At 41.7% G+C, this 288,358-nt stretch overlaps 1 protein-coding gene across 1 annotated transcript; it reads right to left on the reverse strand.

Annotated features, from left to right (window-relative positions):
• Positions 1–11,591: 11,591 nt before the first annotated feature.
• Positions 11,592–201,758, reverse strand: ANO4 (anoctamin 4). The gene is made up of 28 exons (XM_045826360.1): positions 201,587–201,758; positions 195,097–195,288; positions 174,358–174,462; positions 160,471–160,607; positions 157,398–157,556; positions 130,284–130,384; positions 126,771–126,815; positions 114,993–115,124; positions 82,704–82,810; positions 75,480–75,535; positions 72,223–72,344; positions 67,446–67,580; positions 66,297–66,393; positions 61,810–61,870; positions 54,948–55,030; positions 51,171–51,311; positions 48,319–48,483; positions 42,504–42,540; positions 40,396–40,507; positions 39,375–39,432; positions 39,137–39,234; positions 37,266–37,408; positions 32,493–32,645; positions 31,383–31,530; positions 26,503–26,622; positions 16,373–16,478; positions 14,399–14,594; positions 11,592–12,221 (listed from the first exon to the last, which is right to left on the reverse strand). Exons 1-27 carry the CDS (start codon positions 201,756–201,758, stop codon positions 14,403–14,405), a joined length of 3,177 nt encoding a protein of 1,058 aa, XP_045682316.1. The 3' UTR covers positions 11,592–12,221; positions 14,399–14,402.
• Positions 201,759–288,358: the final 86,600 nt, after the last annotated feature.

The following is a 288,358-nucleotide window of genomic DNA, read 5'->3' on the forward strand; positions in this document are numbered from 1 at the left end:
CCCAGCCCCATCCCTAGAGCTGTCAGCCTGCTTCTCAATGACTCTGTCTCTATTTTTCTTGTTAGTTCAGTTCGTTCATTGATTCCACATTTTAGTTAAATCATAGTAATTAACACTATATTTGAAAATAGAAAGTAATGTCTTTAATACTGGATATTTCTTAGCCATTATCTCTGTGAATATTCTCCCTTTCTCATTTTCTCTATTCTGTGACTCTTTAACTCCTGGTACATGAGCATTGCAAATTTTTATCCTCTTCTCCATGTCTTCTAATCTGGATCATAACTTCTATTTTTTTATATCTATGTAATACATCCTTGATGATGACAAAGAAAAGCCATTTGAGAGTTAAACAGAAGTAAAATATAATGTAATTTTGAAGTAGAGGAATAGGAAGCCTCCTATTCACACGTTTAAGACAGTGAGAAACATGTCTCAGTAATGATGACACTCGAAGTGCGTGCAGTTCAAAACAGGACCAGTTGCTGAAGTAGATGAAGGGGCAAATAAAGGGGATAAGGGACAGAGGTGGAGAGACAAGAGATAGGAGATAGAATACCTAGATTTACGTTCCTTCTGCAGCCACGGGAAGACAAGATTTCAAAAAAATGAAGAGAGTCAAGAAATACCTTGTTTTACACAATGAAGAAGCAAGGGCCTGGCTCAGGGAGGCTGTGAACAGGGGCGGTAATCAAGCAGAGAAGAGAGGCAGGTGAGGAGCTTCAGAGGCAAGTACAGCGGTGAAATAATTCAGGAAATATAAGCCATGACCTCCCCCTCTCCCAGAGCACTCAGTTGCCTCCTAGGCTCATTCTCATATTGCAATAATCAGGCCTTTGGTTTTACAACTCAGAAAAGGATGCTTCAGCAAATACCAGAGAAAAGAGGGATTTCTTTTCTGATTTTGAATGTCAAAAATCTAGCTTTTAGGATGAAATATCTTGGACGGTAAGAGCTAGGCTCTCTACAGTAGAAATGGACTCCCTATGCCTGGAAGGTAAGAGAGAAGCGATGAGCGTTAATATATCTGTAGGTCACTACTCCATGTGCTGAGCCCTCGGATGGCAACGGCAAATCATCCTACATTTGTGGGATTTGAAAATCAACAAAACTTGGTGTGCCTCTTCCTGGTTCGAGCACAGAGCATTAAATACATAGCTGAGTGCTATGTCTGGGCAGGCATATGGCTTTGGAGTATTACAGAGACTTTACCATGTTTAATAAGTTCAGAAGCAGAAATTGCTAAATGAGGTATCCAGGCAAATAGGAATTCAGCCTCACAATTTCCTACAACCTAGTGCAGTAAAACGTAAGGAAAGAAACCCGTACGGGATAAGGCTCAAAGAGTCTGAGACCTATTTAGACTTGACAATGAAGAATTTCATGGTTTTCGAACAGAACATGAACGTTATAATCTTAGGCAATTAAAAAAATCTAGGCAGGAGGGGGAGTGGTGATGGGAGGAAGAAACACTCTCTATAGCAAGTAATCAGCACTGCAGCTAAAAGTTGATTCCAACCTCTTAATGCTCTTCATGATCTCTTCCTTAAACATAGCCATCTGTGCTCACTGCTGCATGCTCAGCATCTGGAACAGAGTCTGGCCCAATAAGTGTTGAATGACTGAATTCACAATTCCTGCCTCTTGGAGTTTTCATCCACCTTTTTGCTTCTTTGTTGGTTTCTAAATGTGTCACCAGTTTGATTCCCTAGCAAGCAGAGTCTGAAATGTAGTTTCATGTGCTTCATGTTTATTAAGGAGCGCCTTTTTAGGATCAACCCGTGTGGAAGAAAGAGGACAGAAGCAGGCATGAGCAGGGGTGGAGTTTGAGCTGTAAAGCAGACCCGAGGAAATCCCCCCACGGAGACTCTGGCTGCAGAGGAGCCCTTCAGAGTTACTCCAAACCGGGCCAAGACGGCCAAGCTTTCGCATTCCTGCATCAATTAGCTGTGGTTAAGGGCTGTCACGGGAAGCGGAGCGTCTTAGGCCAGGTGATCCTCCGCAGCCAGGGCCCCGTGAAGGGGTGGAGACACGAAGGCCGGCTGCCAAGGACCGCCCCCAAGGTCAGGGGCCCAAGGTCCTTCGCAGAAGGGGGAGCTCTGCAGTGTACTACGGTGTCCACTTCACGAAGTAACTGCTTTTTAGAGAACGTAAGTCACGTATCCAAGGTCATCCACCTTGGATCTGAACTTAGTTTTATCTCACTGTGGAGCCCGTAATACTAATATTTTTGTTCCATTGTACCTGTTGCCTTAGCTCATTCCTAAATTGGAGAGGGTGGGGGTTGGAGTTCGGAGGACTTGTCCTCAGGTTTCGGGGCTAATGCAGTGCAGGTCAGGGTGCAGGACCTTTGTGGGGCACTGACTCAGTCCTTTGAGAAATGCCCAGGGTTCCGCTCACCTAGGAACCTGCCGTGATGGTGCCTTGTGTCGAATGATGTGATTATTAGCTGCTAACTGCCACAGCTTGAAATTGCCACCCACCCACTTTTCCCCCAGAATGAGATATTTTCCAAATATTTTACAGTCAGATAAAACTAAGTTCAGCTTGAGTTATAGAGCATATTAAAGTAATTCAAATGGTGGCGAATATTGACTAGATCAGTCGTTTTCAAAACGTGGGCCCCACTAACAGGATCGACGCCACCTGGGTACTTGAGGCAGTTGAAATTCTCGGGCCCACCTTAGACTTACCGCAACAGACGCTGTGGTGTTGGGAGCAGGCAACTCTAAGGCGGGCTAGGGCGAATCTGGGAGCTACTGGACCTGATGATGGTAATGATAACTAGCAGGAAAAACAAACTGGGTTTGTGATTGGCAAATACACTATATAGAAATTATTTCTTTTAAGAAATTACTTTAGGGGAAGGGAGGGAGAAGGAGAGCAATATCCACGTGAGAAACACTGATGGGTTTCCCTCCTGAAGGCGACGGGATGGCGCCCTGACCACGCCTGCAACCCCGGCACACGCCCTGCGGGAGGATTAAACCCGTGACCTCCGTGTTTACTGATTGACGCCCCAACCAGCTGAACCACACTGGCCAGGGCTAGAGATTATTTCTTTAAAACTGGTTTATTCACAGTTTAGTGTTGCTTTGCTTCTTAGACCTCAGTCCTTTCAAATGACCACAACTTCCTAATTAGTAAGGTCTGAATTAATGAAGTTAATTCCTTTCCTGGGAATGGGTGAGGGACGCTGAGGACAGCTCAGCACAGGGCCCCACTAGTAACAGCTTTAGCATTTACCTCTCCCTGCCAGGTAATTAAGGGATCCAAACTGATTGCTAAGCCAGCCTTCCTTAATTCTTTTTGGTTGGAAGTATTACAGAATTGGTACCTAAATCCAGACAGTCAATTGGTCTGGGGAAATTCCTCTATGTCCTCATTGGAAAGACAATTGCTAGCCCTTAAATCTGAGTGACTTACTTTTTCACTGGAGTAGAGGATTATATTATAAAGTTGACGTTTTACCCTTGGCTCTTTTATGGTGAAATAAAATTGAGTTCAAATTGATCGCATGCTGTAAACAAAAGTGTGTCTCCCTTTTGACTCACTTAAGAAACACTGGGACTTGACCTGCAGGCATTACACTGTTAGGCACTGGGGAAAGGGCAAGGGAAGGGGGGTTCTTGACTTCCATCACTTACAAACTGTCTGAGGCCATGAGGCAGATATGCACATACTAGCTAAGAGCTGGAGTGAGTGGGGCAGATTATGCAACAGGGGAAGTGAAGGCAGAGGGAGCCCAGTGGACAGGACTTGCTGGGAAATGTACCAGTACTTGTTGAATAGTTAGAGTTTGAGCTAGACCTTGAAACTAGAGATGATCTGAATAGGCAAAGAAGAGAGGAAATACGTTTCACTAGGAAGTGTGGTACATGAGGAAGAGGATGAGCAACGCTGTGAAAGGAGTGAAGGAGTCTGCTCTTCTGGAGAATGAGAGGAGACAACCTGGTCAGCATGGAGTTGGGACTGAGGCGGAGGAAGACAGTGTAAGTGGAGTGGCCAGCTTTGAAGGCCAGGAGGCAGGGTTAGGACTTTCGTCAGAACTTGCCCCAGAATTGTTCAGGGTTGGGAGTTGTTGAATCCTAGGTCTGCTGCCAGGTCAGCTAAAGCAAAAATTTTCCAGTTCCAAGATTAAGTCCCCTTGCTAACTATTTGGATAATTTTATATGCAGAATCACTACTTTCCTGAGCGATCCAGACAGCCAAGGTTTGAATGACAATTACAGTGTCAAAGGAGGATATTTTTCCTATTCTAGTTTTATGAAGACTAATAACATTAGGTAGGTTAGAAAAATCCTCAAATTATGGCATTAACATTATGCATGATATTTAAAATATTCTACCATCAAGACAGGGAAACGAAGCTCATAAACATGCTAATATTTTGATGGTTATATTACTCGTTGTGTACACATTCATGCAGTGGACACTTGATTTCTTTGTTTCTAGTTTTATTGAGATGTAATGGACATACAGTGCTGTGTAAGTTTAAGGTGCACAGCAAATGATTCAACTTATATATATTGTGAAATAAAATTGAGTTAACATCTGCCATCTCATATAGATACAAAAAAGAAAAAGAAAAACTGTTTTTTTCCTAATGATGAATACTGTTAGGATCTGCTCTCTTAACAAATTTTAAATATATCCTACAAAAGTATTAACTATAGTCATCATGGTGTACATTACATCCCTAGTACTTATTTATGTCTTTAAAGTGAGACATAATTGGCGTACAACATTATATTAGATTCAGGTGTTCTACATAATGACTTGGTATTTGTATATATTGCAAAACAACCACCATAACACATCTCATTAACATTCATCACCAGTTAATTTTTTATGATGAGAATTTTTAAGATCTACTCTCTCAGTAAATTTCAAATATACGATAACAGTATTATTAACTATAATCACTATGCTGTGCATTACATTTCTAGGACTTATTTATTTTGTAACTGGAAGTTTGTACCTTTTGACTGTCTTTTTCTGCATCTCCCACACCCCACCCCCTGCCTCTGACTCCAACCAATTTGTTCCCTGTATCTATGAGTTGTTTTGTTCTTTCTTTTTTAGATTCCACATATAAGTGAGTTCATACATTATTTGTTCTTCTCTATTTGACTTGCCTCATTTAGCACACTGCTCTCAAGGTCCATGTTGTCACAAAGTGCAAGATTTTCTCCAATTTTATGGCCGAAGAATATTTCATTGTACATATACACCCCATTTTCTTTATCCACTCATCCATTGATGGACACTGAGGTTGCTTTTATGTCTTGGCTGTTGTAAACAATGCTGCAGTGAACATGAGGGTGCAGGTACATTTCTGCATCAGTATTTTCATTTTGTTTGAATAAATACCCAGAAATGGAATTGCTGGTTCCAATTGTGGTTCTATTTTTAGTTTTTCTGAAGACCTCTATACTGTTTTCCATAGTGGCTGTGTCAATTTATATTCCCACCAACAATACAATGCACAAGTGTTCAATTTTCTCCACATCCTCACCAACACTTATTTTTCTTCTTTTTGATGATAGCTATTCTAACAGGTGTGAGGTCATAGCTTCCTGTTGTTTTAATTTTCATTTCTCTGATGATGTAGTGATGTTGTGTAGACATTTATAAATGTTATAAATCTCTCTGAAGTGCTTTTGCTGCATCCCATAAATTCTGCTATGTTGTATGTTCATTTTCATTTATTTCAAGACACTGTGTAGTTTTTCCTCTAATTTCATTTTTGATCCACTGCCTGTTCAGAAGAGTGTTGTCGTTTCCATGTAGAGTTAGGCATACCTCTGAGACATTGCAGCTTGAGTTCTAGGTCATTGCAATAAAGCCAATATTGTAATAAAACAAGTCACATGATTTTTTTGGTTTCCCAGTGCACATAAAAGTTATGTTTCCAGTATACTGTAGTCTATTAAGTGTACAATAGCATTATGTCTGACAAATGTACATACTTTAATTAAAAATATTTTTTTGCTAAAAAGAATGCTAACCATCATCTGAGAGGTTTAGTGTGCATGATTTTTTTGTTGGTGGAGGGTCTTACCTTCAATTTGTAAGGAATGACTATCTGTGAAGTTCAATAAGTGAAGCACAATAAAACTAGGTATACCTGTACTGGTGAATTTTTATTTTTATTTTTATTTTTTATATTTTATTTATTCTTTAGAGAGGGGGAGGGAGGGAGAAAGACAGGGAAACATCACTGTGTGGCTGCCTGTCATGTACCCCCTACTGGGGACCTGGCCTGCAACCCAGGCATGTGCCTGGACTGGGAGTCAACCAGCAACCTTTTGGTTTGCAGGCCAGCATTCAGTCCACTGAGCCACATCAGCCAGGGCTGGCGAATCTATCTTCCTCCTGTTATTGATTTCCAGTTTCATATCACTATGGTTAGAATAGACACTTGGTGGAATTTTAATCTTTTAAGTTTGCTAAAAATTGTTTTGTGACCTAGTGTATGATCTGTCCTAGAAAATGTTTCATGTGCCCTTGGAAAGAATGTGTGTTCTGCTGTTGTCAAGTGGAAACTTCTGTATGTCCGTTGGTTCATTCAGTTTCTAGTCTTGTTCAAATCCTCAGTTTCCTTATTGATTTTCCGTTTGGATATCCATCGTTGAGAGTGGGGTCGCCCGCTCTTGTTGTATGGCTGTTTATTTCTCCCTTTAGCTCTATTCGTTTTTGCTTTATATATGTAGGTGTTCTGACCCTGGGTGAAAATATTTATAATGGTTACATCTTCTAAATGGATCGAGCCCTTTATTACACTGTAATGACCTTCTTTGTCTTGTTTTAACATTTTTGGTTTAACGTTTATATTTCTGATAGAAGTATAACTACCCCTGCTTTTTTTTTTTTCTGGTGACTATTTGCTTGAAACCCCTTGTTCTGTCTCCTCACGTTCATTCCCACCGTGCGTCCGTGGGCTGTAGGCTATATCAGTCTCTAGCAGGCAGCGTGATGTATTGGACCTTGTTCCTTATCCATTTAGCCATTCTGTCTTTTTGGAGAATTGATGTCCAATTTAATTTTTGATAGGGAAGACTTAGCATTGCTATTTTGTTTGGGGTTTTTTTCTGGCTGGTTTGTTCTTTGCTTCTTACGCTGTTGCCTTTTGTGTTTTGATGTCTTTCGGCATCAGTTTGCTTAGACTTCTTCATTTTGTTCTTTTGTGTAATTACTACAGGCTTTTCCCTTGCGGCTACCACAAGGCTTACATATAATATCTGAAAACATTAACACCTTATTTTAAACTTCAACAGCATTCCGAAACTTTCCATTTATACTTTTCCTCTCCCTCACATTTTAGGTTATTAGTGTGAGAGTTCACATTTTTATATTGTGTATCCAGTAACATTGTAGTTATGGTCATTTTTAATATGTTTGCTTTTAACTTTTAAACCAGAGTTCTAAGTGAATTATGAACCACCATTAATTCCCGTATTGCAGAATCTAACTTTGTAAGTATCAGTGAGCTTTTTGCTACCTCCTGTGTTTTTATGATGCTGATTAGTGTCCTTGTACTTTGACTCAAAAAATTCCCTTCAGCACTTCTTATAGATTTGGTGGTAATAAAACTCCCTCAGCATTTGTTTGTTCAGGAAAACTTACTTTCTCCATTTCCTGGTCATAGAATTCTCGGTTGACTATTTTCTTTCAATATTTTGAATGTACTACCCCATTCTCTCCTGCCCTAGAAGGTTTGTTTTTGAAATCCACTAGGAGGTTCCCTTGTACGTAACTTCTTTCATTTCTCTTGCTGCTTTAAAAATTCTGCTTTGGCTTTGTCTTTTAGTGATTTAGTTATAACGTGTCTCAAGGTAGCTCTTCTTGAATTCAACCTATTCTGTAACTTTGGGGCCTCATGGATTTGGATTTCCAGTTTTTTTCCCCAGGTTTGAGAATTTTTCAGCCATTAGAGATTTAAATATGCTTTCTGTCCCTTTCTCTTCTCCTTCTGGAATAACCATAACTCGAATATCTTTTCTTTAATTGTGTCCTATGTGCCCCACTGTCTTCTTCACCCTTTTTCATTCTTTTTTTCTTTTTGCACATCTGATTGGACACATTCAATAAAACAAGAAGGCAACTAACTGAATGGGAAAGGACATTTATAAACAATACCTCTAATAAGGGGCTAGCATCCAAAATATATATGGAACTCAACAAAAAAAAACAAACAATCCCATTCAAATGGGCAGAGGGCCTGAACAGACCCCTTTTTCCAAGAAAACATACAAATGGCCAACAGATATCTGAAAATGCTGAACTTTGAGTCTATTTCTGAAGCTCTCTACTGAATGTTCAGTTCAGTTGTGCACCTCAGCTTGAGGTTTCTGTTTGTTTATTCTTTACGGTTTCTGCTGCGTGTTCCTTAGTGCACTGAATTTTCTTAAGAGGATTATTCTTTTCTGACAGGCCACAGATTTCCATTTCCATGGTGTCAGTAGTTGAAACTTTATTCGTTTCCTTTGGTGGGGTCATGCTTACCTGATTTTTCCTGGTCCCAGGTTTCTCATGCCAGTACCTGCACGTCTGAGGGAGTGGTGTTCTCTCCAGACTTTACAGTTTGCTGGGCAGAGGTCACCAGTCAGCTTAGGTTGGGGTTTTGGACATGTGCGCTGGTAATGATGTCCTAGGATGGGTGGGGCTTGCTATTAGGGTCTATCTGGGGAGTGAGGCCACTGCCCAAGCTCTGGGTTGGGGGAGGTACTGCTGACTGAGAAAACCTGGATTGGTCTGCTGGCTTGGTTCCCTGCCCCAGCAAGGGAGCAAGATGGGGCTCCCTCGTGGTCTGGGTTCTCCGATCCAGTTGACTAGATGCTCAGGACTGGGCGCTATACCCAGCAGTAGGCGGGGCAATGAGTTAGCTTTCCTGTGCAGGCAGGACAATAGGATAGGCCCAGGATCTGTGTGACTCATAGTTTGGGGACCGAATTAGGTAAGACTATGGATTTCCCTGGCCTGACAAGGCCACTGGTTTTGCTCTGCGGATGGGAAAAGCCATGAGGTGTGTTCTCTGTCTAGGTGCCACTGTAAGTAGGGCTGTTGAATGGGCTATGACAGCTTCCGGTGTTCTCTGGTTAGGTTCCCAGGTCAGGCAGGTTGCAGCAGTGTTCAGCAGTAAGTGGGACTACGAATTGGTTTTCCTGCCCAGGCAGAGCAGGAGAACTGACGCTAAGCCTGGCCAGGCCCTTTGTGGTCTTGACTCAAGCCAACCCACGCCCCATGTTCCATGGCCCAGCAGAGCCACTGGTTTTGCTCTGCAGGCAAGCAGCTCTTACACTGTTCTCCTGGGTGAGCTGTGCTGGACTACACAACTTCTAGTAGTTCTGGCTAGGCTTTCTGGTTGGGAGGGGCTGGGAGCTGTGTTCCACATGGATGGGGCAATAGCACCCCTAGCGGGTGGAAGGGGAAGGCCAGCTCCAAGCAGCCTCCCAGGTGTTCCTGGTCAAGCTTCCTGGGAGGGAGTAGAAGCCACACTCCACAGTGGGTGGGGCTATGACTCATAGCTCCCCTGCCTGGGTAGGAGCCCTCCACGCTCGAGGCTGGGCAAGGCTTGTCTTTTGAGGACCCAAGCACAGCAGACTTTCACCTTGTCGAGTTCCTTGGTCATGGCTCTGCAGATGAGCAAAGCTCTTGGTTGGGACCACTACTCAGGCTCTGCAGGCAGGAACTCAGTCCCTGGGACCTAGGGGCCAGTTGTTGCAAGCTCCTTCCCATTCGCCATCACAATCAAATACCTAGTGGTCAAGTCTTGCAGATTCTCCTGCAATCCCCGTGCAGTGAGACCTAAGTGGAGGTTCCTGAGAAGTGACCCACAATTCTGGGGGAGCTGGATATCCACACTGGGCTCTCTCTTCCCCCTGGAGGAACTGTAGGCCTGGGGAAGACCTTGCGGTGCAGTGCTGCACCAGCTTAGGGAAGGTGCAACTGGTCAGTGCGTAGCCACTCCTCTCCGCCTTCCACTGAGGTCTGCTTTGGTCTCCACGTGCAGTGGGGTGCTTCAGCTACCCCCCCGTGCCCTAGTATTCTCTCAGTGGTGTGTTGTCCATCAGTAGTTGTTTTCTACTTCTGAGGGGGAGCAAAGTCAGGAATGACCTATGGCTTCATCTTGGTGATACTGTTCCCTACACTTGAATTCTGACAACGTCCCTCAGAAATGCCCTCCTATAACCTTCTTTGCCTTTCTCCCCGACAAACCTAAAAACATCTTAAGATATTCACCACAAGTTCCCTCTACCCAAAGCAGGGAAGGCGAATAAGTGCCTTCACTGTGCTGCTAAAAAGAAATGAAGGAAGAGCAGGTGGGTGTGAAGGAGGAAAGAGGAAGAGAGGGAGGGAGGGAGCAAGACAAGGAGGAAAAGAAAGAACTGAATGCTGGAAACGCATCAGGAATTGTGACTGCCAGCGGCACTTGTAACAATGAAAGCAGAATCCCACCTGGTTCTGACTGTTCAGGGCCCATCTCAAACCCAAGGAGGAGCTCACGATTCCTTCCCCTGCCCCCGCCACTCCCTTTGCCCCGAGGGGTAGGTGAGCAGCTAAGGTTGTGTCAAATTTAAGGACTTTTTGGGCCAGGACACTTGGAGTGGAGCTTCAGGCATAGCAAGCAAAAGTTACAATGCTGAGTCAGGAGAGCCAGTTGTCTTTTTGTAACTGCTCTCTGTACTTTATCTCCTGAGACTTGCCTTGGAAATTCCTCTCCCTGGGGCTAGGGTGAAATAAGTATTTCACAGACTCCTTGAACGATGATTAAAAAGAAAACTCTGTCACCAGCTTGTTGCCCTAGCTCCAGTGGAGTGCCTCTCCACAGTTCAGGCCCTGCTAGGGTATCTCACTCCCAGGAACGGCAGATCAGGAGTACCAGGAAGACGTGAGACTAAGAAGTGGCTGGAGTTCCAGCTTGCTCAAAGCCACTGAGGGATGAGAGTCAACGAGCTCAGGTGAGCCCACAGCCCACACGAGGCCGTGTTTGTTTGACGAGTGTGATGCTGGGGGCCCCGTCCTCTCCCTGCCTGGCCCAGGGGAGGTGATAACACGGCTCAAGGGCAGGTTCTACAATCCCTGGAAGAAGAGTCATTACAGCAACAGGCATTGCTTAGAAACACACCTTTCTTCCCCTAGAGATGGTCCCTGTCCTAGGATTAACAACGTATTAGTCAGCAGGATAATCAAAAGCCTGGTAAGGATCATTAGTCATATTTTCTCAACAAAGTGAGTCAGTGGCATTTGCTACGCTCTTTCTAATTAGTTGGCTCGGTACCCTAAGAAACAAGATGGAAGGGGTGGGTTCGAAAGAAAAAAATGGTATCTCCTTGCAGGGTAAAGGGGTTTCTGAGGGGTGTTTGGGAGTGACAGACCTTTCTGTAAAGATTCCACTCTGCTATGATTCCTCTTATCCCATAAGAAGGAAATACAACAGAATTTCAGAAGACCCAGCTGAAAATATTTCATGTGCATAAATTTATTTTAAATTTTATTGCATCACATTATACAAGCATTAAACATGGCTTTCATGTTGATGACTATTTAAATGTGAAAATTCATCATTCATGTCAGTACCTGTTGGCTATTTACAAGTAAGGAATTTTTATGTACTTTATATATCTCTGTCGTTGTATGTACATATGTAAGAATACATGACTATACATATGTACACACAGAAATACATCTATGGCCATACACATAGCTATAGATATGTCGTATAGAATAATCTCCTCAGAAAGATCTGAAATTAAAAAAAAAGAAAGAAAAAGTTGTAAACAGGGTCTTGTTTGTGTTGATTGGGTGACATAGAATTAGGACCACGTGATGACATTCTAGGAATGTGTGTCCAGATGTCCGAATACCCTTTTTAGCCCAGTGTCTGTAAAATTCCCATGGGGTAGAATGCAAAAAGGTAGCAAACAGGCTGAAAAACAGGCCCAGTATACAAGTTCCCCTTGGTTTTAAAAACTCGAGAATGTGACTGCCCGTGACGTGCATGCTTGCTGGGTCAAGAATGGTCTATGGACACAGAGCCGCTGTGCGCCGGCCGCACGGCGACCTCTCCGGCAGTCCGTGCCGGGTGCTGGCCCCCAGGTGGCTGCCGATGTCTGCGACATGCACTGCGCTTGCGTTTTAGTCATTCACCTGAATGTGCTCTTGCACAGCCAGAAGTAAACAGAGTTCAGGTCCCCAGCCGAGAAATGAACCATAACCTGGAAGGAGAAAAGCAGGCATTAAAATCCTGGGTGCACACGCTGGTTTTAGAACACAAGCGCAATGGTTCGTACGCACCGTGAATCAAAGGCATTCATAGGATCTGTAACACCGAACGGAGGCGTGTGTGGTATAAACATCACCGTGCCTGCTTTACAGAGGAACGGACTGAGTCCGTCTACAGCAAGGTGACGCCCTTGCTGACTGTGAGGGGAGTGCACAGGCAAACACTATGCTTTTAAGGAAAACTCAGAAACAGCCTTGTTAGAGAAAGAGCACAGAAAGAGGAGGCGGGAGGAGACTCGCTCGCAATTGGTTACTGGCCCTGAGGTGCAGAAAACGCCACTGCTGTGCCTCAGTCTCTGGCCTCAGTCTCTGGAGCTCTGGGGAGCAATTCTTTTCACTAACGTCTGCTTTCCACCTCTGCTGAAGCTGCCTGGCAGTCCCCGCCTTTCTCCTCCCAGGCTGGACAGAGCCAGAGAAGAGGCAACTCGAATGGGTGTGAGAGCCAGGGGCTTGGGCAAATTATAGGATCCCTAAAGGGGAAAGTAGAAAGGCTCCTTAAAGTGTTGTTCAGTCCGACTTCTTCACTTTTTCAAATGTGGCAGTCTGTCTACTTCAGAGCCACTCCAGGTCATACAGTCAGAGTGGAAAAGCCAGGTCTAGAATCCCGGGGACTGCAGCGCGATGCTTAGCAACAGTACAAATGTCCCTTTCAGTATTCAATAGCATTTTCTTGTCGAGTAAATGTCTCACATATGGGGACGATTTGAGCTGCATATTAGTTCTACCAAATAAGCCAGCTCAGAAAAATTACTTCTCCCAAAGACACATAGCCAAATGGTGGATCTGGAAAATAGCAAAATTACTAAGTAGCAAAACATTTCTTGCCTTCGGGGAAGCCAAGGTCTACTCTGGGATGGAGGCAGGGCCAGTGTTCATCCTCTGGACACCACTGTTACCCCTGAGGGCCTGGGGCCTAGGTGATGTCCTCCAAGTCCACGCTCATATCCACCCTACAACAACCTCCTGGACTCTTATCACAGGTCTGGCTTGATAAAACTTCACCAGCTTAACAACAAACATCTCTACAGATATCTGGTACATCTTAATCTACATGAAAAGTGAAAAACATTTTTTCCTTATATATCTCATTTTTCTTTTAGAGGCCAAATTTTGGGAAAAAATACATTTTCAAAGTTGTCTTCAAACAAGCAGAGAGAGAGAGAGAAATGAAGGGCAAAGAAGGCAAACGAAGTGTTACAATATTAGTTTGACAAAGTATCAAAACTGAGAGCTCATCTAATCATTCTGTCACTGAGGAAACAGGCCCAGAGAAGTTAAGTGACTTGTCCAAGGACACACAGCTAGTAACTAACTTGCCAGAGAGAAGATTTCAGAAAAACTTTTGATACAATATGTGAGAACATTATGGAACTTTCTTACAATGTTTTTAGCCTTCATCCATCCATCCAACCTTTACTAACTGAATGTGCGTTTAAGTGGGTGCCATGTGCTTAATAACACTGTGCTAACAAGCTGGAAGAATAAAATTACCATTCATAGAGTCTTTTGTACAGATGCTTACAATTGTGTTGAGGAAGCCTGATCACTATTTGAAAAATCATAAATTTGGTAATACAGATTTATGCCAATACATGTGATACTGATGCAACAACCTGAGAAGTTTATAAGGAGTGAGTCTCAGTGGGCTCATGAGGCTGGGGAAAACTTCTTAGAGGACATGGCTGGACATGGATCAGCCTGGGAGGAAGCAGTAAATGGGTGATGGAGACAAGGTCATCTTGGATGAGATGAAAAGGTGACTTGAACTAGAAAGAAGGGGCGTATTGCCCTGGGGATCTTAAAGGGAATAGCCCGGCTGGAGGAGAAGGGAGAAGGCTGGTTTCAGGGAATGTGTAGGGCAATCATGAAGACTCAGACTGACAGGCCAGAGTGAGGCATGAAGGCAGAGAAGAGTTGCAGGTGTTGTGTGTGAAGGGAATAAGTTAAATTAATGAATTCAGTAGAAAACAGGCCAGTTTTGGAAGCTTCTGAGAAGTTATTTTGATCCTTCTCAGTGGAATGATAGCAAGCTCTGACTCGGAGTGTAGAGCTCCCCTGCCCCACCCCAGTGGAAGAGTGGCTTTGGACTCTGAGCGCACCTCGCACCTACCTGGTCACGGCCACTCGTTGTGGTGTGCTCTGCCATTTTTCTTCCTCTCCTTCCGTTCCTTCTGGAGACGCTCCAGTTCTGCTTCATACATCATCTCCTGAATCAAGTACTTCTCTCTTCTCATTCGATCCCTTAGGTCTTTTGGGAGGTCTGGGATCAGATATGAAATGAGGTGCTTTATACAAAACACGAGGTGCTAAAAACACAGAGGAGAATGCAACAGAGTCAGGTCCACTGTCCATCCTTAGCTGGAAAGAGCTCTGGGAGTTGGTTCAGGCACTCTCCTTGCTCCAGGGATGTGGAGCCCCTGGAGTGTCTGGCAAGTGGGGTGAGGCCAGGAGGGGTGTGTGCGAGTAAAGACTATCTCAGGGATAGGATGGCATCACATAGGGAATGAGGAGAGGAGTCAGGAAAGGAGGTAGAGAAGGAATGGTCAAAGAATGCAAAGGAGAGCCAGAAAAAGGTATGCTGTGGAATCAGAAAACCCAGGTTTGAATCCCAGTTCCACAGCTTTTGCTACTTAAGAGCTGTCTATCTACTGGAGGATAAGTCACTCTGAGCCTCAATTTGCTCATGTAGAAAATGGATATTATTGTGAAAATTATAAGAAAATGTTTGAAGATGATCTGTAGATCAGTAAATACCCTGCTAATCTGGATGGTAAGAATTACAAGTGGGTTTACAGAAGTGACCATGTCAGGAAGAAACTTTTTGGGGAGGTGAGCTCCCACAAATTCTTTACCTGAAGGACTAACAGCCCAAGCTCTCAAATCTCTGTCACTTCTCTTCATCTCTATGATGGTGACCAGTGAAGTATCAGGTGGCAATTTTAATGGCCCTTACAATTCTAAAGTTGTAAATAAAGATTAAATCATGTTCAAATGGAACCAGTAAGTATTCTTAATTTTATTGAGAACTTGGTAAATTTGATGACTCATGGATGCCTTACAATCCTGCCAATTAAGATTTTCTATATATTTCTAGTATTTAAAAATAGCTCAATTATAAAATGTTGAAGTGAAATGGAAAGTTCTAGGTGATAAGCCAAATTATAAATTAGTGCAACTGTTTTTACTTTGAGAAATGTTAAGACAGTGATGAGTTAAATTTTTTTTTAAAGAGGGACTGAGCCATTGATCAGCTAATTCCCAGGGAAAAGCAGGTTAATATTGTCTTTTTTTGATTACCTGGAGTGAAGAAAAAGAAGAAAAAACAGTGAGGGAATAGTTTCAAAGAGCTATAGGAAGCTTCTAGTCCAAGCCAAGATGCAGATGTGGCTTGTGTTAATTTGGCTTTAATTTATGTGACAGGAGATGCAATATCTGTTTATGAGTACAAGTTATAGAAATGCAAACTATTTTTAGCAACAATTTTCTTACAGACTAAAAGAAAATAGGTAATATATTTTTTTATTGACACATAATACATGCAATTACTAAGTAGATGGTACTTTTGTATAATTATACTTTTTAAGTCTATTTTGAGTCCTAGGTAATGAACATTTATTTGCGCGCTTGGCCACAAGTAAGGCCATGATGCTACCCAACCTGAGGCTGCCCCTTGTAACACCCAGTTCAGTGCTTTCCAAACTCAGTTCCTTGCACACATGCATTAGTTTCACCCCAGAGGGCTTGTGAAAAGCAGACTGCAGACAGGATGTATCGGAATCTCTGGGGATGGATGAAAAAAAAAAAGGCAATTTTCCTAAAGTTTAAGAACCATGACCCTCTAATATTAAATTTAGCACCAATAATTCTTGACTTATCCATGAACAGTCGACAAATGGACTTCTGAATATTTCTTGGAAAATTCAAGGATTTTCATTTAGAAGCAAAACAAGAAGGTTAAGAGCTTATATAGTATTACTGTACTGCTTCTGGACATACATAATCACATTCTCATCACATATTTATTCATTACATCTAGTTCCTTCATTATTTCAAAGAGTAAGAAGGAACCATTGAGAAAACTAACCTCAAACACAATGATGAAAGCCAGCCGAGCTGCTAGGACATGCCAGAACTGCAGCGTGTAGCCGTAGGGCACCAGTGAGTGAGGAGGGTCACGGTAGTCTCGGTATCTATAAATATACAGGAGAGTGTCACTTTCCAAAGTATGATTTTCCTGACTCCCAGATCTCCTTCATTCCCACTGTATAGCCCTTAGTTGTGGGAGAAACATTTTAAGACATTCTGTACCCTAGGCGTCTGTTGTTTTGCTTGTCTCTCATTTCTTCTTCTGATAAAAGAGTATCTCTTCTCCTCTGCGGAATCATCTGTGTTGTGTTGGGCAGGGCTCCCTCCCTCGCATGACCCCAGCTCAGAAGATGAGCCAGACCTGATCAGGGAGACTCATCACCAGGACTTCGGTTAGAATGGTCACTTAGTGAATGGTCACCAAGCCCACAGAAAGTAAAAGCCTGGAGCTGTTGGTGGCCCTTGCAAACTGTGCAGAGAGACTGCTTGAGAATGAGGTCAACAGAACAAAGCAGAGCCAGCAGAGAGACAGTGGCTTGATGACTTGGGATCCAGCCATTACTTATGCTAATACCACCCCTCCAACCTCTCAGCACCTGAACAAATGAATTTCTTTCTAAGTCAGTTTATACTGGATTTCTGCCACTTGCCATTAAAAAGCCCTTCCTAATGCATGGTGCCACATGGAGTCAGCTGCAAATTCCACAAATGTTTGTTGAGCATCTTATTGGCGACAAAGCATTATCTTAGGAACTTAAATCCATGTGATTTCCTTTTATCCTTACTATATCATTCCTATTATAACAGGTGGGACCTTGAAAAGTGACTCTCTCAACATTGGACAGTTTTTATGTGTTTTGAATCCAGTATTCTTTCCATAAGCTCTAGAAATGTGAAAAGATCTGAAAATTCTGGTTATTCCAATAGTTCTGTTGTTGGACATACCAAATTCCCTTGTCTGAATAAAAATTATCATTATCCAATGTTGGGAACTGCCCTGCCTGCTTTCAGAAGTTGTAATCCCCCGTGGCTAAGGCTGAGTAAAGGACCTTGGGACCATGAGCCACGTAGGAGACAAAGCTTATCTTCCTTGTAAGGACACCACCTCTGCCCTTTTGTCTTCACCCTGCTTGGCCCTGGGCAGATGACTGGTTAGCCAATGATGGGTAAGGTTCCTCAAAAGAGGGATGACCTAAGACAGGCATGGTTATGAAGGGGCCCTCAGGGAAGGACTTGGTGGGCCTATAGAAAAAGGGGGTGATGGACCCTCGCCCTTCGGCTTTGACATAGCCTTAGTCCTCATTCTGTCCACAAGAAGTCTAATCTCTCAGCTGCCTTACTTCCTCTGCCTGACTTAAGCCTGAAACCTTGACTTAAGCCTGAAACAATGACGGTGGTGGGTTTCTTAGGGTGATCAGGCCTAAGAAAAAATGCCTAAAAGCCTATGAAACCTACTTTGCTAATACCCTCAATTTAAATGATAAGGGTCAAAGGAGAAAGTGAGTTTGTTCCCCAAAGTTTTATAGCCCTTTAAGTATCTGACCCTGACTCAGAATAAGCCCTCAGAGTTCTTTGAATGTTATCTATTGTTTAATCATTTCTGCCAGACAATGATCGATGAGCTTTACATATACACCCTGTATTCCTGTGCAAATTGAACCCAATAAAAGCTTGTCAAGGCAAGGGTCAGGGCGCTCTCCTCTTGAGAGAGAAGCTGCACCATCCCTTTTCCTCCACAGGACTCGGTAGTCCGTGTGAATGTCTCGTCTCATCCATAACACCGCAGACCCCAGGAGCCGGGATCCTTGACAATCTAAATTCTCTTATTAGTACTGAACCTCAAGGTCAGCACTAATTTGCATAGGAGGATATAGGACAATTCCTTTGCAGAGTGTCTTTGAAAAGTATCAAGGACTAGAAAAATGACAATAATTATTGGCATTATAATCATCTTTATTATTAGTGTCTATGGAATGTGTTAATAATGTACCATAATTATTTTGTCAGTAAAGTGATATTTATGGTGAATATCTGGTCTGAAATTAAGAATGAATGTGTTAATATCTTCTGTTGGTTCTCTATATGATGAGGATTAGGTAACTATCTAAACACTGTTCTTTCTACTATGTAGTTATACAATCTGTTCCTGCCATAGGTCCAGTAATAATGCCCAGAATTTTAGGAAGAGAATTTTATTCAGGGCTAAAAGTTTGCTTGGACTGTTCTAACCTCATTTTACTTTTTGCATAGAACAGCTAGTCAAGATCCAGGGATTGGCCCTGGCTGGTGTGGCTCAGTGAGTTAGCCATTGTCCTACAAACCCAAAGGTCATCATGGGTTTGATTCCTGATCAAGGTACATGCCTGGGTTGTGGGCCAGGTCCCCAGCTGGGGGTATGCAAAAGGCAACTAATTGATGTTTCCCTCCTTTTTCCCCTTACCCTCTTTCTAAAAAATACGTAGAAATCTTAAAAAAAAAAAAGAACCAGGAATTGTTTTCTGCAATTAAGATAAGCCTTGGCCAGCTAGTTCAGTTGGTTAGAGCATAGTTCTGATACACCAAAGTTATGGGTTTGATCCCCAGTCAGGGCACATATAAGAATCAACCAATGAATACATACATAAGTGGAACAACAAATTGATGTTTCTTTCTCTGTCCCCCTTCCTCTAAGTCAATAAATTAAGAAGATAACAAATATAACTCCTTTGTTCATCTTTAGCTATCTATATTTGAAATATGGTTAAGTAAATATTCTAGAAGAAAATACAGTATGGTTTTAACTACACATGTGATTATTAGACAAAAGTATGTGTGTGTATATATATGTATACACACACACTTCATTGATTCCTTAAACGTTTTACACAATAGTATTCACTAAAACAGGAAATTCTTCTCAGGACCCACTGGTTGGTCCCTTCCTTATTCCTGTCTCTGCTGTCATCTTTTGCCCTTTATTTTCATGGCTCTATCTCCTAGCTTCTTAGACCCTGTTTGGCTTTTCACTTGAACAATTTTGACAAATCTCTTCCTCCCCAGATTCCTTCTAAGTTCACTGGGTGGAAGATGAATTTTCCTTGACCTTGCAGACCATCTTCCTTAACTGTTTCCAGAAAATACAATTCAGATGTGTCATTCTTAAAGTTCTTAAAACTCTTAAGATTCCTGTTACAAATTCATAGCACATGAATTCATTTATTCAGCACAGCTGAGTAGATTCAAATATATCAAATTAAACAGCTATTAAGTATAACTATGCAAACTAGGAAGTCTCTGTAAAATTGTACATGTATAATATGCAAAGTGAAAACAGTTGTTTTTAGGTGGTGATTTTTCAATTTTAATTTATGGGTTTTTCATATTTAAAAAAACTAATGTTCTTTACATTTTCTTTTTAATATTAGAAAACACACTCGTGGCTATGGTGATTTGGCAACATTTTAGGTCATTTCTAGGGGAGGGTCCAGTTGTTGAGAACATGCACCTATTTTTCAGCCTGTGGAATGCATCCACTGGGGGGTCCATCGCAGAGTTTTTCTAACCTGTGCCCAGAGGAATACCACGTGCCTGTGCTGGCCCTTAGGTCCTGAGGACAAAACTCAGCACTTGTGGAATTGTTAAGAGGTTCCAGTCTTCAGAAGCAGCAGGTTTCTGGCTTTCCTACTCTCTTAACTCATTGGACTATGAAGTCAAGTTTCTCTCTAAAGAATTTCTCATTGCAAAAAAAAAAAAAAATGAAACTAGACAACCAACTTATACCATACACATGGATACATTCAAAATGGATAAAAGGCTTCAATGTAGATTGCGAAACCATAAAAATCCTAGAGGAAAACATAGGCAGTAACATTTCAGATATCCCACGAGGCAATATTTTCCCTGATATATCTCTTAGGGTGAGGGAAACAAAGAAAAAAAATGAACAAATGGGACCATATCCAACTAAAAAGCTTCTGTACAGCAAAAGAAACTATCAACAAAATGAAAAGGGAACCCATTGTGGGGGAGAACATACTTGCTAAGGATACATCTGATAAGGGGTTAATATCCAAAATATATGAAGAACTTATACAACTGAATACCAGGAAGGTAAAGAGTCCAATTAAAAAATGGGCAAAGGATCTGAAAGACACTTCTCCAAAGGAGACATACAGATGGTTAATAGACACATAAGAAAATGCTCAGTGTCACTAATCATCAGACAAATGCAAATTAAAACCACAATGAACTATCACCTCGTCTTTGTCAAAATGGCTATCATCAATAAACCAACAGCAAGTGCCGATGAGGATGTGGAGAGAAGGGAACCCTTGTGCACTGTTGGTGGGAATGAAGACTGGTGCAACCGCTGTGGAAAACAGTATGGAGTTTCCTAAAAAACTATAAAATGGAACTGCCTTTTGACCCAGTGATCCCAGTTCTGGTAATATATCCTAAGAATTCTGAAACACCAATTTGAAAGAATATATTATTTACAATAGCTAAGATCTGGGAACAACCCAAATGCCCATCAGTAGATGAGTGGATAAAAAGGTTGTGGGACATTTACACAATGGAATACTAGTAAGCTGTAAAAAAAAGAAGGAAACCTTACCCTTTGTGACAGCATGGATGGACCTGGAGAGTATTATGCTAAGTGAAATAAGCCAGTTGGAGAAAGACAAATAGCATATGATGTCACTTATATGTGGAATCTAATGAACAAAATAAACTGACAAAAAAACAAAGGCACGGACACAGGGAACAGACTGACAGCTGTCAGAGGGGTGGGGGATGGAGGAGAGGGACTGGATGGAAGAAGGTGAAGGGATCAGCCAAAGAACACAGATGCATAGCCCGTAAACACAGACAACAGTGTGGTGATGGCCACAGGGAAGGTGGGGGCGACGGCTGGTGAAGGTGGGCAAAGGGGGGAGGAATGGGTACATATGTACTAACGTCAACAAAAAGGAAGTTAAAACAATTTCTTATTGTTACTCTAAGGGAGTGATGCCAGTGAGTTGGCTGTCATCTGATTTGCAGCCTCCAAAATTATGCACAGGCAAGCAAGCACTCTGGGACCAAGTTTGGGGTTTGCCTGATTAATATGATCTTGGTTAATACATGAAGCTCATCTGGAAATCAGATTTTCCCTATCAACAAATTTAGGGTCTCCATCTCACCCTGCTCTAAAATTCTGGACTCCCACTCTCATATTAGTTTTCTGACTGCTGCCAATGGAACTCTCAGTTCAGGCTCCAGCCCACCTCACATCCCGCAGGCCTCTTCCACGAGGCAGAGGTTTGAGGGAGGGCCACGCTCCCATGTCCTTTGTGCCCCACGTCTGTTTTGGGTGCAGTGCTATTTATTTGCATAACGACTGGCTACACGCCCCCTGGCACTTGTACAAAGAAAACACTTCCTTGTCCTGCAGTAGCAATAGTCAGGGAGCCCAGCTTTAAGGCTCATTAAATCAAAGTGTTACTCCTCTAATTTTTCAGCCTAGTACCTTCAAAGTCACTAAGTATTCCAGCGTCTTCAGTGTTTGGAGGAATTTTTTCTAGTGAGTCAGAGTTGTTTTCAGAAAGTAACATTTTTTTTTAAAGAAAATAACAGTTTCAATTTTGTGGTTTCAATTTCACGTGTGGGAAAGGTGGGATGTTCCCTTTTGACTTAAATTAGTGCATTTTCTAAAGCTGCTTTTATTTTTCAAGACATGGATGATGAGCTTGCAAACATTTTTCTAGTACTGAGTATAGTAGATTTATTCCCACTTTTTTAAGCTGTGAAAATAAAAGTGCACGTGCATTTGAAAGAATGATAAATGAACTGCATGCGACTCCCATCCAAGTTAAGGCCTAGAACACGGTCAGTGGCTTAGGAATGCCTCCCTGGCCATCCCAGGTGCCCTGAAAAGTAACTTTGTAGGAATTTTCTGCTTTTCTTTATAGTTATACTACTTATGCAAGTGTCCCTAAATAAAACAGTGCTTACTTTTGTCTGCTTGGAACTCTATGTAAATGGATTTATATTGTGTTATATGTGATTACATCTTTGTTATGCAATTTATTTTGAGTTCTCAATTCTATTCCATTTTCTATTTATCTGTTTCCTCTGACAACACCACATTGATTAATTACTATTATTAACTTTATCTTTATTATTGAGATTATTACAGATGACCTCATTTCCCACCGCCTTTGATCACTATAATGTTATACTACGTCTAACATAAGGTAAAGTGTCTTGACTATTCTTTATCCTTTGCATTCTGTATAACATTATTTGGGCCCCCAGCTGCTCAAAACTTGCTTGATCATAATTCTTAAATTTTTATAATTAATGTATTTGGTCTATTTATGCTGTTTTCCCTCTAACTTTTACATTTATGTAATACTTTAATAATATAATGAACTCCTGTGAATCCACCATTCAACCTAAGAATTAAAGCATGATCAGGAACTTACTCAACCTTTGTGCTCCTCCATCTCTTTCCCTTAATTTCCCTATCCTGAATTTCATTTTTGTAACTAACACATATTTATGTATATATATGTATATTAATCTGAATATTTTACTGTGTAGGTTTGTTTTCAAACTTTCTGGAAAGGATGTTATACTGTATGTATTCTTCTGAGACTTGGTTTTGTTTTTTTTTAGTATCATGCCATTATTGTAAGATTCATCCATGCTGTTGCACGTAGCTAATTTATTTCACTTCTATAAAATAGATCTTAGCATTCATATATTGCTGTTTTATGCAGTGTATGTTTAGATTTATATTCTGGGGCTGGTCATTTTTCTCTTTTCTTTCAACTTCCTTAACCGTGTAAGGCCTTGAAATGCAAAGCTCAAGTGTGTTTGGGTCAGCAAATGACTTTTGGGTAAAAGTTGTTGCAAAGTCTGCTACCACTCTGGGCTCTGCCTTAAGTTATTACTTAAGAAATTGTTTTTTCCTGTGATGAGAACTTTTAAGATCTACTCCTTTAGCAACTTTTAAATATGTGATACAGTATTGTTAGCTATAGTTGTCATTACATCCCCAGGGCTTTAGTTTGTAACTGGGAGTCTGTACATTTTTGAAACCTTCATACATTTTGTCCATCTGTTCTCCAGCTCATCTGTTCTCCGAACCTATGAGTTTGAATTTTTTGTTCATATTTTGATACAAATATGATTATTTTTTTAGATTCCACCTATAAGCGAGACTATACAGTATTTGTTTTTCTCTGTTTTATTTCACTTAGTATAATGCCCTCAAGGTTATTCATGTTGTTGCAAACTGCAGGATCTCCTTCTATTTTATGGCTGAGTGATATTCCATCTCTCTCTCACACACACACACACACACCACACTATTTTCTTTATCCACTCATCCATCAGTGGGCACTTGGGTTGGTTCTACGGCTTGGATATCATAACCAGCGCTGCAATAAACATGGGATGCAGATATCTTTTTGAGTTAGTGTTTTTGTTTTCCTTTGGACAAAGAGAAGTAGAATTGCTGAGTAATATGGAAGTTCTATTTTTAATTTTTTGAGGAAGGTCCAAGCTGCTTGCATGGTGGCTGCACCAGATTGCATTCCCGACAACACTGCACGAGGGTCCCCTTGGCTCCACATCTTCCCCAACACTTGCTATCTCTCATCTTTTTTTAGGATGGCCGTGCTAACAGGTGTGGGCGGGGGGGGTCTCATTGTGATTGGACTTGCATTTTCCTGGTGATTAGTGATGCTGAGTTTCACGTACTCGTTGGCCATCTGTGTGGCTTCTATGGGAAAAATTTCTATTTAGAACATAGAAATGTTCTACCCACTTCTAAATTGGACTGTTTATCTATCTATCTATTTGCCATTAAGTTGTATGAGTCCTTTTTATGTATATATGCTGCTAAGGTGAGCACTATGAGTCCTTTATGTACTTTGGATAGTAACCCCTTATTAAACATATGATTTACAAATAGTTTTTCCCATTTGTAGGTTGCCTTTCCATTTTTTGTTGATAGTTTCCTTGGCTATGCAGGAACTTGTTACTCTGATGTGGTCCCACACTTGTTTATTTTTCTTTTTGTTGCCTTTGCTTTTGGTGTCAGATTCAAGAAATCATCAAGACGCTTACTGCCTATTATTACTTGTAGGAGTTTTATAGTTTTAAGTCTTACACTTAAATCTTTAGTTCATTTGAGTTAATTTTTGTATATTAGTCCAGTTTCATTCTTTGCATGTGGCTGTCCTGTTTCTTGACACCATTTATTGGTGAGACTGTCCTTTCCCCATTGTATCTTCTTGGCTACTTTGTCATAGAGTGACCATATATAAATTTATTACCATTAATTTATGGGCCCTCTAGTCTGTTCCATTGATTTGTATGTCTGTTTTTATGCCAATACCATGCTGTTTTGATTACTATAGTTTTGTAATATAGTTTGGAATAAGAAAGCTGATGCCTCCCGCTTTGTTCTTCTTTATCAAGAATGCTTTGGCTATTTAGGGTCTTTTGTGGTTCCATACACATTTTAGGTTTGTTTTATATCTGTAAAAAATGCCATTGGATTTTGATAGAGATTATATTGAATCTGTAGATTTACTTTGGTAGTATGGACATTTAAAAAATGTCATTTCTTCTAATACATGAGCATGGAATATCTATTCATCTTCAATTTTATTAATCAATGTCTTACAGTTTCTAGTGTACAGGTCTTTCACTGCCATGGTTAAATTTATTCCTAAGTATTTTATTTTTCTGGTGTAACTGCAAATGAAATTTTTTTCTTAATTTCACTGATAGTTCATTATCAGTTATGGAAACGCAACTGACTTTTGTATATTGATTTTGTATCTGCAACTGAGTTTATTCTCTCAGCTTTTTTTGTGGGGTCATTAGTGTTTTCTATAAACAATGTCATCTGCAAATAGTGACAGTTTTACATCTTCCTTTATGATTTGCATGCCTTTTATTTATTTTCCTTGTCTAACTGCTCTAAGAATTCCAATATTATGTTGAATAAAAGTGGTAAGAGTGGACCTCCTTGTCTTGTTCCTGATCTTGGAGGAAAAGCTTTCAGCTTTTCACCATTGTGTATGACATTAATTGTAGCCTTGCTTGGTAACCACAAGCAAAAACCTAGAGTAGACACATAAAAGACAAAAAGAAATTAATCTAGGCATACCATAAAGAGAGTCATCAAACCACAAAGGAAGACAGTGAGAGAAGAAAGGAATAGAACTACAAAACATCCAAAAACAATGAACAAAATGACAGTAAGTATACATTTATTAATAACTACTTTAAATGTAAGTGGACTGAATTCTCCAATCAAAGGACATAGAGTGTCTGAATGAATAAAAAAGAAGACCCACCTGTATTCTTGTGGTTACCATGATGATTACCTACAACAGTCTATTTTAAGTTGACAATAGGCTCAGTTTGATTGTATTCTAAAGTTTTACGTTTTTGCTCTCCTGGTATGTTTTATGTTTTTGATGTCACAGTTTATATCTTTTTTAATCTGTTGTATCTCTCAACTAATTAATTTAGTTATAATTACTTTTACAACTTTTGTCTTTTAAGCTTCCTACTAACATGAGTGATTACCACCTTTTCTAGTTTCATATTTTTTCTTATTGGTTATTTGTACCTGTTTGTTTCAATTTCTAAAAGTCCCTTTAATATTTCTTGTAAGTTCGGTCTAGAAATGCTGAGCTCCTTTAGCTTTGCTTGTCTAGAAAACTTGTCCTTCAAGTCTGAAGGACAGTTGTGCTGGGTAGAACATTCTTGGTTGGAGGTTTTAGTTTTCAGCATTTTGAATATATTGCATTGCTCCTGGCCTGCAAAGTTTTTGCTGAAAAATTTGTTGATACTGTGATTATGGTTCCCTTGTATGTAACAAACTGCTTCTCTTTTTCTGCTTTTAATATTCTCTCCTTGTCTTTAACTTTTGATATTTTAATTATAATATCTTGGTGGGGTCACATATTTGGAACGCTACAAGTTCCCTGGATCTAGATGTCAAATTTTAAAAATTCTCCAGGGGATTTGAATGCATATTAAGGTTGAGACTACTGCTTTAAACAAGCTCAGTCAGAAAAGGCTGTCTGAGCAAAACCTCCCTGGGGCAGAGCTAGCCCATCCTAGGCTAAGAGTGCCCACCTGCAGTACTTGAGAGGAGTCCCCGAGAACTCACTGCCATCAGACTCAGGCTCAGATCGGTTCTCAAAGTCAGCAATTCGAAACACAGACAAGCTGGCATTCACGTAGCCAACCATGCACCTAAAAGAGAAAGGAAATTCTATAATTAGACCTCCTATCACCTTTGCATCCAATTCACTTAAGGCTCTTCTTCCTAGAATTTCCCCCAGTTGTGAGTGCTTTCAGCTTGCCCTGTATTGTCATGAGCACTCAAGTTAGAGTACACCAAAAAACCTTGGGTATTGAATCAAGAATGATCATTTCTTTTGTTCACTTCTGTGCAGAGTCATCACACAGAACATCACTACCCCAATTGATGCCTCAGGGAAAGAAGTGAAAGACAACACTGCACCATCAGCACAAATTATACATGCCACTGCTTCTTGCATTGATGACATACACAGAGAGACAATACACATGCACATATGAACATACTACTTCATTAGTGAATATGCATGCTCTCTCACAATGCCCTGAATAGAACTGATGTAAATGTAGTCCCTCCTCTCCAACTCACATGCGTGCCATAGTCAGGATAGACTGTATTCCCTGTCTGTATCATCTGCTTTCATGCCTCTGCTCAGGTTTCCTTTTCTGTTGGGATTCCTACTCGCTTCTTTAAAGGGGAAAGTAGCGCTCATCCTTCAACCGCCAACTGAAATGCTGCACCTTCTGGGAAAATGTCCTAATAACTCCTGTCAGAAGCCTCATTCCCTTCTCCCGATGGTGCTGCTACACCTCACAGTTGGCATACAGCTTGTACTAAGGCTGGCAGCATGCATGTATGTCTTCTCCTTGGCACTATATTTTTTTTGATGCAAAACAGGGGTCCTGGATATTTTTGTATTCTTGGAGCTAGGACAGTCTCATGCAGTGTAGGAATCCAGTAATGTTGATTTAATTGACTTGACTGGAGGAAAACTAAAGTACCAGAGATTCTATCAAGGTGTTGAAAATGGACCAGGAATTAAAACTATTGCCTAGACCACCAGGGAAGATAAGGTTCTTGAGGGCATGGCTTTCATTCTTTACCTGGGGTCAGTGTAATACTAAATACTTGGGTTCTGGGGTCAAACTGTAGCTCTGCTGCTTTTTAGACATAATCTCAGAAAATTGTGTAACTTCTTTAAGTGACAAAAGACCCTACCTCATAGGGTCATTGTAGGGACCAAATGAAATGATATATAAAAAGTAAGTGACATAATGCTTAGCTTACAGTAAGATTTTAATAAATGTGAGTGGCTATTATTGATTTTATTTACTTTTTGTACCTAGCAGGAGGTCATTAGTAATTATTGGTGGATTGAATAAGGCATGGTCTTCATACTCTCTTTATTAACACTACCTGTGGGATTATCCCAGGTTGCTGACCACTGAACCGAAATGATGACATGCACAAAGTTGAGAGAACATGGGTCCCATATGTTGTCGCTTGTCTTTTATTTTTTATTTCATTTGGGTCCTTTCTGTGTTTTTTCCTAGATGAGTCTGGCTAAAGGTTTATCAACTTTATCTCTTCAAAGGACCAGCTCTTGGTTTCATCGATCTTTTCTATTGCTCTTTTAGACTCTATTTCCATTCTTTCTGCTCTGATCTTTATTATTTCCTCCCATCTCTTCACTTTGGGCTTTGTTCTTCATTTTCTGGTTCCTTTAGGTATACCATTAGATTTTTTTATTCAATAGTTTTCTTGTTTCTAGAGGTGGCTCTGTATGCTATGAATTTCCATCTTAAAACTGCTTTGGCTGTGTCCCATAGATTTGGGCTGGTTGTTTTTTTTCATTTTCATTTATCTTCATTTGTTTTGTATTTCTTTGTTGATCTCATTGTCAACCCATTCATTGTTTAGTAGCATATCATTTGGCCTCCATGTGTTTGTGTTTTTCAGTTTTCTTCCTATAATTGATTTATAGTTTCCCACTATTGTGATTGGTGAAGATCATGATTTAAGTATTCTTAAGTTTATTGGGGCTTGTTTTGTTTCCCAACATGTGGTCTATATGGGAAATGTTTTATGTGTACTTATAATTGTATATTCTGCTGCTTTTGGGTGAAATACCCAAAAAGATCAATGAAGTCCATCTGGCCTAATTTATTATTGAAAACGACTGTTTCCTTTTTTATTTTCTGTCTGGATAATCTGGATAATCTATCCATTGATGTCAATGGGCGTTAAAAGCCTTACTATTATTGTATTACTGTCAATCTCTCCCTTTGTGTTTGCTTATACATTTAGGTGCTCCTACGTTGGGTGCACAAATGTTTGGTCCCACATCCTCTTGTTGGACTGAGCCCTTTATGATTATGAAATGTCCTTTTTGGTTTCTTGTTTCAGACTTTGTGTTAAAGTCTATTTTTGTCTGATACAACTGTTGCTACCCCAGCTTTTTTGTTCATTTGTTTCCATTTGCAGGAAATTTCTATCTCTTTACTTTTAGTCTGTGTGTGTCTTTCAATCTGAAGTGCGTCTCTTATAGGCAGCATATGTACAGGTCTCATTTTTTAAAATCCATCCAGCTGCCCTTTGTCTTTTGATTGGGGAATTTTAGCCCATTTAGATTTAAAACAATTATTGATAGGTATGTAGTTATCGCAGTTTTATTTTTTCTACTTCTTTTCTAATCCTGTATTATTCTCTTGCTTTCGTTAATGACTTTCTATGGTGTCGTGTTTGGATTCCTTTCTATATTTCTTGTATATCTCTTCAAGATTTCTGGTTTGTGTTTACCATGTGTCTCATATACACCAAGCTGTGTTTAGAGCAGTTTCAAGTTGAAGGTCCCTTAAGTTCAAACACATTCTACAGTCACTACAGTACTCATCCCCTTCATGTTTGTGTTCTTGTCAGTGAACATGTCCTTCTTTCCTATACTTTCTCATTCATATTTTGGATCTTTTATTCTTAAAGAGATCCCATTAACATTTCTTGTGATGCAGATTTAGTGGTGATGAACTCCTTTAGAATTAGAAGATTAAAGGTAGATCTATAAATATTAAAAATGGCAGAAGACTCTTAAGTTGAAGAGAAAGGTCATCAAAGAAGCCTGGAGAGCCCAATAAAGCTGGAATAAGGAGGCTATTAGATAAATTTTTTAAGCACCATGAACCCTGTCTGAAATAGAATAGGCTGTTAAAATTCTGAAGTTTTGATTTAATACCAGCTGTGCATAATATTTCCACTTTACTTTTTGGTTCTCCCCCAAACGAGACAGGTTTCACCATATTTGGAGTGGGGAAAGAACTGCAATAACCATTGGGATTTAACCTTCAGGGAATATGTTAGATGAGCTTTAGAAACACTTATTGGCAAGTGCCCCGGCGGGGGGTGGGGGGGGTGAGTGGCTCAGGATGGAGAGAATTGCACAAGTTCTCTCCTTGAGAACAGGAGTTCATGCTTAGTCTGTTCACATTGTTACCCCATAGTCACACTGCCTTGTGATTCTGGATTCGCTGCTCTTAATTTCTGCTCTTCAAAATAAGGGTAATAATGCATGACCCAGGTCACTTTTGGAATCAAATGTAAAAACATTGTGAAGATGGTTTGAACAAAGGTAAGTTTTTTAAGGCTAAGTCAAGCAGAGAATGTTGACAACAGTTACAATTGGAAAGAAATGTGTGGATAATTGTACAACATAAGTCTTTAAATCTCTCATAAAGTGGGATGGTACGCTCACTGAAAGCTGCTAGATAATTAGTGTTTAATGGCTGCATGGTTATTGTTGTAACAAACTTTCTAAAACCCTCTTCAAATAGCTGGACTTTGAGCCTTTTTGCATTTGATCATCTATGCCCTAGAACATTTACATAAGGTTAATGAACTTGGACCAAGGCCAGGTGTACATTAATTCAGTTGTTTTGATTCAGTGGCACTTGACTCCTTGGGGCTACTTGAACTACAGTGGCTGTAGAGAACAACTCAATTTGGCTCAGACTAGTGAATCAGAAGGCAGAGCTGCTTCTATGAGTTGGTAGCAGCCCACGTGGGATGATTTCTGGGTCACTGAAAAGACCTTGTGGTCCCAACACACACCCCACTCAGACCAGTAGACATGGTAAATGCCATAAATTGTATTAGATTATTCTGACATTACCCAGATAGGGACTTCTCTTCCATGACAGTTAAGATTTCTTGTCTTTTTTTCCAAGGGCATAGCAATGAAAACTGTAGGACACGTTATAATTTTGCCAAGGCTTTATATGACTGAAAATGAAGAGCCCTGGCTTTGGGAGTTGTTGAGTGGTGCCACAGAATTGAGCTCCCAGGGAGTTCACCCAATTTGCCTGCGGTAATATAGACACCGCTCAGGTCAAGAGCCAGGGAATAGTCATTCAGTTGCTTACTTCGCAAATATGTACTGAGTACCTCATCGGTGCTCAGCACATGCTTACATATTTCTCATGTAGAAGTGGCAGAATCTACATCTAAAGACACAAGGAGAATCAGATGGTAACTCTCCTTTGATAAACTCATAAAAATGGCATAACTATACACGACCCCATGTACCGCTGCTCTGCCACACACATGACCATACCACCTGTTTCTGAATCTGTAGTGGTTAGGGGATGAGGAAAATGATGAACTGTTGCGCTCTCATTGCATTTCATTGAAAACCTCTCATTGGATTTCATTGAAAACCTGTCTGACTCCCGTCCCTTCAGTTGATCAGGATGTATTCACTTTGGCTGAAAGTGTTATATCACAATTTCACCTCCCTGCCACTGGCCTGCCTGTCCTGGTCTTGTGTCCCACATACTCCGGTGCAGAGGCTTCTGTCTGAGGGTCTAACACCACACCATGGCCAGGTAATGAAGTTTCCATGATGGTTTCACAGCAAACTTACTTTTGTCCAGCTTCTCCTTGGCCTGCACAAGGTCCGTACTTATACGCGTACACCAAGCGAGGGATAAAGTCGGATGTTATCGCTATGACAAATGCATTTGTAATAACAGAGAGAATTCCAATGCCTTCAAGAATTCCATACCAAATTCCTATTCAAAGAGAAGTGTTGTATTAATTCCAGACACACAGCAGAGGTAATAAGTATGACATTAACTGGGGCAACTAATTTTCAAGAGTTCTTTCCAAGAGTCCTTTCATCTTCCCAAGAGTTGACAATTGCAAACCTTGGCATTGAAGGAGCATGCATGAAAGAGCCGGCACTCATAACTTAAAAACTCAATCAAGATCAGACATAAATAGAGAATTCTGGTCAACGAAAGGCACCAAAACCCGCTCAGTAAGACTGGCACGTGCAATGTCTCGCTGCTACCAGTTCCTTGGGGGTAGAGAGAGGGTCCCTCTGGTTCATCTTTGTGGGCCCAGTTCCTGATGTGCTGACCCAGGGTAGGTGCTCACTGTGTGTATTTATTTCATATGGTGGTTAAAAGACCACTGGGAGCCCAGAACACCACACTCAATCCTCCTCCCAACACACTGGCTGAACACCTGTCTGCCCTGTACGAAGCACTGGACTCGGAAATGAATAAAATACAGCCTCTGGTCTCAGGCAGCTCTCGAGAGGCTGCACCTGATTCAACTGAGCATCTCTAGCCAAAGACCGAAGGCCATTTCTGCCTTTAGAAAAACTGGATCGTGCTCCCTGTGACTCAGGAAAACATTTAGGAAAGAGCAAAACAAAGTTAAGCTACGAAACATCTACAAGTCAACAAAGGATAATCAAAATTTTGCATTCCAGAGTTTTAAGATAGAAATAACTAAATTGAGCATCTATTTAAGTACACATTCTCTAGCACTGGAAATTATAAATCTCCAACTAGGCAATTTTACTTCTTATCAGAAATCATTTAAAGCTAACACAATTATTCCTTTGCAAGAGTTGGTTGAATCGTCTCGCAAAGAAACCGTAAGTAAAAATCTAAAGTTGGTGGCTGTTTTTCTTTTATCTACCAGATGGTTAATATCTTTGAAAACACATACCCCAAGGACTTACCTATGTCTTTGGCCCTTGAAGCTAAAGGTCGCCTCCATTGTGTGACAAATTTGTAAGCATCAAGTCGAATTTCAATTATGTTATTCAGTAAGGCCAGAAGTGGTGCTAGGGGAAAAGCTGCCACAAAGATAGTTGTGAATCCGAACTGAAGAACTAGGGGTAAAAGAGAAAAGAGTACATCGGTGTCCCATGACTAGTTTCAAAAGGATAAGGACATGAATGTCTAATGGTTTTAACCCACATTTTCCCCAATACTGAAGCACGGGGAATAGAAAGATTGGCAGGCACTGGAAGAAAAGGCGCTCCTGGCCCTGCAGCGGGCCCATCCTAGAAGCCACGATCATACCCAGCGTCCAGATCTTGGTTTCCAAATACCATTCTCTAAGAAAGGGGCCCGGGATTCTTGGAGAAATGTTTAATTCCAGAGGTAGGTAGGGGCAATATGACATGAGCCTGGAATATCCTGTGATGTCAGAAAGGCAGGGAGTCCTTGAAAAAGGATGGAACACATCAATTAGGGCATAGGACAAACTTGAAGGCGTGCCTCATGACCAAAGCTGGAACAATCTGTGCAACAAAATGATGGTATGCCATTATAACCTGAAGACTAAGTATCTATATCCACGCTGACACAAATACATACTGATCTAAATAAAGAATTGAACAAATGACTTAATGACTTAATGGGTGAGAAATGGCCTTTCTTCCTCAGTATGGTAGAATTTCTTTTTTTTAAGATTTTATTTATTTATTTTTAGAGAGAGAAGGGAGGGAGATAGAGAGAAACATCAATGTGCAGTTGCTGGGAGTCATGGCCTGCAACCCAGGCATGTACCCTGACTGGGAATTGAACCTGCGACACTGAATTTCTTTTTTTTTAATTGTTGTTCAAGTACAGTTGTCCCCATTTTCCCACCACCACCACTTTCCCCCACCCTCACCTCCCACCCTCAATCCTATCTTATGGTAGAATTCTAAATAAATGTAGAAAGCATAATGAGAATAGAAAATCACCATTGATCAAATATCATGGTAATGATTGTTGAAGAACCATTACAGAATGTTAAACTTAGCAGAGAGAAGCATATTTGTATGTAATATGAAAGTATTTCCCCACATGATGCTTATTAGTTACAAAGGAATTTAAGTTAGTATCTTCACAATGGAGAAACCTGGTAGACGTCACTTCAACCAAGCCATCAACCAAGCCATCAAAGGTAATATCACCAGTCACAAGACATACTGACATCACGTACCCCTGCTTTGATATGCTGAGGAGGAGACAGAATCATTTCTGCGGTACTCTTGCCAAAAATGCATATCCTCAACCTAATCATGAGAATACATCACAATCTCAAATTGAAGGACCTTCTACAAACCTACTGACAAGCAATCTTCTAATGTCAAGATCATGACCACATCAAGACAAAGACTGAAGAACTGTCTTAGACTGGAGTACACTGAGGAGATTACAGCATCTAAATGCAATGTGGAATCCTGGATGGATCATGGACCAGAAATAAGATAGTGAGAAACTGGCATATAGAGTGATATCATACAGAACTTGACTTTCTCTGACTTATCTCACTCAGCATAATATGTTCAAGGAGTATCCATGTTGCTGCCAATGGCAGGATGCCCTCCTTTTACATGGCTGAATAGTATTCCACTGAAGATACTACTACTTTATCCATTCATCCATTGCTGGATACTTAGGTTGTTTCCCTATCTCATCTACGTGAATAGTGATGCACTAAACATGCAAGCTGAATATATCTCTTCCATGTCCTGTTTTCATTTTCTTTTCAAGCAGCATAAAGTTGAAACTTCTATCCACTTAAGTATACTATCAAGAGAGACGTCAAGCTACCGACTGGGAAAGGATATTTGATTTACGGCATCTGACAAAAGACTCCTAGCCAGAGTAGGTCAATAAATTCTATGAGTCACTAACAAAAAGAGGATATCCAAAGGACCATAAGCATATGAAAAGGTGCTCAGCATCATTTGATGCCATGAAATTTCAAATTAAAATTATGATGAGACACAGCTACCTGTCAACCAGGATGGCTAAAATTTTAAAAAGGATGGCACTAACAAGTTTCAGTCAGTATGTGCAATAACCAAAACTCTTCTATTGCCAGTTGGAGTGTAAATTGATACAATTCATTTTTGAAAACGTTGCAAGTGTCTGCTGAACATCAATAAATGCATATCTATGACCTAGTAACTACACTCCTACATAAGTTCCCTTCAGAAATCTGTACATATATTAACCAAAACACATACATAAAAATGTTCACAGCTGTATTATTTGTCAAAGCCCACACAGGTGTCTATCACCAGTAGAATGTATGGATAATAACACATTCCTTTTTTCAGGTGCCTAGAAAATTTCTGCAAATGCACAAAATAATTCATCCATTGTCACTCTGATGCTTGCACTCCCACAAGTAAAGTTACCTTTCTTAACTCCAACTCAACAGATGCTTTGATTCATATTAAAATGCTTCCATATACCACAATAACCTTTAGTCATGCTAAGAAGTACATTTCATGATATGGGACAGCTGAGGGATTGGTTGGTGGGAGGTTAGGGGGTTCTGGGAGGGGCAGAGGAGAAAGTTGGGAATACCTGAGAGAGGAAATGCAAGGGAGAGGAAATGCAAAAAGACGAAAGGAAAGATGGGAGTGGTAATCAAAAACTGTGCCTTTTTCATAATTTTGCTTCAAGTATTCATTCTAGGAATACCACACAGCAATGATAATGAAGTCCTGCTACTTGTAACGATATGGAAGACTCTTAATAACCAGCATATTGAATAAAAAAGGCTACAAAGAGTATGTATACACAATTCCATATAGAGATCAAGAGAAGGCAAAATTAATATATGGTGTTAGAGGTCAGGAAAGTGGTTAGGGAGGATGTTATCAGGAAGGGGGGGACAACAGCGCCTCTTCAACCCTGGGAATATTCTATTTCTTGATCTAGCTCACAGGGTGGCAAACATTTCCTGTAAAGAAGCAGACAGTTAATATGGCTGGCTTTTAAGGCCATACAGTCTTTGTCAAAACTACTCAACTGTGCTGTTATGGTGCAAAAGCAACTACGTAAATAAATGGGTGTCTCTGTGTACCAATAAAATGTTATTAACAAAAACAGTGAGTGGACTGGGTTCAGCCTATGGACAGTAGTTTGTCAATCCCTCCCCCATACAGATTGGTTACATTTTGTGAAAATTCATTGATCTGCACAGGATTTATATACTTTTACCACTATAATATATCAATGAATAAATTTTTTTAAAATATATCAAAGCAACAAGAATGTAAATAAGCAGAGTTCACCGAGACTTGCTTCTTGCTACAAAGATACCACAGTATTCGGAGCACTCTGGTTCTAGCCACACAAAAGTTTCTTTGCAAGCACTCAATATACCAACATTATTTGTTCATTTCCTTTATGGGAGAAGATTCCATTAAGAGACATCAAAGTGGTTATTTCTCTTAATGAATTCTCTTTATTAAGCTTTATTATTAATGCCCAAATTGATTTCTTCTCCAAGTTATATTGCTCTGCCATTTTATAATTGAAACTCTGAAAACATCAGTGGATACTCAGGACATAAGCGATCTAAGAGATATTAAGCATCAATTCTACTACTCCTTTAATTTTCAGATTCCCCAGAGAGAACTGCTTCTTTCAGAAGTAATGCATCTTGCCCACCCCCGCCCCTAACTTCCGCCCCAGTGTTACAAAGCTTACACATAATTTAGAAAAGGAAAGGAACACTATACACACTTGATTATTATGCTAAGGGATTTCATAAGCTTTCTCCCCTGGGACATAAAATTAGGAAAATAAATAATGATATAAGATAAGGCATACAGAGAGCACATTATGAACCAGGCATCATCCTAAGCCCTTTCCATGCATTAACCCATTTAATCCACGCAAAGACCCTATGAAGTAGTAGTTGCTCTTATTATTATCCCCAGTTTAGAAATGAGGAAATTAAGAAAAAGAGAGTAAGCAATTGCCCCAGGTTTCATAGTTAATAAGGGAAAGGGCTGAGACTTGAAGCCAGGTAATCTGTTTGCAGACCCCATGCTCTTACTTACATGCTACAAGAAATAGCCAGGATTTGATCACCCAGAAGTCTGGTTTCTTAAATAAAAAGGTAGCATAGCCTAAGCAGTCTGAAGCTTCCTGCCAACCCCCTCCCTCCAAGGGAAATGACTGTCCCCACTCTACCGAGTACTGATTCATATTGCAGCATCTCATGACACACTATTACACTTACTCTTCATATCTCTGACTTTGCCCCACCAGGCCACGTGTTCTTTGAAAGCTGGGGCTCTGCCTTGTTCCTTCTCATGTGTCTAAGTGCCAAGCATAGTGTCTGCCTGAACGTAACATGGCTCAACAGATGTCTGCAGAGTGAATCAATTACACCACGAGGGATACCTCCTTTCTCTCTGGTTCATCAAGTTTCCCAACTCATTTTTGCTCCCTGGTGATTTGTTACAACAGAGAGAACATGACGTCCTGACAAGTCTGATGTGGCTGAAGGCTTTTTGCGCCATACCTACGGATTGGGCTTCTTACCCCAAGACCCTCACTGCTCTGTGTTTAGCTCAAGAATCCCCACACACTGATGGCCCCTAGGTGATAACTGATATATTTTTGGTTGAATGTAGCTAGAGAGCTCGAATTTGCATTTATATTGAACAGGGTAAAGGATGAAAGGATAACGTGGGACATTTCCATACTCATTTCTAAGTATTCATCGAAGAGTCCGTAGGCATTCATCGGCTGAAGGTTGTAGTCCTTTTCCCACTGTGGGAAACTTATTTTCCTTTTGGGCCCATGCTCTTGTCGCACTTTTCTTCTGGTCCACCAGTTCTGAATTAACCTGCACAATGAGATCAGTTTCTTTAAAAAAAAAAAAAAAGCATAACTCTTTGTAAGACTTAAGTCATAAGAAGCAGGAGCATTTAAATAGAGATTGTGGTTTACAAAAACGGAGGACAGGCTGCCAAGGACACGAAGCCTTGGATTAGGGAGAAAATAACGACGGAGGCTACAGTTCATGTGAGCAAACAGAACAACCAATGAACTGATTTTAATCATTCAGGAAACTGTCTCATGCTCGGTGTTGCCTATGAGGATTTGATGACGGACTGAGAACATCTATAACCACCCCCCTTCCCAGTACAGAGTCAGCACCCAGATATCTGAGAAGAAGATGACTTGGCCTAGCCGGCTTTCTGTCTCCCTGCATGGGCGCTGCCTGGCATCTTCTGACTTGGGGGCCTAGCCAATCCACAAACCCCCAGAATGCCTCCTCCTTCGGCACACGGAAGGTTGCAGAGCCACAGCTGGAGTCGCTTGCTCTGGGCTGGAGCTCGACAGGGGCTCTGACTCCCAATAAACTGCATCTCACCCTAGGGAGGTCAGCACATCTTAGCAGTGCTTGGGAGTGCATCTTAGGACACGGAACAGGCTTGAAGAAATGGGGGTGGGGGGGCAGCACAGTGGGCTGCAGAGGACAAGGAAAAGGTTGAAGGGTTTCCAGGGGCAGACATGCCAAAAAAACAAACAAAAGCAAATGTGAAATGAAAGGAATAGAGGGATGGGTGCCAAAGACAAACTCTGCCTACTTTCACAGTTTTGCACTGTGCCCACATTTCTAGAAGACAACATATAGTTCTCTTGATGTCCATGGCATTTTGACAAATTATGGTTTATAACTTAAAGTAAATACAATGCTTCTAAAGTTTTAATTTTATGGTTTATTTTCTTGAAAGGTTTATAGAAAACATAAAACACTTGGAATAAGTTTTCTAAAATTAAATCTAGAAGAGAAAATTACCAGTAGTGGTTCTGATAGGGAGCTAAGAGATGATTTTTCAAGGTGGACCAAGTTCTAGCTAATTTTTCTGGCTAAGTGGTCCTCCCTGGAACCTGAAGTTCTCTAAGGAGACACCAAGCTGACACGGAAACCAGTAGGTGTGGAATGAAAGCAGAAATAGAAGTATCTCTGATGTCCCTTTAACACTCAAGTGACCAGAGCTGAGCAAACACAGCAGAATCCAAGGTTATCCTTACAAAGGTAATATCAACACAAACTATTATCACCAGGTAATAATATGTTTTCGTGGTTAAGACATGCTGACTTACAAATACTCTGGTTTCTTTTTTGAATCCCTAAACTTTTCTCCGTTCCATAAGTTTCTTTTCTGCACAGTGTAAATTTAAGGCAGTTAAAAAACCGCCGCTCCTGGTTTATCTCAGGGGCTGGGGAGTAAAGATCTACTTAACACGTTATAGCGACTCACAGTGCTGGAGCTAAAAGGGCCAGACACATCATTTAAAGCAGCTCGCATGCAAGTATCCAATATTTGGGGCCCAATCTTCTTTAAAAAATTCACTTTTGTTCTTGTGACTCATACTAAGCCTCCCAAAAGAGCCAATGTTTATTATTTTCACGAGTCTCTTTGAATACCTCAGTGTAAGCACTTAGCTCCAGGCACAGCACTGGCTTAGCTGCTGAGCCTGCACTGCTTATCTTACTTGCCACACCTAGAAAAGCCAAAGAAGAGCAATGATGCCTCTTCACTACAGACACGAAGGTACTTACGGGTAGCCAAGTTCCATGAAATTATTCCAGGTCTGCTTTAGCACCATTATAATACCCATTTGCATACAGAGATCAATAAGGCATCCACTAGGGTGGCACTGCGAGGTAAGCAAACACAGAAATCCAAGAATCAGTGGGGAGGAAGAAAGGGTGTCTGGTTTCCAATCTGCACAAAGCTGCCCAAAGGCTGTTTAAGGGCAGGGCTTTAGGAAACAAGGAATGATGGGAGAATACAGACCTCTTCTAGTCTCCACCTGTTTATCAGCCTCAAGTAGGCACCTGGGTGTCCTGCAAATCTTCAACACACACAGAAAAACAGACCGTTAGCATCCTGTCAGTCTAAGCCTTCAGTGACTATTACAGTCAGATGAGCACATCTTCCAACAAAGATGACTGGTACAGTAAGTGTCAGGTCTGAGGGAATTAGGAAACTCTCCAGAGCTGCCATGACGGCAGCTTCTGGAGTTCTCCGGGGGATGTGCCCCTTCTGGCCTCTCTGTCCAGCTGCTGAACACAGAGGCCAGTCCTCACTCCTTGCTGTGACTTGGAACGTTTTCTACCAGACATCAAGTGCTCTGGCCTGTGTCAACAGCAGGTTGGATTGAAACACGTTCTGATCTTCTTGAATGACAGTAATGCTGCTTTTTAAAAATCAAATGATTTGACTAGAATTCCATTCCAAAGTACCTAATGCTGAGGCAGGGCTGCTGCATTCATCTCATCAAAACCCAATCCTCAGCCCGTCCTGGTTCTCATCTGCTCAGAAACTCGCCCTGGTGTGCTAAACTCATGGGACACGAATGAACGCAGATCCTTCCCAAATCCTCATAACCGCTTGATTCCGATGTTACCCAGGCTGGCATTCTACGTCAGCCCCTGTCCATCGGAAGTCCACCCTCTTTGTGAGGTCAGGGGTCTAGGACATACTGCAGGCCACCCTGCCCCTCAGGCCACCTGCTCCTATAGGTGTGAGATCCAGGGCCCCGATTCAGGTGCAGACACAGTCCACAAGTTTTAAGTCCATCCTTCCTACATGCAAATAATTTTCCTCCATATAACCTTAGCAAGAAAAGGCTCACAGGTGCTTACTTGTGAGCGAAAACCATTTCCTGAGATGGGAGTGGAAAGGGAAAGGAGGCCGATCTGTTTTTACACTTTGAATAAATCACACTAAACGAGGCACTCCTCTGTCGCCCCTGGTCAGTGACTTCTGAGTGTTCCGTCCCTGGCCCAGGGGTGTGGAGAGACTGGGTTCTTACCTTCCGAGGAAGAAGGCGATGTAAAATGTGGAGCTGTTCAGATTGACAAACTGAAAAAGAAACATTTTCAGGGTGAAGCTGTTCTCCCACTCCGACTCTGTGCGAGGCTGCTCTGTGGATGGAAAGGAAGCAGAGTCTGAAAGGCTGCCTCCGATGCCCCCTCGTCCCCCTCTGTCCTCTCCCCACACACAGGGTGGGGGCACAGGCAGGCTTAGGAGGCTGCGGGGGACCCAGTGATGGCCCGAGGCAAAGCGGGCCACCCATGGGATCCTCAAGCTTGCAGACCAGCTCCAGGCAGCTACTGACTTGTCTGAGAGGGTAGAATATACAGTTCATTCCACTGTACCGGCTGCACAGAGATCCCAGAGCAGTGACAGCCGGGTGGAAGGAGCCTCACGGCCAGTCTCGCTTCCTGCAGGAGACTTTCCCTTTGCTCTTCATTTTGGCCTGTGTGGGGTCAGGCCCCCTCCCAGCTTCTAATAATTCCTTGGTCTCAACTTCTATTGCTGATGAAAGGCCAGATGCTATTAGGTAAGAGGGGGTCAGACCCCCATCTCAGAATGCTGAGGTATTTGACTCCCTTACCCGTCATCCTCTGCCACCATGTTCCATTCTCATGGACAAACACCGAGATGACCTCGCCTTTAGATCTTTGACTATATACCATCACCTGTGTCTCGTAATTCCCTCAGTTGCCAATTCTTATCTCCTTACACTTTGACTTTCATAAAGCAAATGCTCGTTGAATACTGTGGTAGGACTGAAAATACGGACCAAGCCTCCAGCATGACATCTCGTGTCAGATGCATTCATCCATCCCCAGGAGCTACATCCCCACCACCAGCAAAGTCAAAGAAAATGTATTTAATGCAATAGCGCTGTCTCTATCTCCACATTCCCTGAACTTCTAATGGCTCATTTACCATTTCGACCCATTCATTCCTTTTCCAAAAATTACAACTTGAAATGCTTCCTAGGAGCTTATCAGAGAAGGGAGGAGAGAAAGGAGAGTCTGATTTAAAATGATTTAAATGTGAGTTTCAGAACAAGGCTACACTGCTCTGGAGGGGAGAAAAGAAAAAGGATTTTTCAAGGGCTTTAGCTTTATTTCACTCTGCTACTGAACTGATGGTTACATAGGAAGGTCTTCCGGATTGTCAGCTAACTGGGTGGGTTCCCAGGTGTCCCCACCATGGGTGAACTGGGGCTATATCTCCACTGGCATCTTCGGCAGCCTGGACGAAGGTGCCACTGGGCACAGCCTACCAAGGCACAGTTACCTCTTCTGTGGACATAAACCTCTTTCTTTTTGGTGAGGGGTGGTGGTGATGGGAGATTTCAATGGCATTGAAGGAGATAGGCCAAGTGCTCAGCTGTGATGTAGTACATAGAAGGGCTCAATAAATGGCATCTTGTATTATAATGATTCTTATAAACAAAAACACATGATTGTTTCCTCTCTGGACAAGTTACATGCGGGAATGCACTAAAAATGGGTTATGTGTGGGAGTGTGCAATTTCCTCAAATTGCATAGAATAAAGATTAATAATAATAAAATTGGGATGCTTTCTGTATCTGGAAAATGTACCGTGCACAGCTGGCTACCAGATTGTTCTAGTGCTCTGCGGAGAGACAGAAGTGTTCTCAGGGACAACTCATCCAGGTGCATGCTATTTTCGCGAAGGAAAGTGATGGGTAGCCTGCCTACATTCCTGGTAGAAGGCCTGCCGTCTTCCAAGCAAAGAACTCTGCTGTGATTTAATATACCATGAAAATTGGATACATTTTTAAATATATAAAAAATGTGGGCGGTAGCAAATGAACTTTTTTTTAATGATTCTGGGCACTTTTTATACACACATACTTCTGCGATACTTTATTAGCTCATGATAGATAAAGTTTGTGACAGGCTTTAAATCTTTAGCTACAAAAGATTCCCCTAATGATTAGGCATATATAAAATGTCCTGTTGAGGGCAAAGAAATTGCTGTATGCAATTCAAGACAAAGGGAATATTTCTTCCCAGCAGTGTTTCAAAAACGAATCTCTGAAAAGGTACCTTTCAGACCACAATACCATACCATGAAATAAAAAGGGCTTCACTTACCTAAATTGGTCAGAAAAAGTGCAACTCTTTCATAGAGCTGTAAAACAAATTTCATACGTTTAACAAATGAACTGCAGATGTTCTAAAATCTGTAATTATAAAGGAGATAGATAATCAAGTCACAAGCGAAAGTAATTTCATATACCCATCCATTGAGCAAACAATAAAAATAATGTGAACAATTACATTCTTTCAGGGCAAGACAGAAAGCTACAAGGTCCCGTTTCACTCCTTTTAAAACCTCCTCCTTCTGGAGTGAGTAATTCTGTGCTGGCAGGGCTGGCTGCCACTACTTACCAGCTTGCTAAGCGAGGCTGGGCAAGTCAGAACACCGGGGCCTCGGCATCCTGAGGGTAAAATCTCAAAGACTGATTTTGATGGTAAGATTCTGTAGCCCTACTGTTTATGGGTCGCTGGATTGTCTAGATTATAGCATTCATGAATACTGAAGTGATCACAGATCACTGGGAACTCCCACGCTTATGGACCGCTGCTTTTCTGTTAGTGCACTGAACGCACCCTTATCCACCTGGCTATCTGGTAAAGGGAGAGTCCTCAGAGGGGAGGGGATGGGTAAGGGGAGTGTGTGCATATGTGCACGCAAGTGCAGGAGGCACAGGTCAGGCCGAACGCAGCTCCAGGTGATTCCTCAGAGAGGATATAAATTGAGAAGAAGAATAAGTGCTTTCTCTAAAATGAAAGATGATAAATAAAAATGAAGAAAAAACTAGTCAAATGGACATGAACAACATGAAAATGAAGCTCACGTTCAGATGACAGTAGAGCAAGTACACGGGTTAAAATTCCCTGGCTGTAGTTGTGACTTCACCAGCCAGCAGGCTGTAGGGCCCGGGCACCCTCTCTCCCCTCTGCCCCAGGTCATTGTCTCCCTTACATGTGGGTGAGCATCAGACTCCTTGCTCTGAAGGCACTTCCTAACTTCTGAATTCTTTATCCAAGGTTTCTGATAACTACAGACACAGGTAAAATGTGCGGAGTATATGACTCTAAACTTTCAGCAATGACTGTGGTTTGCTATGTGATATATAATTAATATGACTGTCATCAATTTATACTATTAGAAATCTCAGACTCTTGGAATCCAGTGTTCAAAGAGATTGATGTAATTTTCAATAAGAAATCCTGTGGTATAGATCTGTCATATATTTCAATTTTATCTGAAAAATAAAATACTGGTAAACAATAAATTAAGACAGATGTTTACACCAAATATATTTTACTATTCCAAGTATACTCTATCTTTAAAGTTAATTATTTAATTATCAAGGAATATTAGGGTTGACTGGTGAGACAAACTTTCTCAAAAATACAGTTACGGATTACCCAGTTTATCTTTTATATCTTTCATGCCGGCACACATTTGTCAAAGTGTCTCACTTTACACACTTGTCCCAAAAATCTTGAGGGCTGGTGACAGGCCAATGTTATTTTGATTTGGACATTAAAAAAATGAAATTTAAAAACAAAATAGCACAAGAATGGAAATACAGTTAATATTAAACTTTTAAGAAATAAGTATAAGGGAACAACGTGGACACCTATGAACACTTGATGGATATGGGGAAGACACAAGGAAATGGACAGCAAAGCTTTGAGGGGGATGCAGCAGGAAGGGCACACAGACAGAGAGACTGATGGTCGATGATAGCAGAGTGGTTTCTGGAACAGATCTGCCTTCTCTGAGGCAGTTGAGGTAGAAACCAGGGATGATTTGCTCCGGTAAGAGCAGTAGAAAAGCTACACATCAAAACTGAGTGCCACACTTTGTCAGTGTTAAAATCTGTAACTGATGGAAAGCTTTCTGATCTTAAGTACATTTTCAAAGAAGCTGTGAGTACTTCTAATTTGATCTTATCCACTTGATCAATGTATGTGGGCTTGTTCTGACACAAGCCATATTTGCTGGTTTACTTCTTTTTGGAGCAAGGCATTGTGGTTTTCATTGTTTACAGTATAGTGAAATATCTGATTCACATGGGTATGGCTGAATGAGGAGAATGGTAATAAATTTCAGGCTCCTCATGGGATACAGCCTCTGTTGGCATCCTTTGCTTGCAACCACCGTACTGAGATGTTCTTTAATCACTCGAGAAGCTGAATGGAATTGAAACAGCAAGAAAGTCCATCCTATTCACTCCATCTTTGAAGTTTGTGTTTTTTAAGAAAATAAATGGAAAACTAGTGAGTGCCCCTTAACCAGTCATTAAGGGGCATAATATTTTGTTGGGATCCAGAATATTTCTGTAAAATAATATGAATTTTATTTTTAAAGTACACATTAAGTAAGAGTAAAAGCATATCATCAAATCTAAAAAATAGGCATTCTCAGTCCTGGATGGTGTGGCTCAGTGGACTGAGTGCTGGCCTGCAAACCAAAGAGTCGCTGGTTCAATTCCCAGTCAGGGCACATGCCTGGGTTTTGGGCCAGGTCTTCAGTAGTGGGAACATGAGAGGCAGCTACACAGTGATGTTTCTCTCACTTTCTCCCTCCTTTTCCTTCTAAAAATAATAAAATCTTTTTAAAAATTAAAAAAATAAAAATAGGCATTCTTTATAGGTCTGCTCCTTCGGTTATGATTGGACAACTCTAGCAAAATGTTAAAAACAGGTATATGATCTGTAACAGTTATATTATTTAAAAATGATAGGCTTTAATTAACATAAGTTAAAAAAACAATTTAGCTCTTAAGGTTTTTATATTCAATTGGTGAAAAAGCATTAATGATTAACGTTTTTTTTTCCAAAACCAGAATGGCCAAAATATTAAGTATTTGAAAGCAATTTATATAGCTTAAAAATCTATATTGTGAGTCCATAAAATATCTTAATTTCAGAAGTCATTAATTTAGTTTTGAACTGGTCAAAGCTACAGTATAGCCATTAGTCTGCTATCTGTCCTTTATGTGATATTTGCTTCGTTTAAGGACTTAGTTTTGTAAAAACCCTGATGAAAATCTCTCAAACTGTACTACCCAGTGGTTGCCTTCATAATGGAGCCTGAGAAGTCTCAGGGCCTGAGGCAGGACTGTAACCGTGGAGCCGGGATGGGGATGCCATCGGAGATGGGTGGGGGTGGGGGTGGGGTGAGGCAACGGTTCCCGCCCAAAAGGACCCTGATGGCACTGCTTTGAGAGGTCCTACGTGCACTTTTCATTTTCCTTCCTTTCCCTTGCTATGGCTTGTCATTTCCTGTCCTTGTCAATGTTCTTGCCTTGGTAACCCACTGTTATTCTAGTTTGATGTTGGCTGAGAAATCAGGACACAAATATTCACACTGTATCTAAAATAAATGAAAACACACTCAAAGGGCAATCACAGGAATAATAAATGTTAGCTTTAGTGTGTGGGCCCTGCATCATCCATTTTGGCGACTCTGACACCCTAAAATGCCTACTAGTCTAGCACCCAGCACATAGTAGGTGCTTTGTAATATCTATAATGATACATATTTTCAACTCCATAAGCTCCCTTTTTCTTGACTGCATCTCATGAAGGACAGCCTGCTAGATAAGCAATTTCCAGGTAAGTGAGGTGTTACTCTGACAGCATTGGCACCTGCTCAAAATAAATGAGCAAACGTGTATTTATAGACTCACTGCATGTAGACCAAAATTTATTTCTTAAGGTGTATAAATTACATTTTAATCAGACGTTACAGAAAAGAGATGATAAAAATACAGTAAGCTTTAATTGAGTGCATCCTACCTGGCTGCAGAATCTTTCACTGCTCTGGCTCCTTGGTTAATGTCCCTGTGAATCACCCGCCTTCCCAATGTGCATCCCACCCTCCCCCACTCTGAGGCCCGAGGGGCCACGCAGCGGGGCTGCCAGGCACCCACTTTCAATCTCCACCTGACGGGCAATGACTGACTTACCCAGCTATGTCAAAATGATCAGCATCTGCTCGCTTCTCATTTTTGTAACTTTGGGATTTTGAAATTATTTTCTAAAATAAATTCCTATGTATTTTAATAATGATAATGATAATAAATTACCTATATTTCATTAGCTCAGTGATTACTAGTTCACCAAAGAATCACAAATAAACTTCTTCATTACTGTAGGTTGAATGCTCTTAGGAGTCACTCAGACTTCATTGGTTGTAGGATTTAAGATTGTTGAAAGAGCTAGAAATGACAGCCTGAATAGATAAAACTGTGCTGATAACAGTGTTAAATTACTCGGCCTTTAGAAAGCCCTTTTCTAATAATGAGAGCATTTGTCATGGCCCAGATTTAAGATGCAATATGAATGAGGGTGTGGGGAGCGATAATGACCTGAATACCTCTAGACTTCACACTGTGCTCGGCCCTCCACATGCAGTATCTTGTTTATTCCCTACCATGAACCTCTAACGTCAGCATTTTTAGGTACAGGTTGATCTCAAGTCTAACAATGTCAACCATTACCTTTTGTTCTGCAAATAATAACAATTTACTGAGTGCCTACTATGTGCCAGGCCCTGTTCCAGGCCTTGGTAAAAACAATAGTGATAAAAACAGACAAAACTGTCTGCCTTCATGGGCCTACATTCCAAGGGAGAAGACAGATAAAATACATATTAAAAAAACAGCATATGGGATGGTGATAAATGCTATAGAGAAAAAAAGCAGGCAAGGAGATAGAAAGTTGTCAGACGGTGGGAGTGGGTTGCAATTTTAAACTGAGCGACCAGGGAAGCCATTAGAAAGTCACCTTTGAGCAAAGACCCGAAGGAACCAAGGGACCAGTTGCTATGCAGACCTGGTGGGGAAGGATATTCCAGGCAGAAAGAAGAGCAAGTAAAAAGTCCTAGGTTGAGAATGTTGCTGGCACACCCAAGGAACCAAGGGAAGGCCAACAAGGAGCAGGAAAAGCCGGTGAGCAGGGAGGGGCCAGGGTGAGAGAAGTCACTGGGTCCAGGTGGCGGAGAGCCCCGGAGGCCACGTGAAGACGTAAACTTTTATTCTGAGCGAGAGGAAAGCCACTGGGCATTGTGAACACAGGAGGGACATGAGCTGGCATCTAGAAAAGAAGCTTGCTCTGTCTACCGTGATGAGAGCAGACGGAGGACAACAACCATGGGAGCCAGGAGGCCCGTGAGGAGGGCATAGCCGTCACCCACGTGGGAGTCGGGAATGTGTGAAAAGTGATCAAACTCTGGAAGCATTTTGCTGGCGGGGGAAACAACAGAGGCAAGGATAGCACCAAGGCTTTTGGCCCAGGCAACTACAATGGGGGAGGCTGCAGGAGGAGCAGATTCTGGAGGAAACAGGGGGAGTCTGGCTTTGAATATGTTAAGTGAGGATGATTGAGTAGGCAGTTAACATATGTGGGGTTCAGGGGAGACATCCGGACTGAAATATAAATTTGAAAAAAGTAGCTGAAATCTACACAAGCAACACGTACCACCCTGAAATGTTCCTTGCCGGGTCCTCCCAGGAAAAGCTGTGGATACTGACAACCTTCACATCATTTAGAATCCAAAGAAAACGGGAACCGATAGTGTTGAGCTATGTTAGAGATTCTGAGCTGGGCTTTTAAAATAAATTTATTTTCCTAAATTTTCCCAAGAAGTATTCAGTGTTGTCTTATTGGATAAATAAGAAAACTAAGGTTCAGAGAAGGTGAGTGCCTTGCCCATACATCTAACACTAGATTTGACTCAAGCCTTCAAAATCCCCCACCAGGAGTTTGTCTCATGCCAGGCTCTTGGCTGCATGACTGAGGCCAGGCCCCTTCAGCACCAGAGGAAAGCCACCACCTGCAGCCCACAATTTGATCCACGTGGCTAGTTACCTGGCAGCTCACTCACCACATTCAGCAGCATGATGATGCAGAAGTTGATGCACACGGCAGTCCCTGTGGTTGCAACCTGAGAGTTATTCCTGATTAACGCCCACTTGAAGGCAGCAAAAGTGCTGACGGTCACGACCCGGTAAATGACGATCCCAAACACGGCGGCGATCACCACACAGATCTGGCAGGAAGATGGAGGAGACCCAGTGAGCACTGTGGGGGTATGTTGCAGGAATGTTCCGCCGCCTGGAAAACCCTCTGATAAAGCAAGCATGGTCCTGACTCAAGAAGGCACAATACAGGGCATGGTTTCCACTGTGGTTCGTGTGCTCTCTAGTCTGTATGTAAGTGCAGTAAGTCAGAGAAAGATCACTACCATGTGACTCACTCATGTGTGGAAGCTAATGAACAAAATGAACAACAAGCAGAATACAGACAGACTCACAGATAGAGAGCAGGCTGACAGCTGTAGGTGGGGGGTGTTGGGGGCTGGGTGCAGGGAGTGAAGGGATGGAGCAAAAAAGAAAAAGGGGAAAAACGCATGTTTGTGTTTTCTCATTCAAATAGAAAACCCATAGTGCTTGAAAGTTAATAAGTTCTGTAAGCTGTGGGGTAACATTTCATTAAGCAGAATATTATATTGAGCAGATGAACAAATACTTATCATGGAAACCTTATGATGTCACTTTTCTGTTTAGAACTATTTACTGCCTTCCTTTCACTTAGGATAAAAGCAAAGCCCTTATGATGACCTGCAAGGCTCGTTCCAGCCCCACTGAGGACCATTTCCCCTCAGCTCGGGGGACTCCGGACCCTCTCTCACTGTTTCCAATGGGCTAAGCACCCTTGATCTTCAAGACCATTTCTTTTGCCTAAAATGCTGATGCACCCATTCCCCTGCCAAACACACACCGGCAGCCTGGTTAACAATTACCCAGCCCTCACACTCGGCACAGAACCACTTCACAACTCAAGCCTTTCGTGACTCCCCAGAATTTTTTGTCTGTTATATGGTACCTATACCTGTCTTTCAGCGCCCTCCTTAAAATGCCTGACAGTTTGTCAATTTGGTCACAGTCAGGCTCCCCATCAGGGCAGGGACGGCGTCTGTGTGTCACATGGTCTCTGCAGCCCTTTAGCGTGACCACAGGTATTCCGCCATTGGTTGCTGAATAAGCCAACGATGGGATAGGTGCATAATCTCTTATTAGTCAGATGTAAACACAGACTGAACTGAGGCATCTTTCTCTGAAGACTTCATAGTATTGGACAAGAATACAGCCTGTCGTCTAGCTCTAGAAAACAATGAGAATCTGAGACTCCAGAAAGTTTTGTGCCTTTCACTAGGTGACTCACTTAATATGGCAGACTAGAGACCTTAGCCTACTTAGTTATCAAACGTTAAGATCTTAGAACTGGGCCTTCGGAAGGCCTTTGCTGACTTACAGACTTCTTTCTTCATAGAAGCGTGCCTCTGTTTTACACAAGCTCTATTTTTGGCTTACTATGAATGACGCTCTGAAAACTTGAGCCTGAACCCTCACTGGAACTGGCCAATTATTATATGATAATAGCAATCAACAAAGGAATGGAAAACTGCCCATGTCTTAATCCTGGAGCTGCTGATGGGGAGCTAGGTGAAATCCACGATGGATTTCAGATGGGGTGGCCATACGATGGAGCGGACAGCTTGCTGCACTTGGAAGTCAGGCCTGAGCCCTGGCTCAGCCCCTACCTTACAGTGTGACCTTGGACAAGTAGCCTGCCCTCTCCATGGCTTCAGTCTCCTAAGTTCCAGGTTCCTCATCTATATCTGTAAGTCTTCCTGTGAGAAACAAAAACCAGGACAGCAACTCTGCATGTACTTAGAGAGGGCACAGCACGAAGCAACTGCTCACAGAGAGTCTCTGTAGGAGGGCACGGCTCCGGACGTGGGTCTGAGCAGAGGTATCCTTGGGCTCACAGCCTACCCTTTCACCTCCCCGGTTTCTTTCTGGCTAAAGGGGGCGGTTGTCTGGATCTGCTGCAGACTTGTTCTTCCCCTCTACTGACCAGGGAGGTACATGTATGTGCACACCTGCTGTCTGAGTAGATGAAAGGAGAATCCTAACTATTCCTTGTAGCTCTAGAGTAACATTTCTAAAAAAAAATTGCATGTGTTTTGTTCAGTAATCAAAGGTCAAAGTTCATTGCCAAATGACTTCTTTTTAGGAAAAGCTAACAAACCAGCTTCAAATTAGTATTTTTCAAACTGACCCAACCACTCGTGAGTCTGGAAATCAATTTTAGGTGGTTATAAAAAAAAAAAGATGATAATGAAACAGAAAAACATCAGACTATATTAAACATTAAAAAAGACTATGATAAAACATAAAAATGCAGTTTATTACATATTGTAAAGGTGAGCATTTTTCAGTTACTCGTTTTAGGTTTATATATCTATTGGCAAAACACATGCTGGGTCATGACAGAGAATGTCTTTCCTACATGGGCATAGGGTAAAAAAAATGTCTGGAAAACACTGCTGCCAGTCCTATCTCACATTTTTGCTCACTTTCAGCATAGCAGAGGTAAATGGAAAGAATACCGGATTCAAGCAGAGCGTCTGAGCTCTTGGCAGTTCACTGGCTACTCAGTGGCTACCTGGACAGGCCTTTAACCTTTTGGAGTCTCAGTTGCTCCATCTCTAATACACGGACAACGTCCCTGTATTAGCTCACAGAGTCGTTGTGAGAATCACATGAACAGAACATGAAAAAAAATCTTTTGTAAAACTGTGCAAATGCCTAACATGATTATTGTTGCTACCATGCTCCAAGTTTGTACTTTATAAAGCAATTCAAAGAGTTTTGTAAAAATGTTTCCAACCATAAAAAATATTCCTGATGCAGAAACGATCAGCCGGCTGCATTTATCTGCAAATGCTTGATATGGTTCTGGCTTTCCCGAAATGGGATTCATCCGCTCTTTCTTGGAATACTTGGCTTCGAACTGGGGCCGTATTTCTTCCTGAAAAACAAGCAGGCACATTTTTTTATATACTCTGAACAGGAACGCACACAATGAGAGGAATCATTTACCTCCCAGGAAAACTGAGTCAATGGCTGCCACGTTACCCAGCCAACCAATGAGGTGCGCTTGAGATCCAGGAATAGATGCTTGGAAATTGGCCACTTGAAGAAAAATCTAAACTCATTATCTAGACTCATTATCATCAAGGCGACGTAATTTCGACTAATAGTTAAATGTCTGGTACTGAACTGTGCTTGAAGAAAGAAATGAAGAATGAGGAGAGGGACCACCTGTCCCATCTCCAGGAGTTTGAAACAGCTAATAATATTTTACTTTCATTACCAGGAAATGATATGAACATAAGGACAAACCTGAACAAGAAAATGTTTAGAATTCTTTTTGTGAGTTATAATGATAATATAATTCTTAGTATTCTTCAATCTTTTTTTGTTTTTTATTTAGGCAGCTAAAAACATAGTGCCTCTATTTTTTTCAGTAAGCTCATATAGGAGTCATTCACGTTAACCACTAATTTTAAATGTTCTTAAAGCGGTATTGAAAACAAAGTAAATACCTCTCAAATCCAGCTAAAATCAAAGCTCCTCCAACTCGAAATCAAGCTGAGATTTTATTTTAATTATTTGGGCCCCATCCAATGTGAAAATCTTCTGAGCAAAAAGCAATTATTGGATTACGAAAAGGTAATCAGCAAGAGGGCGTGCTGAAGTGGTTCCGGTTAATTAAGTGTACACGTATTTGACACTATTTGAGTGTCTTGGAAGAGGAGAGGAAACAAGCAGAAACACTGGAGAAGTGGAGACTGAGTTAATCTAGGCAGAAATGTTCGAGACCCCGATGAAGGTCCTGGCAGATGGGGAAGAAGCAGCTGACAGAAGAGAGGTCGTGAGGAACGGCCACAGCCTGCGGAGCAGGAGGCACAGCCCGGCTCCAGCTGCAGGGCAAGCCCAATGCTGGACTGCACTCGGGGGCTGGTAATGGGGAAGTCAGGGGAGGAGACAGTTAGAAACAGCTTCTGCCTCCTTTCCTTTATTTTAGGCAGTTACACTTGAGCATTTACATAGAACAGGCCTAGAATCTTCTGCTTCTTTGGGAAACTTTTAATTTATCAGGCTGTGTCATCAAGAGATGCTGAGTTAATCATCGAGGAACTGAGGCCAGTCGCAGTGCCAGGTCTGTCTTCCTGGGTCTTAGGGGCTGAGCTGTGTCCCTCACGTGAATTTTTATGTTGAAGTCCTGATGCCGAGTACATCGGAATGGGATTGTACTTGGAGACAGGGCCTTTGCAGAGGTAATTAAGTTACAAAGAGGTCATTAGGGGAGCCCCTAAACCCACATGACTAGTGTTCTTATAAGAAGAGGAAATTCAGACAGAGACACAAAGAGAAGACAGTGAAAAGGCCCCGGGAGTAGATGGGCATCTACAAGCCTAGGGGAGGGGCCTGGAACAGATCCTTCCCTCACAGCCAGAAGAAACCAGCTCTGTCAATACCTTGATCTCAGACTTCCAGCCTCCAGAACTGAGAGATGACAATACATTTCTGTTGTTTAAGCCACCCAGACAGTGCTATGGTACTTTGTTATAGCAGCCCTGGCACACTAACAAACACACTGGGTTACCCTGCAGGAGGCAGGCAGCACACCTGGGCATTTCTGCACCACAAGCGGAAAGGTGCAGGCTAGAAGAGGCATTTCTGCAAGGACTCTCAGGCTGAGAACTGGAACCTCGCAGGGCTCCTGAGGCCAGCTCCTGCACCAGCACGTGCTGAGAGAAAGAACAGTTTAAGCTCTTTCACGGGGCTGGGAGACAGAGGGCTCCAGACCTACAAGGGGTGTTTATCCTAATGGTACCCCCATCTTAGATCCCCCCAAAGTGCCAACAGCAACTTTTAGACTGCTTTTGTCAATGTTACTGAAATAATGCCACACTGTATAGCCGAAAGAAGACAATTTAGAAACACCTCTTCTCTTTAGACATGCAAAGAAGTCCAAAGGTGAAATAATTTGTCTCAGATGACATACTTGCTCAGTGGTGACTCAGATTCCCAGGGAAGAACATTTTCCATCCCCTTTGCAAGTCGCTGACATGAACACATGTGACGAAGAGCGGGGCAGCTTCCCCGGGAGGAAGTCCCAAATGCAGCCTGGAGGCTGCCCGTAGACACGAGTCACCTGGGCAGTCACTTCTAACCCAGGAAGCCTTGTCTGGGGAATGCTCACTCACCAAAGCAGGACAGAGGCCTTAGCAAAGGAACAGGGACTGCGGAAAATCCCAGTATTATTGCCAGATCTAAAACTGCCCAAATTGTACTCATGGGCATGAGGAGGAAAGGCAGCCAGTCATGAGGTATGATTTGAAGACAAACAAAACTACCTCTCAAAATTATCTCCCCCACTAAACCAACCACAGGGCTAAAATTCTCATATATGTTTCTAGAATATTCTTTTCAATATATAAACATATATGTGCATGAAGGGAAAACGCCCATTAATACCCATCACCACATTATATATGATTAGTTTGTCTGCTTTACTAGCACAGCAGGGCTCTTAGGAAATGGGACTGGGGAGGTAAGAGACAATGAACCAGAAGAAGGAAAGAAGAGTGTAAGCCTGGATCAACTGACAAGGGAAGTAGGGTCCCTGTGTGGTGACCAAGATGAGCATGAGCACTGGAGAGACTTCTGACAGGACTAGGGCAAGAAGACAGTACCGAGACCAGAGCCAGTTAGGAGAAAGCACAGTGTCCTGGCCTAGAACAGGAGAGGGATGGAACTGGGAAGTGTGTGAGAAAGTGGAGTCTGAAGGGTGGAGGTGATTTCTCCTTGACAGCTTTTTCTAGAGCTGGCCCTGCATTTAGCCCCATCCACATCAAGGAGGCTGCGTGAACAGTAGTTCCTCCAGCATTTCCCACTCAAGGTGATACTTCTGGGTTTGTGCGCATCTGGGCACTGTCCAGGGTCCTGGAGAGCTCCCTGCACATTTCATTGCAGTAGTTCTCTTATGAGTTTTGCTTCCATATGCCTAGGGTTGTAAAACTGTTACCCTCCTTCTGCTAAGGTAAAGAAATGGAGCCCTGGCTGGTGTAGCTCAGTGGATTGAGCATGGGCTGCGAACCAAAGTGTCTCAGGTTCGATTCCCAGTCAGGGCACATGTCTGGGTTGCAGGCCACGGCCCCCAGCAACTGCACATTGATGTTTCTCTCTCTCTTTCTCCCTCCCTTCCCTCTCTAAATAAATAAATAAATAAATAAATAAATAAATAAATAAATAAATAAATAAATCTTTTTTAAAAATAAAAAAAGGTAAAGAAATGGATGATATTTAAGAAAACTAAACAAATCTCACAGCCAATCTTTTGGATGCTTCTACATAAAAGTAAAATGATTTACTTAGCTATGGATTTCATTCCACTAAGCAATCAAAATGTCTTTTTGTTTTTAAAAAAATCTGCTAGTAGTTTTATACTGCTTAGAGTTTTCTGTAAAAACAGATACTGAAAATGCTTTATGAGTAAACCTGGCTTCTGTTACAGAGCAGGGAGTGATAACTCAAGGGGATTGTGTATTTTTTGGTGATTTGCTTTTTAAAAAATTCCAAAGTGAACAATACAAACCTCCTCTTCTTCCCAGTCTATCAAATCCCAGTCATAAGCAATTACTGCTCTTCGTCTTTTCCAAAACTCCAGGAAGACTGTTGCTGCAACAGACATAGAAAGACATGAACATTTTACAACCAAGCAATGCCATTAACTGTGTCACTAAATGATGAAGACATTGCAAAAAAAAAAAAATGACAGATGTTTGGAAGTGTCCCTGAATGTTAGAACTTCCAGCTAAACTTAACAATGTGAGTAGGAATGTTTTCTGAGAATTACTAAGCTTGTATCATGCACAATGAAAAATCAGAGATTTCATTTAGAACTGAATTAAGTTTATCTGCAAGTTGAGGCAGAACAGATTCATAACAGCAACAAAACTCCCAAGGTGTCGGGATACAGGGAACTAGGTTGCCAACAGCTCTCTAATCAACAGAGTATTTATTTTTAAAAGCAAGAGGCAGGTAGGGGCAGAGGCAAAAATAAAACTTTTAGCAGTATTTGATTGGCAGTGATCACTTGTCCCCCAAACCCCTCTCAGAGCAAGCATCTACGTAAAATGTATGTAAAATTTATTTTACTATTTCACTGAAGGAAGCTATCTTATTGGAGGAAGGAATCCTACTGCTTCTCTTTTGCTACAAACCATCTCTATACTGTCACATTGAAGGTAAACATGTATAAATTCTTTAAGAACCTTTTCCAACAGGTGCTGGCCTCCCCACCTGTGGAAATATGGGGTTTATCCTCACCCAGACGAAGTAACTTCCTACTCAATTATATTTAAAACCTGTATGAAAATGAATTATTGAGCAGTATACAATGACACAGAGAGAGGAAAAAATGATCGAGACACGATCTTGCTGCCTGGGCAGTCACAAGCCGAATGAGGGACGCACACACACGTGGACACGCACACTTGGAGGGCGACTGTAACCGAGGGCGTCACGGGGACACCGCAGGAGACGGAACCAGTGAGTCTGTCTCTGTTGGGCCTTGCTGTGCACTTGGACTTACAGAGGCAAAAAAAAACATGTCATATATTTGGAATTAGTTTAACAAGCAAAGGTAAATATCCAACTGCCCATTCCAAAGAAAGAAAATTACTTTCTTCTTTCCTATTCTGCCTTGTTCTCATACTGCCTCCTCATTCATCATATTCAGACATGGAACATATTTTTAAAACATGTAACTGGAAACATAAACTAGGGTAACAATTAAGAGCTCACTGGCATGTGACCTAGACATTCATTCCTAGATCTTAAATCCAGTTCGGTCTGATACAAGCTGTGCTACTGCTGGCGAGTCAATGCACTTCTCTAACTCTCCGTGTCCTGCTAAGCAAAAGAGAAATGGAAGTATAGGTCTGTGATCCCTGTCTGCAAGGCCAACAATCAAAGTGATCTAAAAATTCTAAGTTTCCCCTCCAAAGTTTAGAATAAACTCATCCTGTGGCAAGCTCTGACCTGAACTGACACTAGGTTACTAATAGTCTGCATTATCCCTCTGAGTGAGGACAGCCATACATTGAGAGCAGCCATATCAATGTATTTGAATCTGGGGTCCTTCCCAGACCTGCTGGGGTATTATATAATATATGGTATGTATACCATAAAGCCTTTCTAAAATCTTAAAAAATAAATCAGAGTCGGTATAGTTGTTAAGAAAGCCATACCTATAATAATCAAGTGCTTAATTATTATTTTTTTAAATATCCTCACCTGAGGATGTTTTTATTGATTTTTAGAGAGAGGAGAGAGAGAGAGAGAGAGAGAGAGAGAGAGAGAGAGGGAGAGAGAGGGAGAGAGAGAGAGGTGAGAAACACTGACTAGCGGCCTCCTGCACCTGCCCTGCCCAGGGATCAAACCTACAACCCAGGTATGTACCCTGACTGGGAACTCAACCCGCAACATGGTGTACAGGACCACGCTCCAACCAACTGAGCCACGTGGCCAGGGCAAGTGCTTATCTCTTGAAGAGGGAAATTAAAATAATGGATGTCTGCAGAGGTTAATAAAAGTGCCAACACTAAGAAGCCATTTTTCACTGGAGCCCTTCCTGTGAATCTTGTTGTGTCAGGGGTCCCCAAGACCACCTCCAGGTTTGACAATTTATGAGGAGGACTCACTCAGTGTATGGTGGTACTCATGGCTAAGATTTATCACGGCGAAACGATATAAAGTAAAATCGGCAAAGAAAAAAAGGTGAGTCTCATCCCTCAACATGCACTCTGTTATGGGTTGAATTGTGTTCCCCACCTCCCAAAAGATATGTTGATGTCCTAAGCTCCAACCTCAGAATGTGACCTTACTTGGAAATAAGGGAATTGCAGATTTACCAGTTAAAATGAGTTCATACTGAGTAGGGTGGGCCCTTAGTATGATAGGATTACTGTCCTTAAAAGAAAACAGCCATGTGAAGGTACAGACACACAGGGAGAATGCAGATGAAGATGGAGGCAGAGGAGACTGGAGTGATGCATCTGGGATAGCTGGCTGTCTCAAGAAGCTAGGAGAGAGGCCTGGAATAGATTCCCCCTCAGACCCATCCAATCCTGTCGACACCTTAGGTTTGGACTTCAACCCTCTGGAACTATGAAAGAACAAATCTCAACCCTGACTGGCGTAGCTCAGTGGATTGAGCTCGGGCTGCGAACCAAAGTGTCGCAGGTTCGATTCCCAGTCAGGGCACATGCCTGGGTTGCAGGCCATGGCCCCCAGCAACCGCACACTGATGTTTCTCTCTCTCTTTCTCCCTCCCTTCCCTCTCTAAAAAATAAAATAAAATCTTTTAAAAAAAGATAAAAGTAGTATAAATATCTAGAAATAAAAAGCCAATTATTATAAAATTTATTTTAAAAACATGAGACATACTTCATTCACAAATGACTGACAGGACCATATACAGAATCTGTAAATTTGCATCATAGTCTCATTATTGATTAGAGAGCTCTGAGAGCCTTGGTGTGTGTGTTTACTGTGGGGAATTTAATTCTGGGCAACAATGAAAGTGTGAAAAAAAACAGAGGAAGGAGAAAAAAAACACAAATGAAGAACTGAGGAAAATATCTGCTTTCTGACAAGTCTCTACGAACATCTAGTTCCCTAATGACTCTTTTTTTCTTTTCTTTTCTTTTCTTTTTCTGCCTAGGAAGAAAAGCTAATTTAGGTCAAAATTGCTTTGTCCTTTGAATCTTTCTGAACAAAAATGAGCACTGAGGAGAGAGTCACACTGTGGTTCCAGCCCAGAGCCCAAGGCTCCCAGTGTACCTCGAGGGTCCCCAGGAGGCTCCACCCTCACAGGCGTGTGGACATGAACAAAGGTAGGGGACCCCTCACGAAGGCCCTCCACATCTGCTACAGTTGGGTTCCAAATGCAGCCTTATTTTTCCTCTGGTGAACTCATAAAGTAAAAGGCAACAAGACAAACACCTGGACCCATTTCTCCTGAGGTCTTGTAAACCACTTGTATCTGTTCTCAACATTTCCATATCTAGCAGTTTTTCAAAAATAAAGTTTATTTTCTCAAATGTTGCACCTTGTCAATCATAGAGAATGACCCTGAGACCATTAAACTGGACTCTACTGGGACTGACATACTTTTATAGAACAGCAAAGGCGTATGCATAGGGCTCAAAATGAGCCTAAGAGTCCTTTGTCTTAAAGTTCAGATCTCTAAGCAGAAACAGGGTTACAACAGTATCTGAACCTAGGAGTAGAGTATAGGAGCTGAGAGTTGCCCGTTTAACTCTTAGCTTTGTCACTTTCTAGCTACTGCCTCAGTTTCCTCATCTATCACATGGGGGTAATAACAGTATTTAGTACCTTCTTCAAAGGTCGCTGTATAGGTAAACTGAGAGGATACTATACAATGTGTATCACAGTTCCAACACATAGTAAGCCCTCAATCAGTGTACGCTATTATTATAACATTATTACTGGCCACTCCAGATTTCTGCAGAAGGCATAGCCCTGTCTACAAAGAAACACTTGGGGTAAATCATTCCTTTTCTCATTTTTTTCCTGGGAACACTATGAGATTTAAGCAGTAAGCTGTCAACTAAAACAAAGCAATTCAGAGGATAAATTATTCTAGGCTCGCATTGCCTGGAGTGAACCTAAAATGTCCCCTTGTGCCCAAAGGTTATTACAAAACATCTGTCAGAGTCTTACTGAGTGCCCTCCAAGGTACAAGAACTGTCAGACATCCAATCCACCTACTTGCAACCTCAGAAGCTTCTCCACTCCATCCTACATGCAGCCAGCACCAATCAATCAGTTGAGGTTGGCAGGGATAAAATAAAACCTACTTATTATGCCCAGCATAAGACGTGCCAGCTTGCAAGGAAGGGATGCCATCCCCTTTGTGACAGTGGTACTGGCTGAGGGGTGGAGGAGATGACAGCCTCTGGCTTATAGGCAAATGTCACTGTACCAGAACTTTACCCCATATGTAATCTCAGAGGGAAAACTGTGGGAGACGAAAACACTGCTTCAGTTAAAGTATATCTAAAACTGGTGAAATATTAAAGTGGGTAAGAGAGTCTTGTATGTTAATTCTTCCAGAATACAATTCTCTCTACAGAAGCATTAACTCATTACACAGCAGACTAGCAGCCCAAAGCAGAGCTCCCCAGTGAGATGACAGGTATAGGCTACAGGTCTGCAAGAGGCAATACTCCCGTCAGCCCTTGGGGTGGCTAGGACTGGGGTCCTTCAGGCAGTCTTATCCCAGGCCCTGAGAAGGCTCCTTTGCTTGCATCAGTACACTGTGCAAATATTATCATTCTCTATGTGTGTTATGGCTTGAAAACATTTGAGAACCACTGGTTTAAGAAGTAAATATATTTTAAAAAGTCTCCTCACTCGTAATCATGGCAAAGCTTAAGCACTGGATGGCTTATTATACTAACAACACTAACTGATTACCAATACTAACGTGGTCTAGAAAAACTAAATACAAACTCATGATCTGAGAGCTCAACCCAGTCACCAAGACTCTGTTCATGATTAGCTTCCTTTGTCTGCAAGGGAGATGCACAAATAGGGCCTTTTCTGCAAGGCCCACCAAGGGAGGCAGGGATCATGTGGGAATGAAGACTAGGCCTCTTCAGAGACGGGGTCTGGGAGCCAGCAGCTGGAGACACCTTAGTCACAAGAGGCACTGGTTTTCATGCTGACACCCCACTAATAGCATGGCTTGGCTACACTCTCCCTTTGCTTCTCTTTGGGGCACTGCCCCACGTTTTCTCCCAGTTGTGTACTAGTTGTCTTCTGCGCCCAGTATTCCGTATCTTTTCCACTAGTTCTTTGTCTCTGCTTGTTTGTAGGTTCTGATTTCTCATCACTTCAGCCTGCTCATAATTCTTCCTGGTCCCTACCTCTATCTGATTATCAGTCTCAAACTCTCTCTTCCTCCCTCACACCCTCTCTGCATCTTTCCCTGTCATTTCCTACTGCCAATTCTCTGTCTCTGCCCTCATTTTCCAATCCACATTCTTCAAAATGCACAATCTCAGGTTTTGTCCCAGGCCATTCACTCACCTACAGTTTAACTGATCTTGGGTCAACTACCCACTGGCTGAAAGGGGCTGGAGTCACAGAAATCAAAATATATCCCTTTACCAGAGCTGTGATAGGTGGGACAATTTTCCTCTGATGTTCTCTAGATAGCTCAGCCTCCTCAAGAGAACAATGTTTTATATTTCCACTTGTCAAAGAGCATTTAGACACATTTATCTCATAAACAAATCTTTTTGGTAATTTTTTTCCATCCATCCATCCCATCCATTCATGCATCCACCCATCCATGCATTCATCCATCCATCCATCCACCCACCAAATACTAATCTCTGTGTCTTTAGAAGAAATGCATAAGGTCTCCAGTAACAATAATGGTCCTTGAGGACCATGAACTTCCAGGGAAACATAAATTATATATACACGTCATTATACCCTCCCCCAAAATGATATAAACCAAGTGCTATCAAAGTTCAAAAAAGAAAGACAGCTTCTAGCTGAGAACAGAGGACATCGAAGCTGGACCCTGAAGGACAGGAGAGACTCTCATATGTATCCCACGCCGAAGGAACCACATGAGCCTAAGCCTCATGTTAAAAACATCAGAATTCAGATTTGGTATTTTAAATTCTAGAAAAAATACGTAATCATTGAAAAAATTCAAATCAAACGGAAAAGTGTAAAAAATGTGTCCATCATCACTAGTCACTTACCCCCCCTACGAATTCTCCTCTCCAAAGATAACCAGCATTCACTATGAGTTAGTCCAGACTCTTTTCTATACTATTATATTAAAGCTTTATAATTATTTTACAAAGAAGTGGGTTAAGTAATTCTTTAAGTGAAACTCCCATCACACCTTGTTATTATAGGGCTGTTGGCTTGAACTTGTATAGAAGAACTCGATTCAGCCTTTTAAGCAGCTCTTGTTTACAGGGGGTCATTTTGACCAGAACTGGAAGAATATCAGAGGGGGGTACTCATATGTTGGCCTGAGAAAAAGATCCCATTCACCATAGAAAGTCCTGTACATACTGAGATGGGTATTCAGATCTCACCATACCTTACAATGTACCATAAACTTTATGTTAGTCTCCAGCAGAAGGTCAATTTTACTCTAATAATGGAATGCTGATAAAATTGTAGAAGGTTTAAGAAAAGGGAAATTAGTAGAAATGTTTCTCTTCTACGGCATCACTTTTTAAATAAGCCAAATGAATTAGTTATCGGCTTGTGTCTAACAGCACAGGCACCTGAACTGACGTGAGCTTCTTGCTTTCCCATCGAAAGTCAGATTTCCAAAGGCACACATCACAGCGCACATGAGGTGAACTCAAGCTATGAGGGTGTTGAACACTTACCCCAGACTGCCATGAAAACAGCAAAGAACACAGTGGCTCCGTTGTCAAAAAGGTGGGTGACCTGGGAACATGATGAGTCCTAGTTAAATAAGTTCTTATATGCTAGATTACATCCACATTGTTTTTCATGTTCTATAAAAATAGATGTGATGACACAATACATTTTCCAGGGTTTCTTTGGAAGATATTCCTTTTGTATCATAATCAAGAAGTGAATTTCTCTAAATGTGAAGTAGTTTGGATATAGAAGAGAGATTTTTTTCCCTTTATGTGGATATCAGCTCGTTGTACATGTATCAGCGGCCCTGATAGTGCTACTAAGAATCTCCTTTTGTGCACTATAAAATGTATTATATGTTCACATATATATGGATATATTTAAAACCAGATAGGTATTATTGTTGCTGCTTTAAAAGTTTCTGATTTCCCGAGCCCTGTTTTTAATGCCTCATTTATTCACTTTGAAAACATCACCACTGTGTTGGCGTAGTTTTGAGCGAACATTTTCTGGGCTGCCCTCTGGGTTTCAGCATATTATAAAGAGGAGAGAGCAGACTATTAACATAATCTACTTCTACCTGCATTTAAATCCTTGGGTAATCACTATATTTACTTACTACATATAACACAAAGACAGCTAGCAACTACTCTGCTGTTAGGATAATATATTCTATCGCAAACTCTACAGCAGAAAGCAAAGATAATCTTGCTGCAATACTGCCAAGCTCATTTCTGCCTCCAGAGGAAATCACACCAATATTGTGCCAAATTGAAATGATGACGGATAGGTTCATAAAGCATAATTTGGGGGGGGATGCTTTATAGTTCGCTATAAAGTATACTTTACTGTCCCTCAGAGAATGTGCCAAGCATAAACAGATCTTTTCCTGCTATATCAGAGTGTGCAGTACTTCAAAATTTTCCAACAGTTTATGCTTTCTCTTTTTTATGAACATAGGAGAGAAGGCATCATTCAAACATCTAATGTGAGACGTAAGTCTGAAGCCGATTACTTCATATGCTGGGGGAGTGTTAAGTGGCACATCGGGCACTCAGCATCAAATCAAGCCCGACAGTCCCAGTGGCTTGTGGTTGGTGTGGGCTCTCCATTAGGGCATTCGTTGGGAGTTGGTAGGAGTTGTAGCCAGTGCCTCCAGTGGTCGCCATTACTGTGGATTACTCAGATCAGCTTTCCCCCCTTCTCCAGGATACAGATCTCTCTCATGCAGGTCACCAGGGAGCACATCACTCAAACCGTACCACTACGAGTCCCTCCCTGTGGCTGGTAAGCCAACATTTGGAGAGAGACATTTCTCTGCTGCAGTTAGCAATTTGAGAACACGTGAATCAGAAGGGTGGTGAGTTAACAGGGGCTTCCGGTTCCTACTTAGATGGTAAGGTAGCGTAAGTGGATGGCTCCCCCTGCCGAAATCAACCCTAGAGAAGCAAGATAATCAATTCTGGAAACTAAGAAAACGCAAAAACAAACACCCGGAGAAACTCCAGGGGAGATGATGGAAGGTTGCCTTGAACTGGTGTGTGTGTGTGTGTGTGTGTGTGTGAGAGAGAGAGAGACAGAGAGAGATAGAGACAGAGAGACAGAGAGAGAGACAGAGACAGAGAGAGAGACAGAGAGAGAGAGACAGAGAGAGGCGGGGTGCGGGGAGAGAGGGTAGGGTGTGGGGAGAGTTAAGTAGCAGTCCCTAAGTAGAGTGAGGGCACAGGTTCAAGAAATACCCAAGTTCTATTTCAGCCTCTCCCTCAAGGGTCACTGCACAACTATTTTTCCCGTCCTCAGAAACCTGCTGCAGTAGGCCAAACTGGTGTTCTTGGGGTAATACTGGGGTTGCTCAGAGCCTTGCCTGGCTGAGCAGATGATGACAGTAGCTGCTGCCTGGACAGCGGCCCTCAGGTCTTCACTTCTCAGGGCGTTCCCTCTCAAACCCCAGGCTGGCAGATTAAACCCAAGAGAGACACCTCCTCCAGTGCTCCTCTCTTCTAGATGGGCTTAAAAATGCCACTCCTACCAGAAACGTCCTCTGGAACAGTGACAACACACAGTGATGCCTGGGACACATTGGCCTCTCTTCTCTGTAGAGTCACCGGGATGGATGACCTAGAACCTAGCCTCTGACCTTTACCCAAAGCGCTTGTTACTTCCACAGGACAAGTATCCACAGGCCAAAATTATGGAACATCTGGGGAAGACAGCTATGTCCCCCAAATCTGAAACTCAGCGACATAGACTTTCTGAAACAGAAGGAAGGTATAAGCCTGGGGCTACGGCAGTCAGCAGCTACCTTCCCTATCATGCGAAGAAGCTGTCTGCAGAATGATCACATAGACAGGTGGCAAGAGAGCGACACCTGGTGGCATGGAGGACCAGTTCTAGCCCATGAAGCCCTTGTGCTCAGACAGTGTGAACTACTCCAGTGTCTTTTCCAGGAAAGTGAGCCAGTTAAGTTCCTTTATGCTTAGGTCAGTTAAAGTTGGGTGTCTGACCCTTGCAAATCCAAGGGTCAGGGAGAACACTTTCCTGATCAGCAGAGCAGCCACTGATTAAATAGGATCCGGACCCTGATTTGATTCCAATGTCTTCAGTTCCAGGAAATCAGTCTGGCATTTCTGATAAGTTCTTCTAAATGGAAGTCTGTGTAGCTTCAATTCTGTCATTCTGAGGCTTTTTAGACTTCGTTTTACTAAGTTCCTAGGCATGACCAAACTTAAAATCCTAATCTAACTTAATCTAAAGTGTCTTCTGACTCAGTGTGGCACAAGGACACGTTTGGTAGTCAGATAAACCAAGGCACAGCTGCCTACTGCTATGCGGTCATGGGTGAGTAATTTGTTTGCCTCTCTGCATCTCTGAGCAAAATGGGAATAACAACATCAAGGCTTAAAATTGCTATGAGAATTAGAAAGAATAAATGTAGGTTGCCTAGCTGTATTTATAGCTATAGCCTAGCTATTATCATATAATTATTGTTTTAGATGTTATATCCAGTAGGGTAGCTGCCCAAAGAAGCCCCTATAAAATCTGATGATCCTTTTAAGGAATTATCCTCGATCTCCTAAAGATTGAGAGAACTTCACTCAAGGCATGTTTTTCCATGTGAAAACCAAAGAAACAAATACCCCCATAACCACCACCACCACCAACTGGGTCTTTGAGATTCCTCAGAAGTAGAATTTTTGCACCTGAATCATCCAGGCTTAACCCACGATCTACAAACAGAAATTAAAGTGTTGATTAAACTCTTCTGATCCTTATTAAAATCTGTTTTCCCCTAGCTCATTCTGTTTGTCCTCATCTACTCAGGTCTATTTGGATGTTCTTCAAAGGTAGGGAGAGTCTTTTGTGCTTTTTTGGTTCCTTGCTGCATATAACAAGATCCCAAATCTTTTTAAAATCACAGCTGGCTGCTGGGGTTTGGGCTCTGCACAGACTGGCCACCTGCAGTGTTAAAGACATCGCAGATGGGTGGGCTCCTGGGCTGCCTGTCAAATGTTCTCTCATTTATAAGGGACAAAACTCTGCCATGCCAGCAGCATAATCAGATAGCTCCATGCTGCAGTGATCACAGAGGTTCAGGAAATCTGCCAGCCCCTTTCAGATCTGGGACCTGGAAAGGTTAACAGGCAGTAGGTCTTGGAAAAGGCTTCATCAGCCCATACTTCAGCCATTGCTATACATTAGTGACAATGCCCCTAAGTAAAACACCATAGGAATTTGATTCATATGTCTAAAATTTTAAGAAAGAAAGGCAGAGCATGAGAAAGGGAGGTGTAATAACCCATCATAGACATAATGGTGCTCTATGTTTCTTTGTTTCAAAACACCTTCATGGGTACTATCTTCGGTCCTCAGGACATGTCATGGGGCAGAGAGGGCAGGTGTGCGTTTCGGAGATAAGAAAGCTCAGCCTCAAAGAGGCTGTACCTGGGCAGGGTCAAGGAGGTAAAAGTAGCTGAATGAGCCTTGAATCTAAGTCTTTTTGCCAATAATGGTGATGACGGGGGAGGAAAATGATGGCGGCTCTCACCTACTGATACCTTACCATTTGCCGGGCACCTTGCTCAGTATACATCTTATAACAATTATTTGAAACAAGCACCATGTTCTGCATTTTACAAGTGAGAAAACTGAATGAAGCTCAGGGAGGTTAAATAACTTGTTCCTTAACTGACAAGTGGGGAAGAGCTGAGTGAAGATCTGAACCTTTCTCTGACCTCTAACACCTATGATTTTTACACTCTGCATGCTGCAGCTTCTTGTGATGAAAATTAGAGCGAATATATTTCATATACATACATGGTAAAAAAAGATACTTGAAATAGAATATTGAGTGATGGAGGTGAGTCTGTCCTATAACATGAACTTGAGAATCAAAGACCGGAAACGACACAGAGAGTCTGGTTAGCCTCTGTTCCTCAGGAAGGTGTATGTAAAAGTCAATCAACCTTTAACGCTGCATATTTGAACTTACCTTGGCATAAACGCAGCTGTCTGACAGCCTCATGAATGGACAGTATTTATCGCACACAGGACACATGATGATATCTGTAGCTTGGCAGACTTCTTTACTGGAAAAGAGAACAGGAATGGACATTTTTGACGACATAAGAGCACTTTCCCCTGCCCCACCAATGACGTGAAAATATTCAACCAGTTAATAAGATCCAGAAGATTACATTTTTGTCCTCCAAAGCATCTTAGCCTTATCTGTTATTAACATAAACAAGTTCCTGCACAAATTTAATAATTCAATAAACCTACTTATGTATGGAGCTGTTTTCTTGGCTTTACATATTAATAAATAAATACATAAAGCAAAACATTATTGTCATACCCCAAATGATACAAAAGTCATTCACAACATTGCACAGGTTTGAAGCAATGCCACACTGAATTATGGGAACAATGAGATACCTAAAAGTGCCTGCCTCGATTTCTATTTGTATAAGTTACAACTAATGATGGAGGAATACATAAAAATATTAGGAATTAGTTCTGGGAGAAAGTTACACCTCATTAACAATTTCACCAGAAAGTAAAATATGTTTGTAGGCAGGATGATCAATCATTTTTATTTTTGCAATCACTTCTAAAAGGTGCATTTATTATTTAAGAGCACTGTCCAGCCTTGCAATAAGAGCTCTGTGAACACCTTAAACTCTGTTTTGGTGAGAGAGCCAAGATAACAATCATCAACACTGACTCTTTTGGAAGGCCCCAGCACGTGGGTGGGATGTCTTTCTGGTTTACATTTATGTGACCTTGTAAAAGCACAGAATTCTTATGAAATGATTGTTAACCCATGATTAGCAGAAAGAAAAAAGTGAAAAAGTCAGAAAGACCAAATTGTACGGCGAATGAAAGTGATTTGTTCTGCGGACATATCATGGTTCAAAGGTCCAGAAATGCAAATTTTGCTCTCTTGGTAGCTGAAGACCATGGCAGCCAGGGCAATGGATGGAGAGACTTAGTAATTTGAACCTTTTACATTTTTCCAGAAGAGGCTGAGAGGGAAGTTCCAGGGAAAAGCTAAGTGGACCCATGGTCTGTGAATACCCCCAAAGCACACACAGCCATCATTAAATAAAAGCAAAGGCAAGCTCACCCACGCTCCCCGTACCTGACTTGGCAGTGATCCAGAGTAATGACTCCATACAAAAAGACAAACAGTCCAATGAAGGCCGCTGGGAAGAGCATGCCGGTGTACCAGCCCAACCAGGCAAAATACAACCCAATCTTCTCTCCAAAGTACCGCCTGTGTGAGACACAACAGCCTTACAAGTGACAGTGAAGAGTGGAAAGGTAGGTATTGTAACACTTTTCTCAGTCTTTGACTTTGCAGCGGCTTTGCAGCCATAGGTGTGGAGACAAAGTAAGCCAAGAGAATGGACCATGGGACTGAATCTAGGCTCTGTGTCAGGAATGGGATGAACCCTTTTATAAAACAACATATCCAAGCTTGCTCTGAGAAAATGGAATAAACCCAAACCCATTCAGAAAGATGTAACACTGTTATGAATATAAAACCAGAATTTGAAGACCTGGTGCCAACATCTCATTTTTGCCATATCTGAGTGTGTGTTTGTTTGTAATGTATGTATTATCATTATGCATTTCTTTAAAAAATAAGAAACCAAGTTATTGTGAAAAATGTTAAATATCCCTCTTAGAAGGTGAAGGGGTTGTTCTGAGAACAGGCATGAATGACCCATGGACGTGGACCACAGTGCGGGGAAGGACTATGGGGCTGGGGGGCTGGGTGGAGAAGGGCAAAGGGGGGCAACTGGGGCAACTGTGATAGCATAAACAATAAAATATTTAAAAAAATAAGTATCTCTCTCAGTAATTTGTTGCTTTACCAGATGTTTACAGTGCTAGAATCACAAGATACTGGGAAGAAAACAAACTCTAATTACTAAGATTCAACATGGATATGAGGTATGTCTGGAAGAAGTCCATCCATTGTTAATATAACAAGAATGGTTTGCACAACATCGATGTAACCTGGCAGCCAAGGAGAGTGGACTGGAATGCGCATGCATGAACAATGACGACTTCACTGTACTAGTCAGTGGGGGCGGTAGACCCCAGTTGAGTAAGCATGGGTACTGTGTGGCTGTCACATTCAAAATGACTGAGTAAATAGAACAATGAATCGTGATCAAATTTTGCATTAAGCTTGAACATTCCTCCATGGAAACTATTTGGATGATTGAGAAGGACACAGCTATGGGCAACCGGTGATTGGCAGCTTCATTATGACAGTGTGCCCGCTTATGCATTACATCTTTTGCAGAGTTTTTTGGCAAAATGTCAAATTACCCAGGTGACTCAGCCCCCCTCAAGTCCAGATTTGGTGTCCTGTGACTTCTGGTTTTTCCTAAAACTAAAATCACCTTTGAGAGGGAGGAGATTTCAGATTGTCAATGAGATTTAGTAAAATACAATGGAGCAGGTTACGGAGATTGGGAGAACTGTGTGAGGTCTCAAAGTGCCTAGTTTGAAGGGGGCTGAGGCATCATTGTTCTATGTACAATGTTTCATGTATCTTGTATCTTCTTTAATAAATATCTCTTTCATATTACATTGCTGGATACCTTTTAGACAGACCTCCTAGATACTTAGAACAACTTTCCCTTTTAAGGAATGACTTATAACAGGCTTCAATACCTACCTCTCTAAACTTTTTTCTGAGGCTAACCAGGCTGCCTAGTGCCCTGTGGTCTGTGAAGTTTGAAAGTGTCTAGGATATTCCTTGGTTTTTCCTTTCTTTCTTAAACATCAATAATATAATCAACTTGCGTTGATACAAGAATACAAACCAAATTGTGCTTTCTGTGCCTTTCAACTGCTACACTTCATGAGTTAGAAGGTAATTATTTCTTAGCCCAATGTAAGAATATTCTAATTAGCTTCTTTATTCTCATTCTGAACACGTGTTGTTGACCATCTGTTTCTACACACCGACTACTTCTTTCCTTTCAGGATGTCCAATGGCTCCTAAGAACATGGAGTTATTTATTTATCCCTCATCCATGGTGTCTCTATAGAAACTTTTCACTCCAAGAAGACTTTTCATGCCTTTTTCAACATGCCTTTATATACCCATATATCTATTTATTCACTCAACAGATTAAAAAAATATCTACTATGTACCAAATACTGTGCTAGGTGCTGAGAATACATTGGTGAGAAAAGTAAGCTTGGTCCTTGCTCCTAGGAAGCTTGCTAGGTAACAGAGGAGACTCACAGAGATCAGTTAAAGAGGTAAGTTCATCATGATAATACAAAACAGAGAAAAGAGCTAAAAAGGAGAGAAATACAATTCAGTCAGCCTATATAATGAGGCCATTTGGCCACCCAGGTCAAGGAAGCCTTCTTTGAGAAGGAAACTATTGCGCTAATGCAAGAAAGTTAGCTAGGTGGGGCTGGTGCCAAGACAGAGTTTCCAGCAGAAGAAACGGTTTGGACAAAGATCCTGTGGTAGGAGGGACCAAGTGCAATAAGGGTGGTGTGACTGCAGCATCGAGAACAATAGGTGGGCGTGAAGTAGGTTGGCGCTGGGCCTCCATGGATCTTGCGGAACATGCTAAGTGCACTGATCTTTGTCCTGAGAGAAATGGAAACTCATGAGAGAGTTTTAACAATCCAGGGACAGGATCAGATTCGCCTTCCCAAACAATCACTCTGCCTGCAGGGAAGAGTATGGGCTGGGCTGGGCCCGAGTGGGAAAAGGGAGGCCAAGCAGGGGACAACAGTGTTAGTCTCGGTGACAGGGGGAGGAAGCAGTATAGTGGAGGAGATGGTGGGTGTGGCCAGATTGGAGAGAGATGGAGGGAGCAAAATCTTTAGGACAAGCACTATTTTAGAGACCCAATTCCCTAGATGCCCCACTATTTCTCTCTACTCAAACCTTGCCTGCACTTTTCCTCTCCTTCCCTGTGGCCAACACCAGCCCCACTGCCCTTCCGGGACTCAGCCCTGCAGAGCCTTCCACAGAGCTGCTGGCCCCCGCCCATCCTTCCCACGTTTCTGAGTTGCCATAAAACTCACCACCTCCATCAGGCATTTTACCTAATTGTGCATGGTCTTGTATTATTTTATACTTGTCTCAAGCATGCAGGGTCTGTTTCCCTGAGGAAATCAAGAGGTTCTCAAAGCCAGAGACTGTAGCTTCAGTGTGTCTTTGCCAATAGTACTTAGCATCATACTAGAAACACAATGGGCAGTTAATTAATACTCACTGACAAACTGCAAAGTCTTAATCAAAACACTGTCATGAATAAGATGTTTTGCCTGCAGCAACTTCCTGTAATATTTAATCAATATAATACTATAATATGAAACTGAGGCTGGGAAGAGAATTTGCTTTTATTTCGCTCCCCCCACTGTTTTATCATGTATTGGAACTAGTCAAAGGAAAATAATTTCCTCTCAGAAAATATTTTCCACTCACACAAATCACCTGGATCATTTATTTTACCAATACAAAGGAGGGAACACAATTCATCAATGCCCTTGAGTCAACAGGAGTAAACACTTGGAAACAAGGACTCTGGCAGGAAGAATGACTACCCAGGGAGATGAAACATAAAGTGAGTTGTCTCATTTCATTTTCTTCTGGGCTCATGTTTTGAGAGCCTCTGTAAAAGTGAAACAAACCCAGCTAGTCTAGGAAATGAGACATGACTTTCTCTTTAATAAGAAATCTGTGAGGTGTGGATTGTTGCTATGAGTCCTAATAACCAGTCTCTAAATAAATAATGAGATGTCAGGGTAGAACCCTGCCATGGCAGAAAGTTGGGCATACACAGACCCTAAAAAATACATTTTCCCTTCCCAATTGTCATCAGCTACTGCTGGGATTATATCCTAGGAACCCTGAAACACCAATCCAAAAGAACCTATGCACCCCAATGTTCATAGCAGCACAATTTATAGTAGCCAAGTGCTGGAAGCAACCTAAGTGCCCATTAGTAAATGAATGGATAAAAAACTATGGTACATTTACACAATGGAATTCTATGCATTAGAAAGAAGGAGCTCCTGCCATTTGCCACAGCACGGATGGAACTGGAGAGCATTATGCTAAGTGAAATAAGCTAGGCGATGAGGGACAAATACCATATGATCTCACCTTTAAGTGGAACCCAATCAACAAAACAAACAAGCAAGCAAAATATAACCAGAGACATTGAAATTAAGAAAATTTTGACAGTAACCAGAGGAAAGGTGGGAGAAGATAATGGGGGAAGGTTTTCCAGGAACAACTATAAAGGACACATGGACAAAACCAAAGTGGGGGTGGAAGCAGGGGAGGAAGGTGGGGGTGTCTGGGGTGGGGGGGAAGTGATGGGGGCTAAATGCAGACAACTGTACTTGAACAACAATAAAGTAATTTTTAAAAAGTCTTAAAAGCTGATAGACTCTCTTACCTGCAGTATTAAAACAATTTTTAAAGGTTTTTGGTTTCAAATGAAAATTAAAATACACCTGAAATGTATTAGAATGACAGCTCCTCATATGTCTTACTAACATCATAGTAACTAATATTCCATTTGTCACTAATATGTGTAAGCAGTGTCACCTCTCTACAATGGTCACTGATGATCTGTTGATAAGTCACATAGGTGACCTGCTCCGTATGGAGTTTCATGGAGATCTGGCTAATCTCACAGGCCCCTTCCTAAGGCCTTTTTGGAGGAAACAGCATCCTCATCAGAGGGAGTTCCGGTTTCCCACCATGGCCCATGTGCTCTGAGAGCTGCCCTCTTGGGAGGAGGCCAGATTCCAGTAAGAACCGTGCACCTCCGACCGTTTTCTCTTGTCCCAGCAGACAGTCTGCCCTAATCCCTCTGTGCAAGCTTTTTTATATGCGCCGCTGGTTAAAAACTCACCTTACGAGATCCAAAGGCTGGTATTTATACCACACGCCCCAGGAGGCCCAGCACTCATAGAGCAGGTGTCGGTGGTTTTCGGCTCCATGGGTTCTAATGGAGTTTTTGCTTCTGTAACTTCCCTGGGATAAAAACACCATGGCCAGTGAAGCAATACCCACACAAGCCACAAGGAAAGTGAATAGTTATACAAGTCTCCTATGGCAGGAGTAGCAATAGAAGTGATATGAGACAAAAATGAATCTATACTATGGAAAAGAAAGATGTTTGATTAGTTACTCTGGTCATTATCTCATTGATGATCCTGTGCAGGAAGAAGCACGTGGCTGCTAGAATCAGGCAGGTTCCTGCTGAGTTCAGAGTGGGTTCTGCTGCTTCTTGGCTGAGAGACCATCAACTCTCTGAGCCTTGGACTCCTAGTTCATAATGGAACTGATAATGTCTGTCTGTCTCATTGGGTTTCTTCTGAGGTTTAAGTGAATAACATGTCTTGCTAGGAGGCCATGCCCCACACGGAGCAGTTCTCTTTCTCACATGTGTCAAGAGCACTTGGTAAACCACCATAGCGGTGACCTTGCCACAAGGCCTTATCTATGAGAAAACACTGGAATGTAAAAGCTGGCAGTCCCCTCAAAATTAGAAAAATTCACAACTATTTGACCTCCTCACTGAGAAAAGAAGGAGACTAAGGCCAGAGGGGTGGTGTTAATTTTGAGTCCAGCAAATGGCAACGCTGGTTTCACAAACAGAAAACAAACTTCCTAGAGGTGAAGTAATCACTGGGAAGTCCTTTCAACCTGAGAAGCCCCTTTTAGTGGAAAGTAAACAGGGCCGAGAGACCAGAAACTCGGGGTCAAGTCTCAGCCGAACCATCAACTCCCCATGTGACAAGAGGTGGGCTAACCCTTCTCAAAACCTCTCAATTCCTTTACATTTCAAACGTGAAACAAGGACACCAATGTCTGCCCTCCCTGCCCTGAACATTGTTGTGAGGTTAAATAACACAATCAAGTTAACTTGAGAGTAAAAGAGTAAAAAGAACAATTATGTGATTTCAGTGACTATTATTAATTTGGATGTTCTCTTATAAAATACAGGGCTTTATCAAGATCTGAAAACCACAGAGAAACCCTTGTGTTACTCTGTAAGGTTTCATAAGTGATCTCCTCCGACACCCTCATGCCTGCCACCCACTCACCCACACAGGAGCATCTGCCCACCTAGCACTGCCCTCCCCCTGGAGAAGGACTGGACAGTGGGAGGGCGCAGTACTCACTGACACTTTTTTTTTTGTAGTTATTAGTTGGCAATGCCAACTAATAACTACAAGAAGCCACGTGACCTTTTGGTGGGAAATTTGTCTTCCGAGTTGAGAAACACCTGTGTATGGGTCTGGCAGGCAGAAGGGAAAGGGGAACTGGATGAAACAAGGTGGAAAGATCTGCCAGAGAACATATACGGAGGGGAACCCCCCAAACCCAGAATTCACTCATAAAAATGTATGTGTTTATTCGTACATGTTTAAACTTCAGTCACCTTCAAAGTACTCTCCATCTGATGCAAGGCACCTATCAAGAGGTTTTTCCCACTGCTCGAAGCAGCTTTTGAACTTGCTGATTTTGATGCCTTTTAGTGCTTCTGTCGTTTTTTGTTTCACTTCTTCCACATCAGCAAAATGTTTCCCTTTGGAAACTTTTTTAATCCAGGGAAACAAAAACAAAGTCACCTGAGGTGATCCTGGGTGAATAGGGAGGGTGGGGCACAAGGCTTATGCTGCTTTTGGTGAAAAACTGCTGAACACTCACTCAACGTGCTTGTAAATCACCCATCATGAAATGGGGAAATACACTGGAAGTCTTAAAAAAAAATTTCACTGAAGCCAAATGCAGTCTCTCACAACGCCAGCTGGTACACTGATACAGATGGGTTCCTGGAACACTCGTTTAGCAGGGGAGGCCTGTACTAGAAGGGCCCGCCCTCTGGGAGATAATTCCGTTTTTTCATGTCCCTCCTTGCATGTGTGACCCATAGACACAGACAACAGTATGGTGATGGCCAGAGGGAAGGAGGCGAAGGTGGATAAAGGGGAGGGATGGGGACACCTATAATAGTGTCAACAATAAAAATAAAATTAAAAAATAACCAAAAACAAATATACATTTAAAATAAATACAGAAAGCCATGGGGGGGGACCCTTTGTATCAAAACGTTTGCTTCTGTGATACTAAAAGGATCATTCCAAAATTGTTTCATGGCAGACTGTAAATAGGGCCTCAGATCAAAGCTACTAGTTTTGTTAATGAATAAGGTTTTAAAAATTCTAAATCACCTCTCACATCCTCATGGAGTTTGCAATCAAGGGAAGAAACATTGTTCGCCAAAGGAAAAGAGTGGCCATTTGGTGACGGTTGGAATTCTCCTCTAAAGTTTATCAGCAAACTGTTCACATTACTTCTAGTAAAAGATGGTTGCAAAAATCACTAAGAGTAGCTTTCCCCTGGCTAGTTTGTTCTAGAGTACATGCACCATGATGTTCATCCTTGTGTTCTCTTTCATACGGTGACCAGTATAGGTTAGGGGTAAAATACTATGAAAAAGACAATAACCTTGCCAATAATGAAAAATCCATGTGTAAAGAGAATTCTGGGTGAAATAACCCAAGATCTATTGGGGAATTGGAATTGAGAGTAATTACAGTTACATTTACAAAAGCCCTAAAATAGGACAAAGAGCATGTAGTAAATAAGAAAATAAAGAAGGAAAAAGATAAATGCATTTGAAAAATAGGAATGTATGTATCTTAAAAGAGAAATGATAAGTACAATACTATTCATTTCCCTTTGTCACCCTTTGGTTACCAGAGACTTTGCAAAATGGCTTCCTCCCACTCTTCAAAGAATAACTATACATTCTTTTGTTGCAGAGACTATATACTTCAGGAACATTTCCCCCCTGGGTCCACTGCCTCATGCAAATTTTCAATGCCTCATTAATTTTATGACTTGGAGTCCCTCAGCTATTCCTCTGAATGCACGCTGAGTGACTCCTGGTTTAAGAATTCTTGCAATTACATAAAAAGACACACAGATATAAGCCACCCTGTGCTGGGTCACATGGCAAGTAGGCCTAATCATCTACTGTACACATTAAATTCATTCTGAACAAATGTCATATCAACAAACTCAGCTAATGACGATCCCCCAAAGCTGATTTGAGAACAAGAAATTGACACGGAAGGAGAAAAGGCAGGACAATACCTCATGCAGGGGGAAGGCAGCTTCATAGGAGCCATTGGTAAGCAAACGATTCAGACCTGAAACAGCAGAGAAGTCCAGTTCGAATTAATACAGAGTTTCAGCCCTTACAATGTTCAACACTAGTATAAAGGTGGTACTTTTTGGAGAAAACCATCTAGGTTTTCAAAAGCAATGGAAAGCCACTCTTGGGAACACCAGCAGTTTAGAAAGAGAGTTGCTATCTATTAGGAAACTGGAATCAAGAGTGGGGAATTTTCAAACAGACAACAAGAAAGCACACCTGGTACAGTGCTTGGCTTGGAGACCTGGAACATGCTGAGAGAAGTGGACACGTCTATCACATCAAAATAAACCCCCCAGAAGCTATTCCACCAGGAGCCCCTTCTATTTTTATCCAGAAGCTTCAAAGATGGACAAATTTAATTCCTCTACATTGGACAAGTGGTGTGACTTTGGAAAAGTCCCCTTGTCCTCAGGCCTCAATCTTCTCATCTATGATATGGGGGAGGGGTGCTGAACTGGATATATATTTTTGAAACAGCTTTACTGAGGTAACTGGCATATAATAAACAGCATATGTTTAAAACATGCAATTTGAGAAGTTTTGACTTGTATACATCCCGGAAACCATCAGCACAATCAAGAGAGGAAACCTATCCATCACCCCCAAAGTTGTGTTGTGCCACTCTGTAATCTCCCACTCCTCTCTGTGCCCCCTCCAAGGCAAACACTCATCTGCTTTCTGTCACTATCAGTTAGCTCGCATTACTAGAGTTTTACATAGATAGAATCACAGCACTTCTTTAACTCAGCATAATTATTTTGAGGTTCATTTCTTTTTATTGCTGAGTACTATTACATCATATGGATGTATAATTATTTGTTTATCTAGTCCCCTCATGAGAGACATTTGGGTGGTTCCCAATCTTGAGCTATTACCAAAAAATGCCGCTATGAGCATCTGTGTATAAGTCTTTGTATGGATATCTGCTTTCGTGTCTTCTGGGTAAATAGAAGTAGAACAGCTAGATGACATGATGGATGTACATTTAACTTTTTGAGAAAATGCCAAACTGCTTTCTGATGTGTTTGTACAACTTTACACTTCCATCAGCAGCACACGAGAATTCAAGTTCCTCCACATCCTTGCCAATACTTGGTATGGTCAGTCTTTACTTTCAGCCATTCTAGTAGGCGTGCAGTAGTAGTTCGTGGTTTCAGTTTGCATTTCCCTCATGAATAATGATGTTAAAATCTTCTCATGCACCAGTTTACCATCAGTATATCTTCTCTTGTGAAATGTCTGTCTAAATCTTATGCCCATTAAACTGCTATTATTGTTAGGAGTTAGGAGTGTTCTTTATATGTAACTATCTATGAGAGAAGCCTAGTAGCGTCTCTTTTCATTTTCTTAAAAATATATTTCAAAAAGCAGAAGTTTTAATTTTGTGAAGTCCAATTTAGCCATTTCTTTCCTTTTATGAATATGCCTTTCATTTTATATTTAAGAACCATAGCTCAAGGTCACAAAATTTCCTCCTAGAATTTTTATAGTTTTAGGTTTTCATTTAGATCTATGATCCATTTGAGTTAATTTTTGTATATGGGCTCAGGTTCATTACATGGGTATAAATTATTCTAGCACCATTTGTTGAAAAGACAATCTTTTATCCACTGAATTTCCTTTGAGCCTTTGTCAAAAATCAATTGTCCATATGTGTGTGGTTTCATTTCTTGATTATCTATTCTGTTCCACTTACCTGTCTTCACACCAACATAATATACTCTTTATCACTGTAAATTTGTAATAATGCTTGAAATCATGTAGCTAATACCTTTAACTTGCCATTTGTGTTCTTTTTCAAAGTTATTTTGGCTCTCCTAGATTTCTTCACTCCCTTCATAATTTTTAAATGTTTGCAAATTCCCCACTCCCCCAACACACACTCTGTGAGTTTGATTGAGATTGCGATGAATCCATAGATTGAATTAGGGATAATTGGTATGTTAACAATATTAAGTTTTCTGATCCATGAACAGGATATATATCTGAATTTATTTAGATTTACAATTACTCAGTGTAAATTGTAGTTTTCAATGGACACATCTTTCATATCTCTTGTCAGTTGAGTATTTCATGTTTTTGATGCTATTGTAAATGGTATTATCTTTAAAATTTCAGTTCCTTGCTGTTTGTTGTTGATTTGTAGACATAATATTGAGTTTTATATATCAATCTTGTTTCTTGCAACAAGGCTAAACTCATTAATTCTACTAGCCTTTCAGTGGATTCCACTGGAGTTTCTATATAGATGGTCAAATCATCTGAGAATAAAAGCAGTTGTACTTCTTTTCCAATTTAGATGTCTCATTCCTTTTCTTGTCTTACTGCACAGGCTAGTAGAATGATGAATACAAGAGCAGACATACTTGAACTGTTCCTTATCTAAAGGGGAGAGCATTCAGTCTTTACTGTGAAACATAATATTAACTATAAGCATTTTACAGATGCACTTTATAAGGTTGAGGGAGTTCCTTTCCATTTGTAGTTTGTAGGATTTTGTCAAATGTCTTTTCTGTTCTATAGAGATTATCAAATGGTTTTCCTTTTTTTTTTTTAACTTTGCTAACATGGTAAATCATATCAATTGACTTTCAAATACTAAATCAACCTCTCAGTCCTGGATAAACCCTAGCTGGCCATGATGTACTTTTCATATACTATTGGGTTTTATTTGTTTATAACATTGTTTATAATGTTTGCATCCATATTCACAGAGGCTATAAATTTGTAATTTTTTAAATTATTGTCTTTGCCTGGTTTTGGTACCTGAGTAATACTACCCTCATGGAATAAGACAGGAAGTAGTTTCTACTCCTCAATTTGTGAAAGACTCTTGTAGAACTGGTATGACTTCTTTCTTGAATGCCTGATAGAGCTCACCAGCGAAATAATCCAGACCTGGAGTTTTCTTTGTGAGAAGTTTTTAAAATATAATTTCTAATTATATGTATGGAGAGACAGAGAGAGCTAGTCAAGTTATTTAACTCTTTTCTTGTGTTTTTCCTTTTTTGATTATTTCAGGTGGAACAGAAAATCTTGTGTTTTTTACTCCATCTTGGCCAGCAGTGGAAGTTTAATGTGTTGACCTTTAAAGGTTTTTTTTTTTCAAATAGAGATTTATGATACTCCCTGAAATGTACCTCAGAGAGGATAATTGTATGTCTCTCAAGTGGTTTATAAAGAAATGCTCTCTACTATTATATCATTATTAGAGTCCAGAGTCTGAGCCCAACTGGAAAGAGAAACATGCACTGATCTACTTTGTATTGATGGAGCATCAATGTTTAGGTCCATTTAATCACATTAACACAGGATTGTGATTTGTGATGCTTGGCATTAACACTAAGTGTCCAAGAAAAGCATTTGGAATAACAATATCCACAGGGCTTTGTATTTTGTCTAGCACACGGGAGACCCTCCATAAATACCTGTGAAATGAATGGATAAATGATGGCATAGAAAGCTTTGAGTTCCTGGAGTTTCTATTGAGAATTCCCCATATCTCATCAATGATTTTCAAACATCCCAGATATTTTATATATATATAAATATGTGTGTGTGTGTGTGTGTGTGTGTGTGTATGATTCATATGGACCTAAGAAGAGACCCTGATGATGACCTTTATAAGTTTATCATAATGTATCCAAGTCCTGCAAAGTAAGAAAGTAGTTAATATTTGAGGTCTATCAGTTTACTAACCTCCCCTCTGAGCACCAGTTTTGAAAACACAAATCAACTTCAAGACTTGTTTTATGTGTTTATATAAATCTCTGTTGCTCTATCAAGTGCTGTATTTTGAAAATCAATTTCAACAGGCTTGATTTGCACAGTTGTAATAAATTTAGAGTGAAGCTGAAAAACTTACATAGTGGTAGTTTATACTCCACTGAAATTCTCTTATGAATCATTTTTATAAATCAGTATTTTTTGTTACCTAATCAATACTGGTTTATACAAGTTGCCACCTTCAGTAAGAGGTTCAGGCAGAAAATAACATTGGACAGATATTAGTTCTATCAACAAATTAATTTTTTTCTACTAGATTTTCTCTTCTATTTATGAAACCAAAGATGACAATGAAACATCAGATTAACAGCATTTGTATGTAGTTTTACTTCATATTTTGTTAGCATAATTCCTGATCCTGGGTTAACAGTTCATTCTGTAATTGGTTATTGCTAATTTTCCAGTTCATCATTACTTATTTTCAAAAGACTGGGGGTGCTTACATAGAATCCTCCGTTTTTCATCCAATGAGAGAGAACTATTAAGAAAAAATCATTTCTTACTAGAGATGAGATTACACATCTTGTGTTCCTTCAGCACATTTAAAATTCACTGTCTCTGCCCTTCTTTCATCTCCATGTTGACTAGTTGTAAAAATAGCTCGAATTTTGAGGTGGAAAATTAAGCACAATAATTGCTATGTGGCCTTATTATACACAGTTTTTGACTGTAGAAGGATGCTATGGTTAGGCAGACATTGATCACGTTAAAACATTTTCAGTTCAGTTCAACAGCACTTCTGCCATAAGCCAGAGACTGTGCTAGGCAATGATGAAACAAAGACAAATAAGGCAACTTATATACAATGAAGGAGCTTATTATTTAGACTAGCAATTTTCTGCTGAAGATTCTCCACACACTAGTATGTCACAGTGAGTTATAAGGTGTGTTGCATGTTATAATACCAATATTAGAAAAGGCAATATTTTTTTAAAAATGATTTGCATTTTACGAGATAATCCTGAAGAACACTGCCATAATCATTTCTCTCCCACTCACTCGTTTTCTAGTATGCTCATGAAACAATGGTAACAGAAAAAAAAGTATGTTAATAAAAATGAAGTGTAGCATATCCTGAGTTTGTTTTAAAAATCACATGGACAAATAGGGGATAAACACGAAAAAGTATTAATGTAACATTTAAAGTATTTAACACACCACAATGTTAATATTTGTCCATGTTAGGTGGTAGAATTTTCATAATGTCATTGAAAATAAACAATTAAAGACAATAAGAGGACAGTTGTGAGTGATTAGTTAGGAAACAAACACACAAAAAACAATTGCCATATGAATTCAGAGGAGGGACTCGTCCCTGAAGCTAGAAGGGGCATGGAGGACCTGTGCCGAGGGCGTGTCTGAAGGACGGGTGACTGCCACAGAGAGCACCGGATGGGCGGCCCCACCGCACTGCTGAAGTTAAGACAGACCTAAAGCAGGTCCGTTTCACCATTCCCACCTACACTGACTCTCACGGAAAATACCATTCCAGGTATACCCAGCTCTGGACTAAGTAACTGTCTGCTTCTGCCTGTCGCATTTCAACTTATACCGCTTGGGATCAAAGTAGTCTCGGTAGCTTCACCGTACTCGTGACTCACATGGAGCTGCATTCAACTAAACCTCTCAAGCCTGTTCCTCTTCTGATGTTGAGCAACATTTCTCCCACAGGGCCAGGGATGTGTAAGACTCTCTATTTACAAACTACCAAATGTCTTGTTGGATTTGGCTGAGATTCCCAGATCCCTGAGATCAGTGAGGCTCTTGACTCCAATGATGAACATATTTAATGCCTCCTTGCAGTCTCCACGCCACCTGAAAGCTTGCTGAGCAGGCTGTTTAGGCTAAGTGCCAGTTATCAGCGTATTGTCCCTTCGCTCCAAATGTACTTAATTGCCTGCTTTGCAATAATGGAGCTGGACCTTGTAAATGATTTCTCCTCTGCCAGATGGTACAATGTGAAGCGATGTTAGCAGAAGGCACTGGGTGGGGGGGACACTGGTGGAGGAAGGAGATGGTCTTCCTGGTACCAGTATGCTCTCCTCAGCAGGCTTCTGCAATACATGGCTTCTAGGGTACCCAGTGCCTGCAGTGCATGGGCCCAGTGGCACATGGCACCTCCTCAAAGGCAGGAGTCCCTTGAACAGGCTCAGAGTAGTGCTGTTGATGCAACACCTCCAAACAAATGGCTTCCCTGGAACCTCTCCAGACAGCTTCTCCAGTACTGGAGGGGGCAGATTCCCAGAGGGCACTGCTCACACAGCACACCCAGCCAACGGCTATGGTGCCCAGTACACCCCAGCTACACCCCGTCCAACAGGGCCTGAGTCTCAGCTCTGCTGGGGGAGTCTTTCTAGGGGTGGTGGTTGTTCCTAATACTTGTTCCTCCTCTGTTCTTTGGAGGTCTTCTCACTCTTTACCCTCCATGGAGGGTATCACTCTTTACCCTCCATGGAGGGTTTAGCCAACCCTCCATGACCTCAATCCCCTGCCACAGTTCATTTTTTTTCTATTAAGCTTTCCCTCTTCAATTATGTGGTATTTTTGTCTCTTGATTAGACCCTCACTGATAGAGGTCATTAATCAAGCTATTGACAAAAATGTTGCTGGGACAGAGATAAGGACAAAGCCACCCAGCTGTTCCTGATAATATAATGATCTGTTTAATAAGGCAGGATTTTGGTAATATAATGTGGGAAAGTTCTCACAAAAATGTCCACAGTATAAATTGTGGAGGCTGTTTAATGGGGGAGGTGATTATCTGGAGAATTTACTTTCATGTGACAGCTCGCGTGTCTGCACTTGCAGCTTCCTCTGCCCGGAATGCCCACCCCCTGACCCTCCATCTGCCCACACTGGCTCCCTCTGATTGTGTCTCAGTTCAAATTTCAGCTTCTCAGTGAAGCTTTCACTGACCATTCCATCTCAGCTTTATCGCACCCCCAGCCTTTCCCAGTCTATCTCTGAAACACCATCCATTTCAGTTTCTTCATGTTATGTATTATATTCACTTCTTTATTGCCTGCTTTTAGCTCTTTCAACATAAGGTCCGGGAGAGACCTGAGCTCATCTCTCAACATCGAGTCCAGTGTCAGGCACATAGTGGGCATTCCACAGATAGTTGTTGGATTGAGAATTGAGAGCATTTCTCCATGACCTTACAGAAATGAAACAACATGCTATTTAAAAAAGGCATTGAAGGAAGCTGTTACAGTAAGATTTTACACTTGTGAGATATCCTTGAAGGGGAAAGGTAGAGGTTTCACAAATGAGAAACATTTCTAGAAATGGATATGAACTTAATGAAACCAAAAGAAAAAAGTTGGTAATCCCCCCAAATCAAACGTAGCTGTTTATACTTAGACATGACTTACCAATTTTGTTTTTTCCTTCTTCGTACTTTATTCTTTGTAAAATATGATGTACAATTCTACTTCTTGTGGCGTTGTTGAAGAAAGTGTCTTTGTTGTGTATGATGAAGCTGCACACACACATTGAAAACACAAGTTGAGGATTCATTGGAGGTGAGGAATCTAAGTTTGGGCATCATTTGGTGTTACTCATACAGAGGTGTCTTCAGTCAGTCACAGACAGGCTAAGTCTAGGACAGCATGAGAGAGCCCGGAGGTGACACCCCCCAGGGGCAGGAGGCTCACAAATCTCAGTAGTTTGGGTTCTCAGTCTCCTAAGCATTAACACCATTACGTCAAAAAAGAGTTAAGAGCTATACAAAAATCAGAAACCTTAAAAGAAACTCATAGCAAGTCTAGGCCTCATATCTTATTTTTTCTCAGTATGATGATTAGGTAAATTCAACTCAAAAAGCATTGTCTTTATCTCCTGTTCTCTTTTCCCCCCATCCTGATTTTTCCAGGAACTGTATTATCTGAGACCGGCGTGGGTGGTGGACACAGGAGTTAGGTAATGAGCTCTTGTCAGGCTAAAGAGTGGGATGAGTATCTAAAAATCACCTCTGTGATGCCTGTCCCATAGTCTTTCCTGGAGGAGAGCCTTCTTCTAAAGCATATACTTAAGATTGCTTTCTCTCTCAGCCAGCAGCCCACCCAGCCCCCACAGTTTTTCACAGGGTGCACACACACACACACACACACACACACACACACACACACACCATGACCTTGGGTTTTCCAGTAGGTGTTTCTACGCTATGGAGAGGTTTTCCAGGTGATAGATAGAGCTTCCTGGACCACAAAATTCAGCATGCAATAGCCATGTCTTCCTTTCCCAGGAATGTGTTAAGTGATAGAATATTACAGATACTCTTAAGTATTGTATAATTGTTTCATGAATTGTAAAACACTCAACAAACTTTTATTGGGTGCTTTGTATGAGCTGCACACCATGCAAGGCACATCGACATGGGTAGCCATCACTCTCAAAATACAACTCGGAAGTCACCTCTCCCAGCACGTCTCCCCACTCCTGCCTTGAAAAGAATTCGGCACTGTCTCCTCTGAGCTTTGTCTTATCTTGCAAACACACTAATTTATGGAGCACTCTGGACTGTCATTCATTTTCATTCATTCGCTCAGAAAATGTTTATTAAGGGCACTCTGTAAGCTACTAATGATACAATGGTGAGTAAGACAGACAAAATCTCTATCCCTGAGAGGCTTACAGGGTAGCGCGGAAGGTAAACCATACAGGAAACAAACATGATCCTAGGGCAAAGAGGGGCGGAGTCAACCTCCTTCTGCATGCCTTTCTCTCCCACAAGCCTGTGAGCTCATTGAGGACAAAAGGCTGAATCATCATAATTTCTGTAGCCCCAGGATGTAGTGAGTACCTGGTATATCATGAGGGCACAGATTCTTGAGTAGTAGTATGTGAGGGGCATGGGGATTTATGTTGGAAAATATTGCTATTAGGTGTTTTCCTTCAAGAAGATGGATTCTGAAGAATTGTTCAAATGATGGGAGGAAGAGCTAAAACTGGCTTAGAGAAAGGGTGGTTAGGAATGGGGCTTGGTTTGGGAACAGAATGGGAAGGTGAGTTTGGGATAACATATAAAGGAGAGGAAAGCCAGAGGGCGTGAAGACAAAATATATGAAAATAAAACATGAACTGACTCCTTAGAGAAATATTTCCCTCTCACACGTATTCTTTTCCTGTTACAGAATATTGTTCTCAGAAGAAGGTAACCTGACTGGATGGATGAGCGAGACATGCTATGTGGATAAATGAGGAAGTCACAGCATTTATCTTCCCTTTTCTCTAGGATTTTCTGAAAACATTTTTTGTCATCAGAGAAGGAGAGGAGAACCAAGAGTTACCTCAAATGTGGTCCCTTTTCATTTTATCCTCCTCTGCTTTGTCACCTTGAGATAGACCATTACATTTTAATACGAAATAAAGATGTCAGAAAGAAATAGATGACAAAAAAAGCCCGTTCGACTCACAATTTCAGAAGATAACTGCGAGTTGATAGACACAGCTACGCCTGACAAGATACTCGGGGCGAGAGCCCACGTCCCTCCTCCAGCACCTGGGTTTCTGCTTCTTTCTCCTGTTTAGCACACTACATTTTGTGAGCTCATGCAATAGTTCTTTAAAATAAGCACCGTAGACAAGCTTCAAAACTGAGTTTCCTCTTCCTTACATGTACATTGTGTCTGGAGCCTGGAGAGTCTTCAGTGGGAACCAACACGCAGAGCCCGTGCCAGGTGCTGTCTAAGCCTCCCAGATACATTAACTCATTCAATCCTTACAACAACTCAGGCATTAAGGACCTGAGAGCCTAGTCTTATGGGCAAAGAATCAGAGAGGTCAAGGAAATGTGCCCCAAATCACCCAACTAATATGAGGCAGAGCCAGGATTTGAACTCAAGCAGTCTGGCCTCACAGACTGCCCGCTTATCCATGCCACCCACCCGCCTCCCTGGGACAGAACACCTCCTGGAGGTTGGCTCTTCTTGAGATCCGCCCCAGAGTGATTCTGCTTGGAATGCTCTCCTTGCTCCCAATCACCCTTTGAACCTCAACTCAGGGTGCATCCCCCCTGCCCCAAGGGTCTTCCTGACCCTACCACTCTCACCCTAAAATGTAATGCGGGGGAGCTTTAAACATGAAGGAAGTGGCTTTTCGCTCCAATATCACTCCTGCTTTCCCTTAAGACTTCGAAGGGAGATGGCCTCCATCTAAACCTGGCTCTGCCACGTACTATACGGTGTCAGGGCTGCCCCTCCCTTCTCTGGGTGTCAGTTTCTTTGCCCATGAAAGTGGGGATAGCACTGGAATCTCTCATAGGGTTTCTGTAGAACCAGACGGGAAAACAAGCCCTGCTGAGCTCACTGTCTGGCAGTCAATAAGCTCTCTTAGCTGTCATCACTGCTGTCGCTCCTGTGACATTCTACAGACCAGCAGCCTACATGTCTGACTTCTCAGTCTGAGCTTCCTGCGGCAGGGGCCAGCCACGCTCATCTCCGCAGCCCAGCACTAACACAGGGCGTGGCACGTGACACGTCCTTAAAGTTGGCCCCAATGAGCAGACCTTTTGGAGAACACTAGCTAACACTGGAGGTTACGGGACAATCTCATCACCTTATAACTTTGCCTCTACTCCTGCTTCCTGGACTTCTTTCCACTCACTGCATCTTCCCAGATACCATTGGAACAATTCTCTGGTTCCAACCTTCCTGTAGGGTGTGGAGCACCTCATTTTATCTGTCGCTCCTTCCAACTGGAGGGCTAAGAGAAGAATAGTGATGATTTCCTACATCATGGTTCCCACGCTTTTCTCCAGGGGTGTCAAACTCATTTTCACCGGGGGCCACATCAGCCTTGTGGTTGCCTTCAAAGGGCCAGATATAATTCCAACTTCTTAACAATTAAGGAGTAGTTACATTTATACAGCCCTAAAATTATTTCAGCCCTTTGAAGGCAACCGAGAGGCTGATGTGGCCCCCGGTGAAAATGAGTTTGACACCCCTGTCTTAGCCACTTAGCCAAAAGAGCTTTCTTCAACTGAAATCTCACACACACACACACGCGCACGCACATGCACATGCACACACACACACACACACACACGATGAAAGCTGAGCTATTCTGGCAAACACAAGACTTGGTGCTCAGTCTCTGAGGTACCCAGGCGTCACACAGGCTTAGACACTCAGTTCTGTGTGCACACATTGCCAGTGGGGCAGCAAATGTGCACAAATTCTCTGAGGGCTACTCGACAAGGTCTATCGGAATTATGCACATACCCTCATCTCATATCTTCTGACCCAGCAATTTCTCTTTTTGGAATTTATTCTACAAATACACTCACTCCCATGCAAAGTGACAGATGTACAAGAATGTTCATTATGGCATGTGTTATAGCGGCAAAGGCCTGGAACTGACCTACATAATTCACCAGTGGGAGATAGGATAAATACATTATGGCACGAATTTCGATGAAATATTCTGCGGCTGTAAAATGATTAAGGGTGCTCACTGTAGACATAAAAAATCTCCAGGATACTACAGAGAACAAAACAAGGTTCAGAACACTCACTGAGCTATTCGTGTCCAAGAGGAAAACAAGCACAGTTACAGCTACACACAGGCTGACGTGTGTTTGCTTGTGTGTGCATAGTGACGGTGGGAGGGCGCACACACACATCTGGAAACACTGGTTGCTCCTGGCTGCGAAGGTGGGAAGAAGTTGCACTATAAACACACAAGAAATTTTTATCACATGTACTACCTATAAAAATGAAAACATGTTTTAAAAATGAAATTTTAAAGGAAAAACGCAATTTCTGTTCTAGGTCTGTTCTCACCTTCTCACTGAGGGGTGAGGAGGGGAAGACTGCTGAACTGGGGGAGGCGAATCAGCTCCGTGATCAAGGCTCTACACATACATTTTCTCCAGCCTCTGGGAGGGGCAGTACTAGGCACCAAGTCACACAAGCAGCAGGTGGTGAGGAGGGATTCAAAAGCCATCTGTCTTGTTCCAAATCTTCCCATTTGTTTGCAAAACCAACTGCTGGGAACATGGGTCTGCCTGTGTGCATGTGTGTGTGTGTGAAGGGGACTTTCTAGATGCTTCCATCTGGCCCTGTGAAGAAGGCCCTTTCCCCCTTACAGACCACAGGTGCTATGTGGACAGGGATGGACCACCCTGTTCTCGATTCCAGGGCCTGAGGGAACAAGCAGACCACGTGGTCCGCATTACCCTAGAGGCCCACTAAATGTTCCAGAAATTGTCAGATTATATTACAGATAAGTTTTGCATTTCTTCCTTACTTGATCATTCTAAAAATCAGTTTATTTTATCATTATGTTTTCTGTGTGATACTGCTTTGGGGAAAATAAAGGCAATGAAGAGGCTTTTAAAACTTGGTTTAATACCCATATTATGGAATTTCTGAGACTGATAAAACAAACAAATATCTTCAAAGGTATGAAAATCTCCATGGTTTGAGCACCCACTTCTGTTGATCTGTCCTGCAAACTTCCATGGTTTAAATCAGTATTTTTTGGACTATAAGGCCCCCCCGCCAATTTGGGAGGAATAATGGTTTTTAATGCTACTGTTCTGTTTACATTTACATTGGTGAAATATAGCATTATTTATGTTATTAAAATATTTTACCACAGTTTTTGCCTCAAAAATTTTTTTCTATTTTCCTCCTCTAAAACCCAGGTGCATCTTAGGGTCTGAAAAATACGGTAGTATCTTTCTCAAGAGGCATCTAACTACCTATAGATGGTGCTGTACAGTTATTTTAGACTTACGGTCACACTGTTGACCTCTATCAATTTAGAATCCTAAGGCATATGGCAAGTGGTAAACAGAACCAGGTAACTAATCAAGGCATGTTCCTTGGCCTTAGCGTAAAGGAGCTTGAAGAATTGCTCTGCATCTGTGACTACTATATGCTTCCTGCTCTCCACTGTGAATAGAAGCACTGTAATTATCCGGTGCCCATTTCCCCACTATTGGTTGGAAATGTAAGGGGCAGTTAGTTAACTGGTCTTTTTCATCAACAGGTCTCTGGGGCAAGAAGAACCATACCTAAAGGACTGCTTCCAAAGATCCTCATCTCCACCTAAACCTGATGCTGGAACATGAGATCCCGAACGTTGAGCCTGATGCCATATTGGGAGACCACTGGGAATGACTATATTTTCTTTGTGGAAGAAATGTGAGTAAATTATGGCCAAAGACGAAGCTGTGGTGGGTTGCCAAAAATGGCTACAATTCTTCCTGTCCCTGTACACACACAGTACTCTGTGAATTTCTTAACTTCCTCCATCAACTACTAGAGTCTGTCTCTCCACTTCTTGAATCTGAGTGGGATTTGTGATGGGCTTTAATCAACAGAATATGGCAGAAGTGTTGTTTGCGAGAGCTCTGAGCCTAGGCCCAGGCTCCGTAGCTTCTCCTCTTGCCTGCTTGAAATTCTGCCCCAAGACCACCAAGGTAAAGAAGCCTGGAAATAAATATTTCAGGAAACTTTCTGAATTAGATTTTAAATAGAGATTTCTTTTTTAACATGGAGAAGCAAAGCCGATACAGTTAACCGTCACTTAAATTATGTCCTCAAATTAATGAAAATCTAAGTAGGAACAAAGCAACCAGTTATTTTTTTATGTGACAAGACCTATTTTGAGAGTTTTGGGGGCTTTTGGTAACTGCAGTGCAATAACTAACTTCTTATCTCAAGTATACTTGACTGTTCAGGAAAGATTTTTCAAGTCTCATTTTAGGATTAAGGTGATAAGCTCCTGGAATATAAAGTGATATAAGACTTTTTTTCTTATTTCAATGCTCATTTCTAATTGTACTTCATGATGTCATCTCTGCTATGTGAATGTCAAATACAAACTAAGAAATATTTCCTCTTGAGACTTCCAGGTAAAGATGGAAAATTAAACACGTGTATTCAATTTTCCTCTCTCTCAAAACCCCATGAAAGTAATAGTAAAGTGTGTCTGCGTTTAAATAAAGGTATAAATCCTCAAGGAAGAAAGATAGCAAAGAACAACAGCAACCAAATATTGAAATGTGAAAAGTAGGTAAGTGATAACAGAATTAGGAGACCAGCAAAAGCTGAATCCTAAACCAGCTTGGGAAAAAAACAAGAACAATCATATTTATGCTGCAAAACTGTCATAAAACTTTAGAACTGGGGTACCAGTGACCTCCAGAAGTAGGACAAATGGGATACTACAATGGGTACTGGTTAAAAGCTGTTTAGGAAGATGCCAGATGCCCATATCCTCACCTGGACTCTACCAGACAAGTGGAGGTTTGGTTTTGTTTAGTTTAGTTTTGCTTTGTTCTTTTTTTCTTAATCTTTTTTTATTTTATTTATTTTTTTAGATTTTATTTATTTATTTTTTAGAGCGGGGAGGAAGGGAGAAAGAGAGAGAAACATCAATGTGTGGTTGTTGGGGGCCATGGCCTGCAACCCAGGTATGTGGCCTGACTGGGAATCGAACCTGCGACACTTTGGTTCGCAGCCCGCACTCAATCCACTGAGCTATGCCAGTGAGGAGTTTTGCTTTGTTTTTAACAGGGTAATGAAGTTTCTGAACTGAAAGACAGCGGGCATGGTTACTGGTAGAGGTACCATAGTGAAAACTGAAGGATCAATTGCATCCTGGAAGCTGAGACTCCCAGCTGTCTTCATCCCCTTAGGCTCCAGAATATTGGCAGCCAGACCTTGACTTTCCAGGCAGAAGACCAGCAAATTTCTCTCTGGGGAATCTGAGCAGCCTAAGGTGAAGGATCTGAAGGTAGTGACATTGGAGACACTAAGCAGAAAAAAAAAATCCCACCCAGCCATTTTCCTACAGTGAAGCCCACCATGGGAGACCCCACCTATTACTCTGAATTCATACTCAAGTTTTGCGTTTCACATTCTTAAGTATGGAATGTCAACCAAAGATTACTAGGTGTCTGAAGACATCCATTAACACATTGTTTGCGGGTAGTTTTTATCGCACACTCTACTACCAGTCAATGTAAAATGTATAAATACGTTTCCCTCATACAATGTGTTAAAACACATTAGAAAAATCATGATGAATAATGCCATATATGACAAGCCTCCAGCTAACATCATATTCAATGGTGAAAAGCTGAAAGCTATTCCTCTAATGATCAGGAACAAGTTGAAAATGCCCACTCTCACCACTTTTATGCAACATAGTATTGGATATTTTGAGCCAGAGCAGTTAAACAAGAAAAGAAAAAAAAGCATCCCAATTGGAAAGAAAGAAGTAAAACAGTGCACCCCTATTTCACAGCAGTGCTATTTACAATAGCCATGTTCTGCAATAGCCTAAGTGCCCATCAGTAAATGAGTGGGTCAAAAAACCATGGAACAGTTCCACAATGGAATACTACACAGCAGAAAGAAAGAAGGAACTGCTACGTTTTGCAAGAGCATGAATGGAACTGGAGAATATTATGCTAAGTGAAACAAGCCAGTCAGTGAAAGACAAATACCATATTTGAAAGACAAATCCAGATCTCACCAAGAAGAGGAATCTAATAAACAAAATAAACTAATGAACAAAATAGAACCATAAGCATAGAAACATGGAGCAGACTGACAGTGAGCAGGAGGAAGGGGGTAATGGTGGAAAGAAAGGGAAGGGACTTGACAAAGAACATGTATGAATGACCCACGGACATGGACAGCATTGAGGGAAATGACTGGGGAAGTGGAGGATGGGATGGGTGGAGGAGGGCAAAGGGGAAAAAATTGGGACAACTGTAATAGAATAACAATAAAGAGAAGTAAAACTGTCACTATTTCTAGATGGCATAATATTACACACAGAAATTCCTAAAAACTCTACTAAAAGACTGTTAGAACTAATAAACAAATTCACTGAAGTTGCAGAATACAAAATCAATGTAAATGAAGCTGTTGTACTTGCATATGCTAATGATAAACTATTAGAAAGAAAATTAAGAAAAATACCCCATTTATAATTACATCAAAAAAGAATACCTAGGAATAAATTCAACCAAAGAGGCAAAAGACCCATATAATGAAAACCATTAGACACTGATGAAACAAACTGAAGAAGACACAAATAAATAAAAAGATATTGTATGCTCATGGTTTAGAAGAATATTGTTAAAATGAACGTGCTATCCAGAGCAATCTACAGATTCAATGTAATCTCTATAAAGTTTCAATAGCATTTCTCACAGAAATAGAACAATGCTGAAATTTGTGTGGAATCACAAAAGACCCTGAATAGCCAAAGAAATCTTGAGAAAGAACAAAGTTAGAGGCCTAATGTTCCCTGATATCAAACTATATTACAAACCTACAGTAATCAAAGCAGTATGGTATTGGCATAAAAATAGAACAATTGATCAGAATAGGGAGCCCAGAAATAAACCTACACATATATGGTCAATTAATTTATGACAAGGGAGGCAAGTATACACAATGGGAAAAGGACAGTTTCTTCAGTAAATGGTGCTGAGAAAACTGGACAGCCATATATATGCAAAAGTATAAAACTGGATTTTATACCATATATCAAAATTAACTCAAAATGGATTAAAAACTTGAACATAGGACCTGAAAAAAACATAAGTGCTAAGCTCCTTGACATTGCTTTTGGCAATGAGTTTTTCTGGTTTTACACTAAAAGCAATGGCAACAAAATAAAAAAAATAAACAAGTGGAACATCATCAAACTAAAAAGCTTATGCACAGCAAAAAAGCAAAAACAAAAAACAAAAAACAAAGCCATCAATAAAATGAAAAGGCAGCCTCTGCAATGGGAGAAAAGAGTTGCAAATCATATATCTGATAAGGGGTTAATATCCAAAATATACAAAGAACTCATACAACTTCATAGCAAGAAACAAACAATCTGATTTTTAAAAATGGGCAGAGAGCCTGAATGGACATTTTTCCTAAGATGACATACAGAGGGGCAACAGGTTCATAAAAACATGCTCAATATCACTAATCATCAGAGAAATACGTATCCAAACCACAATGAGATGTCATTTCACCAAAAGACAAAAAATAACAAATACTGGAGAAGATGTGGAAATAATGGAACCCTTGTGCCCTATTGGTAGGGTTGTAAATTGGTAGAGCCACTATGGAAAACGGTATGGAATTTGTCTTTCACCGCCTAGCTTATTTCACTCAACATAATGCTCTCCAGTTCCATACAATCTCACCTCTAAGTGGAACCTATCAACAAAACAAACAAGCAAGCAAAATATAACCAGGGACACTGAAATTAAGAACAGACTGACAGTAACCAGAGGGGAGGTGGGAGGGATAATGGGGGGGGAGAGGGAATGGATTTCAGGAACAATTTATAAAGGTCATATGGACCCCAAAGGGGGGTAGGATCAAGGGTGGGAGGTAGGGGTGGCTAGGGTGGAAGGAGTTGTGGGGGGGAAATGGAGAGAACTGTACTTGAACAACAAGAAAAAAATAAAAATAAAAAATTAAGGTCAAGAAAATTAAAAAAGAAAGAAAGAAAATGGTATGGAGTTTCCTCAAATTTGAGACAGAACTACCATATGATCCAGCAATTACACTTCTGGGTGCTGACCGAAGGAAATGTAAACACTAACTTGAAAAGATATATGAATCTCCATGTTCAAATGTATAAACATAGTCATATATATGTAAATAAATACATATACTATTTCATTATATAGGTATATATATACACACTATTCATATGAAGTCAGTCCAGAAAGTATCCAGCCATGTAATATGAAAAATAGAGACAGTTATTGAAGACACAAGATATAAGAAACATTGCACATAGGATAATGATGCCTCAGTCCCCTTCAAAGTAAGCACCTTGGGACCTCACACAATTCTCCCAATCGCCATCAGCTGCCCCATAGTATTTTCATGAATCTCATGGAGGGTCTGAAAGCTCTTCTCTTTCAAAGGTGATTGTAATTTTGGGGACAGCCAGAAGTCACAGGGCACCAAATCTGGCTGGAGAGGGGCTGATTGATCACCTGGGTTATTTGACATTTCTCAAAAAAACTGCACAAGATGCAATGCATGAGTGGGCACACTGTCATGATGAAGCTGCCAGTCACCAGTTGCCCATACCTACAGCCTTCTGAATGATCTGAATTGTTTCCATGGAGGAATGCTCAAGCTTAATGCAAAATTTGATTCAGATTCGTTGCTTTACTTGCTCAGTCATTTTGAATGCAACCGCCACACAGTACACATGCTCACTCAATGGCATCTACTGCCCCCACTGACTAATACAGTGAAGTCATCATTGTTCATGCATGTGCATTTCAGTCTACTCTTCTTGGCTACCAGGTTACATTGATGTTGTGCAAACCATTCTCATTATATTAACAATGGTTGAATTTTTTTCCTGGACAGGCCATGTATACATACACATTATTTACACACACACACACACACACACACACACACACACACACACACACAGGTCATATTCATGTAAATATATACATAGACTATTTCATTATATACATAGGAATAGTATGCAGCTATAAAAACATTGAAATCTTGCCACTTGGGACTACATGTATAGACCTTGGGGACATTATGCTAAATGAAATGTCAGATAAATAAAGACAAATACCATAATACCTCACTTATATCTGGAATCTTAAAAAAACAAACAAACAAGCTCACAGATACACAGAATAGATTGATGGTTGCCAGAGGTAGAGGGTTGGCGGTAAAGGTGTGGGCAAAATGGGAGAAGAGGTCAAAAGGTACAAACTTACTGTTTCAAAATAAATAACTGGTGAGGATATAATGCACAGCACAGTTTCTTTAGTTAATAGTACTGTATTGTATATTTAAGAGTTTCTAAGAGAGTAAATGTTAAAAGTTCTCATCCTGATAAAACAGTCTAACTATGTATGATGGCAAATGTTAAGTAGATTTCTTGTGGGGATCATTTTTCACTATCTACAAATCATTACAGTGATTTGTAGATCATTTCACTACAACATAATCATTACAGTGTACACCTGAAACTAACATGTTATGTGTCAATTAGATCTCAATTAAAAATTCATTATGCTCAGAGAATTAAGATAATGGAATTGTGCAAAAATCTCAAAATATGATTTTAAAAAGTCCAAACATTATAAAAATATAACAGTTCTAGAAACTAAAACAAAATGAGAACAGAAATTAAAACTCAACAGAAGAATTAAAAATAAGTTCTGAGGAGGTCTTCCAGAAAATAAATTGAGGAAATCTTTTGGTTCTAGATGACAGAATGGAGAGAAAAGATAAGGACGGGAGAGAATCAGCTTTGGAAGTTCAATATCTGGAAAATAGGAACTCCAGAAAGAGAAAAAGAACAAATCTTCCACAAAATTCAAGAATTACTCAGGAAAACGTCCCTGAACTGACAGACAAGAGTATTCGAGTTGATAGGGTCTGCAGAGTACCCACTGCAACAGAGGAGCAAAGAGCCACGTCAAGACACCTAACTACAATACGTCAGAACACCGGGGACAAGCTTCCACAGACAGGAGAACAAGTGACACAGGGGGAATTAGGAATTCGAATGTTTTGAAGTTCTCTCAGCAATATTACACTTTAGAATCAAAGGAGCAAGACTTAAAAAACTCTGAAGGAAAAGGGTTTTGGCTGGATATAGATGTTTATACCTAGTCAAACTGTTATTAGGAATGAACTATAATAAATATGTGTATCAGTTTGCTACAGATGCCATAACAAAGTACCATGGATTGAGTGGCTTAAGGAACAGAAATATATTTTCTCACAATTTTGGAGGAAGAAGCTGCTTCATGAAGAGGTAGAATATAACGTGAACCTAAGAGCTGATTTAGTAACATCTACTTTATTGGTTTAAGGTAAAACAAACCAGAGTTAGAGTCTTGGTTCTGCCCAGTACAGCTGATCCTTGAACAACCACTACCTCCCCAACCCCACACAGTAAAAAATCTATGTATAATTTTTGACTCTCCCGAAATATAACTATTAAAAGCCTACCGTTGACTGGAAGCCTTACTAACATAAACAACACATATTTGGTATATGACATGTATTATATACTGTATTCTTACAATGAGGTAAGCTGGAGAAAATAAAATGTTAAGGAAAATACATTTACTGTATTTATTGGAAAATGTGTGCATAAATGAACCCATGCTGTTCAAACCTGTGCTGTTCTGGGGTGAACTATACTATTTGAATTTAAAAAAGTAACTTCTACACTCTTAGCCCTGGCTGGTGTAGCTCAGTGGATTGAGCGTGGGCTGTGAACCAAAGCATTGCAAGTTCGATTCCCAGTCAGGGCACATGCCTGGGTTGCGGGCCAGGTCCCCAGTGGGGGCCACATGAGAGGCAACCACACATTGATGTTTCTCTCTCTCTTTCTTTCTCCCTCCCTCCAGTCTCTAAAAAAAAATAAGTAAATAAAATATTTTTTTAAAGTAACTTCTAATCCTCAGTATTTTAATCTGTCAAATGGCACAACAATAACACCCACTGCAGAGGGAGGTTTGAGGGTTAGGAGGTAATGCATGCAGGGTACTGGCATTTCCTCATAAATGGCAGTGTCATGATTTTATTATTAGCTCATTATTTGTCACTTTATATAAAGATTATGGATCCTCATAGTTTTAATGCACCCCAGTAAGTACTTGCTATTTTGAAATAAGGTATTGAGATTTTTATGGAAATTTCTATTTCAATAAAATCTTTCAGACACAAAACTACACTAAGAATAATATCAAACACTCGTATGCTCACTAACTGAAGAAATAAATGTTTGCAGATACAGCTGAAGTCTGCCTGTGTGTTCCTCCTCCATTTCATTCCCCTACCCTAGGAGCAATCACTACCAGGGATTTTTCATAATCTCTAATGTGTCTATATTCCTAAATATACAACATTATATTGTATGTTTTAAATATTTACAGAAATGATATCACGCTGTACTTGTTCTTCTGCAACTGGCTTTCCTTGTGCCACTACGTGAGGTTCACGTTCATACAAGGAGCTCTGGCCCAGTCGTGGGCCCTGCTGCTTCCAAGCCTGCTGCCTAAAGACACTGCAGTTTGTCGATTCATTCTCTTCGGGTGGGTATTTAGGCTATTCCCAATGTCTTATCATTGTAAACAACACTGTCAAAAACACATGTACAAATGTTTCTCAAGGAAGATACACCTAGGAGTGGCATTTTTGGTATGCATATTTGGAAAGGTATTAAGAAAGGAGCAAGAGTTAAATTTGGGAGCCTAATTCACCCATGTGTCAAAATATCCTGACATGACATGATTAATGGTGAGGTTTGTTGCAATTAATTTGATACTAATAATGACTAAACTGCCTAAATTTGGGGATGTTTTTAAAAAGAATGTTAAATTAAAACAGATTTGAGGTACATTCATAATAACATCAATTCACTCCCATGTATTCTAATATGCTTTCTAGAGGAAAAGAAACCATAAAGAGTATGTTACATAGGTAAAAATTACCATGTATCATGCAAAAAAAAGGTTGGAGAATTGTTGGTTGAATCAATAAATAATTTTTAAATGTTAGTTACTTAATAAGAGGATATGTATTCACAGGGTCTGAGGTTGAAAATTTATTGGTAAGACACAGTAGGTAGGATAGCGCCTTTGGTGTTGGGTAGGTGCACACAGAACCAAGGAAACTGGGGATGTGCACAGTAATCTGAATAATTCTGGAGGAAGAAGAGGGAGGCAAAGGAAAGAATAAAGGTCTAAAGAAGGAACCCTGTAGGAAAGAGAAAAGAAGGGGAGAAAACAGTAATATCCTCGAATTTGTAACAATTCAGACCAGTCCTCATCTATCTCCACCTGTAGCAAAAGTGAAAATCCACGTATAGACAACTCCAAAGTTGCAGATGAAGCGAATGAAGCTCTGAACCACCCGGTTTGCGAGTTGCAGAGCAGGGGCGTAGGGACCAGGCCCCACTCACTCCACAGCCTGTGCTCCTAACCACAGTTTATGTGAGCTCAGCCATTCCCCCGCAAGTGCAGACACTGGGACTCATTCATCTTTGTCCAGCCCTACCCGGCACCTGTCACTGAACTGGGGCTTGGTGCCGACTGAACTGACGTGGCCGTTCAGAATGAAAATCCAAATGTGTGGCTCCAATATATGGGAGACTCCTTTTATTTGCTATTTAAAAGTGTGCCAGAATGAAGAGAAAAGCACTTGTAAAAAAAAAATCTAAAAAAACAAATTTGGAAACATAAATGATTTCCTAATGAAGCCTCAGATCAGAAAGATCCAATTTAGAATAACCCAGGACACAGCTTTCCACTAATGAGGGGGCTGCTGTAATTGTGTCCCTAGTAAAGTGTTGCCCAAATTACCTGGGCAACTGTCACTGCACAAACTGATCATCCAGGGACTCACTCACAGCTACTGTCTTAGTCTGGTCTTCCTCCTGGGTCTCGTTTTAATATCCCCTATTGGAGCTGAGTCAGCCCGAGTGCTGACCAAGGGAGACAGATTCATCTACTTCCCCGCAGTTCATTTATACTGCCGTGGTCAGCAAAGACCTAGACACTCTGCCAAGCATCCACAAAATTTCAAAGTTAGTAAAATTCATTTTCCATAATCCGTCTTGGAAAAAACTTCTGATCTCTTTTCCCTTTACCATCTTAATGACATTCTCTGTCTAATCCCAATACAGCCGAAGCACCCCACTAAAGCTCTTCCTTCCATCGCTTCTTTATGTTAACTTTCTAGAAGAGATCCGATAGGCCTAATCATAATGGGGTATAAGTGAAGAATAATGTTAAATATTCATTTTTCCCTGGAATAGTTTTAGAGGTAGATGACTTTAGCCAAAGGATTAAAGTTAAAATGGTCAAATTCCAGATCTGAGGGAATCTATATAATAACTATTTATTAAGTTATCTCTGGGCTCCCTCTTCTCTACTCTCCTCTAAGATGCTGGAGCTGGAACTTGGCCACCTACAATATTGTCCTTTGCATCTGGCTCTCTGATATGTTCGGCCAGTAGGGGGCACTACAGGAGACCGAAAGGGGAAAAAAGGGCAGAAGGTATTGTACTTGGTTTTTCCTGTTTGCCCGTTGTTCCAGTTCAAGTCGCCCCAGCAGTGATTCTTCAACCTCAAAGTAGCAATTGGTTCCAATGTCTATCATTCTTCTTAAAGAAACACCCCCACCAGACTCACTGCATTGCTCCATGCCCCCGGGGCACCAGTGCCAGCAGGGCGGCATCTCCTCATCAGAGATCTGGGGCTCAGCTGCAGGGACCCCTCCTCTGAGCTTCCAGGTTCTGACAACTCCACCTCTTATGCTCCCGGAGCCCTGGAGGCAGTAGCTGCTTCACTTCCTGCAGTTATTACCCGTGGGGCCTCAGAGCTCCTTTTATGACACTTTAGTTCTCCGATATTTATTTTACCAATTCCCCATATTAACCTCTGTGTTGAAATAACTGTGGGGTTCTGTTTTCCTGAATGGAGCCTGAGTGGTACAGAGAGTTAGAACACGCGCATTCTTTGGGTGAGAGGCCGTCCTTCTCTCTCAGAAATCGCAGGCCACATAAGCAGCCATCCACAGATCCTGCTTGTTCACCTGACAGGAATATCGCCACAGGAAAAAGGTGGTTTCTGAATTTGAGCTTTGAAATATTTCCTACCCCAAGTCTGATTTTGGTCCTGCATCGTTTCGCTTTCTTCTGCCCAAGTCTTTGCTAATTTGCATGGAAACTTCCTTTCCTAACAATACAGAAGGTGCTTGAAACAAAACAAAATAATATAAGACATCCCCTGAGTCCTAAAAGAGCTCGCAGAGCAATGTGTTACATAAATGTGACGGGACAAAAACAGTAATAGAGATATTCCCGGGTAGGTTGCACTGTTATTCCTGATTTGCTGCTTTACTCTGTGAGGGTTTCATATTCCTACCCGTTATCACGAACTTGCACCACCCTCCCTGGGGGAGAACTATAACTCCCCACCCTGTTATCATGCCTGTCCATGAGACTTGCTTTGCTTAGTGAACTGTGACCAGAGTGATATGTGCCACATCTGAGCAGAAATTCTAAGAACAAATGGGTGGCTCTACCATTACTCTTTCCTTCTGCCATGGGAAGGCATGTCTTGGGTCCAGGTTGCTTTTTCAGCCAAGTTCCCACAAGAAAGAAGACAGGAGAAGCTAAGCCTCGGTAGACCCATAGCTAATTTGTCACATGAGCAAGAAACATACCTTTGAGTAAGCCATTGAGATCTGAGGGTTGCTTGTTACCTCAACAGAACCTAGCATAATCTGACTGGCACAGTCTGTAACCCAACAAAGACAGTCCTGCAATTTACACCCTAATTTATCTTTTCTTTTTTCCTGGTGGAGAAGCTATGTCAATCCACCTAATGAAGTGATGGGAGAGAAGGGTGAGGTTTTGGGGGAGGAGAAAAACAATAAAGGAAGAGGAAAGAAAAACTGTGCAGGCTCAGGTGGGGGAAGACTGTCTTTGTCAGGGGTGGTAAGGAAGCGTGTAAAGGAAGAAGAGAGGATGATAATAAGCCGTGGCTGAAGACCATGTATTTGACTTCTCTGTGTGTCCTTTGGGAAATTTGAGTAAAGACTGGAACTCCTTTCTAATTACCTTTGGCTGCTGACTTGTGCTTTGTGCAATGCACAGACATGGAAAGAGAATTGTGGGACAATATAATCGGTTCATAATCTAAACACTTACAAAGGCCAATGGGCCTGGAATTCTAACACCACCTGCCTGAGAAATAGGAGGTTTCATGAAGATCATGGCATCTGAACAGGTTCCTAAGGGAAGCACATGCTCTCACCAGAGTACGAGGAAAGAGAGAGCACCTTAAAAAGAAGGAACAATCATCGTGGGGTAGTTAGGTGGCCTCTGAGGCCGTGTTGTAGGCATGTCCAGCCCAGGAAACTGGAGAAGGGAGAAGAAGCTGGAAAGGCAGATTTGTGCACCATGGTAAGGAGTTTCAACTCTATCTTAAAGGCCCTAGGGAATCTTTGAAAGCTGTTGTGCAAGGAAGCAGTGCCACCACATGTGGTAGTCCATATCACTCACTGCTGAAGATGCAAGGCTGTGGAGAGCAGTGAGGGTGGAATTCCATCCAGCCCCTACTATGCTTGTCAATCTGTGAGCTGTGAATTCCTGAAGGAAGGGTGTTCATTTCTAACTGTACAATGGAGCTAGTGGTAGGAGCCTTGCCAATTACCTGTGACATACTTGGGAGTGGAGACAGATAGAAGAAATGAGGAGACTTATAATCGTTCATGCTAGAGGCGGTGGCCACTTCAGCTAAGGTGCTGTCGGAGAGATCAGAGAGGAGGAGCTGGGACCAATGGCATTTGGTGGCGATGGTGGATGGTGAGGAAGACTGTAGCACCCAGGCCGGTCAACATGCAGGGATGATATCATTCATCAGGAGTCGGAAACACAAAACTGACGGTGTGGGTGTAGTACTGGGTGAGGAAAGCAGGAAATGAGAACCCGGTTCATTCCCAGAGGCAGAGATATTTCTAAGACACTGTCCTCAATCAGTGGTCATCGGAATAATGTACTATTCACAAAGACCACAGGTTTAACTCCTGCCCCTTCCTCAGTACCACTCTTAGATGTGAGTACGCTGAGCCCTGCCCAGGCCCTGGACTGCAGAGGGCTTATAAATGGGCCGCCCCAGCCGTTCTGCTCCCTAGGGAGTGAGGTGTTGGCAAAGCCAAAGGGATGTGCAACCCAGAGCCTGCCTCAAAAGCCCCAGGTCCACTTCTGGGTCTCTGTGGACCTGTACACTAGGCTTGTCCTCTCGAAGACACCTCTATGCCTGACAACTAGCCAAGATGCTTGCAGGCGGCATTGATGACACCTGGGCATGGGTTGGGGTATCCGCAGGTATAAGCCTGAAGCCCCTCAGTATGAGCCTGAAGAGAAGCAGGCAGGCCAAGGGGGGTGGGGAATGATTTTCCCCACACTCACCAGTGGAACAGATCACCAAGGGTCCTGAGAACTTGGACTTCCAGGTCATTATGCAGCTGTGCTTGTCAAGGTAGAAGGCAGCACTGTGGAAAAAACACATTTTTCTCCTGTGCACTAATCTGACGTTGATTGGAGTGACCTTGACAAAGCCACTCAGTCTCTCTGACCTTCATCATATTACCCACAGCTTCAGAGCTGCAATGCGTCGATGGTGTAACTCTAGAATGCAGGAGTTGTTTATACATGGTGGTCACTATTGCTTTTATCACTACAATTATTGCTACCACGACTTGAAGACTGCCATTTGGTCGATCACTGTGTTGTACTTAATTGTTAACGTGATTTATTACATTTAATTATTTAGACCTATGGTCTATAGGATTCACTTGTACTCTTGCCCAAGGCCCTGCAATTGTTAGCAGTCCTTCCCATAGATTCAAAAGAAGTGATTCTGAATCTATTGTCTTTCAGCCCCGAACCCTAACGAGGACAAATATGAGAGCCTCGGGGTGAGGATGCTAGCGGAGTACAGAAGAGTGAGCTCACAGTCTGTCAGGGGAGTGTCCTGATCCTGCCAGCCCTGTAACTCAGGTCCCTCTCTGTTCCACTCCATCTCTACATGCAGATGCCAATACTCCTAGACTCGTGGGCAGCCTGCTGTCTAGTGATGCTCGGTAAATGTCAGCCGTGCTATTGAGGTTGGAGCATGAGTGTGAAATCAGGCAGATCTGGGTTCAAACCCCAGAGTCTGCTTGTTACTATGTAGCCCTGGGTAGACTGTTTAACTGCTTCGAGCCTGGGTTCCACCTTCTGTAGAGTGAGGATAATGAAATTATGTCGCAGGGACGTCGCAAAGGTCAAATGAGACGACAGATGAAGAACACACATTACAGAGCCCAGCACAGAACCTACAGGCACAATTGTTTTCTGCTCCTCTCATCCCCGTTCCCCCTCTGACCGCTATTGTTCTTCTGGGTGATGTCACGCACAGCGTGATCTCACCGTACACAGTCCCCCCACAGATGCCGTCCCAGCCCCCCGACTTCTCCTTTATGTCAGCCCCTCCTCCCTTTACTGTACCTAAATGTGGCAAATCTTCCCTTTCCCTATAGGTGCTTTAACTGTCTTTTATCACTTCCACTTGTAAAATAGCCTCTTTCCCATCTAATTAAGTGCTTGAGTTCAAATTTTAAATAAAAAATATATATACAAACATAAACATACACCTGAACACACAGAAACATATTTCTCTACTACAGTAGAATACTTGCACATAACATATTAAATGTATTTGTGGAATGAATGAATTGATTAAAAACTATATTCATTTACAGAGGGATAAATGGCAATAAAAGATTTCTAAGTGACTTATTCAGAGTTGATCCCACAAATATTAAGAAAACACAGCTAACTCCTGAATCTCCCAACACCCAAAGGTGTGCTCTTCCCACAGGATTTGGTGACCTCTTTGTCCCCTTTCAACTGAAGTCATTAAGTTCTGTCCTACTTAAAAGAAGCCACATCATTTTCAGAAGCACAAATCCCAGGCTGCCTGGCTTGTTTCATTTTCATTTCAGCTTCCAGCTTTCCAGGAGAGAGCTACGACGCCCCTGACTCTGCGGATCAATACAAACGACCTGCATATTGAGGATCCTAATGCCAAATAAGTGGCTGCAATAAAACAACTGCTCTGAGACTGCTGCGAGTCGCAGTGCTCTGAAGGAACATCAATCCTGCCCGAATCAATCTCAGTATCTCTTTGCCTAAAGGACTCTCTAAAGATTTTAGATCAATGAACAAAAAAAAAAAAAAGAAGTCTAAACACTGGAGATAAAATATAGAAAAAGGCTGACTGCTAGAAGAATCAGTATCTTCAAATACCTATGCTGAAAGGGTTTAGAAAACAAATACACACATATTACTGATAAATAAATGTGAATGGTAATCCTGTTTTATTTGGGCTGCCGTACACAAATTACCATAGACTGGGTGACTTTTAAACAACAAAAATTTATTTCCAGGAGAGCAGGTTGCCAGCAAGGTCAAGTTCTGGTGAAGGCCCTCTTCCAGGCTGCAGACTTCTCACTGTATCCCCACATGGTGGAAAGGGAGGGAGCCAGCTCTCTGGTCTCTCCTTTAAGGGCACTAATGTCCTTCACGAGGCTCCACTCTCACGACCTCATCACCTCCCAAAGGCCCACCTCTCAATACCGTCACTTGGGCGATTAGATTTCAACATACGAATTTTGGGAGGACACAAACATTCAGTCCATCACATTATCTGGAACACGAGTAACATTTGTTTTAAAAGTAATGCTATTCCATTTCAGGTCAGATATGTACCTTTGCAAAAATCAGTCTCTGTCACCTCAGACTTAAGATACTGACTGCAAATTGAAGTTCAGAGATTTCCCCAGGGATTCTCATAGTAGTAAACAGTAGCAGTAGCAGTAATAATAATGATAATAATAATAATAACAACAACAACAACAATAAGTAGCTATTGAGTGTTTGCTACAGGTCAGGTACTGGACTAAATATTTTACATGTCATTTCATTTAATGTCCCCAAACCCTACTGCCACAACCCTCCCTTCCTTTCTGCTTTCTTTCCCCCCATTAAAACTTACGTGACCTCTGTCCTAGACAGACTCTTGGGACTTCCCGGACTGGCAAATTTAAATAGCTGTACTAGGCCAAAGGAGACTCCCCCAGAGAAGTCCCCATCCTAATCCCTAGGACCACAGACTGTGTTAAGCTTCATGGCAAAGGGGAATTAATGTTGCAGGCGGAATTAAGGTTGCTAATTAGTTGACTTTAAAATAGGGGGGGGGTGTCCTGGGCTATCCAGGTGGATCCAATGGGCCAAAAAGTGTCCTAAAAAATGGATGAGGGAGGCAGAAGAGTCAGAGAAAGAGATGGGACGACAGAAGCAAGAGCAGAGTGTGATGTGATGTGATATGATGTGATGGATGTGATGTGATGTGATGGATGTGATGTGATGTGATGTGATGTGATGTGATGTGATGGATGTGATGTGATGTGGGTAGGACCGCACTGCCACTGCTGGCTGTGAACGTGAAGGAAGGGGCCAGGAGCCAAGGAACATGCCAGCCTCTAGCAGCAGGAAAAGGCAAAGGAACTGGGCCTTTGGAAAGAATGCAGCCCTGCCACACCCTGATTTTAGCCCAGTGTGCCCCATGTTGGCCTTCTAACCTACAGAACATAAGATAATGTGTTTGTGCTGTTTTAAGCTACAAAATTCATGGTGCTTTGTTGCAGCAGCCACAGAAACCAGTATGTAACTTTCAGAGGTAAGACTGGAGCTAGAATGCCTGGCCTCAGAATCCAAGCCTTGGGCAAGCCATCTAAGCTCTCTGTGCCTCAGTTTCCTCCTCTACAACACTGAGGATAATAACTATACCTTATTCGCAGGGCTAAATGAGTTTATAAGTGTTAAGTATTCAGAAACTAGTAAGTACCATATAAATATTAGTTATCACTATTCCTTTGATAAATTCCCTACTGATATATATGGTTGGTCAAAAAGTCCATTTAGTTTTTCCTATGAGGTAGAAGACACATTTTTCCTTTTTACTAATAACTTTATTGATTTGGATATTTTGAGTATGTTGGCTATCTCCTGTGTAGTATAATGTTGATTGCTCTCACTTATTTCTTGATTTGATTGCTATCAACTTCAACTGGTCTGCCCAACCATGGAGAATTATCCAGTAAGGAATCTCCAACATGAAACTTTGCATTCTGCTTTTGACATGTTTGATCAGTCACAGCACCTTTTCCATGTACTACACAAATCTTGTTTTGCATTTCAGTTGCATTTTTACCTTTCTTGAATAAAATATAATATGCCAAAAATATTGCATATTTTCTTCCATCTTCAATATTAAAATGGCTACACAAAAAAAGCACCAATTTTGATGTTTTTTTAAATGCATGCTGATATGACAACTATCACAATACAATCTAACAAAATTGTTCTGGATGAAGTTAAAGACAACTATAGGAAAAGCCAAATGAACTTTTTTGCCCAACCCAATATCATTCTATCTTCTCTGAAAGTGAATTTTGAGAGGAGCGTCCCGGAACTAAAATGCTTCAATGAAATGACCCTCACACTGGCCACCTCGGGTCTGTAGCTGGCTGATGCAGGAGAACCTCCATAGGCTCAGATCTTTAGGTGCCAATGACATGGCTGGGAAGCAGCCTGTGGACCCAGTTCTGTCACCACCATATAATACAACCAAACAGCAGTGCACACTGACTTAACGAAAATGCATACTCACAGGCTGGCTTTATTGCTTCGAGCACAAATATATATTCAAATGGAATGTGAGGCTATTAGCTTTTTAGTCAGTTCTCAACTTTAATTTTTGTAGACTGCAGTTCAAACAACAAAGATTTACTGTTAGATTAGTTAGGGTATGCTGCAGTATTTTGCTGAAGACATGCCTAAACTCCTGAAGAATTTTATGACCACGAGCAATTAATTAGTTCTGCAGACCCATGCTGAGGGGCCTACTGGAAACAGCTCCCAGAAAAGCCCGACAAAGCATTTGCTCGAACACGGTTGCTGAGTGTACTGTCCGCTCCTTCGCTCGGAGCCCCCTACGCCATGCAGGAGGGTCGTTTCTTGCAAATGCTGGCAAAACGGTAGGAAAGTGCTGCTTCACCAGGGATTTCCTTCCTCCCTGCTGATCAGCCGGCTCAGGTACCGACCCTTACAGCTATGCTGAGGCCTGCCCATCTGAGTCCATTTGTGCCTGGACGTGAATGACTCCTCCAAAGGATAGCCTTCTCAGTTTAGAGCATTTATTTTCTATCTTTGTGTTTTCTTTGCCTCTAGTCCACCTGAAAAGCTTTAACAATAAACTCCAAAAGCAATGAGGTACCTTTACACCCACAGGCTTGTGCAAGTACAACATGGCTGAAAAATTGTACTTTAGTTCTTGTCAGGTGGCCCATATGTGAGGTGGCAGCATTGTGGAGAAAACACACTTCTCTCCTGTTCACTCATCTGACATTGACTGCAGTGACCTTGAGCAAGTACCTATGGTGTCACTCTGGAATACAGGAGTTATTTATGAATGGTGGTTACTATTGTTTTTATTACTGCGACTGTTGCTACCACTACCTGAAGACCACCATTTGACCCATCACTATTCTACACCTCACTGCCATGGCCTGCCTGCTTCTTTGGTTGAGAGGAAGGTCAAGTGATAAGGCAATCGGAGAAAGGTCATAGAGAATCTCCTACACACTCGCCCTTCAGAAACTTCCTCCCATCCTTACCAGCCTTCATTGGCCCAGCAGCAAGATTTCCGTGCTTAGCGCTTTCTTGGGCACTATGAGCTGTGTTGTTTTGTTATGCCCTAGACTTTCAAAAATTATTCCCTAGTTCACATCCTAGAATGGAGAAAAAGGGCATGCAAAGCCAATTTGAGGTAAAGTGGTCTTTTTACACTGCCCATTGTATATATGCGTGTGACACATCAGTTAAAATGTGTGATGCAAGAGTTAAACATCTAGGGGTCAAGCATTGCTCCTGATCACAGAATTTAGCAGCCATAAAACTTTGGGGAGGGAAAATGGTCTATCAGTAGAACTGAGACCAAAAATAAATCACCAGTTTAGGGACAGATGCAAGTTGAACAAGGAGATGACAACTGGCTGACTAGTTGAAACCATTTTTCAAATTTTCATCTGAATGTTCTGCATTTAGGAGAGAAGAGAACCTGACTCAGGAGGCCAGGCTGTGTTCTTGGTGGTGGCACGATGCTGACCCTGCCACAGTCGGTTAGATGTTACAACCACTGGGGCCTGTCCTCTGGTGCAGTCTAGTAGGGGGAGAGAGCCGTGTGAGCAAGTTTCATTATAAGGAGTCTTTTTATAAAGGAGTCCATTTCATGGATGCACAGGGAACATTTTGTGTATAGCCAAGCTTTGCAAAGAGTTATATGTAAGTTATTACAGACTTTGAAAAGCTAGAAACCAAACCGTACGTGTAATTATGTGATCTCTCACTTGGCTGACTGCAATTGCCTCCTAACTGTTCTTTCCTTCTACCCTTGCTCTGTACAATCTGCTCTTAACAGAGCAGTCAGAATAGTTTCAGAAGTTCAGTTCGTGTTGTATATATCACACATATGAGTGAAGCCATAGGGTTCTTAACTTTTTCTGTCTGACTATTTCGCTTAGTACGATCTTCTCAAGATCCATCCCTGGCAGCAACACATGGACAAACAAGAAAAACAAACCCAAACTCTCAGACGCAGACAACAGTGTGGTGGTTACCAGAGGGAAGGCGGTGAGGGGGATAATAAAAAGGGGAAAGGTGGTCCAATACATAGTAACGGAAGAAGGTCTGTCTTCAGGTGGTGAGCACGCAGTGAGATACACAGATGATCTATCACAGAATTATACACTCAAAACCTATATAATCTTATTAACTAATGTCACCCCAATACATTTAATATTTTTTAAAGTGAAAAAATAAGTTCAGTTAGACCCGTATAGCTCCTTGCAAAAGTCAAAGTCCTGACGGGGCCAATGAGATTGTAGATAATTAGCCTCCCCCGACCTCTGTAACGCATGCTATTATTGCCCATGTTGTCACCGCATCTTTTCTGCTGTGGCCACAAGAGTCTTGCTTTTCCCCAAACTGCACCCTGAGGTGCTTGCAGATGAGGGCCTTGCTCTGGCTGTTTCCCAGACCTGGAACTCCCTCTCTCTTACCTCCTTCAGGTCTTTCTCCAGTCACACCTCCTATGTGAGGCCTAACTTGGAGACTACAGTGTTTTTAAAGCACGCAAGCTGCACCCTCACCCCAGTGCCAGCATTCTCCATGCCCCTCCCCTGACCCCTCTTTGCTCTTTTTCCATCATATTCGTCACTTTGTAACATGCTTTACTGCTGACTTTTTAAAAAAATGTTTACCTCAGCACAACTGAGGCTCAGAGCTGGATAATTCTTCATCATGGGGTGGGGGCTGCCTGTGCACTGGAGGATGGTTAGTAGCATCCTTGTCCTCCACCCTCTAGGCACCGGCAGCATGCTTCGGTCCATGCTGTGACAACCAGAGGCACTTCCAGACATCGCCGAATCACGCCCTGGCTGAGCGCCACTGGTGCGTAATTCACTGTGGACGCCACAGCACCCGGAATGACAGTGGGCATGGAACACGTGAACGCATGGACAGGTACTTAAGTTTGTGAATCCACAACGAACACGAATTTCAGATTCCTCTATTAGGAAGAGGTCAATGTTTAATTACATATGACCTTTTATGGATTTTCATAAAGATACAATGATGGCAATGATAGAAACAAAAAACAGAGAAAGCAATGTTTTTCTCTCTGTATCTCCCACAAATATTCTTCTGCAAGCCAATTCAGAACTCACCTATTTATTGAAAGAACACTGTGCATATCTGTTATAAAAAGGACACGACACTTTCCCACACTTCCTTTTCTCTGTCTGCCCGCAGAAAATGTTTATTGTGAGTACTGACCTTAGAAAGTAATTGTCTCACAGGTGCTGGGGCTAATGCCATTTTAAGAATGACAGGGCAGTGAGTGCTACAGGCCAACACAGACAAGCAGGTGAAGAGGAATAAACTAATTTTTAAATGGACTTGTCTGTCATAGCCATCAGATTTCACTGGAGTTTCATTTATCTCTGACAGTGGGTGATCTTGCCTAAAGAGTATCACGTGATAAAAGACCGGAGAGCAGGGGGTTATCAAGGGGGAAGAGGGTGCAATTTTGTGCCCACCCCACCACTCCCACCAGGAAACACTGGGCAATGTCTGGAGAATTTTGATTTTCACAACTAAGTCAGGAGGAAACTGCTACTAGCATCTAATGGGTAGAGACCAGGGATGCTACTAACCATTCCACGATGCATGGACTGGCTCCCACAACAAAATTACTCAACCTGAAGTGTCAACAGTACCGAGGTTAAAAAGTTCTGTGGCAGAGCATAATGCTTAAGAGTATGTGTAGGATCTCAAGGTCCCCTGCCTCAATTTGAATTCCTGCTCCATCACCAAGACAGACTGCCTTGTCGTTTGGTAGTACTGTTTCCCTTTTCCTCCTGAGCACACAGGTGAACTAGTTATCCTAGCATCTCTCAAGTTAGGAGCAACTACATGGCTGAGGTCCGGACCATGGAATGTGGGTGAAAATTCAGTACACCAACTCTAGGCCTGGTCCACAGTCACTCGTGTCTCTTCCCCCTTGTCTGTGAGCAAGATGCAAGGGACCTGGACTTAGGATGAAGACCATCAGCCTTTGGGGATACATAAGATGTGGGAAGCGAAGGAGAGAAGGGTACCTAGAACATCTTCCAGGTTCTCATTTCAGCAACTGGACAAATATTAGAGTTGCTAGACAGAAGTGGCCCGGTACCTTGAAAAACTGCCTGGAGCAGAGACATCGCAGCTCTTTCCTCACAGTGACCCACACGGGACACGGATGTGAACCACAGTGAACTTCCGTAGTGTGGAAACGCTGATATCTGGGGCAGCTCAGGCAGCTTCGCCACCCTAGCTGTGCGACCCGAGACAGTTCCTCAACCTCTCTGTGCTTCACCTTCCTCATCCATGGAATGGTGGTAACACCTCCTCTCTCATCAGGCTGTTGTGAGAATTAAAGAGCTTCAAATAATGTCTGGCCTCTAGTAAGAGTTTTCCCATCCGTAGGCCCACCTTGGGTGATACGGTAAAATGACCACTGATATCCTACATTGACTTAGAGAGAGGTGTACGTGCAGGTTTGCTTTTATTGCTTCCGAAACACAGATATATGTTCAAACACAATGCTACTTGTTTTTACTCAATTCTCAAATTTAAGTTTTTTGTACAATGTAGCTCAAACTATAAAGATATATGATTATATTATTTCCTGCTTCTGTTTTTACTTTTATCCTTACTTCATCCATTCAGTAGACAAGTGCTGAGCATCTATTGTGTGACAGGCGTTACGTTAGGTACTGGAGACATAGTGGTGAACAAAACCAGACATGGCTTATGCCTCCATGGAGTCTGAAGTTTAGCAGGAGAGTTGGGCATTAATCATATAATATCTAAATAAGTAAAATGTTATTCAAGAAACATACAGCTAAAAGGGTATTCAGCAAGGAGATCTTTTCTTTGGAAAGATGGGAGGAGGGCTTCCTTTGGAAGAGTTTTTGGAGCAGAATTTTGAGGGATGAATGAAAGCAAACTAGATGAAGGGGGAGAATGAGACAAGAATTCTAGGGAAAAAAACAGCATGTGCAAGTGCCGTGATGCAGGGAGTGCCTGAAGAACCGAGGGACAGGCTGTGTCTGTCGGATCACAGGAGGTGAGTGGTGGCAGGCAGTGAAGGCAGACAAAGCTGAAAAGGAGTTAGCAGAAAGGAATTACTGAGATGACCTACCAGCCATCCAAGCGCTTGTTGGTCACCTCAGTAATTCTGAGATTTATTCTAAGGTTTTTAAACAGGGCGACATGATGGGACTAGATGTACATTTTAAAAACATCCCTCTGCCTGCACCTGTGAGAATGGATCCGAGGTGGGCCAGGACAGAACCAGGAAGACCTATTATATTATATCTAGATTTTGCAAGAGAGGTGATGGTGGTCACGACAGAGAGAAGCTGCTGAATTAAAGAGACACTTAGGATGAAGACCATCAGCCCTTGGGGATCCATAAGACGTGGGAAGCGAAGGTGCGGATGGTACCTAGAACACCTTCCAGGCTCTCACGTCAGCAACTGGACAAATATTAGTGCTGCCCACTGGATAGGGGAAAATGAACATGGGCCGTGTTTGGGGAGGAGATGTTTTCAGTTTTGTTTGAGATGAGTGTGCAGTGAGCTAACTTGACATCACCTTTATTCTTTATTTTTTTAAGACTTTATTTATTTTTAGAGAGGGAAGGGAGGGAGAAAGAGAGAGAGAGAGAGAAACATCAATGTGCAGTTGCTGAGGGTCGTGGCCTGCAACCCAGGCATATGCCCTGACTGGGAATTGAACCTGTGATGCTTTGGTTTGCAGCCTGAGCTCAATCCACTGAGCTATGCCAGCCAGGGCTACATCACCTTTATTCTTTACACGTGATTCCCCTGTTTTCATTTTTTATCTATTCACTTATTTTCTCATTTAACAAATCATTATGAAGCACCAACGATGGGATTCAAAGATGATACAGACACAGTCTTTCAAGGAACGTACAGTCTAGGAGAAAGCAATTAAACTTGATGGTATTATTAATGAAGAGCTATAATAGGAAAACATATATTACCAAGACATAGCAGACATCAGCCAGAATTGGGGGTGGAGGCTGGAAATCTTGGAAGAATTTCTGAAGGGAATCTCTCAGATGAAACCTGAAGGAAGGGGGCCTAAGAGACAGGGACTCCCAGACAGAGGGAAGGGCACGTGCAGACAGGAGGCGAGCGGACACCCGAGTTAAGGAGATCAAAGCGGCTCAGTGCGGCCACAGCACGCGAGAGGGGGTGCAGGCAGGCGTGCGTGAGCTCGCCGAGGAGGCTGGGTTTTCATTCCGAGAGCAGAGTGTGTTTAAGGCCTTTTCCCACTTTGACCACTCTTCATTAAACTTCTGATTCTCTTTATCTCTTTTTCTATGGCATTTATGCACACAGACACCTACTATTCTCTTCTATTCCTAGACAAACACAGTATCAAACATTCTGCAAAACCAAGAAATCACGTGGGATTTGGAATTGCATTTGGAAAACGAGCAGATCATGTTATAACCCCCAAAGCTCATGAACCACCTACTTCTGATTACTTTAAAGCCACTAACATCGCTCCCACAGCATGCTTAGCGGAATGTCTTCCTGACCGCACTGAACAATTGCTTCCAACGTGACAGCCAGCGTTCCGCGCACCCTACCTACACACGTTGGTTAAAGGGGTGTGGTCTGGATGGCAGGACAATTTTCAAAGAGAGTGAAATCCCCACTGCCCACAGCATTCCAGATCTTGTTGAATTTTCATCTCCCAAGTGCAAGATAAAACTGTCCTCTTGGTCCCAGTAAGGTCTGGTTCTTAGGTTCCCTTTGTTCTGGCTGTTCCTCTGCTTTTTTCCTTAGTTCTCCTGCCTTGGAAGCTCCTCTTCCACTGATCACTCTGTTTTTTAAAACAATAACACCAGGTGTTCTTGCACCCTATTCCCATCCACAGAAACTACTTGTAGTTCTTCAAACACTCCATTCTGTCTCAGACCTTTGTTCTTACGTGATTCTCTCTTCTTGAGATTTGTTCCCCCCCTTACCCACCTGGACGAGTGTGGTCTTTCAAGATCCATCTCACGCCTTTTCTTGTGACCAACCCTCATCTCTTAGCAACCTCCCAACAAATCTGGAGCATGAAGCACTCTGTCTTTCAAGTCACACTGTTATACAGTGTATAATTATTTTAAATGGTCTTCCATCTTTACTATGCTGGGGTCAACACTGTGTACAACGTATCTGTGTATTCTCTGTACCCAGGCACTACCTGACAAGAAGTAGACACCAAACTAGTGACTGTTGAAAGAATAAATTACTCAGTGAATGAATATGCAAACACGTCAGAAAAGGCTTCTCATACATGTGAGAGAGATGGCTGAATACCCCCATTCCACAGGCTATCGTCTGCATTCACCATATACTTTAAAACACTTATCAAGATGTGATTCCTGGTTCTAATACCTAGAGATTCTGATCGGTACCCAGCTTCTCACTTTCAGGAACATGCTAGGAAATTTTTTTCTGAAGCAAGAATATCAGAAAAATGGAGCCAGCATGAAGATGAGTAGTAGGAAACCTTCTTCTTCCATTTAGCTATATATCTGTGAAGTAAAACAAAAACCCAGGCACATACCATAGATTTCATTGATTCCTCATCCATCTATCCACCTATCCATCCATCCAGTTTCTCTTCCATTTATCTTTACTCCTTTTAAGCAAAGCAACACCCCAGTGCACATGCCGTATACTTCATTAATTTCTCCATCCATCTTTTCAACCATCCATCCATCCATCCCATTCTTTTTCCATTTACCTAGAGTATGTCTTTAAAGTAAAACAAACCCCAGAGTACACACCATATAATTCACTGATCCCTCCCTCCCTCCACCCTTCCTCTTTCTCTCTCTCTCTCCCTCCCTCCATCCATCCATCAGCCTATTTGTATATCCATCCATCCAGTCAGCCAGCCAGCCAGCAAGCACTGTGCTAGGCACTCTCTCAGGTGGGGGAGAAGCAGAGGGAAAACCTGAATGTGAGTCAGACTCTACTCCAGAAGAATTTTAAACCAAACAATTACTTGTGTAAGAAACTTCAAGTTGAACAATGTAGGCATGACGAGGGTTTCAAGTAAGAGCAGGAACATAGTTTTCATCTGTCTTTTTCTCCTAAGAGAACACCTGCAGGTCCTGACCTCCCTCGTAACAGGTAACAGGAAGTCCCTCTCAGTTCTTATTTCCCAGGGAAGACTTAACTAGGACTCTGAGGCCGAGCTGTGAGTTTCCTGTCTTTTTCAATGACCCGTTTAGGTGGCTGGGTGGGCCTTGCTCTGACCTGTGGGATCTAGGGTTTGGTTACTTCAGGGGCTTACTGAATTGCTTCCCTGGCATCATGCATTATTTATTTTGATGCACAAACATCTGTTTTAATGGTCCTTCTCTCTTTTCCTCTCTAGAAGTCCAGAGACTTTCATTTTCTGTTGCTACAACGTGCCCCCGTCTTGCACCCTCTGCAACTTAACAACTGCCATCTGGTTAATTTTTTTCTCAAAGTCAGCAATCTATTCTTTTAAAATCTATCTCCTCTTTCCTCCCCTCAGGTAAGTCATTTTTACTGAGGCTGTCTCTCTGGCTGGCGCAGGGAGAGCCAGGAATTCCTGAAGCTTGGCTGAGAGAGAGGCCGGGCTGGCCTGGGGTACCCTCCCCTCTGGAAAGGCTGTTTTTGCCTAGCTGTTTACCATCATTGGCAGGCTTTTCTCTCCTACCACCAACCCTGCCATCTGGCCGTGATTTCTTGTCATCTCAGAAGCTTCAGAGTCAATTCTCTATGACTTTTGTTAAGTCCTCAAAGGCTCAATTTCTTAGCCAATTCCTCCCCCACCCCTATATGGCAAAAGTGATTATTTATTGTTCAGAGATTTGTCCGATCGATGAGCCAGGAAGCCAGATGCCAGGTAATGTGGCTTTTCCCGGGGCAGCTTAGTTGCTGAAGGAAGGGCAACTGAGACGTGAACGAAGATTTAAAACAAACCAACCAACAACCCCTTTTCCAACAGAGAGAGGTGCAGACCAGCTTCTCTGTCCACTGGGAGGTGCCAACGAGCCTGCAGGGGCCTCTGAGCACAGGGCATGGGCAGAGCCACAAGGCAGGAGTCTGGGTTTCTGCATTACTATGCAGAAGGTCATCCCTTAACACACATGTGAACGTGTGTTCTTTTGTGCTGAGCCACTGAGATGCAGGGATTGTTGGTTAGATTGTTGGTTAGTCCTTACCCTGACTGCCATAAATGGGGTATGAACACTCACGGGACCCCCCAGGGGAGAAAGGCCCTATGCCGTCCCTCCTTGCACAGGCCGGGGAGCCCAAGCTGTGCAGGACAAGGCTCTCCCACAACGGCTCATCCTCGGTCAGACAAGGGCTTCCCGCAGAAACACTCACTGATGGATCCTTTGCTGGCTGAAAGGGGCAGTGTAGCAGTCATTCTCCTCCAGGTCTGGCAGTGTCTCCTTGTCCAGCCTCATTGGCTTCTTAGGTAACCATCTCCGAAACCTGCTTATTTGTTTATCGATCCTGCGGTACATGAAAGGCAAAACCAAAGGATAGAGTGTCAGCGTTACACGGTAACACGGGCGGGAAGTCTCCCCAGGGCCATAATGACGACACCGCACACTGTGGGCACTCTCCCTGCACCTCGGAAACCCGTGCCCCCAGTTTGCAGATGGAAAGAAGGGAGCCACAACTCTTGTGGCTTTCCGATTTCACCACGGGGCTCGGTGTCTTTGAGGCTGCTGCCATGCGTGGTGCCAGTGAAAGACCAAGGAGTCACAACAAGACTGGGGGGCTCTGGAAAGGAAGGTCACAGTCCCTCAAGAAAAGCAGCAGAGACGTTCATGTCTTATATTCTGCAGGTTCTAGAAACTCATTCTGTGCTTGGAAAATTTCATTTTCCCTTGTTTAGGGAAGAGCTGGGGCCATATTAACTCCGGGCAGGAGGGCTGACAGCCCAACCCCATGGGTGCATTGTGCAGACAGCCTGGGGTCATGGTTTGCTTCCTGCCTCTCACGCCCTCTCTGCACCTTCCCAGCAGACAGCAGGCTCCTTCGTTTTCACGTCTCTGGTTTTGCACTGACCACATGGTTCTCATGCTGCTGGGGCACCGTGACGCGCATATATTCTGGCCACAGCACACGTGATATCGAGACGAGGAGAACAGAAGTGCCTTAAATGTGGTTTTCAAGCCACAGTTTTCCACTGGCCACCTCCCATCCCCTCTGACTTCTGCTGATGAAAACATCTGGCTTCCAAGTGACAAGATTTTCAATCACTCACAGCACCCACCGGCAAAGGGCAAAACCACAGCAGACTTGACAGTGATTGTGCTACTCCGGTGTCTATGCCACAGACTAGGTTTTTTCCCCTCAAGAACACATATCAAATAGCATCTCTGTGAGGCAGACTGAACAGGTACCACACTCATTTTACACATAACGGAAGAGATCCATGGCGGAGAGGGGTGATTACTCAGACCCTAACACCCAACCAATGAATAAAGCCAGGGCCAGAGTGCAGATTTGGGAGCCCTGATTTTAGGAATCACCCCACTGAGCTGGCTGATAATAGAACTCGTCACATCAAGGCTACAGAAGGGACAGATCCCTCTGAAGAAGGAAACATCTAAATGCCTTCTAAGTCTGTTCACTGAAAGCACATGGAACCTGAGCATGGTTTGCTTTTCTCCAATTTTTAAAAAGATTTACATGGCAATTTACCCTTTTCAGTGAAACACCCAACTGCAAAAATTATTTTATGTTAACAATCAACTCCAAAATGAAAAATGATAGCAAAGTATTATTTTTTTTTACCACCTCTTTTATTCTCAGCATTGTTCCAGTCTCACCTGACCGCCACTCTGCTTGGTGGTGGCTGTGCTTTTTCAGAACCCCTGACTGTTCAAACTGGAGAGAACCTCTCAGCTTCTCTAGGCCCCTCCTCTCAAAACCCCCCACCACGTACACACACAGAAGTAAAGAGTCTCCCCCGGGGGCACGTAGTCAGAAAAGAAGAGTGGATTGGGAAGGCCTCAAGCCCTCACAATGGGGAAAACCTCCTGTCTCCTCCATCCTCCTGGTCCCCACCCCCCACCGCTGTCTCTTAAAAGATGCTTAAAATCTAGTGAAGCATGAGTTTCAGAGCAGCAGTGTGACAGTGACTGAGGACAGGGAGCTGGACTGCCTGGATTCAGATCCTGGCTCTGTAAATATCAGCAGCGTGACCTTGGGCAAGTTATTTAACCTTTCTATCAGTTTCCTTATCTGTAAAATGGGCATGATATGATAAATTCACACGGTTGTGATGATTAACTAATGCGTATATAAAGTGTCTAGAACTGTGGGTGGCATACAACCAGCACTGGCTATTATTACTATCTTTTTTTTCTTTTCAAAAATAAGAATTTGAGCTTGCCTCTTCACATTGCTGTCTTTTTTTTCTTTTCAATTCAAAGTTAATTGTGCTTCATCAGCATCCATCACTTGCCCAAGTTCAATGATTTAGTCCTTAAATGGAATCATAAATCAGACTTTCCTAGTCTAAGCTTTCCCCATGGCCTTCAGCTTTATTTTATCTGATTGCCTTAAAACTCATTCAAGAAAGAGGACATTGTATGGTGATGGATGGTAACTAGACTTACGGTGCTGATCACTTTGTAATGTATGCAAATGTCAAATTATAATGTCATACACCTGACACTAATATGTTACATACAAAATTTTACTTCCTTAAAGAAAACGAGGACATTGGCTCAGAGGGTTTTCATAATAGAGTTTTTGCCTCCTGCACATCTCCAGTCTGCAGCACCGACTGGATTGCACTGTGCAAAACCCACATTCCCACGGAATCTGGGCTCTGCCTGCAGGGGCTGTGAATTAAACGTAGCTGGGCACAGGACTCAGCGTGGATACCAACAAATAAAGCTGTGAAAAATCAGGCATAAACACTCTATGGAAATGAAATGGCAGCTTTAAGTAAACAGCCTGTAGCACTGCAACATAAATGAAGCATGGGGATGGTGAAGAGAGAGGAGAACAAGGAAATGGAAATGATTAATTGAAAAATGAGGAGGAGCAAGATGAAGCGAAAAGGAAGGGAGGGGAAGCTGCTCGCCTCATGGAAAGAAGTTGGGATTTGTGATGGGGATGTCTAAATCCCATCTCTGTGGCTATCTGCTGTGTGACCTCCCACAAATCACTCACCTTTTGGAGCCTCATTGGCCAAGCATTTTTAAATGGGAGTATCATTATCACCATTACAATCACCGTGACCTTCCGGGGCTGTTGGGAGGTTTATAAAAGATGGTGGTGTGCAAGGAATGCTTTGGAGAATGCTTTGGAGAAGCATTTGGAGAATGCTTTGGGGAGATAGTAGTGTCATTGAAAACTTCTTTAGGATTGCAGAAGCTAATGTGAGCGTGATGGCAAACCGAGGAACTGGGCTTTTTAAACACTATCGTGGAAGAAAGATATTCAAAAGATATCTTAAGATTAAAGCCCCTGAGACACTAATGGGGGCCTGGGGTTATGGTCTGGCCTTCCCTGGGGCAGCCTGAGCAGAAGCAGGGGGACCAGGCATGGATTGTCCACGTGCCATCATGCACGCCGGTCCACGCTGGGTCCTCCTCACAATGACAGAAACCAGTAATCAAACGTGGTCAGCAGTCTGTGCTCCTTGCCAGTTGGCAGAATGGACCCCCAAAGCTGATGCATCCTAAATCCTCAGGACCTGGGAACGTGTTATGGGACGTGGCAAAGCAGACTTTGATGATGGGAGTGAGGTTACAGGCCTAAAACTAGGGAGAGCATGTGGATTACTCAGCTGGACCCAGTTTAATCCCATGAGCCCTTTAAAAGCAAAGAACTTCCTCCACCTGGAGACAGGAGAGATGAGACGGGCCAGAGAGATTCGAAGTGGGAAAGGAACTCAACTGCCCAACGTTGGCTTTGAAGAGGAAGAGGGCCAGAAGGGCAGGCGGCTGCAGCTGAGAACCACCTTTGCCCACGAGCCGTGAAGACACAGAGCCCTACAACCACACAGAACTGAACTGTGCCAGCAACCTGAATTGAGTCTGGGAATAAATTCTGACCAACACCTTGATCTCAGCCTTGGAAGACTCTGAGCAGAGAACTAGCAGTTACGTCCCCATTCCCTGGAATTCTCACTTGCAGAACCGTGAAATGAGAAATTTGTGTTGTTTTATGCAGCTATGTTTGCAGGAATGCGCTGCGACAGCAACAGGAAACCAATACACCTCTTACAACAATCTTGGTGGGACCTTCTCCTGGAGACCTGGCCACAGCTTGCCTGGCTCCCAGTGCTGGGGCTGACGTTCCACATGCTGTCCCCACCTGCCAGTTGGGTGGCTCTGGGAACGAGGGTCTGTCTCTCTGTGGCTGGAGGACAATTGGCTATTCTCCTGCAGACATACTCCCGTCCCCAAACTGCACCACTCAGATATCACTGAGGGTCCCCTTCTATCATGCAAAGAAGAAACACGAAGTGCAAAAGCCACCAGGCTGGAAAGCGTGGTACCCAAATTAGGTTACCTATTCTGCCATTGTATGTCAGCGTGGCCAGGGACAAGCCTTTTATCGTCACTGAACCTTAGTATCCTCTTCAGCTGCTTTTTAGATACTACATTTTGGTTGTGACTTGCAGGGACCTCCCCAAAAAACTGGAATTAATCTTCTGGAGGGTGGGCCTCTTGTAGTACCGGCTTCCCCCACCAGGTGAGTGTTCTAGGAACCCATCTGCATCAGTGTACGAGTTGGCGTTGTTGTGAGAGGCTGCTTAGGCTTCAGCACTTGTTTTTAGACTCTTTCAGTGAGTTTGCCCATTTCATGATGGGTGATTGACAAGCGCACGTGTCTACACTGCATTGAATGTTTAGCAGTTTTTGACTAATACAACATAATCACCTCAGGGTCCTACCCTGTCTATTTGTCCGATCTCACCCTAACAACTTTTTTTTTGTCCCTGGATGAAAAAAGTCCTCAAGGGGAAATGTTTTTGCCAATGTGGAAGAGGTGAAACAAAAAAACAGCAGAAGTACTAAAAGGCATCAAAATCAATCAGTCCAAAAACTATTTTGAGCAGTGGATCCACTCATTTACTAATGGGCACTTAGGCTTTGTCCAGCACTTGGCTATTGCAAATAGCCCTGCTATGAACATAGGGGTGCATAGGTTCTTTTGAATTTGTGATTCAGGATTCCTAGGATATAATCCCAACAATGGTATTGCTGGGTCAAAAGGCAGTTCCACTTAATTTTTTTGAGGAAATTCCATACTGTTTTCCACAGTGGCTACACCAGTCTGCATTTCCACCAACAGTATACTAGGATTCCCTTTTCTCTGCATCCTCACAGGCACTTGTTTGTTGATTTGTTTATGAAGGCCATTCTGACAGGTGTGAGATGGTATCTCATTGTGGTTTTAGTTTGCATCTCTCTGATGGCTAGTGATGCTGAGCATCTTCTCATATGTCTGTGAGTCATCTGTATATCCTCCTTCTCGATAGATATATTGCATGAAGTGGAGAGTACTTCCAAGGTGACTGAAGTTTAAACGTGTAAGAATACACAATTTTTTATAAGTAAGTTCTGGGATTTTTTTTCTAAGTCATTCTAAACAAATTTGAGTTAATAAATAGCCTTCCTTTTCACAATGCATAATGGATAACCTTTCACCTAGAATGAAAGACTTGGGCATCAGTCAGAAGCAGGTTCACATCCAATTGCAGAGCTGGCTAGTGGTGCGCACCATGCTGGGCAGGTAACTAAACCTCTCTCAAGCTAACATACTCATTGTATAAGGCAGTGGTGAGGACAGTACAAGATAATGCACATCAAGTGTTTGCACAATGCCTGGGACGTACAAAATGCTGAATTAAGTGGTAGTATCTAGAATGAAGAAAATGATGACAGTGAACTTTGATGCAGAGAGTTCTCAATGGAAATTCCAGCACTAGGGTCCTCAATTGTATATACTGAGGTCTGTGCTTCCATCTCACACCTAGTAAACTTCCCTGAAGAGGCAGTCCTGAAATTCACTTAGGTGCAAATTGAGAAACCAGCCAAGCAGGAAGCATCCCAATTTGCCTCTTCAGCGTAGGAGTGGGGCTTATTTAATGAAGTCTCCACTGATAGGGACAAGAAAAAACACTGGCTTAAAGCTTTAGCACGGATGTGGTTGACTCACTGTCACTTTGTTCCATTTCTGCCACTTACTAAGCAAAAGCTCTCTTCCAGTCTACAAGGGCAAATCAATAAAGAGAAGCTGGATTGTCTACTCGGTCACTCCTGGCCTTAACTTGTCAAGTTAATATCTGAACTAAAAGGTGAGAACTTTCATGGTAAGTTGGGATAAGTTCGGATGCTGGTTCATGGCAGGCGAGGTTCTGGGTAGCTGGAAATAGCTGGTAGAACAAAGTGAGCAAATGGGCAAGGACTTGCCCCCCAGCTGAGCTGGGCCTCCCCTCGGGGAGGAACGTGCCTTGGAAACGTGCCTTGGGAAGGTTCTGCCGGAGCCTCTTTGGCCCTCGGTTCCCTCGGCTGCAAAGGGGAGAAAATCCTAACCTCAGGAGTGGTGATGACGACGGAAAAGGCCACATGCAAAGGACTTCACTACCCCCATGCTAACCTATCAGTAGGCCTTTATAAGTCACCTACTGTGTGCAGAGCCCCAACCTGGATGCTGTGGGTGTACCCTACAGGAGCAGAAGACAAAGGCCTTTCCGTTGAGCCACTCACCACCCAGGAGGGAGTTTGTTCTAATGACAACTTAATTAGGCTGAACGAAATGAAACAGGTTACTTCAGGGACACCCGCTTTTCCCCAGACCAGAATATGATAATAATAGCATCATGTTTCGAACAGATAGATTACATTTTCGGGGATGATAGGCCTAGAGGGAACACACGAGTGAGTTCTTTTTGCTTCCTTCCTTCCTTCCTTTTTTCTTTCCTTTAATGAAGACTTCACGCACAGCCCTGCATCGCAGTTACTGAAGCCCTCCCGGACTGATAACAGTTAGACACCCACAGGCTTGGATTTCTTTTTCCTCTTCTCAGAGCCAATGCCCCTGTACTCACAGCCTCTCTTTGGACAGAAGTTAGGGATCTTTGGAAGTTAATATGATTCTTTTTTAGGTCACAAGGCTACTAATTGGGACACAACCTAAATACCTTATAGAAGGGTACCTAGGCTTCGGAACATTAACGTATATTAATTTTTTAAAACTGGGATGGAAATACACAAGGCCTTGTGTCATTTTGCCTGCATACTCATCTGACAAGATTACAACTGTGCTGAATGCATAATGCAGCAGAGTCCAGCGTTCATTCTGCCAACAGCTGCACGGGATAGCCTCAGGCAGCGTGTGTGTGGGGGTGGGGGAGTGGAGGGAAAGGAATGAGTAGCAATGAGGCATCAGCTACAAGCCACCCACGACAATCAGGTAACTTTGTAATTCACTCTTTTACAGACTACATTTGTACTATTTGGTGAAGGCAAAAACTGTAAGGCAGAAGAAAGATGGTAAATTCCCTCTGTTCACTGGAGAGGTAATTTAGAATGCCTGTTAAGTCGGCCCCAAGATTAGTCAAAGCAGCACTTAATAAACCGAGTATATGGATGAAAAATAAAAGGAGCATTTACTCCAAAAATATATGTCTGAACCACATAAGTATGCCTTATGGGAGTCAGATGACTTTTTAAAATAAAGATATTTGTGAAAAGATAACTTTATTTCTCTGCCTGCTCAGAAACTTTTTAATGGTATCATTTGTCTTATCCTTAAAGGAGATAGGTTTATTTCAGGGATCCTTTCATGAATTAATGAAATGAGATATCATTTGTACGGATGAAACTAAATGCGAAATTAAGTACCCATTCTTGGTATGCCGTGAGAGTTTGAGAGTACTGGAAATCGATGTGGTATCACTGGTGTACAACCAGAACAAGAAACGGTACACGTGCCTTTCAGTTTGTAATATCAGACCCGGCCACAAAGAGACAGACACTCTTCATCACCTACATCAGCCCAATCAGGGGTGAAAGCAAGAGCTTAAGTACACACAAAATGCTTTGACAAATTTCATTTTAAAATTTACACCAGATACTGGGCTTCACCAAGTTATACCACCACAGGGATATCCAAAATTTAATTCCACATGGTAAAGCAATAAAATGTATCCTAAGAGGCCATTCTGAATCAAAGTATCATACCACTGTAGTTAGATGATCCCTCCCCAACCCCTGGAATCTTCTAGAGCCATCTAACGCCTAAATTCATCTGTGGTTGTCATTTACGCACTCAAAGTAGCATCAGCTTTTCCAGGCCAGAGATCAGTGTTTAGGAAGTTATTCTTCCAGTTCTAGAAACAAGGATTTCCCAAGCTCTTATTCACTCAAAGCTTCCCCTCTACACACACAGAGAATATACGACTGAACGTGCCCCTCTGCTTCTCTCCTCTCGGCTCCTGTTCTAAATCCCATCCCCTCTTTCTCCTTTCCTCTGCCATAAAACTCATCAAGATAGCAGTAACCCTCAATGCTTCTAATCCATCCAGACCTCATCTGTTCTCCACCAGCTGTAGCTGGGTTTCCATGACCCTCCACTTGGTGGCCATCAGTCTGAAAACAGCGTCCTAGACCAGCAACATAAGCATCATTGGGGATCTCGATGGAGAAGCACATTATTGAGCCTCCCCTCAGAAATTCTGGGAATGGGCCCAGTGACTTGAGTACGAAAAAGCCCTGCAGATGATCCCGATGCATGCTAAAATCTGAGAACCACCACTCCATGGAGACGCTAGCGTGGTGGTTACCGTGGTAACCAAAAACTGATGTTTCAGTTCTTATCCTTCATCCGTAGCTGCAGAACAGCCATTCTTTCAGAAGCTCCTTCCTGACACTGCCTTCCCTTCGTTCTCCTCCTACTTCTTAAATTGTTCCTTTTCATGCTCTTCCCCTCTCTTCCTGTTTCCTCAATGTAAAGTTTCTAAGGAATGGCCACTGGCCCTCTCCTCTTCCCTCTCCGCATCCCTGCCCTGGGAAATTCTACCCACCCCCCTGGCTGAAGTCATTACATCTGTGCCTTGGACCCCCAAGCTGCACTCTCTAGCTTTTCCTCTAGCTTCAACTGCTTTGCCATCAGTCCTGCAGGCCTGTGGGACCTGATGTCCTATTCAACCTTCAGAGAACATGTTTCCTTTTATCAATTTTTTCTTTCAAGCCCTCACTGCCCAGAGCATTAGCAAATGTTTCTGTCCTAAATCTGTCTGACACTTCAGGCAGACCTGGTCTTTCTATGCTTTTCTTTGAGCTCTACTTTTCCCCCCACTCCAGTCCTCACAGATGTGTATGGAAATACATTCATTCACTCATTCCACCTACTATGTGCTAGGATATAGAGTTAGATGAGCTATCCTTGTCTTTAGACACCATCCAGGTGGAAAGAAGGACATCTACATAGATTGTAGCACAAGCTGAAGGGGGCATAGGATACCAGTGGGAGAACTGAGAAAAGGCCTCATTTATCCTGGTCAAAATGCCCAACCATGTGGACTGAGTTCTGAGGACTGAGTGGGCATTACTTTGGTAAACAAGATGGGAAAGAACCTCCCCAAAGGACCACTAAATTCAAAGGCCCAAGTAAATATAAGGTGTTTGGAAGCCATAAGTGGTTCAATGTGGATGGCACAAAGAGTTATGGGAGAGGAGAGATGCGTAAAGACAATTTATAAAGGCTGTGTTTAGAGCCGAAGACTTGTAACTTTATTCTCCCACTATGGTGAAGCCAACAAGTGACATGATCAGATTTTCTACTTAGGGAGATGGCCAGAGGAGAGTATGGAAGGGGGTGAGAACAGAGAAGGAAGATAAATCGGCATAAAATGGGCACAAGGCAATGAGAGCTTAGCTAAGGCAACGGCAATGGAAATGCAGAATAGTGTATGGATTCAAAGGTATTTCTGGGGCAGCATCTGTAGAACCTGAGAGACTGACTCCGGGAGGGGGAACATCACCCAGAATGACCCTTGGGTTTTAAATTCGGTTACTGTGTGGGCAGTGGACAGGGCCTGGATAGGGAAGATTAAGTGGAGAAAATGACAAAATCAGAACAGCTGGTAGACTAGTTACTATGGGGTAACAGACTGGAGAGTAGAGAGCAGATTCCCTTTCAGAGGCAGAAAGGGAATGGGAGGTATAAAAAGACCTAAGGTTATTATTATAAATCCTACATAATCATCGATACTATTTATGATCATAAATAGTATGCTAATACTAATACTATTATGTATGATAATACTATGATAATATTAATACTATTAGATAACAGTATGATCAAATAATCATTGATACTATTTATTGAAGATCCACTACATCCTAGGCACTGACCTCATATCAACCCTACATGGTGGGAATTAGTATCCTCCTCATTTTTTACAAATGTGGAAAATTTAGACTCGAAGATGTAAAGAAACTTGCCCAAAGACTTTTAGTGCCTATTTAAAGATAGGCTTTGTGTTTAATATTTATGAAGGCTGCTTGGGAAATTTGGGTAAAAGTAAGCATTATCCCCACTCCCCATTCCATTAAGCATCTGGGATGTACTGCATTTAACAGGCTAAAATCCAATAATATGTACAGATCATACATTTCCACTGTGCCATGAAAGTTGGGAGGATCTTTTCGTTGTGTTTCCTTCAGGTTTTACTTAATTTGGGTTTTAATTCACTCCACTCACAGTCAGGCAAATGCTTAATTTAATGAGAAGGTGGAGATGGGCCTATCATACTGACCAGTGGTTTGCAAAGCAAGTTTCAGAACCAGCAGCTAATATTAGCCTCACTTGAGAACCTGTTGGAAATGAAAATTCTCCAGCCTCACAGGAGAGCTACTGAATCATCACTCTGGGAATGAGGCCCGGGTCCCCCAGGTGATTCTGAGGCTGCCTGAAGTTTGAGAACTACTGACACGGGCTTACGAACTGCATCAGGCTTTTACGGAACGTATGTGATATGTCACAAGGGACTAATCTATATTGTGGTGAATTCAAACGCGATGACGGCTGCCCACAGAAAGACCTGCTGACAAGCCTGCTGCACAGGGAAATCCGGGGAAACTGCATTTCATTTCCTCAGATGCCAGTTCTCATACCACACTCTGTTCAGTGGATGTGCACTTGCGTGGCCCCACTGAAATTATCAATCATCTTACTTATCACTCTGCAGAGCACAAATAGGGTGACCTTGAATCTTAAATCCCACAGAACTGAATTAAGTACAGGACTTTCAGAGAGATGTAGTGGTTTCCAAGTTTTAAGCATCAGCTCAGCTCAGGGTGAATGGTCACATAGGACCAATTAAATTTTTAAATTACATGGCTAATGATCATAACAGACTCGAAGTATCAGAGGAAACACTTTGTAAAGTACACGATTGTCTAAGCACTATGCTGTACACCTGGAACTAATACAAAATAATATTGAATGTAAACTGACATTACAATTTTTTTTAATTAAAAGAAAATAAAAGTAGAGGTAAAAAGAACATCATGAATGCTTCCCTTGCCTTCCTGGCTTCTCAACAAACAATAAAAACAAGCTTTGGAAAGACACACTGCATAGTAAGGGCAATCTTCACCCAGTGGATTCTGTTTTTTGGGGGTGGTGGTGGTGAGGTAATGTACCTACATACTTTATTAACAAAATATTCACCACATAGGAGGTCCCCACCCATGGGGGCACCTGGCAGCCATCAGCTTTCTGAGAGGCTGACTGTCTGCACTTCAAGATTTCAACATATAGAGGACAGAGGAATTTCTGTGGGAAAAAAATAACATTCAGGCCGAAGATGCTCTATACAGTTGGGATGTTTGGGGATTTATCTAACAGAATGGTCTTAAACAAACAAACAGAAACAAACACCCCTGCAGATGAACCGCATCCTCCCAAGTGAGGATAACTCAGAGGAAACACTCCGAGAGGGATGGATATTTTCATCTTTGCTTTTTTTTTTTTTCCAGCCAAAGTGGCTATTTTTGGAATGTGCAGAGCAGCCAGCTTTCCCAGGCGACAAAGGTCCCTCTCTTTGTCATTGTTAGAGCACACAAGGCAACAGACCAGACAAGCACTACCAGGACAGAGCATGCTACTAACCTGCTCATGAACTTGTACCGGCGGGGCAGGTAATAGATTTTTCTCCTGGAAGAACAGCAAAAATGAAGCCAGTCGAGAAGAAAACCCATCGTCAGTTACAGTTTGAACTAGCAAGGAAGGAAAGGAGATTGAAGATAGAAGCCTGTAAGAGGTGAAGAAGAAAAAACTAAAAAGAGATTAACAGTGAGGAATGTAGTGGGAACACAGGGCATGCGCTTTTTGAGTCGTGAAATCTTACGAAACATTTTCCATGGATATTCCTCTCTCTCCTCATTACCAGTTTTTTTTATGGGTGTCACTGGTCTATAAAACCTGTACAGGGCAGTGATGTGGAGAAGCTGGTATTGGTGTGAATTCCACTGAGATCACCTTTTTCTCAGGGATGCAGAGATGGGCTGCCAGCCTGCTGTCGATGTATGTAACTTAATGGACCAGTATTATGCTAAGTAATATTTATATAGCACTTTAAATTTACAGAATCCTTCTCTCATTTGATATAAGCAGCAGTAGTAGGAAAATATAGATATTTTACAACCAGAATGGGAAGAACCCTAACTAGTCAGCATCAACACCCAGCTGGAAATAACCATGCTGCCTAACCAGCGGCCCTGGTTATAGGTGAATTAACAATGTAAACCAAGGGATCCAGGAAAATATTTTTACTAAATTAAACTTAATATGTCATACTTTTATGTATCTGCATTGTTTAAATATTACCAATGAAAATTCTGGGTATGGTGGAATGAAGAGCACATATATTGGCTGCTTTATTAAAATGCCATCTCTCCATATTTTGGGCTTTAACTAATCGAGTAGTCATGAAATAGAGGTGGTTCATATGTATTCTGAGCTGTTACAGAGCTATCTCATTTTTGAAAAAATGGAAAGTTTATACCCTCCAAACTATTTCTCATGTCTATGAAAATTTAAAAACATGTCCATGTTATTAATGGGCAAAACTGTAGAGACAATAAAAAGATCAGTTGCCAGGGTTGGGGGTTGCGGTGGGTGGGGGAGGGATGAACAGGTAGAGCCCAGGGGACTTTTAGGGCCGTGAAACTACTCTATGCAATACCTCAATGCCTAGATACAGGACATATGCATTTACCAAAACCCACAGGACTGTACACAGGAAAAGTGAACCCTAAAGTAATTTATGGACTTTAGTTAATAATGATGTATTAATATTGGTCCACCATTTATAAGAAATATACCATGCTACTGCAAGATAATAAGGAAACTGCATGGGGTAAGAGGGGGTGGATGTATGGAAATACTCTATTCTATCTACTCAATTTTCTGTAAACCTAAAAATGCTCTAAAATAGTCTATTCAAGAAAAACCCCACATTCACAGACATATAAGTGTTTAAGAAACAGGTTTCATTGGGAATTTCCCACAAGAAACCTATTCCTCAACTTCCTTTTAAATACTGTAGGACTCTAAACCTGGGATTCAGAAGTGTAGTCTGCAGAAAACAATAGATATAGATAAGATTATTTAGGCCATTCATACTCAGGCAAACTGATGTTTGCACCCTTTGTTGAAATAATATGGCAGGGTAGTTCCTCTTTGGGAAATGCATATCCTCCTTAGGCTAGAGATATTTGTCTGAAATGTTGGCTGACAAGATGATAGCATGAATTTTCACTGCATTTAGTTGAATCAAGTAAAGCCACGCTCAGGTCAAAGTACATCAATATTAATGAGGCCTGTTCGTGTCCACACATTAATAGTGTTTTCTCCTAAAACTATCGTGCTACAGGAATTCCTATGTTTAAAAAGATTATCATTCATTATTTATGGTTTTCATTTTATTGCTTGGGTCACATCCTCTTACTCCCACATCGGGAAAGGATTATTAACATTGCTTACAGGCAGCGCTCTTCTGCTAGGAAAGGAGCAAGTGGAAGTGCCCCTAGGACGTGGCTGGGTCCTCCAGACAGGAAGTCCTGCAGGGGGCTAAGGGAGCTTGCTCTGGGCTAACAATGCTCCACTTTCCACAATCTGCTTGGATTCTTGGCTCCTGACAGGTGTTCTTCCAGAAGGTTTTGTGATTTCTGTTGGGGAGGGGGTATCAATTTCATGAAGTTTCACTACATTGCTTTTACCTAAAAGTAGACTTTTGGCTTCCTTGGCTAGATGTTGGTCTGATATGTGATACTATCTAAGCATATTTTGTAGTCATCCTTATGTGTGATATAGTATAATCCATATTAGATAATTACAGTATTGATAAATAATTGGCTTTAATTAATTATAATTACCATGTAGCAATTTTCAATGGAAACTAAACTGATAATCCTTCTCTCTCGTAGTGATTTTATACATATAAACCCTTGGGTTCTCAGATTTCCTTTGCAACATTTTAAATACAAAAATAAATCCAAAGATTAGAGCTATGTTTATCTCAAGTCCTTTGAGAATTCTGCCGCAAGGCAAATAGATGCTAGAAATCCAAGCCTCTATTTTGACTTAACATTAGAATATAATGGCACACAAAGAAAAAAACATACACCAGGGAGATATGTTACAGGACTATGAATGGAAATTGCCCTTCCCTAAATGTGTCCCTAGTTCCTCTCTGTCTCTATGAATGTAGCGGGTTCTCTGTCTCTATTACTTTCCACAGCTAAATTAAGAGGTACATTTTAGAATTGGCACCAGTTTGCCTAGTTCCTGTTGGCTGACTTGGTGTCAGTGGCAAACTGCACACCAGAAGTATGTAAGGATTCATTCCTGCTGGAACTGTCCTTGGTACTGAAACCCTCTGCCTCCTTTAGAAAACTCCATTATGGACTTCCCACACATCTGGGCATTTATACTTTCAAGTTCAGCACTTTATTTTATTTCTGTCTAGAAAATGAAAATCACTTTTCCTTAACCTCCAGGGAAAACAAGAATATTCACTGTGGGATGAAGGTAAATTAATCCCTTTAAATAACTAAGCCATCCACACAAAGTATTTTCTCTTCCTCCTGAAATAAATAACAATGCCTGTGGTTGTACAATATTTATAAACTGACTTTTTAAAATTTAAAAAACAATGGCTATTTTTAAAAATAGAGCACATTTTCATGAAATTTCTTGAGCTTGTTTCTATGGAAGTGGGTTGATTTTAATGTGTTTGTTTTTTTTTTTTCTGGAAGGGACCTGTCAGGAAGGACCATGAACTTCACCAGGCACCACTGATGCCCAGAGCCTAGCTCATCAAAGCAGCCACACGAAGCCTTCCAAACATGGCACTTTGGAAATGGAAATGCCACTCAGAAAATTCTTTTCACAGACACTTGACATATCCAACTGCTAAGGAATGGATTAGCCAGAAATTTTCTCAAAAGCCCTGAAATCATTATTGGCCATGAAGACCTACTGCTCTTCCTAAACATCTGAAAGGTTTTCTTCCCTAGTAGCATTCTAGTCTACATTTCAGTTATATTTGTCCTGAGAGAGGAGCACATTAGGTTTACAGTGAAGCAGCAGACAGAGTGAGGAAAATACATTTACACCTACCTGAAGGGCATTCTTACATTCATTTGTTCTGCATATCTTCCAAGCACTTCCCACGGGGCATGCAACTTCACAAAGATAATGTCACTATTTATTAAGGAGGACTGAAATAGAAAAAAAAGGAACTAAATTGAAAAGTATATCCAAGTCTCCTGTTGTTTCAACTGAGTTGTAACTTAGAAGGTATGAACTTGTATGGAGTTTAAGTTTGGGGTATTTTTTGACAATAAGTTGAGCCACTATATGTGCATGTATTCATTCAGCAAACGTACCACTGTGTGCCAGGCACTGAAGAACCAGCCCGCTGTGAACCAAAGAGATATCAATGGCATTTACAATTTGCCAAAGTATTTTTAAAAGATAGGCTAAAAGTTAAAAAGGGGGGGGGGGAATTCAGATAGTGATGGGTGTTCTGAAGAAAAAAAAGTAATGGAAAAAAGCATTATGGGGTAGGGGCACACACTAGAGGTCAAGGTAAGGTCTCTCTGAGGAGGAGACCTGTGAGCTAAGATGTGAAGAAGGGCCCAGAGAGGTAAAGAGCGTGGGATGAGGTTCCAGGTGCAAAGCCCCTAATTTGGAAAGTTGCTCGGCATGGCCTGTGTTTGAGGGACCGAAAGGAGAGCAGAGTGGTTGGAGTGTTTAGCCGTGACATTGGCATGAGAAGAGGTTGAAAGGTGAGCAGGGGCCAGAGGGTGCAGTGCTTCACAAGACAGTTTGAATTTAACCTAGGAACACGAGGAAGTCATTTGGATTTGGGATTTCCAAGATCGTGCTGGCTTCCTTCTGGGAAATGGATGCTGAGGGAGAGTTCCCGAGAAAGCAGAGAGAGGGAGAGGTGCTCTCAGTTAGCCAGGCCAAGGGAAGCTGCTGGTGGTGGAGACGGAGGGATTTGAGACATGTGGGACTTAAACCTGGCTCAGAATCAGGCAAAGCATGTTCCTTTTCATAAACCTGGCTTTTTAATTTTTTATTGTTGACACTATTGCAGATGTCCGCCATTTCCCCACCCCACCTTTCCCCCCTTCACCAAGCCCCCCAGTCCAGTGGCCTTTACTAACTGTTGTCTGTCCATGGGATGGATATATACATACATATACATGCACGTGTATAATCTTTGGCAAATATCTTCCAGTCCTCCCCACCCTCCCTCCCCCCTGAGGTCTATTAGTCTCTTCTAGTCATCCATTCCTCTAGTTTTATTTTGTTCATCACTTTATTTTGTTCATTAGATTTCACCTATGAATGAGATCACATGATATTTATCTTTCTCTGACTGGCTTATTTCGCTTAGCACAATATTCTCCAGGTCCATCCATGCTGTCACAAAAGGTAAGAGCTGTTCCTTCTTTTTTACTGCTATGTACTATTCCATTGTGTAAATGTCCCACAGCTTTTTCATCCACTCATCTACTGGTGAGCACTTGAGCTGTTTCCAGACCTTGGCTATCGTAAATGATGCTGCTATGAACATAGGGGTGGGTGCATGTATTCTTTCTAAAAAAATTAAAAATAGAACTGCCTTCTGACCCAGTGATCCCACTTCTGGGAACATATCCTAAGAATCCGAAAACACTAGTCAGAAAGAATCTAGGCAAAGCCTTTTCAAAGGACCTCCAACCTTTGCCTCCCATGGACTTTATATCAGCACACAATTTAGATGGAGAAATAAACTAGGTATTCCCACCCTGATAACCACCCACCAGATTTTGGCCTATGACTCTGGCCAAGGGGACATCACCATTTTCCAGGCAGAAGGCTGGAAGGAAGGAGAATAAAGATGAGAAAACAGTGAGCCAAACCGGTGTGAGTGAGCCCAGTGGCCGATGGTTTATCCACCTCTTTCTCACACAGGGCTTTCCAGGCGACACACCATTTAAACTTTCGTAGTTAACCAACAAAACAAACAAGCAAGCAAAGTACAACCAGAGACATTGAAATAAAGAACAAACTGACAGTAACCAGAGAGGAGGGGGGAGATGGATAATAGGGGATAGTGGGGAGGTCATCAAGGAACTTGTGTGAAGGACACAGGGACAAAGTCAAAGGGGGTGGGTTCAAGGGTAGGAGGTAAGGATGGGTGAGGTGGGGGGGTAGGGTGAAAATGGAGACAACTGTACTCGAACAATTTTAAAAAAATAATGTTCATGGATACATTAGACCTTTGTGGCTGAACTCTCCTTATAGTGCTATTTAGAAACAATCCAATATTTTTACACAGCTGACAGAAATAGAAGCTCAACTTTAGGCTTATGTGCTACAGGAAATTGTTTTTCAGTTGTAGATGATGCTCAGTTATAATTTATTTCTCATATTTTCATTCAGGGTCTTCTTGCAGGGCTTATAAATACTGTACTTAATTCATAAGAACTCCTTGAGATATCATAAAAATCAAACTGGTGTCAGTTACAATGTTCTTAGGACTCTGGTGATGCTAAATTTCCCACAGGGAAGAGAGCCGGGGCCCAAATCCACTGTGGTGGGGGGCACCCTCTGATATGGCCCTGAAAAATCAAACTTTCTGGTAGTTCCGGCTTAAATGAGGTTTTACCTTCAAGCTTAGAACAAGCAGGCCCCTGACTGTAAGCCCCGTGAGGACAGGGAATGTTGTTATTCAAGGACAATTCCTCTGGGCCCAGCACAGCGCCTGCTACAGAGGAAGCGCACAACCAATATTCGTGTGAGTCATGAATATGGCCAGTGAAAGGTGAACAGTCAGTCCTGGCCCAGGGGGAAGGAAGGCTGGGGGTCCTGTGAAGCAGGAAGTGACTGTTGCTGAAGTGACCCTTGGAGCCAACACAGCAAGTTACTGCGAATGAGGGGACCATCCAGAAAATGGACAAGCCACTAGCCACTGAAGACATGACGAGCAGGGCTGTGTCTCTTTGCACAAACTGCTTTTCTGTTTAGTAATGTATTACATTCAGTCCTCCCTGAACAGGTTGCTCGGAGCCTAGTAGCCAGGGGCAGCAGCTCACGGGGAGCAATACCTGTGTGGGACATATAGAAACATAACTCATACACACAAAGCTGTCTGTCTCCGCCCATTAGCACCTGCAGATGCACAGATGCCCTGAATAGAGGTAGTCTCACAGCTCACGAGTTGAGCAGTTTGTGCTTTGAAAAATATCACCATTTGTGTTTTAATATATAGTATAGTTATCCCAATTATAAAGCAGACTAAAGACTGTGCTTCCTAAAAATGGATCTTTTTTGTTTAAATCAAAGATACACTGCAGAGTCCAGGAAGGTTTTGTGGCTTCTCTGCTTGGAAATTTTAATTGTGACCACAGAATTCTTTAAATTCACCTGGCTTGGCTACAGGATTCTACACTCACTGTTGCTTCTTCTTTCATCCAGGAGAAAAAGAGTAAAAATGTACAGTGAGGAAAACAATATGGGAATGTGACTGATTCACAGAATCTGACTGATCCACGGAATCAGCCAAACTTTTGTTTAGAGCAGCAGAGAATCTTAGAATGTACTCTCTTCATGGAATTGCTGTAATTGCTAGTTTTACAGAAAATAAAACAATCCAGTGGGAGGATAATCATTTTATGGATCCCCATGAATGTATGAAAATCTTAAGAAGAATACGTTAGTATATTCCACTTAGGGTACCTTTTAAAAATGCCACATTTCTATACATGGAAAAGCCAAGTTCATTATCTGAATACTGAATCAACTAAAATCCTAATGTGGGATCTTATCCATTTTCTGCATAAAAAGCACAGCCATTTTGATTCCTTCAGCAGGATTTAAAAAAAGTATTCTTTTTATTATTTCAATTATCATAAGTATAAGGCCATCACTTAATTTTTTTTAGTGCTCTGTAATTTGAAAACACTTTCAGACATTACCTCATTTTATTCCCACACAAACTTGGTGAGAGAGGCCTTCCTTTTTTAAAAAAAAAAAAAAAGATTCATTTATTTTTAGAGAGGGAAGGGAGGGAGATAGAGAGAGAGAAACATCGATGTGCAGTTGCTGGGGGTTATGGCCTGCAACCCAGGCATGTATCCTGGCTGGGAACCAAACCTGTGACACTTTGGTTCGCAGCCTGCGCTCAATCCACTGAGCTACGCCAGCCAGGGCGAGGCCTTCCTTTAATGTCTTAAAGAGGGAGAGAATAGGGCAGTGACCCTTCTACCAAACTGAGCATCTGTCCCAGACAGAGCTGAGTCCGCACTCACACCCCTCCACTCCCTTGTCAATTTTATCTAATAAACTCTGAGGCTGAAATAAGTCTACGGCTTTGAACCTCCATTGAAGATGTGTAATCCATGAATTGTCCCTTTATCAGTTTCTACAAACTCATCTGAAAAGAATTTCATATTTTAGAAAACAAGGCAACAAAAAGAAAAAAAGGAAAATTAAGCTACGAATGAGTTGAGGTTTGATTTGAGACTATTAAAAGTTATTCTGATAATTTTGAGAAAAAATGTTAACAGAACACGCTTAAATGACGACGAATGTCTATTCATGGGTCCTGTGTGTGCATGCACAGGTGTGTGCTTTGTGTGTACACACATGTCCATGTGCGTCAGTGGGTATGCACAAGCCTTATTATTTGTATTCAGTTTTTCAAGGAGGAACTGAACTTCAGCCCAGAAAAACACAAATGTGAAACAGTGATTGCTAATTATATGGCTTATATAGCACTCCTTTCTCTACTGCTGAATGATTACACTACTATTTCTAAATAGCTTTTTCCTCATTATTAAGTATTTCCACATAAATCCAAGTATGAGAGTGCCAAAGTGAAGAGAAATTGCTTTTTTGAAACCTGGAGTTGTTTCATTAACACACTGCAATAAAAAATCCCTTAGGTTAGCACACTGGGGAGAAGAAAAATGACCATTTAGAGAAATTTGGAAAATATCCTTAGAAGAACAACTGGAGAAATTAAGTAGAAGCAGTGAAATTACCTGGAGTAGAAACAGATATGATCCACAGAAAACATTCCTCCCGCCCCTTCATTCAACGAGAACATACTGAACCCCTTCTATACTAGATGGTAGAAATGCAAAGGTGTATAAATCATGGTCCTTGCCTTGGTCCATCAAAATTTAGTAAGGGAAGGTTAGATAAGGCAATAGTTAGAAAAAGGAAAAATAGCATGCTATTAATCTAATCCAAGCAAATCCATCTCACATCCCTACATGTCATAACACCTGATGTCACTGCTGAGGAGGGGACACTGAGGGACAAACAGGTTTGGGACTAGGGTCATGGAGGTATCATAAATTCCATTTTGGAAGTGTTAAGTTCAAGATACCCAGGAGCGGTTGTGCAGTGGGTAGTTAGATGGATGCGTCTGGAGCTCAGGCGAGCAGTCAGGCCCAGAGATACAAAGTGTGGCCAGGGCATAGACAATATTAAAGTCACAGGATTAGATGGGGTCACTCTGGGAGAGAGTAGAAGTCCAGAATCACAGAAGGAGCTGAGTCACAGAGGTTAGTTGGAAATGCAGGTTCCAAGGTTGGCCTGCATATATTTGTATTCACATGTCTACCTCTTACCGGCTCTGTGACTTGGGCAAGCTTCTGAACCTCTCTGTGCCTCAGCCTGTTCAACTACAGAATGGGTAATGATAGCAATACCTATCTACTGAATTGCATTAAACGACATAATACAGGCAAGATGCAGACAGTACATCTAAAAACATGTTAGCCATTAGCATCTCCAAGAAGGGCCATGCCATATATGGTGGGAAGATCACAGCACTCATCCAAGTGATAACCTGGGAAGACAAAAAATAAGGAATTGGTTTCTGGGAAGGGTTTTCCAGCCTTTGACTACAAGGCTAAACCAGAAGAAAGCCTGAAAGTCAAGGCCCCAAATCCTGTCTCCTGTCCCTCCACAGGACCCAGCATCTACTATGTGTTCCTCTTAGCGCATTCATTTATTCATCAACATTCAACAGACTTAATCCCTAGCCTCATGAAGTTTGAGTTCTATTTGGGGACAAAGACCCTCAATCAACACACCTCTCTGTGCTTAGAAGAAGAATAAAGAAGGGTAATGAAATAGTAAGTAATGATGAGAAGGAGATCTATTTTAAGTAGAGTGGACAGGCCTTTTGATAAGGTGACATTTGAGCCGAAACCTGAAGACAGTGCAGAGAAAGGCTGTTCCGTGATATAAAAGAGAGCATTCTAGGCCACAAAAGAGTCAAAGGCAAAGAGCCTGAGGCATATACGCATATGCTGGACAGTTGCACTTATCGAGCGCCAAGGGTCAAATCAGGGTAGCCTCTTGCATCTGTTCTGCATCCCTTTAGGAAACCACCTGGATAACACTTTCTCATAACCTTGCTGGCAGTAAGACAAAAGCAAACCCCTAAATGCTGGTGGGAGTGAGAAAGTAAATATTAATTTCCAATTGAAAATTCAGATAAGCCTCTTGAATAAAAAAACTAGTAGTGGTAGAGGTGGGTGCTTACTACATGCTAGGTAGTGTTTGGGGGCTTTTGAACACATTAAATAATCTAATCTCATAGGGCAGGCATCCTTATTCCCCTGACTGATTGCAGAAGAGGAACTAAAGCACAGAGGGGATGGGTACATTGGTTAAGGTCACACCCTGAGTAAGGAAGACACCTGGATTCCCACCAAGGCAGCGGGGCTTCAGAGCTGCTGCTCCACAAGAGGAAGCTGAGGCCAACATGATTTCACTTCCACTGTTGTTTTGATTTTGGAAAAATGCTTAGTCACCTATCGGAACCAAGGGTATAGTGCATACAGTTCCCTCTGCACCCTAAAGTGAATGTTAAGGCCGAAGGTAAAAATAAACTTGAAGCCTGGTTCCGTCACTCACTACCCATGCGTCTCTAGGCATGTTACTTAGTTCATGAGCCTCAGTTTCCCCATTTGTGAAGTGAGAAAAACAATGCCCACCTTGCAGGGTTGTTCTCAAGCTGATATGGTGGAACAGTAGGTGGTTCAATAAGTAAAAAAAGGAAAAATAAAGAAATGAGACTACATGAAACTAAAAAGATTTTGCACAGCAAAGGAAATATCAACAAAACGGAAAAACAACACACTGAATGAGAGAACATAGTCACTCACACATCTGATAAGGGGTTAATATCTAAAATTTTTAAGATGGTCATCAAGGAACATGTATAAAGGACACGTGGACAAAGCCAAAGGGGGTAGGATCGAGGATAGGAGGTGTGGATGGGTGGGGCAGCGGCATTGGAGGGGGGGAAATGGAGACAACTGTACTTGAACAACAAAAAAGAAACTTAAAAACTCAACACCAAAAAAGCAAAAATTCCAACTACAAAATGGACAAATGAGCTGAATAGACACTTCTCCAAAGAGGACATACAGATGGTCAATAGACATATAAAAAGATGCTCAATGTCACTAATCATCAGAGAAATGCAAATTAAAACCACAATGAGACATCACTCTGTCAGAATGGCTACCATCAATAAACCAACAAATCACAAGTGCTGGAGAGGAAGTGGAGAAAAGGGAACCCTTGTACACTGTTGGTGGAAATGCAGTCTGGTGCTGCCACTGTGGAAAGCAGTATGGAGTTACCAAAAAAAAAGTAAAAATGGAACTGCCACATGATCCAGCAATTCCACTTCTTGGAATATATCCAAAGAAACATGAAACACTAATGCAAAAGAATATTTGCACCCATGTGTTCATTGCAGCATTATTTACAATTGCCAAGATCTGGAAGCAGTCCAAGTGCCCGTCAGTAGATGAGTGGATAATAAAGCAGCAGTACATTTACACAGCAATAAAAAAGAAGGAAATCTTGCCCTTTGCAACAGCATGGATGGACCTGGAGATTATTATGCTAAGTGAAATAAGCCAATCAGAGAAAGACAAGTAGCATATGATTTCACTTACATGTGGAATCTAATGAACAAAATAAACTAACAAAGTGGAGATAGACTCATGGATACAAAGAACAGACTGACAGCTGTCATGGGGGAGGGGTGTTGGGGGCTGGGTAAGAAAGGCGAAGGGATTAAGCAAAGAGAAAACCAGAAAGAATCATAGACACAAACAGTATGGTGATTGCCAGAGGGCAGTGGGGCTGGGGGCAGGTAGAAGGGGGTAAAGGGGGGATAAATGGTGATAGAAGGAGACTTGACTTGGGGTCACCTCTGACTCCTTTTTTCCTTGTCCCACCTCCAATTCATCACCATGTCTTCTTGATTCTACCTTTTTTTTTTAAGTCCAGCTATTTTTTTTATTTCATTTTATTTTAATTTCATCTATTTATTTTTAGAGAGGGAAGGGAGGGAGAAAAAGAGAGAGAGAGAAACATCAATGTATGGTTGCTGGGGGCTGCAGCCTGCAACCCAGGCACGTGCCCTGACTAGGAATCGAACCTGCGACACTTTGATTCACAGCCCACACTCAATCCACTGAGCTACGCCAGCCAGGGCTGATTCTACCTTTTACATTGCTCTCAAATCCATCCACTTCTCTCCAACTCCACTGCCACCATCCTCCACTGAGCCACCATCCTCAATCTCCTTGGCTACAATAGTCCTGTGGCTGGGCTCCCCCCAGTTCTGCTCTTGTCTTGTACATTCTCGCTGACATCAGAGACATCGTTAAAAATGCATATGATCTGTGGTTTCCCATGGTCTCTTGAAAACCGCTCAAGTAACCCATGCATAATCTGGCCACTTCCCTACCTTGTGCTGCTTTTTTCTCTCTCTGGGTTATAGTAACAGAGACCTTCTTTTTCCTGGTAAATTCTGCTCTGTCTGGTTTCAAGTTATATGGCAGTGGAATTCTAAGATGGCCCCTGAGACTCCCACCTGCCCGGTGTACATATCCTGAAAAACCACCTCCTCTTGAGTGTGGGCAGAAACTGTGAATCTGAGGGGCTATCACTCCTGTGACTGGGACGCTGATGCACTGCCAAGAGTCAATCCAAAGGGAGATGAACCTGAACTGGCCTGAAGTAATCAGGTGAGTCCTTAAAACAGAGTCCTAAGGTCAGAGAAATTCTCCCGTTGGCTTTGAAGAAGGGAGCTGATGTATTGTAAAGGCCTGAGAAAGCAGGGAATCATGAGTGGCCTCGAGAACTGAAAGAAGTCCCTGGTGGGCAGCCAGCAAGACAATGGTGACCTCGGACCAACAACCACAAATTTTGACAGTAAGCATGTGAAAAGACCTTGAACTCCAGGAAGAAATGCATTCTGACTGACACCTGATGGCAGCCTTAAGGTGTCCTGATTGGAAGACCCAGTTGAGTTGAACCCGGACCCTGGACCCCTAGAAACCATGAAATCATAAACATGTTCTTTTAAAACTGTAAGTCTGAGGTAATCTCTTATGTAGCCATAGAAAACTGATACAGGTCATATTTCAATTAATTCTGTTGTAATACAAATAAATAGTACAGCAATAATAATAATAATAGTAGAATAAACTGTGTTTCACATACTCACAACTATAAACCTACTTATGCCCACTCTGTATTTCATTAATGTCTCTAGGAGACCGTACTGTCTCTCCACATCTATATCCCCAGCACCCCGTATGTTACTAAGTACATACTCATTGAGAATGGATGTTTCCTAAATTAATTTATGAACATCTTGAGATCTAGATATGAGTGACTTTCTCACATTACAGATTAGCTTGTTAAAATGCTATTATTAGACCAAAAATTTCCATCTTCTTGCCACTACAAAGGTTTCAATATGGTTTAAATTCATAAGAAGCTCAAGGAAATACTCCTCTAGGCTGCCATCAGGGGAGGGCACGTGCTGAGCTCTTTAGCACAGATTTTCAAATATTTTATTAAGTGAACAATGATACGACATGTTCTTGGTTACTCTGCATCAACCCTGATAATCCCTACATCAAACCTAGAAAAATCACTGCATCAGGATATTTGAGGAAAATGAGTGTTTGGTGTATCAGTCAGGATGGGCTAAATTAGGCTGCAGCAACAAATAATTCTACATGTCAGTGGCTTAACTAGAGGTGTACCATCAATATGGTAGCTACTAACCACACGTGGCTATTAAGTACTTGAAATACAGTGAGTCCAAATTGAGACATGCTGTCTATGGAAAATACACACTAAATTTTGAAGATATAGAATGTCTGAAAAAATGTAAAATACCTACTTAATTTCTATGTTGATTACATATTTATCAAATAATTTAGATCTACTCAAAGAAAACATTAAGATAAATTTCATCTGTTGTTTTTTTTTACTTTTTATAGATGCTGCTTGAAAATCTAAAATTACATTATTTCTATTGACTGGTCATAGGATGAAGGTTTACTTCTATTTTGCTACCCCTCCACCACAGGTGAGCTCACTGTAGTGACGCAGTGATTCACGCTGCTGGGTCACTGTGCCAGAAGGAAGGCAGAGCCTAGAGGGTGTCATGGGGACACGCACCACCTCTGCCCCTGGCCGACTGGAGAGAAGTAGTCATAAGGACCCATTTGTCTACAAGGTCACCAGAAGGAGAAACTGTATCTTCTAACTAGTGCTAATTAGTACACACTGATGGGGAGAACCCCTCCTCCATCACCTACTTAGGATCACAGTAGATTTACTGTGTAAAGCAAATGTCTTATCTTCCTCACAACATGAGCACTCATAAAGTCACTCAACAAATGCCTTAAAAAATCTCAAGTACATCCTAGGCATTCTATTGGCCCCCAGAAATATAGAGAAGACTAAGAACACGGTCCTGGAGCTCAGGGAACTTACATTTCAACTGAACAACTACTATACAAACAAATAATGTGATGAATATGAACAGAAGTTGGTCTAATTTCCCCTAGGAACACAAGAGAGAAAAGGCTCCCTCCTGGATGCCCCCTCCATGCAGTAATAAATCTGTCCTTAGAAGTAAGCAATGCCAATTCTGATCCACACAACTCCAAAGTTCTTACTCTCGTTAGAGATCATCTTAGCATTTCCTTATTCCTTCGAGGTGGCATATTAGATAAGTTGAACTTGGGGACAACTATATCATCACAGTTATGCTTTATATCATCACAGATAGTCAACCCACTGATAACTATACACGGTTATGGCCCAATCAATAACCCACACAACATTATGTCCTTCGCAAGCTGCAGTGATTCACGGCCACGAAAAAGCGTGACCCAGAAAGGTCAGGTGAGTGGGTGTCTCCTGCCAGTGGGGGAGTAATTTAACTTGGGAAATATTCTCTAAGGCTCTTAGAAGGTGATGACATCCCTGCTAGGTCTGTTCGATTGATCTCTTGGTGGAATGCTGATTACCATTAGAGAATGCAGAATGATGTATGTGGCAATATAGCTCACAAAGTTCTTTTTAGCTAAACGTTATTAAAAAGCTGTCAAGAAAAAGGGCTCATATGTGTTAATAACAGAAAGATGTAGCTGATAAATTATACCTCAACTCACATCAATTGCCAATGGGTATAATGATGATATCACTCCTTTGCTTACTTTACAGGGCTAATTACATTTATTATTAGATAATATATAGTAATATTATACATAACGGTTATATTAGATCATTATATATTGTACACATTAATATATATTATACATTATACATGCTAGTGTATAATATTGTATTAGATAATGCATTTGAAACCATCTTTTGTAGGTGTCAGTGTGTTCTGGCATCTGGCTCTCCTCTCCTTTAGGACAATGAGAGTCTCAGCTTCCTGGCCCACTGTAGCAGGCTGGAGCCACATGATGAGCTGTGACCACTGAGCTGTGAGCAGGAGCCTTGAAGACTGGTGTTTATTTACCTCTCCATGCGACAGAGGCAGGTGTCTGGATGAAGCTGCTCTAATGCTGGGTCCCTGGTAACTACAAGTACAGTGCACTTCTTTTCTCCCTACTATCCTGAGGTCAAGAACTAAACCCTGTTGCCTTAAGCCTCTGAGATGACAAAGTCTTGAGTGATGTGGAGAAGTCATATAAAGATCTGCATGGAACTATGGAACTTCAGGAGATCATGGGTGGGAGGGAGAGACAGAGAGAGACAGAGAGACAGAGAGACAGAGAGAGAGAGAGAGAGAGAGAGAAGGAAAGGGGACCCAGCACCAACTCCTAGGAAGCTCTTACATTTAGAGATCAAATGGAAGAGGACAGTGAGCAAGGGAGGTTGACAAAGGGCCAGTGAAGAAGGGGGAAATTCAGAAGAATATGCCACGTCCCCTGAGTCCAGAAAAGAACATTTTCCCAAGGAAAACAAGCCACTCTGTGGGTGAATGCAGCTGACAAAGGCCAGTAAGATAACAGGAACGGCATGGCCACTGGATTTGTTCAGAGCTGACCTCTATAAAAGCAGTTTCTACAGAATGGTTTCTGAGGCAGAAAGCCCAGCCTGACTAACAATAAAAAAATGAACCTGGCAGGCAAGAAAAGAGAGAGAGTGATGCTAGACACATCTTTCAAGATTTTTCTGTGAAGTGCAGAAGAGAAGTAGGGCAGTCATCAGAGGAACATATGAGGGTCAAGGGATCTTTCTTTTTAGGATATGAGTTACAGAGTCATTGCATGTTTGTACTGATTGAATAAGGAGGAAAACTGGATGATGCAGGCGAGAGAGGAGACAACTACAGGAGGGAAGTCCTTGAGAAGGTGGAATGGGAAGGGATTCAGCGCATAACAGGAGGGCTCCTGGGATGGCGGCAGACACTCCATTCGTAATCACAGACGGGAGGCAGAGAGTGTGGGGACAGTGGTGGAAGGCCCTGTCTGATTGCTTCTCGTGTCTATCAGAGTCTGAGCAAGGCTATCAGTGAAGCTTGTGTGAGGGAGGATGGGTGGTACAGATGGAGGGAGGAGGGTTGAGGGGTGAGGAGCAAGTACGAAATAACAGTTGGCCAACTCCCTGGCCTGCTCTCTCTTTGGTCAGATACCACCTTCAGTGAACCCCTTACCCAGCACCCAACTTAAAAGTACTATCCCTTCACCCCCAGTACTCTTACACCCTGTTCTACTTTTTCCTTTGTCATACCATTCTAACATATTGTGCTATTTACTTGCTAATCAAGTTTATTGCTCACTGCTTCTCCCATTAGAATGTGAATGACACTGGATAAGTGCCTATAATTGTGCCAGGCACTATATATTTATTGAATGGCTGAATTTTTAAAAAATGAATGAATGAATTGAAGAAGCAGGCAAAGAAAGGTAAGGGGGGAGGCAGGAAAGAGGTTAGTTCATGGACACAGTGTGGGGACAGTAGGCCCACTAGCCCCATCAGGCAGTCTTTGGCACTCATCTGAGACAGTGGTCACGATTAAAAATGGACTGGGCTGCATGTTTTTCTAGCAACATTCAACCACACAGGTACAGGCCCAAAGAAGGTGGGGTTTAATCAAGGTCAAGGCTTTGCCATGCAAAAAAAGTTAAAGAAATAAAGGAATGAGAGAATTCAGGTGCTTGTAAGGAATGAGAAGTCATCATGATGGACTATGAAATTGAAGCTAAGCAATGAGTGAAATGAAATGATGGTGAGAGAATTGGCTGGGGCAATTAATCAGTGGGCCTATTATCATATTCAATACCCTTTCCAGTGACATTGTGCAATATTTAAACCCGTTCAAAGCATGTTTCAACTCAAAGTATTACCACCAAGTATTAAGGGTTTACTTAGAATTCCCCTTCCCTAAAAAGACTTCATTTTAAAGGAAGATTAAGTTATAGCTTTGCTAACTATACATAGAAAAAGAGAAAGCAAAAAGGAAAATCACAACTAAAATTCAGTACTTACTTGCTGATTGCTTATCTTAGTTTTGTCACCCAAATAAGACACTGTTGACAACAAGAATCAAGACTAGCTGGTTTTCATTCTACTGGAGTTAATGCAGAGTGGGCGAGCCTGCCAGCAATCATAAGCAACATTGGATGCCTCGAACATCACATATCCATGAGTTCACTAAATGAGGTACTAGATTTCAGAAGACCCATGGGCACTTATTAGAGTCTGAAAAACTAAATCAAGGCAGCCTCAAATGAATGCCAAAGTGATTTACTGCTGTGCAATCCCAAATAATATCCTGGCTAAACCTACAGACTGTGGAGGAGGAGAGGCCCCAAGAGGCGACCTAATGCCTTTATGAAACACTAATGCACACGAGGTCTCACTGTGTCATTTTCCCGCCCACTGGACTGCTAAGTTCAAGGAAAATTGTGTGCAGTGCAGTTTCATCCTTCTGCTGGTTCTCCCTCCTCCCAGGCTTCTATAAAGCTCTTTCAATTTCAACATACATAGAAAAAGTCAGAATGGAGAATGCAGGTGGAAAACAAAAACTCTAGTGAGCAATGAACACCATCTTCTTGGAAGACTGCCATGATCTCCGTTAAGTTTGCAGGCAATAACTGCAATACCCTTCACCGGAGAGAAATCCAGCAACGTGATGACTTTCTTTAAATGGAAGTACGATGGATGGATTTGATTGCCTAGAAGCTAAATGGCATTAGGTTAGATCACTTTGACAAAAATGACTAAAAGATGCATATCTGACTAGTGTCGGTCCAGTCATTAAGGCCTAGAACAATTATATGATATAAATTATATTCACGGAAAATTGCTAATGAGCATCAACAATGAGCAAGTCAAGATGAAATGATGAGCCGGGCACTGTCCTTATGGGATTCCCACTCCAGCTGGAGAGGCCGAGCTGCACGGAGCGGCCATGACACGTCCATCAGAAGCTACTACTGCACCTTTGCTCATACTGTTTCCAGCCCGGAATGCCATGCGTTTCTACTTTCCTGCCTGGTAGGTACCTACTCATCCTTTAGGACTCAGGTCACCTCCTCTAACCTTCCTGAGACTTCTGGGGACAGTCTGAGGTTGCCTTAGGGCTTTTATAGGAACTCCTCAGGCTGTATTTCAATCACCTATGTCATGCCTGTCTTCATTGCTAATCCCTGAGCTCCTCCAAGACACTGAGCACAGGGTGGCAGCTTGTATTATCCAAAGGTGGCCCTGATAATGGCTTTCATCCCATACCTTCCAGAGCCTCGCCACTCTCCAGCAGGAGGTGGGATCTATGTCCCTTTCCGACGACCCTGCCTCTGTCAATGAGGTGCAGCACAAGAAATATTTCTGGGCCCAGGTCATAAATATGCACATCTGCCTTCTTCTGTTGGGAGCCAGGCACCATGTCCTGAGGAGCGGAAAGCAGAGCAGCCTCAGAGGAGCCCATGGAGAGGCCCACGTGGAAAGGCACTGTGGCCTGCAGCCCACAGGCACGGCTCAGCTCTGGGCGGACAGCCAGCACCAACCTTCCAGCTATGCGGAGCAGCCCTCTTGTAAGGGGGTCCACCAGAGCCCTAGAAGCTCTGTTCTAGCTGCTGCCTGATGGAGCACAGAGAAGCTGCTTCTGCTGAGTCCAACAGCAGCTTTGAGAGTGAAATAAATGACTGTTGTTTTAAGTCACAGGTTTTGGAGTTGTTAGGCAACAACAGATAACTGGAATACTTTTTCATTTTTGATTCTCCACTGCCTGGCACAGCGCCCGGAATATAATGACTGATACTCTAATCCTTGTAGGGAAGGAGCTTGTCTTTCCTTTGTTCTCCCCCCTTTTCTCTTTGCATCACAAACTCATGGATGTCTTTTTATGTGGACTTGTGACTACTACTGTCTGATTCTCAAAGATCCGGTCTCGGTGAATTTAGGTTTTCCTTGAACAAAGAGAACTGTCTAGTATTAGCATCAGAACAAAAGTGTGGGTGTGGGGGAGGTTCTGTGATTGTGGGTCATTTGCCCAGCCATGCCCATGTGACACACCAGAGAAAGCTACTCCACCATCACCTTGAGGCGCCATGTAAGATTTGTGACTTAAACTGTAAAGCCATTTGGGTAGGTCAGAGAGGGGGCTGGCACAACTTAAGTGAAGGGACGGGTAGTCAGTCAAATCTGCTAGGTGGAGGACTGGTGGCTGCTCCCTGCATTTGTTGTCAGCTTGGCATCTCTGCTCCCTCCTTCTGAAGTCTCTGCCCTCATTGCCAAGAAGAGCTGGGACTACATTTCCCAGAATCCCCTTCCCTGTGGGATGCTAAGGGGTGCTCAGGTGAAATCTGAAAAGTGGAAAAGAAGAGGCTATTTCTCCCTCCAGGTAAGCTGTTAGAGACAGTCGTGTAAGTTATTTGTGTGAGTTAGAGAGAGCTCCAGCTAAGTTTTTTGAGAATCCTCTATCTGTTGCCACACTCAGCCATTCTTGAGATCCCTAGTGGCTTTCCACCAGTGTGGTGCTTCAGGAAGCAGTTGGAGGTCACTTCCTGCCCTTCACTCCCCAGCCTTTTCAGCAGTGGTATAAGCCTCTGTATTAATCACTTCATTGTTGGAAGACACAGAGTGCTTGCCTTCCTGCAGAACCCTAACTGACAGAGGGGCCAAGCAGTCACAAGCACTAGGGAAGACTTTAAGAAACTTTAGTCTCTGGATAGACAAAAGTGGGAAGACCACAAAAGGGGTAGCTCCCAAAGTGGTGAAACCTAAACTGATAAACTGCAAAGAACAAGTCAGGGAAGGGGGTTGCAACCAAGTCAGGTCTCCCCAAAGGTCCCTACAATGCTCATGCACTTGATTTGTCCCTGCTGTGTGCCCTGGGAAGAGGTCATTTAGATGCAAACACCATGGTTTTCCCTGCCCCCTCCCCCAGCCCACACCAGCCAGTTTCTTTCCTCCTGTATAGTGCACCCACCCCTCATTCAGTTACTGTTCCATTTCTTTCTACCCTCACCCCAGCCCATGACTGTGAAAACAAACGTAATTGGAATGCAAATTCCTAAATCTCAGTTCACCCATTATTTTAGGGACCGTCCTGGACTCCTGTGATGAAATAGTGACTCCCTCCCAGTATGCCTGCACCTTTTCTCCACAGCACTCATCACACCCGACATATTTATTTATTTAATGCCTCTCTTCCCTCAGTAACAGTAAACACTCATCAGAGATGTGACGAATAAATGAAAAATGACTCCATCTAGAAATGGAATCATCAGGTACCATCCACTGCTCTTAAAAGATGCCTAACGAACAACAGGGAGTGAATTAAGCTTTGGTCCCCACCTCAAAGGACAGTGCTGCGTCAACACTTTTGCAACTAAAGTATATCAGGCTTGGTTAATAAAATTCAGCTCACCATTTATCTTTGTCAAGTTTTCCATTTGTAAGGATTACAAGCAGGAGACCATGGAATTACATTTGTCTGGACTGCTTCAAAGCTTCGAAATCTCTCCATCTCGTTAATAAATAATTAGTGTCATACCCTGAGTATATAGCTGGAGCAATTTTTAGCACTTTAACATAACATGTAGTAAAAGCAACAGGAACAAAACACCGTAAAGAAAGGACTTTAGTTCCTTTCATAGCTGCAACAATGTGATGCCCACATTTCGTACACAATAAATGATGACAATGCAAAATGCGTTTTATATCAGACAAGTTCAATCTAGACCATTAAGATCTTTCAGATGAATTATATTTGGGCTTGTGGGATGGTAACAATACTTCATAGCATCACTTGAGTTCTTCAGCTGTGCCTTGTCTAGTGGGCATATATTTCCTTTAATGTTGTGCTGTCTTGAGTGAAGGGGTCTGTGTGAGTCATAAGAAATATGAATTGGTTTAGAACAATGCTTTGAGTAAATCAGCTCAAGATCACTTTGTACTGGTCATCTTGACCTAGCAACAGAAATGTTTTGACTAAACTTTGTTTTCCTAACCAAGCAAAAGCAGTTGAGGCAATAATTAGGCTCTCAGGTCTTTAACTGAACTCAAAAATTGGAGTGAAAGTAGCGGGGGTTGGGAGAGGAAGACAGAAAGACAGAAAAAGAGATGGAGAGAAACAGACAGGAAGACTAAGACAGAACAAAGGAGAGGACACCACCCCTTCCCCCAACTTGATGAAGCTGCCTTAAGGAGATGGACCCATGAGAGCGAGGCTGTGATTCTGATGGCTGATGTAGGGCAGTAGCAGGGAACACCAAAAAGGACAGAGTCCCACCCACCAGACACCTTCAGCATTCCTAGACTCAGGCCAGGGACCCTCAGTCCAAGAGGTGATGATGTTGAATGCTTGATATTAGGAAAGAGGGTGACCAGTGGTTGTAACCACATTTATTTATCAATACCACCAACAAGCATTTATTGAACCCTTATTATGTGCTTGACTCTTCTAAGCATATTATCATGTACTAACTCATTTTACCCTACTAACACCCCCACTAGTGAGGATTATCTTCTATTTAATAAATGAAGAAACTGAGGCACAAAGAGGTTAAAAGTCTTACCTAGTTATTTACTAAGAAAGTGGTGGAATAGTTAAGTGGATCTAAACCCCAGCTGTCTGGTTTGAAAGGCCAATCTTAACTTACCCTAGCCTTCCCCTCAAATATATGTCTTTTCTGATTCAGAGTCTGATGTTACAAGTGGCTTGAGAGTTGGAGCACGTGAATGAAAGAATGGAATAGTTGCTTTGAATTCCTCCAGCTACCTCACGGGCACTGCAGCAAACTACACAATTGGGTCAAAAGGTCTTACTCAGTGGTTCTCAACCAGGGATGATTTTATCCCCACTCCACCCTGGGGACACATGACGATGCTCGGAGACATTTTTGATTGGTATAACTTGAGGGAGTGCTACTGGGATCCAGTGGGGAGAGGCTGGGGATGCTGATAAATACCCTGTAGTACACAGGACAGCCTTTCCCAGCAAAGACTTATCCTGCGCAAAGTGTCAATAATGCTGAGGTTGAGAAACCCTGGAATCGAATTAATTAGTGTTACTGAAACATGGACATGAAAATCAGCTACTTACAGCCTTTTGCAGCAAAATCAAAATTCCATAAACTCAGCACTGGGTTAAGTCCTCAGGGTGTGAAAACCAGCATGATACACTCTCTGCCATCGAAGTGATTATACCAGCCCCAAGGAATCTTGGCCTCTAAAATGTTGTGTCTTCAACTTAGAAGGCAACTGGGTACACTGAAGCAGAATCTGTATCTGTGTGTACTTGTTCTCTCTTTCTCCCCTTCCATCCAGGGCCCTGGGAATTCCCCCATCGCTGGGAGGTCCAGCTGCGCCAAGACCTGTGGGATGAAACCACAGGTCTGGCAGTGTCTCGACCATGAACTCTATCAGTAGTAGTGAATGTTCAGGGGGCCAGCCAGGAAGTCCAGCTGCTGTAAGTACCAGAGAATCACCCTCTGCCAAATGGGAGCGGAGCCCGTCCTCCATCACCTCCACAGACCTCAGCCAATGACTGACTGATGTGGGACCCTTGCTTTACAGGTGACCCAGCTCTGTGCTGCACTCTCTGCTCCCAGAACTTCCCTGTTGGATCAGAAAACACATTCCTGGCTTGGCTTTTCTCCCCTGCTCTCTTCTCCTTCCCTCACTCTCCTTCTCCCTGACAGCACTGCACCAAACAACAACGTTAGCAAGAATCCCCACCTCAAGCTCTACTTCTGCTTAGGAAGTTCTACCTAAGGCATCACTTTTTTAAAAAGCTCACTGCAAGCGTGCATCAGCAATGGTAACTCTTGAAAGACACTGCTATGGTCTGAACGTTTGTGTACCCCACAAATTCATATGTTGAAATTCTAACCCTTCAAGGGTGACCGTATGAGGGGGTGACGTCTTTGAGAGGTGAGTGGGTCATGGGTGGGATTGTTGCTCCTATAAGTGAGGCCCCACAGAGCGAACTCACCCTTTTCACCACGTGAGGGCACAAGGAAGGCACTTCCTATGAACCAGAAAGTGAGTCCTCAGCAGGCACCGAATCTGAAGGTGACTTGACCTTGCACTTCCTAGTCTCCAGAACTGTGAGAAACATTCTGTTGTTTACAAGCCACCCAGACTGGGTGTTTTGTTACAGCAGCCCACACAGACCCAGACAGTCCCTCGGGGAATCTCCAGAGCTCCAATGTTCAGGAGGAGATCTGCTTTCTTCACTCTTTGCTTATGACTATCCTTCGTTCTCCTTTCTCTTCACCCCAACCTGAGACCCCTGGTAATACACACAGGTGGCACAGAAGCGAGTGGAGAGAACTAAGTGGAGTAAGGTCTAAGTCTCTCTTTTGAGGCACTACAGTCTCTCTGGAAGCACTAAAGGACAGGAGTTTGGATAGTGCAGTTTGTCCTGACACCCATTCATTTTAGACCCTCATTAACATAGTCTTAATGGCGAAGGAAGGGAAGAGTCCCTGGTTCTCTCCTCACATTCTCAAAGCTCTGGATCCTGAGACAGCATCTCCAGCAACAACCTGGATGTGGCTGCAGAGCACAGACAGAGATGAAACAGGAAAGGCAGCGAGGGCGGGAAGCCTGTGGGGCCGAGATCAGTCTGGGTTGGAGGAGCACGTTAAATGCAGACGTCTTTGTGGAGTTTTCCCTTGAACAGGGTAAAGCAAGACTAACACGGGCAATTAAGTACAGTTTCTTAGCTCTGTGTTGATCCATAATTTCATTCCTGGTGAATCTAAACCAAGCCTTCTGAAAGAAGGTAAATGTCTGAACCTTGATAATGCTGAACTTGTTACCTAATGTATTCTGAGTTCTTCCAAGAGCATTAAAATAATCATTCATCTCGTTCATGAATAAAATTAGCAATCTATGGTCAGTTGATGTTGCTATTCCTCATGGTTACATTTGAAGGGATTTCTGAACTGGAAGAAAAATTTTCTGGGAGGGGAGTAAAAGGTAGAAAATTGTACTGCAACAATAATTAAAATACAATTTAAACAATGAAAAAAATTAAAGAATTAAAAGTTTGCCTTGAAAAATTACTATAAAAGTGTTAATGCATTGTATTCAGCTGTTAAGATAACTGTAATGATGATAATAATAAAGATTTATTAAAGATGCTTATATGACAGGTTCAGAGTTAGCACTTAATATGAATGATCTCACTTAATTATCATAATAACTCATCAAACAGATGTCATTATTAGCCTCATTTTGCTGATGAGCCGGCTTTCCCAAAAGCACACAGATTTTAATGGTGGAAACGAACAAACACATGGCATGTCTGATCCCTGTTCCTTATTGCTCCGTAACAGATCACCAGGAACTGGGAGGCTGAAAAGCACACATCAATGCTCTCTCAGTTTCTGTAAGCGAGGGATCCAGGCAGAGCTTAGCTGGGGCCTCTGCTCTGGCGTCACCAGGCTGCAAGGGAGGCCTTGGTCGGACCCGCAGTATCATCAGAAGGTTCAACTGCGGGAAGACCAGTTTCCCAGATCCCTCGGTGTTGACAGAATCCGTTTCCCTGTGGTTGCAGGAGTGAGGTTCCCGTTGTCTTGCCGGCTGTCAGCTGGGGGCAGCTCTCAGACACTAAAGGCCATCCCACCTTTCTCTGCACATGGCTCCCTTCACAGACTATCTCACTGCATGGCAGCTTAGTTCCTCAGAGTCAGCAGAGGAGAGGCTCTCCCATGCCCATCGGCTGAGACAGGGTTGTATACACCGCCAGGGTTGACATCCCCCGACATTTGCCATATTCTATTGGTTAAAAGGAAGTCACAGATCCTGTCTGCGCTCAAGGGGAGGGAATTACACAAAGGTGCAAAAACCAGATGGCAGACACCACAGACTTTGGGGTCTGCCCACCACAACCACTACCCAGGTAAGGACTGCAGGCATGCGTGCGGCCCTCAGTTTTTGCCAAAGTTATATATCATCTATGATACTTCAATTTCCTATGCTTCCTTAAAAGCACTCACTTTTAAAAAATAATTATTTATTTTACAAAGAACTTTTATATCACAGTTATAACAGGAAAATCAATGTTACTTGCCATAAAGAGAAGGTAAAGCAAAGGTAAAATGAAAAGTCAAGGTAAAATAAGAAACAAAGATTTACGCTGCACAATGTATTCACCTCTATGGACTCATTTAATCTTCACATAGTTCATGGTAAATACGATCATCCTCATTATTAAAAATGCAGAAACCGAGGTCCAGAGAAGTTTAATAAACTACTGAAGACCCCTCAGCTTGCCTGTGATTGAACCAAGATTCTAACCCTTGGATACTGGCACCCCAAGTGCATAAGGACTATGGTCTAGAAAGCACTAGACTTCACGATGCACCCCAATTTTCCTGGTTCCCTTTCTACCTCCACCTCTTCTCGGCCTGTCTACTGCCTTCTTCAACCCTGGGATTCATCTTCAGATACCAGGCATCAACGTGATACAAGAGGAAAGAGTAAGGATGCTCAGGTTTGAGTCCTGGCTTCATTTCTGACCTTGCCACGTGGGGCGAGTTACTGCTTTGCCTCAGTTGTCTCATTTATAAAATGGCAATAATAATAATAATAATAATAGTAGGTAATTAATAGATGCAAGAGTGAATATTATAATAATACTACTTTGTCATCATCTCAAAGAAAAATACGCTAGACACCCAACCTTGAGGGCTGTGCATGTGTTTACTTCAGTTAGATTTTCAATCCCTCTGAGACACGAGTGAAAACAGAAGCAAACTGTTTTTGACAGATTGCATTATTTTCTGCATTTCTGTTTCTAAAGCTCCCTCTCTCTCTGTGGGGGCAATGTCCTTGATTAGGACTGACAGAATGAGGCCTTAGCTAGGAGCATGCTCAGGACACCCCCAGCACCAGAGGGGAGGCTGCGCTTGTGGGCACAGACGCAGGCAGGTGGGTCCATGCAAAGGGAGGAACTCGTCACTCTTTTCTTATTGCTTCAAGGACAATGCTCCCAAAATTTTTTACTTTGCTTTTCCACACCCATTTTGCCTCTAAAGTAAGTGATTTCTGTTCGCGTGAAAGCATGCAGTTACCTCTCCCATCTTAAATAGAAAGAACTCTTTTGTGACCCAACTTCTTACTCCAGTTATCACCCCATTTTTCTATTTTCCTTTATAGTGAGCCCCCTTCAAAGAACTATTTCTATTTTCTGTTTCCAAATTTTCTCCTTCCATTCTTTCTTAAACATTCTTTAACCATGGTTTTACTTCTGCCTCTCCAGAGAAATTTCTCTTGCCCAGCTCACCAAAACCCTCCACGCTGCTAAAGTCAATGGCTGTTTCCAGTCTTCATCTTACTCACCCCATCAGCAGCATCTGACATAATCAATCCCTTTCTCTCCCTTGAAACACCCTCCTCCAGGTACCACACCTTCCGGGTGTCCTCCTAGCTCCTTTCTGCTGACTCCTCTGTCCTCCAAATTCATAACACTGGGGTGTCCCACTGCTCCATATTTGGGTCTCTTTTCCATTTGTGGCTGTTCCTTTGGTGATCTCATCCAAATGCATATTTCCAGCCCAGATCTCTCCCTGCTTTCTAGACTTTTCTATCCTACTCAACATCTCCACCACTGGGACACCGCAAACTTAACACATCTACAAGGGGACCCACTCCCCTCTGCATCCCTATAAATGGCAAATTCTTCCTTTTAACTCGTTAAATGAAAAGCATATAACACATGAATAGCCTGTGATTTCCTCTCTTGCATAACTGATTCAATCTGTCTATAATTCCCAGAAGTTCTATTCTTCTCAACCTCTCCTCTGCTGTGTGCTTAACCAAGCTACCATCACCTCTTTCCTGGATTCTTGCAAAAAAAATCCTGATGTTCCTGTTTCTGCCTTTGCCCCCTTGACTCTTCTCCCAGTCTAGTGTCACCAAAACTCAGATTGACCCTAATAAAATAGAAACCAGATCTCATCCCTCTGTTCAAAACTATCCAAGGATTTCCAGTATCACTCAGAGACAAGCTAAAGTTCCCCAGTGACCACCAAGGCCTGATGTCATCTGGCTTACACTGCCCCTCGGGTGTAATTTCTTACTATTATCCACCTTTCCCAGTCAAATCCTGTCGTATTAGCCTCCTCACTGTTCCATGCGCCTCGGGGCCTTTGCACTGACTGTTCTCTTTCCCTGGAAGAGAGGCTCACCTTTGCCAACTCTTATAAAAGTGTAAGTCCCTTGCAACACTTTCTGCTTTACCTTATTCCCCATAGCAATTATTGACATAATATATATGTTTACTTATTTATTTTGGATATAAGTTCCAACAGGGCAGGGATTTTTATCTGTTTTATTCATTGCTGAGTTCTTAGTGCTTAAAGCAGTGCCTGGCATAGAATGAGTGTACAATAAATATTTGTTGACTGAATTAACTATCATCAAGATGGTATGATTTATCTAATTATAGTTATTTTGTAATGACTGTAATGATATGGGTTTTCTCCCCTGTTCTGCATGATTCTACAGAAGAAGAATCAGCTCCATTAATATAACTGCTATTCACACATTCTAAATAATTCAAAAGTTGTCCATGATTTGACAATTATATGCAAGAAAAGATAAATTCATATTAATAATGATGATCTCAAGATAGGTACAAAAGTGTTTATGATGGGCATAAAACTAAAAATTAGACATAGCTAAAACAGAAAATGTGAATTAATACATATGTGTGTAGCTTTAGGAAGGGGATCTCTTTAAATAGACGGACACTAAGAAGCAAATCACTTGCTGTTCCTTTGCTTTTTCTCCGGGCTAATATGAGTTCTAGAATACCAAAGTCCCAGGGTGCCAAAGCAAGCATGGACCTGCTGACTCATCAGGCTGCTGCTAAGGTTTTAAGAAAGATTAAATTCGACTAGGTCCATCCTCACCGTTATCATGACACGAAGGTTCTCCTAGTTCTGCTTCTGGACATTGGATGTTAAAAGAGATAAGGATTCTCTTACTGTCAAACTGTTCAACAACTGAGCCCATCTTTGCCCATTTGGGAGCATAAACCTCAAAGTCTGTATAACATGTTTTCCATAATTTTTGGACATCAAATACAGCTAATGAAGACGATACTAGTAATTCACAAAATGTACTTAGTGTTAATCATTTCAGATGTACAGGAATTCACAGTAAGCTTCCTGGGTGTTCTTTTTCTTTTCCACTTGAAATGTGGAAACTTCTTTGCTTTATGTATAAAAAGTTGAAGTAACTTCTGGAAGCTGAAATAGTCATTAAAATTGTATCTCCATTGCAGCTGTTTATAAAACACTTGATTTAAAGAAAACTGCTTCTGATGGTTTCTAAATCTAGTAACACCATGTAGATTCAAGTTTATTGTTTAACCAAGGGACATTATTTTAATTATTTGTGGCAGGAAAAATTTAATTGATCTATAATTTCCTGCTGCTTCCTAACCTGCAAAGACCCCTGTTCTTGCTGAGCTGGCTGAGGCTGAGAGATGCACAGCAGAGCTCAGAGGCTGAGTTACAGCCAGTTGTGCCGCTGATGCAAAGTGCGTGGGCGGCAGGAAAGAGGGAACCAGGCAGTGGGAAAGGCTGCTTGGGAAGAAGGTTGCTACCTGCTGGCACCCAACAGAAGACTGTGAGATAAAGGATAACAGGGGTGCTGCCACTCAGAAAAGAACCTTTGGAGGGAAGGAGAGGAAGAAACACATAGAATCTTTCTATGAACTCTCGCCACATGGTGACATGACCCTTTTCCCAATTGCTGTTTTTTTCCCTAGTATACATTAAAAGAGTACCAACTATTAAAAATTTTAAGACTTGTAGTCTGCTCTAATTCTGATAGATGTATACTGTCATCTAGATATTTTAGGGCACACGTAAGAGATTTGTCATCTTAGTAATGTGTATTGTTTTTTTTTAAGTGTGATGCTTTTTGAGTGTTAACTAATAAGCCCTGAAATGACATTGTAAAAACCTACTTAGAAATAAATAGTCATGAAACTTCAAATATAAATAGTCACAAAACTTAAACTATAAATGTTTGGTTAATTGAGTAAAGCTACCTAGTTTTGATGGGAATTGAAATTTTGAATGACTCAGAATGGATGGGGGGAAAGGACTGTTATTATTTAGGACCGTGTGGCAATTCAGAGCTTGTATTTCTTTATATAAAAATCCTGAAATTTAACAGTAAGAATAAAAGATGAAGGAATAAATTTTAAGGTAAAAAAAAATCAATGTACCATTAATGTTAAGGGAAGAGAGTATACAGTTGCCTCAGTAACAACTTCAAAGAACAGATGTATTTAACTCTGTCTGTTGCTCGGGGAAACCTCCCACTGAGGCAGACCTTTGAGCAAACTTGTTCCACTTTCCTAAGAACGAGACCCCTAAGATCACACTCATCTCACTGGTTTTCTAATTCTCTTTCTGGAAACAGTCTAGAAAAATATGCTTGTTTTATAAATCCTCCAGAGTTGAGACAAGTTTAACAGATGTGAAGAAAATTCCATTTATCTGAAGTGTCCCAAGATCAGCATGCAACCTGTACCCTACCAGGAGAAACCCGGATACCTGATTTCAAAGCTCTATCCCCTCAGCCTTGAGGAGCATCATCAGAAATGAAAAAACATTAACTGCCAATATGTTTTTCTTATTGACTAGGAAAAGGTCCAGAATCTTTGTACAGTATTTAGGGAAAATCTGAGAAGAATTACATCTACCTACCAGGACCAAGTTCTGCACATGCGCACAGTCTTTCTGGGCACACCACCATCTCACCGTGTGTTATAAGCAGAGATTTGGCTGGACCTCTTGTACCTTCCTCACTAAATTGTTCCTTAAAACTCCCCACACCGCAAGGAAGGAGAGAAGGGAAGAGAGAATACTGGTAAGGCAACTCAAGTCTTGGAACACAATAAGAACAGCCTGAATGTTTCTTAAAATTGGAATCATATTTTAAGTTCCAGCGGTTCAGGGCCAAATCAGCCTGTCTCTTCTAGTGTGTGAGGATGACTGGGCTCAAGAGGTTTCCTGAAATGTAAAAACAGCCTCCAGTGTGGGCGTGATTATATTTTACCCAAGTTCTCCTTGATCCATGATACTAGAATGTTCCATTCACATAGAGAAGCAACCGATGAAGGAAGTCAAGTAAATTACAACTTTGAAACAATCAATCCCAATGAAATAAAGTATTGTGATTTTCACAAAATCATTTGGCATTAAAATGCTCTCAGAGCAAACTGTGATGTGAAAGCTTAATTGCTGGAACATCCTCCAAACACTGCAGATTGGCAAACTCTGACCAAATAAAACATTCAGTTAACATAATGACTAATTGCTTATTTTTCAAATTGTGTCTTGCTGTAATTGATGTATATTTATATTTTTATCATCCAAGAAAACTATTTACCTCTTTCTCCATTTGTAATCCTTCTGCTCTGATATTTCTTTCAAAAACTTCTCTCTTTTCAGTCTGGGGGCTGGATTTTCTGTACACAAGAATGTAGTCAATGCGACACTTCCCATCTCTGAAGTAAAGTCCATTGGATTTGCTCTTTTCCCGCACTGTCTGCATGCAGAGAGAAAGGGACTGGAGTAAGCCACTCATAAAGCTGAGCCTTGGATGACGAGTGGGAAAGGACAATTTAAACTAAATGCATTTTTCTTGTGTTTCAGCAAACATACGTGTTTTATTCATTAAAAATATAAACAAGAAGAAACAAAATAAAAATTGGAAAAAGGACTGAGTCACTTGGGCAAAACTTAGGACACCCAACCACACCAAATGTTGGCAAGGATATGTAGCAACTGGGAATCCTCATATTCTACAAGTGAGAGTGAAAACTGATAGACTTCCTCTGGAAAACACTGGCATCATCTTGTAAAATCGAACATTTGCATAACATACAATCCTAGAGCAATTTTTCGATAAGGCAACAAGGAGACATGTATATGAATTTCATAGCAGCATCATTCATAAGAGCAGAAAATAAAAAAAACTGAAATCAATTCAAATGTCCATGAATAGGTAAATACATAAATTGTAGAATACTCATAGAGTGGAGTCTTTATACAGCACTGAACATGAACGAACTGTAGTTGAATCTAATAATAAGCATAAATCTTAAAAGCAACACTGACAGAAATAAACCCCAAGTCACGGAAGACTTCATACCACATGATACTACTTTTTATAAAACACTAAATAAAATACATCTAAAAAGAAGTTTGTTGTTAAGGTTATATACATATGTGGCAAAACTATTTTTAAAGCAAGAGAATAAAAAACACAAAAATTCAGGAAGACAGTGTCTCCTGTGGGGTCAAGGGATGGGATCGTCTGCAGCTTTGAAGGTTTGGGTGATATTCTAGTTCAATGTTTCTTGAACTTCTTTGTCCACAATAAAAAACGAATTTTACTTTGTGATATGTGTATCTATCTAAACATACACACAATATCTGAGACAAAAGTTTTACAAAATAACACCTATTCTTTCTACTTACATATACACTGATATTAATTTTCCATTCCATTAAAAACAATTGGAGTTAGTTACCTACAATTAGGCCAAATTATTTTCACATAATTTGAAAAACACCATCCTAGTTTATAGGTTGGATGGTGGTTCAAGGTGTTCATTTTATGATTAGGCTCATGGCTTACATATAAGTTACACGTACTATATTGCAGTGATCACATCTATAAAACGTAAAGATCAAACACAGTAGGTGTCATTTTTGTCCAGGCTCCACGGGCTTGCTGTGATCAACCACATGGGAGGCCATCGGGGATGGCTGGCCAGGCTGGAGCTAGGCTTCTCAGGCTGATATATTTTCAAAACATGTCTGTAAACTAGTAAGTAGAAACGGGGGGCTACCTTTTCTCTAGGCCACTGTATACATCAGTTTCCAAACAATAGGATGAAGAAGGCAAGTATGCCAGACCGACAGGCCATGGCTAGAATCCACACTTTTTTTTTTCTTCTAATTTTATTGTAATCATTGTTCAAGTACAGTTTTCTGTCCTTTACTTCCATCCCAGCCCACCCACCCATTGCTCCCCACCTCCCTCCCATTTCCACCCCCCTCCCCTAGTTTTTGTCCATGTGTCCTTTATACTTCTTCCTATAAACCCTTCCCATTCTCCCCTGAAATTCCCCTGAAATTCCCTCCCCTCGCCCCTCTGGTCACTGTCAGCCTGTTCTCTATTTCAGTGTCTTTGGTTATATTTTGCTTATTTGTTTGTTTTGTTGTTTAGGTTCCTGTTAAAGGTGAGATCATATGGTATTTGCCTTTCACTGCCTATACCCTTGCACACAAGTTCTATACATGTAACCTCATCTAAAAGGGACATTTCAGCCAGGAGAAATGGAAATATCTGTTACCATGGACATTTACAACTGATGACCAATTTTTGGCTTTTGCCTTAAGCAGTACTCAGAAGTCTACCCAAGCAAACACCTTCTTAATGATTTGCCAAGCAAGGGAACTACCCTATAGATTTAGCACATCAGCGCCTGCCTGCAATAACAGGGCTTCCGCCAAGGGGTCAGCAGGAGGGTTAGCAAAACCCTAACCTTCCTGAGAAGGTTTCCCCTTCTAAATTAAGGGCATGAGACTAGTTGCTTGTTGAGGTCCCTTTCACAATCCCTCCTTTAGTCTACATTATCACACTCAAAATATCTGTGTGAAGAGGATGATGACAAAATGATTTTTCTCTTTAAAAGTGAAATAGTGGTTAGTAGTAGCATGTGGTATTTGTAGGGAGAAATCTAGGAAACTTGGTAGAAAGAAACAGCTTTCCCTGTGACCCTTTCAATGGCAAACTGGCTCTGGAATAACAAAAATATTAAGGATATGCAGTAAATAAATGACTCGTTCCATATTCCTATTACTTATACCCAGTGCATATACAAAGGAGATATTAAACTCCACTGAGACACAACCTGAGCAACAGTGAATGCCTCTAACAAAATACTTCTTTTTCCACACATGAACGGACTGGTCTGTTAACAACTGCAATGAGTTTCCAGATTACAGAGGCAAATGGAAATGGAGAGCGCCCCAAGGCAACACAATCTACTAAGGGCTGGTCCATTCTGTGTCACTGCTCTAGGTGCGAGGGGATTTGCACAAGGAAGTCCATCCTTGTAGAACTTACATTTTATTAGTGACATCCAAAACATAAATTTTCTTAAAATAACAGGTGGTTTCAAGAATCTTCCTTTGCATAAACAAAATGCCTTTAGCTATAAGGTGGGAAGTGCCAGTTTGCCATGACAGTTTGCCTTGAGCCTAGTTAGAGTCAGGGCTGCTGAAATACACCAGGCCCGTGGCAGGTTATCAAAGAATATACGACCTGCCCCTTGGTTGCCAGGAACATGCAGTTCAAGGGGATGATCACATTAAACAGTCCCTCAGAATATGCTTTACAGGTTCTCGCCTGGACCAAGACTTGTGTTTTTAAGAAATCACTGTCTTACCTCACCCCCTGCTTCCAATCTGCTAGCATCATCTGAAGTACTGGTCAGGTTTCCAGGGTGAAGGAGAGAATCGTCATCTTTGCAAGGACTGTTGACGGCTTCTAATTCATCAAAAAGGATATTGACATCCTTGGCCACTGGAACCAAAGTAAATACATTACCGGTGAGGTGAAGGATCCGGGACCTTAAAAGCAACAGTAAAAGAGAAGACATCTCCCCTTGGCTTTGTACTTTTTTCATTCTTTCAAGAATACCTTGAATGACAGGTATTTCTTTCCTAACACAAAATGATGTCAGATATAAATCAAGTTTGTCTAAACGGGCTCTTCATTAGATGAGATTAAAAACAATGTGAAGCAAAGTACCTCCAGAATGTAAATATAACTTGCCTTCCACAGTAACAGGAGGTGTTGTGTTTAGCTTTCCTTCACTTACGAGCTTAGCACAAGGTACTGCCATTTAAAACTTCGAAGAAGTCACTCTCTGGGCTGGAGATGACCTATACTTTTTCATCGTTATTTCATTTAAGTGCCACACAACTTACTAAGTGAACCCAGAAATGCCACTTGCATAGTTCAGCAAGAACTGTGATTTTCTTCCTCCGCGGTTACTTATTTAAGACCTAATAGAGGAAGCCCGATGCAGTAATAAAACACGCAGTTATATTTTCTGCCTTTCTTCTCCTCTAAACATGAACTGAAATCATGAAGTGAGCCATTCAGAAGCTCTCCCAGATGATGGTTGATGCTAACGTCTCAATACATATTAATGCACTGCAGATCAGAGTCCCAAACACAGCATACCACATTCAAATGCACCAAGCCTTGCAGTATAGCAGAAACAAGCTGGGCACTAGTGCGTGAGAAAATACAGTGCCGGGTGTCAGTCCCTGCTATGCCAACTCCAATTATGGACCAACACAGAAGTTCACTTTTTCCTCTGATGCTTTAAAATGGTGAAGGACTTTTAGCCTGTTAGAAGTCACTGCACAGAATAATTTGTAGGATTTTGAGTCCTATCTACCCAAGCATAGAAAAGACTATTCATTCTTTCATTCAAAAAAAAATCTTTAGAGACAGGCGTGCTACATGTCAGGCACAGAGCTGTGTGACGGCTGTACCTTGGTGAATAACAGTGATACATCTTCTTGCCCTTGTGGTGATAAGAAAAACAAAACAAATAACCAAAGAAATGTGGAGTGCTATAGAGACAAGTACAGAGTTTGGAGAGAGAGAGAGAGAATAGAGATGATGTATTTAGACAGGGTCACCAGAAAGCTATATGCAAGTGTGTGACTTTAGGCAATTCATTTAATTTCCAATTTTTCATCGGTAAAATAAAGCGGGTATGGAAATAAAACGAACATTTATTGCTTTCTGTGACAGGCTGAATCACAACCCCCAGAGGTGACCTAACTCCTGGGGCATGAGAATATGTGAATTTATATAGCAAAAGGGACTTGCAGATGTGATTACATCAAGGATCTTAAAATGGGGAGATTATCCAGGATTATATGGGTGGGCCAAAGTAAAATCAAGGGAGGCAGGAAGGTCAGATTCAGAGAGATTGGAAAATGCTACGCTGCTGGCTTTGTGAAAAAAAGGACAGGGCCACGGGCCAAGGAATGCAGGCAGCCTCCAGAAGATGGAAAAGGCAAGAAAGCAGATTCTCCCCTGGAACCTGCAGAAGGAACACAGTCTTGCTGATACCTTGACAACTTACAGCCTCTAGAACTGTAAGTTAATAAATTTGTGTTGCCTTAAGTCACTAAGTTTGTGGATTTGTTGCAACAGGGGAAAAAAACCCTGATACACTTACTACAGGTTATTAGACTTTGAGTCTACAAAGAAAAAACATCACGGTCTTTTCACATAACTTAGGTTTAAGAACACCGCTTCTGTGCCAGGTACCCAAGGACAGGTACTCCCACTTTTTCAGGAAGGGCTGCATTTTCAGTGTTGCAGGAGGTGTCAAAATCAAAGACAACTTCCCTGACCACCCTATGTAAAGAAACTCCCCCTCACCCAATTATTCTCCATCTCCTCTCATGGCTCATTCCCTCCCTACAATTTATCATAATTTCTAATTATACTGTTGATTCATTTGTTTACTTGTGGACCAGACATTCACCCTACTAGAATATAAGTTCCACAAGGGCCCGGACCTAGTCTGTCCTGGCTGGCATACAGAGGCCCTGGAGTGGAGTAGGCCCTCAACACTATTTGTTAAAATACGGAATGACAATCTTAGCACTGTCTGATGATGCCTGAAATCTGCATTTTTTCAACATTCTAGGGCTCTAGGACCTTGCATATACCTTCTAACATGATTCTTAGTCACAAGCCAGGAGCTCCACAGTTTCAAGTCAATACTGATTAGATTTTTGAGTAGTTATTAAATTTCAAGTAGATACTGGTTAGATTTGAACAACATGAAAATGTTATTTCAACAACGTCAGAAGACTTGCTTACTATTCCAAACTCTACCACTCAGCCATGGGAATCTGTGCTCCTGTTTTCTCATGTGTGAGACGAGCAGAGAAAACTTCTCTGTCAGGGTGTCTGAGAGGGCGACATCAGATAATGTACCTATTAGCAGGTGGCTGACATGTAGCAGTTCCACAAAAAAAATGTCGGTTTGTCTATTTTAGATCCCCGACCTTAAGTTACCATTTTAGCCTTATCAATTCAGAGGAAAAGCACAGTCAATAATAATGTGATAAGTATGCACAGTGACAGATGATTACTAGACTTAGTGAGGTGATCACCTTATAAGGTATATAAATAAGAAGTGTCACTATTCTGTATACCTGAAACTATGATAATATTGTATACGAACTACACTTAAATTTTTAAAAAGTCTAAAAATCTGGAACAGTTGTTAAGAGGGATAGATTGGGATGAGATGTGGGACAAAGGGAAAAGCTAAAGAGAACACTGAGATACGTGTCTAGGTGATTGGCTTAGACTGTGGAGAACTCCTGAATATTCATCCCCCCATCCATGAGAACTACCCTATGCTTTTGTCAAGAATATAGATAATTGCCAGGGCATATTCTGCCAGTATCACTTTCTGGTGCTGGCACAATCAGTTTAAAGAAAAGCCCTCTATGTTTGTGGTTCTCAGCTGGACCAAACTGTCACCTTGAAGACATCTGGCCTCATTCAGATGTGTGTCTGATCATCAGGGGTGGTGCCAGTTGGACCCAGTGAGCAGAGGCCTGGGATGCTGCTAAACATCCTACGCTGCGCAGAGTAGCCCTTAATGATGAAGTTATCCAGCCCAAAAGGTCAACAGTGCTAAGACTGAGAAATTCTGCCCTAGGTTAAAGCCCCAACTGTTTGGTTCTAGAGAGACGGTCTAACTTGGGAAAAGGGAGGGAAGCCGTACTGCTGCCCATCAGAAACACTCTTGAAAGTCACCATGGAGCTGCTGATCCCTGCATGCTCAAGAGAAATCGATATGTCATGGCAATCTGATTATTAGAGAAGGAGTGATATTAAGGCACCATTATTACCTGCCAGACTCTCAGGAGCTCTGGCAGAGATTAGAAATGCTGAACTGTCAGAAAATGCTCAGCTGAACACACGCTCGGAAAGAAGGCTGTAGAATCTAAAAACAATCCACAGCCCTAAGAAACATGTGCCCTTCCACATTTCACCACTGTTGCTGACCTATCAGCTACATGGTCAATTTTAGAAACAAAGTAAAATAGCCTTTGATGCAAACTTACATGATTTTCTTTAAACAGAAAACAACCTCCAACTTCCAAAGTTAACCAATTATTAAAAATCTATTTATTCAACAAGTATTTATTACATGCTTACCATGGCCAGACATCGTGCTGGGCTAGGGACTGGGCTCAAGTACTGGCTGTGATAGGCTGGTCCCTGCTCTCACAGAGCCCACTGTCCAGCCAAGATGAAAGTGGGGTCTCTCTATCCATGGGCATGGATATCACAAACATACTCTTCACCCAAACAAGGTCCCTTGTTAATGGATCCCATTGCCTCCCTTATACTTTTTTCTCAAATAAAAAAGTGTTCAATAAGTACCTGCCTGGAACAGTTCTGCTATTAGCTTCATTAAATGAGAAATGGAACCAAATGCTCTGAGGAGCTGATTAACAACAACTAGAGAGAGAGGGAATGCAAAAATGTCATGCAACCCCAATAATGGACATGCATTGCATTCGGGCTCAGGAAGGGCTGTGTGAACAGAACCAGGCAGCTAAGATGGTCAGGGTAGGTGGGCAGCATGCATTTGGGAAAGCAAGGGAGATACCCCAGTGATTGTTTTTGCAAAAAGCATGCATGCAGCCTAAAAAGACCTGCAAATACTATGGAAAACAGTGTGGAGTTTTCTAAGAAAACTAAAAATGGATCTGCCTTTTGACCCAGCAATTCCACTGGTAGGATTATATCCTAAGAACCCTGAAACAGCAATCCAAAAGAACCTATGCACCCAATGTTCATAGCAGCACAATTTACAATAGCCAAGTGTTAGAAACAACCTAGGTGCCCATCAGTAAATGAATGGATCAAAAAACTATGGTACATTTACACAATGGAATTCTATGCAGCAGAAAGAAAGATGGAGCTCCTACCCTTTGTGACAGCATGGATGGAGCTGGAAAGCATTATGCTAAGCGAAATAAGCCAGGTGGTGAAAGAAAAATACCATATGATCTCACCTTTAACAGGAACCTAAACAACAAAACAAGCAAACAAGCAAAATATAACCAAAGACACTGAAATAGAGAACAGGCTGACAGTAACCAGAGAGGAGAGGGGAGGGAATTTCAGGGGAAAAGGGGAAGGGTTTACAGGAACAAGTATAAAAGACACATGGACAAAAACTAGAGGGGAGTGGAAATGGGAGGGAGGTGGAGAGGGCGGGGGGGGGTGGGCTGGGGTGGGAGTAAAAGACAGAAAACTGTACTTGAACAACAATGAAAATAAAAATTTAAAAAAAATTAAACATAAAAAAAAAGACTTGCAAACAAAACGGCAGGGACGCATATGTAACAACTGCACAAGGGTCAAGAAACTGAAACTGCCCAGGAAGACCAAAACTCAGGAACGGAGTCTGAGGAATTCACCAAATTCAGCACAGCCAAGAGGGCCGGCTCTGTACAGAGGTGGGCAAAAGTAGGTTTACAGTGGTTTCTATGGAAGATAATAACAATAATCAATGAACAATAATACAAGAATAAACTGTTTCATGTACTCACAACCGTCAACCTAACTTTTGCCCACCCGTGTGTTACCCCAGAGAACTCAGAGGCCAGGAAGCAGGAGCTGGGGCTATTAAGGCGATGAAAACAATGAACAGTGAATACATTTTGTAAAGAGTCTAAAAGAGAATAAGAAATAAATACCAAAACAATCAAATAGTTCGACTCACTGCTCTTCTCTTTAATTCTCTATTTTCCAAATGCAGCAGAACAACCCCACCTTGGTCTTACGGGACAGGAGGACTTGGGTCTTTTCTGATGCGGAGAAAATGAAGTGAAATTATAGGTCACTGAAGACATGAGAGGGCTGAGCGGCGTAGTCTAAGTATCTATATTTGTTCTCCAGAGTGCCAGTTCATTATACTATTTTTGTCCTGAGCTCCACATTATTACCTTTGATACTCAGAATTCCGAAGGTATCATGTATTGACCTCAAAGCCTCATTAGAAAATGCAAAAAAGGGACACTTTCAGGAATAATTTAGAATGAAAAAAAAAAGCATTGTTTTCTCCATCTGAACACTTACCTGGCTGTTTTATTAACAATTCATCTTTTAGCCCTGGCTGGCGTAGCTCAGTGGATTGAGTGCGGGCTGCGAATCAAAGTGTCGCAGGTTCGATTCCCAGTCAGGGTACATGCCTGGGTTGCAGGCCATGACCCCCAGCAACCACACATTGATGTTTCTCTCTCTCTCTCTATCTCCCTCCCTTCCCTCTCTAAAAATAAATAAATAAAATCTTAAAAAAAAAACAATTCATCTTTTAAAAATAATGTATTTATTTACTTTTAGAGGGAAGGAAAGCAAGGAGAAAGAGAGAGAAAGAAACATCATCAGTTGCCTCTCTCACGCCCCCAACTGGGGACCTGGCCAGCAGCCCAGTCATGTGACTTGACCCGGAATCAAACCAGCGACCCTTTGGTCTGCAGGCCAGCGCTCTATCCACTGAGCCACACCAGTCAGGGTGACAAGTTCCTCTTTATGTCTAGGATCTCTTTCAGATGAAGGCCCAAGGTAACTCCAAAATTGCTAGCGAATAGAAGGCACTCAGTGTCCATTTAAAAATAAATAAAAGCTAGTTGTAAGATGTCATGAACTGTTATCTTTTCCTTTCTAATTATCTTAGTGAGATTTTACTTAAAATAATCTGTTTCTCTCAGGCTCAGAGATTCAATATAAAGGAAGGGAGAAGAGACAACAGTTTACTGAAAGCTGACAGTGCATTAAGAATTGTCAGGTCTGTTTCCTCCTTTCAGCCTCAGAACACCTTATCAGACAGGCATTATGAGAAAGAAGTCAGGTTCAAAGACGCAGAGCATGGCCACATAGCTCGTAAGTGACAGAGATGCGTTTAACCCGGGCCTGACTCGCAAATCCATGCTATTTCTAACTGGCTTCTTTTTTTAATGAAAAGCAGTTTAGTATTCTCAAACCATGTTCGGCTTTTGAGAACAGGAAGTCATTTAACCACTAAACAATTATCTTGTCACAGTCGTTAATAAAGCTAGACATTCCATCTACAGCCTGACGGGTCCGGCACTTTTTAAAATTTAACAAACAGATCAAATTAAATGTTTTTAAAACTTCAGGGGCATACACAGACTGAGCACAGCTTTGAGAACCTCAGGCTGGGATTAAAAAACTAAGCACTAATTAGCATTTATATCACACTAGCAAGCCTAAGCCTCTCTAGATGTTCAGTATTCTTCAAGTGAATCTGATAACGTCCCTAAGGCAGAGACTGCCTGGTTTGACAATAAGAAGAAAACAAGAAAGAGGGCCTAATTTAGAAAACTCAAAATAAGTAAATAGAACACTTAGAAAGGACATAAATCCTCTCTTGGCTGGCTTTAGTCCTTTTCAGCAGGCCAGCGGTTTTCAATGTGGGTTCCCTGGAACCCCAGAATCCATTTAGAAGCTTCAGGAAATGATGGGAGGGGTAAAGAGGAAATGGAGTGGGGGGAACCCTACACCCTCTACCCCCATGCCACACCCCAAACAATCCTGTTTTCTGTTTTATGTATTGAGATTCTACATGAAAATGTTTCTGGGAAAAAAGCTACTGGTTCTCCTGTTGCAGAAAATTTGGAAACCTCTGTTAGTGTGTTATGGCAACAATGAAATGTTTACGTTAACATATCCCCAAAGAAAAACTGGGGTAAGGAAGCTGGGGTCCTCACTGAGACAGATCTGAGAGCAGGCACTTTTTTCCTGCCATGGAAAGTTTACTTGAAGTGTTTTGAGATTCAAAAAAAAAAATGTGTGGCCATTAAAAAGTAATTTCACTGGCATTTCCTGGCTCGATAATGATGCTGTTTGTGTAAGCGAGTGCTGACGCTGGCACACGGTGCCCACGGTATACTCTGCAAGATCATGAACTCGTTCCTTGGACAGCATCTTTCTTACGGAGAGCTTCTCTGGCTCTCACTTCATTCTAAAGCAAAGACAGACACCTTCATTACTTCCGCAACAGGCCAGACAACGGAGGCACCTCTCACAACTCCATGAATGATATTTAGAGAACTGTCTGCCCGACCCAAGTTTTGCTCAATAACCTTGATTAGCTTTCATGACTTGAAATGAGATCAACGATGTTCTGCATGAAAGACCCTCGAAGTCTACTGAACATAATTTCCCTTCTCCGAAAGAACTGTGAGCTTTGGATTTAGACAAGCCTGAGTTCAAATGCTGGTCCTCCCACTTGCTAGCTATTAGATTGGGTTATTTACCTTAATTAAGCTCTAATTTCTTTATATGTTGAGCAGAGATAATACGATTTACCATGAAGAATCACTGAGAGGAATGAAGACAAGGAGGCAGCCAACACTTGCAAAGTGCTGTGTGCCAGACCCTACACAGAGGGCTTTGCCTAGATATACTAATATAACTATCTCCGTCTTACAAATGGGGAACTTAAGGCAAAGAGAATCTAACACTAAATAAAATAATATGGGTAAGAAGGTCAACCACAGAATTATCAGACAAGATTATTATTATCAGACAAGTTCAATATGTGAGGTCTGTTCAGAAAGTACCCAGCCAGGTAGTATGAAAAATACAGACATTTACTGAAGAAGATACAAGATACAAGAAACATAGGACATTGAACATTGTACACAGGACAATGACGCCTCAGTCCCCTTCAAAGTAGGCACCTTGGGACTTCACCCTGTTCTCCCAATGGCTATCAGATGCCCTATCATATTTTCCTGAATCTCATTGATGGTCTGAAATCTCTTCCCTTTCAAAGGTGATTTTAGTTTTGGGAGAAGCCAGAAGTTGTAGGGCATCAAATCGGGGCTATAAAGGGGCTGAGTCCCTGGGTGATTTGATGTGTTGCCAAAAAGCTCTGTATGATATGTGATGCATGAAAGGGCATGTTGTTGTGATGAAACTGCCAATCATCAGTTGTCCCTGGTTTCGGCCTTCTGAATCATCCGAATAGTGTCCACTTAACACAAAATGTGATGCAGAGTCATTGCTCTACTCACTCAGTCATTTTGAATGTGACAGCCACACAGTACACATGTTCACTCAATGGCATCTACCATCCCTCCTGACTAGTACAGTGGAATCATTCTTCATGCATGTACATTCCAGCCCACTCTTTTTGGCTGCCAGGTTACATCGATGTCATAAACTGTTCTCATTATATTAACAATGGTTGGACTTTTTCCACATAGACCCTATATGTCGGTCCCCCACTCTCCCTCAGCTTTGCCTTTGAAACAGCATGACCATATGGATTCAAAATAAAATTAGAGATCAGAACTCAAGAAATTGGATTCAAAATGATTCACTGGATGGCCCTGAGAAATGACTCGGTCTCCCCAGCCACAGAGGCACAGAGCAGCACCAGGGACGGAGCAGCCCCAGGGTTACCAGGCACGTGTGTGAGCACGCAGGGTCGGACTACGGGATGAAAGCCATCCAGCAATCCTTCCAACCCCCGGCTCTCATCTCAGACTCTCTGCTTTCTTTCCTTCATTAGAACCTAATGGACCGTAACAGAGTAATGTCTGCTAGGGTACGAATGCCACTGAAGAGTCCCCACAGCCTGCATTTGCATACACTGGGAACCAAGAAAGAAGAGTAAGGACAGAGCAGGAAGGGTGGGCGACACAAAGTGGGGGGAGGAATAATTTCTATACAGGGCTGGGCACTGATAATAATTTAGGGTGAGAATGAAAAGTTTCAATTACCACCGGAATGGTATATTTGTCAATGGTTCGGTTTGCTAATAAATGCTCTTACGCACAGACCTGCTTCATGGACTGTAAATTTTTAATATGTGATTCTCAGTCTAATTTCAGAATTAAATTACTTTCAAATGTCTGTTTCTCCAAAAAATGACTGGATTTCAAAACTCTGGTGATTAAAAAACAGGGTGTTTTTATTTTAACTGATGTCATACATAATAAAACAGGCATTCGGATTTTTAGAACATATGTAGAGAGTAGGATTCTTAGCAGACACACTCAAGAATAAGAATTTCCCCACGGCTTTGTCATCAAGTTAAATTATTCTCCATGTTCCCATCCCACTGGCGTGGTGAACAGTTCAATTTCAGTCATTGCTGACTCCCATTCCTCTATCTTACATATGCAGGACAGTATAACGGTTCCAGAGGTTTTGTAAACAGCAGAACATTTAAAGTAACCATCCCATCTCCAAGCTGCACTGGCTACTGCTGAGCTGCCCTCTTGCAAGTCTACAGTGGAATTCGTTCATTCATTCATTCATTCATTCACAAAATGTGTCAAGCAGGAGCAGGTATTATATTTTCTACTCGGACCCAAGGGACTAGGGATACAACAAACAATAAGATAAGGCTGCTGCCTTCCCAGCGCCTCCAAAGTACCCCGAGCACTGCAGGATCTGTTCCTTCCTCGGGCTGGGGAATCGCAGCCAGGGCTGTGGTTCAGGTGACTCAGGTGTAGTTGAACACAGCACAGATGTTCCCTCCATTTTCACCCACCCACAAGGAGCGACACGCCCACCGCCCACTGCAGCACACTGCAAGGACTAGAAGGGAACTGATCTTGGGAATTCTCCCTCTCCCTCTCTCTCCCCCCCCACCCCCCCCCCACCCCCACCCCGCACCCCTTCCTATCCAAGTGTCACCCACTTAGAAGCTTAGACTTGCAGAAACAAAAGCCCAGAACTTCAGACAACACAAAACCCTGCTGAAACAAAGGAGTTCAAGGAAGCTGCTGCCAACCCAGGATGAGGAGTCCAAGAAGGGAATAAAGAAGGGGGGAAAAACATCAAGGATTGCACACACCCTTACATTATACCACCACAGATAAATGATTTCTAGGAGAAAGCAATCAAGTTGTTTTCACTTAAAAAAATGAAACAAAATGTGACCAGTGAACATTTTAATTTTTCCTGAATTAAACGAAGCACCCAAACGTTCAACACTGCTTTAAAATATTATGCCTAGCACAGTGCCTGGTACATAACAGGTGAGATGGATGGATGGACAGATAAAGCAAGTCTTTTCTTCCTTATAAGCTGTATATCTGATATGAGGGAAGTTGAAAAACAACTTATGAATGGCCAGCCTCTCTGAGACATCTTTTTTTGAACAAATGAAGCTATTCTTGGGGCATAAGCACTATAGGAAAAATATGCAAATATGTTCTACAGTGTAGAAGGATGAGAAGGGATTCTTACATTAAGAGGTAACAGTAATACAATTTTTAAAATCCAAAGTAGCTCATTTTTCTTAATTATTTTCATTTAAGCTTTTATTTAGCAGAATGAGGGTTGATACATGATTAAATGTTGATTGTCATATATTAACTATACAGCACTGGGCAGGTATACTCAGTTTCTTCACCTTTAAAATAGAGAAATTAGCATCTGTTATTACTTAGGGTTATTTTAAAAAATAAAATTACTAAAATATTTCTTCAGTCTGGCCTATCTCAGACTCAAGAAATGTTTAAAATACATGCGAGTGCACACACACGTGCACATGGGTACACATGTGTACTCTCCTAGCTTGATCTTGAAGGCCATACAGATGTGTCCACAAAATTCTAAGAAAACAATGACATCTTCCCATTATCCTGCTAAAAATGTAGAAGAAAAGAAGTTTACTGATCATAAAGTCCTATATATTTTTTGTTTTCTTATTAATGATTTATTGTTTATGCTACTTCAGATGTCCCAGAATTTCCCCCCTGCACCCCACTTCCAACCAGCCCATCCCCCACTTCCACGGTCCATTCCCAGACCGCTGTCCATGTCCATGGGCCCTTCATACACGTTCTCTGACTGACCCCTTCTCCTTCTTTCATGCAGTCCCTACCTCCCCGCTCCGCTCTTACCGCTGTCAGTCTGTTCCATGATTCTATGCCTCTGATTCCATTTTGCTCATTAGTTTATTTTATTCACTAGTTTCCTCTTATAAGTGAGATCATATGGTATTTGTCTTTCACTGACTGACTTATTTCACTTAGCATAATAGTCTCCAGTTCCATCCATGCTATCCTAAAAGGTAGGAATTTCTTTTTTTCTTCCTGCTGCGTAGTATTCCATTGTATAAATTATCATTTTTTAATCCACTCATCGACTGATGGGCCCATAGGCTGTTCCCAGCACTTGGCTATTGTAAATAATGCTGCTATGAACATAGAGATAATATAAATTCTTTTGAACTGGTGTTTCAGGATTTCTAGGGTATATTCCCAGCAGTGGAATCACTGGGTCAGAAGGCATATTTTTTTTTTACTCTTTTATATGTTGGTCTTTCACAGCTTTCCATAAACAATAATCTGGTACAATCACTTGAAGAATTAAACATTGAATTTTTATACTTAGAAATGTCAATGAACTGGTTAAACACCTGAAGCACACATTGAATCTAGACAGAAATTGAAGGTAGGTGAACAGCCCAAATCTGCCCAGCCAGAAGTGACCCAGGCAACATGCACAGCTTCCCAAAATGACTTAGCATAACACTTAGTTCTTAACAAGAAAACAGATTACTTCCAAAGTATCAGAAAGTTCTTAAACCTATAAATTTGGACTTGAATTTTAAATTGAAGTAACAATTCCTTTTTCTTATTTTTAAACTTAAATATTAAGTACTCACAAACTTATATTCTTCCACCTGTTCATAAAGAGGTCACCATTCTAAATTGGAAAACTATAGCACATTATACAAATGTCTTCACTAAAATATGCTAACAAAAATTACTATAAAAAGTGTCATAAGCATTTAGTTCATTTTGACATAAATTCATTCAGCCCTAAAAAATTTTTTAAATTCATCTCCTGTACTTGCACAGAAGTCATTTTATCATTTATTTAAAAATTTTTAAATCCTTTCAGCACTGAATAATTTATCATCTTCTTTGACACCAAATAAAGTAATTACATAATCTGATAACTTTCCATGAAGAGTTATTTTCTCTCTAATGTCTCTTAATTTGATTTTTATCCTCCTGGGGAGATTTTTTTTCTTTCTTCAGGAGCCTAATCTAAAGGGATTGCCCAGCCAGAACAAATAGCTGAAGAACAAATATTCTTCATCAAAAATATTTCTCTCAAAACTAGCCTTATCTCCTTCAACTTTAGAATCCTTCATGTCAGTGTGTGATATAAGTGCCCTTATACTGAGCACATTCATGAAGGAATTAACCCTCCATTCTAGTCTGGTCTTCGATATTTATCATAACACCTTACTATCAATACTTAACTTATTGGACCCTAAGTTGTCTGAACTATAGAGTGGAGATATTGTCTCATAAGGCCAGGAGGGTGGCACAATGACAAAAGGGGATTACTACTATAAAGATGCTTAAAATTTATTTAAAAACTCATACAGAAATGCAATGTTGCAAAACTAAACATAGCAAAAAACATTGCAGTGGTTCTTTATGCAATGCAATGATCTTTAGATCCAAGTCCTTCAAATGCAACATTATATAACACTCTGTAATTAAAAGAGAAGCATCATTATCTAGAACTAGAGGTCTGATAACAAATGCTAATGACTTAGTGTGTGATACCGCATCAACCATCCTCAGGGCTAAATCTATAACTTGAGTAAATGTATAAATTATGATGAAAGTCTCAGTGAAGAGCATAAAACACAAATAAAGTAGTATAAAAAGAGTGAGCCTTGATTAATCAAACAGCTTAGAAGAGAGCAGTCGCTTGTGGGTCACAGCCCACCATCAGCGACTCCTGATACCCACTTGGGAGAATAAATTCCTGGTTTCAGCTTACTGCACCAACACTTCCTTCCTACCACTTACATTAGAGCAAAGGAATAGGATTCCGTTTTCTTAAATATTTTTTTCCAGCATTATTAATCCAGGAATCTAAAAAATTACAATACCTAGTGGTTTTTAGAATATTATTGCATATTACATATACAGAATTTACAATTCCATTAGAGTTTCCCACCAGGCTTCTTCAAAGCCCCCAGTGTTATATGGCTCACAGTTTCACAAATTAAACCTGCATTTCACTAACCATCACTTCCGGTCTCAAAATTATTTAACCTGTACCTTTTTTAAGACATCATTATATTTTTTTAAAGCTTGGCATTCAAGGTTTCTAGTTTTAGTACCCCTCCCAAGTATTATAAGTGTTTCTTCTTTCACGATGAATTTAAAATTTGAGTGCGACTTACTTTCTTGTATTGCATTAAGAATCTCTGAAAAGTCGACATCACTCTTTGGGCCGTCAGGTAGTATTTGCATATCCAGCTGGTAGCCTTGCAAATCCACTCCTCCTTCTAGAGAAATGAAAGATATTCATGGAGTTTGCACTGGTTATCAGAGAGCCCAGCATTAGGGTCCCAAGGAGAAGCAATGTCAAACTCTAAAATGAACAGCCAGCCATTTGCCAGTAATCTTCCCTCATGGACAGATGGCTTTAAAAAAATGAGGAACATCACTAGTCATTTGCTCTGTATGGGACCAAAAAAGGTTTAATGCAAAAATAAGGCCAACTACGTTATTGCAATACTGCATACTTTATAATATTTATTGATGACTCCATGGGTAAAGAATGATAGCCTGCACCCAAGGATATTTAAAATTATTTTCAATTTCTACATAGCTAATAAGTGACATTCAACACAAATACTTTATGACACCATCCTCTTTAAAATTATAATTCAATTGCAGAGAAAATTTAATATTCTTGATATCCCAGAGGAAAAAAGGTACCACCTTTCCCTCACAGTTGGACTTCCCTGCTATATCATGTATTTTTTCAATTATATCAGAATATTTTTATTTATTGTATCATGTAATCAAGCCTCTTGCAAGTACTAGGTTTGTCTGATGTATTTTTGGTGTATGCTAAAGAAAAAAGATTTTTATGCTTCTCCACACACTTATAGAACATTTAAGGAAGTCAAAGAAACCATGTTATCAAACTGTAACTTTATCATAAACAATAATAAACCTCAGAATGCTTCCTAAAGTACCAGTCAGAACATCTCCAATTTGAGGAGTCCGGAACTGCTAAAAGCCGATACTAAAATAAACAGATAGCCTGATGAATGGATGGTGGCATGCCCTAGCTCCCAATATTTTTGTAGAAATAATTCTTTCATAAAACTCAGAATTATTCTTAGCCTTGAGTAAAATTTCAGTTAGAGCCTTAAAACTCAAGAGGAATAAGACACAGTCAGTGCCTTCCGGGGAACACTCATGCCAGGAGGGAAATAAACACAAGTAGCATAATGGAAGGTAAGCTTTAGGGGGGCAGGACCTTTTGTCTGTGTGCTGTAACCCAGCACCAAGAATTCTGCGTGAGGGCACAGAGTAGGGCCTCCACAAATGCTGAGTGAGTGAACAAATGAATGAGGTTGTGCAGCAATTACAAAACAAAGGCAGTAGAGCTATAAGTAAAGTGAAAGGCTCAGACTCTTGAGTCAGACAGACCAGCACTCAAATTCTTATTAGGTAACACCAAATCTCAATAAATCTTAGTTTCCTTATCTATAAAATATGGATGATAGTAATAATCTCACAGACTAGCCAGGAGGACTAAATGAGATAATGCATGAGAAGCTTTTAGCTGTAACACAGTCATCACTCAGTAAGTGGAAGCCATCACTGTTACCATCCATACTCATCTATTAGAGCAGTACTGCCACTTACGTAGAAACTATCTAGCTAGTGAATAATGAGAAGAAACATAAGCCAATTCTTTGGGACACCTGCATGCATTTAGTGACTGTCAAGCGCTGCAGACACAGCAGTGAACTTTTTAAACGCATGCATGCAGTTGGCTCATCGCAGAGTCTGAAGTTACCCATAAGACTAAGCTTCTCAATGGGGCCTTCCTGTTGGCCCAGAATTATAATGTGCTATTTTCTTTTCTTCCCCACGGCCAGCTACCTCAAAAATTCTAATGCTTATCAACCTCTACTAAAGCTAATCACCTTTGTTCTGTCCAATGCCCAAAGACTTTACTATGAGGATGAAAATAAAAATGAAAACACAAGAATATTCAATACTGCCTATTGGCCAGGCTCTGTCCTGCATACTTCACTATCTCATTTACTCTTTACTCCAACTTTGTAAAGGAAGCATAATAAGGTGAAATTCACCCTAAGTCACACAGCTGCTAAGTTGTAAAGATATAATGCCAATCCATGCTCTTAACTAGTCTTTAACACCACCTCTATCCAAGCCATCACAAATACAGGCCATTAGAAACATGAGAATTGGACTTTGACCAACAGTCCCAAGGTCAAACAGGGGTGTCTAGCCTTTTGGCCTCTCTGGGACACACCTGAAGAACAGGAGTTGTCTTGGGTCACATATTAAATATATTGCGACATGTAATCACAAAAAATCTCATGACGTTTTAACTAAATTTACGATTTTGTGTTGGGTCACGTTCATGGTCATCCTGAGCCACATGCAGCCTATGGGCTGCAGGTTGGACACCCCTGGTAGTACATCAAAAGCCATTATGTAACCTAAAAAGCAAATGACTTCCTAAATAGATTAATAAATAGAAGCCTAATTGATTTACTTACTGCTTGCTGTGGTCAGTAGTTCATAAATTCCAGCAGTAGTTATGACTACTAAATAAATGCCAGTTTTAGTAACTACAGTTCCACAAAATTTTAATACATTTTTTTTTGCTGGAAGACAGTATAAGAGTAGAAGTCATAAGATAAGCAACACGCAGGAGGCATTCAAGTCATTGAAGTCTGTCTTTAAAGAATATTTAGTGATATGGGAAATGCTTAATGTGTAATGAAAAAGTGGGGAAAATGTATACAAGAACCAAGATATGTTATAGGTATGTCTCGAGTACATTAAAAAAAAAATGCCGTTTTATGTGACTAGGAAAAAAAAAAGATAGAAAACTCCAAATGGGTATAGAAGTTACTTCCAGCTTTGAAATTATGGGTACATTTTTCTTTTATTCTTTATCTTTTCTATGTTTTTTCACAAGAAGTATAAATTATTTTTATAATTTTAAAGGAATTTAAAAGTCCATATTGTGACAGTGAAGGATATTAAGTATTTAGAGTTCAGGATTTAGGACAAGAGTATCAATGTTAACCCATTAAGGAACGAATTTAAGATTTTCTAAATGAATGTCATTCTTGTAATGTAAAATTCAAGTAGCTTCAGTTTTCAAAATGCAATGTCACCTTCATGGTAAACATTCAGATCACATTTAGAATCCCTAAAATATAAGGTATTTTTCTCCTCTGCTCTAGAAGAAATATGAAATATACTTTCATAAAGTATAATACAATGGTCTGGAGGCTCTGGCAGTAAGCCATTCATTTACGACTAACACAACAAGGTGGGAGCTGCTGCAAAACAAGGACTTTTTCGAACCTTCTCAACGGGAAGTGGTCACTAGGCAAGGACACTCGCCAGTGACGCCTTCCAGGCGACAATCTTCACTGTCAGCACTCCTGCCCAATGAAAGCGGCTAAATGACTTCAATATGCAAAAGGCTGTATGTCTACACTGAACTTTTGATATTTAATTATTTACTGTTAGTCTTGTAGGTGTTTTTAAAGATTTTATTTATTTATTAGAGAGGGGAAGGGAGGGAGAAAGAGAAAGGGAGTAACATCAATGTGTGGTTGCTTCTCATGTGGCCACCACTGAGAACCTGGCCTGCAACCCAGGAATATGCTCTGACTGGGAATCAAACCTGCAATGCTTGGGATGGCAGCCCATGCTCAATCCACTGAGCTATGCCAGACAGGGCTAGTCTTGTCGTTTTGACGTGATTTCTAAAAAGTTGAGAATCTGAGTTCTTCCTGCAGTCATGGATATCTCTACTTTGAGTTAAAGCACAAAGCTCCAAAAACAAGGCAAGATGGTAAAGATGTCATGGTTTCAAAGCGAAGAATCTTTAAAATAAAGCACAGCACCACTGGACCCTGGTAATTGACAGGCAACTAAAGTACAATCCTGAGAAAACGAAACCCGTCACATTGAAGAAGGAAGCTAAAAAAGATTCCTACAGATGTGGAGAACATACTGAACAATTAAAAAAATCAAAAATAGATACAAAATTCATGTCTTCTCCACATTTGCCTTTAACTTGTCTTACACTTGACTGACAGGAGCGTTTCTAATCAAATCTTAATTGTGATTCTGTAGTATGAATAAAATTGAAAGTAGTTTCAATAAAAAGTGACCTTGATAACAGCATTTCCTTTCAATAAAAGTTCTTCAGCTGAGCAAGCAATATTTTAAACATTCATTTTAGATTCGTATCTAGCTTACATGGATTTTAGCTAAAAGCTTATCTACCAAAGGAACCAAAGAAACAAGCTCCAAACATGAGTTTCTCAATCAGCAAATACGTCCATGCCTCTCCCATCCCACCTCTGTTTGTAGAGATCCCTTTCTACTTATAAAATATTGTAATTGAATTTACTGCAGTTATACTGGTTAATAAAAATATGTAGGTTTCAAGTGTATAATTCTATAGTACATCATCTGTATATTGTATTCTGTGTTCACCGCCCAAAGTCTAGTGTCCTTCCATCACCATTTATTGCCCCTTTATTCTCTTCTACCTCCCCCACCCCCTTTCCCTCTGCTAATCATCATACCATTGTCTGTATCTATGAGGTTTTCGTTTTTTGCTTAATTCCTTCACCTTTTCCACCCAGCCCCTGAACTCCCATTCCCTCTGACAGCTGTCAGTCTGTTCTTTGTAGCTATGAGTCTCTATTTTTTCTTTGTCTTAATCATTTTAAATTGTTATTCCATTACAGTTGTCCCAATTTTTCCTCCTTTGCCCTCCTCCGCTCACCCCGCCCCCCTCACTCCTACAGTCATGGGCAACAGTGTGGGAGTCTCTCTCTTTCTGTTTTAAGGTCTATCCTAAGTGCTCTGCTTAATCCTAACAAGTAAAGACCATTTTCCACCCACTGAACACCCATAGGTATCTATATTTTATCTTTTCTATGGTGCATGTTTCCCATCGATAGTATGGTAGGTAAAGTGCCTAGCACACTGTGGAATAGACACAGACAAGATGAGAATGCTCCTCACCATCTAGCTCTCTTTCCTCATCTCCAGTACCCTCAGTGAGGCTGCAACGTGATCGAGGTCCTGGACCAAACTGCGTCCATCTTTTTATCCCCTATGGAACCTGGAACATGGCCTCAGAAAAACATTAGCTTCTCAGTTATTGCTTTTACTGCAATTTCACATTATTGATAACAGTAAATGGACATATACCAAGAAAATGCCCCAGTTTTCCTTTTCAGTCCACAATTTTAAGGCATCTTGGTAGGTTATCTATAGATGACTATGAAAGACATATTCTAAATCATGCATTTTCTTCTTTGTAAAAATTTTTTAATGTTGTCAGATAATAAAGAAAATCTTAATGTACCAACAGGCTTATAGTGAAAATTAACAGTTGCTAAACTCACCTCTTCCTCAACCCCAGTCCCATTTTCCCCAGTACAACCCCTTTTAGGAATCTGCATTGTTACTTCTTTTGGATACTTCCATGTGTGTAGTCCATTGTTTCTTGATCAATTCCATACACTACTTATTGTTTTCTACTATGATATAAGACAATATAACTTACATTAGGGCTACTTTGCTTTGCCTTCCACCCACCCATCAAATAACTAATCTTCATTATTATATTATATTGCCTCAGTTTAGTAAACTTTTAAAAAGTTATTAAAAATTTAACTTCTTATTCAAGCAAATATAGACACTTCTTATACTTGCAAATGAACACAAAGTGGTTTAAAAAGCAGATTTTGATGCTACATTGTCCTGGATTTCAATGCCATTTCCATACGACCCTGAACCACTAAAAAATAAGTTTCATTTTTCTCATTTACAAAATAAAGAGGATAAAAATTTTGGAGGTTCTACTAAAAATTATTAAAAATTATTTGGCTCATCATGAGCCAAAATCATCACGATCCACTAAAATTGTTACGTGACATACTCAGTCTCTACACACTGAGGGCCAATTCCGGTTTAGGGCTTAAATTAGACAAAAAAAAAATTAGTAAAAACCTTGTAGTTTGGACTTGGAATAGTTATTTCTTCTTTAAGCAGGAATAAAGGAAACTGTGACAAGTCACACCTTACCTTCCCTGTGAGACACTAAAGATGGGGGACCCCATAAAGTAGGCTTAAGGGGACAACGGGTATTTTCTGTGATTTCCTCATAACAAACGATGTTAGTTAGGCCTGAGCTTCTTTCTGCATTACATTTATCTTCTGACTTAAAAATCAGTAGTTCCTGTCCTGAGAGGTATATTTAATATCAATCCTCAAATGCAGCATATTTTACAGAAAGGAAGCAGTGATATTTCAAAACTTAATATAACTATCTAAAGTAAATCCTCAGATGTCCTATTTTTGCACTTACTAGGTTTCAAAGACACCATTTTTGAAAGTGGGAGTCTGCTTTCAATTTCCCATAAGCCAACTCAGTATTTCTATGGCATTGTTAAGACACAGAATGAATGGTACTAGGAGGGGAGGGAGGTACAGACTTTCTTTGCATCCACCAATGTCCCTGATAAATCTTTTAAGAAGGAAGAAAGAAAATGAATTTCATTCATCTGGAGGATCTGAAATTGAAAACCCTAGATTTACATGTGGGATATTCCACTGGTTCCAGGAAAACTTTCCATCTCTGCTTCTTAACTTCATTTATAGCGTGTTCCAAAACGTCTTCAGTGTGCCATGAGCTCAAAAGGCTCTGCAACAGAGGATGCCTCATAAGTGCCACTAGAAAAAGACACACCAATCACCCTCTTTTATATTAGTGTTCCTTATAAATCTAGTGATGTGGCAAGATCATTTTTACTTACAGATGAAAGCTCAGCTTTGTGTGAGTAGGAAAAACCGGATTGGTTCACCCACACTGATCACTACAAAAGCTACAAATATTCCTGCAAATGACTGGCATTGGGCAGTTTTATGGACTCAGTTCTGGACTGAGAGAACCGCTCAGGTGTAAAGACTGGAGAACCACTTTTGGCCAACAGCGGTAGATGTTTCCCAGGTTGAAAATGGAGATAACAACCCCACTGCTTCAGCCAGTAATGGCTGTCCTTCAACAAAACTGCTTCCGTGTGTCCCTGGATTGGCAAGATAGTCACCTCCTCAATGATAATGCGCCTCTGCCGCTAAGAGTTTCAAAGAGGGCTTGGAAATCTGAGCTTTGGAGCCCTAAATGGCAGGAAGGATTTGTGCCACCTACACACAGAGCTCAGTGGATGAGGGTCTTCCAGTCTCCTAGAGGCTGAGGTCTTTTGCTATGATGACAGGGACTCACCGAGGAAGGAAAGGGAGAAAGTAAGGATTAGGAGGGATGACAGAAGAGAAACCATGAAACTTTCAGCATCACTATCCTGCTGTTTATCTCTTAACCTGCATGATAAATCTGGATGCACAGGGAGCTTGGGCTGGATATATGAAGAAGGACGTCCCTACAAGACAACAAGCCTCATGAGAGCTTGCACACCAGCCTCTCATCCCTCAGTTAGGGAATCAAGTACAGCAGAAGTTACTATTTTCTGATTTCCATGGTCAAGGGCTTAGTCTGGGCTTAGGGTTTAGGCCACTAGTTATAGTTGTGTGATCTTGAGTTAATATTACTTAAATCTCTCCAAGCTTCTCAAAAATATAAAATTATTTGAAATAGCCTCAGGCAGAAGATGCAGTTTTAAATTTCACAAAACACAACACTCCTTCCAGAAGTTAATCACTTGGTTTTCTTTGTGGTTCCCTTTTCCACAGCTTTTCTTTATTCGCTTTGCATGTTCAAATGGTTGTGAAGGATTCTTCAGAAAATTTTCTCTAAATGCATCTCATAGGTACAAATATATGCATGTGTCCCTCAGTAAAGGGAAAAGAAAATGCAAATATTGAAGGGAAGAATCTGGTATGTATTTTTAGATAATTCCTCATATGATAGCAAGGAGTACAGAATCCAATGCCCACATTTGCCAAGGCCCAAAATAGCTTGTTTTCCTAAGCACCCCCTATTTACTAAGCTCACATCACACATCTTAAAAAAAAAAAGTGCTCAAAGAGGAAGCAATTCAAATGAGGGATGATTAGTGTTATTTCTAAACCACAGCATACTAACTGTTCTGAAATACATCACGTTGACCTTCAAAGCAATGAGAAACAAAACAGAAGTCCCTTTAAGAAACTCTTATCATTTTTCTTTCAAATAATTTGAAAGCCATGTGGAAGATCTTTTCTTGCAGCCACACCAAAAATCCATTCCACAAACAGGAAAACAAATATGTGATTTCATCCATTCTTCCGATCTACTCACGAGGGGCAGCCAGATTCTTTGGGCTCAGTATAGAAGAATCTGCCACAATTAAGAAAAAAAAAAGGCTGTTTCCAGATAAGGTGCTGAGAAAACACTAAAATTTCACACTCAACTAATTCTCCTCTTCAAGAAAAAGAGAATTGACACCGTGAAAAAAAATAAGAAATTAAAGACACAGGTTTTAGTTTGGGTCCATCATTTACTAATTTTGTAGTTTGGAGCAAACAGTTTCATGTCCTGAACTGCAGAGAAAGGGGTGATTCCACCTCGCAGACTGCTGCGAGCACTAAACGGGATGTAGGAGAAATAGCAGTAGCGAAAGCCTCTCAGAAACAAGGAAGCAACAGCTGACGTAAGGAGGTAGTGACATGATTATTACTGTTGTAAAGGCTGGCCGTACATTTACTTTTGCCTTATTTTTCCCCCTAAAGAATAAGTTCAATCTTGGCAGAACCCAGGACAAGCCAGCCAGAAAAGACCTGTCTGTTGGCTGCCTTTCGCTCTTGAAACCTTTCCTTAACTGCCTCTCATCGTTTGCTCTCCCCACAGACTCTGGTGCTGCTGGTTTTGTTTGTTCATTTGTCGTTTTTTAGCACATGGAATTCTGTTTAATGGTAGAAATTTTACACTACAATAGGCTCTTCAAGGTAAAGTTGTGGTATAAATTTAAAAACACAGAGGACTCATTTCTTCTATAGTTGTTTATTTATAAACAAAGTGAAATTGCAACTTTCAGTGTTACTTTAAATAAAATTTATCCTCTTTTTTCTTAGCCATTTAGTATTTTTTTTCACCCTGTGCAAAGAATTTTCTGCAGTTTGGCTAAAACATGGCACTTCTGTGTAAGGTGTGAAACAGCATATGAAAGGCCCTGGCTGAGTTCAGACTGTTCCCTGATTTGAGACCAAGTCCTGACATGAAGGCCAGAAAATACCATATTTTGCCATATGTCATGCACAGTTTTTGCCCAAATTTTTGAGGAAAAGTAAGGATGCACATTATACATGGGTATAATGATCACATACCATGGGTATAATAATGGGTATAACAATCCCATGTATAATGCACACAAAAACATGGGTGTGCATTATACATGGCAAAATATGGTAATCGTTGAAACTCGGAAACGGGAATGAGTTTTGTTTGGAACTAGAGAAGGGTAGGATGAAAAAGCAGAAATCTTCTGTAGAATAGAACAAAAAAGAATCTGCGAAGTGGAGAATCACTTAAATATAAAGAAATAGTAACACATTAGGATGACTATGTATATTTTCAGTGGAATACCAATGATTCCTTCTTGAATATAGTCTTCTTATGCTAAGGTCTGAACTCTTACAGGGCTTTTAACTTAAATTTCCCAAGGTTTTGTTATACTACCTTGCTAGGAATGTTGCTATCAAGCTGTCTAAGGAAGAAGGTAATAGCGTAATGAATGATAGAATCAAACCACCGCAGTTAGAATTTTGCCTCTGCCACTTACTGACTGTGTGTCCTTGGGCAAATTATTTCACTTTTCTGTGCCTTAGTGCCCCCATATCCACCATAAAAAAGGATAACAGCATGAGGATATTATGGGAGTTGAGATAATGAATGCAAATAGCTTAACAGTGCTTGAGGTTGGAAATATGGGAAAGTGCTTAATAAATTGTAGATTTTATTAAAAATAAAATTTTATTGTTATTGAATACTTAAGTCTTCTGTATGCAGACAGCACTACAGATATTCTAGCTCCCTGGAAACAACAACATCTCCAAGTTTCTCTCCTGTGATATCATCTTGGCCCAGCATTTAAATACCACAGCTACACAAGCGAAAAATAACCATGCGTACAGAGAGAAAGGGCTGCTTAGGTTTTAAAAGAGAGATAAAAGAAGGTTAAAATTTCTTGGGAAAATGATCAAACATATCAACAAAACACCATTTTGTAAGCTCTGCAGGAGAACAAAGGACATATTCTGTGACTGCTGACATTTCTCTAGGACCGTAAGATGGGCCACGCAGATAAAGGAATAGCAAAAGAAGAAATATTTTGGATTTCAGAAGGCTTCTAATTCTATTTTATATTGCATAGTCATTAAAGTGTGATCATTTGATCCATGCCCACTATGCTCTACAGTTTCCAATTCAAAAAATTTCAATCAATGCTTCCGTTTACTCTGCTCTGGACCCTTAGAGTCCCAAGACGGGTGCTCTTAATGCTCTTGTTATTAGCTTATAAAAGTGAATAAAAAATAATATTCATTGATGATGAGTGGCCAAAAGATAAAGTCAAGTAAAATCAATACACAAGAGAAACATCTGACACAAGCAGAAGGAAAGAGAAAGCTTATGAATACAGGAAGAGGGTGAACATCCCAGTGCCAGCGTAGCAAGGTGTACATCCTCTTACTGGTACCTGGCACAGGTTAACTGGGAAAATGGTCCAACGGGGCAGCGACTGAGCAAGAAATGATTCCAAACATACGTATTTTCAGGCTTCAGAGTTTTGCCTGTGATGATGGTGACAACAAAAATCATCGCTGCCATTTATTATTGAGCACCTACTATGTGACAAGGACCATACTGGGCACTTCACATGAATGAATGTGCTTAATTGTCATAACAATGCTGTAGAGGGTCACCAGATATTAAATATAAAAATGAAGGGTTACCAGTTAAAATCTGAATTTCAAATAACTAACTAATAGTTTTTTTTTCTTATAGGTGTGCCCCCTGTAATATTTGGTACATGCTCTCACCACAAAGGAATCATAGTTAGTGTGGAATTTAACTGTAAGATCTATATTTCATCTGGCAAACCTAGCACTGTGAGACAGAAACCTAGCACTCATCAGCAAAAGGGAGGGTATTAAGATTCAGAGCAATTAGGCCATTTGGTCAAGTCCAAATAGCTATATTATGTAGCATCTCTGGGTTTAAAATACCTAACAACAAAGCTTTCATCCATAACCAGTATAATACACTGTCTCTATTATATGCTCTTTCCTCTATCTGGGTGGCCATGCCCCCTCCTCCTGTTCAAATCCTGGTTGACCTTCAAAGTCCAATTTGTAAACCACATGCCTTCTGAGGCCTTCTTAAATTTTCCACAATAAGAATGTTCCCATAACTTTCTTTAAATCTCTTCTCCAGCCCTTAATACAGTTTGACTTCTCTTCCAGCAGGTGGACGGTCCCTGCAGTGGACATCCATCCTTGTCTATTTCCCTTTTCTAACATCGCCCCTATTGCCTTTTGGGCAAGTGTCTTCCCCCTGCTGTGTGCAGCCCAAGAGGGAGGAGAAATCAAGGGGTCCTTCCCTCCTATTATAAAAGCTGACGGAGAGGTCTCCTTCCGTCCCCATCCTTTCTCTCACCACGCTCTGTTCAACCAAGGGAAAGGTGCACAACCAGTAGGATGTCTCTCCTAGGTCTTCCAAATTTGATTCAAATAATACAAAACTAAAAAAAAAGCTAAGCGTCCATTTCTTCCAGATAGTTAAATAGTTCTTTTCTTGGTTTCTGGTTTTTTTTTTCCTCCCCCAAGGCTGGTTCTCCAGGCTTTCCTTTCATATCACTCAGATTTAAATTCCTTCCTTGCTTGGATTAAATAATTGGTTTCAGTTATTTATAACCAAAGAACACTGCCTGACTATCTTTTTGGACATGACTGTGAGCTCCCCAAGGACCATGTGTAAGAAAGTTCTATACCATTTCAGCCCCAAAGAAGTATCTTCTGAATAAATACTTGTTAGTACATGGTAGACACTCAGAAAAGTTTGTAAACTCAAAGGGAAGAATGAACTAAAATTACGTAGGGCGGATGGCACAGAGAGCTGGAAGACTGTCTTCTTTCTTTTTGTACTTAACAACCCGTGGGTGGGCTTTCAGAAAGCACTTTGGGAATTGGGATTATTAACTTTGTAAAAGGTAGATGGATGACTTAATAGGCCTCAATATGACAAAAATGTCCGTGCTGCTCTAAGATCTGTGACTCACTACAAGAAACTCGGTTTGAGAGCTCTTCTGTAATCTCGCAATAGGACCATGATGCATCAGCATAAGTACACTGAAGGGAACGGTGAAATTGAAGTCTCATCTACCTTGCAGAATAATATGAGTTTTAAATATATATTCTTTCCCATTTTAATCAGTGTTATTGATTCACGCTTTCAATTCTTATTCAGTGAAAAACAAGGCACATTAAATACATCCTCTTATTGATGTTTAAATGCATGCAGCTCATTCCATGTATCAAAAGTAAAAAGAAAAAGGTGATAAAACACCGAGATAGTTATAAAAATGACAACCCAGCCTCACAATGGTATTTAACTATCCAAGCTAGAATGATAAGCCAACATGATACTTGAAAGTGCCATGTATGAAAACATGCAGTGTGTATATCCAGTGCAGTACTGGGCTTCTATTACTTGATATTTTAAAAACACAGTAGGGCTTTTCTACTCACTAAACAGGGCTGATAATGCAAAAAAGGCAAGTTATAGCATCACTGATGTCAATATCACTACATTCATACGCCAAAAATCTTTACAAATACACAAAAGAAGGAAATAAGATCCATGACCATTCTTATAGTATGTTTAGTGAAAACCGGAATGAAATTTTCATTGCGCAAAAGAGTAAGCTACACAATTTGAAAAGGACAAAACAAAATTAGAAACTACAGTGTACATTTAATAGTACAAGCCCTAAAGTTACACCCAGTATAAACTGATTGAAAGCAAGAACACTGCAAACAGCCTGACGGGTACGAGGCAGGCAACCTCGGCTCAACCAACACTCCAGCATCATCGCTACTGTTATGACTGTGGTGGGGGCTATTTAAAGGCACATCCAGCTCTCCCCCACAGATGGGGGCTCCTTCACCTGAAGTCCCTTAAAGGCTCTTGAAAGAAATCACTGGATGATAGAGGACAGACCCTGCACACCCCACCGCTACCCCAACAGAACCACCTACAGCCCACTTCTACGAAAAGAAAAAAATTCTTTTGCACTTGGAGTAGGTTTTGAAGGGGTTTATCCCCCTATATCTAGCCTCTGTTTCTGAAATCAGGTAAAGAAGCTATGCATTTTTTAATGAAGAACTTACAAAAAATGTGCAGATGCTTTATACACAGCAAAGACTTGGAGCCAGCTCATCTCCAAGGTAAGTCCCTGGGACTGGTGAAGGAGTATATGACAGAGTTAGCAGATTTTAAGCAAAAACAAATATGTTTAAAAGAAGACAAGTGCACTTTTCTTTGTCTTTAAAGGGACTGCCCTCGTAGCAAGGCCTGTGCACAAACACAGTCGTGCCCAGGCTATGCACAAACAAGGCCTGTGTCACAAACACAGTAGTGCCCAGGCTGGTCAAGTTTTAAGCCTGGTCCCTGCTATAGTGAATCCAGTGAGGACACTGGTCCTCCTTATCTTGCTCTAACTAGAAAAGAGAAAAGAAGACATATATATAGAGAGAGAGAGAGCACAAATGTATAGTATTGTGATACATCATCTATAATGTTTTAAAGGACAGCTCTTTATCTTTTCAGTGTCACTGGATTCTAAACAGTGAAATGTACCGTCTTGATAGAAAAACACTAAATTATAAAGTCATGTGCTTCCGTTATTTAAAAAAATAAAGTAGGAGCCAGTGTAAAGAAAAAAAATCACACCTTGAAAGAAAAACTTCACAGCGGTCTTGTACCTGGGAGCATCACTTGCTCTGTTTTAGGTTTTGCTTTCCAAGTCGCAAGTCTAAAATACTCTTTAAAGACAAACAGAGTTAAGCTGCTACCTTAACTGTTGCAGAGGGGAGGGTGGGTGCTTGAGTGAATGAATTTCCAGTGCTTAAATTATGATATATAGGCTCATCCCCTACTAGAATGAGTCATAGAGATATTCATAAACAGAAACTGTTTTGTGCACCAGTTTAAAAAACTAAGACTTCAGGTCTGCGCAATGAAAATCTGACATTAAATAAAGGGTTACATTTCCTATTACATATACAACCTGATCTTAAAAAACAAAACAGGTAGTTCACCTTACAAGAGGAAGCACGATAAATAAACAATCAGATGACTGGCTGAAATGCCACCAAAGTATTGCAAAAGCATACTGAAATGGCCCTTTATATTCAATACATCATTTGTTAAATACAATACAGATTGATTTTTGTTTGCGTTTTGTGTCTCTAAGTGTGTACGTGTGTGTGTCTGTGAGAATGTGTGTGTGTGCTGAGTGTGGTTTTCTTTTTTCCTTTGTGGTTGATTGAGAACTTTTCCACTGAGTTCAGAATGAGGAGGCTTTAAGTAACTAAAAGGACCTTAAGTGTTGTGACTTTTAAAAAATAATTACAAATAAAGTTATCTAAGGACTATTTCTGTCGTTACTGTTTACAAATACTGCCCCCCCCAAATGATGTAATAAACTAAGTAAAATAGGTTTATGTTTGATAATATCACATGCTCTAAGATCTAGGATTTGGGGATTAAAAATTATGATATCATAATATATGATAGCATAATGGGGGTAGGATATATGCTAATATATATATTCATATATACATATATATATACACATACACACACCCCACACACAGAGATTTTTAATTCCTAAATTTGTTACCACTGCAAAGATTTGAGAAATTTAGTCTCATCCCATTACATCCGACTTACTACTGAAATGGCGGTTTTAAAGTAAAAATAAGCAAGGATCTTTCTGGCAACTATAATAGTCAAAGAAAAGCCAGCAGTCAGTGACTGCGGGGAGTGAATTGCTGAGATAGTTATCACTGCTCACTCCCAGCAAATGTCAGTGCTATTCTTATCTTACACCTGGGATTCTGGAAGATTTCAGAGTTTCTCGTTGAGACGTGCTCCTCTAACCAGGTCTAAATGTTTTCTTCCCTCTCCAGTGGTTTATTATTATTATTATTATTATTATTATTATTATTATTGCTTTCAGAGAAAAAGGAAGGGGGGAGGGGAAGAGGGGAAAGTGGAAGGGAGGAGGAGAGGGAGAGAAACAATCAATGTGAGAGAGAAACATTCATGGGTTGCCTTCAGTATATGCCCAGACCCAGGAACGGAATCTGCGACCCTTCAGTCTGTGGACCAGGCTCCAACCTACTGAACCACACTGGTCAGGGCATTTCCTCTCCAGTTTGGCCCGTCACACTGTAGATATAAAATTGTTCACCTGTTTGGATGGGGAATGTAGGCAAGCTGGAGAAAGAAGGGGCCGAAAGGTCTCCAGAAACTATTAATAGGTCACTTCCAGCTTGATTTCTTTTAATAATAAATATAACCTGCAAGCTTAATGTCCAGAGTTTTGTTTATGTCATGTAACTTTTTCAGGGTTTTTTTTTTTTTTTCGATTTCAGCCTAAACATTCTGCCTCTAGAATTGAATTAGAATAAATAAACAAACACACAAAAAGGGAGTCTGCACAATCTAACAGGTCACAAAATGGATACAATGTTAAGTCAGGGTGCACTGAAAATGAGAAAATAGATAAAATACATTAACATGGAACAGACTGAAAGTGACCAGAGGGGGACAGTGGTGGAAAGAAGGGGACAGGACTAGACAAAGAACATGAATGAATGACCCATGGACATGGACAATGGTGTGGGAATTGACTGGGGAGGTGGGATAGATGGAGGAGGGCAAAGGGGTAAACATTGGGACGACTATAATAGAATAAAAATGAAAATGATTAAATGAAAAAAGGTAAAAAAAAAAGCAGCAGCTAGAGTGAATGGCAAATACAAATAAAGGGTATACATCCATAGCCTAAAGCTTTGGAATGTTTCCCAGTGTTTAAAAAATAAAAAAGAAAAGGTCGCTATCCATATCCACTATGGTGGATCATGGTATTTTGTAACCGTTATTACATGATGATTTGTCGTTCCAAAATATGTACTTTAAAAAATAGGTTTCTAATTGTGATTTGTTTAACATAATTGTATTTAATTAGAATTCTGTGCTAAACAATTGGCTTTATACAGGGTCCAGCAGGGGTAACGTCTGCTTGAACGTGGTTGGCAGTGCCAGCTGTACATAATGATTTTCTGCTTGTGTGTATTGAGAAATGATCACCACAATACATCTACAATAGTTCTCATCACCACCACACGCAGTTACGAATTTTTTCTCGTGATGAGAACTTAGAAGACTTCTTTGAGTCTTAATACCACTTCAGACCACGGTTCTTCCCTTTTCCCTGAACACTTTAACACATGCAACCATGGAGACTAGCCCTACTTTAATCTCGGCCATAAATCTCAAACAGCCCTTGAATGTGACCAATAGTTAAATGTTCTGTTCATCATATCATCACATGGGATCGCTTTCTCTCTCCCTCCCCTTTCTCTGCCTCTTTCTCTCTTTGGCTCCATTCTCATTCTCAACGATGACCTTGTAAGGTGCTCCCCACCTTACAAACGAAACTGACACAGTGGGAAGAGAACTTCTTAGATCCTCCTCATGCTGCTAACAACCACATACCCTCCCTTCCCATCTGTTACCACAGGGAAACTATTCATGATGGCATTGTGCATGGCTCTCATCCCTCTCACCAACATCCACATCATGAATTCTCCCCTTTCTGACATCATGAGTTATCTGCTAGAGATTTGCTGTTTGGAAAGGAAACTCTCTCTTGACCTTACTTTTCTTTCAGCTGCCCCCCTATTTCTTCACTATTCTTCATGGCAAATTTAAAAGAAAAAGTTGTTGTTTATATTCAGAGTATCCACTTCATATCCTTCCATTCCCTCTTAAATCTACCTTAATCAGGGTCCCATCGCTACCACTTCACCAAAGCTGCCCTTATCAAAAGCACCACGGATCTTCTAAAACTTTACTGAAATCAGTGGCCAGTTCTTAGTCTTTGACTTCTTGACTTTCAGCAATATTTAACCTAGATACTCACTCCTCTCGTGATAAACTCTCTTCACTTCCAATACACATCATTTCTGGCGACTTTCCATCCTGGCTGGACATTCTTTCTGGGTCTTGTTTGCAGCTGAGTCACGTTCTCGCTTACCTTTACTATTGGAGTGGCCCATATTTCAGCTCTTAATCCTCTCTCCTTCTTCATCTTTCCTTCTTTCTTTTGTCATCTCTTTTCATCTCACTGTTTCAAAGACCATTTGTATGTGAACAACAGCCAATTTGATATCTCCTTTCCAGACCAATCTCTCAAACTCCTGACATGTTTATCCCACCACTTACGTGATCTTCTTGCCAGTTCCCAGCACTGTCAGATTCATAATCAGACTTCTGGCCCAGGCCCTACTTCTGCCTTGAAACCCACCGCATCTGCTTCCCCTGCAGCCTTCTCTGTTGGAAACTAATCTAATTTACTCAGACCAAAACCCTTGGAGTCATCCTGAGGACTCCTTTCTCTCTTACGCCACATCCAATCCATTGGGAAAGCCTGTGGGCCCATGTTTAAAATCTTCCCAGAATCCAGATACTCACCACTATTTCTGCAACCCCACCCTCTAGTGAGAGTGGCCACCACCTCTTGACTGGATTGCACGGTGGCCTCCTGTCTGACCCTTCCCCTTTCATCCTATCCACAGTCTCTTCTCAAACAATACCTGGTGTTAAAATATAAGTCAGATCATAGGATTCTTCTGCTCCAAACCCTGTAAGTGTCCCCATTTCACAGTGTTCAAAGTCCTTACAATGGCCTACATGGCCCTGCTCCGTCTGATCCTGCTGACCTAAGCTGATGTTTTCCCCTCACTTCAGACTCAGGGGTCTCTGCTGTTCCTTGAACTTCCTGATTTACCCCTGTGCTGGGGCCTGTCCACTGCCTAGCCCTCTGCTGGAATTACTTGCCCACTTATACCGCTCTCTCGGCCCCTTCTAGTCTTTGATCACACACCCCGTCCACAAGGTGGCCCCCCCGCAACCGCCCTATTTAAAACTGCAACATGCAAACCTACCCGATTCCCCTACTTTTCCTTTTACCCATAATACTTATTCTCTTCCTAAACACTGTGTAATTTATCTTGTTATGTTTTTGCATTGTCTGTCTCTCCCGGCTAGGTATATTGACTGTCTCATTATTGTATCCCAAGTACTTGAAGGATATCGGGCAACCTAATAAACCCTCAATAAATATTTGTTAAAAGAAAGGCATGTAGAACAATGAGAAAACTACTGTAATTTGTTATCAATAACCCATAAATCTAGAAAAATTTGTTTACAAAGAAACCTATTTTAATAGTCTGAAAACCAGCTAATGATGGTTCAGTTCAGTCCTATCTTACACATATTTATTGGGGATACAAATATAAATAATCCATAATTCCCACCCTTCAAAACCTTATGGTAGAGAGATAAGTAATTTAAAAATGTTAAAATATAAGGGAGCAAGAACAGGGAATCCCAGAGAGAGCAGCATGGGCAAAGGTGGGGAGACACGAAACAGCACCAGGTGTTTGACGAGCTGAAGTCAGCCCGATCAGATATCTGATTAAGGTGATTAATGGTCTAGCTGATGTGCCAACGGGTCTAGACCATAGTCCCCAGTCACTCAAGGAATGCCAACCTAGGTATTGCTGTGAAGGAGTTTTGCTGATGTGGTTCAAGTATTGATCTGTTGAAATTAAATAAGGAAGATTATACTAGATAATCTAGGCAGGACTGATTGAATCATCTGAAAGGCCTTAAATGCAGAGCTGAGGCCTCCTTGAGAAAGAAGAAATTCCACCTGTGGACAGCAGTGCCATCGGCACCCAAGAGTGCTGGTCTACCCTTTCTGACGGCCTGCTCTACAGATTCAGATGTGCCTCGACAGGCCTCACACTCATGAGCCAATTCTCTGTAATAGATTTCTAGAATGCATCTTTTACTGGTCTCGATTTTCTGGTTGAACCCTGATTGATACAGTAAAGTTTAAGGCAGAAGGAGATGAAAAATGAAGGATGAGAAGCAATAGGGGCTAAATCACGAAGGCCACTTCTTTTTAACATGCTAAGAGATTTGCGCTTTACCCTTTGTTCAGCAGGACAAGCAGGGTGAATGACATAATCAAGGTGGAAATGAACCATTATTGATTTGGTATAAAGGATCTCCTGGGATGGGAGGCAAAAAGGAGAGATGCTGAAGACTGGAAGACCAGAAAAGTTACATGTGAAAGGTGAAAGGAACCACGAAAGAAGACTCTGTGGAAGCCAGGGTACATGGTTTGGGGAAGGAGTGGTAGTCCATTCTGATCTGCTGTGTCATAAGAGTCTTCCACTTACCAAGCTGTGACAAAAAGGGATCACTAAGGACCTCAAAAACAGATGTGATGGAATGGAGGAGCTAGAAATGAGGTAGTGTTAGGTTGAAAACTGGCTGGGAAGAGAGAGAGAAGAAACATGGGTAGACTATTCTGTGAGATATTTGGCTTAGAAGGGAGGGGGAAAGTGGCAGAGGAGACGGCAAATAAAAGAGAAAGTAGCAAATGACCACGATGAGAACAGGAGAGGCCTACGTCTATTTCATGGACTGAGGGGAAAGAGCCAGCAGGAGGGAGGGGGAAGAGGAGAGAAAGAGGGGGTACACCCTCCTCTTGAGCAAGGCTCAAGTGGGGAGGGGTGGCCAGGGCCACAGGTGAAGGTTACAGTAAAGGGTTATTCAAGGTCATTGGGAGGACCCTCTTCTAAAAACTGTAGGAAAGCGGGGAAGGATGGGAATAAACAGAGACACTCCCATTTGGAGATGGAGGATAAGGAATCTGCAGTAATTTATGCCCAATGGCTCTGGAGTTTCTCGGTGCAGTTAGGAAATAAGGTTGTGGGGGGAGATGGCTAGCTGGGAGGCTTGCTTTAGTTGGGGCTGGATGGCCTCCTGCCAGGACATTACACGCAGGAATCAGGATTGGGTGAGAGGTATACTAAATGACTGCTGAATTCCCTCCAAATTCAATGTTCCTATGAGTCAGATGGACATTAAAGTTGCCTTGTTCACCGATGTTTCCTCATCACCCAAAACAATGCCTGGCATGTAGCAGGCACTCAATAAACTGGTTGAATGAATGAACGAATGAATGATACTTAAATGAGTTTCTCCTCCAAACAAGCAAATAAAACCATTTGCTTTGCTATGGACACATTTCAGCACTTTTTTACATGTAAAATGCTTCCTACAGCCTCAAAACTTAACGTGATCCCCTAATCTCAGGAAAGTATAGACAAGTCAAACCAGGCATCTTGGGCTTCCATGTGGGCATTTTCCATTTGACTTTTTCCCTGGTCTATTCTACATACAGCAAATTATCAAGAAAAAGGCCAAAAATACCTTTTGTTTTATTATACAATAAGCTGGTTTGCACTGAGCAAGTTTATTCACTCAGAATTTTCATTTAGACTCTATCGCTGTAGGAAAAGCATAGCCTTCACCTTTTGGACACGTCAAGCTGTCCCTCCTCTGACTGGTCTTGGTGACATTTTTACCACTGACTCAAGTGAGCAAAGAGAAAGAAGCATGACTCTTTAAAAAAAAGCAAGCCTAACTGGAATTATGATGTAATTCGATGATAAAAATATAACACAGGCTGTTTTAGGTTGGTGCTAATGTGGGTCCCTGTTGAAATTTCCCCATGCGTTACCTGGGCGGAAGGCTTTGGTTTTCCCATTAGTGAGTCCAGAAGAGCTTGCCTCCATTTTTATTGACCTTCTACTTGGTGGGAGTGAGGAATGCCTGACCACGGGCAGGCGGCGGGACCCTGGGTGGCTTGCCACACTTCGCCGTTGATGGATTTGCAAACGCTTTTCAGCCCCATGAATAGATAAACTTAAACCTGGAATGAGAAACAACACCATTATATTGAAGAAGTCATTTCAGAACTTCTAAAATGCCAGGTTATTTGGGGGCATGAAATCCATGGAGCATAAGTAACTATGCCTATAAATTCTAGTGCTAGTGATGCTAGAAGTATAATACCAACAGATGTTCAGAGTGCATCATTTGCTGAACACTGCTTCATTCAAAAGTGGACAACCTCAGAGAGCACGACAGGAGTTTTATGAACAGGGATCCTATGAAGTCAAATATTAAAATGCTTTCCAAAATCCTGGGAAATATGTACATATTTGGCATGCTACTGCCAGGGGCTTTGAGGCTGGAATTCCAATAAAAATCAAAGAACTTGTCAAAGAACATGTATGAACGACCCATGGACATGGACAACAGTGTGGGAATTGACTGTGGGAGTGGGGGGTGGGCTGAGTGGGGGAGGGCAAAGGGGAAAACGCTGAGATAATTGTAATAGAATAACAACAAAAATTTTTTAAATCAAAGAACTTTCTCCACAGGATTCATGTAGAGGCCAGAGTTGAAAACTAAACTCAAATTTACACCTCTGATAACCTTAGAATTAAATACTTCTAGAGCTCTTTTACCTAGAAAAATTTCCAACATATCAAAAGCAAAAATAACAGTATAATGAACCCCATAACCCACTACCTACCTTGAAGATATATCAAGCTTTTTCCATAAAGTTGAGAAAAAACATTTTTCCAACCTTTTTTTATATGTATCACTTTCTTTGTTGTTGGTTTGCTTTGTATGTGCTAGAGTAGTTTGAAGCATGTCAATCTCATCAAAACCAATATTAACTGCACCAAATTACATTGATTATATATCAATATGGATCTTACTTACTGTAATGGTACATATGAAATACATCAAATTCTGAGTTCAAAATATATTTAAAAAAAACATACTGATCAAAACTGGAAGTTGCCAAAATTGCAATTCATGACTCAAAAATTGATAAGGGAAAGAAGCAAGCATTTGACCTGCCTTTCCTTCATTGACAGTATTTCAAGGTAACCAAATATGTGACAAGAGAAAGTTCTTCACTCTAATGGGTTGTCCAAACTTTTTGCAACTCTGGGCCACACTGGAAGAAGAGTTGTCTTGGGCCACATATTAAATACACAAATACTAACAAAGACTGATGAGCAAAAAAAGAGCTATAAGTAAATATATGATTTTGTGTTGGGCCGCATTCATAGCCATCCTGGGCCGCATGTGACCCACAGGCCACAGGCTGGACACACCTGCAAAAGTTTCATCCAATAAATTACTGATGGGAAAGAGAATTAGAAAATCATTTTAGAAGCCTCAATGAAACATGAAAGGTGATACGGTTTGTCCAGAGAAGCGTTCTGAGGACAGCTGGAATGCAAAGTCATGAACGACTGAATCCTGATCTGTTCTTTAAAAAAGGCCAAGGAAACGTGCCGGTCTTACCAATGCCAACCAGCCAGGAGGACACGGTCAGGAATCATGCCATCTAATAGGGGAAAGCTAAGCTTCACAAAATCACATTATTTTTTTGAGAGGAGACCCGTTTCAAACTTGAAGGTAGAAATTTAAAGTTAGAAGTTACTCTGGTGCCATACAGAGATGAGGTCACTGAGCCTGACAGGGTAAAACCTTCCGTTTACATAGGACCAGTACTGGAAGGCTGTCGTGAGACACCTACTGAAAACCCAGGCATGAGGGAAATAAAAATGCTGCTCAGAGGTACACTGTAAATGAGTAATCATGGATCAAGTGAGAAGTATGAAGAGTTGCCTTACATTTCTCCAAGGGGTGGGGAGAGATATGACTCAGGACCAATTTGTAAATTCTAACAAATTTTAAGAAAGGATGACTTGAATCAGAATGAGGGTTGGTCAGCCAAGAAAGCATAAAACGAAGCACCAAACAAAATCAGTCTAATGGAGACAAACTGGGCAGCGTCCATCCAGGCAACAGCCTCAAAGTTTGAGAATCCCAAATGCACAGCCAGATAGATGGTCCTGACACACAATTTTACTCTCCTGTATCCACCCAAGTGCCCTTGCTCTGACAGTGCTCACCAAGCTAGGATATTGGGATGCGGCTTCCTGGGCAGGGAGAGTGACACAGGCAGGGTTCTCAGTGTGGGCTAGCAAACTGGCATCTTGGGTTTCCCCATGTCTATTCCCCATGACCTGCTTGGCATGAGTTTAACCCCAAGGTTTAACCCCATATGGTTTTTAAGCCCATATGCAAGGGGCCTGTGCCTTGGTCTTGGGAAATTCACCCAGGTAAGGCCTGTCACGCTGGGCGACCCCTTGGGAGACAGACAGCCTGGCAGCCTCCCCGTGGCAATGTGTGCCATGCTCTGGTGCTCAGGTGCCCAGGCAAGTACGTCATTAAACTCCTGGTGTCTCTCTCTATGAGCAGAACTAACACCATCCAGTAACAGCCTGGTATTCTTCCACTCCTCTGTGCTCCCTACCACTGCTGTATTGCTCCACATTTCCAAACAGGTGCAAAATGAATGTCTGTGGGCCCATCAATATTCCAGAAGAAGGCAGGCAGGTTTTCAGGTGGCAGATGAAGGGGCTGGGAGAGATGTTTTATAAGTCAACATCAGATAGTACGTGCAGTCTCAGTCTGCGAATATGAAATACACTGCTCTGCCCAAAACACTTCATCTTGTCCCTTCTGTGGAGGAGTATTGGGCTGAAGGGACCACAAATGCGAGTCAGCGTGGCACTTCTGCCTCTTACATAACTCCTCTCAAGGAAACACAAAATGACAAACAAGAATAAAAATTACACAGTGGAAATAACTGGCACAGGTACTTGAAACTGTTGAATTCCATGTTTAATAATATATAATAATAGACATCATGGGGAAATGTTAAAAATAAAAAAGAATTCATGACTATTACCAAGACAGGATGGATGAGGAAAATGAGCCTATTGCAGGAGAATTGGGAGGAACCCCTGATACCTGAGGCAAAGCCATTCAGGCCCTCCAGGTGTTAGGAGCTCACAGAGGTACACCTGTGAAGAGGTACAAAGACCTTCCTGGGACACCAGAGCTCTGCTCACACAATGGCCATGTCTAGGGAGCGGAGAGATACATCAACAAACAGTATCCGAGACAGAAGATACACTTCAAACATATGAAAACATTAACATTTACAAAAGATGCAGCAGTCACATCTTCAGAGATGAACTGTCAGACAATAAATTACATCATCCAATTTGTTCTTAATCACATTTAAAAATACTGGCACAAAATATTGACCTGGCATTGTGCTTAGATATTGATTGTTATCCCATTAATGCTTCATCACAACCCTAAAGGACAGAGAATGGGTATCTACGTTTTATAGAGGGGAAACCTGAGGCTTAGTTAAAGGTAAAGTTACTGGTCCGAGGTCACATGAGCGATTCACTGGAATCGGAACCCAGCTCTTTTCCATTATACCATGTAGCCTAATGAATTAAATAGCAGAACATAGGCTAATAGTTTTAGGTCTGCAGTGGTTCTGAATAATTTAATGAAGCAGGGCTAGAAAGTCCAGAGTGCTGGCACTCCTCTGACCCAACCTCTTACAGAACTCTTGTTCCCATGCCCCGCGCCACACTTTGCATCATGCTGAAATGTCCTCCGGATTCTTGACTGGCTACCAAACTCCTTAGCCAGGAAGAACCAACTGGAACCTTCACCTGGAAGCCCTTCTAGTTCTTCTGGCCCACAGTCAACACCCAGTTCATTGCAATCCACCCTTGTCAGGCAATGCTCTTGTCCAGTCATTCCCCTGCCAGCATGTGGCAGTCCCGTTTTTCCAAGTAGCCCAAGAGTCTCTAAGGCAGGGGTCGTATTGTATACTTCTCCGGTTCCTTCCTTGGCTCTGAACAAAGTACACTGCATACAGAGGTGAAGGGTGACAGTCCCCCTTCTGCCCCTTCTCCCCCTGCATGTGGCGTTCTGCATGGTACTTGGACTCCTAGGGCACAGGGAGAGCGCAGGGTCAAGAGCCAGTCAAGGAAATGACGCTGAGCATGTTCACCTGAGCAGCAAAAATTTAACTCAGTGCTTCCTGTCTCACTACACCCTCATCATCTTCCCTGGGTTTCTTGAGGCCTGACTTGGCTGTCTTCCTCAGCATCAGCAAGCAACTTCCTCTCCAGCTCCGCTGGGAAAGCCCAGGTGAAGCCCAGGTAATGTCATTTCTAACCTTCCCTCCATTCTACCTCGAAATATCTTTTAAAAAAACAAAAACAAAAACCTTTTGTTTTTGAGACCTATTATCTACCTTATGTGATGAAAAGATCTAAAATGAGAAGAACCTGGAGAAATGCACACCTTTAGGGACAAGAAGAGGGACGTATACTATGTGGTTAAACTGGGCGCTGGAGCCAGAGTTTCTGGGTTTAAACGTAGCCACACCACTGATGACCTGTTTTACCTAGTGCACGTGATTCAGTCTTGTTGTGCTTCAGTTTCCTCACCTGCAAGGTGAGGACGATCACAGTGTATACCTCACTGAGCTGTAAGAATGAATGAATACCTCTAAAGTGCTTAGGGCAGTGCCTGGCACACAGCAGTTGCTTGGGGGACAAGTTAGCTGTCACCATTAGCTCCCATCATATCAATGACTTCCCCTCACTCTTCATGCTCATGCCATTTAAGCCCTATACTTTCACACCATTACCTCTGCTCGTCTGTTTTAAAACTCTTTTTCTCTCGTTTCCAAAGAGGAGGTATTAGTTTCCTAGGGCTGCTGTAACAAATTACACAACTCTGGTGGCCTGAATCAACAAAAACCAGTATCTCACAGTTTGGGAGCTAGATGTCTGAAACCAAGGTGTTGTGAGCACTGTGTTTCCTGCAGAAGGTCTGGGGACAAAGTTGGTCCATTGCCCCCTGCAGCACCTCCCGGTGCTGGCATTCCATGGTGTTCTTTGCCTGTGACCACATACATCACTGCAATCACTGTCTCCATCATCACATCACCTCCTTTCTGTGTCTGCGTCTAATCTCCCTCTGCCTCTCTCTTATAAGGGCCTTTGTGGTAGCATTTAGTGTCCACCCCAATAATACATCTCAAAATCCTTACCTTAATCCCATCTGCAAACTCTTCCCAAATAAGGTCACATATATGGGTTCTGGGGTTTAGGACACCAGCATAGATTCGGGAGCCATGGTCGGCCTCCTCCAGTGAGCATCTCCCAAAGCCTGACTCTGGCCTTCCCTCTCCCTCTCCCTACATCCTCTCCGGTGTGATCATATGCACTCCACGTCTCCAGCAGTCATCTCTGTGTGGTCAGCTCCCAAAGGCACTCCCGCTTTGCTCTATCTCCTAAACTTCAAGCCCACCTTTCCTACTTGGACTGAGTCTCCCCCCTGAGAAATTCAGTGGATCCACAGAAACATAACACATGTTTAATATTCTGATAACAGAAAACAAAGTGTGTATTTCTTTTAAGCTTCTCATGTATTTTCTTTATGCCTCAGACATCCTCTCTAAAATATTAGCATTTTCCTCAATAGAATAAAATTCTTCCGCTCCTTCTTTCTGGCCGGCTTCCAGGGTAACTAGCTCTGGCTGCGCCGCGCGGTGGAAGTGTGCCTGTAAAAGTGATCTGCTTTCATCTAAATGTCACGCCTATGATTCAGAAGAGCTCTGTGCCACAGGAACATTTGTCGTTCTGTCACTGTTTTACAACTAGCGGCAGCCGCATCTACGTGTTGCATCGCTCTCCTTGTCATTTCTTAGATACATTATTTTTTCAGATCGCTGAAATGCTGTGTTTCAATTGTTGCCACCAGAAGCCAAACATCAGACTCGCCTACTCCTAATTAAGAAAAAAAGTCATCTGTGGAATGGGCTGTTTATTTCTAGTTTTCTCTTTCTGTTAGCTTGAACTACAAAGTGAAGGACAAATGTAGCCCTTTCTCTTGGAACGGTGAGAGAATGGAGGTGAGAATTCTCCCGGCTACTGTCTGGTCTGGATTTACTGCCCCAATTTTTTCAGAGCTTTTCTAACATTCTCTCTTATTTGGTTTAAAACACATTTTATAAAATGTGTATAAAATAGGCTGATACTTTCCCATACCCCAGGGAGAAGAAAGGCTTAAACCCACAGAACACCCTCAGCAAGGGTGCCACTCGTCGTTAGCTTGGGTGTACTCCCATCAGAGGGGCAGACTTGGTGCCGTCTCAGTCGGATGAGCTCATGTGGACCCAGAGCCAATGGATCCTGAGGAGCTTTGAGTCAGAAAAGGTGGGGAACAGCCTGGGTGCAGTGCAGGGCAGTCACCGATGCTGAGATGAAACCACAGAGCATCCCTGGGCAGGCCTGAAGTCGGAGCACTGCTGAGTCGCAGGCGGCCTGGTGACAGGGGCTGCTGCGACCCCACCTTCCCCCACTGCACCAGGTCCTCGGGCTGAGCCGTGCCTCCTCCTGTTCGGTCCTGCTGCACTGTGCACATGACACAAATCTGGCGACACCGGCACACCAACACCAGGAAGAACGTCCTGCCAAGTCGCCCTTATTTGCAATTGTGTGACAGTCGTCTCTCTAAAACCCTGCAGGCAGCCAAGCACTTTGAAAAGAGACTAAAACTGCCAGGGACTAGATAGATATCATATTACCCAGATTCCACTTTTGGCTCAATGTCTATATGAAGAATCTACAGAATCAGAAAGAATGAGAGCCTATAAGAAAGTTTAACCTTGAATTCAATATAATGCACTGGAGATAAATTTCTGGGATTTCTCTAGATTCTCTATGGCTTTTTTGTAATTTCTTTCTCTCCCGCAACTGGGGCTGATTTAGAGTCTCATCTTTCCCCTGCTACAGAATTCTAGCAGAAGGACTTCATTTCAGGAAACCACAGTGACAGCCTGGGTTACTGTCCCCCATTTTCCAAATCTTCTCTCTGCCACATGACCCATCAGCACTTCCCAGCAAAGAGAGAAAATATATTCCCTGCTCCACGGATTTTAGAGTCAATCATCAGAACTTCCGGCCAAGGGGGGTATGAATGGATGAAAGTGGAGACGTGAAATGCACTTGCATAGTTTTTTGGCTTGGTCTCTGGTGTTTCTGCCATCACCATGGAAAGCACACGTCCCAAGCAGCCATAGGCCCAGAATGAGACACACTGGAACAGCCTGCAACCTGCCCCGAAGCCCTGAGCCATGCCCCCTCTCTCCTGGGCCAAGTTCGCTCAGACACCCACTGCTCAAACAGCCCTGAGCAGAAGAGGCAAAGGTCCACTGAGACTGGGGCTGTTGGTACCCAGCAGGGAACTGACAGAGACAGCCCCAGCGATGGTCTTTATCAGGTAGAATGAAAAGGTACTAGTGGTTACAGCTTAGTCATGAGTGGTAAGTTCACAAATAAAACACCCTTCTTGCCTGAAATGTCCTCCCGCAGACCCCCAATTCACACCTTCTTCTAGAATCAGCTTATTCATTGTCCTCTGAAGAAGCTCCATTGTCCTCAATCTCCTACCCAACCTCTCACCCCCACTACCCTATTCTGACATGTCTCATCCCTGTACTCTGTTAGCACCTGGTACATGCTTACACCAGAGACAGCCTATCTGCATTGTCATTGCCCGCACATCTGTGCCCTCAACTAGGGACTGGACTGAGTCTGGGTCTCATCGAATGGCTGTCATCACGTCATCACGCACGGCTCACATTTGGTGCTGATGTAAACGCTTCCAGAAAGGAAGAGAGGGACAGGGGGGCAAGTGTGGAACACAGCAGGGAAACAGGACATAACCTCTCTAATTTTCTCCTCTGTTACGTTGACTTTGTTTGGAGAATGTTCAGTCACTGGAGGGGAGCCGAGGCCTGAAGCCGGTAGGTATGGGGGCCGGGGGCAAGGAAACGGTAAAACGGGGGAGCCTTGAACAGGTGAACTGTGTCTGCTCTCCTGCCCCCATTCCCTCCAGGCCAACAGTTACTATCCTCTGTGAAAATCACCCCTGTGAGCCTTTCTTCCTTCATGAAGCATGATTTTAAACTCCAGGAATGATGCTAGTCACTGCTGGTGAGGACTGGACGAGATGGGCTCTCAGACACTGCTATTTCACTATTTGTAATTAGGCAATTTGGTAAATGTTGTATAAGTTCCTGCCTAAAGAATGTTTCCCTCTATAGATATCTAACACATTTCAAACTGCAACTAAATGTTATTCCTTAACACTTAAAAATAAGACTATATGCTTGGACCCATAATTCCATTCCTAGGAAGCAACCCCAAGAACATGATCAGACATATTAAGACTTACGTACAAAGGTATTCCATTCAGAATTTTCTATAACACAGGGAGGCAATGGAAAGGTGGGCTTCTCTGCAGAATGGAGACCGGGGCACATTCCAGCTACCTGGACTGGTGACTGTGGGACTTTTGGTGAGTTATGGTTGCCTTAGGAGTTATGCCTCAATTTCTTCCTTTGTAAATGGGAGTTTAAATTAATATCTCAAAGACACAGGATAAGGACTAGACAGCGTATGTGTTCACACAGCATGGTGCCTGCCACGTGACAAGCACTCAAAAATGGTACCTAGTGTCACAGTTATAACTGATAATACTAACATTACAACTACAATCAGTATTATGAACGGTGATATTGAAAACTAGAAAAAAATGCCTATTAAGAAGGGAATAGATAAATACTTAAATACCTATTAACAGAGTCCACTCATTATGTCATAATGCTATGCAGTAAATATGTTGGTGAAAATGGATTTTAAGATAGGGAAATGCTCACATTCACTTCCTCGTCCTTTTTGATTATCTGCCGCCTTTGTCAATAAGCAAAACCATTGAATGCTGAAGTCGAAAGGGATGGATTTACAAGGCTTTCATCTCCCGACCTGGGCTCCTTTCCATGTCCTAAATTTATTTTATTTTACTAAATTTTATTTTCCATTACCATTTACATTCAATATGATTGTATATTAGTTTCAGGTGTAATGCATAGCGGTCAGCCAACCAAAACTTTACAAAGTGCTCCCCTTGGTATTTCCAGTACCGACTTGGCTCTGTATGTAGTTACCACAGTGTTACTGACTGTATTCCCTGTGCTGCGCTTCACAGCCCCGTGACTATTTCGTGACCGCCAATCTGTGCTGCTCGATCTCTTCACCTTCTCCACTAGGCAACCCCTACTCTGTTCTCTGTATCTATGAGTCTGTTTCTGTTTTGCTTGGTTACATTGTTCTTTAGATTCTGCATATAGGTGAAATCATATGGTATCTGTCTTTCTCTGGCTGCCTTATTTCACTTCGCAAAAACCCTTACCATTTGTGACAGCTCCTTTTCATTTTTAAGCCAAAAGGTTGGAGATGGTCTTCATACCAGTGCTATTTTGTTGGCACCCACTCAGCTCAAGCCACTCTCTGTCCTCTCCCCACTCTGTGCCCTGGGAAGCTGAGCCCTGAAAGAGGTGCCCTGGGACACATCACCAGGGCCCCCTCCCTGCGCCCAGTCAGCAGGCCTCAACCATGGGGAGCAGGGGTGGCAGGGCACCAGCAAAAGCTAGAGCACGGGAGGAAAGAGTTTGTCATTCTTCCCTGCTTCAGCATTTCTGCTGGGCAGCTCCCTCCCTAGCTAGGTTACTATTACTTTTATCTCTTTAAACATAGTAAAGACTCTTTACTGTTGCTAGATGCTGGGTGCTTGGCCATCTTGTCATTTCCTTAGCCTTTGCAACATAAAAAGACCCTTCATTAACATCTGCTCATATATTGGAATTGCATTTCTACCTGAATCTTGATTAGCGGAACCTTAGAATGCCATCTCTTTGAATTTTGACAGTGAATAAATAGTTCCACATCCTCATAAATTAACATCATCACTGAAAGGCTCTCAGGGACTTCACGTTTGCTATCCTTCACCTTTATCCCCCAAGACTTTCTCACTTTGTGTTAACTGGAGTCATCTTTTTTTTTTCTCACCACTCTGAAGGCTAATCCACCTTCACCTCATCCTGTGATACTGCACTTGTCCTACATCTTTACATTCTCACTCAGGGGAACGGGGACAGCCGTGGACTTCCTGCCACCTCGGGAAAGCTATGGGGTTTCCCTTGTGTCCCGTGGACTTAGGCACACTGCGCCCCCAGTCCAGGCAGACACAGGGAGGTGTCACACTTATCACGTGATAACAAAATACAGGGCAGCGCAAAGGCAGGTGTAAGCTGTGAGTATGCCAAACACTGAGTTTATTCTCGTATCATTATTAATTACTGCATTATTTCCCATAGGAACTACTGTGAACCTACCTCTGCCCCGCCCTGTATTGTCACAGGTGATATTGAAGGATGTGAACAAGATGGAGGGAGGCAATTACAAGTATACGGTTCAAACTTAATACCTTGGGAGGGAGTTCTTTTTTGAGATCTTCAATTGTTTATTGATAAATTCATTCAATAAACACTTGTTAAGAGCTTCCTCTCTGCGAAGCAAGGAGGATGCAGAGAGTAAAGGGCAGAGTCCTTGCACTCACGGAGCTCACAGTCGATGGAGGAGGCATTTCCCCAGCACTAACGTAGCTACCTGCTGCAATCGAAAGGAGGACATCAATACTCCTCTGCTTAAGAAAAATAATAAACATCAAGGTCATTCGGTCTCTACTCGGATGTTGTGTTCGGATTCAGATATGCCTGCTCTCTGGCTCCCCTGAGACATCCAAATAAAATGTTCACCCAGCTCTGCCGGAAATAGAGGTGTGGCGTGTGGGAATGTTTCTGGCCGCAGTTCTTTAACTAGAGAGTCATGCTAACACTCTGAGAAACACTTGTAATTTCTGGAGAAAGGAGATCCCAGATGATATCCTGAGGGAACATCAACAGAGTAACCGAAATAACAGCAACAATGGAGTTAGCGTCTGTTGAGGGTTTACCATGTGACAGGCATTGTTCTAAGAGTGTTAACGATATTAACTCATTTAATCATCACATCAAGCATACAAGGTATGTGCACTTTCTTTATCCTCATTTTACAAATGAGAAAATTATGGTGAGATAGTAAGTTGCCAATGGTCACGGCCAGTATCAGAGCCTAGGCAGCCTGGCTAGCCTACACTGCGACACTGCTCTCAGCAGGAGAAAGCAGTCAACAGGACTGCGTGCTAACAGAGGCTGAATAGTTCAGAACTGAGAAGAGAAAGCTTTTAAGTGAACTGAGTCAGAAACGAATGGTCAAACACAAGGAAGAGTGAGGAGATAAGTGCTGGAACAATATAGGTGGCCCATCAGTAAACAAGTGGATCAATAAACCGTGGTACATTTACATAATGGAATTCTATGCAGCAGAAAGAAAGAAGGAGCTCCTACCCTTTGCAACAGCATGGATGGAACTGGAAAGCATTATGCTAAGCAAAATAAACCAGGTGGTGAAAGACAAATACCATATGATCTCACCTATAAGTAGAACTTAATCAACAAAACAAACAAGCAAGCAAAATATAACCAGAGACACTGAAATTAAGAACAATCTGACAGTAACCAGAGGGGAGGTGGGAGGGGATAACGGGAGGAAGAAGGGAGAAGGGTTTTCAGGAACATGTATAAAGGACACATGGACAAAACCAAAGGCGGGTAGGATCGAGGGTGGGAGGTGGGGATGGCTGGGGTGGGAGGAGTGGTGAGGGGAAGCAGACACAACTGTACTTGAACAACAATAAAAAAAATATAAAAAATACCAAAAAAAAGAATATTAAAAAGAAAAGAAGAGTGAGATGAGGCAATGAGCACACGAAGTGCAGACAGTGAGTCCGGCACACCACATCTGGGTCCTGTGGCATATGGAACAACGGCTCCCCAAAGAAGTCCAAGTCCTTGTCTCTGGAACCTGCGAATACATCACCTTACATGGCAAAGGGGATTTTGCACATTTGATTAAGGACTTCGAAATGGGGAGATTATCCTGGGTTACCCAGGGGGAATCACTCTAACTGCACAGGTCTTGAGTCCTCAAAAGCAGAGAACCTGTATACGCACACACACAGGAATACTACGCAGCAATAATAAAAAAAAAAAAGAGTGAAGTCTTGCCATTTGCAACAACATGGATGATAAGCATTATGTGCCAAGTAAAGTAAGTCAGACAGAGAAAGACAACGTACAACTTCACTTTATTGTGAAATCTAATAAAACAAAACAAACGGGCAAACAAGACAAACAGAAACAGATGCACAGGAACAGAAACTAAAGAGACGGCTGACAGAAGGGGGCAGGAGAAGAGAGGAGTGAAAAAGGCGAAGAGGAATGCTGTCAATAATACTGTGGCAAATTTGCATAATGATAGATCATCATTAAAATTAGTGGGGTGATCACACTGTAAGGTAAAAAAAATGTTGAATCACTATACTGTACACCTAAACTAATATAACTAATGAAATACTGTATACCAATTAGATTTAAATTAAAAAATAAATAAGTAAAGTAATTTAAGACAGGCAGACAGCCTCTGCTGGAGTCAGAGGGATGCTGGGTGGTGGGCTCAGGGAGGGGCCATGAGCGAGGGAAAGCTGCAGCTCCAGAAGCTGGAAAATGCAAGGAAACAGGTTCTGTCCTACGGCCTCCGGAAAGAATGCAGCCCTGCTAACAACTCTATCTTGGCCCAGTGAGAACAAACTTCTACCTGGCAGAACTCTGAAGATAATAAGTTTGCTGATAAACCACTGAACGTATGGCAATTTGTTACCACAGCAACGGAACATGAATTCAGGCCCCTATCTCTCCTTAACGTGATCAATATTCTGGATAATAAACCTAGCTCTAAAAGTCAACGTGGCTTTACTCCTAGTAAAAAACATAGACGGTAAGGTCCTTGGCATTGGTCTCAGCAAGAGGTTTTTGAATTTGATGCCAAAAGCAAAAATGACAAAAGAAAAAGAAACAAGTGGGACCATGTCAGGCTGAAAAGCAAAGGAAACCATCAACAAACTGAAAAGACAGCCTGTGGGATGGGAGAAAATGCTTGCAGACCACATATCTGGTTAGGATTTAATATCTAGAATACACAAGGAACTCATACAATGCAAGAGTAAAAAACAAAAACAAATAACCCAATTTAAAACAAACAAAGGTACTGAAGGGCCAACAAGTAAATGAAAAGATGCTCAACAGCACTAACCATCAGGGAAATGCAAACCAAAGTCACAGTGAGGCATCACACCTCATGCCTGTTAGGCTTGTTAGCGCATACTGGCAGAGTATTGTGTATTTTGTAATTGGGGATACACATAACTCTGTCTCCTCTGGACCGCGTTCTTTCATTGATGTATCCCAAGTGTCTGGCACTTAGAAGTCATTCAATAAATTTCTGCAGAAGCTTGAAAGGAAAAGAGGAATGGGAGAAGTTAATGAAAAATTACTGAATGCCTACGATTTCTCCTGATGCTGCAAATACAAGATAAACAGGAAATGATCTCTGCCTCATTTTTTCCCCAACCTTATTGAGGAGTATCTCATACATAAAATTGTATATATTTAAAGTGTACAATGTGATGTGTGTGTGGGGGGAAGGGGTAACTCTCCCCGAAATGGAATTATCTTCTGGAGGGCAGGCCTCTTGTAGAACATGCACAGGCTTCCCCCACTAGGGGAGCATTCTAGAAAACCATCTGGATCAGTGTGCGAGCTGGTGGTGTTGTGAGAAGCTGTGTTCAGGTTCAGAGAATTTTTTTTTGAAGATTCAACACGTTTGCCCATTTCATGATGGGTGATTTATGAGGGCACCTGCCCACACTGCGCTGAGTGTTCAGCAGTTTTTGACCAAAATGGCATGACCCCCAGGCCCCACCCTCCCTATTCACCTGATGTTGCCCTGAGAGACCTTTATTGTATTTCCCTGGATGAAAAAAATCCTCAAAGGGAAATATTTTGCTGATGGGAAAGAGGTAGAACAAAAACAGCAGAAGTACTAAAATACATCAAAATCAATAAGTTTGAAAACTGTTTTGAGCAGTGGAAAAAATATCTCAATAGGTAATTGCGTCAAATGGAGAGTACTTTGAGGGCAACTGAGGTTTAAATGTATAAGAATAAATATACAATTATTAATAAATAAACTCAGGGTTTTTGGATCCCCCCTCATATATATATCTTCATGGAATGATCATCAAAAATCAAAATAATTAACCCAGCCATCAACTCGCATAGTTAACATTTTTGTGCTTGGTGAGAATGCTTAAGATCCACTCTCAGTAACTTTAAGCATACAAAAAATATCCGCATATATATTTTTCTCCAAAGAGCAAGTAGAATACTTAACTTTTAATTCATCAGTTGTTTATGACACCTTTACAATGTGCATAGCACTGTACTAGGTGATGAAACAGATGTGAGAGATCTGTTCTCAGCCCCAAGGGACTCCCAGTCTCACAAGGAGATCACAATTAGATTCACAAGCTCCCATCCCAGCCCTGACCCCCAAATAAAGCTGGGGCCCAGAGTCATCCAAAGCTACCTGCTCCATCAGAGGAGGTTGAGACTAACCTACAGGGGCCCAAACTTCTTACTTTCTTGGTCCTTTATCTATAACATATCTCCACTTGGAAAGGAATTATATAAAACAAAAAGCTAAATTGAGCATATAATACCATACCTAATATTCACAAGAATGTATTTCAATGACTTTCTTCACTGTCAGAAATTGTAATGGCACTAGAAATTATAGAAAGTGAGATTTATGGTACTCAACTCTAATACATTGATACCAAGCAAGCCCCTTTTCCCACTGGGGGTCCATGTCTTCATTCACTAGGCATGCAGTAGGCACGCTGATACAGCGATGAAAAGCAAAACACCTCTCCTCTAGCAGTACAAAATCCAGTCTCATTTGTGCCATAAAACAAGCACCTTCCCAGGGGTTGGCTTCTTGAGACACACTGAGTCAAGTGCCATAGACAGAACTTCTAAGATCTGAGGCCCAGTAATAAATATTGACTGGTGCCCCAGAGCATGTACTGTGGAGAGGGTAAAATTTGGAGAGCCATCAATGGTTGATTCATTTCATTTAAAAAATTCTCATCCCTTTTTGAAAGCAAATAAACTACGCAATGGTGATGCTCCTTTCATTAAAAAATAAAATACATACAATAAAATAAATGCCAGCTTGAAAACAAACAGCATGCCTCAAAAAAAAAAAAAAAAATCCCACCAAACCATTCCAGCATTGACAGGAGAAAATATGCAAACCTGTTCTTATCCTACTGCTTATGAAAGAGATATTATAATTTTTAATTGGTAGAGGGAGAGTCAACTCAGTTCTACCTTGATTCTAAGTGGTTGACTATAGGAGGCCGTTCTGCATGGTGTGGGCCCAGCTCCCACTCGGAGATGCACAGGACCCACGCCCACAGATAGGTTCTCCTGTGGGGAATCAGGCCTGCAATGTACCTAGGCCGCTATGAGTCTTGCTTTTTGCTAAAACTCTCTCACCCTGAATTGAGGACATTTATTGCAAAGTAACTCCCTAAAATCCATGCTAAACCTTCCAAGGATGAATATAACCAGTTCAACCACTTTTGCCTTTTCATTTGTAAATATCCCTTTTCTATGATGTAATTAGCAGCATTGGCTCCTTTATTTTCTGTAAAAGGTAACCACCTAAAGCGAACCTGTGCATAGTAAATGAGGACCATCATTTAATGGGCAGAGAAACCCAATAAAGGCCTATCATGGTGGAGGCCGCGGCTTTTGCTCCCCATTGAGAGAAAAGCCATGCTGTCCCTTTTCCTCCACCAGACTTGGTAGTCTCTGTGAATGTCTCATTTCATCCACAATGACGTGGACACTGTGGGCCGGTGTCTGCATCAGTTGATTCTGACTTGGCTGGATGGGAGCCAATTTTTAAATAGTAACATCATTGACTATTTACACATAAGAGGGACCCCAACTCATATCTGATCAGGAAATGGAACAAACTTCCCACTGGGTGTTGATGTTCTCTTCAGGAAGTCCCATCCTGTACGGTGGACAAACTGCATTGAGAAGGCTGATAATTAACACCTGTTCAGTGCTCACCTTCTGTGGGACACAACGCTGTGCACATAGCACCTCAGTGAACTCACTGGACTCTGATTCCTGGGGGATAGGACTGGGTCAGATTCACCCCTACCCTCCTCAGCGCCTTTCACACTGGCTGGCACACTGTAGGTGCTCAGTCAATGTCAAATGGATTCTCAGACTGTTCTGTAGTCACATGGCAGGAAGGCAGGAGAGCTGCTGTTCAAACTGTAATACTTTTCCCACCACACCAGCATATCTTCAATGGGTAATATTGCTTTGCAGTTCTGAAAGCCAGGATTCGGTGACTAGCTGAGAAACAACATTTTTGGATAATGCCAGAAAAATATTGAGATGCATGTTCCAGTGTTACTCCCTCCTTGCTCACCACTGGGGGAAGGAACAGAATAATGAAGAATCTACACTGCTTAGTGTTTGAGATCAAGAACAGCTCTGAAATAGGATGGAGCACTTAAGTGCTTGGGGTCTGGGTTCAGAGAAGATTTACATCCAAATCTGCCAATTACCACCTTGTTACCTGTTTCTCTGAGCCCCAGTTTCTTCATCTGTAAAACAAGGACAGCTGTAGAAGCAATCCTGTGTGAACCCAACCCTCCCATTACCCCATACTTGCACTTGAGCCGTTTAAAGATGCTGAAAAGGCATCGCTCACCCATGGTGACTGTAAATGGATGTTCACAGAATCGCAAATGGGAACTCAGAGCAGGGTTGCCCAGCAATTCTACCCTTTTCTAGTATATTTTCAGATGTCAGACCTCTGATGTAACTCACCAGACTCCTGACATCTTCTCCCACCACCTCAGCTACTGACCCCACCTCATATTCCATTAAGGAAAAGAGGCACTCAGCCTAAAACCAACTCCAAGGCACCAACTCCACAGAACCTATAGAACTGCCTTCTATGATCTTGAAATGGGAAGAACAGCTGTTCTTATCATCAGCCTCTGCACCTGTCCTCCCATCTCTGCCCTCTCACCTACCCCAGCACTTCCTCCTGCGATTCTTTTCCTTCCTCACACATCATGTGTTTCTCCCTCTCTCTGGAATCACTCACACTGCAGATAAACATCCTTTACATGCAGAAACATTCTCGACCCACATCCCCTCCCAGGTGCCCTCCCACTTTCCTGCTCCCTGCCTACTGCAAAACGGTGGGCGTCTTTTCAACCAACTCCAATGGCTTTCGGTCCACTCCACTCTCACAGTGCTTGTCAAAGTCCCCAGAAATCCCCATCTTGAATAAACCCCATGGGCATTTCTCTGTCTTTACTTTCTTTGATCTCTCACATGTCTTCCCTACTTGAAAGCTTTTCTTTTCTTTGCCTTCAGGACTCCACAATCAATAGCAAACCATTAAACCAAGTGCAGACCCTTCTGAGTGTGGGAGCCCTATGCAGCTGCACAGATCACATGCCCATGAGGCTGGTTTTGGTCCCTCTTAGTCTAAGCTTCTAAGCACAGGGTTAGAGGGTCCCTAAGCACCATCTCAAGTCCTTTTCTCCTTTCTGTGTTCTCCCTCTAAACACTGCATTTGCTCTCAAGGCTAACAACCATATCTATGCTGAAAGCATCTAAATTAAATCTTGACTCCCAACTTCTCCCCTGAACCCCAGATTTCATTATCCCACCACCTCCTTAGCATCTCCTCCAGCACATTTCGGGGTATCTCAAACCTGATATGGCCAAAAAAAAACCCTCTTGAGAGCCCCCCAAATCTACCCTAAAAACCTGCCCGTTTCAGTACCTCAATTTCAGTAAATGACTCTTTCATTCTCCCAGCTGCTCATGCCCAAGCTTAAAAGTCAGTCTTGATCCCTCTGTTGCTCTGTTTCCCAGCTCCAATCCATCCAAACTTCCTATCAGCTTTACCTTCAAAATATATCCTTAAACTGATCAACTTTTTCACCACGTTTGCTACTTCCACTCTAGCTCAATACTTGGCACATAACAGGAACAGAATGAATATTCATCAGTTAAGGAGTGGGCAAATGGGGTTGCTGTGGGCAATGAGGCCATCCGTGTAAAGTTATCATTACAAGTTGGTGCTCAATACATGGTAGCTGTAGATAACTCGATGAATAATAAAAGGAAGTTCAACATCATTGCCACGGAGACTGTCTAGTTATCCACCAAGCCCAGTTCCTTCCTCCCCCAAACACACAGGCTCCCTACCTTGCAGTCTGTGTGCCCAAGGGCCTGAGACTGCCCAGTGGAACAAGGGCAGACTTGATGTGTGCCACCCTGGCTCACAAAACTGCCTGCAAGAAATCCCCCACCCCTTTTCTTCACAGTCTGCTGGCTGCTTGGTGTACCCCAGTTTGGCCTTGGAAACCACGTGTTGACAATGGCAGAGCCTAGTCCCGGATCTCTGGAAGGAGGGTAGAACTTCACTCCTCCATGCAGGATGCCTGGACTTGACCTGAGTGAGAAATGTTTATTGTGCTCAACCATAGGGATTTTGATATTTATCTGCTATAGCAATTAGTTACTTTAATGCAAACTCATCACTTCTCTGGCAGCAGGTCTCTGGGGTGTGTTCAGTTTCAAAAGCAGAAGCAGCCTCAAAGGACTGGCTTAGGAATCACAGCGAGCAGGAGGTTGGAAGGAGCCTCTAAGGGTATCCATTCCATTAATAAATTATCCTGTATGACCTCACTTAGGAATCAAGCTAAGAGTGACCTTGGGATTTCTGTCATTTTGTTCACTAGCACATAGCAGGTACTCGGTCAGTATTTGTTAAATAAATAGGGGTGCAGAAGAAAGGCCCTTGGCGGACTAGGACAGAATATTGTTTACCTTCTATGCGAACTGCAGAACTTAGATGATGACATGACAATTACTTTCAATGACCTGTAGAAATTACATATCTAAGTACTTTTTAGATATCCAATGTGTCCCATTTTCATAGTGGCTACAATAAATTAAAGTGCAAATATGGTCATTTTTCTGACTTCCTCCTATCAACATACACATTTACGGTAACATTAATTTATTAAAGCTAAGAGAGCAGCTAAATTAGATTTACATTTCTTTCTAATGATTTGCTTAGATGAAAATGAAATGCATGTTACTTCTGTGGCTAATCTTCATAATTACTTAGCATCCTACAGTGAAATGCAAATAGTTACTTGGACACGTAAACCGATGATTCTGACTCTGCTGGTTTGCCAGCATTGCTCAGAAATGGAGCAGCTCTCCAAATCACATGTTCACTCTTCCCCGAGGGTTAGTGGGCATCGTTTAACTGCCCTGGCCCACTCTGGCCCCTGCTGCTCCCTCTCTGCCTTGCGGCAGCATCTACAGTGCTGCCGTGCAATTGTTTTGCTTTGACATCCATCTTCCTGACTGAAGGGTGGGCAGGCCAGGATAAGGTCTTCTTCTTCGTTGATTCTCAAAGCTGAAGTCACAGCTTGGCATTTAGCTGGTGCTCAATAAATGTTGAGTGAACCAAAGGAAAGGGATTAAAAAAGTTAATCCAGTAAATATGTGGCTGCCGAGACTAGGAACACGGCATCATAAACTTGGCAATTTGAGTTATTAGAGGCCATTACATATAAATGCAAAGATGTGTCAGCTAAGCCTGTCTCTCGGTATTTTCTCGGTTGCCGTCACACATGCACTGAGCAGCCCTATGTGCAGAATGGTGAATAATTAAGTCCGTGTTCTCAGGGCACTGTGTCTCCAGGAGGAGGAAGGCCTGTGTAAGCCACGAAGTGCTCGGTGCTGTGACAGGAGTGCACACAAAGTGCGTGGGGGCGCAGTCCTGGACCAGCTCATTGCCTCCAGCAGCCTTGAAATCCATTTCATAGAAAAGCTGACTTTCCAGCTGGAAATTACAAGGCATAAAAAAGTTTGGTGTGGAGAGAGAGGGGTTCTCACCAACAGCACCCAGTTTATTTTGTATGAAGTCTGATTTTTAAAAATTGCTACCCGTGTTAGAATATGGCATAGAAAGTTTTGTGGGTGTACTGGATTATGTAACAGCTCTGTGTCTTGTCCAGTTCTTCTTTCAATGAAACATGATGAGTAACCTTTCTTTTAACAACAGCTCATCAAAGATTTAAGGTGATAGGAAAACTCGGTTATCACAGAGTGATGGATGGAGCTAGATGACCAGGAACAGCACCGGTGAGAGAATTTCCAGGGGACAATGAATGGCACCATACATGGGGAACACCCTAAGTGAGGACCAAAATGGTAAGAGGCATATGTGGCACCCATTCAATGGATATTTTGTCATCTCCTAGTGCTGGGAAGGAATAATGCGACGAAGGCAGAGAGTAAGTGTGCCAACTCCCCAGAGAAATAAGGACATTTCAGTAATACCTGAAAAATACCACTGTGGAGAAGACTTCTTCAGAACCAATAAACCAACATCCTTAACTTATGGAATCTTATATATATTTGGAAATCTAAAGCAATTTCTATATGCCTTGAAAGAAGCCTGGATATTGATTTCCTGAACTATGGATCGCCCTGCCACACTACAAAAGTTTATTTATTGCCCTGCAGTCTAAAAAACAGGGCTTGCAAACCCTAATTAAAATTTAAATGAAAGCAGTCATCAGATACAAGGGACCCACAGGCAAAGGGATTAAAATTAATCATGTTGTGATGGTATTTGGAAAAAAAAAAGATCAGGATGGTTTTCTTAAAAAAAAAGTTTGCAAACATAAGGAATGATAAACTGTCATGTTTCAAGGACTATGCTGTAAAAAAATTAATGAAAACTAAAAATAAATCCTCACTCTATTCATTTAGTTTTCAACAGACAACCAAGGCTGCCTAACTGAATTCTATCAGCTGTAGAGTATGATAAGGCTGTCTAAAGAAAGTGAAACAATTATTGTGCGGACTTTTAAAAATAGGAGTCACAAAACCCCCAGAGTCAAAACTCTGGGGTTTTAAATAAGGTACATTTAAAATGAGATTTGCTGCATAAAACATTACAGAAAAATGTTAAAAGTGCTAACCGTGTCCCTCAAGCTAGGACCCTCTCAGCTCCTTCCTTGGCAACCCTTTCCACAGTTATGGTACATCTGCCTCAGGTTCCAGAGACGGCTCCCTCCCGTCACTCCTGGGGGCCTGCGTCCATCCCTTTAGGGAATTCTCCTCAAATTATCCTAATTTCAGCATGCTATCTGTTTTCTACTGAGACCCTGAAGTGGGATTCTGGTGTTAGATTGCTCATATCATGTGGGGAATGCAGGCAGGACCTTCTTGCTAGGAAGAAATGGAAGACCAATAACCCAGGGCCAGTGGTGACATCAGTTACTCAGACTGTCACATGGGATGAAGTGCAGGTGGAAGGGAAGGTGCTGGGAGGTCAGATAGCTGAGGCTCTTAATTGCTATGATGACAGTAATGATTATAAAGATTACCAAGTCTCTTGGCTTTTTCTCACAGCCGGGGAAGGTGTATGAAAGGAAATGAGAAATTGAAATCTGTGGCCATACAGTTGAGAACAGACATGCATAAGCCAGAAAGTCTCCAAAGCCACTCATCTCCTATAGCCTCAGCAATCCGTCATCTCGCGGAGTCTCGGGGCGCCTGTGGCTGAGGGCCAGGCCCAGAGCCTGACTGTAAAGACTGCTGAGCGGCAGTGCCAACCACACGATCAGCTCCACTAGGTGTCTGGCACTGAGGTCCGGTGCAGGAGGGAAGGGGGGGTGACTGTGATGAACGGGATGGGATCATTGGGGCAGACATAAACAAAGCTGAGTATCCTGAACCCAAGAAATCCTCCTGCACCTGCGACAGATCTCTCCTAAAATAAATAGCCCCTAGGGAGGGCTAACTGTGCATAGTAATCTGTTGGTGGATCCGCTCCGACCTCCTCTCATTGCCCCTGGGTCTATACTTAAGGTTCCAGCACAGCCCAGAGGGAGAAGCATAAGACAGACAATATGCCTTAAGATTTACAGAGCCTCACCAGCCTGTAACCAAGGGAGTGTGTATGAGTTCCCAAGGGCATTGGACCAAGAAAGACAAAATATGAGATTTGATCTAGTTTAATTCCTTGACAGGGTACACTTGCCCAGAATTTAAGATTTACTGTTTTAGCACAGGCATCAAACGATCTGCCAAACTGTCAAATTAAAGCCTGGGCTCAAAGGTGGCCGACGTTCACACAGTCGAATTGAACTTCCTTGCCATACCACAGAGCAAAGGTCAGCAAACTGTGGCCCATGGGCCAAATCTAGACTGCCATCTGTTTTGCTAAGAAGCGCACACAAAGAACCTTTTTTTTTTTTTTACAATTTTTAAATGGTAAAAAACAATCAAAACAAAATGAACTCCTGGCCTTATCAAAAACAGTTACTAAATTTTGCCTCTTGGCTCACCAAGCCTAAACTATTTACCACCTGGCCCTGTACAGAAGTTGGCTGATCTGACTCCTGCCGTAGGGGATGGACTCCGAAGCCTTAGAGAGATGGGCACGCTGAAGTGGATCTATTAGGAGTAACTGCCATTCCCTAACCGCAAATCCCAGTCGTCAACAAGATTGGGGGAGGAGGGGAGAGGCTCTTGAAAAGCTGTGGTGGCTGTCCCTGTGTGGTGGCTGTCCTCTGCAGGCTGGAGATGGCGGTCAGGGGGATGCGGAAATGCAATCAGGTCCTTTGGTCTCAATGGGGAAAAAGGGGTCCAAGAGCAGCAGAAGCCAGTTGGTGGCGCTGGACACAACAAACCACAGGGATGGGTGGGTGCTGACCAGAGCCTTGACCCACAAGGATTGGGGTAATGACAAAGTGCTCACAGGATTCCAAGAAATGAAATAGATGGGAAACCTATGACACTTCTACTTGATATGTACAAGGGGAAAAGTTCTAGTTCTGATGATCTGAAACCCAGTGCAGTCACTATGGTAGGGATTCTAGCCTTTTTCCAAGTTCCACGGATCCTCAGCTTCTCAGCAAGGGACAGCTGGTTCTCTTTGAGAAGGAACCTGCCATGCTGTCTTGGATGGAGATTGTGAATCAACCCTCAAGCCTTCCACGGAGGCTATCTGCAAAGTGACTGTGGATACACCATTCCACCACCACCACATTCATGCATGTGCAGAACACCTTGCCTTTTTTCTGTGGTATCTCATTCACCATGGCCTTCGTCGGAGGAATGTATTTTAAGGCAAGAGAAGTGCAGCATTGCACTTCTGTCCACGGATTCACTGCTCTTTCCATGTTTCCCGGGTAAACAACACTTTATATAATTTATCTCCTAAACCAGAACGCTCGGGTCCAGAAACAAGGTGCAAATGTGAGAGTCTTCCTATCCTAGCTGTAACCCAATGCCCAATAATCTACTTTTGTAATTTTCACTTCTCATAACCATGACCTTGACCACCCAACTCTGAAAAGCCTACTGCCCACGGAAGAAATGCTTCTATCAGGAAACACAGCCAAAGTTCCAGTGAGTTAGAAGCTGAGATTGCCCCTGGGTAGTGTGGCTTAGTCAAAATACTACTAAACCAACAGGCAAAGAAGGACTCACTGATTAATCCCAAATGCCATAGGGAAACTGGGCTGCAGCTACCACGTGGGGGACTATGCTTGGAACCAGGGAACAGTGGAGTAAAGAAGGAGCTGTCAGCGATGGAGATTCTGCAGAAATAAAGGTCTGGACACCTCCTTCCAGTCCCATCTCAAGGGAACATGGAGTGGAGGTGGGAGAAAGCTTTTGCTATGGAATCGAGAACTCAGCAGATGTGTTTCCTTGGTTCCTTTTTTCCTTTGCTACTAGTTTGAGCGAGAAGTATCCCTAATACCACTATTCAACCATGAGCCACAGCTACTGGGACTTCCTGTGTGGTTCCCACCCTGTGGAGGCAACAAGAACTTTTCACTTAGACAAAAGACATGTACTGAGGGGGGAAAAGGGTGGAATGCTGGGGACCATCCATTCCCCTTGTAGATTTCACCACCCTTCTCCATCCCTCCTTGTGCACCGAGAGGCTGTAACTGGAAGGGATTGTATCAGTGGGCTCCCCTGCTCTCCCTTCCCTGTGGGATCAGAAGCAGTTGGCTGTGTCTGCTTTGTCCCACCCAAGTCTGCCAGCAGCCCTCCCCGCTCCGCCCCCTTTCCTTCAAACTTAGGGGAGGTAAACGGAGCTCCAGTTTCCTAGCCCCAGAGCGCTGTGCTGTACTTGTGGTTTCCTTACACCGTGCCCACACCTCTGCAGATGGTTCCATTATTACATGCTTAAATTATCCTAATTCAAGCGTTCCATCTGGTTCCTGCTGAGACCCAGGTTTATATAGCATCAACAGGGCAAAATAAAATATAGCTTCGATGAGGCATTATTTTGTTTTTCTGCACACACACACACAAAATATGATAAACGCAAATGAAGTACTTGAGGCAAAAGCACAGCTTAATTTGAACGGTGTCTGTGCATGAGCGTACATGCATGTGTTATGAGTGAGAGATGAAGATGAGATTCTTGCCAAGAATCCTAAGAGCAACTTGTGGTGACAATCAACTCAGGGGTGAGAACTCCATATCTATGCCCCTGATCTACCAACTGGGAAACCTTTAGGACAGGATTCTGGATAGAAACAGGAAATAACTGCTTATCATACATGGTTGTTGCTTGAGTACCCTATGTCCATTCCTCCTTCTTCTGCTAACCGCATCCCAACTTTTCTTGGGAGCCAACCCTCTACCACTCTATTTCCATATGATTTAAGTGAAAAGACGCCAACGTGGCCCCAGATCTACAAGGGGACAAGAGACCCAGGTCTGACTGGCTGATTAGAGCATCACGTTCCCTAAGCCACAGATACTGGTTCAAGGTGAGCACGTGACAGTACTGGAGTCTCATTCGGGACTTCCACTCCAGTGACCTGGATGGAGCAAGGCACCCAGATGGCTGGAGCCACTGTCAGTCACCTTGCAACTAAGAGCAGACAGCCTGTCCAAGAAGCTGGCTAGGTTGGCTTCTTTAGCCAACCTAGTGAAGAATACACTGGAATGATGGGGCAGCTCTGATGACACTGTGATCCCCTGGGTAAAACCGTGCCTGCAGCCAGACATTCCTTCAGACCTTACTTTTGCTTAAGGCACTTTGTGTTGGGTGTTCTGCCCTTTGCAAGAGAAAAAATTCTTAGTATCTGTGGCATACCAAGGTCAAGAGTGATGATAACAGCCCACCCTGTATGTGGGCATGAAGATGGTTTTTAAATTATAAAGAATTTAAAAACAGTAATAGAACCCACTAAGAGTCCATCTGCTTTTTATTATTACCATTCATTGGCAATTTTAAACCTTATTTAAATATTGCTCCCTACCAAAAAAAATCATTGTATTAGTCAAAATTCTAAATTATTGTTGAAATTACTGTTAAGTTTTAATAGCACAATATACATGAAGCTTTAAATTAGTCTGTTTTTATCAATTATAATAAATATATTCTAATTGGAAATTAATTCAGAGAACACTCAATTATAGAGTCGTCCTCCAGACCTAACCAGACTCAATTACATACCTTTATTTCAAGTTGAAGTTTGTGGAGCTCAGAAGACATGGACCCAGCTCAGCCTGCAACGTTTAGACAAACTTCCCCAAAGAGCCATCCCTTGAGCTGAGTACCGAAGGTCAAAGCCTTCATGTCAGGCTGGATTAGTCTAACAGATCCCTTACTGGTCACCCTTTTCCTGTTCTAGCCACCCCAAAATCTACTCTCATCACACCACCCAGATCCTTTTAAGATGTACCTGTGCTAAAAGCTCACAATAGCTTCTCCCCCCCTTCATTTAGGCTCAAGACCAAATTACACTGACCAAAAAGCCCTGCACGACCTGTATAACCCACCCCAGGCCACCCCTCTGACAGACTGCCCTCCAGGAGTGCTCCTGCTTAGAGCCTTTTTACTCGCTGTTCTCTCTGCTGAGAACCACCACCCTCCAACCTCCTCCAGATCCCAAGTGCTTGTGGCCTTCTCCCTCACTTCCTTAAGTCATCAATAAGCACCTTGTCAACTAGGCTTCCCTTTCCCAGCAACGATTAGCAACAGTGCCCCATCCCCCGCAATCATGACCCCACTTACCACCCCCTTTAGTATTCACAATCACATGTATAGACACATGATACATAATACTTGTTCATTAGTTAATCATCTCTCTCTTCCAATACAATGAAAGTTCCTGGAAAGCTGTACTCACAAGGCTTAGACCAACGCCTGGCCTAGAGTAGGTTCTTAACACAGATTTCAGAATAAATGAATGAATCCGTTGGGGCATCAGAGAAACTGCTTAGAGAAAAAACAGAGACATGGGGGAATGTACTGCATTTAGGGGATTTAAATTTAAGAGGCAGACCATGGAGAGTTAGGAAAGCAGGGACCGCATTACAACAGCCTCATGTGCCTGTGTCCATCCTCATGCCTGAAATCCTTTCTGGGAAGAAACAAATAAAAAGGGGGCTGCAGGAGGCCCTGGGATTAAGGCAGGGCTTTCACTGGACCAAGGTGAGCTCACAAAGCAGCCAAGCTGATAATCCCTCAACACCTCAGAATAGCATGCATTAAGTACCTCTAGAACCCAATAAAATTCTTCGCAATCCCTGGTGAAGTAATAAACTTTAAATCAACAACTATGCACTAGCCAAGCTTTAGCATCAGAATTTCCTCTTAATTCTAATGCCCAGTGGAAAGACGGTCCAGATGCAAGCTCAGCATGCTGCTCCACACCAGTCTGCGTGCAAACACATCATCCCCGCAGCCAAAGTTGCACTCATGCTCCTTCTGTAAATAAAGCTTTTTAAGGGCCCTGGCGGCAGGGGAAATGCAACTTGAGAATCCACATTCGATTGCTTCTTTGTCCACAGGAAACTAGCCACAGAACAACCAAAGAGGTGAAATATCAGCAGTGCACTCTGTGCAACCACAAATAAGGAGACACAAAACATGATATAGTTGCTGAGCGCACAGTCTGTGCCAGGCAGTTTTCTGGTCCTGTTTGTTATCTGACTGACACCATCTAGTGCCCACTAATGCCACACACAGTGCTGGGTGCCCAAGATTAAGAAGAGGGAGACATCATTCCTGCCCTCAGAGAGCCTCCGGGACCACGGACAACCTACGAACACTAACTATTGTGCAATAGGTTACACTACTATCGGGATGCAGGAAAAAAGTGTGTTCTCGTGGCATGAATGCTTAATAATACTTTAAAATTCTAAATCTTCCAGTCATCTTTGATCCATGTGTAGGAGGTACTAAGAGATTTACATGTTACACACTTTTTATGGGCATCAGACGTTAGGAGTGTTTTAGTGTATTAGGGTGGACTTAGTTATGCCACAGTAACAAGCAATTCTCAAAGTCTCAGTGACTTAAAACAACAAAGATTTATTTGTGGCTCCTGTCACATGTTCTGTTACATGTGAGTCAGCTGGGGACTCTTCACACAGTCGCTCAGAGACTCAAGTTGGCAGAGCAGCTACTGTCAAAAATTAGCATATATGAAAGCATGCATTCATTGCCTCTTAAGGCTCTGCTGAGAAGCAACACGTGTAACAGCCACTAGCATTTAATTGGCTGCAACAAGTCATGTGGGCACATCTGAGTTCAACGCGTAGGGAAGAGCAACTGTACTGTACCCCGGGGAATAAGGAGGGAATCAAATATTTGGGAGCAGCCCTGGAGACCACCTTAAAGGAGCAACAGAAATGGAAGGGACAGGTACTGTTCCTGAATATGTGGATGATGTCATTTTTTAAAAAGTCCTCACCTAAGGATGTGTGTTTTTTTATATTGATTTTAGAGAAAGAGAGGGAGCAGAAGGGGGGATTGAGAGGCAGAGAGACAGAGAAACATTGCTGTGAGAGGCAAACATCAGCAGGTTGCCTGCCATAGCACCCTGATTAGGAATCAAACCCACAACCTAGGTACATGCCCCAACCGGGATCAAACCTACAACTTTTTTATGTACATGATGACACTCCAGACAACTGAGCGACCCGGCCAGGGAGCTATGATGTTGCTTTTTACTTGAGGCTTGCCTTTCCTGAGAGTTCCTGCTCTTCTTCCCCAGGGCATGGAAATACAGATGCACAAAGACTCCTTTTGTAAATATCAAGTATGTGACACCTTCCCATTTCTATTTGGCAACTGCAGGAATCTTGCTTTCAGAGTGTACTGGAGTCACTGCCATTGGGGTTAATTAGGAAAGGGGAACTGGGGGTGGAAAGAGAAAAAGGAAGCAGGCAGGTGGCAGAGGGGGAGGAGGAGTTTTTACAATGAAGCTACTGGCAAGAAGCAGGAAGCTGAGGGAAATGGACCCCAAATCCTGAAAAGCCACCCAGCATCTGTCAGGAGAAAGAACTCTAAATCTTAGAAGGATTGTAAGTTACACGGCATTGACTATTTGAATGGAGAACAGGGAAAAGAGTGTAAGGACAAAAGCCTTTTCATGTACAAATGATTTGTCACCAAACAGAAGAAATTAAGAGGGATCTTTTTTAAACCATAAGCAGCATAACGTTTCTAAGAAGCAAAGGATGATAAGTAGGAGCTAATTATACAATCCATGCCCCTATCAATATAGAAAATGTCAATTTTCTCTATTTACTATGAGGTCTATAGCTCTATTTTAGCAATATAAGATATTATTTGTATGGATTTTCATTCGCTTATTTACAAAGTTGTTTTACCCAACCCATGAAGCCCTTAACCTCAAATTCTCCTTCCAGTGCCCTGGGCAGGTACGCAGTTGGTTGGAGCATCGTCTCAATGCACCAAGGTTGCGGGTTCATCTCTGCTCAGGGCACATGGAAGAATCAACCAATGAATGCATCAAGCAGTGGAACAACAAATCGATGTTCTCATTCTCTCTCTCTCTCTTTCTCTCTCTCTGTCTCTCCCCCCTTCCTTCCCTCCCTCTCTCTAAAATCAATAAAAAAAAATTAAAAATTCTCCTACCAGCAATGATAGAACTTATAGTTTCATACACATATCCCTGCCAAGGAATTAAAGAATGGTTACATTTCAGTTTTCTTTTTCCTGTTCTAATGGTTTGATTTCAAGTGAGGGCCCTTAATATGATCTTTAATCTGTTTCATTCACATTAATCTGTCTTCTCACATTAACCTATTTAGTAATAAATGCTTTCATAAGAAAAGCAGTCACTGTTAGTTACTGTTACTCCCACCTAGAATTGTCATTCTGTAATGGCGAGTTCCACTACCCATAAGAACTTCTGGTTCTGTTTTGCCTGTTGTTCATTTGAGACTGTCCATGTAAGGTTTTCTGAACCTTATAAGTGAACTTTTACACCCTGAAAACTGCTGAAAGAGGTGCTAGTAAAATTGTTACAATGTGCATGGCCCCTGGCAGTGACCTCCAAGTGTACCTGGATGTCCTCAGGCACTTCAGGAACACCTGAGCCACCACATGCCCCGTGAAGACTTCTCCACGGACACGTGACATCACACTGTGCTGCTTCCATGGAAACAAAAGCTCCACCACCTGAAATCTTGATGGAGCCAACTAGAGAAGACAAGTCCACCTGAGAATCATATTTTGCTCATCTCTCCCTCAGCCTTACCCCCATATCCAATCAATCAGAAAGTCCTGCCAAGTTTCCCTCTTAAATATTTTAAGATCCTCTGCTGTCCTGAAAGATAGTCTCCCCACTGCTCATCATGGTAAACGTGATCTAACCCTCTAGCCCCTGCTTCCTACCCTGCCGCTCTCTGTGTCACACGTGATTCTCACACAGTATGAAACCACTTTGGCTCCTATATTTGCCTTACTGTTTCATACCTCATGGCTTTGCTCATGCTGGAACACCCTTCCCTCACCACAGTCTTGGTATACCTGGCAAGCTTTTTCCTACCCATCCTTTATAGTACAATATGCCCATCATCTTTCACAATCTGTCCTCACTACCCCCACCATGCCAAGCTGAAAAAGCTGGCCCTCTTCTGTGTTTTCAGAGTACCCTCTACCCATCTCTATCATCATTCTCATCCTGCTGTGTTGCAAGGATGGATTTTTCTGTTTTCCCCAACTAGCTATGAGAGCTGGCCCTATACATTAGTCACCTTCTCTCCTCCCAGTGTATACAGCCGTGCACAGATGCTCAACAACTATTTCCCGAAAGAGGGAGGAGCCAGTTTATCCTCACAGATACTCCTAGTCATCCATGTAAACTTGGAAAAGTTCCTTAACTTCTATAGCAATCATTTCCCTTGTTTATAACATAGAAAACCAGCTGGCTAAGTCCTCTGCCAACCATAAGGTACCATGATTCCGCAATGCATGCTTTTCTAAAACCTGCGTTTGCAATTAGAGGCAGAGATGAAAACATTGACTGATGACGTCCAAAACCATTGAGCAAAGCACTCAAGATCTACAATCGAACAGCCTTCCTTTAACTAACTGCCTTTCTAGCCTGCTCTTTTCCTTCCCCCATTAATGCAGCCGCACCGTCGATATCAATGTTCTCCAAACGCACCGCAGACTTCTTCATGTCTGTGGTTCTTTGTCCATTAAGTTTTCTCAGCAGGGAACATCCTCCAGCCTCTCCTTGCCCAGGGAAATTTCACTCCCCTTTACCTGTGGCTGTAATGTCGGCTCTTCAGCAGAATTTCTTCCTTGATTAGATTCTGAGTGCAGCACTTGTTCCTTGTGCCCTAATATTATAAAAGTTGTTAACACATCTACATCCTTGACTTACTTCCTTGTGAGTTTCTTGAAGCTTGAATCTGGCCCTATTCATCATTATGGCATTCAAAATGCACACAGCTTCCCACACAGTAGGGGTTAAATAAATGTTTTTTGTTCCATGTGAATGTACTCCTGATGTCACCGTAACACGAGGAAGCCCATTTAAAAGACACACTAGCAGTGCCTGGACAAGAATTGCTAATAACATGCTCCTTCCTGATATGTTAGCCATAAATAAAAATAATGTAAAAACAACATATGTAAAAATATTCTGAGAAAAATTGTTTATAACAATGAAAAACTAAAACAAGAAACTCTCCAAGCTTGATAGAGTACATCAATTCAAGAGACTATCCAGGAGCCATTAAAAATGGAAACATGAAGATTACTTAAGAAATATGGGAAAATGCAAACCCGAAGAGGATTAGAACACAAAATGTAAACCAGAAGAGAATTAGAACACAAAACATAAACCCGAAGAGAATTAGAATAGAAAATTAAATATATGGCATGATTGTAACTACAGAGCACTGTGAATAAAGATTTCAATGGTATCCAGAAACTAGAAAATAGACCACTCTGCCCCATTTATGGAATAATGGGGAAATTTTTCTATTTTTTATAAACCTCCTCCCATATTAGCATAAAGTTGTTTTTAGTAAATAATAATGATAATAATAAAATCTCAAGGACAGCAAGTAGAAGTTAATAAAGATAAAGAAATAAAGGACTATATTTTGCTTGTTTCTTTGTTTTATTGTTTAGGTTCCCATTAAAGGTGAGATCATATGGTATTTGCCTTTCACTGCCTGGCTTATTTCACTTGGCATAATGCTCTCCAGTTCCATTCATGCTGCAGCAAAGGGTAGGAGCTCCTTCTTTCTTTCTGCTGCATATAATTCCATTATGTAAATGTACCATAGTTTTTTGATCCATTCATTTACTGATGGACACCTAGGTTGCTTCTAGCACTTAGCTATTGTAAATTGTGCTGCTATGAATATTGGGGTGCAAAGGTTCTTTTGGATTGGTGTTTCAGGGTTCTTAGGATATAGTCCCAGCAGTGGAATTGCTGGGTCAAAAGGCAGATCCATTTTTAGTTTTCTAAGGAAGTTCCATAGTGACCAGAGGGGAGAGAAGAGGAAATTTCAAGAGAGAATGGGAAGGGTTTACAGGAACAAATATAAAGGACACATGGACAAAAACTGTTGGGGGGGGGGTGGAAATGGAAGGGAGGTGGGGAGGGATGGGCAGGTGGGCTGGAATGGGAGTAAAAGGCAGAAAACTGTACTTGAACAATGATTAAAATAAACTTTAAAAATAAAATTAAAGTCCTGGCTGGCGTAGCTCAGTGGATGGAGCACGGGCTGGGAACCAAAGTGTCCCAGGTTCAATTCCCAGCCAGGGTGCATGCCTAGGTTGCAGGCCATAACCCCCAGCAACCGCACATTGATGTTTCTCTCTCTCTCTCTCTCTCTCTCTCTCTCTCCCCCTTCCCTCTCTAAAATAAATAAAATCTTAAAAAATAAATAAAAAATAAAAATAAATAAAATAAAATAAAAAATAAAATAAAATAAATAAGTGAGAGGAAAAAAGGATGTGCTGAACCAAGCTGACGTTTCTAACACATGGAAATGACACACACAGATACAATAAAGTAATACAGGACCAAGTCTGAAAATAAGAAACGGACTGACTACCCCCACAACAGAAATGAAGAAGGGAATCAATTCCCAAGCAGATGTCAATACACATGTGGTCCAAATGGGTTTCAGGTTATGACATATGAACCTAGGAGCTTGAAATGAAGCATATGAGGAGATAAAAGAAATGGACTTGATTACAAATGAGATGAAAGCTGGTATGAAGTCTCCCTACATGAAAGCCAGGAATTCAAAGGCGACCCAGTCCATGAAAAGGGCACTAGATAAACTCGGCCCACTCACACAGGAAACTAGCAAGGAATCTCGTTCATTGCATATGCCATGAAGGAGGATAAAAGAGAAGTCACTGGTGAGAAATCCAAACCCCAGGTTTGATCACAGATGGGTATAAAATTTAAACTCAATTTCCATGCAGGGAGAATCCTGACCTGAGAAATTAAAATGGAGACCAGTTCAAGATCAAGGTTAGTTTGAAACAAACACAAATTGGTTCTGAGAAGATCCGTACAGGAGACAGGAACTCCTCCCCAGCAAGGCACACAGGGACAATCCCAACAATTGAAACTTCCATTGAAGATAATCTACAAGGGAAAGCTGGAAAACACATGAGGAGATGCAACATAATGAGGAAGATTTGGTAGATGAAAATAAAATAATCTGCACTCTAACAACAGAAGAAATAGAAAAAAATGTTAAACTATAAAATAAGTGTGTTTACCAAATCAAATGAGTTAAAAGCACTAGGACACAGCTCTATGAAAACAAAATGTTGGGAAAAGAAGTTGACTAAATTAGATTGGTTAACTAATTAGACCAGGGAAAATCATGTAGAATGCAGGATAGAGAAATGAAGAAATGAAAGATATGAACGATCCATTAAGAAATATACTCAATCCTGTACATACCCAAGTTCTAAAATGAAAGAAGAATTGAGAGTTGAAGGAAGACATGGGTCTCTAACACTTTAAATCTAACCACAGCTGTTACAACTCCACACTGAATTCTGTAAAAGAAAAAAAAAAAGGAGGAAATAGTTGAAGAAATAGAGAACAATTACCAACAAGGAAGACATAATTAGAGAAGATTTTTCATCAGCTACAAAAAAATGCAGACAGCAATGAAAAAATACCTTCTGAGAACCTCTAAAAAATTATCTTCTAAAAACGAAGGGAAAATAACCCAGAACCCTACACTCAGTAACATTATTATTCATGAATGAAGCAAAACAAAGACATTTTACCACCCACAGAGCCGTAAAGATGCTCCTTGTTAAGAACCAAACGGAACACTAGGGATGAATGGAATTCAAAAGCAATAACAAGCCAATAAACTAGTTATCATGTTGACAAAGCTACATAATGCTACATTAGTATTGTTAAGTCAACTGCAGTTTGACTTAAATGATTTTTTAACTTGGTTGAACCTCTGCAGTAGGATTTGTCACATAATATAAATGCAATCTAGCTGAAACTACACGTAAGTAAGAAAGGGACGAATGCAGGTTTTTTAAGTATGTTACTCTTTTTATTAATTACTGTTGCAAATATATTTAGCACATTTATAAGTAAGAAAACACAAATTTCAAAAGGCAAAAGGTATACATGATAGATACAGATGGATGAAAATTTCTAAGAGAAAATTAAACACATCTGAATAATAAAGTATAACTATAAATAGACAATTTTCTAATTAACTATAAACTAGCAAATTAACTTAAGGAATAAAAACTAGATAACCACGAAAGTACGAAACTGGAAGTATATCACTTCCCCCAAAGTTTCTGCCCCTCCCACATTTTCTGACCCCATCTCCACCTCCCACCCCTTCAGCCACCTTGGCTTTTTGCCATTCCTGCCACATTCCAGCCTGCTCCCACGTTAGACTCCCTTCCCCGGTTTTCCCCTCGGCCTCAATGTTTTTCTTTAGATAGCTACGCTTAGTCCAACAGCTGGAGCAATTTTTAAACAGCAAGTCATGTCGTATCATTTTTCTATTTAAACCCTTGCAACAGCTCCCACGTCATTAACAGTAAAACCCAAGTACTCAAATGGTTTAAGAATGCCAGGATGCTCCTGTCCCAAGACTGTTCTCTTTCAGACCTCATTTCCTGGCTCTGTCCCACTCACTCACTCTGCCCCACCCACTCCAGCCCTCTCGACTTTCCCTCGGTATGCTGAGCACGCTCCCATTAAGCACCTTTGCACTTGCAGATCCTTCCCCTTGGAACACATGGGCCATCCGCCTAGCTCCTCCCTCACCCCCTCAAGTCTTTGCTCCAGTGTGTCCTGACCAATGAGGTCCTCCCTCACAGCCTCGCTTCAGATAGCCCTCTGGGTTGACTCACTTTGTGTCTTTGCATTTAGCACCATCTGACACATTACAGAACTACTTCTTTAAGAAGTTTTAATTTTTAATAAAGTTATAAACACATGTAGGAGAAGATATAGGTAAATATCTATCTGCATGATGGATGCGGAAAGGATTTCTAAACACGAAATCTAGGAAAGCACTCACAAAGAAAAAGAGCAATAGATCTCAGACTAAATAAAATTACTTGAACTTGCCCTCTTCCAGTTGCCCTCAAATACATTCAACTTGCTCCAACCAACTGTACATATTAAGGAAGATATTGCCCAACCTGAAAGCCCATGCACTTGATGGTCAGAGCCCACAGGTCCCAGCTAGTTCAGGTACCACTGCAGCTTTGTGGTCACAATTAGCAGGACAACTGATACAATCCCTACTTTTGGTGATTTGGTAGTATTGCAAGGCATGTATCCATGATCTAATGAGTTGGAATTTTCCTACACTACATATGTGCATATAAAATGTCATGTACAAGGAAACTAATTCATAGACATATGGAGTTTCAAATAGGAACCTAAATATCCATCAATAGGGGACTAGTAAAATGAATTGGGATACACTCACACAGAATACACGGGAGCTGTAAAAGAGGTAAAATGCAGCCTTTTACATACTCATTTACATCAGATGCTTACCAAGCTATAGCAGCAAGAGAAAAATCACAGAGTAGAACAGTGAGCAGCACATGTTGCCACTCATCTTTTTAAAGGCATAAAACTGGAACCCTGATTGCCTCTGGGTTGAAGAAACTGGTGCTGGGGGACAGGGGCAGGAAAAATGCTTCCCCCTGCACACCTTCTTGTACATTTAGAGTTTGTAACAGGTGACTGTACTAACCATATAAAAACAAAACAAAACACTTGAGAAACACATACATGAAAAATTTACCCGCATGCTTTTCTGTTTATCTAATATTCACAATAACGATTACTGCTCATGGCCCAAGTTCTTTCTTTATTCTACTAAAATATGCCCATATCATAATAGGCAAATGTTCTCCAACTCAGAACACTGGCAACTACCCTATCTTTCTACCCAAAGGACAGGAATCTTTTATTTCCGTTATCAGTTAATTCACGGATTTATTCATTTAACTATGTATTAGTTGAGTGCTCTCCACATGCCAACATGTTCACCGGGATTACAAAGCTGGAAAGACAAAGGTCTCATTGTGAGGAGTTCTCAATATAGTAGGGAAGAGGAGAAGGATCTCATTCAGCCCATACCTATTGATTTAACACTCACTATAAGCAAGGCAAATCAATACAGTACAATAACTATGAAAGGAAAAGGAAGTGCAGACTCCCAAGAGAAACCCAGACAAGGGGAACCAGCTCAATCTAAAGAGGTAAGGGAAGTCCAAGAGACCAGGGGAAATTAACAGGGCATGGAGGGGGTAAGAAGGCTGTACAGTGTCCAAAAGCTGAAAAAAACTGTCATACATTCAGGGGCCTATGAGTAGTTGCCTTGGCTGGAGAGTGGGAGGGGCTCATGGGTAGACAGGAGGCTGGAGCAATGGGCCGAGAGAAGTGAGCTCACAAAGAACCATATTCATGGATTGGGATTTTATCCCCAAAGCATCAGAGAGATACAAACGCTGTCAAGCATGCAGTCCCAAGCAGTAGTTGCCAAACATGGTCATACATCAGTATCGCCAACAGAGCTTGATTTCCAGGTCCCACTCAGACATACTGAAATGAGAATTTTAGGGCATGGAGCCCTGAATTTTTTTTAAAAGTTTGGTGATTCTGATGCTAAACCAAGTGTGGGAACCACCAGTATCTAGGATCTCCTGACACAGAAGTTCAAACTACCACCCTGTTGATGACTGGAAAACAGTCAAGGAGAGCAGGTCTCGGCTCCTCCCTCTCAACGGAAGTGCTGAAGAGGCAGAAAGCCAGCTTCACTGGGCTGTCCCCAACACCCAGACCAGAGGAAATGGAAAGCAAGAACAATGGCTTAACTCAAGGCAAGTCCCTCACAGGGAAGCATTTACAAGGCTCATCTTACAAAGGGAAAAGTCAAATACACATATTTGATTTATATATCTATATATATAAATATAGCCCAGCTGCTACATAGATTTAAAAAATTTCTTACTTAGATTTTTTTAAAGTCAGTACAAGACACCAAAACAGAGAGTATAATTTCACTTTTTTTTTCTCAGCCACAAATTTGGAATCCCAGACTTAGATTGGGCATTTAGATATAAGCAGCACATACAAACTCAAGTGACCTGAATGCTGGGAGATTCTCTCACTGTGTGAGAGAAAATGAGAAGCAGCAACTCCCCATTGTACCAGGACAACGTAACGCTTTCCTGAGGACTAGCAAGAGCTTCACTCTCACAACTCTTTAATGCACACTTCTATTTTGGGCTGTCTTCCTTTTTAAAATTTGGCTTGGCCACAGTTTGAGGTATTTTGCAAGACATAATTACACAGCACTCTGACATGAGAACGAAAGGAAAGGAATAAAAAAAATAAGGAAACCAAACCACCCCACTAAAATCTATTTTTAAACATCTAACAGTCTTAAATCTAGATGTCACATGCTAAATAGCAATACCACCCACAATGCTGACCCGCATCGTGTTTTCTTCCAAAGAGCTAAGCATATGTTTGTTAAATGTATGAATTCCTCCTCTTCCCTGGGTATCCACTGAGCACCCACTCTGTGGCAGGCACTGGGATAAATGTGATACAGTGGTGATCGAGACAGTACTCCCCCTGCTTTTGCTCACATACTGGTAAAAACAGATGCCGGACAAAAGCACAGGAACATGGGGTAAGTACTGTAGAGTGGAGGCACAGGATGCTAAGGGAACAGATACAACACTGAGACCCAGTCAAGCTTAGGGGGTCATGCAGAATTTCCCCTGTGGACTTTGCTGAAGCTGTAATCTGTGAAATAAGGAGTTAGAGAGGGAGGAAGGAAATGAGTATAAGTACGTGTGTATAGATTAGGAGGCAGGGCGGGAAGGGAATGAGGGTATATTCCAGGCAAATGGAATAGTTTAAGACAATGTGCAGAAATGAGAACGTATAATGGCTGAGGAACAGAACATTCTTACAGGAAGCAAAAAGAGCAAAAGGAGAGTATCAAGAAAGGAGGTTGGAGACAGGCAGGAGCGAGACACTGGATTTCTTCAGAACATTCCCATTAATTAGGCAGAGATGGGTGTTTTTTCTCAATTTACAATTAGCTCTATAACAGAAAAGTTAAGTACCTTAGCCAAAGTCACCAGATCAGAGCAAAGTCAGAAGTCTGCTGCACTGGACCCATTAGTTTAATGGTTCCAACAAATACTCAGATCAGGATATCATTTTAGCTCCAAATTATGTAAAATTAATAATAATTTTAAAGAGAATCAAAATGCATGCTTTCCATACTTCAGTTTGAGTTATGACACTATTCAAAAGCTTTGTAATTTTTGTTTTCAATTTAAAAAAATGTGGTCTAAAGAATAATTTCTGGTGTTTTAATAGATACTAGGATCAATAAAAAATTTTCTGCTCATGACATCAAATTATTGAGTGCTATTATACTTTTTTAAATTGTTACCTTTGGGGGAAATTAGGTGAACTCTACATAGATTCTCTTTGCACTATTTCTTATAGCTTCATGTGAGTCTGCAATGATCTAAATAATCATTTCAATTGAAAAATCACATTTTTAGTTTACTTCAGAACTAATATGATAAGAGAGAAAAGTATGACCTTGATATGTGATAGAGATCTTCATTTTTTCAGTGTTTAGAGTATGAATTCATTCAAGGTCTTGAGACTCTATATGGCTAACACTTACCAAGGGATTTCTAGGTACCAGATGCCTTGCTAATTAATTTGCAATCTCATCTATGCCTCATAATAACTGTTAGATCAATGTATTCTTATTTCAGACTTATTACTATTATTACTATTTACTATTACTCTCATTACTACTTTAAATAGTAGAAAACAAACATAGAACAGTCACATAATTTGTATAGTCTTGGGGCTTCTGAGTGGCAGTGCCAGGATTCAAACTCATGTCTGTGCGACCCCAAAGCCCTAGTCTCTAAGTTACAAGCCAGTCCTAGGTCATTTAATTTAATGACGAGTTTCAACCAGATGACCTCTCATTTCATCTCCAGTTCTAAATATCTGTTGATTTACACTGAAATGGTAAAGTGAATGCTATGAGGTCTGTCCAGAAAAAGTCCAACCATTGTTGCTAATATAATGAGAATGGTTTGTGCAACATAGATGTAACCTGGCAGCCAAGGAGAGTGGACTGGGGGAAACAATGACGAACAATGAAGACTTCACTGTATTACCCATTGAGTGAGCATGTATACTGTGAGGCTATCACATTCAAAATGACAGAGCAAGTAGAGCAACAAATCTGCATCAAATTTTCCATTAAGTTTTAACATTCCTCCATGGAAACTATTCAGAGCATTCAGAAGACCCCAGTTATGGGCAACTGGTGATTGACAGCCTCATCATGACAACATGCCTGCTCATACATCATGTCTCATGCAGAGTTTTTTGGTGAAACATCAAATCACCCAGGTGACTCAGCAACCCCTACAGTCCAGATTTGGTACCCTGAGACTTCTGGCTTTCCCCCAAACTAAAATTACCTTTGAAAAGGAAGAGATTTCAAAACATGGATGAGATTCAGGAAAATACAACGGGGCAGCTGATGGCGATTGGGAGAACTGTGTGAGGTCCCACAGTGCCTACTTCGAAGGAGATTGAAGCATCATTGTCCTATATACGATGTTTCTTGTGTCTTGTATCTTCTTCAGTAAATGTCTCTATTTTTCATACTACATGGCTGGATACCTTCTGGACAGACATTGTATATGCTATCTAAAAGCAACTCTATAATAAAACATAATACCTTCTTTCATTTTTACAATTTCCCCATTTATTTAATCTGGATGGTTATGAGAATAAGCTACAGAGTACATTCTTTTTTTTAATTCTTTGAAACTTTATCATATAAAACAGTCACATAATTTGTATAGTCTCAGGGCTTCTGAGTGGCAGTGCCAGGATTCAAACTCATGTCTGTGTGACCCCAAAGCCCTAGTCTCTAAGTTATAAGCCAGTCCTAGGTCTATGATAAATCGTAGAGATTCATATATAGCTATATAATCATAGAGATATGCCTCATAATATATCAGTATGTATCACACAAGCAACTAAAAAATTCTATAGCAAGTATCTCAAGCCACTTTTTAAAACTAGGCAAGCTTAGTGGCTTGTGTTACCGAAATGTGCAGGGACAGGTTAGTCAACCATGGATGGATGCTTGAACAACATGCCCACATGACAGACAAATGCAGGAGAAAAAGATTGACCTTAAGCTGAAAACGGTACACAGACCTTGACCACAAGCCATTTCTATCCTTTAAGCCCCAAAGTAATTACTATATACCACCCAGTCCCCTGCCCAGACCAACTATCTTTTGGATGCCACCTCAAGAATTTCTAATATTCCCCTAAACTCACGTCCCCGTCCAGGTTTTCCTTGTCTCTCTGGCGCCTTCCCAGCTTCTTAAAAGCACAATGTGCACTCACCAGCCCCATCTGCCTCCGTCACCTTCCATCCCCTCTTCAACCGCTCCCACTCTCTCCTACCTCCAAATCCCACCAAAACCACTTGTGTTAGGGCACAATGACTTCCAGTTGGCCATTGTGATGACGGTCATCATCTTCCCTCCGACTCTTAAACTCCCGGGAGGATCTGACATGATGGACAACTACAGAGGAATTGGTGGGAAATGACATTCAGAGCCTGCCACTCTCCTGCTGAAAGTCCATACATGGCTTCCTAATCCATACAGGATAAAACATAAAGCAGAATCCCTCAGATCTGTACTTTCCTCATCCCCATCTGTGTCTTAAGTATCTCACTTCTTCCCTCATGGCACTACCCCATTCCTTCATCCTGTTTTGTTTTCTTCATAGCCCTTAGCCCTAGCAGAAATTATCTTTCTGATTTACTCCCTTGTTTAACATCAAATTCCCTCCTCTGAAATGTAAAGTCCATGAAGGCAGGCACCTTGCTTATCTCATTCAGTTTTAATGTTCATTCAGTTCTAATGTCCAAGCAGTATCTGACATACAGTGGACACGCATTGAATAAATGCAGAATGAATGAATGAATGAATGTGCCACAGACATCATCAATATGCCTTGTCTTGCGTTTAAGTGAAAGGAATAGAAGCAAAATGATCAGTAGGGTTTTTTGTTTTGTTTTGTTTTGTTTTACCTTAACCTCTGTCTGAAGAGAAGTTTCTAATAGCTGCAACATTCTTTCCTTACAGTGAGTTTTTCAATATGAGCAACTCATTACATACCTCAGGTTGGAGCCCAAACTCCCACAATCACACTCCAGTTATTGCATGCCACCCTGTCAGCATGGTATAATTACTTGCTCTACAATGACTGATTAAACCATTTCTTTCTCCTTGTTCGAAATTCTAACCAAGTTAAAAGTGATTTTGTATGTATTGGAGGGATAGAAGTCATTCCTAACAATAACAGAATTTTCTTTTGTCATCTAATGGTCTGCCAGCCTGCTAAATTACAGGGTACCTTTTTTTTTTTAAACTCTGGCAAGGTTCTTTATTCTAGTGAACACCTTGATGAGGGTTTGGATACATAAGCTTGGGGCCAGAAGTTGGGGAGAGTTAAACCACTCTATCAAAAAAAAACAGAAACTCTCAGGAAAAAAAGGTGTGAAGGATATTTCCTTAAACACAGATTAGAAACATTTTTACAAAGTTACAAGATCACAGTGATAGAGAATGTCAGCCATCCAGGTTTGGAGAACCTGCTCATTCTCGACTTGCCTTGACAATAATTTCTTCTCTCTGAATCATGACTTTGATGATGATGATGATGATGATGATGATGATGATGATGGTGGTGGTGGTGGTGGTGGTGGTGGTGGTGGTGGTGGTGGTGGTGGTGGTGGTCGTAGTGGTGGCCACTTACAATTATTAAGGGCTGGTAATATACCAAGCACTGTCCTAAGCACTCAGGGTACATTATGACAGCCTTCTTTACAGTTTGCCTAAAGTCACCCTGAGAGTAAAGGATGGAGATGGATGTGAACCTGGATTTGCCCACGCTCTTGATCACAATCTCCTCTGTCATGATTCTAACAACAAGGAACCGCTGGCTGGTCAGGCTGGTGTGGCAGAAACTTTGGGGGAAAGAAATTATGTCATCTTCCAGCCAGTCCATGAAAGAAGAGAAAGGCTGGGTTAAGATGTGAACTTAGGATTTTAATGAATGTGTTTATTAAACTTAGAAGTAAAATGTCATTGATGTTATGCTCAGAAGTTCTAAATAGAAACCCACCTGCCATAGAGACTCCAAAACAGAGGTCCCTAACCTCTGGGCCACAGACTAGTACTGGTCCAGGCCTGGTAAGCACTGGGCCCCACAGCAGGAGATGCGCTAGAATGTAATGCGCTTGAATCATCCTGAAACCATGACCCCTACCCCAGTCCATGGAAAAATTGTCTTCCACAAAACTGGTCCCTGGTTCCAAAAAGGTTGGGGACCGCTGCTCTAAAGAATGACATTTCAATACTCACACACATAGACACATACACTTGCAAACAGCTCTAAAGAAAAGGCAAAATATCAGGCTTCTGGAGAAAAAAATATGTGGCTACAAAGGGAATGTTTGGGGGGTTTCAGGCTTTCAAACAACCCCTTAAAAGATGGGAAGGGGAAACATATAACAAAGAAGAAACCAGATAAGCAGTCCTGACCTATAAGAAGAATGTCAGGAAAGTTTAACTAACGCCGGGAATGAGCTGGAGCCTGTGGAAAAAAAAATGCCAAAGATGACAAAAAGGTGAGGTTGCAAAAACAAACAAACAAAAAAGAACAGCCAGAGCCAGAAAATGAGTAAAGAATGTTATGTTCTTGGCTTTGGGTGGGAGGTAAACATTGCAGTGTCAGCATTTGTCCAAAGGTAACAGGGGTGTCTGATCTGCGACCCATGGGCTGCATGTGGCCAGGATGGCTATGAATGTGGCCCAACACAAAATCCTAAAGTTACTTAAAAGGTTTATTTGCTCATCAGTTTTCATTAGTGTCTGTGTATTTAATGTGCAGCCCAAGACAACTGTTCCTCTTCCAGTGCGGCCCAGAGATGCCAAAAGGTTGGACACCCCATACAGGATGTCCGTCTGAGACATATGCCAGTGTTGGGCCCGCTAATCTGGCTGACTGGGCTATCAGGAAGATCTGACGCTCACAAGGAGGCCGTGTACCTTCCTTAAAACACATGGACAAAAAAAAAATGTCATAGAAGATGCACAACCACGCAACTTCCAGTTAATCATCTTCTACAAAAAAGCAAACAGAAAAATGTAGACTAATTATCTGCACTGCTCGTGTGTGTGTGTGTGTGTGTGTGTGCGTGTGTGTGGCAGGTGGGGGAAGATGGAGAGACACCACACCTGCAGTAGCACCTGACTAAGAAGATTGAAAATGACCAAACATACGACGGGAAAGTACCTTGGGGACTGTGAGGAACAGCGGTGCAGTTACGTGCAAAGCACGACTTACTCAGACTTCAGGAGAGACCAACCCTCATCACAGACTAGTGCACATGTTATAATAACTCATTAGTTTTCTCAGAGTCTAAGCCCACAGGCACAGCATTCTTGTGGTTTTGGGGTGTTTTTGCCTCCTTCAATTAACCAGTTGGCAGCATCTAAGTCCATTCAAACTACACAAAGGAAATAAAGTTCTGCCTTTAAAAAAAAAAGTCCTTAAAATGCCCATTTGTCTTAAATCTTCAGCAAGCAAATTTCTAAGAAGCAGGGTGTCCTGAATATTTTACCTTGTTTCATTGACTAGAAGACATCCCTGGTGGTCAGATGCCCACTATACGTACTGAGAGTACAAACACCTGCCATCTAAACTATAAAATGATCTTTCTTGTCACTTACGCTTTTGATTTTCTCTTTATTGAAAAGCTCTTCTAAACTTACTTAGATTGATAGTTTTATACATCATTCCTCATTCTTGTATATACATTAAAAAGACACAAATTGGTTAAGGTATTCCTCAACTTTCTTCATTTGCAGTTTGATCTCCACATCAGTTTTGACCATGTGCTTCCAGTCTCTGTGCTTTCCACACAAAATCACCCTTGGTGCCATTGAGAGGGACCCCATGTCATCTCTGAGATTTTCCTTTGAGCCACTGACACCCATTCGGCAAGGTCTGTTACAAACCACGCGGTCAGAAATGACATCACAACTGTGGTCTGGCCAACAGCAAGAACAGAGTGCATCTTGGTCCCAGGGAGTTCCAGAGGGCATCTTGGAATCAGTAAAATATAATTCTGGGAGACTCAAGTCTGGATAATAATCTTCCAACTAATAATGAAATTGGCTTATCTTCCCAGGTACCTCCTCGGTGGTGTTCTCAGTTTTCCATCCCTCAAAGCTGGATTTGGAACCTACTTTTAACCTCCCTTCTCTTTCACCTACTATATCCAACCATCTGCTTTTCGGTCCTCACTTCACACTGCCCCATAGACCTGCCCCCTTGCTCCTTAGTCCCATAGCCTTATGGGGATGACAACAATATTACTTGTCTTGTCGGGTTGTTACGAGGATTAAATGAAATTCTTAGAACAGTGCCTGGTACAGAGTAAGGGCTCAATAAATATCAGCAATGACTATCATTATCCTCATCATTTTCATTATTGTTATTGTTTTCTACTTTTTAAAAACGTAGCTAGAAGACCCATTCCAAACACAAGGCAAAGCCTGGCCTCTTTGGTAATCCTTTCTTCAACCCATGCATACACAGTACTTTTCTCTAATGCCTAGTCACGACCCCTCTCCGCTTCCAACATAAATTCTCTCCTCTGGGACATCATCAACCCAGCCTCCTTTGCGAGTTCCACACAGTCTAAGTGAAGACTCCTCACTGACTCCTTACATCTTCCCTTGATGAGCCTTCCACGGGACGTCAAATACAACACCTCCCTCCAGGCTCTCTGTTACCCATGGGAAAACTCCTAAACATTCAGCCCAGACTTCCTGTATGCCTCCCACAGGGTGCTCTTAAAGTGCCAACCCTTTCAATTCTCTAGGCTTTGGCGCATGCTACTCCCCTCATCTGAAATCCCTTTCCTCCTTTCTCTATTTTAACATAAACTCCTTTGCAAGTATTTCCTGGGCCTTGCTAGAATGCCCTCTCTTTCCTCTAGACTTTCAAAGCATTCTATTCCAAATATTCTAGTACACAGCCTTTATCACATTGTATGGTAGTTATTGGTGTCTGTCTTTCCTGTTAATTAAGAGTTTCAGACTTCATTTTTGTACCCTAATGCCTAGCCCAGTGCCTAACACAAGATGTTTTTCAAATTGATTAATAGGCTTCTGAGCCCAGGCAAAACCTGACTAGGTGTTTTAAATACTTAACACAAATTCACATTTCCATCTGTGTGGACCCTACAAACTTATTGCCAGATGGAATATAAAGGAAAGTAAGTGAGATTGTGCAAAAAGTGACTCACTAAGTACTACTTCAATGGACAGAATATTATAAGAAATGCACTTGTGTTTTTTTAGCACTGTTGTATTTTTTTTTCACCTGATAAGTGGGGCCCTCCGGCAGTGGTCCTGCTATCTCTAATTGAAATGTGCTTTCCTGACCTTCAGCACAGTTTGTTTTGTTGACTCCTATAGCACTTTGCTTAATTAAATAACACAGGTGCTGGGTTACATAAGGACACCAAATTTCCATTTTGCAATTCAAGAGGCTGTAGTAGAAAGAGCCACTCAGTCAGCTAATACTACATGGCTGAGTATACTAGCAGGACCAGTTGCAACAGAAAAATTCAAATCGGTCTCTCTGAGAGCTGCCTGCAGCCATACAGGGATGTGGTTCCATTTTACTTGTAGTGGGGGCAGGTACACTGCAGAAAAAACTACAAGCTCAAAATGTTCCATGTGTGGGTAAAACAGCACAATCAAATCAATAAATCCATTGCCTATATTGCAGTAAAATAAGCAACTGCATTAACATTACAAATCAGGAACCCCACACAGACCTTATGTTTACATCTCCGAAATCTTTTCAGCAGCTGTGTTTTCACCACTTCACATCAGCGCAATGGCGCCAAGGACAGGAGAAGTACTGCTCAGAGAATAGATTGCCGAGATTGCCGAGAGAGTTCGGCTCTCAGCTCTTCCATCCTCTATGACTTCCTTATTCTCCTTAATCTGTCTAAGCCTCATGTATGTGTGATTAAGGGAAAACCTGCTCCTCACATATTGTGCCCATGCTATCCATTTTTCAGTCACTCAAAGTGAATTCAAAATTACATACAAAAGATACATGCAAGGCTCTACACGCCATTCTGTATGTAAAATGAACGCTGCATCCTTCCCATAAAGAACTCACTGGCAAGTGGAGATCTAGGCTGGGTATAGTTAGCCCAGCCCTCAAGCCCCGTTTTGGTACTTGCTACAATGTACTGAGTTTGTCCTCACCCATCTGTGCCTCCTATTGGGCCAAAACATCCATGGAAACAGAGGCCACATCTTGTGCATGCACAGCAGCCTGCATGGTGGTTCATGCACGGTGGTCCACTTCCTCCTTACACCTCTGACTTCATCTCCAACCACTTTTTCTCTCCTTCCTTTTACTCCAAATATACTGGACTCCAGGCTGTTCCTCAACAGGCCAAGGAAACACATGCCGCAGGGCCTTTGCACGTGCTGTTCCCTTTGTTTCGATCCCTCTTCCCCAGATAGCTGCACTGCCTCCTCCCTTCGCCCACTGGTTTTTGTTCAGATGTCCCCTTCCCAGGGAGACCTTGCTTGACCACTTTTTACAACTGCTAGTCCTGTACCACAGCCTTTTTATCTCCCTGCCATGCTTTCCTATTTCTCTGAAACACACACTGCTAACACAACTCAGATTTTACTCATCTTGCTCATTGTCTGTTTCACCCCCTCACCAAAAGGCAAGCTCCTGGAAGACAGGAATGCTTATGTGTACACTGCTGTATACACTATTTATACAGCACCCAATGTAGGTGCCGGTACATGCAGAAGAAGGGATTAATAAACATGCAATGGGTAAACAAACTGTAAGAACTATAAAAATAGCATGATACAACCTGTGCTCTCAAGGAAATTAAAACTTCCGGAGATTGAAGGGCAAAACTAGTAGGGAACATTTTGTTTGGCCACCAACCATCTATTTCTACTTCTTAACATCACTCCAGTTTCCCTTTAGGGGTTATCTGTGTGTTATGTGTAATCTTTGGGGAATGGTAAATCCGGGTGCCTGGCCCCCCACTAAGATAATCAAAATTCGCTGCACTGGTACGGCTGCACTAAGCCCATTACACAGTCTCTTCCTATTTGCATCCTGAGTAAATGACACAAGTGTGGACAAAGTGGCTGGAGTTCATCCATCTCAGCAGTGTTTTGCTGACCGTATCGCTCCTGCCCAGGGTCATTCACCACGCTCCTCGCTCCTCGTCCACACATGAAAGCCTTGTTCCCATCCATTTCCAGCCCTGGTTCTCCAGGCTCTGGTGAGTCCAGGGGGCTACCCATAGCCTTCCCCCAATTTTCCTCTCTCTACTCAGGTTAGCTAAATCCATTTCTAATGCTTTTATCCGAAGAACCCCAACTGATACAACATGAAAAAAGCAAATAATTCAGGGCAGTTTCTATTAAGTGACAGATACGTTTCCTTATTAGGCTCAGAGGAGAATGCAATCCCACAGCCTCCAGGTAAGAGATATGACCAGACAGGGTCTTTGAATAACGGAGAAGACCTAGATGGGCAGAGAAGGACGGGGCTCTGAAGCACAGGAAACAAGATCAGTATTTCAAGTTGTCTGCCAGACACCTCACTCGAGAGTCTGCAACCAGTACGAAAGCAGTGAAGCGTAGAGTACAGGCAAGATCAAGTGAGGTTTCAAGGGGATATAAAAGATTAAGTGATTAACAAAACAGCCACTTAATTAGAGGGGATCTGAAAACGATTTAAGATTAAGTATAGCTAGTTCATGGGAGAGCATCTGCATTCGTATCTCCAGGCTGTCACTTCGTCTCAGATCCAGGGATGAAAGAAAGTTAGAAGCTTGGTAAGAACAAATCTGAACATGTAATAGTGAATGAGTTCTCTAAAATAATAAACTAGCTCATTTATGCACATTAACGACAATATCTCCTGTTTGTTTATTACTCTTTCATGCAATGTTTTTTCTTGAGCTTCATTAAACCCCAGGTATTGGAATGAAGGTGTTAAATGGAAGAAATAATTATTCTTTGCTTTTCATTTCTCACTTTTAAAAAATATATAGTCTGGCACCATAAATTGCATACTCCGTTTTCATTACTCCATCCAGTTCCTCAATACTTTTTGTGAAGCTATGTATTTCCTCCCCTAGAACCTTCATATGCGCTTAGTTTTGGTGCTCATGAATAAACAGAGAAAATTAAAAGTTTTGAAAAAAGATATTTTACTTGCTTAGAAGTGTTGGTCCCAGGTGATTAGTCTGCTAGAAAGTCTAAAAAGCATACACAAAAGTTTAAATATTTATTGAGCTAAAATGTTTAGAGCATTAGCAAAAAAAAATGAACACAACTCAATACATTAAAAGTAATAAAATGGATCTGGGAAGGAAAGCAATGATTAAAATCTTGTTTCCTTTACCTCCTCCTTATTTAAGACGGTATCTTGAAGACCACGTGGTCTGAAATGATTGTGATAAAATAAAACTGCTCAGCACATCTTGAGAGCCAAGTGCTTTTGACTTGGCAGGTGGCTAGCTGAAATCATCAAGGAGTAGGTCTGAACAAATACATAAGCAAAAAATACAGCAAGAAAATAACCATTAGCTGACTAAAGCAGATGCTCCAACATCAGCAACAGAAAATAATGTTTACATAAGTGAACACTTTACACATGTTTCTGAGAAACCAGAATAACTCCTGAGATGAGGAGTAAAAGATGGCAAATATTGTCAGTTCTACATGAAGAGGGGGCGGTACTTAAAGAGACATTTCACTCCGGGCCAGTTCTCTCTAAAAGGTGTTTAGAAGAAACTACTGGTCTGGCCTCTTTACCAATAGACCCCAACACCTGCCCCCGCCCATCATTTAGGAAAGAATTTAATCGTGGATGCTACACAAAGGATGCCTGCATTGAACAAAAAATAAATTAGGACCTTACAGGGCCTCTCCAGATCCCTAAAATAGAAGGCTACATAATTCTCTTGAAAGAGTGAGTCATCTGTGTTCTTTGGTAAGCGGTGCCATTCAGAGGAACCTCCAAAACTTACACAGGGGATCAGGAGAGAACGATTCTCCCCGCCTTCATCAGCCCTCACCCTGGAGGCCGTGGAGCACAAGGGCGAAACACAGGGGTGGCTGAGACTGGCGGGTCTCCACTCAGATCATGCCTCTGACACCAGAATGGATTTTCGGATTGTTAACTGACGAAGCACATCATTCGTAAGTCGGGAAGAAAGACGGTGCCCGCCACACTTTCATTGCCAGCAAACATTAACATTATTTGCATAAAAATTCAGGTCTACATGCTTCCGTGAGAAAAGGCTCGATAAATTTTAGAAATCCTTTTTCCCCACTATGTCACCCCCTAATAAGGAAGGGGTAGCCCAGAGAAGTGAAGTGTCCTGAGAAGTGTCAAGGGCTCCCAGCTGAGTGAGTGGCTCAGTGGCAGAGAGAGCCATTCGAACCCATGCTTCCTTCTATCCTGGCCAGGTGGCGTCTCACTATCTCATGGCCTGATGAGGCAGGATCAAAGATTTACTTTATTAACTGCATTTTACTTGATAATCATGTATGAAACATCTCCTGTGGTCAAACTTCCACACGCCCTTTCCTCTCTGCAAGCCCTTTCTCACCGCACTCTGCAGGCAGCTCAAACTGTTTTCTTTCTCTCCGACCCCATCAAAAATGGCTCATCATTTTCCCACAGGTGGAAATGGCTGATTCTAGGACCTTCCCTGGGCCTATCATATATTAGGCACATAGGAAATACTCTTTAAGTGACTTCACTTACGAAGTTACACATTCAAAAACAAAAATCAAACGAAATTAGTCTGGAATTGTAGGCAATCTCTCCATCAGGAAACTCATGGATTAAACATTTTGGGGGCAGGGGCCATCTCCAGCTATGTCTGAAATGTACAATGCATAAGCCTCAGGATATGCAGGAGGCATTATGCAAGGCACCTGGCATCAGGAAAAGTGGCTACATGTCAACTGTGGGATGTTTGCAACAACCTCAATGAAAAGTCATCCACTGTAACTTGACAATATTAGAAATGTCATTGTGTTTTACCACAGGATCTTTATACAGTGTTAATTATCAGTTCAAAATGGGCTATTTAGCCAAGTTATAATGCATTACAAAAGGCATTATAACAAAACAAGTTACGAGCACAGTAGAATTTAAAGATGTACAGTATACATGTTAAACTCTTAGTCAGAGGAAAACATATTTTCATGCTGCTCACTGAGCCGTAAGTCTCGCTTACTTTGCATAACAGCTAGGTTTCTGTGTATGATTTATAAGAGCCTTCTATTATACTCATTGAGACAACAAAATTAAAATCAATTCTTTTCTGTTTTTAAAATCCAGACTTTTGTGCTCCAAGGAGATGCAGAAGCTAAAAATGAAATCACAGCAGAGCCGCTGATAAATGCAGGTCAGATTAACCAAGTCTTAGGGTAAATAGGCGAGAGCAGTGAAGCCAAATGTGAGAGGGGTTATCCCAGCAGTCAGGTCCCAGCTGGTGGCAGGAAAGTCTGGTGTGAAACCCCTGCCTGAGCAAGAGGATGACTTACGAGCCCTGGCAGAGAGGCCCACGTGATGTTTACTATTGCCCAAGGAGCTGCCCCGGGGGGCTATTCATCTGCTATGAGGGCAGAGGGCTGAAGGCCTGGGGGAGTCGGAACCCAATGTGATGCTACCCCAAGTAAAGGAAAAGGCCTTTGGAGATGAGGTAGAAAAACATGTTTGGGTCCTACTCAATGAAAACAATGAAAGACTCAAGTAGGAAAAAAATGCGGCAGATTCCTAAACATCGTCTAACTTCCGAAGTATACTAAACACATTATTTTCTGAGGCAAATGTAGAATCATCCCCTAATCCATATCCTGTCTTTCTCTCCAACAGACTTCTTACCAATGCCATTTAGAAAAGAAAGTAGGGAAAGATGGTTTGCCCGCATCATCTTGGGCCCCTTACACATTCTTGACTTGAAGAGCCCATGAGTCAGCCACCAGTCTGACGATGAGAAACCACCTCAACGGTTGAAGAGCACTTTCCGGAATCCTCACAGTAACTTAATGAGGTAGGGATTATTAAACTTATTGCACAGATAAGGAAATTGAGAATTAAGCAAGATTTACAAGGTAATTTGCCTGAAATTACTCACTGAGTAACCAGCAGAGTTTCATTGTAAACCAAGGCCTATGACACCAAAGAACTTGACTTTCACCACTCTACTATGACAACATATACTGACTCAGCTTTTCCATCCACTAATTTATTTAAAGAAATCAAAATATATGTTTTTCCCACATGGCCCTCTACCCGCAGAATACTCTATTAGGATAATTGAAGTTTAAATTAATAATTTAGTAAGCTATGAGTATATTAGGTTGGAGAGAAGAAGAAAATTGTTTGCATATGTATTTCTCTCTCCACCTTTCACCCCTCGCTCTTATGGGATTCTTGTTTAACTCTCGGCAATAGGATGCTGGTGTCCCTGTTGGCTTTACAGTCAATCGCATGTCAAAGTTATAAAGAGTGAGAGGTGCTTCGCAGGCTGTTAATTTTCCTGAACAGAGAATGAAAACCAAAAACTTGAAAGCACAGGAACTCATAAGAATAAATATGAGTCATTTTACACATCATTTTTCTTAAATTTCATCCCCTACCCACAGACAAAGCTACCTAGAAGACTTTCGCACTTTTTAGGGAAGTGAGGAAATGCTAAAGGATGGGAAAAAAATTAGCAGGGCTGCAGTCCAGGACCCTCCTCACCTGACTCATGGCCATGTGGCAAATGAGAAGGAGGTTATCAGGGACTGAACACAGACCCTCATGCAGTGAGAAACCAAATGCTCTCATAATTGCCTTCTCCGATTGGAGAAAATATAGGGGTGTGGGTAGAATTAGGGAAATATCAAATGCAAGTTTATACAAAATGCTGAAAAGCATACCCATAAGAAAATGATTTTGGTGTGTTAGGCTAGACATCCTAACTCGCCAAGCCCAAAGAGACTGCATACCCTACTCTGAAAACGAACACCCAGCACCCCCTAGTGGCTGGTGCACATTGATAATTTTTTTCCTTTTTTTAATCAGGAGCATGTATCAAACCTTGTTTCTAAAAATCAGACTTTAGAAACATCTTACCTCTTTCCACATGAAATGGTTTGAGGAAACACTGCTGTTAGCCCCATACCATGAGAAACCTTCAGTTTTTCTAGGACATACATGCATTAGAAGCAGGGACAAATAATGAAGCCAAGAACTATGGGATGGAGGGGGTGGGCTTCATGTTAGCTTTCCCCTGGAGTCTCACCAACCCTGGAGCTTCTGCTGAAGTTCTCTGCATCTTAAATGGTTGGGCTTCATAACCATCTGGCACCACCAAACACCAGAATTCAGAACATAAAGTAACCAATGGTAAAAAAACATTTTTCTTTGTTGCCTAAAATAATAATCTGATAGAACGAGATGTTTATTTATATAAGCAAATATTGACAGTTTATCTCCCCCAAATCTATCATTTGTGAATATAATTCCATTCTTAACAAATATTTATTGAGCTCCTACTATGTGCCAGGCATTATGCTAGGCAGAGTGGTAGATAAAACAGAAAAAAAAACGCTACTTTCCTTGAGTTTACATTTTAGAGGAGAAACAAACAACAACAATATATTAAATCCAAAGATATAGTTTGTTGGATTACAGACATGCTCAGGGGGGAGCATCAGGAAAGGGAGACAAACTGTCCCAGGGGAGGGGTTTCTTGTTGCTTTTGGCCTTTTACAAGTTTAGGTAGGAAGACCAGGGAGAAGTTCCACAAAAAGAGACTCTGAATGAAGACCCGAAGAAAGTGAGGAAGTGAGCCATGCATATGATGGTGCAAGGAATGTCCAGGCAGACTGGGGAATGGCAAGGGGAAAGGCCCTAAAGCAAAACGTAACTGTGTGGGTCACAGGGGGCCCGTGTACAGCTAAAATGGGGTGCACGAGGGGAACAGAAGTACATGAATTCAAGACACAGGCTAGAAAGCTGTATCGACATAACACCAAAAGCACAAACAACAAATGAAAAAAGATTCAACAAATGGGGCTAATCAAACTTAAAAGCTTCTGCACAGTGAAAGAAACAATCAACAAAATGAAAAGACAGCCTACAGAATGGGAGAAAATTTTCACCAACCACATATCAGATAAGGGGTTAATATCCAAAATTTATTAAAAACTTAGACAACTCAATAAGCAAAAAAAAAAAAACCAACATAAAAATTGGCAGAGGAACCAAATTGACATGAAAAGGTTCTCAACATAACTAATCCTCAGGAAAATTCAAATCAAAACCACTATTAGATATTACCTCACACCCTTTAAGTGTTGGTAAAGGTGCAGAGAAAAAAGGACTCTTGTGCACTATTGGTGGGATTGTAAATTTGTTCAGTCACTATGGAGAACAGTGTGAAGGTTCATCAAAAGATAAATAAGACTACCATAGAATCCAGCAATCTCACTGCTGAGTATATATCCAAAGAAAATAAAAATATTTTATGAAAGAGACATATTGCAGTATTATCCACAATAGCCATGAGAAAAAAGAAAAAATATTCCCATTGCAAACACAAGGATGGACCTTGGGGACATTATGCTAAGTGAGATAAGACAAATACTATATGGTGTCTCACATGTAGAATCTAAGAAAACTGAAATCGTGGAAGCACAGACTCAAATGGTGTTTACCAGGGCCTGAAGTTGGGGTGATTAGAGAGATGTTGTTTAGGGGTACATACTTATAGTAGATAACTAGTCCTAGAGACCTAATACATAGTACAACAAGTCTTCAATGTCAAGGATAGGTTCTTGGAAACTACAACCTGAAGCGAAACAATGTATAACAAAACCAATTTTACCATAGACTAACTGATATAAAGAAGAGTTAAGTTCCAACAACATATTTCTGGTCAAAAAGAAACACATCAAACTTCCAAATATAGACACAAAACACTTTTAAGACTAAACATTGAAATAAATGTGAGCTGTATACGCACCTAAGAGCGATTTATACAAACAAGTAAGATAATGACTTTCCAACCTGCTTGTTCCAGTTTAGAGTCTTGTGTGGTCAAAGCCTACCTCAGCAGCTCAGGGTGCAAAAGAGGAACCCACCCTGGACAGGACGCCCTTCCATTGCAAGGTGCACTCACGCACCCCACACTCAATCACATAAGAACAAATCAGACATGCCATTGTCCTCATATGCACATCTTTGGGACATGGGAGAAAACCCACACATACATGAGGAGAGCATGCAGCCTCCATGCAGACAGTTAGCCCGGTCAGGAATCAATTTGTTTTCTCATCAACACTATAATGAAACAACATTAAAGGAAATGAGGTTTTTTGAGAACTTACCATACAGATATTGCAGACAACAAAACTGTATTATAGACATTAAACTTGCAAAAAAGATATCCAGTGGTTTTTTTAAAAGAAAGTTATGTCATATAAGGACTATTATGAGGACTTTGGCTTTACTCTGAAGCAGAAAGTCATCATGGGATTTTCAGTAACAGTGATAGGATCTGACTTAACCTTTTACAAGATTACTATGGCTACTGTATTGAGAACAAACTTCAAAAGTGGGGATAAGAGGAGCAGGACATAAGCAGAAATGCCAGTGAGAGGCCTATAACAGTAAGAGATGGTAGCCTGAATGGTCCCAGTGATGTGGTGAAAACTGGTTAGATTCTGAATGTATTTCAAACGTAGACCAGACAGATGAGGGATGTAAGAGAGTGGAGTAAAGGACAGTACCAAAGTTTCAGCTCAAGTAATAAAGAAGAGAGTTGTCTTAAAGTGAGATGGGGAAGACCGAAGGAGGAATTCAGTCAGAAACTCAGTTTTAAAAAAATTTTATAGAGACATTTATTTTTTAAGACTTTTAAAATTTATTTATTTTTTAGAAAGGGAAAGGGGAGAGAAAGAGAGGGAGAGAAACATTAATGTGTGGTTGCCTCTCACACACCCCCTACTGGGGACCTGGCCCACAACCCAGGCATGTGCCCTAGACTGGGAATTGAACCTGTAACCTTTTGATTCACAGGCCAGCACTCAACCACTAAGCTACACCAGTCAGGAGAGAAACTCACTTTTAACCATGTTAAGTTTGGGACTTCTGCTGAGATCCCATATTGGAAATGAAAATGACAAAAATATTACCAAAGGTTTATACATTGCACTTGCAATCCAAACGCAGTTAAGGTAAAGAAACTGGAGACTGCTATTGGGAGGAGGAAAACAATTCCTTCAAGGTCCTCCAGTAAACACCAGTTCAGCACCATGGACAGTGTCCGACAAATTGGTAGGGACCGAATACAAAAGAGAAAGTCAGTACATATATGAGAAGATTAAAGAAACTCAGTGCATCAATGTTAACAGATATCACTGATTTTCTGTAACTATTTTATTAGTTGCATCCATCCAACCATTATGCTGAATGGGGAAGCTCTGTGAATCTTTCTGTGCCCAACCATTGTTTTCCAAATATTTACTTATTCTCAACTGTATCTACACACATATTTGGTTTTTTGTCTTTAAACACTAATTACAGGAAATCTGCTTATACATTTTCCAGTGCTTCCCTCTTCAATAATTTTCATATTTCAATTTAAAATTTTACTCCACATTGTCATTTGCTTGTAAACATTACTCCTCTTCAACTAATTTACGTTCATTATAAAATCTCACATTGACCACAGAGTGACCATAGGAAAATGCTGAGAATTGTGCAACTATCTTGCCCAGCAATCAGACACTGGTTACAGATGATTGCATTTCTCTGTCTACTGATGTGACTGGCCCAAATTCCTCCATGATGCAGTTGATTTTGGTAACAGAGCCCATGAGAAAGAAATTTTATACAATCTAAACTTTGTGTTTAATAAACTATAGCTAACATGTTATAAACAATAACACATTGATGTTCCAGGGAAACAAGTGAAAATGTCCAGTTACAGGCTGTGCATAATCAACACCCAGGATCACATCTTCCCATTTTAAGAGCTAAAAAGACATGCAGGCATGTTTTGGATCATTTATCAAAATGGCATTAGTGTCAATTATATGGGAATATGTTCAAGCCTGTAATTAAATGTTTCAAATTTTCACACCAGGCTGAAAGGCTGTAGAAGTCTAATTCAATGTCTAACATGGTCCAGCACGGTCCTTCACATTCTCCTAGTACTTCTTATTACAGAGTCTCTACCCTACCTCAGCTATGTCTTATTTATCACACAAGGTCCACGCTGCTTCTTAGCTATTTGTAGTTAGCTTGTATGCAGAAGTTCAACGGCTTTAAATTCCAGCTCAGCCTATTTATCTGTGTATGACCGCAGGTACATCATAACATCCCTTAGCCTCAGGTTATACATCAAGAAATTAAAAGCCATGTTTCAGGAGTAGCTGGGAAATTAAATGAGATCATGTACATAGAGAGTCTAGCATAGCCAGGCCCATAGCAGGCCCTCAAACACTCGCTCTCCAGATAATCAAGTGCTTCAGCCTCAGTCAGTTTTCCTAAATGGCTGACTATTCAGTAGATTGGAATACTAATTATTTTCATTCCTATTCAACAGCAGCTCCCACCTGATGCCTTAAATAAGGGATTTAGTATTCTGTATATGAAAATGTATACAGTTGGGACATATATTTTCCCATGTCACTAATTGGCACCAGTTATTTTGATTAGAGGTAAAAAGATACTTTATTGAGAGGAATAGACATGAGAAAGCCCACAATTTCATAACACATAGATTTGATTTCATAGTTTTCCAGCATAAGCATATTGATAATTTATATAAAATACTGTACTACCATCTAGATCTTAAAAGTCTTTTTGAAAATGGACATCACTTAAGCAAGTTAAAAAGAAAACCAGGATATCTGAGTTTAATAGCCATATTACACTTCCTTTAATAAGTCAATATTAGAATTAAAACAGAGGATCTGGCGTGGGGGTTTCTATGACAACTTAGTTCTCTGGTTTGTGAAGCTGTTTCCTCTAGAAGTAAACATTCAGAGTTTTGTCTAATTCACTGATAAGATCTTCCCCAGTGGCTGCCAATGTTGCCTCATGCATCACATATTTGAATGTTTTGGACAACTGACTCATCCCCATCTCTGATGCACTGGCATCGTCCAGAGTCACATTCCTGCGGAACAGAAAACTCTCTCCAAACCAGTTAAGTATGGAATCACACTCTGAGACCAGAAGTCATGTTTGTGTCTATCTGAGAAAATGTGTTTTTTAGAAAATCCGTAAATCTACAAACTGAATTCAAACTAAATAGAAGAAAATGTTTAGCTCAAATTTTTGAAACCTGTGCTGCTGTCTTTTTATTTTTATGCCCAGTGAAATTTCCTAATCTTGAAAAGGAATTTTTGGAAGCTTCAGCCATAGTTTTGTTCATTCGACAAGCATTTATTAGGCCCTTACTCTGTAGCACAGAGTCGTTCTTTTCAAACTGAGGAATTTGAGACTTGTAGGAGCAAGTGACATGACTGATTTACAGAGCAGTCAAATCCAAATCCAAAACCATATTTTTCTGCTTCTAATCCAATGTTCTTTCCACAGAACAATACGTCAGGCACATCGTGGGCATATATGATACACTAGGCATCTCTGCTTTGAAATTCCCGTCTCCTACAGAACCTCAAAAGCTCTCGATTGTGAAAAATAAGCTCAAGAATCCTTAGTTTAATTTTATGTTGACATTGCTTTTTAATTTTCTATCTTCCCACTCACACTGAAAATAATTCTCAAGAACCCCAAAACATTTTCCCATCAAGAAAAGCACTGGGTACTGAGTAGGGTGGTGGGGTGTGGGGGAAATAAGTACTCTCATTTAGTGCTGTTGAACATGTCAATTAAAACAGGGTCTTTAAGGAAAAGCAATTTGAAGATATCCATCAGAATTCAAAATATGTGTAACTATTGAGTGATCAATTCTATTTCTACATATTAATCCTAGAGAAATACCAGTTTATGTATCCAAGATATATGAGGTCTGTCCAGAAAATATTCAGCCACATAATATGAAAAATAGAGACATTTAATGAAGAAGATACAAGAAACACTGTACATAGGACAATGACGCCTCAGTCCCCTTCAAAGTAGGTACTTTGGAACCTCACATAGTTCTCCCAATCTCCATCAGCTGCCCCATTGTATTTTCCTGAATCTCACTGACAGTCTGAAATCTCTTTCAAAGGTAGTTTCAGTTTTAGAGAAAGCCAAAAGTCTCTGGGTGCCAAATCTGGGTTGTAGGGGGCTGAGTCACCTTGGTGATTTGATGTTTCATAAAATCTCTGCATGAGACATGACACACGAGTGGGCATGCTGGCATGACGAAGCTGCCAATCACCAGTTGCCCATAGCTGTGGCCTACTGAATGATCTGAATAGTTTCCATGGAGGAATGTTCAAGCTTAACACAAAATTTGATGCAGATTCATTGTTCTTCTCACCCAGTCATTTTGAATGCGATGACCACACAGCACACATGCTCAATAGCATATACCTCCCCCACTGACTAGTACCGTAAAGTCATCATTGTTCACACATGCGTATTCCAGTCCACTCTCCTTGACTGCCAGGTTATACCAATGTTGTACCAACCGTTCTCATGATACTAACAATGGCTGAACTTTTTCCATACAGACCTCATACATGCAAAGATGTTCACTAAGTTGTTGTTTACAATGGTAAAAAGTTGGCAATAACCTCATGTTTATCAGTGGTGGGAGACTTACCTAAATTACAGCATGTTGGGTGTATGATGCGACTACACTGCTGTTTATAATGAGATGGACCAACATAGCCTGTGGCTGCAATTCTCCAAGACATTAAAAAAAAATGAGTTGGATAACTACATATATTATGATCCACTTACATATTTTGAAATTTCATGGATGTGACTCTGGCTCCATGTCTATGCCTTTTTCTGTCTCTATGATTACCTGAACACATATTCCCCAAGAGTGGTATTAGGGTAGCAAGGAGGAAAATTGAGTCACTCCCTCTTTATTCTTCCATGCCATACTGATTTTTTAATAATCGACATACGTTGATTTTATAATTTTAAAAAACGTGAATACTATGCTGGGCATACCTGTTTAAAAAATCCTGTCTCCCAAACAGCCGAGGGAAAGGCAAGGCCCTTCTCAGTGATCCCACTGCTGGCGTCTACTGTCCTATGCAAAGCTCATTCTGCATACCACATTTGCTTTATTAGTTCTTGGAAATAGGCTCCTAAGCTTTCCTTACCCATTTGATGGCATATTAAGGTACCATATGGCAGCTTACTAGACATGAGTACACTGCATAAACCATTTCCATAAATAAAACAGTTGACAATTACCTTCAGGGCATCAATGGAGGGATTTGGGAGTCAATCAGAAATACAAGAATGTCCCTCCAGTTCTAACAACCATAAGCACATTTATTCAAAAGTGTGCTGGCCGTGGCATAGTTAGAGAATGCTACGTAAATCAGTTCCAAGGCTATTCATTAGTGCTGACCAATAAAAAAATAAAATATGAGAAATGGTGCCCAGCTGAGCACAACACAGGTAACTGGACCTTGCATGGATAATGAGAATATCAACCAGCATGATCAGGGTCAGGACAAAACAAAGCAGAGGAAGAAAGACAAGCATCCACTCCTTTATCATTTTCCTCGTCGGCACATGAAAAAAATGATTAAGAATACAACTCTGCATTGCAAACCAGGGAAGAACGGGCCCTTGGGAAATACTTGGGAATAAAATCTGATGATGGAGATAGTCCAGAATCTCAACTGCTGGCTTAAACTTTGCATATACACCCGTTCCATCCGGTGGTGGGTGGGGGAGGCGGGCAGGGAGGGGTAATTGACATAGCAGCAGAGAAAGAACTGCACCAACACTACTGACAGCCCTAAAACGCCCAATTTCTTTTATCACAAGGAGGTACAGATAAGCTTGCTAACTTCCATTTTTCTCAATTTTGAGCCAAGTGTTTGGTTTTCCTTGAGACAGAAATGCCACAAATGTATTTCAACACAGAGGGGGAAAATTGTTTTGTAATCATTCCATCTTTGGTCTGTCAATTCTCATGCTACATAATAATCAGAGGAAAGAAAAGGGAAATTTATTTTGAGAAACCGATTTTCTCACTGGGGTTGAAAGAAAACCAGGCGACCTATCAATTAGCTGTTTGAAACAGGGTTTGTTTGTTTTTTGTTTTGTTTTTTTGGTCAGTAAAATTAAGGAGTGAGATTTTAATAGATTAATAGATTGAAGAATGAATGAGTTCCAGCGTACAGGCTCAGGTCGAGTGGGACAGTTGCCCCTCAATTCTAAACATCTAAAATTGCTAAATAAAATGTAGCTACACAACCACAAAAGTTGTAAATGCCAAGCCAAGCTGGAAGGAAAGGAGTGGAGGGGCAGGAGGTAGGGAAGTGGAGGGCGGGCAAGAGGGAGGGATTCAAAAGTAAGAGCAACAAGCAGAAAACATGCCAGGGCTGCCTTCGGAGAAAGAGCCTGGAGCCTGGGGACAGAGAGTGAGTCAGAGCCACTGCATGTCAGACACTAAGAATAAAAAGACATGTAAGACATGGCCCACCATCTCAGGAACCTGGCATGGGCTCCAGCTTGCACTCTATGCATGGTAAGTCAAGTGCGCAGGGTGTCTGGGGTGGGCAGGCCGAGAAGGTAAGTAAGAGAGAGACGACTAGACAAGAAGAGGATCAGTCTTTAGAAAAACACTTCAGTCAACAAATGAAACATGTATCTTAAACTTAGAAACATGCAGCTGGCAATTGTGTTGCTGCTTCTGAAATCTAGTTTCAGATTCTTTCCATCAGCCTTTATTTCATAAAAATATGAAGCAGATAAGCCATAACCATTCATCAATACCGAGAATTTATACACTTGCTCCAAAATAACTTCGGATTTTATTAGCATTGATGCTCTTTCTTCACTGATCCTAAGCCATGAAACTCAGTTTTCTAAAATATCATTTTAATACCACTGATGAATCTTACTTCAAATCATAGAGATGAATACCCACCTTTGAAAGTTGCTATTTACTGAAATATAGTTTGCAAGTAAATTATAGTATTTAAGCTCTCTAACACTACATAGTTTTCTCCCCTGAAGTACTACTATTACCTCTCTGATAGAATGGGAAACTGTCACACAGCTGAAAAACTTAACATCTTCATCTAGCCTAGGTTTTCTACGGCTATATTGAACTTACATTTGAGAATGCTGAATCAGAGGAAGAGCCGAGTTATGTTACTATGTGACTTAGTTCATTGAAAATTACTAGGACATCATTTACAGATCCAGGAGACAACTGAAGTTATTGAATGTCCTCAGCTGTTTATTATTCGGGTCATTTAAAATAAGAAACAGTACGTAATCAGCCTATGTTTTAGAGTGAGTGGTACTTAGATTGGAAAAGCCCCTCGTCAGTTATGTAGCCCGGGATTTCTCAGTCTTGGCTCTGTTGAGAGATTTTGGGTGGATGACTCTTTGCTGTTGGCAGCTGTTCTGTAGGATACTTAGCAGTAGCTCTGGCTTCTGTCCACTAAATGCCAGTAACATCCCTCAAAGCGTGACGATCAAAAATTATCTCCAGACATTTCCAAATATGCCCTGGGAGGCAAAATCACCTGCAGTCGAGAAACATCAGCCTGCAGATTTGGAAGCTGAATCGCAGAGACATTTGGGAATTCACTCAAAGCTGCAAATCTTCAGTAAGGCATCACTGGGAATAGACCCAAATTATCTGAATCTTAGACTAATGTTGTTACCATATTAGGTAATAAAATGATCATTTTAGTGATCTAATTTATAATGATGAAGCTCAATAGTAACAATTTTTTAAAACCTTAAAAATTAGTTAACTCTATTTGCACTACATGAAAATTTCCCCACCTTCAATTTTTTTTTTTAGCTAATTGAGGGAAATCTACGATTATAGAAAGTTAGCCCGGGATAATTTAAGAAGCCCACCTTTAGATAAACATATTTAAGCTTCTGCTGCTTACATATCTACTATTAAAGCAGACTCAAATTTTTAAAGGTCTGCATGATAATACTAGTATGTAGCTAGGATATAAATCTAGTATCCCTCTAGTAATTTAAAAATGCAATTTTTACATTAATTTCTTTTATTATTTTTGCAACATTTTAATTTCTTTTTCTTTTTTAATATATAATCTTTATTATATATTTTTTCTATTACCATTTAGCCCCCTACCCCCCACCCCCCAGCAACCCCCACACTGTTGTCCGTGTCCAAGAATCCTTTTTCTTTTTTGCTCAACCCCTCCACCCCTGAACCTCCCCCACTAGCTGTCATCTGCTCTCCATCTTTGAGTCTGTCTCTGCTTTGCTCCCATTAACCTCTTCTACTTCTCTGCCAAGTTCCTGCTCTTTATATCCAAACATCATAAAAGCCTGTTATTAAGGTAAAATTCTGTACCTGAATGATTTTGAACTTTGCCAAACGTGAACTGCAGCACATTGTTCTTCAGTAAAACAATACTGAATACCCAGCACATTCACTTTGCTAAGTCCTGTGTGTAAAGGTGAATGAGACACAGTGCTTACCTTTGAAAGATTTATAATCCAGTATTTAATATACACGGTTAAGTTTTATATCATTCTATACAGCACAGGTGGCAAACACAAGGCCCACAGGCCAAATCTAGCCTTCCACCTTGTTTTATCCGGCCCGGCACCTTGTTTCTACCTGGCGTCAGTGCCGAGCTCTCGCTTAACAGTTAAGGAGCAGTTACATTTATACAGTCCTGAAATTACATTCGGCCCTTTGAAGGCAATGGTGAGGCCGACGTGGCCCCTGGTGAAAATGAGTCTGACACCCCTGCTGTAAAGGGTGCCATCACAGCAAAAATCAGGGGCACTGTTTCCAAACTGAGGCTCTGGGAAAAGTTTTCTAGAGACGGCTGCATTACAGCCAGGTTTTGAAGGATGACATGTTCGAGTGCCTGTCAATCCAAAGTGACAAGAGCATATCAACAAAGATAATGGCAAAAGCAAAGGCAAGAAGCCATGAGACAGTGGGAATTGCAATTTGTTATTCAATCTTTCAAACTAGGAAAAAAAACATGGGAAAAAAGGAAAGAAATTATCAGAGATGAGGTTGGAGAACTAAGAGAAGGCCAGGAGGTAAGGGTTTTCCAAAAATTCATTATTCATTAATATCTTCCAAACCATATGTTTCTTTTTATTTTTAAGATTTTATTTATTTTTAGAGACAGGGAAGGGAAGGAGAAAGAGAGGGATAGAAACATCAATGTGTGATCACCTCTCACATGACCCCCCAGCTGGGAACCTGGCCTGCAACCCAGCCATGTGCCCTAGGCTGAGAATTGAATCGGACACCCTCTGATTTGCAGTCCCATGCTCAATCCACTGAGCTATGCTAGCCAGGACCCAAACCATACATTTCTTCAAAAAATAGGATTAAGTTTTGCATATGTGAATTGTATATAAAGATTTATGTTAAGTATTGGGTTGGCCAAAATGTCCCCATGGCTTTTTTTTCTGCAAAATAAAAGATACACTTTTCATTTTCACCAATAACTACTGATTTGGAGATTTTCAGTATGCTGGCTATCTCCTGCTATTGGCTTCTAGTGGGTACATGCCAGAGGTGCTGCCAAACATCTTCCAATGCATGAGATAGTCCCACAGCAAAGAATTATTTGGCAAAAATTTCAATAGTACCAGGAAACTTCTCAAACCACTTTTTAAAAAAGATTTCATTTATTTATTTTTAGAGAGGGGAAGGGAGGGAGAAAGAGAGAGAGAGAAACATCAATGTGTGGTTGCCTCTGATATGGCCCCCACTGAGGACCTGGCCCTCAACCCAGGCATGTGCCCTGAATGGGAATCGAACCTGCAACCCTTTAGTTCGCAGTCCGTACTCAATCCACTGAGCTACACCAGCCAGGGCTCAAACCACTTTTAACAGCACCTTGTCCATATACTACACAAATGTTTATTTGCATTTCGATTGTGTTTTTACCTTTCTTGAAATAATAAAGTATAACACACCAAAAATGTTGCCTATTTTCTTCCATCTTCAATATTAAAATGGCTGCACAAAAATTCACCAATTTTCATAAGTTTTTAAAAATGCATGCTGATATAACAGCTGTCACAATACAATCTAACAAAATTGATTCAAATGAAGTGAAAGACAACGAAGTATTACTAGAGCCATTGTACGGAAAAAACTAAACAAACTTTTTGGCCAAACCAATATATTATTATAAAACCTACACACGGTTATAAAGTAAAAGTTATGTTTTTTCATATGAGGCATAATCACATGTTTGGAGTGCCAAGTTACGACACAGCCCTCTGTGAAGAAGTGAAGAAGCAGCCAGAAAATAATGTGGATGATCTATTGCATTCTAGGAAAATGGATTCTTCTATCACAGCTTCCCAAAAACGAAGCATTCCCATCACAATCCGCAAGGTCATAATTTACAGAGGCTGTCACCTTAACCAACTTACTGTCAGTCGAGAATCTTTAGCCTCTCTGTACAACACAGACTCATTGCTAAGACTGGCTAAGCTTTAGCACACCTACTTCTCGTCTCTTCATTTCAGTCGTATGGTTTTCAGGTTCACTGTGCCTCATCCCAAACCATGTAATGCCATTATACTTATTATTGTAATTATGTGATTTTGTTGAAATAGCACATAAGCCAATGAAATGTGAGTGCAGAAAGAGAGTGGGCGTTTCTGTGAAAAATAAGTTGAAAGCTTTGGAAACACTTCATAAAGCTGAGTCACATATGTAAAAAATTGCTACAGAATAAACGACTGTAGTAATGAGGGGAATCATAAAACACTAAATGAATTCCACACTTAGGTTGTTTTCACATGCATCTAAGTGATGAATTATAGGCACAATTTATGCAAGAAAGATAATGTGGAACGTAAATTTATGGACTCTTATTTGAAAAACTGTTCTTATCTCCACACCAAAAGATGAGTGAATCAGCTTAAGTTTTTGCTTAAAATAAAATGTTCAAGAAATGCATATATCACATTGTTTTAATGAGTCTGACTTAAACATCTTCCATTGCCCACCCCACCCCCACCCAAAATAAAATCTGACCTAAGCATTTAGAGTAAAAGAGCTTCTAACTCTGTTTCTGGTGACATCAGGGAAGTCCACTCCACAGCATAAGTTAGCAGAAAAATGCATATAAAACAGTCAGATTCGACTGCGTAGCTCTAGGCCAAAATCCAGAACACTTGATTGGTGAGGAGATGGGGGAGCAGGATTTCTCATTCGTTGTTGGTGGAAATACAAAAGAATACAGCCACTTGGGAAGACAGCTTAGCAGTGTCTTATGAAACTAAACATACTCATGTGATTCAGCAATCTTGCTCATTGGTACGCCCCCAAAGGAACTGAAAACGTATGTGTCCATACAAAAACCTACACACAGATGTTTATAGCAATTCTATTCATAGTTGCTAAAACTGGAAGCAACAAAAATAACTGAATAAATAAATAAACCCTAATATATCCAGACAATAGAATATTCCATGCTAAAAAGAAATGAGCTATCAAGCTATGAACAGACATGGAGGAACTTTCCATGCATATTACTAAGTGAAAGAAGCCCACACGAAAAGGCTCATATGAAGACAGAAAAAGATCAGTGGTTGCTAGGGGCTGGGTGGAGGAGAGACGAACACGCAGGGCACAGAGGATGTTTAGGTCACTGAGAATACACGGTTGAAACCATAATGATGGATACGCACCATTATACGATACAGTCGTCCAAATCCATAGAATTAACAACATCAGGAAAGAACCACAAGGTAAACTATGGAGTTTGAGCAACTGTGATGTTTCAGTGTAGGTTCATCGATTGTGACAAACGTACTACTCTGAGAAGGGACGTTGATGATGGCGGGAAGCTATAAATATGTGGAGGTAGGGGTAGATGGGAAATATTTGTACCCTCCCCTCAATTTTGCTGTGGCTTTAAAACTGCTCTAAAAAATAAGGTCTTAATTTTTTAAAAAATAATAAAGCCCACAGTATGGAAGTCAATGGCCTGTTTAGCAGATACAAGTATGGAATCCAATAATCGAACAACAAAGTTTCCTATTGTCACTCACGACTATCAAGTTCGTCCATCCTTTAATAAGGAGATGTGATTATACTACGGTAAAAGCTCATTTTGCATAGATTATAATTAGATACACAGCTAAGTTAGCTCTTTAGTAAATCTGCTCACAGCTTCATTGTCAGACTGCTTTGGTTCTTCTCAATGACTTTTTTCTCGAACTCTCAAATCACATCCAAACCAAGATGCAACCAGGTTCTAAGTAGCCTGTGCCTAGGCAGGGACTACCCTTGGTTCTGTCTCTCAGGGATCCGTTACATTACTGAGATACCACAGTTACAGCTAGAATGCAAACCACCTGTTAGGTCTTACTAAGTAGGCAAGGTTCACAAGTGCACTCTAGAGTCAGATAATCAAGTACTTTTTACCTTAAGATGCGTTTTAAAAGGTCTCTACAGCATACATTTAAGGAACTAGAGAAATCCCCAATTATGCTCATTAATTGAACTTCATATTTTCCCAGATTGCTACAAAATAATGACCCAGTGGCAAACCGGTAGTAAATGGCAGTATGGTAGTGAAATACCAGGGGGTTCACTGAATTAAATGTTATATACTACATGCTCATAGTACCTTCTAATGGCTATTTCAGATCTCTAGCTGAATCATGGATATTAATTGCCTATGTAAGACATTTATATACCAAAACAATCGCTTGTATAAATAAAATCAAATGTGTTTGTTGCATACAGGACAGTGGGTCTTACTACGGATTGTTGGAAAGAAAGCTGCACACTACCAGCACCCCCTCCCCGCTTTCGCCACCACAACCAGTGCCATCCAAACAACTAACAACACCAGCACCAAAAACTTCAGCTCCAGCACCATCAACACCCCCAGTACCACCAAACACACACAGACAAACACATGTACCTCTGCTATGAGTTCCTAGTTTACTTAGTCAAGGACAGAGACTTTAACAGTAAAAAAGGCAGCTACACAAGATAGAAGATGCAGCGTGTCTTTGCAGAGATTTTCCCTTCTTTCTTGGTTCCCGATGGTGCTTGTTGGTACCGCCAATGACCCTGCCTCTCCACGTGGGCAGGGCACTGCCGGAATGGAGAGAGAAACCCCATTCTCACCAGATTTCTGTCCTTGCCTTCTCAGTCTTAGTTTGCCACTCCAGAAGAATTGAGGCTAACGACCATGTTTTTCCTTCAAAGTGGTGCTACAAACATCTTCTGTTCCTTGAACCCACCTTGGAACGAGCAAGGTTATATTCCCAAGATAGGGAGACGGGAATGGGTCGAGTCAACCCCCAAACATCCGAGCAACATGTCCTGCTCCTCCTCCTCCGGCCTTGCCGTCATCCAGGAAGCCCAGCTGCGCGTGGCTATGTCTGCCTCAATCCATTCTAAAATGAATTTGCAGCAGTTTAAGAAAAACACATATTTGACCAAAATTGTAAGATGAGCACTCTAATGAAAAATTTAAACAACATGAACACATGACAAAAATAAAATTTAAATTAAACAAAATCAATATCAAGGATAAGGGGAGCCCTGGCTGGTGTGGCTCAGTGGATTGAGTGCCACCTGCAAACCAGAAAGTTGCTGGTTCAATTCCCAGTCAGGGCACATGCCTGGGTTGTGGGCCAGGTCCCCAGTAGAGGCGAGTGAGAGGCAACCACACATTAATGTTTCTCTTCTTCCCTTTCTCGCTCCCTTCCCCTCTGTCTAAAAATAAATAAATAAATTTTAAAGGATAGGAAAAAAGGATAAAGAAAAATTTAAACTTAAATTCAGTAAAACACTGAACAATGATTGCTGTCTTCTCGCAATTCTATGTTAATATTCATTATATATTCTTTACTACCTATCATGTTAGTAGATAAAATGTAGATAAAATACGAACTCTATGAAAACTACACAAAATGCAGTCATACTCATTTTGATACAGGATTGTACCAAGTATAATTGATACAAGATTACAAACATAATTCCTGGTGTATGTAAATAGTGAAATTTTAAAAGAGGACTTTAATACCCCACCTTTACAGTTAATGTTATGTTTCAATCTGACTGAGCCAGAGGGCGCCTAGGTTTTGGTCAGACATTATTCCGGGTGCATCTGTGAGGCTATTTGTGGACGAGACTGACGTGGGAATGAGCACAGCGACCTGCCCTCCCGAGTGTGGGCGGGCCTCCTTCACTCAGCTGAAGAACCGGCTAGAGCACGAAGGCTGGGGGAGAGGGGACTCATCCTCCCTGACTGCCTTGAGCAGGACACTGGTCTCTTCCTGCCAGCTTTGGGACTGGCACAGACACTGCTGGCCGTCCAGCTTGCCAGCTGCAGATCTTGGGATTTCGCTGCCTTTGTAGTCGCATGAGTCAATTCCTTATTATCTCTTAATATCTCCCCTCGTCACTCCATGTGAGTGTGAAATGTGTGTGTAAAATGTATGTGTTATTAGGTCTGTTTCTCTAGGGAAACAGTCTAATAGAAACACCGATATCCATTTTTAAAATCACTGATGAAGTTCAAGCTCCTACTTACCGGATGGAAAGTTTATGGGGGGTTTTTTCCGCCTTCAATTCTTATACTCCGTCCACTTCCCACAGAACTTTATCCCAATGTAATATATGTTGGTGTTGGAAAGTCTTTTACTGCTCACATGACCATACTTAGTTGGCAAGAAATATTTCAAATTGCTGCTCTGTTCAGAGCTCGGTGCATTTTATACAGTTGCACAATATACTACAGTAATATTTTGCAAGGATAAGAGAGATTCTTTTCTTTGCTAGAACGGAAAAGAGTAATTGTGAAGGGGGAGGGGAGACAAGAGACTGAGGATATAGTCCAGACTTTAGGAACGGATGCCTTCAAACCCTTCCATACTTTGGTAAGTGGTTGGATATATCCCAGGAATACCCTCTCTCAAGCCCCTGGAGTGGACCACCCATTTGTCTGAGAGCTACAGAAGCTTCTGTGTGCAATCATGGCCTAGCTGCTTGGTCCCCCCAATGCTGCCCTTGGAAACAAGGAGGGCAGCTTGCCATTCAGGCAAATGCATTTGTTAGCAACACAGATTGCTCTAAAAGATGCTAACCCCAGCTTTAATTTGGCACTCAGCTAAGGCACCAAGTCTCTCCTTAACCGGCCACACAGAGTAGCTGTACTACAGGCTTTCTGAGTCTGGAAGTAACACCACCTCAAGTTCAATGTCAATGAATTATTCTCAAAACCTCAGCTGAGAAAAACAACACACAGGGAGGACTGCTTGAAGGACAAGTGCTGCATGTACTCTTCATATAGCTGTGACGAATCGCACCAGCAGGGAGCGGGGCACCTAACCAGAACCTTGCACTTGTGAGAGAGCCTGTTCCAAAATGTTGCTTTGAAGGGATGCTGTTACCGCAAAAGTGTTTCTTAGGAGGATAAGCCTTATAAAACTCAATGATTTTCATAACAAACTTCAGTGTACATCTCATAGGGATTCCTGGGAGAAATCCATGTCTGATGTCAGTGACCAGAGTAGTTATAATCACGCCGAGCACCTGGTTTGTCTTCGCTCCCGCAAGTGTCTCCTCTCCCACTGGCTGACTGGGTGTGCGTAAAGGGGTGGCCCCTGTACCTTATGCTTAGGTCACTCTGGCACGCAATTTAATTGTGTTCCTGTTTCCATTTTGTTCCCACCATTTCTTTCTTGCTTTTGGATCTAGTTCTACCATGTCAAATATTATGTATTCATACCAGGACTCTAAATTCCTCTGGTATGAGGTTATATGCATATGAATAGCTATATATATATAGTTTTATGCTGTAATCTCATGCTCCTTCCACATCCATCTACAGAGCTACTGCCCTTGAAAATATTGCCTATTTTTAAATGGTTGGGGTCATAAATATGCTATAGACCATGTTAGAACACAAGGTACAATCACCAGAGTCTCCAAAAGAAACTCAAAACTAAACAGAGTGCAGGAGTATTTTAGTGAATGCAACAACAGGGCAATAACAAAAAACAAAATCTGTTTCTAGGTTTTGCTCAATAACCATTTTTTTGAGGTCCTTCTTTGTGCCAGACACTAAGCTAGATGTGAAGAATTAGAAGGAAAAGAAAAATGGTTCACAATTCAAAAAGACTACTACAATCTGGGATCGGGGGAGAAGAGAGGAGTTAATGTGTATGTATGCATGTATGTATGTCTGCATATAGGGATACATTCACACACATATATGGTATATCATGAACACTACAATGCAAACCCATATAAGGTTATAAAAACAGGGGCCAGTTAATGCCACCTATGGGGATAACAGAAGAAAGGTTGTTTACTGGCTGCCATGGTTTAAGGGACTCCTCTTCATCCATCACTCTGGCTATAATAACTGCCGAGTTCTTCAATTGTGTGACTGTGATGACAACAGGCTAATTCAAGGAAAAAAAATGAACCCGCCCAATTCAATAAAGACTACGCTAGGCTTACCGTACATCCAGCAAACTAGAAAATAACGTATCGAACTGTATCATTTCATCAGCATGGCTGAGAGAGCAGTCTCCACTCCCACCCAGTGTGGACCGCTACTTGTCCTGTGCTCTGGAAACTCACCCAGTGCCCAGTGACTAGGGTGGCTTGGGGCACGGCTTTCACCCTCAGTTTTGCTTGGGAAATCTAAAATCTTATCAGCAGCCTAAAACCCCTCCCTGTTGGCAGGGTCTGACAACAGGGAAATCTGGCTGGGATCCATAAAATCTTTCCTGAATGTATTTTCCGTTTCATGACACGATACGCCACATGATTTATAGAAACGCACCCCCAGTCTGGGGTGGAGGGCACTGCACCACTCAGAGCGAACTTCCAGAGATGGGGGACCTAGCCATGACTCAACTCTCTGGAACATTTTATAGCTTTTGCTGAAGGAAAAAAGTACCTAGGCTTTAAAAAGAACTCTTTCAGCTAAAAGCACTCGGATAAAATGTTAAGCAATTTATAATTTTCGGCGACTTTTTTTTTTCATTTTTCCCCACACTCCCAAAATCCATGCTCTGTGGGTTCTTTTCTGTGCCCCCTCATTGTTCTTCCATGTCCACTTGAATGAGCTGCCAACTTCTTCCATTACCAGGGCCCTAATTACTAACTGCTGAAAATTCTCAGGATGTGAAATTGCCTGAAGTTAAATTTAACTGTAGTCTCTTTATCAATTTTATTGCTCAGAAAAGTAGGCACCATTTATATACTTCCAATTAACCCTATTTAACACAGCCTCCCAGAGTAAGCAAATTCCCAGAATTCTCTGTTGAATCACTTCATACATTTCAGGGTGGTTGGCAAGTATACAGATGCATAAAAGATGGCTCTGCAAGAGTTCAGGATGGCCCCCTCACCATACTGACCGCATTGACTGCTCTCCCTCAAGTGGCCCTTTCTAGTTCCTGTTTCTCATCTCCCTTTAGGGCATTATTTCCTCAGCAGCAGTTATCCAATCTATGCTTGCCCGTTTCACTTCCTAGACACATCTCCCTGCGTCCTCTCAGCTCCTGGTTGGAGACAGATGCATAATCCTACCACCCCTCATGACTTCCAATGCCGCCCCCACCCCGGGCCCTCCTCACCTCTCTCCTGGATTTCTGCACCAGCCTCCTAACTGATCTGATTGCACCCTGACTCCCCATGGTCTATTCTCCACGCAGCAGCAAGCGAGATCCTTCCGGGGCTGCCAGTCAAATCATGGAACTCCTGTACCCAAAACCCTGGCTTTCCATCTCACTCTGAGCAAACTCGAATCCCTCCCGTGACTTCTGGCTCCCAGCCTTGTCCTGTTACTCTGCTGTAGCTCTCCTGGCCCCCTTCCTATTCCGTAATCTGCCAAGCACAGTCTCTTCTCAGGGACTTCACAGAGGCTGTTCCCTCTGTTTGGCCACCCTTTCCTGCATTTGCCTGGCTCACACCCTTCCTCATACCCCCCAGCAGGGCCCTGCTCAAGTACTGCCTTGCTGAGAGGACTGCCCTGGCCAGCATTCGGCTTCATCACACTTACAATTGCCTGACATATCAGTTTGTTTATCAACTTCTTCATAAGCCTCTTCCTACTTGAGTGTAATCTCTTTGGGAGTGGGGAACATACTTATTTTACATGCTGCTGTATCCCTAGAGCCTAGACTTGAGTCTGGCCTTTCAGGGGATTAGAAGAAGCAATTGTTGAATGAATTTTTATGTAAGGTCCCTTTGTCATTCCCAATGCCTAATGAAAATAGGCTCTCACTGGGGCCACTATTACAATCTCCACACCAGTATTCCTCATTGTATACACGTGTCCTTCTAACCTGGACTGCCTGTGGCCACCAGAGTGCTGTCATCCACAGTCCAACCTTGTCTTTCTCCTGCTCAAAATGTTCTCCAGTGCCCACAGAAAACAGTAAAACCTCCATGACCTGTCATATCAAGCCTTTTGAAATCTTGCACGTACCTACTGGCTAGGCCTCATCTCCTACCTAGCCCCATCGGCTACATTACTGCCAGCTCTCTTATGCCCCAGTGCCTTTGCACTCGATAGTTTTTTCTCAGCCAGGAGCAGCAACCCCTGCTTTGCAGCTCATCTCAACGGTCTCGGGTCAGACACTACCTTTCAGTGAAGCTGTCTCGGCCCCAGGCCAGCCTTAAGCCCTCCCCTTCCATGCTCCGACTCCATCTTGAATATGTTTTCAAGAAAGTACATTACCTTATTTTATTATAATTATTTTCAGGTCAGCTTCTCAGGGAGCAGCAAACCCCTTCATGAAAAGGACTGCATCCTATTAATATTCATATGCCTGATGCTTGGCCTATAGTAAGTGCTCGTTAAATGCCTCCTGAGTTAATAATAGACAAATTAATTAATGATGAGACAATATTACAGAATACTTGCAAAAGGATCTGAGCAACTGGTGCTCCAGATTTGGGAATGTGAAAAAAAAAACATTTATTAAATTCAACTGCAAATTTAAAACAAATGTTTGGGATGGACAATTCAAAATGTGGGGTTTTTAGAGAACAGGCTGACAGTGACCAGAGGGGAGAGGAGAGGGAATTTCAGGGGAGAATGGGAAGGGTTTGCAGGAACAAATATAAAGGACACATGGACAAAAACTAGAGGGGGGTGGAAATGGGAGGGAGGTGGGGAGGACTGGGAGGTAGACTAGGATGGGAATAAAGGGCAGAAAACTGTACTTGAACAATGATTAAAATAAAATTTTAAAAAATCAAGATATGTTAAAAATGTGGGGTTTTAAAGGAGTGACTAAAGAAACAAATGTGTCAATCACATCTACCTGGATAAATTTTTGATATTTTCCCCCAGGGAATTTATTCATTCTACAGTGCCTAAAGCACACTGCCATTCTCTTCTCTTCCCTCAAACTCCTGGAAATGTGTGGAGACTAGACAAGGACCTTTCGTAAAACCATTGTGAATAAGTTATTTAGAGAAAAAAAAACACTATCAAGATATATATAAAGAATACTTTAAAACATTACTGAGACTCATAAAAGAATATCTTAACAAATAGGAACATATATCCTGTCTTGGGACAGGTTGAAACATTTTCATTTAATAATTCTCCCTAAATTAGCCCTGGCTCATGTGGCACTGTGGATTGAGCGCAGGCCTGTACACCAAAGGGTCACTGGTTTGATTCCCAGTCAGGGTACATGCCTGGGTTGCAGGCCAGGTCCCCAGTAGGGGGCCTGCAAGAGGTAGCCACATATTGATGTTTCTCTCCCTCTCTTTTCCCTCCTTTCCCCTCTAAAAATAAATAAAATCTTCCAAAAAATTCTCCCTAGTCTACCATTTTAATTTAACCCTTCCCTAAAACATGATTTTTTTACGAACCAGACAATGTCTAAAGTTTATACAGAAAAGGTAAGCATGTAAGAAGATCCAGAAAAATCCTGGAACAAAAAAATAAAAACAGAAGACCAGCCATACCAGATACTGAAACTCATGAAGCTAGAGAAGTTGACACAGTGTGGAGCTAGCCAGCAAACTGACAGTCAACAAAACAGAGCAGTCTTTCCAAAAATAGTTCTAGCTGCATAAGGGGATTTCATAGATGATGCTACAGTTTGGGGCAAACTTCACCCTGATCCAAGTAAATATCCTCTTTCTCAAGAATTACCACATCATAGGCAAGAAAAAGATACATTGCTCAAGAAAGGTTTGGAGGAAACTGGGTATTATTGGGGAAAAATAAATTCGAATTTGTATTTAATTACTACCCCAAAATAAATGTGAACTAAAGACACAGAGAAAAATAAAAATAGAAAAACACAAAATTGTGAAAGAATCAGTCTTATGTTGCCAGAGATAGTTAGGCTTTTTTGGTTACCACCCCAAATCCAGAAACTACAAAGGGAACATATGAAAACTTTAACTACATGAAAATAAAAAAGTTCTTATGCTCAGGTATCACATATAATGTCAAATGACAAATGATAGATTAGGAGAAAATACTGGGGGGAAATCATAAGGAAATATTAATTTCTTTCACATATAAAGAGCTGCTAAAAAGTCAAAAAGGCCCACATGCAAATTTTCCAAGTGAGCTCACAAAGGGCATGAGCAGGCCGCTCACAGAGCAGGAAAATACAAAGTAAACACACAAAAAGATGCTCAGATCAAACTTCTCACCTGGCAGAGGAGCAAGCATCAAAATGGTGGTGGCTTTAAGCCCTGGCTGGCGTAGCTCAGTGGATTGAGCGCGGGCTGTGAACCAAAGCATCACAGGTTCAATTCCCAGCCAGGGCACATGCCTGGGTTGCAGGCCATGGCCCCCAGCAACCGCACATTGATGTTTCTCTCTCTCTCTCTTTCTTTCTCCCTCCCTTCCCTCTCTAAAAATAAATAAATAACACCTAAAAAAAAAAAACAGTTTAAAAAAAATATGTGCTATCAGAACTTCCTTTCCAAGGCTGGAAAAAAAATGGTAGTGGCTTTAGCAATGAGGCATTCTCCACTGCTGGTGGGCCTGTAAATTTGCACATTTCTATCCATTCAGTAAGAGCTATCAAAATTGTTAACTCACATGCCCTGTGACCCTGCATCCTACTTTTAGTAACCTTTCCTGTGCATCTCCAGGTGCATTACCACTTCCCCCTGCTCACCCTCCCCCCATCCACACCAGGCCCACCACCTCTGCTATTCTCTCCAGGAAACTGCAAGGTTCGGGGGTGAGGGCAGCGGTACCCTGCCCAGACCACACACTACCTGAGGAGCAACCATCCCTAACCCCTCTCAAATATCAAAAAATTACAAAAATAAATGTTAAAAAAGAATTTAATCTTACTGGCTGCCATCTTTGCTCAGTTTTCCCTTTTCCTGCCAGAAAGTCACTTTTACAAATTATAACAAGCATTTAAGAGACTGATGATAAAAACTGTGAGATCCCTCTAAAAAGCTTCATCATAAAATCAGTAGTCAGAAATGTGAAGATCATAATTATTAAAGGCCTGCTAAGCAAGTAAATATACACAGACATATGAGAACTTCTCCAAACTCCTAATTTTTCCATAGAATAAGACATATTTTTCATTTTCACCAATAACTATTGATTTGGATATTTTTTAGTATGTCAGCTATCTCCTGCATGGTATAACATTGATTCTTCTCAATTAATGTCTCCCTTGGATCTCCATCAATGTCAACTGGTCTACCCAACCACGTAGCATTGACCAGCAAGAAATCTCCAGCACGAAACCTCGCAAACCACTTCTGACACGTTGGATCAGTCACAGCACCCTCTCCACACACTGCACAAACCTTCTGTGGGTTTCAGTTGCATTTTTACTTTTCTCAAAATAATAAAGCATTATATGTTCAAAATGTTGCATATTTTCTTCCATCTTCAATATTAAAATGGCTACACAAAAAAATTTACTAATTTGGTAAGATTTTTTAATGCACGCTGATACGACAGCTGTCACCATACAATCTAACAAAACTGTTTTGAATGAAGTTAAAGGCAACTAAGCACTTAGGTGAAAGAGCCATCTTACAGAAAAAAAAACAAATGAACTTTTTGGCCAACCCAATACTAGAATATTTAATATTCACAGCAACTGTGTGAGGTAGGAGCCCATTTTTATCCCTGAGGACAATTATATGCCCAAGGCCCAAAGGGGAGTAAGTGGCAAAGGCAGGATAGGAACTGGACTGTGTGCCCCAGAGCCCAGGCTCACCAGTTTGGGGCAAACTTCCACCAGGAGATATTTTCCTGTAAATCCTGCTCATTTTACAAGCAAGGTAGAACGTATGGGTGAAAAGCTTGCTTGAAGTAGAATGAAACATGGATACTGAACTAAATAAAGATCACACACAACAGAGAGTGGGAATCTAGGGAAATCCATAAATAATTGCTTTTTGTTTCCAGGCATAATTTCCATTATACAACTCACCCAGATGTCCTACATTAGGCAGAACCAGTTTTTGTAAATATTGCTCACTGATATATACATGTCTCTCTGGCTTTCTCCCTCTCTCCCTCCATCCCAAATTGAAATTCCTTGCTAAATTTCTTGCATGTTCCCCTTCTAGTTCATGTCCACCTCTCTCCCCTAACAAGCTATGCTCGCTGGTGATTTCAGCCATTCTCTGTCCCTCCAGGGTCAGAGCTCCCTGCACTCAAGCTCCCAGGCTCCCAGATTTGCTTCCTCAAACACAGGCAAGGAACAGCCCCTTTTCTTTCCCATGTGCTTCATCTAAATTCTGACAGCTTTACCCTTGAGAAAAACACTCACAAGCCTTGAAGTCCACAGTATTTTTCCTTTACGTCAGTTCAAGAACTAAATGCCTGATTACGATTTTTGTTCCCAGTATTCCCAATTGTTGCGACAGCTAAACTTATCCAGGGAAAAGAACCCCTCAAGACTGTGGTTTATGGTAGACTAGACAGAAAATAAATATTAAAAACAGTGAGCTAAAAACAGTGAGTGGAGAGAAGATAATTTAAACATAATACGTAAATTAAAGCAATGGAAAGCCAGCCCAAATGTGAAGATGACAGTAGCAAAGACATTCTTTGTTTTCTTTTTCTCCATAGTGCTCATCACCACCTGCCTTGTTCTGTGTATGCAAAAGTGTTTGTCTGTGTCCTCCTGACAGCTCCTGGAAGGCAAGAGGTTAACTGCTTTGTTCACTTTGTTGTATCTCCAAGTGCCTAGAACTTGGCCTAGAGCAGAGTAAGGCCTCGATAAGCACTTGTTGAATGAATGAGTGAATGGAATGAAGCTTCTTTCCTATCTCATCATCTCCTGCTCTATAAACAAAACATTTGCTTTCATGCTCTGGCCAAGATTTGAGATTTTCCATGTAACTCTTCAATCTTTTGAGGTTACTTTCAGGCTAAAGAGTCATCTGACGGGATCCAACTCTGAGATGCATAAAACTTAACTGACCATTCCCTAAACACATGTTCCTTGATTCTTTCAAAACAAACAAAAAAAAAAAAAGGAGAAAGAGGCACAGCAGAAATTCTACTTTAGGAATGAGCTGAATCATTGCAGATAGAAGATGCTAAGCTACTTTTCTTCTACATGAAACTAGTTGATGTATGCATTTTCCCCACTGGTTCATAAAATGATTGTATTCCTTCTGAATAGCACAAAGTTCATTGTCAAATAAAAAGAAACATAACTAAGTTATAAGTAATAAAGCACCAAAAGGCCATGGGGTTTTTATATTCTGGGCAGTATATTAACAGGCACGTCAGTGACCTCAGTCTCTAAGTTTAAATGGATTGATTTAGGTTAGATTTCCCGGCTTCATTTCCTTGTGATGACTTTGAATGTCAAAGTGTACCTTCAAGGGCAAAAGGGATGGCTGAGAGACAATCTTACACAGTTCTGTACTGAGCAACTGCCCTTCTTCCCTACTGAATGCAGACTTTTGATTTAATTAAACCTGAGAAGAGATTCCACACAAATTTCCATTTGACTTTTTCTAGATCATATTTATTATCTTCCAACCTTCAGAAACAGATGGCCATTTAGATACTGTTCCTACCTCTGCCATCCAAAGACACCTCAACTTCCCCTGCACTTTCCACACCCGTTCCCTCAGCCCCCCAGTCTCCCAACTCCCTGACCAAAGCCACCTCATTGTTGACACATTATCAGATATCTAGGTTCTTGCTCAAGCCAGCCCCTCTGTCTAGAATGCCCTTTGTACACTCTGCCTTACTGTACATCTACAGCCTATTAGAACCTCTGTTTATTAAGCGTATGCCTTGTAACAGGTCATCCACATGTGAAACAAATCCTTACTAATGTTTGGCCTTTTGGAGGACAGAAATTATGCTACTACTTTTTTTAACTCATTTTTTATTTTCCAATTACAGTTGGCATACACTATTGTATTACTTTCAGGTGTACACCACAGTGACTAGACATTATTACTTAACTTACTAAGTCACCATCTTGATAAATCTCATACCTATCTGAAACCATGCATAGTTATTAGAATATTATTGGCTAGATTCCCTATGCTATACTTTACATCCCCATGACTGTTCTGTAACAACTGATGTGTACTTCTTAATCCGTTCACCCTTTTTCACCCACCTCCCAGACCCCCTCCCATCTGGCAACCATCAAAATGTTCTCTGTATCTCTGAGTCTGTTTCTATTCAGCTTATTTTTTTGTTTTTTAGATTCAATCAGTGATAAATATATATACTGCCACTTTGTTGTCCATATTTTTATCTTGTTTCCCTTCTTCTTAAAGAAAATTCTTTAACGTATCTAATAATACTGGTTTGGTAGTGATAAATTCCTTTAGCTTTTTCATCTGGGCAGTTGTTTATATGTCCTTCAATTCTTAATGATAGCTTTGCGGATAGAGCAATCTTGGTTGTATGTCCTTGCTTTTCATCACTTTCAATATTTCTTGCCAATCCCTTATGGCTTGCAAAGTTGCTGTTGAGAAATCAGCTGACAGTCTTATGGGAGCTCCCTTGTGAGTAACTAACTGCTTTTCTTTTGCTACTTTTAAGATTCTCTGTCTTTAACCTTTTACATTTTAATTATTATGTGTTTTGGAGTGGGCCTCTTTTGGTTCATCTTGTTTGAGACTCTCTGTGCTTCTTGGACTTATACATCTATTTCCTTCACCAGGTTAGGGAAGTTTTCTGTCATTTTTTAAAATAGGTTTTCAATGTCTTGCTCTCTCTCTACTCCTTCTAGCACCCCCATGATGCCGATGTTGGTACACTTGAAGTTGTCCCAGTGGCTCCTTACACTGTTATCATTTTTTTATTCTTTTTTTTTTTTTGCTGTCCTTATATTCCAAATCTCTGATTTGATTCTCAGCTTCATCTACCCTACTGTTGAGTTTCTGTAAATTATTCTTCACTTTAGTTAGTGTACCCTTCATTTCTGACTGGTTCTTATGATTTCCATGTCTTTTTTGTAATGATGTTGATGTTCTCACTAAGTTTATTGAGCATCCTTATAACCAGTATTTTGAACTCTGTGCCTAAGAGATTGCTTGTCTCCATTTTGTTTAGTTCTTTTCCTCGAGTTTTATTCTGTTCTTTCATTTGGCCATGTTTCTTTTTCTCCTCATTTTGACAGCCTCCCTGTGTTTGTTTACATGTATTAGGTAGAGCTGCTACATCTCATGGGATTGGTAGAGTGACTTTATACAGTGGGTGTTCTGTAGGGTCCAGTGGCACAGCCTCCCTAGTCACCAGAGCTGGGCACTCCAGCTGCCCACACCCCCACCTGGTAGGCTGTACACACCTTCCTGTTGTAATTGAGCCTTGATTGCTGTTGGCATATCAGTGGGAGGGATTTATCCCCAGGCTCATCTGCTGCAAGGAGTGGCTGTGACAACTGATCATTGCAGTGGATAAGCTGTGTAGGGGCCCATCCCACAGAACAGGACTTACTTCTTCGGGGCTCTGGTGCCCACTGAGTCCTCCCCTTGAGTGTGTTGCTTATGGGGGTGTTATGGTGGTGCTTTGACATGGTCTAAAGCTATCACCAGGTGCACTGGCTCTGGGGCCTCCTGGGAGGTGCAGGCCAAGGTCAGTCACCACCTGTGTTCTGCCCAGGGCCAGCTGGCATGAGCTACAAAGCGATATGCAGATGACTGTTATTTGTGCTGTGCTCAGAGGTGCCCAGGTGATACCATGCTACTAACCAAGGCTGGCTGCTGTTAGTGCCAGGCTTGGGGCCACTTAGCAAGAGGTCCAGGGCATGCTGAGGCCAGATGCTGCTTATTTGAGAGATTTTAGGAAAGTCTGAAGCATAAGCCAAGACAGTCCATTTGTATGAGAATGCCACTGGAAACAGCTTGGGTGGGCCAACAAGTTGGGAGGGGTAGGGTCTCAGAGAATCACCAGGGCCAGGTAAAGAATGCGAGCCAGGCTGAGGAAGACTCAGCTATGGTGCCCATCTGCTAGCCCTGGGGGTGGGAGTGGTGTCTCAAAAAAGGAAAATGGCCTCTGCAAGCACTTCTGTCTGGCAGAAAACTGCCCACCCCAGCTCTCACCCCGATGTCAGACACTCCAGTTCCTTCCCATATGTTCCTGGTGCCTTTCAAGCTGCTGCCCCAATGATGGAGCTCAGAGGGAGAGTCCAAGTAACTCTGTATGCAGGCCTTTAAGAGGAATTGTCTGGGACTCTAACAGCCCTCTGTCCCACTCAGCCACAACCCCTTCTGGGTTTTACAGCCCAAAGTTATAAGGATTTTTCTTCTTGGCACTGGAAACCTGGGCTGGCAGGACTGGTGTGAGGCCAAAACCCCTCGTTCCCCAGAGGGGACCTCGGCAGCTAAGACATCCCCCTGATTTTTATTGGTTACACGCAGATGTGGGACCTATCCATTTCACTTCTCCGCCCCTCCTACCAGTCTCTATGTTACTTCCTCTTTAAACCCCTAGTTGTAGGCTTTCCACTCAGCCAGATGTCAGGTGGCTCTGAATGATGGTTGTTCTGTAGTTTAGTTGTAATTTTGATGTGGGTGTGAGGCGATGGGAGGACTACATTTATCTGCACTGTCATCTTGCCCAGAGTCTACTTTTTTTTTTCAATCTTTCATTTCTAGGCTAACACAATGCTTTGCTTAGTAAATTCTTGTTGTTTGCTTTATTGAAACTCATTCGGAGGCAGAAACATTTTTAGAGGTTTTGCATAGAGTTTCTAATGACTGCCAATCTCTTCATCCTCCTTACTACAATTCATCTAATTGTACTATTTTGAAAAATTCAGTTGTCTACATAGAGCAGTCGTCACCAATACCAGCACCACTGGTTTTCTATAGTCATTCCTAATCCATGTGTTCAAAAATTATTGGGTATCTGCCATAGCAGTCACTGAACTAGACCTTGTGGTACAGGGATAGCAATGAAGTCTGTGCTTCAAGAAACCCAAGAAACTCAAGAAATTGTCTCTTTGGAAGAGAGAGCTAAGTAGACAAATAATTACAATGTAGTCTATAAAGTCCTACGAGATATTTGTACCAAGAAATGTAAGAGGACACACAGACATGATCTACCGAGCTCAGCTTTGCACCATCAGGGTCACATAAAGGTGATAAATGTTGAAAAGCTCCCATGGGAGATGAAATGTGGAGTTGTTCTGGAAGTCAGTTTGAAGAAACAGGAGAGACATCCCAGACAGAGAAAACAGTATGTGCAAAGGCACTAAGGAAAGTGAGAGCTGTGAGCACTACAGACGTTTTGGTTCTTCTGGAACATTCCAGTGGAGTTGCAGAACAAGAGACAGAACAAGAAAGCAAGGGCTGTACATCATGACGGACCTGGTATGCATGGCCAAGGAGTTTGGTCCTTCACTTGCAACTGGTTCTGTGGGTACTGTCCTATCCAGACCATCAGCTGGGGACTCCAAGGAACAGGTCAGTTTAGCCAAAGAATGGAACTGTCACTTCTTAAATCATAACAACAGTACAAATGAGCTTAGCTAATTAATCTCTTTTGTTCAGTCAGGTAACAAAATTAGAAGCTAAAAATACTGTGTTGGAAATCTAAGATATATGTTCCAAAGACAGCGAAGGTGCCTTTTTACCAAAGGAACTCCTCTGTGGAACAATTATGGGCAAGAACTGCCCAAGCAAATTGTTTTTCAACTGGATTCTTTGAGAAACCACATGAACCAGTAAGCAGATCACTGGCTGAGAATCAAGAGATGATCGACTCCAAGAAGCATAACTAGATCCTGAACGTCCTCAGAGCAGTGGCCACATCCAGCTGTGTCACCATGATTGCAACTGCTGGGCATTAGGGTGAATGCAATAGTTGTTCAACAAGTATTACACAATGAACAGCTGAAGGAATGAATCCATAAGCATCACCCCCTCTGCAAAACAAATAAATGATCAGCTAACTACTTGAAGCACAGGGGGAAATCAAGCATAGTGTTTGTAAAATTCTAGAAATGATCATAAGGAAAGCAGAATTTTAATATAAAAAAATGCATTTCCACATAAGCATGAACAAATTACCATAAGCATTTGCTGGACGTGACTCACTCTGACTGGTACAGCCACGTAATCTGCATGAAATGAACCCAGAAATAATGGACCCCACTGAGTGAGATGCCACAAAGCAGTTCTGTGAGCAGTGAATGACACAGTAAGTGTCAGCTGTGTTTCGTGGAAGGGCCCCACACCAGGAAGAAAACGGGTCTGAGTAAATCCACGAGCACTACACTAAACTGTCTCTGCCAGGTGCTAACCTGGCCTCTGTCCCTGAGGAAGGCCCTCAATGTCCCTGGGCTCAGCTTCCTTATCTAGGAAGTAAGAGGGCAGGTAAGATGTTCCTCAAGGTCCCTTCTGATGGTAGGGAGAGACATTTCAAGATGTCCAGGGTACGCACGTAATCATCACATCCACATGAACCCTATCCCCAAAGGTTCACCGTTATCACATTCTGCTGAGTAAGTAACTCATACTCATGTCACTGTCCTAATTCTGTGGGGTTTGTAGGCTCAAGCGAAGGGAAAGCCCATCCCCTCCAAGATGAGCTAATTGCCTTAGAAATTACCATCCACCTAGCAAACAATACAAGTGAAATAATAGTTCACAATTTCTCATGGTTGCGGGGAGCCCTCAGAGGTTATCTGACCCAGGCCCAATGTAGAAGACGTGAGTTTGAGCTTATAGCCAGTGAGTGGCTGGGGCTGGACTGGAACTGGGGGTTCCGAAGACATCCTGCTATGACTGGCCATGGTCTCTGATGATCTCCAGACACTCGTTCCCTCTCTGATACTCACAGTGGGAGACCAACCGGGAAAATGTAAGTGAATTCCTGCTGTATTACAATATGTCTGCTTTCTATAAGAATGGCTGTTGGCTCACACAAGCCAAAAGGTCACTGAGCAGATGCCTAATTAATGGTCAGAGATTTCTATTAGAGGAAAAGCCCTCCAAAACCTGTCATTATGTGTTTTTAACAATCTCTTGGCTCTTCTGACTTAAGAGCCAATGGTATTTCTGGAGAATCAAATGCTAAATATAGGGAAGTATGTTCCCCTTTCATCTTGCATTATTTTGGGGCTATGATTTGGTTCTCCTCCAAAGTTCTGCCATCTCCCTCTACCACCCAAGAGATATAACTTGCAACATAAACATTTATGAAAGTCTGGCTAGGTTATTATACTACTGAGGACGTGATGTTTTTTTTTCTCTGAAGCTGGTCTAGTGACTGTAGTCCTAAATGAACTCAGTAAGGAGGCACGGATCAAAACGCAGTATTAAACACAGCTCATGAAGCATTTCTCCTACCTTATACAATCCGTCTGGGTTGCCAACTGAATAGAATAGCAAGATCCTTTCAAAGTAGATCACCATAGCTGGTGTTAGAAGTGGTTTTGAACCTCTGTTAAAGAATGGTCCTCCCTTGAAGCAGATTTATACGAGTGCTGTACAGTACCCATTTCACTCTGTAAAAATGGGCTCACAGAGAACTGGTAAAGGTAATATATTCAGTTAATTACACTGGGAAAAGCAACAGGGAAACTGAGCCAACATCCTTAATGTTCATGCAATTCCCAGGGAAAGGTAGTATCACATAATCAAATGGTTTTTCTGGTTTCACCCACAAACTCCCCCCCCCCGCCCCTTAACACAAAGACCTTTTAGACTGTAAACATGCCAAGGTCTAAGGGCAGTTCAACCTACACAGACCCAGAATGCCATTAATGAAAATGCAAAACCGATTCTATTTCTGGCCCTGGTAATCAACTATGGAAAGTAGTTTCAATTACAAGAAGGCCTGCAGAAGCATGAGGTTATATTTATATTAACGGGAGTGATTTCTTCTTTCAGATACATGAACACAGGTTGAACACCGAAGTTTGGTTACTAAAAGAGAAGCTGTAACCAACTCTCCATTAATCTTCAAACAATTTTCACTGAGTTTTTATTTGTACACATGTGTGTGTTCACATATAGAAACATATGTAAAGCAAAAGTGGGAGAGAAAGCAGAAAGAAAGAGGAGAAAAGTGGAAAGGACTGATTCACAATGCAAGGTGCAAGTTTCAAGTTAAAACAACAAAAAGAAGCAGGGTAAGAGCACTGTTTCAATGATGGCCGTAATTAAGAAATGTGAAAAATGAATAATTGCAGTGACACCAATCTAGGCGATTCCGGATCCATTTCAAAATTTGCAGTTGCCTACGGTTGCCAGCAAAATCAGTTGCAAGGCACAGCAGCTAAATTAGCACACACAAATAAAAGGTTGTGGTGACTTCATCATGCCAAGAGGCTAACGATTCTAGTGGGCACTGCTTTTATCAAATTTTCCTGCAGTAGTTTTTTTCTATGCTGCCTTTGGAGACCCTGCAAAGGAACTAACATGACACCGTGCCCTGAGCTAAGGAAAGGCCAAAGGATGCACTCTCCCAATTCAAAGGCATTCCCAAAGGTGTTATGTGGAGGAGGGGTGTGGTAAGGGGGAAAACCCCTATTTTTTTTTTAAAGCTAGCTAGGCAGTGGATAGAGGGTGCTAAGCACCATCTCAGTATCTGAGGAATTCTCCTTCTATTCTCTAAGTAAGCATGTTACAACTATTAAAAATATGAACAGATAATAGTCACAAGTGAACAGTACATTTGTGTATATGCTTGTGTACCCATGTCTGCAATTCTGATTGCAGAGATAAACACTGTTCAGCAAAATAAAGAAAGCCTAGGGGATTACTCACCAAGCTGAAGTTGCACTATTTGAAAAAAGTCTTTTCTACATGCATCTGAAATTGCCCACAAATACAGCCTCCAGGTCCCTGATATACAAGGTGAAGAATACTTCAAGTCAAGTTGCCAGGCACCTGATAAAAATCCTTGCGATTGGACAAAAAAAATTAAGCAAAATAAGAAAACACCATGAAGGGTGAAAGCAAACAACTAAACATTGAAGAATCCTCAGAGGAACAGAGAAGTCTGCCAGTCAGAGCCCTACCTTGCCAGGAACCATGATCCAGGTAGAAAAGAGTGGATATTAGGACCGCTAATCTAGACAACGCTGAAGGTAATTCAAAATTCGTTAAGAATTCAGAGACTATAGCCTGCAAGGATCTTAGTTTGTTGCTGTTGCTGTTAACCCATTGCAGTTTTACTCTGTAACTGCACTATCACTTAAATAAAGAGCCAGGAATCTGTAGATGTTTATATGTATGTTTCCATATATGCAAAGAACACTCCACCAAAAATAAAACACCGGATGTTTTTACTTAGGACCCAGGGGGCAGGATAAAGGCATATGTCTGATGTCATTACCACTATTTTAAGAAAAATCCACATAGACAATGGAAACAAAAGTGGTGAAAATGAGCAGGACATTAAGGAACTTTGCCTTCCAAACTCCCAGTCAACAGGGGAAGAGATCAGAAATTTCACTCCACAGTTTTCTCATTTATTACCCCCCCCCCAATCACATGTATCTTATAAACTAGGGTCTAGTTCCATTGAATGGGAACCTTCCCTAGAGTGAAATGGACCAGAATTAGAAAACCCACACAAAATCAAATAAGGGAACCCATCTCCAGACCAAGACTACAAAAGAACTAAGCAGAATTACAACCGTGATGTTTAGTCTTTGGGATGCTGGACTGACCAGAATAATTCAACACACCTGCTACCAAAAAGATAAAAAATAAAATGAGGAAGATGAAAATTTCCCCAGGGAAGAGAGACTCCTTCAATCACAGGTTCCACAAGGTAAGAACTATACCAAAATGTTTTTGGTTTCTTTTGGGCTTCAAGAGGCAGCCAGTAATGAACTTGAAGTTGTGAGGCTTTCTGCAGCAAGCCTTAGGAGACCAGGTGAAAAATGAGAACGCTATTCTAAGAGTAATGCCCTGGAATAAACAGTCTGCCTGTGGATGCTGCAACACTCATGTTCTTTCTTAGACACCTGCTCATTTTCTCTTAGAAAAGTCTAACCATTCGAATAGCCTCGAAGCATTTTATCTCCCAGTGGAAGGATGAAACTACGTTGCCAACTCAAAAATGTTCCTATCGTCACTGACCCACCACCCTCTGAAAAGGATGCAAAATATGGTTCGCAGAAGAGGCACCCTGAGACTCCAGGGAAAGAAGCAATGAGGTCATACAATCTACCCCGTCGGCCGGTGCAGGGTTCCTCCCACTGCCAATGTTACTGCCCAAGTTGTGAAAACCACAAGATCCGGGGCCATTCTGGACCCACCGGCAGGTGTGTAAAGCACCATTGCCCACAGTGCACTCCGACATAACTCATGCATGTGCTTGTCTTTACCCGGAAAGATGGAATAGTTTGCTACGTGGGTGGATCAGCCCCTAGCCTTCCGGATTTGGAGAGAGTGCCCCTCGGCACGCCAAGAATTCATCTTGCCCAAATTTGTCAGTCACCCTCCACGGATCCCCTGCACACTGCTGCAGTTCACCATCCTGAACACACTTCCCCGGCTGCCGCTTCAAGGACAAAGAGAGAGTGCTTATGTTTCCATCACAGCCGAGGAGCTTGGGTTTATGGCAAAAAATCAAAATAAAGAGGCAGGCAATCCGGATGAAGGATCCCTGGCATTTCAGTGAGCTCCCCAGGCTCGGATGCATGAAAACAGGAGCAACGTAGAGAGGTAGAGAGAGAAGGTCACTAAGCTGAGCTGGGAAGAGGGAGCCAGCGAGAGCGTTCGGTTCACTGCAGCAGACCAGCTCATTCAAGGCAAGCACTTACCATAAAAATAGAAAGAGTCAACAGAGGGAGAAGGGATCCTTCCTCAGCGTCTTAGGCAGGAAGAAATCCGCCCTGAAGCTCCAGGCAGGGCTGGGGATGCGGCCAGCAAAGTGATGAAAGGCAATCTAACCACCACACACAAGTCCTTTTCAGTTGTCTGTGCTGTAGAAACCCTGAGAAGTCTGCAACAGGACTCTCCCCAGAGCGAGCCGGAGGGAGAGCAGCCTGGTGGAATTCACCAGGCTCCGAGCATCACGCCCAGGACGCGTCCTCCCCCCCAGTGCAGGGGCGGCAAGGTCTGCGGAGGCTGAGCACCAGGCTGGGGTCAGGACAGGGAGAAGAGGAGCCTCTTTGGAGTGGAAGGAACTGCCAGCGAGAATATCAGTATTCCACATCAGTTGCTGCCAGCGACCAATCAGCCCAGCCAGGGGGCCGTGTCAGTGTAACCAGAGAGCAGCAGATGACAGCCGGTTCTGAGACAGGCAGAGCAGCCCCCTGCCTCCACAGAAGTTTGGAAAGACTGGCATTTTACACTCCACTCAGTTGCTGATAATAACTGCTTGTGGTTAAAAACAAGAGCCAAAGCCCCCTAGTTACACCAGCCACTCAGGGTGCTTCCTACACATCCCACAGCGCCTCTGCAAGAAGCTGACTTGAAACCCACTCTAAATGACATCTGATGGCATCTCACAGACCAGACAGCCCTGCTCCCGTGCCCAGAGAGGTCACCATGAGGACAGCAATGGCACTTTAGACATAAGCTTCTTTATGCCCAAGGCGCAGGGTGAAATGACCAGGCACCAGGCTCCCTATTTCACAAATGAGAAATTTACACAGAAAAGGGTTAAAGGTCTCTCCAGAAATCTGCCGGTCAGTTTCATTCATTTTCTTGCATAATATGTGTATAGAAGTACTTGTGCAGGATGACTTTATGTAGATACTTAATATCTCCCTCTGAGGTCTCTTAAATCATCCATAAAACACAGAATGTGTGGTTTTGGGTAAATAACCCTACAGCATAATTTATAGACACAATGAAGTTTGAGAAACTCTGAGCTAGACTAATGGAAGAGGCAAAGCGGAAATCCCTTTGTGGTGACAAGAGGAGGAGTGAAGCATTTCACACTCTCCCTATTTGCCTCTTCCCTCCCTCTATTTTTAATATTAAACCTATGAACTTAGTACCCATAGTAATTACTTAGAGTTAGATGATGACAAAGTTAGATCAGGGAGTAGGTTCTAAACTTAAAAACCAGTCACATTGGATTCCACAGGAAAACATCAGAACTTTTTTTTAACATGGAGAGATTATCCTGGGCCACAGTTTTTATCTTTGCAGAAATGATTAATTCCCTTGTGCTAGCCAAGAGTTAATAAGTCCCTGAGTTTGTTTTGCAGGTGACTTCCATGATCCAGTTTTTCATTTTAGTTCTCTGTGTTCACCTCCGAGTTGAAGTAGCATTTGGACATCACGTTGTGATCCCTGCCCAGAGGCAAGCTCACTTCGGGGAGCCTGGAACTCACAGCTTACAAGGAAGGGCTGGGCTCCAAGGAAGCCATCAGCTCACCATCCAAATGAGTCACCGCAGGAGGCCATCAAATAAATGCTCCACATCACAAATGCACTAGGTAACAGGCAATTTTTTGAAATGAGAAAAGGATGCTTCATAGTCCTATGTACATTAGCTAGGACAACCTAAGGGCCACAGGCTCCCATTCTGTTTTGCATTCCTTCCAGTGCGACTTCAATGAGCAGACATTGAAAGGGCACCAAGTATGTGTCGAAAGTGGCAGGTCCTTCCTTCAAGAAGTTTATAGTCTCAAGGACAAATTTAGATTTTTTTTTTCAAAATTTCAACACTGTCATTCTTGCCAAGCCAGAAAATACCCTGCTATTTTAATGTCTCTCAGATAAAATCAAACCATGAGGTTGGACTTTGGAGTCAAAGTTCCAATTTAGCCTAATAAGGTGTTTTCCATGGTCAAAACCATTTGAGAAACAGAAATGCACAAGTTATTTTTTTTTAAATCTAATTAAAATATGGAAAGGGTTTATAACTCAATGTTTGCTTTTATGAGCATCATCAGTTTCTGACACTGCGAAAACGGGGTCAGCATAACAAAGAATATATTTAATAAGGGAATATTATTTAAAGCTCCCAAAGCAATTGAGATTAATACTGTTTATGGAACAGATTCAATACCTTGAATATACAGGGTGATAATGAAGCATGAAAGTGATAAAACTGCAGAAGTACAAATTACTTAGTAGATTAAATAATTAAATTATATAACAGTTGGTGGATGAAGACAGGCTTTCCAGTCACTTACTCAAATGTAACTAATTTTTAAAGTCTAGCCACTTCTCCATCCCTTCCCCCTCAAACAATGACAGAAACACCTCTTGTTTCAGGCAGCAACAAATACCAATTAATCTTTGTAAAGTACAAAATATTTATCCAAGTCAATTCAACTTGGGACAATTTGGGGACTGTCTCTTGCTCACTGGTCTAACACCAGTACCTAATGCATAACGGGTTCCGAATAACTAATTGTTAAATGGCCATTTGAATGGGCGAAAAGTCAATCTGGCAAAAATTCTACAGCAGCATGATTTAATACCTTTTAAGACTACAAGGTTCTCTAAATTATGTAGCTATAAATGCCATTTGTTTAAAAAGAAAAAAAGAGGTAGGTTTTTTTTTTTCAGGATATGTGCTTCAGAACAGCTTGTTGACAGAGCTTTATAAAGTCTGAAAGACAAGGATTCTGTTTTTGTTTTTAACTCTTATCCAAGGACATGCTAGAGAGAGGGGAGGGAAAGAGAGAGGGAGAGAAACATTCATCGGTTGCCTCTCCTACATTCCCCGACCAGGGACTGTTCTAGGTGCCCCAACCATCCATCAGGGACAAACCGGCGACCTAGGCATATGCCCTGATCGGGAATCAAATCCGAGACCTTGCAGTCTAGAGGATGATGGCTCCAACCGACAGTCAGCCTCACTGACCTGGGCTGAAAAAACAAGGATTCTTAAAGCTCAGTCTTTAAACGCCAAACCAGTTCCTACTTTCTGTAACCAGCCTGAAGAGAAAAATGTAAAGACACGCCCATTTTTCAGCTCACCAAGCAGGTAAATGGCCATGGAAATACCACTTTTGACATGAGAATCTGTTCATGGAAGGTTAGGAGAACCAATGAATTCTAAACAACAGTCTTCCATCAGGGGTTAGAAAACTAAGCGATAATCTCCTTAACAGAAAAGCTGTTCTCTTTGGCCTAACTTCTAAAGTAAACAGTAGTGTCTAAAGGAACTGCTGTTGACGGAAACTTAATCTGTGCCAGACTTGATTCTAGTGGCTTCACATGTCTCTTTTCATTTTCATGGCACCCCTAGGACCTGTGTGATTCGGTACACTGGCTTACCCAGGGGCAACACCAGTGTATGAGTACCCAGAACAGCCTCAAAATGCTTCTTCTTCTTCTTCCCCATGGAAATACATTGATTATAACATGGGAGAAGCCCCCCCCCCAAAAAATGTTTTTGACTAAACATACAAGATGACTTGGGGGATCCGCCCCATGGTATTCCCTGAATTTGCATGATACAGAAATGAGACAAATCCATATTAAGGCAGAAAACCTCATTTTGCCTCAGAGATTAAATGTAACCTTTGCACACAACAGAAATGAATTCTGGATGCTTACAAAGAGCAAGCAATTTGTATTGGCTGATTTGTTTTTTCCCAACTGTGACCCTACGTGGCATTTTAAAGCCAGGATGAACAGTCCTCAATTACCGGAAGAGCAGAACAAAAACATGTTCCAGAAAAGTGTGGGATCCGAGGTAAACATTGTGGCCCCTTATCTAGCACATGAATTCCCCTTCAGCATCCAGCAGGGGGACTACAATGCAGAGAGCACAGGATGCTCTGTTAATGTTTCCCTACCAGAGGTCGCTGGATGGGAATAATTGCCCCAAAACACTTAGTAGGCAGGATCTCAAATATGCAGCAACACTTCCAAATACATAAAAGATAAATAACCTGTAGCACATAAATATAGTCATAGCATCCACATCAAAAATCTGCTTGCTCTCGGTATCTCTCAGCCCGAAGAATCCTATGGGATCATCAAAGATCAAATCATACAGAAAGAATCCATAAGAACACAGATCTATAACTTTTTCTGGTTTTTAGGACAGAAAAATAAATCAGTGGCTGGCTTGAAAAGTCAAGGAGAAATTTGGCCGAGTCTGGGGAAGCCACAATGGGGGTGGGGGGGGGGGGTGTGTATGTACGAATGGAAAAGTAGTGTGTGCATCCAAAATTCAGCTGGTATGGCCCTACATCCAATTTGCCCTTAAGTTTCATCAGTGTTATCACCCCATTTCTCCTTAAGAAGTAATTAGGGGTCAGAACCAATTCAGGGCCTTGTTTTACCTCCTAAACTATTACAGCAGCTTCCATCCTTTCCCCTGTTCCAATCCAACCCCCCTTTCCAACAGCATCTGCTTTCTAAAACACAGCAAATACAACGACACAAATCCCTTGCTAACAAACCTGGGATGATGAGGCCAAACCCAGCACCTGCCGAGTCTGGCACACAAGGCCCCCTGCAATGAGACTCCAGCCTATCCCCTTCATTTCCCACCCTAACTTCCCATACACACCATGCTCTCCAAACATACAATTCCTCACTATTCCCCACAGATACCATATTCTTTTATCAAAATAATCTCTTTTTCCTAGAATACCCTTCCTTGCTTTTCTCCCTGGAGAAACCCTACTGTTCATCCTTCAAGGCCCAGTTTTACTGTCATCTTGGCGAGGTCTTCCCCAAACTCCCCAAAGTACTTAATCTCTTCTTCCTCTGTATTCCTATAGCATTTTTTTTTCTTGTCTTGTATTACAAGGCAAATAACACTATGCTACGTGAGTACCTTTCAACCTACTTAGTTGGGATCCTTAGATAGTCCCCATGTCTGGCACTCACTAGTTGCTTAGTAAATACATGATGAGTGAGCCCATCCTTCAAGCCTCTTCTTCAGTCAAGGAGCAGGAGTTTCTGTGATTTAAGGAGAGAGCCCGGATTAGAATCAGGACAGCCACGGTCCAGCCCTGTTCCCTGTGTCACCTCTGGTCATCTCTTCACCTAAATGAGAACAACAAAGCCCGTCCTGCTGACATCTGAGGGCGTGTCTGTGCTACCCATGAAGACCTGTAAGGCAAAATAATTTACAAACTATAAAAGTATGTGGGAAGGGTCAAGGGGCATGTACAAAGGACCCGTGGATGAGGACAGTGGGGTGGGGACTGTCTGTGGGAGCAGCAGTTGGACATGGGGACTACTGTAACTGAACAATAACAAATGAAAAAATAAAAGTATGTGGTTTCAGCATAGTTGCCGCCACTTTTGTCACCATTGTTTGATAGTTATGGGTGTTAACATCCCATCAAAGCCATCACACAATTTGTTAAAGCCGGCCTAGGTGTCCAATGACTCAGCATTTCCTCGTCCCAGTCGCCTTGCTTCAGTGCTGCTGTCTGCAGTTGGAGGGGGAGGGAAAAGGAAGGGGCCCCAACTTCGGTCCTCGCTCTGCTACTCCCAACTCTGCAGACCTGGTCTCCGGGACCTGGCTACTGCC

The sequence above is a fragment of the Phyllostomus hastatus genome, unplaced genomic scaffold (genome assembly GCF_019186645.2).
Source record: "Phyllostomus hastatus isolate PE091 unplaced genomic scaffold, TTU_PhHast_1.1 phas_scaffold_755, whole genome shotgun sequence".
Classification (NCBI taxonomy): Eukaryota; Metazoa; Chordata; class Mammalia; order Chiroptera; family Phyllostomidae; genus Phyllostomus; species Phyllostomus hastatus.

Bases quoted from the DNA above. Each gene is read 5' to 3' on its own strand.
- ANO4 (XM_045826360.1), bottom strand. From the start codon at position 201,758: ATGTGCACAGTGCAGCAGGACCGAACAGGAGGAGGCACGGCTCAGCCC. The intron at 51,312-54,947 runs GTTTGTATTGTT...CTTGTTTTTCAG, and splicing joins TAGACTGGGAAGAAGAGGAG to GAAGAAATACGGCCCCAGTT. The intron at 14,595-16,372 runs GTTAGTTTTCTC...CTGTGTTTTTAG, and splicing joins CTTTCATCATTGTGTTTGAG to CACCTCGTGTTTTGTATAAA.